The sequence below is a fragment of the Delphinus delphis genome, chromosome X, assembly GCF_949987515.2.
Source record: "Delphinus delphis chromosome X, mDelDel1.2, whole genome shotgun sequence".
In the NCBI taxonomy this organism is placed as follows: domain Eukaryota; kingdom Metazoa; phylum Chordata; class Mammalia; order Artiodactyla; family Delphinidae; genus Delphinus; species Delphinus delphis.
Window position 1 is genome coordinate 94,912,475 of NC_082704.1, and position 249,480 is coordinate 95,161,954.

At 40.2% G+C, this 249,480-nt stretch overlaps 1 protein-coding gene and 1 pseudogene across 1 annotated transcript; both read right to left on the bottom strand.

Annotated features, from left to right (window-relative positions):
- Positions 1-77,369: 77,369 nt before the first annotated feature.
- On the bottom strand, positions 77,370-204,325 carry PRRG1 (proline rich and Gla domain 1). Its single transcript, XM_060001696.1, has 4 exons — positions 204,273-204,325; positions 140,596-140,646; positions 122,290-122,450; positions 77,370-78,578 (listed from the first exon to the last, which is right to left on the bottom strand). The coding sequence occupies exons 2-4, from the start codon at positions 140,603-140,605 to the stop codon at positions 78,093-78,095; spliced, it is 657 nt and encodes a 218-aa protein (XP_059857679.1). The 5' UTR covers positions 140,606-140,646; positions 204,273-204,325; the 3' UTR covers positions 77,370-78,092.
- Positions 101,069-101,727, bottom strand: LOC132418918 (ferritin heavy chain pseudogene; annotated as a pseudogene).
- Positions 204,326-249,480: the final 45,155 nt, after the last annotated feature.

The window sequence follows — 249,480 nt, forward strand, 5'->3', positions numbered from 1 at the left end:
GGTCCTGGAACCAGTCTCCTTCAGCTACTGGAGGACAGACGGCCGTATTCTTCTGGACTCTATTCTTTCTAGCTCGTCTCCTCTGCTGCACACTGATGTAGATTCTTCCTTTTTAAAATAACAGCTTTACTGAGATATAATTTACACATTAACAATTCACTCATTCAAAGTGTACAATGTAATGGATTTTAGTGTGTTAACAGAATTATGCAACCATCAAAACAATCAGTTTTGACACATAGTCATGAACCTCAAAGGAACGCCATACCCATTAGCAGTCACCTCGTCCATCCCCCAGCCACCTCAGCCCTTGATAGCCACTAATCTACCTCCTGTCTCTTTAGATTTACCTATTCTGGACATTTTATATGAATGGAATCATAGAAAATGTGGTCATTTTTGACTGGCTTCTTTCCTTTAGCATACTGTTCTCAAGTTTCATCCATGGTGAAGCATGTATATGTACTTCATTTCTTTTTATTGCCAAATACTAATCAATTATGTAGATATACCATATGTAACTTATCCATTCGTCTGTTGATGAGCATTTGGGTTTTTCCACTTTTTTGTTGTTATGAATAATGTTGCTATGAATCTTCATGTACAGAGTTTTTCTCTATTCAGTCTTTTGAAATTTATTAATCTTTTTTCCCCCGCTTTAGTGAGGTATAATTGACAATTTAAAATTTCATATTTCTAAGGTATACAACTTGATAATCTGATAACCATATACATAGTGAAACAATCACCACAGTCAAGCTAATTAACATATTCATCACCTCAGATAGTTACCATCTTTTGTTGTGGGTATTGAGAACACTTAAGATCTACCCTCTCAGAAAATTTCAAACATACAGTATTGTTAACTATATTCACTGTGGTATACATTAGATCTCCAGAATTTATTCATCTTAACTGACTGAAAGTTAGTATCCCTTGACCAACAACCTTCCCATCTCCCCCTCCCCCCAGCCTCTGACAACCTACTCTCCTACTACTATTCTCTGCTTCAAGGAGTTTGACTCTTTTAGATTCAACATATAAGTGAAATCATGCAGTATTTGTTTTTCTGCATCTGGATTATTTCACTTAGCATGATGCCCTCCAGATTCATCCATGTTAAAGGCAGGATTTTCTTCTCTTTCAAGGCTGAGTAATATTTGTGTGTGTGTGTGTGTGTGTGTGTGTGTGTGTACCTCATATTTTCTTCATCTGTTCATCTCCGAACACATATTTAATTTGTTTCCATATCTTGGCTATTGTGAATAATGCTGCAGTGAACGTTGGAGTGAGTATATCTCAATATACTGATTTCATTTCCTTTGGATGTATACCCCAAAATGAGATTGCTGGATCATCAGGTAGTTCTATTTTTAATATTTTGAGGAATCTCCATACTGTTTTAAAGAATGGCTATCCCATATTCTTGGATTGGAAGAATCAACATTGTGAAAATGATTCTACTATCCAAAGCAGTCTGCAGATTCAGTGTAATCCCTATCAAACTCCCAATGGCATTTTTCAGAGAACTAAAACAAAAAATTTCACAATTTGTAGGGAAACACTAAAGAACCCGAATAGCCAAAGCAATCTTGAGAAAGAAAAACGGAGCTGGAGGAATCAGGCTCCCTGACTTCAGACTATTCTACAAAGCTACAGTAATCAAGACAGTATGGTACTGGCACAAAAACAGAAATATAGATCAATGGAACAGGATAGAAAGACCAAGGGTAAACCCACGCACATATGGTCACCTTATTTTTGGTAAAGGAGGCAGGAATGTACAGTGGAGAAAGGACAGCCTCTTCAATAAGTGGTGCTGGGAAAACTGGACAGGTACAGGTAAAAGAATGAAATTAGAACACTCCCTAACACCATACACAAAAATAAGTTCAAAATGGATTAAAGGCCTAAATGTAAGGCCAGACAGTATAAAACTCTTAGAGGAAAACATAGGCAGAACACTCTATGACATAAATCACAGCAAGATCCTTTTTGATCCACCTCCTAGAGAAATGGAAAGAAAAAACAAAAATAAACAAATGGGACCTAATGAGACTTAAAAGCTTTGGCACAGCAAAGGAGACCATAAACAAGACGAAAAGACCACCCTCAGAATGGGAGCAAATATTTGCAAATGAAGCAACTGACCAAGGATTAATCTCCAAAATTTATAAGCAGCACATGCAGCTCCATATCAAATAAACAAACAACCCAGTCCAAAAATGGGCAGATGTCCTAAGTAGACATTTCTCCAAAGAAGATATACAGATTGCCAAGAAACACATGAAAGAATGCTCAACATCACTAATCATTAGAGAAATGCAAATCAAAACTACAATGAGGTATCACCTCACACCGGTCAGAATGGCCATCATCAAAAAATCTACAAACAATAAATGCTGGAGCGGGGGTGGAGCAAAGGGAACCCTCCTGCACTGTTGGCGGGAATGTAAATTGATACAGCCACTATGGAGAACAGTATGGAGGTTCCTTAAAAAGCTAAAAATAGAACTACCATATGACCCAGCAATCCCACTACTGGGCATATACCCTGAGAAAACCATAATTCAAAAAGAGTCATGTACCACAATATTCACTGCAGCTCTATTTACAATAGCCAGGACATGGAAGCAACCTAAGTGTCCATCGACAGATGAATGGATAAAGAAGATGTGGCACATATATACAATGGAATATTACTCAGCCATAAGAAGAAACGAAATTGAGTTATTTGTAGTGAGGTGGATGGACCCAGTGTCTGTCATACAGAGTGAGGTAAGTCAGAAAGAGAAAAACAAATACCATATTGCTAACACATATATATGGGATCTAAAAAAACCAAAAAAGTCCTGAAGAACCTAGGGTCAGGACAGGAATAAAGATGCAGATGTAGAGAATGGACCTGAGGACACGGGGAGGGGGAAGGGTAAGCTGGGGCGAAGTGAGAGAGTGGCATGGACTTATATATACTACCAAATGTAAAATAGATAGCTAGTGGGAAGCAGCCACATAGCACAGGGAGATCAGCTCGGTGCTTTGTGACCACCTAGAGGGGTGGGATAGGGAGGGTGGGAGGGAGGGAGATGCAAGAGGGAAGAGATATGGGGATATATGTATATGTATAGCTGATTCACTTGGTTATAAAGTAGAAACTAACACACCACTGTAAAGCAATTATACTCCAATAAAGATGTTAAAAAAAAAAAAAAGAATGGCTATCCCAATTTACATTCTCACCAGCAATGCACAAGGGTTCCATTTTCTCTACATCCTCAACAACACTTATCTTTTGTCTTTTTGATAATAGCTATTCTGAAAGGTGTGAGATGGTATCTCATTGTGGTTTGATTTGCATTTCCCTGATGATTAGTGAGGTCAAGCACCCTTTCCTACGTTTTGGCCATTTGTATCTCTTGTTTGTAGAAATTTAGGTCTTTTGCCCATTTTTAAATTGAGGGCTGTTTTTTTATGGCTATTGAGTTGTATGACTTACTTATAAATATTGGCTATTAAGCCTTATGAGATATACGGTTTGAAAATATTTCCCCCCATTCTGCAGATCGCCTTTTCACTGTGTTGATTGTTCCTTTTGCTTTGCAGAAGCTTTTGCTTTTGATACAATTTCACTTGTCCACTTTTGCTTTTGTTGCCTGTGCTTTTACTGACCTGTCCACAAAATAATTGCCCAGATCAACGTCAAGAAGCTTTTTCCCCATGTTTTCTTCTGGTAGTTTTACAGTTTCAGGTTTAATGTTTAAATCTTAATCCATCTTGAGTTGTTTTTTTTTAATATGGGGTGAGATAATTTCATTCTTCTGCATGTAGATATCCAGTTTTCCCAGCACCATTTATTGAAGAGAGTATCTTTTCCCTGTTGGGTGTTCTTAGCAGCCTTGTCAAAGATCAGTTGACCATAGATGTATGGATTTATTTCTGGGCTCTCTTCTGTTCCTTTGGTCTCTATGTCTGTTTTTAATGCCAATATCATGCTATTTTGATTACTGTAGCCTTGCAATATATTTTGAAATCAGGAAGTGTGGTTCTTATTTCTCAGGATTGCTTTGGCTATTTGGGGTTTTAAATTTGTTAAGATTTGTTTTGCGACCTAACGTGATCTATCCTGGAGAAGGTTCTGTATACACTCGGGAAGAATGTGTGTTCTTCTACTCTTGGATGCTAACTACTGTATATGTCTGTTATGTCAGTTTGGTCTATAGTGTTCTCAAGGCAGCTGTTTCCTTCTTGATTTTCTGTCTGGATGTTCTATTTACTATCATAAGTAGAAGTCTCCTACTTTTGAAGTCTCCTACTATTATTGTCCTGCTGTCAGTTTCTGCCTTTAGATCTGTCAATATTTTTTCCAACTTAATTGATGTATGATTGACAAATAAAAATTTTGTATATTTAAGACATACAACATGAAGATCTATCAATATCTGCTTTATGTATTTAGCTGTGTATATATTTATAAATGTTATATCACCCTGTTGAATTGACCCTTTTATCATTATGCAATGACCTTCTTTGTCTCCAAAGACAGTTTTAGACTCAAAGTCTGTCTTGTCTGATGTAAGTGTAGTTACCCTTGCCAGGCTGGAGAGGCTGAGCCAAGCTGGCCAGGGCTAATATGAGAGCATCCCTTTGGGGACCCACCCTGTAACCCCACCGTTTAAAATTACGGTGCTGCTCCACCAGGGTCAAGGACAGGAACTTGGCACTCTCCATGCTCCTACTGCACTCCACCTGGCACCAGCGTCACATGCAAAAAAAAAAAAAAAAAAAAAAAGCCAGTGCCTAGAATTGACTCTCCTGTAGCAACCTAAACATATGTCCAATAAATACATATCCATGTCAACCAACTCTTGTGGGAATAATAAGTTGACATGAGCAAGAGCTAATACATGAGTTTCATGCTAAGGAGGCTTGGGAGGCTAATAGGCTTTTCTGGGATTTTTTTGTTTGTTTTTATTATTTTACTAATATGTTGACCTGCACCTGTGAATCCATACGGCTCACGTATGCCACAGAATCTAACAGGAGGAAGGACGTGCAATGCAAAAAAATAAACAATGGAGGAGGAAAAAACGAGGCTGTCAGAGGAGATATGAGTGTGGATTTATCACAGTATTTTTGGGTGGCTATCAGTGGATCAGCTCAGAATTCAGTTCGAGATTTGGTATCTGGGCATTGTCCTATGTAGGCCCTCCTTACTTAGCTATCAGAGCTTGTAGCACTCCAAACAAGCTCACGATCGAAAATATTTCAAAAAACAGCTTGTATATATTGATAAGAAATGCTTTTCGTGCTCCCTTTTTTAAAAGCAGGTACATTTAAAGAATAATAGACAATCTAGAGCTGTTTCCTTAACCTCTGGGGTCCTTTTCTCAGGTGTAAAATGTAGTGGTTGAAGCAGATTATCTGACTTTGTGGACCCAGATAGTTTCTTTTTTTTTTTCATTTGGGTTTTTTTTTTTAATTGAAGTATAGTTGCTGTACAGTATTACGTATGTTATAGTTGTACAATATAGTGAGTCACAATTTTTAATGGACCAAGATAATTTAAATCAGGAAGATTTTTTCATAAATATCTGAAAAATCTGGGTGTGAGGAGAATATTAAAGTATCATCTTAATGATCTCTAACCAGAAACAAAGAGCTTTACCCTTTCATTCAGAACAAAATGAAGTTCTTCTACCTTGGAGATAAGCAGACTTTTTAGGAGCTTGGATCAATGCATTTAGAAAATAATTTACTCCTCTGTATGAAAGAGTTCCTGGTTTCCAGGCAGGGGTGCAGCTGCCTCCCAAGATATAAGCCTTTTGCCCCATTGTCACCCAAGATTAGTGCTCTAAGGAAAGAGTTGTTTACTCTCCTTTTAAACAGTCACCTTATTGTTTCTTTCTTTCTTTTTTCTGATCCAAACAGTAATTGAATGAGGCACTCATTTATCTGCAGTTTAATTGTCCTTACCATCTTGCCTCCAAGAGTTTTAAATGTTCAAGTGGGTTACTGAAATAGCACTTTCTGTTAGGGATAAAGGTTACATTGACTGCCCCCTCCCTCTCAGAACATATTAACTCTATGTATTAAGGACTGGCTGGATTGGAGTTTTTTTTCCTAGTCAACACCAAGAATGGCATGGATCAGTGAACACCTCGATAGGCTTGATAGCAAAAGTATTATACAGCCCTTAATATATATTTTAATATTTATCAACTATTACTTGTCAGTGTTGTGTCCCAGTATCTCTGTGATTCTTTCACTTACCCATGTAAATGGACTAACCAAATTCAACGGAGAATTTGAACAAAAAGCACTTTTTATTGAAATATAATAGATGTACAATATTATTTAAGTTACAGGTGTACAATATAGTGATTCACAATTTTTAACGGTAATATTCCATCTATAGTTATTATAGAATATTGGCTATATTCCCTCTGTACAATATATCCTTGTAGCTTCTTTTATACATAATAGTTTGTACCTGCTACTCCCCTATCCCTATGTTACTCCTCCCCCACTTCCCTGTCCCCACTGGTAAACACTAGTGTCACTAGTGTGTTCTCTATATCTGTGAGTCTGCTTCTGTTTTGTGATGTTCACTGATTTGTTGTATTTTTTTAGACTCTACATATAAGTACTATCATACAGTATGTGTCTTTGTCTGACATTTCACTTAGCACACCCTCTGAGTCCATCCATGTTGCCCCAGATGGCAAACTTTCATTCTTTTTTATGGCTGAGTAACATTCCATTGTATGAGTGTATGTATGTGTATACACACACACACACACACACACACACACACACACACACACACACTACATCTTCTTTATCCGTTCATCTGTTGATGGACACTTAGGTTGCTTCCATATCTTGGCAATTGTAAATAGATCTGCTATGAACATTGGGTTGTATGTATCTTTTCGAATTAGTGGTTTTGGTTTTGGTTTTTTTTTTTTTTTTTACCATATGTCCCAGCAATTCCCAGTGGAATTGCTGGGTCATATGGTAGTTCTATTTTCAGTTTTCTGAGAAACCTCCATACGGTTTTCCACAGTAGTTCACCAATTTACATTCCCTCCCACAGTGTACAAGAGTTCCCTTTTCTCCACATCCTTGACAACATTTGTTATTTGTGTTCTTTTTGATGACAGCCATTCTGACAGGCGTGAGGTGGTATCTCACTGTGGTTTTGATTTTCATGTCCCTGATGAGTAGTGCTGTTGAGCATCTTTTCCTATTGGCCATCTGCATTTCCTCTTTGGAAAAATGCCTATTCAGGTCTTCTGCCTGGTTTTTTTGTTTGTTTGTTTATTTTGGTTTTGTTTTTAAATTTTTTGCCTGTGTGGCATGTGGGATCTTAGCTCCCCAACCAGGGGTCGAACCCACGTCCCCTGCATTGGAAGCGTAGAGTCTTAACCACTGGACCACCAGGGAAGTCCCTTCTGTCTGTTTTTTAGTTGGTTTTTTTAAAATGTTGAGTTGTATGAGCTATTTATATATTTTAGATATTAACCCCTTATCAGTCATATGATTTGCAAATATTTTCTCATTCAGTAGGTTGTCTTTTTGTTTTGTCGATGGTTTCCTTTGCTATGCAAAAGCTTTTAAGTTTAATTAGGTCCCTTTTTTTTTTTAGTTTTACTTCCTTAGGTTTAAGAGACAGATAAAAAAATATTGCTATGGGGCTTCCTTGGTGGCGTAGTGGTTGAGAGTCCGCCTGCTGATGCAGGGGATACGGGTTCGTGCACCGGTCCAGGAGGATACCGCATGCCGCGGAGCAGCTAGGCCCGTGAGCCATGGCCGCTGAGCCTGCGCGTCCGGAGCCTGTGCTCCGCAATGGGAGAGGCCACAACAGTACGGCCCGCGTACCGCAAAAATAAATAAATAAATAAATATTGCTGTGATTTATGTCAGAGAGGGTGAGCAAGAAGGACTTTGAATTATCACCAGTAGAATGGTAGACTACATTTTAACATTATGAAACTGTCTTTAAAAGCAAGAAGATAAGATCTAATTAATTGTCAAACACTAATAAATGTTTCTGTTTTTTTTTAAATAATTTATTTATTTTTGGCTGTGTTGGGTCTTCGTTGCTGTGCACAGGCTTTCTCTAGTTGCGCCGAGCGGGGGCTACTCTTTGTTGCAGTGCGCGGGTTTCTCATTGCAGTGGCTTCTCTTGTTGTGGAGCACGGGCTCTAGGCATGTGGGCTTCAGTAGTTGTGGCTCACGGGCTCTAGAGCACAGGCTCAGTAGTTGTGGCACACGGACCTGGTTGCTCTGCGGCATGTGGGATCTTCCCGGACCAGGGATGGAACCCATGTCCCCTGCATTGGCAGGCGGATTGTTAACCACTGCACCACCAGTGGAGTCCCAATGTTTCTGTTTTTAAATACACTCCTGGGTTCCTGGTCCCCGCTGACCCCCTAGCCTGGCATTGCTGCCCAGATCTTAATTTCCTTAGAGAGTGAGTAAAGATGGGGGCTAGAAGGAATCCTAACAGATCCTGAGGAAGAAAACCAGTGAATGTTCTTTCTGGTTTTGCCACTGGTATGCAGAGTGCATGCATTTTATACACATAGAAAAGTGCCTGGAGGCTTCACTTAGAGTCATTCTATGTCTGATTGCTTTCTAAAGGAATCCGTGTAGCTACATTCACAGATTCACTTTTTTGTTACCTGAAAGGAGAAAATGAATGCAATAGTGTAATTAAGAGCTCACATGTTAGGTGTGAAAAGAAAAAGTGCCGATGGTGATATTTGATTTGTTGCATGTGTTAGAGAATGTTTGATTTTATTTCTGAGAATAGAGTTTAAATAATAAGGTTGGTCATTTCATTTCATAATTATGTGATTTTTACATGGGATTGGACATCTACATTAAGAATCTCAACGCATTTTTTTTTTTTTTTTTTTTTTGCGGTACGCGGGCCTCTCACAGTTGTGGCCTCTCCCGTTGCGGAGCACAGGCTCCAGACGCGCAGGCTCAGCGGCCATGGCTCACGGGCCCAGCCGCTCCGCGGCATGTGGGATCTTCCCGGACCGGGGCTCGAACCCGTGTCCCCTGCATCGGCAGGCAGACTCTCAACCACTGCGCCACCAGGGAAGCCCTCAAAGCATTTTAAAAAATATATTTTCTTGGCCGCTGCGCCACGCAGCACGTGCAGTCTTCGCTCCCCGACCAGGGATCAAACCTACGCCCCTTGCATTGGAAGCACGGAGTCTTAACCACTGGACCACCAGGGAAGTCCCTCAAAACATTTTAAAAAGTAGGTTCATTGGCTCATTCATATTGGGGAACGAATTAGGGACAACCAGTTGTCAACCATCACCTGCAAAAAATGTTCACATAAAAATAGCAAAAATTGGGAATTCCCTGGCGCCCCAGTGGTTAGGACTCAGTGCTTTCACTGCCGAGGGCGTGAGTTCAGTCCTTGGTTGGGGAACTAAGATCCCACAAGGCACACAGCAAGGCCGGGGGAAAAACAAAAAAAAAAAAGCAGAAATTGTAGAAGAGGGAAAAGACTAAAGAAAATACAGAGTGACTGCGGAGGGGACAAAGATGTAAAAAACTGGGGTATTGTGTGATGTTGGGACAATGCAAATCACTGGACTTCTGTATTACATTTATTTTATCACAGGTCCCTTGGTGAAGAAAATCTTTGCACATGGTCACTTCTATCTCAGTGTGTCTTCTTCAGACAGTGACCACCAGGCAACTCTTTAAAGGAGCAGTTGCACAAATTAGTTGCATTCAAGGACTTTCATTTCTTCAGTTTAGCCCAAGGCTCTTAATCTCAGCAACAAAGTATATCTGAGACTGGTGCACTCAAGGAGTGTGTCATCTCAAGACAAAAACGCAGAGTACCATTCATCCATTGCTTTCTGTGCCACTGCCCACCTTCTACGCCTTAATACCTTTGATCTATGGCCAGGGCTCCTTATCTGGTTGACTTCCCTTTAGTCTCTTTCTCACCCCTCCAATAAATCCTCCATACTGACTCTAATTGTGCATCTTTCCAGAACCAAGACCCAGCATGGCGTTCTTCCTTCATTGGATTTCTGCAGCTAGAAAAAAACCCAGCTTCTCAGCCGGCCGTTTAAAACCTTCCCCAGCCTTCTCCTGACCTGCCTTTTCTACTTTGTCTTCTTTACTCCCTGCGTTCTATACAACTCCATGCTGTTGTAGCTACTGTTTCTGAATGCATCCTGCTCTCATCCACTTTCTGGGTCAAGCTCAAGCTTGCTTCTCAGCCTTGCTGCTAACCCCATCCCTTTACTGCCATTCTGACAATGGAGTCCTATCCATCCTCCGTGACCTTGTTCAAATAATTCCCTAGAGAATCCTCCTAGATGTCTGCAGTTGGAAGCAACCTACCTTTTGCTTATGTTCCCAGAACACTTTGCACCTTTTTCAGAAAACTCTTCAGCAGCTGGCCTTTTTAGTCAATTACTACCACTGCCTCCCTTTCACTAGATGATGAGTGCCTTTGGGGCAAAGCCTGTGTTGTAGTCATCATTGTGTCCCTGATAGTACCTAGCACAGTATGAACATTTGATGGGGATTCAGGAAACATTTGGTGACAACCTAAGATAAGATTACAGCAAGAATATCACACAAGTAATATCCAGGAGGTAATACTGAACATCCTGTTAGTTTTAATGGTAACTTTATCTCTGGCCCTATTTGTAAGACTGTTAGGCAATAAAGAACTTGCTAGATAAAACATTTCTATCCCCTTTACTGAAGATTGTCATTCTATCCATTTATGCTAAATCTTTATTGGGGAGGTCAAAGTCAAATAGCAGAAACAGTTGAGATTGGCATTTTAAATAGAATTTGGTGTTACCCAGGTGTAACGAAAATTTCTAGTATATGATTATTGAAAGTCAGTTCTCCTACCATTGTGTAATATATTTTTTAGCGCATTGGTCAAGTGTTCTTCCCTGTTTGTTTTTAGAACCCTCTCCCTCCCGTACCATGGCAAACAGACCAGAGAGAGTTAGTAAAGAGTACTGATAACTATCACTTATGTATATATCTTTTTATCATGTTCTGAGCACTATACTGTATTTTAGGTTATTTAAACCTTCTAAAATCTCTTCAAGGAAGGATTTGTTTCCTTTCTGTGAATGATGAATATTAGGCTCAAAGAGCTTAAAATTTCTCGTCTCAGATCTAACAGTCAGCAAATGGCAGAAGCAGGTTCCAATCCAGATTTTCTGACTCAGAATAGCCTACTCGACCTTGGACGAGAGAAAGAAGAAGAGTTGGTCTATAGAAATATCATTTGCAGTCCATCCCCAGACCCAGCCAATATCCCCAGAATGTATCTAACCTCGAAAAAATCCGTGTAATGACTAGATTTCCCTGTATAACCAAACTTATCTATTTGTGTTTCAGCAATACCTGTATTACACTGAAAACTATCTGTGACCATTTTCCAAGATTAGTGTGGTTTGTTCTCTGAAAGAAAAACTTATACCAGAGCTTATTAGAGCTCCAAAATGGGGAAGATGGAGCTAATGCAAGTCTTGTTGTAAATTATCTAATTATCTTGACCTTCAAGAAAAGTTCAGAAGGAGCTTCCTTCATTCTCTCTTTCTATTATTTTACATTTTCACCGTTTTCTCAATACCAAAGAAATGTTTCTAAGGAGCTCCACTCCCGAGAACAGCCTGTCCGGGTCCTTTAGCTCCATCTTCTCCTGTATTCAGAGCCATCCCTATCTTTGCCTTCATGATCCTCAAATTCAGTATTTCTTAGCGAGCCTTTAATTTGCTCTCTTTTTGTTCTTCTCCTCACGGGACCAGCAGGTCATTAGATGCCCTCTCTGTGTGTCTGCCAACCTAGCTGTACTTCCCAAGTCAAAATTGGGCTGTGTGGTTTGACAAATACAAGCATGCTCTTCGAGGTAAGGGAAATGGACATTAAAATTGAGATTGTCCCAAACCCTTTGGATGTATGGCCCCATACCTATCTATGTATATTTTGTGTTCCTTTATTCTGTAGCTGTAACTTACCTTCACATGAGAGCAGAGGAGAGGGACTTGGATACCCCCGTTCCTGACTAGATACGCGATTTAATTCTGTTACTTCTTCTTATTCACAACACCTCTCCACAGATTCCCTTGGAAAATAGAGACTGGCTAATTTAGAAGTGTTTCACGGATATGTCATCACCCTGTTTAGAGTGATCTTACTCCAAATTCTTGCACATAGCATTCAATAAGTATTGTTGAATGAATGAATGAACGAATTGAAATGAAACTGAGTTTATTTTAACTGTAGCACACAGGTACTCTTTGTGGTTGATATTCTTCTGTTGTCCATTCTCTGATTCTTGGCATGTGCCGCAAAGGTGAGGCAAAAGCTAACCCAGACTCTGAATTTTCCTGATAGTGTCTCTGATAAGGTTGGGCTACTTAGTGACATTAGTGAGATGTAAAAATCTCAAATGTTTCTGATGTGCATATCTCTCCCTCATCACCACAGATGATTCAGCCCCAGTTTTATTTGATCGGGACCCCGTGGATGTTGGGGATTTCCCCACTATGCATCTTTATCGCCGCAGACTTACACCAAGACTCAAGGTGCTTTTGTTTTATGACTTAAATCTGTAATATCCAGATCCTGACATATTTTTCTCTGCACTAAGTGAACTCAGACTTGCCCCGAAACTCAAGATGTGACCCTAGAAATGCAAAAGGAGCCTTTATGAGAGGCAAAAACACATCTTCATTCTGCTGCCTGCACATCAAATTCATTAGCTTGTTCCCGAGTCTAAAAGGAGGGTAAATGCTGAAGGTAGATGATTCACTGTGAAGTGTAGAGTTAATTAAAGTCGTTGGCAGATGTTATATGACAACAGGGGACTCTATGGAGTCTTAGTACCTCCTCAGTACCTTTCATATGTCTTGTGGTTGGGTGACCAGACATGATGCAGCCTAAACTTGAGTTGTCTCTTGCTCCTTTTCATTTCTTCCAGTGGTCATGCAAGATTGTTAATGTTGTTTTCAAAGAAATTCTAGATCGGTTACTTATGCCACTGAATTAAACTAGCTGGAGGTCATGATCCTTTTGCTTTCCCTTGTCAGTGATGTTACGACCGGGCCCGAGGCTCACAGTTTTCAATGTTCGCCGTCTCAGGACGTCTTTATTCCACGTTCCTTCCTTAGGTCTTTTGTGTGAGTCTCACGTGATGGTGAGGAGATGGCCAAGATGAAGGGAAGCCGAAGGGGGTCAGGAGTGGGCATTCTGAGCTAAGCAAGGAGCATAAACAAAGGTGTCAGAGAGGAACAGCACAGGATGCTTGGGAAACCGCAAACAGTTGCGCGACCTCTGTAATTAGTCCAGAAATGGGAGGAGATGAAGCCGGACAGGTCGGCAAAGCCAGGTGGGGAACGACCAGGCCAGGTGGGGAGGGGCAAGGACGCGGTGCGGTGCTGTGTGGGGGCCTCCTCATGTAGTACAGGGAGCCTCCCGGGGGTGAGCCAGGAGCGATGCTGTTAGAGTTACACTTACATGTGTGACTTGGGCAGCTGGGCGGAGGTTGGGGGGACTTTGAAAAGCACAGGCCTGGAAGAAGGAAGCCAGATGGGGAGGGAGCATGGAAGCCCAGGAAAGAGATGATAAGGGCCCACAGGAGGGTATTAGAAATGGGGAGGATGGGCTGAATCTGAGGGATATTTTAGGGGAGGGGAGAAGCGGGGCTGTTTGGCTGGCTGGTTGGGCGGATCTGGTGAGGGAAGGAATGAACCCCAGTTCTGGCGGGTGCAGGGTGAGACCACGGTTGTTGGCAGCTGGGACTGACAACTCAGGAAGAGCGGCAGCAGGGTCATCCTTCAGTTCAGCAGGATTTACAGAGGGCCTTCCTCAAGGTCAAGTAGCTGGAAGATGGTGAATGGGGTGCAGGAGACGTTGAGTTTGAGGTTCTGGTGGCATACCCACGGACAAATGTCTGACGGTGGGAAATGGAACTTTGAAGCTGGAAGGAGGGGTGTGGGCCAGAGATAACAGATCTGTGAGTCCCCAGCTCATAACTGGTAGTCGAAACTGAGAGTCAATTTATCTACCCAGGGAGCACGTGGCAGAAGGGGAACAATGGGCTTGGTAAAACTCTAGAAGATGTAAACATTAAACTGTTTATAGAATTCCCTTTATCGTTTAATGGTAATCCATGCACATTATATGAAATCCAAAGGGTCGGAAAGGCACGTAGAGCAAAGTGAGTCTTTCTCCAACCTCATCCCCTGGCTGTAGTGCTCCCAGCGCTGGGGGCTGCCACCTTTATTGGTTTCTTGTGTACCGTTTGAAAGATATTCTCTACATATGCACATATTTGCAAATATGTTTGTGGTTGTTGGGGTTATTTCACACAGTGCCGTCTAGTGTTCAGTCTGGTCAAGCTGCGGTCCTGGGGACCCACCCATGTGCAGATGTCTAACAGTCAGTGAGAAATAGACCTTTGAGGCTTGCAGGAGAGGTGTCAGCCAGAGATAACAGATTTATAAGGCATCAGCTCACAGGTGGTAGTTGAAACCCTGAGAGTGGATTATCTAGTCACGGAGTGCTTATTTCCTCCTAGAAATGCAACAGAGAGGGGAAGAGAGGAGTGAGCGATAGAAAGAAAAAGGGGGAGAGAAAGGGTGTGAACCTGAGGAGAAGTGAAGAAGGGGAGGGACGTTATTGCTTTTAAGAAAATAAATTATTAGAGGAAAAAAAGAGAACAGTTCAAGTTGTGTTTTGTTCCAGATAGCTAACGGGGTGGGGGAAATAAAGCATTATGATAAAACGGACAGCATAGGGCTTTTGGAAGAGGTGGAGGGACAGACAGCACAGAGACACCCTTTCTCTGCTTGTTTAATTTCCTTAAGACTTACATTCTGGGAAGTCTCGCGAAGCCTTCAAACCTAGAGGCCTCTCAGTAGTATGCATTGAAAATACATGGGACGTTTTCCTTTTAAAAGCATTCTAGCAACACCCTCCTCCTTTTGAATGAACCGGCCTCATGATGTCAGAAGCGGCGCACTCCAGCTCGGAGGTTCTGGGCAGTGGCTTGCTGGCCTCTAGTGGCCAGGAAGGAGCCTCGCCGCTCCCGGCTCCGCCTGGCTTCACTGTGACTTCAGCGAGGAGAGGGGGATGTGGACAGGGGTTTATGCTAATAAGGGTCTTAGTTACTAACCACGTGGAGGGCTTCTTGGGAATACTGGAGACGATTGGCTTCTTCATGCAAACCCCCATTTACCTGGATAACAAACTTGCTTTGGCCCAGAACAGATTATGGAGGCAGCATTTAGGCCCAAACTCGAATTCCTTGTTTCTAAGACGTAGAAAATATTCTAAAGATAATGCTTTCCAGTTTCTCTGGTGAAAGGTGCAAAAGTAGATGGCAGGTAAGATAGGTTTGGAGCAGACTCGTGAGCATGTGAGGAGGCAGATCAAATGGAAATAACGAAAACCAAACAAGTGTGTAAACTCTAAAGGAGGATGTACATAGCATTATTTTGAGGAAAACTCAGTGATCATGTGGCCTCCGTAATAGTTTCTTGAGCAACCTTTGCAACTTCTCCAGGCTTCAGCTTGCCCATCTGGGAATACCGGTACGTCCCACGTGTATGCGTTGCCAAGATTACACGAGTCAGAACGTGAAGGGCTTACTTTACCTTTCACTGTGCAGCAGTGACACTTATTAAGTTTTAATAAATTTAGCTATTATTATTATTTTACTGTTTTAGTATTATTATTCTCTAGGAGATACAGTCCCATCTTCAGTTTTAGGACGGACTGGGAGAATCTTGCCCTAAATTGAAATTCTGCTTGACAGTTTATACAGGTCTTCAAGTACATGTTGATCCCACTTAATTAAGGCAGCGCCTAAAATTCCTCATAAACTTCTCCTCAAATAGATGGAATGCTCCTTCTTCTAAGGGGAAAGATGTACTTGAATGGCCTCTTTTTTTTTTTTTTTTCCCGCGGTACGCGGGCGTCTCACTGTTGTGGCCTCTCCCATTGCGGAGCACAGGCTCCGGACGCGCAGGCTCAGCGGCCATGGCTCGCGGGCCCAGCTGCTCCGCGGCATGTGGGATCTTCCTGGATCGGGGCACGAACCCGTGTCCCCTGCATCGGCAGGCAGACTCTCAACCGCTGAGCCACCAGGGAAGCCCTGATAGCACTTTTTGTTATTTATTTTTATTATCCCACTAGACTATAAAGAAAATGGTTGTTAGAAAACTCCGTTTTTAATAACTCAGTTTTAATAAATTCTCAAATACATAGGGACTTTAAAGGAAAAGCTTTTCATCTAACTTATATCATTATTTGTGGCGGTAAAGAGTGGGTTATCAATTGTTAAAAAAGAGAAAAGCCCTACCTGAAACATTGCACGATGAATGTTGAAGCTAATCCAAGGTTCCCTGTCAGCCATTCTGTAGGGTTCCATTGATCACTTAGGAGCACGAAAGCGAGTGTCTGGATACTGTTTCGAATGTGACTGCCTTTCGGGACTTCCGTGGTGGTCCAGTGGTTAAGACTCCGCCCTTCCAATGCAGGGGGCGCGGGTTCGCTCCCCGGTTGGGGAACTAGGGTCCTGCATGCTGTGTGGTGTGGCCGAAAAATAAAAAATAATTTAAAAAAAGAATGTTACTGCCTCTCAACTTTAAATAAACCTCGTCAATTACCTTTATTTTTCCAGAAGGAATTAACTTCTAGTTTTCAACTAGCTTGGCATTTTCATCTTCATTTCTAATATTTCCGGTATTCTCCAGCACAAGGGTCCTCACTTTTCTCCACGTATCTTCAGAATAGAACTCCTGTCTGTCCTCATGACTAAGCTTCGAACCACACGTCATCATATCCCAAAGACAGATTCATTCCTAGTTAGACACAAATCAAAAGTTTGTGAGTGATTTGACACTTATAATGTCCTTTATTATTTTGAATAAGTACATTATCACCAGGTACACCAAAAAACTGATATTGACATTACTTGTTTGCATTCAAGGCCACGGAACCAAGAGTAGGATGAAAACTGGAAGTGGAGAGAACGGGAGAGGATGACATCTTCCTGACTTGGCTAAGGAGCCAGACTTGGAGGAGTCGCAAGAAATCCGTCTGTCTTTGACTGCTGTGTCACTTTCCATGTATCTCCCAGTGCCCTAAGCCAGAGTTTCTTGCTCCCCGACGCACACTCCCCTGCCCCCCTCCCAATCAGAAGTCCTCTATTCTCAGTCTCTGTGGTCTTTGCTCCTTGTACCTGATCACACTCATGGGGTGGACAGTGCTTGCTACATTGTGCAGTTCATCTGTGGTGCCTTAATCTTCAGGCCTTTAGAAGAAAAGCAAAAACTTGTGGATAATGATGCCATCATGGATCTTTGTTTGAACATGGGCAATTCCTTGTGCTACAGTGTTGGTTTTGGCAGCCAAATGTATCTGATTCTTCTTCAGACTGTGAGTAAATCTGGAGATTTTACAGGGCTGCTAGCTCACGAAGTGTTTCATGTTAGACTTGTGGAGTCCTCGCTCACGTAACTTCCTAGTTACCCTAGACAAGCAAATCTGCGCTCCCCGTGACTTTCATGACAACAAAGGGAAGGTTCTTCTAGTATGGCAGAGGACCCAGGGACAATTCTCCTGGTGATTTTAAGTTTTCCAAACACTGCTGAGTTTTCCTTATTATTCTCTTGGCCTTCTCTCTGAGTGGTGAGGTTACGCTAGAAGTGGAGCTTCTTAATCATAACATCACTACCTCATTAGCAGAAAGAAGTCAGGCCCAAAGAGCATGAGTCCTAGAAAGTTGTTTGCAAGCAGCCTCAGTAGTGGTGCTGCTGTCCTTGCCTGTCAGTGTAGAAGCCCAGCCGGAGAAGGCCTGGCGGGGACAGTAAATTAAACAAGGAGGCCCCTGGGCTGAGGTGGCTCGGAGGCCACTGTGAAAGTGAACTGAAGTCTAAGCCTGCATATGCCTCAAGGCTACTAAATTGAAACCTAAGGGCAACCAATCACAACAGGCCAACTAGGCTTTAAGCTGTAACCCATCGAAGCATTTCCTTTCTTTGCTTCCACACTTCTCTGTATAATCTTTCAGCAGAGCACCCCTAACAACTTCCGGTTTGGCACTGTGCCATTGGAATCAATGTTTGCTCGGATAAGCTCTTAAAATTTTTAATATACCTCAGTTTATCGTTTGACAACACCAAACGCTGAACACCTTCAGACAGGGACATTTATTTCCTCCCGAACATTCAGTTCAGTGAGCAGATTTGATTTCTGCTACGGTAGAATTCTGGCAAACAGGGAAAATAATCATCTTCTGTTTTCAATCTTTCTATGTTTTGCATTATATTTTTGATGTACCAGGGCGTAAAGGCTTCCGACAGTAATAGGGACATTCCATGAGGTGGCAGTAATTTTACTGAAGCAAGTGCATTGAAATTCACTTGAGGTTTTTCTCATTATCAAATTCTATGCCAAATGAATATTCCATAAATCCAAATGGATTACCAGTGGGATATACACTTGTTATAGAACAACATTACATATTTGGTCTACATCAGAAATAGTAAGCCTTGTTTGCCATTGAAAATGTCTTTATATGTTCCTTTTTAAACTTTTTAAACCATTTTTAATTGAAGTATAGTTAATTTACAATGTTGTGTTAGTTTCAAGTGTACAGTAAAGTGATTCAGTTATTCATATATATATATATATATATATACACACACATATACATATTCTTGTTCAGATTCTTTTCCCTTCTAGGTTATTACAAGATATTGAGTATAGTTCCCTGTGCTGTACAGTCGGTCCTTGTTCGTTATCTATTTGATACATAGTAGTATATGTATTTTAATCCCAACCTCCTAATTTATCCTGCCCACCCCCACCCCCCCATCCCCTTTGGTAACCATAAGTTTGTTTTCCATATCTGTGAGTCTATTTCTGTTTTGTAAATAAGTTCATTTGTATCATTTTTGTAGATTCCACGTATAAGTGATATCATATGATAGTTGTCTTTCTTTGTCTGACTTCCTTCACGTGATAATCTCTAGGTCCATCCATGTTGCTGCAAATGGCATTATTTCATTCTTTTTTGTGGCTGAGTAGTGTTCCATTGTGTGTGTGTTTGTATATATATACATACACACATACATACACACATACCACATCTTCTTTATCCACTCCTCTGTTGATGAACATGTATTTTGCTTCTCTGTCTTGGCTATTGTAAATAGTGCTGCTCCGAACATTGGGTGCATGTATCTTTTCAAATTAGAGTTTTGTCTGGATATATGCCCAGGAGTGGGATTGCTGGATCATATGGCAACTCTATTTTCAGTTTTTTTGAGGAACCTCTATACTGTTTTCCATAGTGGCTGCACCACTTTACATTCCCACCCACAGTGCAACAGGGTTCACTTTTCTCCACACCCTCTCCAGTATTTATTGTTTGTAGATTTTTTAATGATGGCCATTCTAACTGGTGTGAGGTGATACCTCATTGTGGTTTTGATTTGCATTTCTCTAATAATTAGTGATGTTGAGCATCTTTTCATGTGCCTGTTGGCCATCTGTATGTCTTCTTTGGAGAAATGTCTGTTTAGGTCTATTCTTCCTGAGAGGCGCGTCTTAACTATCTAGGGCCCATTTTTCCAAAGCACAATGCTGTTGCATACTTAATAGACTCCAGCATAGTGTAAACATAACCTTCGTATGCATGAGGAAACCAAAAAATGTGTGTGACTGACTTTATTGCAATATTGGCTTTATTGCAGAGGTCTGGAACTGAACCTGCAGCATCTTCGAGGTACACCTGTGTTTGTAAAAAAGACTGCAGTAATATCCTCCCACTGTCCATACCCATGAGCACTTCCCTCCCACACTGGCTCTGTGCTTGCCCGCGTGACTTACTTTGGTTAATGGGGCAATAGCAAATGTGACATAAACGGAGACTTGAAAAGTGCTTGCCCTCTTTTGCTGCTCTTGGGAACCCTGTAATCACCACCATGCAACAGGCCCAGACTAGCCTGCTGGATGATGAGGGACACATGGCCAAGTCATCCCCTGCCTCTCCTGACAGAGAGCCAACAATCAGACACGTGAAGGAGGCCATCTGGAACTAACCAGAGAAAGAAAATTTAAGATAAGATCTGAAGCCTACTAGGAGTTAGCCAGCAAGTCTCTCTGTGCCAGCCAGTGCCCAATATCAAGCCAGGAACTGCCTCTCAAAGAAGGTGGGCTGGTGCCAGACACGTAACAAGACCCTCCTCAGGAGGATAATAGTTATGTATAATGCCTGCACTAAAAGATCCTGGTAGATAACCTTTGATCAAGTGGTCACCTGGCAGTCATGTGTGTAATACTCGTGTGATAAACTGTATTCAGCATTTGAAGCTATAGTAAAATGATAGCCCAAAATTAACTTAAATTTGAGATACTTTATTCTTTAATAAAAACACAGGATCATACTATACAGAATTTAAATATGCGTGAATCTGAACAATTTCTTTTATCACAGTGAGCATGCAAGTGTCTACAAGATGAGCACTCTTAAAATTAGGGCCAGATGATAGCTTCAGTTAGCTGGTTCCAAGTTTCTTTTAACTCTTAATGTCTTGGAATAGAATCTCGAGTGAAGAAGTCCTATATTTGGCAATATCTTAATACACTTACTTCTATCTCAAGAGACCTAGTTACTACTACAGATGTGAATAATTCTAAACAGCAATATATGATTTACTTAGCTTCTGTACTTGTAAACTGGGAAAGGGAAGAAAAACAAAAAGTGTGGAATCATTTTAACATCATTAATTGTTGACTCTTAGTAAAAGTTACATATGGCCAGAAATATACATGGGATACAAGAACAGTAAGGAAAAGTTCTGCATCTTATTCCACTTAATCATCACACATGTAACAAATAATTGTAACTTTTATTGATATTTCATAAAACCAACTTTCACTCCCTTTTAAGTCCTCAACTTCATTTTCTTTTTTTAAGGAAACTTTATTTATTTATATATAAACATCTTTCTTGGTATATAATTGCTTTACAATGGTGTGTTAGTTTCTGCTATATAACAGAGTGAATCAGCTCTATGTATACATATATCCCCATATCTCCTCCCTCTTAAGCCTCCCTCCCACCTCCCCCATCCCACCCTTCTAGGTGGACACAAAGCACCGAGCTGATCTCCCTGTGCTATGCGGCTGCTTCCCATTAGCTATCTATTTTACATTTGGTAGTGTATATACGGAACTTCACTTTTATTTATTTATTTATTTTTGGCTGTGTTGGGTCTTCGTTGCTGCACGCAGGCTTTCTCTGGTTGTGGCTCGCGGGCTCTAGAGCGCAGGCTCAGTAGTTGTGGCGCACGGGCTTAGTTGCTCCACGGCATGTGGGATCTTCCCGGACCAGGGCTCGAACCTGTGTCCCCTGCATTGGCAGGCAGATTCTTAACCACTGCACCACCAGGGAAGCCATCAACTTTATTTTCAATCCCTGCTGTTAGCTTCATGCTTGGGACTTGCCAGATTAAAAATTTTATAACCATAATCGTTTCAGAAGGAATTGGGATTAATTTTGGTAGATTGTATAGTGGATTACCACCATCTCTATTTCCTCTCCCCTACCGTTTAATTCAGTTAGGCCGTAAAGCTTGTGAAGGATATGTTTGCTGTTTCTTTTTTGGCCTCTCCAGCACTTACCACAGTGTTTGGTAGGAGCTTAGTAAATGATTGTTGAATACTCAGAGGAAGTGCCTAATCCGTCCCTTCTTCTCCCTCACTTCCTCTTAGTCCTCAGTAAATTTTGGCGAATATGACTAAGACATGCTCAGAATCTGCGAGGGGGTTTAAGTCGGGATGCTTTAATGTCTCTGCACTTTGTCTCCATATTTTACTGCCTGTAATTCCATGACTAGTGATACTCCCCTAGAGATCTGGACAGTATGCTTTCTTCTTTCCATTTCTCATGCTCTCTCTGTGAATCCCCATCCATCCTACGCATCAGGGCCAGGGCTGAATAACGTGTGTATCTTTACCTGGGTCAGTTTTGCAAATGTAAGGAATTTGTTGCTTCAGTGATTTGGACAAATCAATTCAGGTGGTTTCATGCACACATTCAAAACTGTGCCCATGTAATCATTGGAAAGAGTTAGCAAGGAAGGAGGCAAGCCTGGGAGAGATGGAATGCACTTACATTTTTCATTTCCCTCTGCATAAATACGTGTCATAAATACATTTTCTAAAATTTCTCTCGAGACTTCCTCTTTCACTGGATTGTTCAGAAGTGTGGTGTTTAATTTCCAAAAGATTGGAGATTTTCCTTTCTGTTAATGATTTCCAGTTTAATTCCATTACGATCAGAGATTTTAATTCTTTAAAATGTGTTCATGTTTTATTTATGACCCAGGATGTGGCCTGTCTTAGTGAGTATTCCCTGTGTGCTTGAGAGGAATGGGTATTCTGTTGTTGTTGGGTAGAATGTTCTGTAGATGTCAGGTGGATCCCATTTGTTGATGTTGTTCGGTTCTTTCATACACTTGCTGACTTTTTATCTGGTAGTTCCATCAGTTACTGAAAGAGAGGTGTTGAAATTGTCAGCTATAATGTGGATTTGCCTATTTCTCTTTCAGTCATGTCAGTTTTGGTTTTGTGTGTTTTGCAGCTCTGTTGTTTGGGGTGTACATGTATGTGGGATTGCTACATGCTCCTGGTAGACTCATCTTTTTATCATTATATAATGTCCCACTTTATCCCCGGTGATGTTTTTTCCCCTGAAGTCTACTTTATCTGATATCAGTAGGTCACCTCTGCTTTCTTTTGAATGGTGTTTGTATGATACATCATGTTGCATCCTTTTATTTTTAACCTACCTATATCATTATATTTGAAGTGAATTTCTTGTAGACAGCATGTATTTGGGTTTGGGGAAACTTTAATTATTGTTTATTCTGCTCTTCCTTCCTGTTCATAATCTCTCAATCTCCTGTTTTCCCATTGTACTTTATTTGTATTTACGGTATAGCGGTTTATCACATTTTGTCTTATGTACGTATTCGAATGTGATTATAGAAGCAGTTTCTTATGTATTTGAATGCGATTATAGAAGCAGTTTCTTATATCTTTGATCCCCCATATGGAAGACAGGCAAATTTTGGTGGCTTGAGTTCAATATAGTACTGTTTTTAAATTCGCTGTGCTCTATTACCTGGTTTTCTTTCATTGAAGTGCAGTTGACTTACAATGTTGTGTTAGTTTCTGGTGTACAGCAAAGTGATTCAGTTATACATATATATACACATTCCTTTTCATATTCATTTCCATTACGGTTTAATCACAGGATATTGAATATAGTTCCGTGTGCTATACATCAGGACCTTGTTGCTTCTCTCTCTTACCTGTTAATGGTAAACTTAAAGTGTAAAATCCATGAAAGAAATGAGATTTTACATTTTGAAAAATCTCATCCTTAGTTTACTTTAGGAAGGCATATTGATGTTTGGTTGCTACACATAAAAATGCTTATGTAAAAGATTTAAAACTTTATTTTTAATTCCATCAAAGGGAAATATTATATCAGAGAGTCATAGTCTCAAATTCTGAAATCTGGGAAATCTAAATTTAAGAAAATACAAACTCGAGTGTATTTGACATGAGCACTTCTTGGGTGAATTAACGTAAGATGGTTAGAGGATGAAGAACTGTGGTGAAGGAGGGGAGTAGGTGGGAAGAAGCAAGTGAAAACTCCTTTCGTTGCCAATTCATACCCATTCTCTGCAACAAATCAAATATTCTTACTCCCTAATTTAATGTCAATGCTAACATTGCCCCTCATATATATATATATATACATATACATATATATATATATATACATATATATATATATATATTTAAATCTTTTTTGGAGTATAGTTGATTTACAAGGCTATGTTAGTTTCCGGTGTACAGCCCTCATATGTTAATAATAGCAAAATATAGGGATTTCTGTTGGCTCATAAAATAATAGTCTCATTGATGAGAACTAATAATTTTCGCAGAAGTGTTTTAGTAACATGTAGACTATGGTAACATCAGGGAACATTTTGCTTTTCCTTCAAGGGTTGCAAACTCCACCGCCCACCTGGGTCAGGGAGGTCATTTAAATGTGTGAAATGGGTCAAGGGTTTACCAAGGAATGTTGAGGACTGTGGTAAAGTAGCAAGCGCACGCCCCATATAAAGGCATTCCATTTAAAACATTTTAAAAATTTTATGAAGGACATACAAAACACGTCTCCTGGCCAAGCCACCTTTGTGCGACCTCCAGTTAAATTACTTAGCCATTTCAATGGAGAAGAAAACTAGTCTGTCTTTATCACGTTCAGGGTGCCTTTACCTCACATGTAACTTTCTCGTTTCGGAGTCATGTGGAATCTCTGAATATGGAATCATCATATGGGGACATTTTACAGTATGTAGTGACTCTAAGACATGATGCTATGCCTCAGGAATTTCTGACCCCTAGAATCTTAAAATCAATAGGCAGATTAAAAAAATCAGGGTCCCAAAAAGGTCTAAATAGTCATTTTTACTTTAAAACTTATTTTGTATATGAACATATATAATCTTTCTTTAAAATTAAGAATGGGACTTCCCTGGCGGTCCAGTGGTTAAGACTCCATGCTCCCCCTGCAGGGGGTGCACGTTTGATCCCTGATCGGAGAACTAAGATCCCACATGCTGCGTGATGCGGTCAAAAAAAAAAAAAAAAAACTTAGGCTAAAACAGCAAATAATTAAAACACTTAGCAAAAAAAAAGAATAACAATTATTTTTAAAAATTAAATTAAGAATGGCATCAATGATTCAATATATATTTTGCTCTAGATCAGGGGCCAGCAAAATTTTTCTGTAAAGGTTCAGAGAGTAAATATTTTAGGCTTGCAGGCCACATGATCTCTGTCGCGAGTAGTAAATTCTCTCATGATAGTACAGATGTAGCCACAGACAATATATGTGTGTGACTGTGTTCCAATAATAGTTACTTATGGACTTTGTGATATTTTCACAGAAAAAAATTGGGGTACTAGTTTTTTAAAAACAAATGGGTAAAACCATTACTAGTTACCCAAACCTTTAATGCTCAGCCAAAATTAAGTTGATATGACCCTTGTTTCTGCACTCGAAGTGAGCTCCATTTACTATCAAAATCCCACAGGGTATTTTCCAGTTGTTTTGGAAAGAAGGTAATATCATGTCTCAGAGCCAGCCCAGTGGCGTACAATGACCAGGCAGTGGGAGTGTCTGCCCACATGGGAAGGCTTATGACTTGCACTGTTTTGCTGTGCCTAGTGATAATAAAATGCAGACAGATTTTAGTCAGGTTTATTTTTTATTATTCTTGAAATTGTCTGTAGTCAGTGAACCCTATTGTTGGCTGTACTCATTGCCTACACCAAGGGGCAGACCGCTTCCACGGGCCCATCCTTGGAATGCCACATGGGGCCAGCCTACATGACGTTTGCCCACATGGTATCATTGGAGGGCTGTAGGAAAGCCTCAGACAAGTCTACCATAAAACAGCTGAAATTCTGCCATTCATAACAGAAATAATAATGATAGAAGTGGAGAATTAGCATTCATTGACTGTCTACCGTGTACCAGAAATTATGTGTTAAATGCTTTATTTATATTTGAAAGATGAGCGAATGGAGTTTCTGAGAGGCGAAATAACTTATCCAAGGCCACAGAAGGGGGCCAGATTCGGGGGGATTCGGGACTGGGTGCAGGGAGTGAGTAGGGTGGAGAAGGCAATGTGAGAAACCTCAGGAAAGAGGATGCATAAAGTCATGAGAAGAAACGGTTCTGAAGAACCTAGGGGCAGGACAGGAATAAAGACGCAGATGTAGAGAATGGACTTGAGGACACGGGGAGGGGGGAAGGGTAAGCTGGGACGAAGTGAGAGAGTGGCATGGACATATATACACTACCAAATGTAAGGTAGATAGCTAGTGGGAAGCAGCCACATAGCACAGGGAGATCAGCTCGGTGCTTTGTGACCACCTAGAGGGGTGGGGTAGGGAGGGTGGGAGGGAGACGCAAGAGGGAGGAGATATGGGGATATATGTATATGTATAGCTGATTCACTTTGTTATACAGCAGAAACTAACACACCATTGTAAAGCAATTATACTCCCATAAAGGTGTTAAAAAAAAAGAGAGAAATGTATGTGAACAAACAGCTCATGAGATGGGAACTTGAAGTGGCTATTAAAAATTTGGGGAAAAAAGAAAGGAAAAAAAGTCGTGAGAAGAGAGAGTTGCATGAGGAAAATATGAAAGGGTAGGGTTGAAATGAACGAGTGTGTCACAAGTTTCCCATGGCTGCCTTTGTTCCCCGGTGTGTCCTTTCTCCTCATCTTGAGCAGTGTATTTACAGCTAACAATATGCAGAATGCTTCCAGATTGCTGCTATCACAGGAGCCAGGGGTTTTCTGTGTCCGCTGAGCCTGCGGAATGCTCACTTGTTCAGTTTGTCAGCTATGCTGCAAACAAAGACTATGAACCGTGTGACCAATCGTCATATAGAATTGCTCGAAAAGAAAACTTACTCCATACACATTTATAAAGAAGCTCAAATAATCATTCAAGCCTTCTTCCTAGCACTTTGACATAATATTAAAAAACAACAACACTGAAGCAACATTCACAAGCATCAGCATATTGTAGAAGAATTAATTACCATAGTTTGATTGTTATATAAGATCACCTTTTCTAACCCCTAAAAACTATTTAACACCTTTTGAAAAGTGAGGTGATTGTGTAAGATGTAAAGGTAGTTTTGGTCTCATAGAAAGATTTCAGCACTTAACAGGCTCAGGGCCTTCCTCGTTCAAAAGAGGTGTGTCTTATTTTGGCAACCCAGATCTTTTTCCTATGACTCTGTAAACATTTTAAGTATGGCCATAGCTGTCATGTAGTAAAAGTCCTCAACTAAGATGAATACTAAAAGCATCTCTAGTGAGAAAAAGAAAGAGAAAAGAATAGAAAAAATAAGATGAAAGCATGTCTACAATTGGTAAAAAGGGAAGGGAGAGACAGGGAAGTTATCATATTCACTGAAATTGAAAGTAAATGTAAAATGGATAGAAAGTTTTAACGTTAGGAGTCTAAAAGTGGTCCTGCAACTTCAGTGTGCATCTCTATCACCTGGAGGGATTGTTAAAACACAGATCACAAGTCCTCACCCTGAAAGTCTCTGATTCAGAAGGTCTGAGGTGAGGCCCAATAATCTGCATTTTTAGCAAGTTTCCAGGTAATGCTGATGATGCAGGTGTGGGGACCACCCTTTAAGAACTGTTGGACCAGAGCAATGCTGCTTACTCTTTTCAAACTAACTACTCCTGATAGCAGAGGAGAGCAGGCCACCATGGGCTGCATGTGTGAATCCTGTATCTACCATTCACCAATTGTATGACCTTGGCCTCGGTACTTGACTGCTCTGTGAATTTTGCATTCTACTCTGTGACATATCCCTGTTTTTTTTCATAAAAGAATGACACCCCCTTAAATCTTTTGAGTAAAATGTTAAGTTCTAGGGTAAGGCACTGATCTGCAAACCCCACAGCACGCTAGAGTCACCAAGGGGACTCGAAAAAATACTGATGGCTGGTACCCATCCCCAGAGACTCTAACGTATTAAGTATAAGGTTAGTTTGGGAAGAGGCATTTTAAGAAAGTGGTTGGTGTAGTTATAACAGTACATGGTATAGATCGGTGAAAATATATAAGCCGAGGCTGCATGCATCTACATGGAGAAATAAACCCTCGAAAAAGCAACAGGAAATAGTCACATTATAACACAATAATACTTCTGTAAGGATCAAACACATTTAAAACAATTCCACATACATAGATGGTAAAAGTGTGAGAACGTGGACAGGAAACATAACGTACACCCCCAAGGTAATATTTGCCTCTTGTTAGGAAGGGGCTTGGAGGATGCCATTGAAGCGGCATACAAAAGAAACTTCTGGTGCAAAAATACTTGATTACTTTTAAAAAAAGAACGGGAGCAAGTGTGACAGAATGTTAACATCTAATACATCTAGGTGGGAGTTAGATGAGTAATTTTTATATCATTATATGCATTTCTGTTGTGTATTTTCAAGTCATAGAAAGGGAAGCTACATCTTCTATGCTCAGGGAGTGTGTCAGTTGTGGACCCTGCTGTGTGGTACTGGAAAAGACAAAGGGGAATCTATTGCACTGAGAGAAATCCCAAAAATACTTGACACGGGGCCCTTTTATTCAAGGAGAGTCTTGTAGGATGAGAGCTGTCAGAACACATTTGGGAAGCACTGCTTTATTGAATGGTGGACACCATCATCCAACGTTCGGTGTCATATGTCACCCCCGATGAGTGAAGACACAGACTTAAGCTTGTAAAGGATGGACTGTCATAGTCAGGCTTGAGCTCCCACCCCTGCTTGATAGTAGGAATCAGGCAATTTAGATCTGCAAGTAGTTCAGAGTCGGGAGGTACGTCCCGGGTCCTCAGTGTTGCACCCAGGTTCAGAGATTCACTAGGATTCTTGGAAGAGGATTCTTGGGAATCAGCATATAGTTGCAGTCGGGGCTGAGATTTATCACAGCCATGTCGTAAGGATACAGAGCCAGATCCTACGGGGACAAACACAGGCGGAGTCTGGAGGAATCCATGTGTACGCCTCCCATGAGGGGCCACACACAACATCCTCTTCCCCCAGAAATTAAAATGCAGCATCATGTGTGCAATGCTTTTGCCCAGGGAAGCCCTTTGAGACTCAGTTTAGGGTTGTTTTTTGTTTTTTACTGGAGGCTGGTCACATAGGCACCCTCTGCCTATCATGTAGCAGAAGTCCAGACTTCCAGAAGGAAAGTAGGTGTCAGAATAAAAGACGATGTTTGTATTCGGTCCAGGCACAGTAAAAATTCGTATCAATTAGGGAGTATTAAGTACCCCCCCCCCCCCCCCGCCGAAATCGAAGCTCCCAGACACCAGCCAAGGGCCAAGTTTGCAAACAGGCCTTTCTGAGGGTAGCAGTCTCAGGACTGCTATGTTCTTGTGTCTGCAGAGGACAGTTGGTGGAAATCTCAGATACTACCATCGCTAGTATTAAGGAACCCTACAGGATAGAATGATGGGGTGAAACCAGCAAGGTGAAGCCTATGAAGGGAAAACAAGAGCTTTGCCTTAAAGTCCAAAAGATCAATTCCGAGTACTGGCTGGAGGAGACCCAGCTTGACAGCAGTTAATGTGAAAACCCCCAGGGGGTTTGCTGCTCAATATCAATTAACAGTGTTAACTGAGCCATTGGAAAAACTAATTGAAACTTATTCTAAATTAATGAGCGTGTCATGTCCAGATCAATGGATGTAGAACTCCCATGGTATTCTGAAATGACCAAACATCATTTGGAAAATGTATGCACTTCTAAGGCTTTTATTCTAATACATGGATGAATATATAAAAGATGTGCAGTAGGTAGTGTGGGCTGCTAGAGTGACACATGTACGAGCAGCTTTACCTTTTTTTTTTTCTTTGCGGTACGCGGGCCTCTCACTGCTGTGGCCTCTCCCGTTGCGGAGCACAGGCTCCGGACGTGCAGGCTCAGCGGCCATGGCTCCGCGGCACGTGGGATCTTCCCAGACCGGCGCACGAACCTGTGTCCCCTGCATCGGCAGGCGGACTCTCGACCACTGCGCCACCAGGGAAGCCCAGCCTTATCATTTTTGAAATGAGGTTTTGAACATTTTGAAATGAGTCTGGGAGATTCTCTTTTGCTCCATTTGGCAGAACTGAGACCATGGAGGCAGCTTTAGGAGACAGATACGGAGACAATATAAAAAAGGAATGAGGGCAGCCCAGCTATGGAATTAGCTGACTTGGGCAAGAATGTCTTCCCCAATAATGGAAATGTACACACAGCTGGATGAACATGTGTCTCTAGACTGGAGGAGACATTGAAACTGAAGATCTGTAGAGTCTCTTTCTACTCCACAATGCTTGACCCTGTGGTCCTATGAATTTAGACGTTTCCACTGTGCCCGTGGCTCAGAGGCTGCTGAATGGACGGTCAAAGGAAGAACGGGAGTCATGACCTTTGTCCGGTGTCTCAGTCTCATTTTGAGTGTTGCTGCAGGAACCCCGGGGATGCTCCCAAGCCCTGGGGGCTCATTTCATAACATTGCCTCATACAGGCAGGCCCTAAAAGTTTTGGAGACAAAACTTTTCACTGGCAAGATTCATGCTTGAAATTCTACCTCGAGAATTAATCTGCTAAGGATTCTGTGACAGACATCAAGACACTACCTCAGTGAAGGACTCTGTTAAATTTGAGATGCAATTTCAGTATACACCAGGAAGTTCCTTAGTCCCAACTGACCAGAGCTCCTCACGTTATATACCATTAAGCATTCATTTTTCTGCATCTTACTAATATGTCAACTTTCACAAAACACCCACTAAAAATAAATACCCCTGGGTGAAGTAGTGCTGTAGCTAATCTCATGTAAATCAGGGTTCTCTAAATGCTTCATATTATGTAAAAAATATTGATTTCTATCAGGAAAAATTCAGTTGTATCAGTAAAAAAAAAAAAAAATTGTGTCCCCACCATGCCTATATCTATTTTATTTCCTCATATACTTGACTCCCTGGACTCAGTCTCATTCAAACTTACTTCCTTGAAACAACCAGAACCCTAGTCACAGCCAGCTCTCTGCCTGCCCTGCAGCTGTACCCTGCTAGTGCCTTTGGCTGGAGTAAAACTCACCGCCACGCAGACGGGTGTCTCTTGAAATTCATACTGCAAACCTCACGTGGGCCCTTAGTGCAGCTGGGCCATCAGACTGTTCTTCCCCAATCTAGTCACTCTCCCGGAAGTATATCTCAGACTTGAGTGTGCTGTCAATCACCGGGGGTCTTGATAAATACACTTTCTCATCTTGCCATTGAGTATGAGAGCCTGTGTTTCTAACAGGCCTCCAGGTAAGGTACAACACTGGTGACCCTCGAGTAGCAAAGTCCTAGATGACTATTTCATACTTTATTATCTCTCTTCAAGCTTCTAACACTTGATCCCCGACCCCTACAACCAGCTAGTGACCTGCTTCTTACCGTACCGAGAAAGTGGTAGGAATCAGAGGAGGGCATCACAGACTCCGTCACCTCACCTACTGTCCTGCCAGCACCTGGACCCACGCATTCTGCCTTCCCGTCTGTTAACAGACATCTCAGACATACGTTGCTCAAGAGTGAACTTCTGATGTTGTCCCTACTATCTCCTCTACCAAGTTCCATGCGCCCGTCTCTGCCGGGCGCATCTCTGTCATTTCTCCAGTTGCTGAAATCAAAAGCCTTGAAGTAATCCTTTCTCATGTTTCTTTCCTTCATACCCTATATCCAATCCTATTTGCTTTACCTTCAAAACACATCCATAGTCTGACCACTTCTCGCTACCTGTACTGTTACCACCCCCTCCAAGATACCTGGATCACCATAATCATCTGGTAAATGGCCTCCCTGCTTCTAACCTTGCCCCATTAGGGTCTATTTAAAACTAAGCAGTGAGAGTGATCTTATTAAACTTACCATATGTTATTGAATCTAAGATGCCATCAATTGTAGGAAGCAGCCTTATTTTATGTATAAGTAAGTAAAGGGACATTGCCATGAAGTAAACTATGACGCTTTGCCTTAATAATAATCTTGTGCAAACCATCACTTAGTCTCACCAGAATCTGTCTGCTTTGAAGATACTTCACAATTCCAGGATACTTGACACTTTTTACTGCATGCAGATTCATTCATTGCTTGATGGAATGGTAGGCAATCCTTTCGGATGTATATCATGAACAAAAGAAAACCCAAGTCCATCTACTCATTGATACATTTTTAAAGCACTTACTTGGTAATTGTTTTGCAGGAAGTTATGGACTTTCAGTCATTCCTCCAACGATGAACATTCATTTCACTAGTATCCAATTTTTACGCTGCTGCTGTGTTTCCCTGACTTTCTGTTGCACCTTAACTTTTTGTTCCAGTACCAAATCATCATATAATCTTTTGGAAGGCACTTGAAAAAGCAATTAGACTCAACATGGGTAGTACGGATAATGCACAGAACTCGCCTAAAGGGAGGAAAATGAGAACTTTCCTGAACAGGTTCCTCTGTGCAGGCAATGACAACTATGCCTGAACTGCCACTTGCCAGACAAGTATTCTAATACAATTTCTACAAGGATAATCCCGATAACCCCAGGGATAAAACGTAGGGAAAAAGTGATAAAATTCAGTACGTCAGATCATGTCCCTCCTATACTCGAAACTATCAAAGGCTGTCTATTGCATTTACCAGCATCTGTACCGTACCCTACAGAGTGTTATGCGTGAGCTCCCTGGCCCCCACCACAAGCACTTGGGTCTTTGCCCTAGAGGGGGTTTGTCGTTAGAGTAACCAGGTGGGTGTTTGGAATCTAGCCACGAGGATACTGAGTTGAGGATATATTTAGTTTGGACTTCTGCGCTGTATTTCAGTGGTTCACAGTCCTACCTATAGGTAAGCTACTGCTAGCTTTCCCACGTACGAAATGGCTTCCAGAAATTCTCCTCATGTCCGCTGTGCTGACTCACCTGTGTTAGGACATGAGGATGCAAGGCCAAAGGCTGTTTGGTAACATAACCACGTGCTCTGGCTCCTGGCACCGGGAAGAAGGGACGGACTGGCAGAGAAACAATTATCGGAATGCATGGTGCCAGAAGCTAGACCATGGGAAACTCTTCTAAGCACTAGCATATAAAATTGTAGGCAGAGTGGTTTACTCACATCAGTGCTTGTCGAACAGAAGTTCTCTCCTATCTGGAACATACATGAAAGTGCAGCCGTAAACGCCACCCCATACTTCAGGATTCTCAGTGTGTGTGCTGTTTGTCGGATTTTAGGGGTGGTAATATACTGCAGTTTCCTTTGTCATTCTACATAAATCTTTGATTTCGTGCCTCATCTTGTATTTGTGCCTTTGAAGTCTTTTTTTTTCTAATACTTTTATTGGAGTATGATTGCTTTACAATGGTGTGTTAGTTTCTGCTTTATAACAAAGTGAATCAGCTCTACATATACATATAGCCCCATATCTCCTCCCTCTTGCGTCTGCCTCGCTCCCACCCTCCCTATCCCACCCCTCTAGGTGGTCACAAAGCACCGAGCTGATCTCCCTGTGCTATACGGTTGCTTCCCACTAGCTATCTGTTTTACGATTGGTAGTGTATATATGTCCATGCCACTCTCTCACTTTGTCACAGCTTACCCATCCCCCTCCCCGAGTCCTCAAGTCCATTCTCACCATCTGTGTCTTTATTCCTCTCCTGCCCCTAGGTTCTTCAGAACCATTTTGGGTTTTTTTTTAGATTCCATATATATGTGTTAGCATACGGTATTTGTTTTTCTCTTTCTGACTTACTTCACTCTGTATGACAGACTCTAGGTCCACCCACCTCACTACAAAGAATTCGATTTTGTTTCTTTTTATAACTGAGTAATATTCCATCGTATGTATGTGCCACATCTTCTTTATCCATTCGTCTGTCGATGGACACTTAGGTTGCTTCCATGTCCTGGCTATTGTAGATAGAGCTGCAGTGAACATTGTGGTACATGACTCTTTTTGAATTATGGTTTTCTCAGGGTATATGCCCAGTAGTGGGATTGCTGGGTCATATGGTACTTCTGTTTTTAGTTTTTTAAGGAACCTCCATACTGTTCTCCATAGTGGCTGTATCAATGTACATTCCCACCAACAGTACAAGAGGGTTCCCTTTTCTCCACATGCTCTCCAGCATTTATTATTTGTAGACTTTTTGATGATGGCCATTCTGACTGGTGTGAGGTGATAACTCATTGTGGTTTTGATTTGCATTTCTCTAATGATTAGTGATGTTGGGCGTCTTGCGTTTGTCGGCCATCTGTATGTCTTCTTTGGAGAAATGTCTATTTAGGTCTTCTGCCCATTTTTGGACTGGGTTGTTTGTTTTTTTGATATTGAGCTGCATGAGTTGCTTGTATATTTTGGAGATTAATCCTTTGTCAGTTGCTTCGTTTGCAAATATTTTCTCCCATTCGGAGGGTTGTCTTTTCGTCTTGTTTATAGTTCCCTTTACTGTGCAAAAGCTTTTAAGTCTCATTAGATACTCTTTGTTTATTTGTGTTTTTATTTCCATTTCTCTAGGAGGCGGGTCAGAAAGGATCCTGCTGTGATTTATGTCATAGAGTGTTCTGCCTACATTTTCCTCTAAGAGTTTGATAGTGTCTGGCCTTACATTTAGGTCTTTAATCCATTTAGAGTTTATTGTCGTGTATGCTGTTAGGGAGTGTTCTCATTTCATTCTTTTACATGCAGCTGTCCAGTTTTCCCAGCAGCACTTATTGAAGAGGCTGTCTTTTCTCCATTGTATATTCTTGCCTTCTTTGTCAAAGATAAGGTGACCATATGTGTATGGGTTTATCTCTGGGCTTTCTATCCTGTTCCATTGATCTATATTTCTGTTTTTGTGCCAGTACCATACTGTCTTGATTACTGTAGCTCTGTAGTATAGTCTGAATTCAGGGAACCTGATGCCTCCAGCTCCATTTTTCTTTTTCAAGATTGCTTTGCCTATTCGGGGTCTTATGTGTTTCCATACAAATTGTGGAATTTTTTGTTCTAGTTCTGTGAAAAATGCCATTAATAGTTTTATAGGGATTGCATTGAATCTGTAGATTGGTTGGGTAGTAGAGCCATTTTCACAGTGTTGATTCTTCCAATCCAAGAACATAGTGTATCTCTCCATCTGCTTGTATCATCTTTAATTTCTTTCATCAGAGTCTTATAGTTTTCTGCATACATGCCTATTGTCTACTTAGGTAGGTTTATTCCTATGTATTTTATTCTTTTCATTGCAGTGGTAAATGGGAGTGTTTCCTTAAATTCTCTTTCAGATTTTTCAGCATTTGTGTATAGGAATGCAGGAGATTTCTGTGCATTAATTTTATATCCTGCTACTTTACCAAATTCATGGTTTAGCTCTAGTAGATTTCTGGTAGCATCTTTAGGATTCTCTATGTATAGTATCATGTCTTCTGCAAACAGTGACAGCTTTACTTCTTGTTTTCCAATTTGGATTCCTTTTATTTCTTTTTCTTCTCTGATTGCTGTGGCTAAAAATTCCAAAACTATGTTGAATAATAGTGGTGAGTGTGGGAAACCTTGTCTTGTTCCTGATGTTAGTGGAAATGGTTTCAGTTTTTCACCATTGAGAACCATGTTGGCTGTGGGTTTGTCATATATGGCCTTTATTATGTTGAGGAAAGTTCCCTCTACGCCTACTTTCTGGAGGGTTTTTATCATAAATGGGTGTTGCATTTTGTCGAAAGCTTTGTCTGCATCTATTGAGATGATCATATGGTTTTTATCCTTCAATTTGTTAATATGGTGTATCACGTTGATTGATTTGCATATATTGAAGAATCCTTGCATTCCTGGGATAAACCCCACTAGACCATAGTGTATGATCCTTCTAATGTGCTGCTGGACTCTGTTTGCTAGTATTTTGTTGAGGAGTTTTGCATCTATGTTCATCAGTGATATTGGCCTGTAGTTTTCTTTCTTTGAGACACCTTTGTCTCGTTTAGGTATCAGAGTGATGGTGGCCTCATAGAATGAGTTTGGGAGTGTTCCTCCCTCTGCTATATTTTGGAAGAGTTTGAGAAGGATAGGTGTTAGCTCTTCTCTAAATGTTTCATAGAATTCGCCTGTGAAGCCCTCCGGTCCTGGGCTTCTGTTTGTTGGAAGATTTTTAATCACAGTTTCAATCTGAGTCCTTGTGATTGGTTTGTTTATATTTTCTGTTTCTTCTTGGTTCAGTCTCAGAAGGTTGTGCTTTTCTAAGAATTTGTCCATTTCTTCCAGGTTGTCCATTGTATTGGCATAGAGTTGCTTGTAGTAGTCTCTCATGATCCTTTGTATTTCTGCAGTGTCAGTTGTTACTTCTCCTTTTTCATTTCTAAGTCCATTGATTTGAGTCTTCTCCCTTTTTCTCTTGTTGAGTCTGGTTAACGGTTTATCAATTTTGTGTATCTTCTCAAAGAACCAGCTTTTAGTCTTATTGATCTTTGCTATCGTTTCCTTCATTTCTTTTTCACTGATTACTGATCTGATCTTTATGATTTCTTTCCTTCTGCTAAATTTGGGGTTTTTTTATTCTTCTTTTTCTAATTGCTTTAGGTGCAAGGTTAGGTTGTTCATTTGAGATGTTTCCTGTTTCTTAAGGTAGGATTGTATTGCTGTAAACTTCCCTCTTAGAACTGCTTTTGCTGCACCCATAGGTTTTGGGTCGTCATGTCTCCATTGTCATTTGTTTCTAGGTAGTTCTTGATTTCCTCTTTGATTTCTTCATGATCTCTTGGTCATTCAGTAGCGTATTTTTTAGCCTCCATGTGTTTGTATTTTTCCTGGAGTTGATATCTTGTCTCGTAGCGTTGTGGTCAAAAAAGATAGTTGATGTGAACAACCAAACCAAAAAAGAAATCCACCAATGATAACAAGCACTAAAATCTATACTAAGAAAAAAAAAAGGACATACAGAACCCTAGGGCACATAGTAAAAGCAAAGCTATACAGACAAAGTCACACAAAGAAGCATACACTTACATACTCACAAAAAGAGAAAAAGGAAACAAAGTATATATAAAAGGAAGAGAGCAACAAAAGCAATAAACAAATGTACCAATGATAATAAGCTCTACATACTAAATACAATAAACATAAAACCAGAAACAAATTAGATGCAGAAAGCAAACTTCAAGTCTGCAGTTGCTCCCAACGTCTACTGCCTCAATCTGGGGATGATTCATTGTCTATTCAGGTATTCCACAGATGCAGGGTACATCAAGTTGATTGTAGAGATTTAATCCGCTACTTCTGAGGCTGCTGGGAGAGAGTTCCCTTTCTCGTCTTTGTTCGCACAGCTCCTGGGGTTCAGCTTTGTATTAGCCCCGCCTCTGCGTGTAGGTCACCTGTGGGCATCTTTTGGGAAGTCTGAGGTCTTCTGCCCACATTCAGTAGGTGTTCTGTAGGAGCTGTTCCACACATAGATGTATTTTTGATGTATTTGTGGGGAGGAAGGTGATCTCCATGTCTTACTCCTCCACCATCTTGAAGGTCCCTTCCAATGCTTTCTTTTAATTGTGCAAGATTCAGGCCCCATGAAACCTGTATCTGTCCATGCTCTGACATCTATACCATTAGTCTTGGGCCCCTGTCCCCACACACTTGCCCTGAGCTCCTGCCGTGCTGGCCTTCTCACCATTCCTCAGACAATTCCGTCATTCCCTGGTCTCTGCACTGGTCCCCCTGCCTGGAGCCTTCTTCCTCCAAACATCCATATTGCTTGCTTCTTCCCCTTTCAGCAGTTTTTCTCAAAATTGACATTTACAGGGAAACTATATTCAATATCCTGAGATAAACTATAATGGAAAAGAATAGTTTAAAAATGTCTATGTATAACTGAATCACTTTACTGTACATCAGAAACTAACAAAACATTGTAAGTCAACTATACTTCAGCGAAGAAGAAAGAAAAAATAAAATTCACCTTCTCCGTAAGGCGTTCCCTGTCCTGTCCTCTCCTTTGAATATGAAGTCCATATCTATACACACTCCTGAAATTTCTTATTCCGCTTTCGTTGTCTCCTTTCTGTAGCATCTTTCACACTCTAAAGTAGATAGATTGATAATGATTGATCAAGCAATAGATAGATGATAGACACTATCAGCAAACAATCAGGTTATTATGCTTCAAGCTAATTGCCTGCCCCGCCACAAGAATGTACTCAATAAATATTTGTTAAATGAATGAAACACTCCTTACATCAAAACCTGTGAATCATTTACTTAGGTCTCACACACACACACACACACACACACACACACACACACACAAAACGGTCTTCTAAACCAAATGGATAACAACTTCTAGGACCTTAAGTGAAATGAAAATCAAGATGGAGTCACTATTGCTAAGAGAGCTCTCTAAAATGGAGCTGGGAGGCCATTAAGGAAGTGTGACTTATGCATGTCTCAGCCTGGATGGAATCTGATCTTTGGACCTGATGAAGCCTCCCAGAACACCGGCCAGAAACTCAAGATACTTATCTGACCGTGACCCTAAAGTAACTCGTGACAGTCTATCTATTATTGGACCCTTACCCTAAAACAACTTGTGTTCCTTAAGGACAGATATTTTCTGACTCGAGTCAGAGTCAGTCACCGTTCTCTCTCTCCAGGCAACTTTTAACCAACCATCGTGTGGCTTTTTGTCTCTATAAGCCCCTGACTCTTTCTCTTCCCCAGAGCATTCTTTAGGGATGCTAAAGAATGTGGGGATCTCCCAAATTGCAATTCTTAGGATCCCAGATAAACACTTTTCTTATCTGCAGCCTCCTGCATTATTATTATTTTTTTTGGTTGACACCCTTTACTGTGCCTTGTAGAAATTTAATATCAACATGATACTCTGTGCCCCAGAATGTGAAAGTGTGGAGAAAATGTGACTCTTTGATTGAAAAGGCCCAGGGAAATATTGTAGGGTTTAGTTGTAGTTGGTGGATGCATAGTCTTCTTTTTGGATTGTGTGAGGATTTTTCTTTTAAGACCGTTTTTTTAGAGCAGTTTTAGGTTCGCAGAAAAATTGAGGAAGGTACAGACTTTTCCCATATACCCCCTGCCCAGAGGTTGCAGGTTCTTACTACAGAAAAAGGACAGGATGATTTTTATAGTTGAATGACTGCAGGACAAAAGACAAAAGCTGCCTTTGAAATAAAGCTTCTCAGACGCATGGCTCTCGGTTCAGGAAACCAGAGAATTCTATGGTGGTCATTATGTAGAACAGTGAGGAAAATGAGTACAGCGGAAAATGTGGAATGCTGTGAGCATTGGATACAAGCCAAACGTTTGAAATGATTGTTTATTAACTTCTTTTCTGCCTGAATTTGTTTAGCTTTTTTTTTTTCTTCTCTTCTCGCCTGAGAAGTGAGGATCATTTCTCCACACCTGCATGATAGGGTAGCATCCAGGGCTCCATTTCCATCACAGTGCAGGAGGGGATGGCGGCAGGATCCTGACAGATCTTAATTTCGCTTCTGTCTCAGAACTTCACGTTTCAGGAAAAATCTTCCTCCTTGTCAACAACAAATTAAGTTAGTGTTCATAGCTATGTTTCTTGTGTTTCCCCTGGCTGTGGGCGGCTTCGAGCAACTTCTGTCACTGTGTGAGAGGCTGAATGAGAGGTCACGCTTCTCCTTCTCGCTGAAACAAAAGAAAGATTCAGTCACTATGTTTTCTGCTTGGCTTAGCACATACCCTGGGATGCTTACATATTTTGCATGGCGATTCTAGGGAAATGTTAATTTCAAGAGCAGGTATCCCCCATGAGGATCAGTTGTCAGGGTGGTTAACCACGTTTGTTCTTAATGTATATTTTACAAACGTATTTGTAACTTTGGTTCATGTCTGATACTGAGCCTTGCCACTTGTCAGAGAGCTGTAGCTTTCTGTTCACAGCATGATGAACTGGCAGGAGGGGGCCTCCAATGGGAGCTGATGGCTTGTGGGGGCCGAGGGAGGGGCCACACGTGCCAGGGCCTATGAGGGCTTATGAGGTTTGTTACTTTGTTATCCAAGTGAATAAGACACTAGTCTTACTGCCTTTGTCCTGGTGCCCACACAGCAGGCCGAGGGACCCTGTTGAAACCGGAATCAGATCATGTCACTCCGCGGCTTCGCACGTTCCCCTGGGTTCTCATTTCACTCAGAAGAAAGACAGAGTCTTCACAATGGCCCCCAAAGCCCTCCTCGATCGGACCCATGCCCGCCTCTTACCTCTCCAGCCTCTTCTATTATTCTCCACCCCCCTTGCTCCATCCACTTGGACCACACCGGTCTTCTTGCTGGGCCTGGGACACACCAAGCCCATACCCTCCTCTGGTCCCTTGCATTTGCTGTCTCTTCTGCCTGGAATTCTCTTCCCCCAGATTTCCTCAAGGCACCCTCCCTCATCTTCCACAAATCTCTGCTTAGAAGTCATCTTCTCACGGAGGCTTACCCTGACTGCTACATTTTAATTAGCACCCTCCAGACACCGCACGCACACATATATACCTAACTTTTCTCTGGTTTCATTGTCCCATAGCCCTCTGTCATCATGTAACATTCTAGATTATCTTTCTTGATTGTTGTATCGTCTGTCTTTCCTACTGTGTACAACGTAAGCTCCAAGAAGGCATTGATTTTTACCTCGATATGATATTCACTGCTCTAGTCCAAGCCCCTGGAATAGCACTTGGAATATAGCCAGGTTGAGCATCCATTACTGGTTTGCCAGGACCGTTCCGGTTATGCCTGAGGTCCTGGTGTGATTATTAACGGCACTCCCTTCGCTGTGCAAAGTGTTAATGATTAGATTTATGGTCACTGTACACAGAGGAGAGGCTCAGTAACTGTATCTTTATTTATTTATTTTTTCATTTCAGTTTATGGACAATGTACCTGCTAGGTTTTTTTGGTTATTTTTGTGTTTTTTTTTTGTTTTTTCTGGGGCGTGGTACGCGGGCCTCTCACTGTTGTGGCCTCTCCCGTTGCGGAGCGCAGGCTCCGGACGTGCAGGCTCATCGGCCATGGCTCACGGGCCTAGCCACTCCGCGGCATGTGGGCTCTTCCCGGACCGGGGCACGAACCCGTGTCCCCTGCATCGGCAGGCGGACTCTCAACCACTGCGCCACCGGGGAAGCCCTCAGTAACTATATCTTAATTGAGAGGCTGCTCCCTCAGGGGTAGAACCTTTTCTAGTTGTGGTTCAGGCAAATAGTCAGGACTGGGGGAAAAAATCAGAGCGCTCACCAGGATAAAGCAGCTGAGGCTCAGAAATGGTGGTATAGAAGAGCAGCTGGCAGCTGGACGGTCAGTCTTTGGGCTACAGTCCATCAGTCTCTGATATTCAGGAGCAGGGTACCAGTTTCCTACAAAGAGCACAGTGGAGTCACTGCTCCTGCCAGAAGCCTTGGGGACTAGAAAGTTGACCAGAGCAGAAATGTCGAATAGCATCCAAAACAGAAATCTAGCTTTAGAAACTGGGGTAGCAGCCAGGTAATCACACGCTCAGTTAAAAGCGCAGCTAATGAAAAGGATCCTCGGGACTTCCCCGGCGGTCCAGCGGTGAAGACTTCGTCTTCCCACGCAGGGGGTGGGGCGTCGATCCCTGGTCGGGGAGCTAGGATCCCACATGCCTCGTGGTCAAAAAACATAAAACAGAGGCAACATTGTAACAAATTCAATAAAGACTTTATTTTACTTTTTTAGTATTTATTTACTTATTTAATTTTATTTATTTTTGGCCGCATTGGGTCTTCGTCGCTGCACATGGGCTCTCCTGTAGTTGAAACGAGCGGGTTCTATTCTTCGTTGCGATGCGTGGGCTTCTCATTGCGGTGGCTTCTCGTTGCGGAGCATGGGCTCTAGTCACGTGGGCTTCAGTAGCCGTGGCACGCGGGCTCAGTAGCTGTGGCATGCGGGCTCAGTAGTTGTGGCTCGTGGGCTCAGTAGTTGTGGCTCGTGGGCCCTAGAGCGCAGGCTCAGTAGTTGTGGCGCACGGGCTTGGTTGCTCCGTGGCTTGTGGGATCTTCCCGGACCAGGGCTGGAACCCCTGTCTCCTGCACTGGTGGGCGGATTCTTAACCACTGCGCCACCAGGGAAGCCCTCAATAAAGACTTTTAAAATGGTCCACATCAAAAAAAAAAAAAGAAAGAAAAACAGGATCCTTAATGCTTTACTCTCTTGAATGAATTCTGTGAAGCCTTTACGTATATTCAGAATCATCCTTTTCTTAATGAAGACTGTGGCTCCCCTTCTATTTGCCTTGTTAATCTGTGACTTCCCCTTGTTTCAAAATATATTCTTGAATATCTTTTTAAATATATCTTTCACCTTGATTTCTCTTATTCCCTGTATTAGTTTTCTGTTGCTGACCTAGCAGCCGGCCACAAGCTTTTAGCAGCTCAAAACAACACAAGTTTATCATCTCACGGTTCTGCAAGTCAAAAATATGGGTTGGATCAGCGGGTTTTTCTACTCTAGGTCCCACAAAGCTGAAATCAAGGCATTGGCTGGCCTGGGCACTTACGTGGAGGCTCTGAGAGCTATTCCCCTGCTAGGCACATTCAGGTTTTTAGCGGGATTCAGTTCCATGCTGCTTGAGGACTGACACCCCCATTTCCTTGCCGGCTGTTGTCTGGGAGTCATTTACAGCTCCTGGAAGCTGCCCACATTCCTTGGTTTGTGGTCCCTTTTTACCTTCAAAGCCAGCAAGAGGTGGTCGACTTCCTCTCCCAATTGGAATCGCCCTGACCTGTTCCTCCCTAGCATCTCTCCTCCATTCTCCTCTGCTGCTGCATCTCTCTGACTGACTTCTCAGCCTTCCTCTTTTGTTTCTCTGGATTCATTTGTTTCGAATGGGCCCACATAGATAACCCAGAATATTCTCCCTATTATAAGGTTAACTGATTAATCGCTGTTCATCAGTTATTGATGAACTGGTAATTGTAATAAACTGTAATAACTGTAAGAAACAGATGAATTACATCTGCAAAGCCCCTTCACAGCAGTACCTAGCTTAGTACTGGGTTGAATAAGCAGGAAAGGGGACTCTTGGGGGAGTCACCTTTAAGAATTCTGCCTGTCACACTCCTCCTGCTTTTGAAAATGTATATTTGAATCTCTCTTCAAAATGTTTACTGTCAGGCACTTGAGGTGTTCTTACTTGTGAGTATGAGGGCCTCCCTGCCCTGCAGCTCCCCAAATGATGCCTGCGAAGGTGGTAAAATGGGTGGGCAGAATCTTGGGCTGGACTTAAAAAAGTAGACTCATTTGGTGAGAACTGATTTGAGAGAGACCTCCGGCTTCTGGCTGGTACTCAGTAGCTTCATTCCTTCCTACCAGCAGAGTGTTCAGTAAATAGCAAAATTCGATGTCAACAATATGTCTCCAAGTCTCTGATTTCCCAGGCAGGGGAAATGGGTAGGAGGATGTGCACAGGGCTTAGAAAACTCCAGCACGGGAGCGTAATTATCAAAACGGTGCACCCGGGAAGTGGAGGTGGGAGGATCCCACGGAACTGAGGCCCGCCAGATAGATGTGAATTGTGACAAGGGACATGTGGGTGATGATTCTGAAACTGCCGCAGTAACTCCTCTCTGGAGCTAGGATAGGTCAAAGGCGGTGGTTCTCCAAGTGTGAGTCCTAGACCAATCAGCCTCACCTGGGAACTTGTTAGAAGCGTCAGTTCTTGGGCCCCATTCCCTACCTATTGAATCAGAAACGCTAGGGATAGGGCCCAGGTGTCCGTGTTTTAACATGCCCTCCAGGTGATTCTGATGCAGGCTGGAAGGAGTCCAACAGTGATTTCAAAGGGATTCCAAGAGGTTCCCCTTTCTGAAGATTAGGCTGCTCTCAAGATAATGGAGAGAAAGGAAAGGGGTTTGCTCCCTGGTTGGGGTCCCCTTCTGTTTAGGCATCACACTGCACAAGAAACGGAAAGAGACACATTATCTGCAGGAGGTAAGGGTGTAAGGTTAAAATATCACGGACACTCTCAGTTACCTTTCATGCATAACACCGTGTTAGTGATTTTCTGAGAAGACGTGAGCACAGAATTACTTCCTCTAGAAATGTATACGCAAGACGCAGTTCCTTAACATCATATTTGAACATTCCTCTAGAACGGGAGTTTTTGTTGCCCGGAACCTCTGGGAACATTTTCCAACTTCAGTAATCTAGGGCTATACTTAGTGCCCAGGGAAAGAATATTTAAAATTTGAAAAACATTCCCCAAGAGATTCTGATCAAGTTCAGCGTTTCCTGGTCCTGGTGAAAGCCACGGAGGAAAGAGTGTTCACGTCACGGTTCCAACCTGAGCTGAAGGTATTCCTAAGTCGTTCAACTGAAGCCCTTGAGGTCTGTCAGCTTTTCACTCACGACCCAGGGTGTGGAGGGCCCTGTTACCAATTTGGCTGCTAGATGGCTGGTGCTGAATAAAAGTAAGGGTCTAAACAGCAACAGTGAGCCCTGGCTCTCTACAGTGAGCTTCTCCTTTGACTGAACTTGGATGTGGGGCTGGCAAGTTGCCCAGACCATCAGCGAGTGAAAGAATTTATTGTGAGTAAATGCTTGAGGCGGAGGGAGTGGAAAAGGTCAAGGACACGGTTGAACTCAGACATCAGCTTGGCTTCATAAAGAGAGGCGTGGGCCGTGTTAAAGGAATTGAGGCTTTTGTCCTCTTTTTCTTTCTTTGCTAAATGCTGATTGACTCCCTTTTCACTGAGACGGTATGCTTTGGCTTTTGTTTTCCTCTGTTTTGTTTTCTGGTTGGCCTGGAAGCTCCATGACCAAAAGAAATGGCTTTTCTTGATGTTTTGTCTTCAAGTTTTGACATACCCAAGTAGCAACTCCTGAAACTTGTTCCTTGAGAGCTGCCTGCCCCCGAGCTCTGCCTTTTCCAAACTCTGTAAGCTTGGGCAAGTCACTTAGCGCCTCAGAGTCTCATCTGCAACATACAGATATAGTAGTTCTTACCTCACTGGGTGACTTTAAGGGCTGAGTGGTTCATAAATGCCAAGTGCTTACAACCACGCCTCCCACAGAATAGGCGCACAGCAAGTATGAAAATTCTTATTGCTGTCGTGGTGGCTGTTTGCCCTGCCCTGGGTCTCTTACTTCTCACACTTCCCATCCTTCACCCAGTATGTACCACGTGCCTGGTGGCCATAACTAGGGGAGAAGACAGACGCCATGGATTGGGGGTGAAATAGTTCCCCAAAGGCCACATCCCATCTGCATTCATAGTACCTCCTTGTCTTCTCTGACTGACCGAGAGTTCCTGAATGAAATGGTAGGAGAGTGAAAGAATAGCAAAGAATTACTTTAATGACCTGAAAACGTGGCCTTTTAGCATCTAGAAATGTAAACAGTAGAAACTAGCACAGACAAATTTTAAATCATTCCAACATAACGTACAGCCTGTGTCAGTCAGAATAGGCAAGGTCTTGTGCAGGGAAGCCCGGCATTGTAAGAATGTATGACAACAAGGGCTTATTCCTTGCTCACGTAACCAGTCTGTCCTGGGGAAGCTGGGTCTCTCCTCCATAGCGCTCTTCTCTGGCCGACTTGGGCTGTAAGGGCAGCCAGCATCGGGAGGGTTGCTGTATTGTCACCATGGCACATGAAGAAGGTCACGAGGGACTTCCCTGGGGGTCCAGTGGATAAGACTCCGGGCTCCCAATGCCGGGGGCCCGGGTTTGATCCCACATGCTGCAACTAAGAGCCCACACGCATGCTGCAACTAAAGATCCCGCCCGCCACAAGGAGGATCCCATGTGCCGCACTAAGGCCCGGTGCAGCCAAATAAATAAAGATAAAAGAAATATTAAAAAGAAAAAAGAAAAGTAAAGCTTAAAGTAGGATAAACAAGAAAAAGAGAACAGTCACGAGGCAAATCATGTACTCGCTCTTAAAGCTGCAGCCCAGAAATCAGCCACTTCTCCTCACATTCCTTTGGCTAAAGCAAGTCAGCTGTCTATGCTTAACTTCCACAGGGTTAATCTTTGAAGCAGTATCCTAAAAACTATAAGCATTGTAAACTATTGCTTCAAAAGAAATAATGAAAAATATTTCATATTTAACAGTATAAGGACACAAATGAACCTGAAGTGAATCATCTCAACCCCAAGTGCAAATTATATCAAGTCAGTTTTTTCAGTCTTAGCTCCCTTTTTTTTGGCCGCACTGTGTGGCACGCGGGATCTCAGTTCTTCGACCAGGGATCCAACCCGTGCCCCTGCATTGGGAGAATGGAGTCTTAACCACTGGACCACCAGGGAAGTCCTTCATGTAATATTTACATGATTAGTATACTTTTTCAAAACCATCACCATAAGCAGAATGATACAATTTTCAAACACTTCAGTTGTCTAAGAAAGAACTGCATAAAAAGATCAGTCTCATTCCGATTTTAGGACAATAGAGAGATAAGTGGAATTTTTCTCCCTGACTTATTTGTATTATCCTACATTTGTAGATATATAATTCCTAAAGTGTATTTTTCTGTAATGTCTTTTGTTCCTGGTGTTCAGTGTATGCATATATGTATTCCAATTGCTTTAATTCAAAGAAACTACTTAAACTTTAACTAAGGAAATATATTTTTGAGAAAGTCTATCAAGTTTACTAGGTTGTAAGCATGGACTATAGTCTTTTTCCTTTTAAGTTAACCTTGGTAATTCCAGCTGTATAGTTCAGTGTTTGCATTTAAAGCCAACTCTGAATTATCCACAGCCATGAAATGAGAATAATAATAAACGGTATCTTAAGTTACTGTTTTATATACTTATTTAATCCCTTCAATGCTCAGAAGGAGGTGCTAGTATCCCCCCCGCCCCCATTTTACAATTTTAGAGATTGAGGAGAGGCTAAGAGACTTAACCAGGGTGACACAGTAAGTGGCAGAGAGAGCATGCAAATCCTAGTCTCCCTGGGCACCGGAGTCGGTGCTCTTAATACCACTCTATGCTCAGGCGCTGACCAAGCCCCCCCAAAGTGAAATAAGATCATTTTGATTATCCAACTGAACTTATCCACATGGAATCCCTGAATATATAAAACAAAAACAGGATTACTTAGGGCCAGATAAAAAGACATCCCAGTGAGTTAAGAGTAGGTCTGATTTACCCAAAAGCATAACGATCACCTACCCACACAGGTAGAATGAGTCCAATACAACGATATCTATGTTTAAAGTATATAAGTAGGGAGTAGCAGGCTTTTGTAGGCTAAACGGATGAAAAAACAGTTGTGCTTAGAGATGAGCAGCCGAATTCTTAATATTAAAGGAAAAACAACTATTTAAAAAATTGGGTTAAACTGGTAGGTATGTCAAAGGCTTCTTTAGTGAAAGTAGAGATGAACAGCAAGGAATGTGCAATAGCTTCAACTCACCTATTAACACGTGAACCTCCAGGCCTGCCAAGAGACTTAGAGTGGCCAAACGTGTCATAATAGGCTTTTAGTTTTCAACAGGATCAGAGAGAAATCACATTTTAACTCCGATTAATTCCAACATCCTGTTAATTGAATACCTTGACAAGCTGGTTAATGAAACCGTGGACGGAAGAATGTAAGAGCACTTGTTTTTTTATTGTGGCTTTTCAGTTTACATTTCCTTCATAAAGAAAAGCTGATAAATGACACTGGAACATCTATATTTGTAACCAGAAAATAAATTGCTATTACAGTAACTTTGCTGCGGTAGGCAGGCTACAGTATAAAGGGAATTTATTTTTAGGTAGATTGCTGGTGTTCAAAAATGTTCTATTTGCAAGGCTAGCTTGGTTAGCTACTATGCAGAAAAGAGTTAAGATAACATGCCTGAGACTGCTTTCGGAAGAATGGTCTGTTAGTAAGGTTGGCCCTTGCCTGGCATCTGGGAACTTGGGTTTTGCGAGGGTTCCCACCAGTCCCAGAACTGCTAAGGGTGACTCACTGTGTCTAAGTGGTTTGTGCAGTGTAGTGCCTGCTGAACTCTGCTTTCCTTCTGGGGGGAGTTTTGATATATGATTGACAGAGGGGACCTACGTGACCAGCCCCCAATGAAAAGCCCAAATGCTAAGTCTCCAATGGGCGTCCCAGGGCAGTAACATCACACACGTGTTGCTGCATTTTTGTTGCTGGGGGAAGAGTGCGCTCTGAGTGACCCCTCATGGGAGGAATGAAACCAAGTAGGACCGTGTGGGCCCTCCCTGGCAGAAAAGCGCCTCTGTGTCCCCCGTTTCTTGTCTGTAGAAAAAGGCTTTAGTCTCCTAGACCCTTCGTGAGTTCCAAAGAGCAGACTCCAACATTTGCTCATTGGGGAAGTGAGGGAATGCAGAAACAAAGGAGGAGCAATCAAGCAAGAAAAGTAATGACAGCTTAAACAGTAGTTCAGCAATAAAACAGAGTCTTAGTTCCTCCTCAAGAGATCCACATAATAATCTGACGTACACCTTTGAGTTGTTCTGCACAAACTAAGACTCCCCACCCAGGCGGAGGATGGTGACTACACGCTGACCACAAGCAAGTAGACCTGAGACTGACTGGAACCAGAAGTTTGGTGACTGATTAAGATTACCGAAACATCACCCTGTTACCCCACCACCAACCAATCAGAAGAAAGTCTTGCATCCTGCAGCCCTCCCCCCAAATGTTGCCTTCAGAAACCCTCCCCTGAAGCCACCAAGGAGTTCTGGTCTTTTGAGCATGAGCTGCCCATTCTCCTTGCTTGGTGTCCCGCAAATAAATGCTGTACTTTCCTTTACCACACCTGGTGTCAGTAGACTGGCTTTGCTGCTCGGTGGGCACACGGACCCAAATTTGGTTTAGTAACTGGAAGAGAGTAAAAGGAAGCCTGCATGTGGATTCCTCTAGATCCTGCTCGTGTCTTTTTCCCTCGTGATCTGGCTGTATACCCATACTGTATCGCCGTAATACATCTTAGCCATGTGTGCCACTATATGCTGAGTCCCGTGAGTCCTTCTAGTGAATCTGAAGGTGGGGATGGTCTTGGAAGCCCTTCAGCACAGCTACTTTCTACAGGCATTTTACATCCACAGGCTTTAGTTTGAAAAGCAGTGCTAAGTACATGTGTTTCATCAGAAGCCTGTAGAAAGATGATGTCTTGCCCCTGTTCTGACCAGATAAATAAAACTCCAAATATATTTGCAATCTTTGATTTCAATACATCAGCCCGCAACAAACATTTCACACAGTAAGAAGCTCTGGAAGAGAATCAGGAAGGCAGTGAATGCACACAGCAGAAACAATAGTTCACTTTTAAAGAAAAGTAAGCAGAAATGTCATTGTTCCTTTAGCCTTGGGGCACAATTATTCTTTGTTCTGAGAATTGTAAAAAGAATAAAATCCAAGAAGCCATATGAAGATCTCCTGTGGACTTTTAAAAATATCAGCCAAGGGAGAAAGTGGGCAGAGATAGAGGGATCATGTTATTAACAAATGTTGTCTTTTTTGTTTGTTTGTTATTTTGTAATGCTTTTCTCTTCTTTTAAACTTTTTTTGCGCTTTGTGAATGTTGTCTTTTAAAATTACAATAACATTACCTTCACTACAATATCAGTATGTGTTCTATCTACTCTTCTTTTTAGGTACTGGGGGGCTGTGAAATATTTGTGAACAAAGGAAGAAAAAAACATTCACACTGTATGTTTTGAAACGGAATTGAAAACAAAAGAAAAGAACAAAGCAGAGCATTCACTGAGATCATCACATGAAAAGAGAAGATGCCTGACAGGATTAAAATGCCAGTGCCTGGCATCAGGTAAAATTAAAATGTCAATTTCATAATAAATATGTCATGAAGAGATCCTGTCACACAGTATGAAATGTTAGAAAACGACAGTGCGGTGCAATGTACACCTTCTAAGCATCACTGTGGTTTTTTTCCTCATCCTTTAAAGCAATATGATTTTTCAGAATGCATAAAATACAATGTTAGGACAGCGTTTAACACGTTTCATATAGTTTCACAGGGCACTTCCAGAATATGAGTAATCATTTAAGGAAGATATTTCATCTATTGCGAGTAGGGTTTGACACTCTCTTCCTTTCCTCTACGATTCCTGTAACATTTATGCGTCTTTAGCATCGGCCTCCTGTGTTTTTCCGCTTGCCACCCACTGACTACTTTGTAATTAAGTTTATTTTTTCCTCCACAAACTGAAGATTTCTTAATGGAAGAAATGGTAAAAGACTGGCCTTAAAGGGCAATGGGTTTTGCCAGAAAGTTGCAAGAGGATAAGGTTAAAAAGAAGAAAGATAGTGAGAGTAATGAATAGTTTGAGGACTAGAGATGGCATGGAGTTACTGGAATTGCAATGTGAAGCCTATTGAAATGATCTGTCGTTAAAATAGAAGTGATGTGACAAATAGCTATGTCTATCAAAGAACTTTAATATTGCCTCAAAAAGGATTATTTTCCAATACTCTCAGTCCAGTTAGAATAGATAAATCATTTGTAACAAAGATATTTTTATTTCTGTTACATTCCTCATAATAAAGGTGAGTAGATTTGGCTTCACAAAATTATTTCTAAGACCGTAAACTCCTTTAAGGAAGGGAAGTGAATCCATTATTCCTGACTTGTATTTTTCTCCCCACGCCCTCAGGCTCTTCTCAATGCTTAGTTCATAAAAGGAATTTGGAGAAAAGTGGAGGGGGTGATGGGGGCAGGTTGCTCCTTTTGTTGATAGGTCGACTTGAAGAAAAATGCACAATATAAGAGTTGTGAGTTTGGTGTTTGTTTTTAACTTTTTATTTTATACTGGGGTATAGTTGATTAACGATGTTGTATTAGTTTCAGGTGTACAACAGAGTGATTCAGTTATACATATTACATGTATCTGTTCTTTTTCAAATTTTTTTTCCCAATGAGGTTGCTACAAAATATTGAGCAGAGTTCCCTGTGCTACACAGCAGGTCCTTGTTGGGTATCCATTTTAAATACAGCAGTGTGTACATGTCAAGACCTTGCTGGGGACTATTGCCCAGGAGACAGCCTCTCAGTAGTTCCGAGGGAACTGCTCTGAAGAGGAAGAGGAAGAAGCCTAGTTTATATATGATTTTTGGCTAGGGAATCCATGCAGTCAAGCATGCATCTTGGTAGAAGATTACTGCTGTTCACAAAGAACAGGTATCTCAGGTTAATGATTTCAGTGCTTTTCTGTGTATGGGTCTAACTATCTAAGGGGCTTGTTTTCTCCAAAGCACAGAGTGCCTCATCCTGATTTTCATCCTGAATGGTTCTCAGGGTGCACTGTCAGTCAGTAACGACTTAGAGCTGGGTGCTGAGCAATGCTCTTTGCTCTTCTTTGTTTACAGCTATGTTATAAAAAATTAATTTTACTTTGTAATTCATAATTGAGAGGTGGACTGCAGCTCTATCTGATTTCAGTTCTAGAATTTCCACTGGGTTCTATTTATAGTTCATACTTCTTTGCTGAGAGTCCCTGTCTGTATATTCACTGTGAGGATACTTTTATTTACTTCCCCTGAGCATAATTAAAATAGCTCCTATAATATCCTTGCCTAATAATTTGGACAACTGTGTCATCTTAGGGTTGATCTCTGTTGATTAACTTTTCTCCTCAACACTGGGCCACGTTCTCCTGTTTTGTTGTATAATTTTGGATTTTTCCCTGGATATTGTGACTGTTATATCATGGAGACTCTGGATTCTGCTCTAGTCTCCTGAAGAGTTGATTTTGATATTTTGCTTGTTTGTTTGTTTTTAAGTCGGGTATGTCATTTGGTTGGTTTCAGACTTCATGGTCTGAATCTCCTGAGGTGGCAACATCTCAGATTTCAGCTCTCTTAGATTTAGCTGTGTTAATTTGAGCCTACCCTAGCACCTGTGCAGATCAGGGGTCAGCCAGAGAATTGAGCGAAATTTGTAGAGAGAAATCGATGCACCCCCCTCTCTTGTCTCCTTTCCATTGTCACCCCCTTGCTTTCCAGTGGCTGTGGTTGCCCTGGATTCTATCCTCTATTTCTTCAGGCCAGAAATTCTGCAGATTTTCTGAGTTTTAGCCACTCCAGGTAGAGATACCTTTGTTTTTTCCTGAGTCTAACGGATGGAAAACTGGTACTGCGCTCTGTTCCTTCTTCCGAGTTTCAAATTCCCTCCAAGATCTACCGTTTTTGTTTATTCTCCTATGCCTCCCAGTCACTGTTTGTTTTATATTATTTTTGGTATTTTTTTCCCCAGCATCTTAAATTGTTTCCTGTGGCAGGGTTGGATCTAGTAGAGCTACTCAGCTGTACTGATAGCAAAACTGATAGCTCTATGTGATTTCAAATGTGACAACTATAAAATGAACTTTGTGACTGTAAAAGTTTCTATGGTGTTTTCGCTAGTGGGATGTTATAATAAAAATAATCGGCCTAGCTATTAAAAGTGAGCCTACCAAATATAACTTTTCTATAAGCTATTTAAATATTTTAAAAATAGAACTTTCAAAAGATAGTAAAATAAAAAGTAAACAGAACAATAATTACTTGGAAATTCATATTATAAATTAAGGATATTTGAAGGAAGGATAAGTGGCATTACAGAAGACATAAGGTGAGAAGTAAACACAAAGGCTGTGACCTTGATTCTAAGTCATTACAGATAAAGACATTGGACTTCAGTATAGGTTTTCTCCCTCAAAGTCTGATGTGGGTTGGCAGGGGCTCTCGTCCATTTAGTGACTCAGGGATCCAGCGTCGCACCATCTTGTGATGTTGCCATGTAAACACGTGGCTTGCATGACCTCTGCTGTAGGGAGAGAAAGAGCCAGAGAGTTGCTTGCACACAGGCTTTTTATAGCCGGACTTGGAAACGGCGTGCCATTTTTGTCTACATTCCATTGGCAAGAACTCAGTGAAATGCTCCCAGTCCATCTGCAGGGGAGGTTGGGAATGTTGTCTTTCTGTGTGTCCAAGAAGAGGAAGTGGTACGGTGAACACACGGCACCGTACGTGCAACGCTCTCCTTGTAATCGAGGCTACAAGAGGGAAAAAAAAGATACGGTTTTTAGTCCACATTTCTCTTCTTAATGGGAAAGAAAGTTGCTACTTCTTGCATATTACAAGAATACTGATAGGATCAAGATTACCTCAGAAAAGTATTTCTGCAGTTGATCCAAAAGGAGCAGAGAGGCCCACTTACAGTAAAGAGTGACATCTGTAGTTATAGACAGACTGGTATTTGCGTACGAGGGCGGTGTTTTATAAGATGTTCTTTCTGCTCCCTTTTCTCAGTAGTTTTAGCAGCCTGCTCTATATTATAAGGGCAATACGGAGTCTGTAGTTCTTGTACAATAAGAGGTATAGGATATGTAGCTTTTATATACAAGAAGGTAATAGGCAGCCTATATGGAGGGTGGGAGCACTGAGAGCTCGCCACTGAGGGTTGGTGCAGCTGGACTCCCTTCATGCTGATTGTCCTTCAACCCCAGGGAGGCTGGTGGGCTGGGCTTTGACCTTTCTCTCCTGGGGCTCTCTGCCCTGACATGTGGGAGTGGCCTACGTGTAATCCATTCAGGAATCCCAAAGCTTGAAAAGTTCTCCATTGATTACTGATTCTCCCTTCAAAAGTATTCCCTACGTCAGATTTGGGACTTACCATGCATGGTTTGTTTTATTGTTACAGTTGGGTTTTAATTTTGTTTTAACTTAGAATATCTTAGCTGATCTTTCATAGTTTCTCTGGTGGGGTTCTTTGTATTGTAACGAACTTTAACCTCTTTCCTGTTTTACTAAGTAAATGTTTAACACAGTTTTTTTTTAGCTCCTTTCATACCTATATACAGAGAGGGAGAGAAGTGGAGCGAGAAACCAAAAGATATAGGAATAGATGGCAATTTCTGTATCCGATACAGGATTTTTGTGCAGAAATGATCAAAAACTATTTTCTGAAAGAGCCAGTATCTCTGTCACAATCATTTTATGAAGAAATTATTTTATTATTTTAATACCGTACATACTATTTTCTGGAATTTATAATATATTTCTAGAATTATAATACATTAATATATTATTGTATATTAATATATTATATATCATATTTTCTAGAATTTATACAATGTAAAGTATACAAAAAATGCCCCAAAAAATCAAAAAGAAAAAAATCGCTCACAGTCCCATCATTCATTCACTGTTTACAATTTAGAAAATGTGTGCACTGAAAACTTGATGATATTTGTAAGGAGATAGAGGGCAAATCCGTTACAAAATCATGAACAGCTGGTTAGCTGAGGAGGCAGTCTGTAGAAATGGAGAGAATGGAAGATTTGAGACAGTGATATTAGAAGAGCATGAAGCAACTAAATGAATGAAGAGGCGTCAGAGAGGAAAATTTTTTCCTCTACCCTTCTGAGTTCTTCTTGCCGGTCTAAGAATTAATCTGACATGAGACAGATTGACAGCAGAAAATCAAACAAAAATTTAGTAACATGTAGACGTGGGAGAGACCCAGGAAAACTGAGTAACTTGCCAGAATGTGTGAAGCCCTCACCTTAAATACCATCTTCAGCTAAAGACAAAAGAGGATGTTGGGGGCAGTGGTTTGGAACTTCAACGGGGAGGAAGGCAATTCACACAGAGATGGAAAAGCAAATGTTCGCTAAACAAATGTTTGCTGGGCCTTGCAGAGATGATGCAGAAACAGAGTGGACCCTGATCTCTAGGCCCTGCTGAGTTTCCCCAATACATCTAGCCTGTGTTCTTTAGATACCTCTAGTGATAGCTCTATTCTGGGAACAGGACTTCTGTCTAAATTCTTTTAGGCAGTGAGGTGGAAGGTCAGAGATTCTTCCTGAGTCTTTTGGGTCTTGATGGTTTTCAGCTTGAAATAATCCGCATGTCAAAGAGACACATTTTGGTGTGGCGAATTTTGTTCCCCTATAGAGTAAAAGTGTTATAAAGGTATAGTGTTAGGGCTTCCCCGGTGGCGCAGTGGTTGAGAGTCCGCCTGCCGATGCAGGGGACACGGGTTCGTGCCCCGGTCCGGGAAGATCCCACATGCCGCGGAGCGGCTGGACCCGTGAACCATGGCCGCTGAGCCTGCACATCCGGAGCCTGTGCTCAGCAACGGGAGAGGCCACAACAGTGAGAGGCCCGCATACTGAAAAAAAAAAAAAAAAATGTTTCTTAACCTCAAATGTGAAATGAGGATGATAATACGTGCTACCTCAAAAAGGTACGGGGAGGACTAAAAGTACATGACACATTGTAAATGTTCACATGTTATTATTAATACTGTTACTGCTACTATGTATATGGTTTATTCAAGAATGACTACGGGGACCATCTATTAATGGAGCCATACTCAAAGAAGGCCCCCGGGCTTTAAGTCAAAAGACTGATAAATAAATGTACATATAGCTTTATGTTAAAATGAAGTTTTCAATTCTCCACTTTAGCCAGCTTTGGCAATTACCAAACCAATTCCAATCCTAATTGCTTTTTTTTTTTTTTTTTGCGGTATGCGGGCCTCTCACTGTTGTGGCCTCTCCCGTTGCGAAGCACAGGCTCCGGACGCGCAGGCTCAGCGGCCATGGCTCATGGGCCCAGCCGCTCCGCGGCATGTGGGATCCTCCCGGACCAGGGCACGAACCTGTGTCCCCTGCATCGGCAGGCGGACTCTCAACTACTGCGCCACCGGGGAAGCCCCCTAATTGCTTTTGATGAGGGAATTGTCCTACAAGCTGGTTTATTTTTCTGCAAATCATTAGCTTACAAACACAAAAATAAGACCCAAATCCTATGAAAATACAAAGCTCCCGTGACAGATAAGTATCACTTCACTCAACCCTTCCTTCCATAGTTTTTTAAAGATTAAGAGTTTAAAACAGTAATGCCGTGTGCCTGTGGCCCATGGCATCCTGTACCAGTCCGGCTCCACCCTTCTGTCCCTATGCAACATTCATCTTATATAAAACAAGGGCCAAGGTCTTTTCAAGCTGAGGTTGCCTTCTGTAGCTGGTGTAGGATTCCCGTTGCACCTTGCTTTCAAACATTTCAATGTTGCCTCTCTCTTGTTATCTTACCTTAAAAAATCATATTGAAGTAAATGGTGTCAGACGTATCCTGAGACCTAGCCTATTGTATTGGCCTAGGTCACCCAGAGGGGTCTACCCACGAGAAATGAGGGAAATTAATCACTACCTCCCGACAAAATAAACAGAATTTCCTTTTTCTTATCCAGGATCATAATAATAACTACTTCTGGTTAGGCTATAAAGGGCTCAAGTGAAGAGGGCAATGGAATCCCAGGTTGCTTCTGGTAGAATCATCTCAATGTTTTAGTAATTAGCAATTGGGCTTTTCTCAAATGTCTTATATGGAAAATCTGTAATTATTTGGAGAAAAATGTTCCCTATTTTGGGGGTCAGATTGGGAGAAGATACCCCAAAGTCTACAGCTATTGATCCAAAGGGAAGACAAATCAGAAGGAAGCAAATATCATCCAGTAATATTTATTAAGGTAGGGCTCTGTTGGGCTTCTTCCCAAAGGTAAAAAGAGACTCGGCCCCTCTTCTCCCGGTGATAGTAGATTTAAGAAAATCAGCTCAGATTGTGATGAAACAAAAGACATATTAGAGCTGAAGACAAAATGGCCAACAAACACTCAGACCAAACAGAGAGCAAATACAAAATCACTGAACGTTGTATCGATTTTTCTGTCTGAAAGCTGGATATATGTTTGACTATAGGATTTCAGAATTCAATCGAACGTCTTAGATTAAGAATCGTAACTCTTAGCCTTAAAAGGGATACTCATGATTTAGAGGCAAGAGCACCAAATGAGGTTTCAGAAGACCTGAATTCTAGTCCCAGCTCCATTCTGTATTTAGGTGAAGACACTTAACCTCTCAGAACTGAGTGAATTAGGATCACACACTTACTGGATTCTAATCTAGTCCTTGACCCTTAGCAGCCATGACCTTGGGCCCAGTGCTTAACCTTCCCTAGCCTTGGATTGGCTATTTGCAAAACAGGGATAATCATAGAACTAAACTGTTGTAGGTAGAAGTGATGATTCCATGGAATAAACATATGTAAAGAGCATAGCACTGTGGCCAGCATACAAGTACTCAACAAATATTAGCTGGAATTTACTTATTCACTTGTCTGGGAGGTGGTTAGAGAGACTGGCTGGAAGGAGTGAGTGTCAGAATCGGTGGCGTTAGCTCATTGAAAGGGAGCTATTTTTTTTTTTAATTATTTACAATTTTTCAGCCTCTAAAGAAATGCTGGTACCCTAAGGCGTAGTCCTGGGTGACCACACCCTAGTCAAACCTCTCATAACAGATCTTGCTCTTTTGCATGAAGATCCAGGGTCTTTGAATGCCTTCTGTGTAGTACTCATTCTTTTTAACCAGAAACTAGACAGTTAGCCTGGGGAGTAAAAGAGTATGCAGAAGTACAATTTATATTTATAGTAATTATTTTAGCTTTTATTCCAGTATCGACAATGCCATATTAATAGTATCCTTTTCCAACAATTGAGAAGTGTTTAGCCACCAAAAAGATGATCCAAATTTAATGCACTTAGGGCTTAGAAGAGTGCCTGTTTGGGACCTCCAGGAAGTCAACTCTGAGACAATCAGGATAAAAAGAGGTTTGGGGGAAGGATGGAGAAGTAACATCTCTGAAAGGTAAATGGCCGGGGAAGGCTTGGGCAGAGAAAACCTTGATCCTGAGATGCTGATTTGACACTTCTGAAAGGAAAGCGAGGAGCTTCAGACCAAAATGCAGATGTGATCAAGTTTCAGCCAACCCGAGAGGGAGCTCCAGACCAAAGATTGCTCCTTAGAGGAGTCCCACATTGGGCAGGAAGGGCCAGGTACCAGTGACCCACCATGCTCATTCACATGGTGGGGATTGCCCATCAAGCAAGCATGCATCGCCTCTGCTCCCACCTCCGAAGTTGAGGCGCATCCTGAAGGTGATATAGCTGGAGGCTGCCCGCTAAGCCTACTGTTTGTAGCTGAGCAAGAATTTTCTTTCTTGAAGGAAGATCTGAGAGGCATACCTGAATGGCTGCCAAAGAGAGTTCCCATAATATACACACCCTCAATATATTTTATTAGAATACAGACTTTTCCTGTTTTTATACCTTACATCATTTAATGTTTTGTGATTTAAATCTTTATATTTTTTCTTGAAATTTTTTTACCAAATTCTTGAATAGTTAAATTGAAATAGCAAATTACAAATTATAGTAAAGGACTTTAAAGTATATATTTAAAAGTCGATTTATTTTATTTTTAGAGGCAACTAAGTAAATATTCATTCCTGTGTTCCCAGGTGTACCGATAAAGTTGGCATTTAAAATGCTGAGGTGCCTAACCATGAAATTTCATTTATATTTTGTATTGAATTAAAATTCGTACTTTTGAAGTCATATTTTTGATATTGCAAGCACATGTTAGATGCAAAAACAGCATTCTCTTTTAGTTTTCAGGTTCTTTGAGGATAGGCATTGTATCCGTATTGCCAAGTATTTTCCAAGAGGTTCTGTAGCCCAATTATAATGAACAGAGAATCACCTCATTTCTTGAATGTGATGAAGGATTATTTAAAATAGACATTTAACATTAGTGAGATATATAAAACATTCATTGAAAATGAAATATGTTTTTTACATAACCTTACCTTTTAGTGAATTCAGGAGGATGATAGACTATGCTTTTGGATTACTCTGTGATACAATGAAAGTTGTAAACAAAATGAGCCATGGACATTAGAAATGAAAAGCCATACTCTCTCCATCATGACAGTAAACCAGAGGATATTCTTTCATATATATTTTTACAGACATGTATGGACAGACAGATTGAATTCTGTAGATATACATTGGAATTTCCAATGTGCTTTAAGACCTTTTAAAAAATGTAAATATTGGCTCCCTGGATTATCTAAAGATTTAAATAAGTTAAGCTGCACATACATGGCAGTCATAATTATTATGTAACTAACTTTTGTATTCTGTAGCCAAAAGAAATTCCTGTATTCTGATGAGACTCAGTAAATATGGATAGAAAAAAAATGTTTAACATCTCCTAATTATATCACATTTTGCTGAGTATTTTTCCAATATTTTACTATAAAATTTTTCAATGATACAGAAAAGTGGGAAGGATTGTACAGTGAACACTCACCAAAGAGATTCTACAAATAACATTTAACTTTACTTGCTTTTATCTGTCCATCTATCCATTACTTCATCCTTGCCTCAGTCCAAATGATTTTCAACACATTTGAAAGTAGATCGTACATATCAGTATATTCCCCCTAAAATACATTAGAATTCATTAGAGTTTAATATTTGGTTGCATTTTTTTCTTTTGAGGTAAAATTTCGATACAATATAATGCAGATGTCTTGAGTGTGCCATTCGGTGAGGTTCCACAGATGCACAGATCTGTGCACCCAGAATACAGTATGTTAATATCATCCCATAAATTTTCTCATGCCTGCGTACCACTTCCCAGTGAATCTCCCAACACCCCACAGGGAAATACCATTGTCTTTTTTTTCCCACCATAGATGAGTTTTGCCTGCTCTAGAAATTCATGTAAATGGTATCATACACATTCTTTCTTTTCTTTTCTTTTCGGTTCGGTTTTGTTTTTGGTTTTGTATGTTTTAAATTAATTTTTATTGGAGTATAGTTGATTTACAATGTTGTGTTGGTTTCTGCTGTACAGCAAAGTGAATCAGTTATATATATACATGTATTCACTCTTTTTTTAGATCTTATTCCCCTATAGGTCATTACAGAGTATTGAGTAGAGTTCCCTGTGCTATACAATAGGTTCTTATTAGTTTTCTATTTTATATATAGTAGTGTATATATGTCAATCCCAGTCTCCCAATTGATCCACCCCCCCTTCCCCCTTGGTAACCATAAGTTTGTTTTCTACATCTGTGACTATTTCTGTTTTGTAAATAGGTACGTTTGTACCGTGTTTTTAGATTCCACATGTAAGCAATATCATATGATATTTGTCTTTCTCTGTCTGACTTACTTCACTCAGTATGATAATCTCCAGGTCCATCCATGTTGCTGCAAATGGCATTATTTCATTCTTTTTAATGGCTGAGTAATATTCCATTGTAGATATGTATATATGAGGAGTACAGGGTGGCAGTGCCGACCTTCTGTGCAGGTTACTCTCTGTTTTGCCTTCTGCAAACCAGTTGCTGTACTCTCCTCCTAGGCTCTGAAGCTCCCCCTCTGTCTAGGCTGATCTCCCTGCTGGTGAGGAGACTTCCCAGAGTGCAGGAACCTTTCTTCCTTCACAGGTCCCTCCCTGGGGCACAGGGCCTGTCCCAATTCCTTTATTTTTCTTTTTCCTTTGTCCTACCCAGTTACGTGGAGGTTTTCTTGCCCTTTCAGAAGTCTGAGGTCTTCTATTGGCGTTCAGTAGATGTTCTGTGTGAATCGTTCTACTTGTAGATGTATTTTTAATGTTTTTGTAGGAGAAGGTGAGTTCCATATCCTACTCCTTCACCATCTTGATCCCCTTCAGCATTAATGTTTTAAATGTCTGGTAAAATTCAACTGTGATGCCATCTCGTCCTGGGCTTTTCTTCTTTGGGAGATTTTTGATTACTGATCCAGTCTCCTTACTAGTAATTGGATTGTTCAGTTTCTATTTTCTTCCTGATTCAGTCATGGTTGATTTTATTTTTCCAAGAATTTTTCCATTTCTTCTAGGTTGTCCTCTTTGTTGGCATATAGTTACAGTAGCTTCTTATGATTCTTTGTATTTCTGTGGTATCTGTTGTAATGTCTCCATTTTCATTTATAATTTTGTTGATTTGGATCTTCTCTGTCTTTTCCTTGTTTAGCTAAAGGTATGCCAATTCTGTTTATACTTTCAAAAAAACTACTCGTAGTTTGCTTAATTGTTTTCCTGTTCTCAGTTTCATTTATTTCTGCTCTAATATAATTTTCCATTGTCTGCAAACTTTGGGCATAGCTTTCTTCTTTTTCTAGTTCCTTAAGGCATAGAGCTAGGTTGTTTATTTGAAATTTTTCTAGTTTCTTTTTTTTTCTAGTTTCTTAATGTAGGTGTTTATTGCTATGAACATCCTCTTAGAACTGCTTTTGCTATATCCCACAAATTTTGATAGGCTGTGTTTCCATTTTCATTTGCCTCAAGTTACTTTTTATTTCCTCTGCAATTTCTTTGATACATTGCATGTTCAGGAAAGTGTTTTTAAACTTCCATGTATTTGTGAATTTTCCAGTTTTCCTCCTGTTATTAATTTCTAGTTTCACACAGTTGTGGTCAGAGAAGATATTTGGTATGATTTCAATCTTCTTGAATTTTCTAAGACTGGCTAAACATATGGTGTGTCCTAGAAAATGTTCCATGCATGCTTGAGAAGAATGTGTATTCTGCTGTTGTCAGATAGAATGTTCTGTTTTTATCTGTTAGGTTCATTTGCTGTATGTTGTTCTCATCCACTGGTTCCTTATTGATTGTCTGTTTGGACGATCTATCCATTGTTGAGAGTGGGTAATTAAAGTTGCAATTATTATATTGTTTTTTATTTCTTCTTTAAACTCTGTTAGTTCTTGCTTTATATACTTGGGTACACCAATGTTGGATGTATAAATATTGAAAATTGTTATATGTTCTTTGTCTCTTTTTACCATTTTTAGTGTAAAGTCAATTAGGTATTCCTGCTTTTTCTGGATACCATTTGCTGAAATATCTTCTTCTATCCCTTAACTCTTAGTATGTTTGTAATGCTAAAGTGAGTCTCTTGTAAGCAGCATATCACTGGATCTTGTTTTGCTTTTTATCGTTCTACGTATTTTTTTTAAATTTTAACATCTTCATTAGAGTATAATTGCTTTACAATGGTGTGTCAGTTTCTACTTTATAAAAAAGTGAATCAGTTATACATATACATATGTGCCTATATCTCTTCCCTCTTGCATCTCCCTCCCTCCCACCCTCCCTATCCCACCCCTCTAGGTGGTCACAAAGCACTGAGCTGATCTCCCTGTGCTATGCGGCCGCTTCCCACTAGCTACCTATTTCATGTTTGGTAGTGTGTATATGTCCATGCCCCTCTCTCACTTTGTCCCAGCTTACCCTTCCCCCTTGCCGTATCCTCAAGTCCATTCTTTAGTAGGTCTGCATCTTTATTCCCGTCTTGCCCCTACATTCTTCTGACCATTTTCTTTTTTTTTAATTCCATATATATGTGTTATCATATGGTATTTGTTTTTATTTTTTGACTTATTTTACTCTGTATGACAGTCCCTAGGTCCATCCACCTCACTACAAATAACTCAGTTTTGTTCCTTTTTATGGCCGAGTAATATTCCATTGTATATATGTGTCACATCTTCTTTATCCATTTATCTGTCAGTGGACACTTAGGTTGCTTCCATGTCCTAGCTATTATAAATAGAGCTGCAATGAACATTTTGGTACATGACTTTTTTAAATTATGGTTTTCTAAGGGTATATGCCCAGTAGTGGGATTGCTGGCTCATATGGTAGTTCTATTTTTAGTTTTTTAAGGAACCTCCATACTGTTCTCTATAGTGGCTGTATCAGTTTACATTCCTACCAACAGTGCAAGAGGGTTCCCTTTTCTACACACCCTCTCCAGCATTTATTGTTTGTAGATTTTTTGATGATGGCCATTCTGACTGGTATGAGATAATATCTCATTGTAGTTTTGAGTTGCATTTCTCTAATGATTAATGATGTTGAGCATTCTTTCATGTGTTTGCTGGCATACTGTATATCTTCTTTGGAGAAATGTCTATTTAGATCTTCTGCCCATTTTTGGATTGGGTTGTTTGTTTTTTTGATATTGAGCTGCATGAGCTGCTTATAAATTTTGGAGATTAATGCTTTGTCAGTTGCTTCATTTGCAAATATTTTCTCCCATTCTGAGGGTTGTCTTTTGGTCTTGTTTATGGTTTCCTTTGCTGTGCAAAAGCTTTTAAGTTTCATTAGGTCCCATTTGTTTATTTTTGTTTTTATTTCCATTTCTCTAGGAGGTGGGTCAAAAAGGATCTTGCGGTGATGTATGTCATAGAGTGTTCTGCCTATGTTTTCTTCTAATAGTTCGATAGTGTCTGGCCTTACATTTAGGTCTTGAATCTATTCTGAGTTTATTTTTGTGTATGGTGTTAGGCAGTGTTCTAATTTCATTCTTTTACATGTAGCTGTCCAGTTTTCCCAGCACCACTTATTGAAGAGGCTGTCTTTCCTCCACTGTATATTCTTGCCTCCTTTTTCAAAGACAAGGTGACCATATGTGTATGGGTTTATCTCTGGGCTTTCTATCTTGTTCCATTGATCTATACTTCTGTTTTTGTGCCAGTATCATACTGCCTTGATTACTGTACCTTTGTAGTATAGTCTGAAGTCAGGGAGCCTGATTAGTCCAGCTCCGTTTTTCTTTCTCAAGATTGCTTTGCCAATTCGGGGTCCTTTGTGTTTCCATACAAATTGTGAAAAATTTTTTTCTAGTTCTCTGAAAAATGCCAGTGGTAGTTTGATAGGGATTGCACTGAATCTGTAGATTGCTTTGGGTAATAGAGTCATTTTCACAATGTTGATTCTTCCAATCGAAGAACATGGTATATCTCTCCATCTATTTGTATCATCTTTAATTTCCTTTATCAGTGTCTTATAATTTTCTGCATACAGATCTTTTGTCTTCTTAGGTAGGTTTATCCCTAGATATTTTATTCTTTTTTTTGCAGTGGTAAATGGGAGTGTTTTCTTAATTTCTCTTTCAGATTTTTCATCATTATTGTATAGGAGTGCCAGAGATTTCTGTGCATTAATTTTGTATCCTGCTACTTTACCAAATTCATTGATTAGCTCTAGTAGTTTTCTGGTAGCATCTTTAGGATTCTCTATGCATAGTATCATGTCATCTGCAAACAGTGACAGCTTTACTTCTTTTCCAATTTGGATTCTTTTTATTTCTTTTTCTTCTCTGATTCCTGTGGCTGAAACTTCCAAAACTATGTTGAATAAGAGTGGTGAGAGTGGGCAACCTTGTCTTCTTCCTGATCTTAGTGGAAATGGTTTCAGTTTTTCACCATTGAGGACGATGTTGGCTGTGGGTTTATATGGCCTTTATTATGTTGAGGGAAGTTCCCTCTGTGCCTACCTTCTGGAGGGTTTTTATCGTAAATGGGTGTTAAATTTTGTCAAAAGCTTTCTCTGCATCTATTGAGATGACCATATGGTTTTCTCCTTCAATTTGTTAGTATGGTTTATCACATTGATTGATTTGCGTATATTGAAGTATCCTTGCATTCCTGGGATAAATCCCACTTGATCATGGTGTATGATCCTTTTAATGTGCTGTTGGATTCTGTTTGCTAGTATTTTGTTGAGGATTTTTGCATCTATGTTCATCAGTGATATTGGCGTGTAGTTTTCTTTGTTTGTGACATCTTTTTCTGGTTTTGGTATCAGGGTGATGTTGGCCTTGTCGAATGAGTTTGGGAGTGTTCCTCCCTCTGCTATATTTTGGAAGAGTTTGAGAAAGGTAGGTGTTAGCTCTTCTCTAAATGTTTGATAGAACTCGCCTGTGAAGCCTTCTGGTCCTGGGCTTTTGTTTGTTGGAAGATTTTTAATCACAGTTTCAATGTCAGCGCTTGTGATTGCTCTGTTCATATTTTCGCTTTCTTCCTGGTTCAGTCTCGGAAGGTTGTGCATGTCTAAGAATTTGTCCACTTCTTTCAGGTTGTCCATTTTATTGGCATAGAGTTACTTGTAGTAATCTCTCATGATCTTTTGTATTTCTGCAGTGTCAGTTGTTACTTCTCCTTTTTCATTTCTAATTCTATTGATTTGAGTCTTCTCCCTTTTTTTCTTCATAAGTCTGGCTAATGGTTTATCAATTTTGTTTATCTTCTCGAAGAACCAGCTTTTAGTTTAATTGATCTTTGCTATCGTTCCTTCATTTCTTTTTCATTTATTTCTGATCTGATCTTTATGATTTCTTTCCTTCTGCTAACTTTGGGGTTTTTTTTGTTCTTTCTCTAATTGCTTTAGGTGTAAGGTTAGTTTGTTCATTTTAGATGCTTCTTCTTAAGGTAGGCTTGTATAGGTATAAACTTCCCTCTTAGAAATGCTTTTGCTGCATCCCATAGGTTTTGGGTCATTGTGTTTTCATGGTCATTTGTTTCTCGGTTTTTTTTGTTGTTGTTGTTTTGTGTGGTATGCGGGCCTCTCACTGTTGCCTCTCCTGTTGTGGAGCACAGGCTCTGGACACGCAGGCTCAGCAGCCATGGCTCACAGGCCCAGCCACTCCGCGGCATGTGGATCCTCCCCAACCAGGGCACAAACCCGTGTCCCCTGCAACGGCAGGCCGACTCTCAACCACTGTGCCACCAGGGAAGCCCTGTTTCTAGGTATTTTTTGATTTCCTCTTTAATTTCTTCAGTGATCTCTTGGTTATTAAGTAGTGTGTTGTTTAGCCCCCATGTGTTTGTATTTCTTACAGATTTTTCCTGTAATTGATATCTAGTCTCATAGTGTTGTGGTCGGAAAAGATACTTGATACAATTTCAATTTTCTTAATTTTACCAAGGCTTGATTTGTGACCCAAGATATGATCTATCCTGGAGAATGTTCCATGAACATTTGAGAAGAAAGTGTATTCTGTTATTTTTGCATGGAATGGCCTATAAATATCAATTAAGTCCATCTTGTTTAATGTATCATTTAAAGCTTGTGTTTCCGTATTTATTTACATTTTGGATGGTCTGTCTATTGGTGAAAGTGGGGTGTTAAAGTCCCCTACTATGATTGTGTTACTGTCGATTTTCCCTTTTATGGCTGTTAGTATTTGCTTTATATATTGAGGTGCTCCTATGTTGGGTGCATAAATATTTACAATTGTTATATCTTCTTCTTGGATTGATCCACCCATCATTATGTAGTGTCCTTCTTTGACTCTTGTAATAGTCTTTATTTTAAAGTCTATTTTGTCTGATATGAGAATTGCTACTCCAGCTTTCTTTGATTTCCATTTGCATGGAATATCTTTTTACATCCCCTCACTTTCAGTCTGTATGTGTCTCTAGGCCTGAAGTGGGTCTCTTGTGGACAGCATATATATGGGTCTTATTTTTGTATCCATTCAGCCAGTCTGTGTCTTTTGGTTGGAGCATTTAATCCATTTACATTTAAGGTAATTATCAATATGTATGTTCCTATTCCCATTTTCTTAATTGTTTTGGGTTTGTTATTTAGGTCTTTTCCTTCTCTTGCGTTTCTTGCCTAGAGAAGTTCCTTTAGCATTTGAGGTAAAGCTGGTTTGGTGGTGCTGAACTCTCTCAGCTTTTGCTTGTCTGTAAAAGTTTTAATCTCTCCATCAAATATGAATGAGATCCTTGGTGGGTAGAGTAATCTTGGCTGTAGGTTTTTCTCTTTCATCACTTTAAATATGTCCTGACACTCCCTTCTAGCTTGCAGAGTTTCTTCTGAAAGATCAGCTGTTAACCTTATGGGGATTCCGTTTTGTGTTACTTGTTGTTTTTCCCTTACTGCTTTTAATATTGGTTCTTTGTATCTAATTTTTGGTAGTTTGATTAATATGTGTCTTGGCGTGTTTCTCCTTGGATTTATCCTGTATGGGACTCTCTGTGCTTCCTGGACTTGATTAACTATTTCCTTTCCCATATTAGGGAAGTTTTCAACTATAATCTCTTCAAATATTTTCTCAGTCCCTTTCTTTTTCTCTCCTTCTTCTGGGACCCCTATAATTCGAATGTTGGTGCATTTAATGTTGTCCCAGAGGTCTCTGAGAGTGTCCTCAATTCTTTTCATTCTTTTTTCTTTCTTCTGCTCTGCAGTAGTTATTTCCAGTATTTTATCTTCCAGGTCACTTATCCGTTCTTCTACCTCAGTTATTCTGCTATTGATCCCTTCTAGAGAATTTTTTATTTCATTTATTGTGTTGTTCATCTGTGTTTGTTTGCTCTTTGGTTCTTCTAGTTCCTTGTTAAATGTTTGTTGTATTTTCTCCATTCTATTTCCAAGATTTTGGATCATCTTTACTATCATTATTCTGAATTCTTTTACAGGTAGACTGCCTATTTCCTCTTCATTTGTTGGGTCTGTTGGGTTTTTGCCTTGCTCCTTCATCTGCTGTGTGTTTCTCTGTCTTCTCATTTTGCTTAACTTACCATGTTTGGGGTCTCCTTTTCGTAGGCTGCAGGTTCGTAGTTTCCGTTGTTTTTGGTGTCTTTCCCCAGTGGCTCAGGTTGGTTCAGTGTCTTGTATAGGCTTCCTGGTGGAGGGGGCTAGTGCGTGTGTTCTGGTGGATGAGGCTGGATCTTGTCTTTCTGATGGGGAGGTCCACTTCTGGTGGTGTGTTTTGGGGTGTCTGTGGTTGTTATGATTTTAGGCAGCCTCTGTGCTAATGGATGGGGTTGTGTTCCTGTCTTGCTAGTTGTTTGGCATAGGGTGTCCTGCCCTGTAGCTTGCTGGTCATTGAGTGGACCTGGGTCTTGGCGTTGAGATGGAGATCTCTGGGAGATTTTCACTGTTTGATATTACATGGAGCTGGGAGGTCTTTTTTCGGCCAGTGTCCTGAACTTGGCTCTCCCACCTCAGAGGCACAGCCCTAACGCCTGGCTGGAGCACCAAGAGCCTGTCCTCCACATGGTTCAGAATAAAGGGAGGAAAAAAAAAGAAAGAAGAAGATCAAATCAAATCAAATAAAGTAAAGTAAAATAAAGTTATTAAAATAAAAAATAATTATTAAGAAAAAAATTTTTTTCAAGTAATAAAACCAAAAATGGACAGACAGGACCCTAGGACAAATGATAAAAGCAAAGCTATACAGACAAAACCACACACAGAAGCATACACATACACACTCACAAAGAGAAAAGAAGGGGAAAAATATATATATATCATTGCTCCCAAAGTCCACCTCCTCATTTTGGGATGATTTGTTGTCTATTCAGGTATTCCATAGATGCAGGGTATATCGAGTTGATTGTGGAGATTTAATCCGCTGCTTCTGAGGCTGCTGGGAGAGATTTCCCTTTCTCTTCTTTGTTCGCACAGCTCCCGGGTTTCAGCTTTGGATTTGGCCCCGCCTCTGCGTGTAGGTCGCCTGAGGGCGTCTGTTCTTTGCTCAGACAGGACGGGGTTAAAGGAGCAGCTGATTCGGGGTCTCTGGCTCACTCAGGGTTGGGGGAGGGAGGGGTACGGATTTGGAGTGAGCCTGCAGCGGCAGAGGTCAACACGACGTTGCACCAGCCTGAGGCGTGCCATGCGTTCTCCCAGGGAAGTTGTCCGTGGATCACGGGACCCTGGCAGTGGCAGGTTGAACAGGCTCCGGGGAGGGGAGGTGTCGAGAGTGAGCTGTGCTTGCACACAGGCTTCTTGGTGGCAGCAGCAGCAGCCTTAGCATCTCATGCCTGTCTGTGTGGTCCACGCTGATAGCCGCAGCTCACGCCCGTCTCTGGAGCTCCTTTAAGCGGCGCTCTTAATCCCCTCTCCTCGTGTACCAGGAAAGAACGAGGCAAGAAAAAGTCTCTTGTCTTTTCGGCAGCTCCATACTTTTTCCCAGACTCCCTCCCAGCTAGCTATGGCGCACTAACCCCTTTAGGCTGTGTTCACGCCACCAAACCCAGTCCTCTCCCTGGGATCTGACCAAAGCCTGAGCCTCAGCTCCCAGCCCCCGCCCGTCCCAGGGGGTGAGCAGACAAGCCTCTCGGGCTGGTGAGTGCTGGTCGGCACTGATCCTCTGTGCGGGAATGTCTCCGCTTTGCCCTCTGCACTGCTGTTGCTGTGCTCTCCTCCGTGGCTCCGAAGCTTCCCCCGTCCGCCACCCGCAGTCTTCGCCCGCGAAGGGGCTCCTAGTGTGTGGAAACCTTTCCTCCTTCACAGCTCCCTCCCAGTGGTGCATGTCCCATCCCTATCCTTTTGTCTCTATTTATTCTTTTTTCTTTTGCTTTACCCAGGTACGTGGGGAATTTCTTGCCTTTTGGGAGGTCTGAGGTCTTCTGCCAGCGTTCAGTAGGTGTTCTGTAGGAATTGTTCCACATGTAGCTGTATTTCTGATGTATTTGTTGGGAGGAAGGTGACCTCTGTGTCTTACTCTTCCGCCATCTTTAAGCTCCTCTCTGGATCTTTTTTTTTAATCCATTCATTTATTTTATGTCTTGTGATTGGAGAATTTAACCCATTTATATTTAAAGTAATTATTGATAGGTACAGACTTGCTATTGTCATTTTTAAAATTGTTTTCTGGCTGTTATGTAGATCCATTGTTCCTGCTGTCTTTGTGTGTGTGTGTGTTTTGATGTCTTTTGGTATCTGTATGCTTTGAATTCTTTATCATGTTCTTTTGTGTAACTCGAAAGGTTTTTTTCCTTGTGCTCACCATGAGGCTCACATGAAATAGCTTAAAATTATAACACCCTGTGTTACACTGATAACAACTTAACTTCACCTGAATTTCTAAGCTTTACATTTTTACTTCTCCTTCCCCTCACATTTTTGGTTACTGATATTACAGTTTACATATTATTGTATAAGTAATAACAGATTATTATAGTTCTGGTAACTTTTACATTTGGTTTTTAAGTTTTAAACTAGAGCTGTAAGTGAATTATGCACCACTATTATCATAGTAAAGAATCTAACTTTGACTATATATTTACCATGATCAGTGAGTTTTACTCTACCTTCTTACATTTTTATGATGTTTATTATTGTCCTTTTACTTTCACTCAAAGAACTCCCTTTAGCATTTCTTGTAAGGCACGTCTAGTGGTGAGGAACTCCCTCAGCTTTTGTTTGTTTGAGAAAGTCTTTATCCCTCCTTCATTTCTGAAGGACAGCTTTGCTGGGTATAGGAATCTTGGTTAACAAGTTTTTATTTTTCCTTACAATATTTTGAGTATATCATGCTATTCTCTCCTGACCTGAAACGTTTCTGTTGAGAAATCCATTGACTGTGTTATGGGGGTTCCCGTGTACATAACTTCTCTTCTTTTTGTGCTTTCAAAATTCCGCCTTTGTGTTTGACATTTGACAACTTAATTATAATGTATTTTGGAGTAGCTGTCTTTGAGTTCAACCTATTTGGGATCCTTTAAAGACTCATGGATCTGGATGTCCATTTCTCTCCCCTGGTTTGGGAATTTTTTCAGCCATTATTGCTTCAAATATACTTTCTGGCCCTTTGTCTTTTTCTTCCCCTTCTGGAATCCTATAATGTGGATATTGTTTCTTTTCATTGTGTCCCATATGTCCCATCAACTTTCTTTACTCTTTTTCTTCTTTTTTCTCCTGTGACTGGATAATTTCAATACTCCTGTCTTCTCAGCCACTGATTCCTTCTTTGGTATGGTTGAGTCTGCTTTTGAAGCTCCCTACTGAATTCTTCAGTTTATTCATTATATTTTTATATTTTTTAGCTCTAGGATTTTTTATTTTTTGTTTTTGATGGTTTTTATTTCTTTGAAGTTTTGTTTTTGTTCATGTATTGTTTTACTGATTTCATTGAGTTTTCTGTGTCTTCTTGTAGTTCACTAAACTTCTTTAAAAGGATTATTCTGAATTCTTTGTCTGACAGTTCGTAATTTATATTTCTTTACAGTTAGTGATTGGAGTTTTCTTAGTTTCCTTTGGTGTCATATTTACTTGGTTTTTTATGATCTTTGATTCCTTACATTGGTATCTGCACATTTGAGTAAGTGGTTTCCTCTTCCAGACTTAACAGGTTTGCTTTGTCAGAGACAGTTCTTCAGAGCTGTTGGGATCCTGTACATGTCTGCTGGTAACATCCTTGGGCCACTGGGGCTTGCTGGGTCTATTTTGGGGTGAGGCCACTACATGAGCTCCAAGGTTGGGGGTGTGTGTGTTGCTGGCTGAGAACTGTTGGATAGAACTGTTAGCTTTGTACCCTGCCCACATGAGGTTGTAGGATGGGCTCCACAGTTGCCTGAGTTTTCTCGTCAGGCTTCCTAGATGGTGGGGACTGGGTACTATACTGACTAAGCAATAAGGTGGAGCTATGAATTAATATTAAAGGATAGCAACTCTGGAAATCAGATTCTTCCCCCTCCTCAGGGTTTGTTTTTGCTACTTGTTTTAGTTGTTGTTTGTTGTTTTAGTAACATTTTAAACTCATTTTGTAAAGTCTGTATTCTTTGTCATATGTGGTTGAAGTCGTATGTGGCTGAAGTCTGTACTCTTTGTCATGTGATAGAAGTCTCGTTTCTGTTATTGTAGTGGTCAGCTAGTGACTTGACAGAGTTCCCTAAATGCCCCTCCCCCCAAAAAAGTGTCCTAGTTTTGGCAGATGGGCTCTTTGTGTTGGAGGAAACCTTCAACTGTCAGCCAAATAATATACAACTCTATCATAAACTTCACTTCTTGCTTATGGAGAACCTGAAGGTCAGACAAAGGTGAGAGTTTAAAGCCTCTCAATTTTCTTAAAATTTATTTATTTATTTATTTTTGGCTGTGGTTGGGTCTTTGTTGCTGTGCGCGTGCTTTCTTTAGTTGTGGTGAGTGGGGGCTATTCTTTGTTGCAGTGCGCGGGCTTCTCATTGCGGTGGCTTCTCTTGTTGCGGAGCACAGGCTCTAGGCGTGCGGGCTTCAGTAGTTGTGGCACGTGGGCTCAGTAGTTGTGGCTCACAGGCTCTAGAGCACAGGCTCAGTAGTTGTGGCTCGCAGGCTGTAGAGCATAGGCTCAGTAGTTGTGGCACATGGGCTTAGTTGCTCCGCAGCATGTGGGATCTTCCCGGACCACTCAAACCCATGTCCCCTGCATTGGCAGGCAGATTCTTAACCACTGAGCCACCAGGGAAGCCCCAGCCTCTCAGATTTTTTAGAGCATGTACCCAGCTTTGGATATGTGCTTGGCCTTCTATTAATAGATTCCTAAGACTATGTGGGAGTTTTTCAAAGTCCTTATTCTCTTCATTCCCTAGCCTTTCCTCCCAAGTTTTTCATTTTGTCTATTGTTTATCCCAACTGTTACTCCTTGTCCAGCAGGTAGCAGCTAATGCTTTTACGTTTTAAGTAGTTTTGAACGTCCCCACCCCACCCTGGTAGCTGCCTCCACCTTGGGAAAGTTCTAAGTGAGGTGAAATAAACATCAGCCCTTTGAGCTGGTACTTCAGGAAGCCAAAATAAAGGGCTAAACAACCAACCTCAATTCTTTGAGAATAAGGTTCATTTTTCTCCTTCTGGTACTAGGAACCTATACCTGGAATGTGAGCTGTTGTCTTCCAAGATGCCACTGAGAAGGGAAGCAGGGGATAAGGGCAGGGTAAGTGAAAGTTTTTTTCTTGATTGGTTGCTATCAACTTTATTTCCAGAGTTCTAATGAAGTTGATTCTGACAGTTTGGGGCAGTTTATTTGCTGCTTTTGTGGAAGAACAGGCTTTCGGAGTACCCTGTCCATGCTATTTTCACTGACATTACTGTATGCTTATTTTAAAATGTGGTTTGTGGATACAATCAAACTATCATTTCCACAAATGCAAATGGACTGAGTATTGAAAATGTAGCAAAAAGTATGGTGATGATGGAAATGATGTAACCAAAGAATCAGGACTATTAACATTACATGGTGCTCTCCTCTGACAAAATTTTGATAGTGTTTGTTGGTGGCCAGTGCAGTATGCTGGGAACAGTTGGACCAGAAGGAACATTTTGAACCCTAAGCTGTGTGTTAGTGGAGGAGATTCTGTAGATTGCTTTTTTGCGTGTGTGGTAAAATGAGGGACTAAGAAATTGGACATCAATAGGAGATGTTATAGTGGTTTTCCAAGGAGATGTTATAGTGGTTTTCCAGTTATGTTCATCAAATTCGAATGTTTGCAGAGGGAACTTGGACTGACTTGAAGTAAGGGGGATTGACAAGGAAGGTCACAGATGGTGAGGTTCCAAGCTTCCCACTTCAGTAGTCAACCACAATAGTCTCATCTGTTTAATATATTAGGGCTCTATGAAAAAAAATTTCAAACTTAGGTTCCATTGTTAAAAACTTATAAAAATCACAACATAGCCTGCTATGAAGGACTACATGATAAAGATGACTGATTATAAATACCATAGAACTTTGGGCAAAAAGAATCTTTGTGAGATGGGGTAGAATTAGGGTTGCACTAAATTAGAAGATTAGGAAGTTATCCCAGTCTAATCCCCAGGGAGAAGGGCTATAGACACCATTGCCTTCTAATCCCATTAGTGTCTAACACAAGGTAGGTACTTTTGTAAATATCTATCATCTGAGCTATGGAAGGAAATAAGGTTGGATAAGCCTGTGGGGCCAGATTATAGCAGGTTTTGATCTGAAGGAAAAAAAAGTAGTGGATAAAGTAAATAAAATTCCTGAGAACAAAATGTTATCATACAAAGTTTAAGGAAATGGCATGTGATAAGAATTTTAGGACGAAGACAAGCATTAAGGGGACCAGCCAGAAAGGTACTGATCGTTTGGTCAATTTATAGTATTAGAAGAGTCCTCACTTTTAGGTATTTGGTGTATTTGTGGAAGGGAGTTAAAAGCATTAAACATAATTTTGGCCCTCAAAGAGCTTCAGGTATGTAGAAAAGGCTTAGAATGAGTAGGTGATTTCAAGGAGGGCCAAGAGATGGAAGAGCAGCTCTGGAACTTCTAGCTTGAAGTTTTTGGAAATTCTTTAAAAAAGGAAAAGGGGTTGGGCTTCCCTGGTGTTGCAGTGGTTGAGAGTCCGCCTGCCGATGCAGGGGACGCGGGTTTGTGCCCCGGTCTGAGAAGATCCCACATGCCGCGGAGCGGCTGGGCCCGTGAGCCATGGCCGCTGAGCCTGCACGTCCGGAGCCTGTGCTCCGCAACGGGAGAGGCCACAACAGTGAGAGGCCCGCATACTGCAAAAAAAAAAAAAAAAAAAAAAAAAAAAAGGAAAAGGGTCAAGTCCACATGGCCACAGCAAAGTATGAAATTTTAAAAACTGATCTTTTATGATCAAAGTGAGAATAGTGTTCTCTTTAAGGAGGGGACGGGGTAAGAGGGAGCCTTCTCAGGTCCTGGAAATGTCTAGATCCAGGTGTTGGGTTTCATGGATGTGTTAAGATGTAAGTTATGTAATTTTTAGAAATTGCTATATGTTTTTAAAAGTACCTTCTATGACATTTTGGACAATTCTCTGAAAACTTATGCTTATAAAATGTATATTTAGACTTATAATTTATACTTAAAATTCTTCCTTGGATATAAGTAAACAGTTTAAATTTTTTTATACCATGAAGCTCAAGTCATATTTACATTTGCTTGGTTAATGACATGGCACATCAGCTTTTAGTCTTTGAGGTAACTGCACTTAGGGAGATGCCCTGTGGTCACATATGTTTCTATCCTTTGCTTTCCTTTCTCATTTTCTCCTGTCAAATGCAAGCTATTCTGCTAAGGAGGAATAACCCAGCTCCTTTGTATCTGCAGACAACACTAGTCCGAATAATTGACAAACCACAGTATAGCGGGGAACTCAATGTATCCCTTTGGAGCAAGTGTTCCCATTCTGTATCATTCCAGCATCTCACAACTAGTACAGGTGGTTCTTTCTTATGCTGAGAACAGCCTGAAGTTTTCACCAGGTAATTTTTGATTTCTTTACTGACCAATATTCCCTAAATTCATAAGAAAAAATGTAATAATTTTACCATGTTAAAAAGATCACAATTAATAAGAGCTTGTTTGTCACCTAACCATAATATAGTTAACACATGGCAGAAGAAATTGCTTGGGTTTAAAAATAGCTTTATTTAGCATACCAAAAACACAGAAACGTAAGAAAAAACTTACCTAGAATAAACATAAAAATAGTTAAATACCATAATTTAATGTAAACCAAGTGTTTAAAAATGTGTAATATTATAAAATACATGCTATTTACACAGAACCAAGTTAAAGCTACCTCCACAGTTATCCTATCAGATCATCAATCTTGAAGTCATCAGTAACAGTGAATCAAACACAGCATCTGTATTTGTACTGGTCAATAGGAAAACAAGAAATCATTTAATTTACTTTAAACAGATACAGTTCATTGTAACATTCAAAGCAGGGAGGCGGAAAAGTGCCAGTTCTAGGATTCCAGACACAAGCAGTGCATGTGGAGGCCTGGAAACGGGTCCACTGGAAGGCCCAGAAGCCCATTCTTTCATTTAAATGCACATTGGTTGATTCAGTTTAGTTACTACTTAAGGAAGGTACTAAATATATCTGTAAAAATAAACCTTTATTAAAAATAATCAAAGGTGAATGTAATAATCAGGTAATAAGAAAGGCCAAAGCATAAAAAATATGTTATTCCAGATAAGCCCCATTAATTATAACAAATGTTAAGAAACGCAGTTTATAAAACCAGATGGGGTAGCAAAAGGGTTTCTAAAAATGTCAAACCCAAACCAATATCAAACAAAACAAAGTAACCGAAGAGACTGTTTCTTGAAGAAAGTATTTTGTTTATCTTAACAATTTACTTCTTCTGTCATTATCACCTGAATGCTGCCAGGAGACCTGTGGCTGATGCCAGTTATCACTGTGGAGTAGTGTGGTCTGTGACCAGCAGTCTAAAAAGCTGTAGTCATTGATCAGTTTAATCATTTGGCTTTTCCTTCAAGGATCAACATTCATTCTTATACTGAAATTCGGGTATCTCTAAGAGGCAGCATTAAGTCCAATACCAGGAGTTTAGAATGTAAAATAAAATTGCAAGAATACATACTTAGTAATAGAACATCCTGCTTCTTTGTCTAATCCTGTAATTCTCAAACTTTTGGTCTCCAGACCCTTTTATACTCAACATTCGTTGGGGATCTGGACACCAAAGAGCTTTTTTTGTTTATGGAGTTTATATCTACCAGTATTTGCCATCTAAGAAAGTAAAACTGAAAAAAGTTTTAAGTATTCATTTAAAAAGTAAAAAGTCCATTACATGCTAACATAAATAACACTTTAAAGAAAATAGTTATATTTTCTAAAACAAACAAAAAAATTCATGGGAAGATGGCTTTTACATTTTTAACTACTTTTTGAGAGAGAGTGGAAAGACAGCTAATGTCTTGGTTATTATTATGAGAATACTTTTGATCCCACAGATCCCCTCAAAGGTTCTCAAGGACACCCAGGGGTTCACTGGCCACACTTGGAAAACTGCTGGTTTAATCTAAGGCCTGTTATTAATGACAAAAAAGTCCACACAAAAGGAGCCTTACTTTTGCTTTAAAAATAAACCAAAATACATACCTACACACATGCACACAAATCACTGGCTCCAACACTCCCACTCTCAGCTTTAAATAGAAGCCACAGATCACCATGTATTCATGACCAAATTCAAAATAATATTGTCATTTCTGCTGAGACCAGGTTCAAGGTTTATTCATTTTTAGTCCATGAAAGCTATAAAACCTATTATCTAAACACAGACATCTTAGTTCCCTTTCCAACATTTGCTTAATCCTGTTTGTGCTGAGCTGGCAGTCGTCATTCGGTAGGCCCAGCATTGGTAGAGACCAGAGAATGACAGGTGTTTAACTAAGAGCCCACACACTCAGATTAGGAACATGTTAGCCATTTATGGAGCCGCCTACTCTACTTCCTCACTATGTGAAAACTCAGATACATTTTAGGGAAATGGGGAGAAAATTCTCCCTTCATAGGAGCAGTGAGAACGATGCTATGACCTTTCACCTAGAGAGCTCTTCACATCTTACAAATGACTTTCATGCACACCATCTCATTAGATACTTTTTAAGCCCCAGGAGAAAGGCAGGGCAAAGGATACTATTGCTGTTTCAGAGGGGAGGAATTTGAGGGTCAGATGTGGGTCTTTGCCAAGGTAGACTGGCAAGTGTATGGCAGAGCGGAATTCAAATTCAGGTCATCTGACTCCTTAGTTCAGGGTCCTCCTTCCTTGGGTTTGGGGGAGTCTGGCTGGGCTGGAGATGGAGGCAGCACGGTATGACACTTCCAAAACCTGCATTCCTTCTGCCTGCTCAACCATTTTATCCAACACTACGCAGTCATGGGAGTGGCACAGACATTTCCCTGACCGATATAATGAATTTTCCATCAGTGCATGTATAACTTTTATTTTTTCCTTTCTGAGCCAGTTTATGTTGGCAGTTCATTCGCAGCCTGTTCCCCCTGCTCCAAGGGAAAAGTAAAAATCCTGCAGTTAAAAAAAAATCTGATGAAAATACAAAATGAAATAGCAACAATGAGGCCTGTGTGCAGGTATAACTAGATTTATTGTGCACCTGGCACAGCACAGACTTTGCAATCTTCCTCCACCAACTGGAGAACAATATAAAAATCACAGTTCTTAATTTAATGGAAAATTGCCTCCTAATCATCTTGAGACAAAGGCTTCACCCTATATAAAAACATTAAGAAAATAATTTCAGGAATTGTAACTAAATTCTTAGGTGCTTGAAGATTCTGTGGTGGTAGGAGGAGTAGAGTAAAGGGCAATGAAACAACGAGAAACAAATACTGTTGCCAATGGGCAAAGGAGAAATCTGCATCTGTTCCCTATCATTAATACGTGTATCTACTTGAGAAATTATTCTTTTGCCAGGATATCCACTCCATCAAGATGTTAATACAAATAGCATGACACATGCAAAGATACTGAGCAAATACTGTTTAATTTTTGTGGGGGAGGCAGTCAATAACAGCAACAAAAATCCCTCCTATGAAACCAGCCAAATGCCACTAAGGACCCATGATTTTCTTGCTGTCCACTGAAATAAGCAAGGTATTGTTTATCGTGCCTTCCTTCTCTGTCGCCTTCTGAGCTGTTCCTAAAGTCAAGATTGACTACATGCATTTTTTTTTCCTTTTAAGGTAGTTGAAGAAGGTTAACAAAAGACTGTACGAATGAGAAAACATGCTAAGTTCATCTTATTTTCAAAATTCAACAGCATGTTGCTATCTGTTACACAAGTTGTTGGTGCCTTCTCCCCCACCCCGGTTTTGGTGAGTAATGTTCTAACTTTACAGGTGATTTAGATAGATGTTAATGACTTTTTAAGACAGTTGCCCGTACACTGGGCTGATGTACACACACACATATGTGCATGTACATATATACATAAACATATGCGTACACACATGTACATCTCCTCACACGAAGACCTCCACTAGTATTTTTCCCTCTTAACATATTTCCATTAGCAAAAATGAGCATTTATAGTAGGAAACAAAACTAATGAAAATCAAATCAGAGGATGTGAAGTGGTATGCTGTCAGAATCCAATAAGTCAAATGCACATTTATGTAGTGGTAAAGTGCTAGAAAGTTCTTTCATTAGTATTTTAAAAATGATTATAATAAAAAGAAGTGTGCAGTTTCATTTGATGGTGGTGACCACAGGCACCATAGCAATGGCACTGGCTGAGTTGGAGTTGATGATGTCCTCATACTCTGGGGGTGGATCTAAATGAGGTTCTGTTTCACTCCTCCGCAGGTTCACCTGACCAGTGGCTTCCTCGTAGGTCGGTGGGGGATCGCAGTTGGACAGGCGAGTGGAGACGGAATCTGAGCGCCCAACTACATATTCCAGAAAGCCTGGCGACAATCCGCTGCTATCAAAGACTTCATCTGGTGGAGGAGGCGGAGTGATAATATTGAGGTGCTGAGGGAAAGGAATATGGCCTTCAGTCACTGTCTGTCTGCGAGTTTTGTTTCTTAGGAAGCATCTCCAGATTAGGAAAATGACAAGGAGGATAATGAAGAGGCCAAAGATTAATGGAAAGGTAAGGTAAAACTGAAACCAGTCACTTCCTCTGTTACTCTCTCCTTGTTGTGCTTTTGTGTAAGTGTTCCAAAACTCCTTCTGAAAATACAAGACGAAATGAATTGAAAATCAGTGTAATCAAAAGATAGGAGATAGCAAATGAACACATATCTGGGTTCTGTTAACATGATGAAAACAAAACCCCAAACCAGACTCGCTGGTTCAGATGACCTACAGCCTATATTTTCCCTGACAAGAAGTTACAAATCATGGTGCTCACTCCGGATCCTCCCCTACAATAGTCAGTCAGAACCAAAAGTCTTCAAGACTTGGTGTTATTTGTATTTTCAGTTATGACAGAAGGGGAAAAAAAGCATAAGGGATTTTCCTCTTTCCAAATATAGAACATAATCTTCCCTTTAAAATATAAGTTAAATACCATTTTCCATGTCCAATTACGAGGTTTTCATTCAGGCATCCCATCATCATTGTGCTATTTCTGGCTGTTGTAGGCTCTTAGTGTTCAAATGCTTCACAGATGAATGCCTTGTTTTCTTAATGGTTCTGTTTGGGATCCTCTTCTACCAGATATTCCTCCCCAGCCCCAAAGTACACAGCTCTAATGCATCTAAGTAAGTCCCTAGCATATAAACATTCAATGAGTAGTAGTGATTATAATGAATTCTTGTATATCATAATCAAGCCTCGGCTTCAGATTGACTGATTAACCTATATCCCAAACCTTGGTACAGATACCACCCCCAGTGCTACTGACTTTGTTTTCAAGGCTTAAACTTAGCCAATAATAGCTTTTTTTTTTTAAACAATATTTGCAGGCACTACAGGTCACTGATATTATTTAAATATCTGGCAGAAAGTAAGACGGTGGGCACTATAAAGCTGCTTGTTTTATAGTACTATATTTTATTAGTCATAAAGGCTTTTAAAATTCTCTGGGTATAACAAATGACCCACAGTCATCAATGTTCCACCCCTGAACTCAATCTCCTATAAGGTACATTATTATTCCAACATTCTGTGATTCTAAGATGATAAAATTTCAATGTTATAAGAAATATGGTATTTACTAAAGGCTATGTACAGATGAAAATACACAAGGTGCACTATTAAAACAAGCCAAGAGTAGAGACAGTATAATCCCAAATCATACAGCATTTATTTTAGGACAATACCCCAAACTGGAAATTATATTTTTATTAGTGAAACAATCACTTGATAATCACAAGTTGAAAACTCATGAAACACAGATACATGAAGTTTTTTTTAAACAATAAAACTGTACACTATTATCTTTTTGTATAACTGTTACTTTTAGGATTGCCAACTTTACTACAGAAAATATATACTACATAAAAATTTACTAATGCAGAAACATCTAAAAAAGAAAACCAATCACCTGCAATTAATTACATTGCAAAGATATAATCACTATTAACATTTTTGGTTTACATCTACTCTTACTTCCAACTCACATTCGAATCCTTACACACATACACATTCTTTAGAAATCTGGAATCAAACTACTAAACCACAATAAACTTTTTAATAATGTACTTACAGAGACCTACCAAGTATCTGATTTGTAGTCGATTTTCTTTACCTATATAGATGAGGATCCCTCCTCTCTTCCTAATCTCTCAGATCACCGTCTCCTTCCCCCGCCCCGCATTTAATCTTAAGCACAAAACACAATAAGTATGTGATTTCAGATAATTATCTAATGTTAATCTTAGATAAACACAATAAAATGTGGATTTTTAATCTTGTCCAGTCACTTTGGGATAATCAAGCATCAATGATGCACATGAAAATGATTTTTTTTTTCATGCTTGGCTTGTGTGATTCAATTTCTGAGGTTTCTTCCGCATGCTCAGAAATAAATCTACAGACTAGTAATTTTTTTCTTTGGGAGAAAAAAAACTTTAAAACAAAGGCACACTTGTAGTTTCCAGGGTTAAAAATAAAGCTTAGGCAAAAATGGAATTACAACACCGATTTTTACTTTACCTATAGCAACTCAATTCTTAAGCCACACCCAATAATGAAGGTATAATTATCATCCCTACTTGCAGATGAGGAAATGGAGGCTCAGAGATGTTACCGAATAATAAAACCAAGGTCATTTAACACACAGATGTTGAGGCTGGGATTTAGAATGCCACAGGCCTGGCATCAGAGCAAACCAAAAAGCAATCTGCCCTGATGTATAAGGTATTTTAAACCTGGACACTTTCCTAGAAAATTCAATCTTCTCATCATGTTAAATGTGGAGTTGAAAGCAAGTTACACTGATCTGAATAAAAGGTACTGACAGATTTATTTCTTGGGAAACTAGCCTTACTTTGTCTTTGAGGCAAGAGAATTGGAGAAATATAGTCATGTGAAATCAAGTAAAATACTATAAATGCCATTCAAACAAGTAAAATAGTATAACTGTCCTTCAAACAAGTAAACCCAGTTTATGTGTTTCTGAGCTCTTTAGATTCTTCTCTGTCTCACTGAAAACAGCCAGAAGATATTCAGAAAGAGCAAATAAGTGATTTCAAGACTTGGTAAAAATCCTTAATCTTTACTGCAGAAGGTATTCATATGGATTAAGACTTGCCGACCAGGTGAGTGGCAAGCAGCCTGCTTTATGAAGAAGGTATTATTGATCTCCAATGTGAGGTAACAGGTTTTGTTGTTACTGATGCTTCTGTTTTGTTTTGTTCCTTCTTTCCATGATGGCTTTTACTTTTGTCATTTCTTAACCCTGGTCTGGATCTTTCAGATTACATGTAAGGATCAAATTTAACTTGCATGGAAAATAATAATAATTTATAACTAAATATAATATAATAATGATACACTATATTACAATGTGATATTATAACTAATAAAAATATAATATAAAAAAAGACTTGGTAAAACAGTGCTTTAGAGGGAATGAACATTTGTTTAATGAAGAAAAAATTTTAATGAAAAAGATTAAAGGGATTCAGTAGTTTTAGATAAGGCTAAAATGATACAGATAATAAATGTAATCAGAAGGGACCAGACAGGTCTGACAATCATTTCAGATATGCATCCCTGGACTAAATCCCACTTGCTGGTGGTGTATGATCCTTTTAATGTATTGTTGAATTCAGTTTGCCAGTATTTTGTTGAGGATTTTTGCATCTATGTTCATCAGTGACACTGGCCTGTAATTTTCTTTTTCTGTAGGATCTTTGTCTGGTTTTGCTATGAGGGTGATGGTGGCCTCACAGAATGAGTTTGGGAGTGTTCCTTCCTCTGCAATTTTTTGGAAGAGTTGGAGAAGGGTAGGTGTTAACTCTTCTCTAAATGTTTGATAGAATTTGACTGTGAAGCCATCTGGTCCTGGGCTTTTGTTTCTTGGGAGTTTTTAAATCACAGTTTCAATTTCAGTACTTATGATTGGTCTGTTCGTATTTTCTACCTCTTCCTGGTTCAGTCATGGGAGATTGTGCCTTTCTAAGAATCTGTCCATCTTACTGGCATAGAGTTGCTTGTAGTAATCGTTCATGATCCTTTGTATTTCTGTGGCATGTGCTGTAACTTCTCCTTTTTCATTTCTAATTTTATTGATGATCCTTTGTATTTCTGTGGCATGTGCTGTAACTTCTCCTTTTTCATTTCTAATTTTATTGATTTGAGCCCTCTCCCTTTTTTTCTTGATGAATCTGGCTAAAGGTTTATCAGTTTTGTTTATCTTCTCAAAGAACCAGTTTTAGTTTCCTTGATCTTTTCTTGTTGTCTTCATCTCTATTTCATTTATTTCTACTCTGATCTTTATGATTTCTTTCCTTCTACTAACTTTGGGTTTTGTTTCTTCTTTCTCTATTTGCTTTAGGTGTAAGGTTAGGTTATTTATTTGAGATTTTTCCTGTTTCCTGAGGTAAGACTGTATTGCTATAAACTTCCCTCTTAGAACTGCTTTTGCTACGTCCCATGGGTTTTGGATTGTCATGCTTTCATTTTCATTAGTCTCTAGGTATTGATTTCTTCAGTGATCCATTGGTTATTTAGTAGCATATTTTGTAGCCTCCATGTGCTTGTGTTTTTTTTACACATTTTTCCTTGTAGTTGATTTCTAATCTCATAGCATTGTGGTTGGAAAAATGCTTGATATGATTTCAATTTTCTTAATTGTAAACCAAGGTTTGCTTTGTGGCCCAGCATGTGATCTATTCTGGAGAATGTTCCATGTGCACTTGACAAGAATGTGTATTCTGCTGCTTTTGGATGGAATGCTCTATAAATTTCAGTTAAGTCCATCTGGTCTAGTGTGTCATTTAAGGCCTGTGTATGTCTATTGATGAAAGTGGGGTGTTAAAGTCCCCCGCTACTATTGTGTTACTGTCGATTTCCCCTTTTATGGCTGTTAGTATTTGCCTTATATATTGAGGTGCTCCTCTGTTGGGTGCATAAATAGTTAGAATTGTTATATCTTCGTCTTGGATTGATCCCTTGATCATTACGTAGTGTCCTTCCTTGTCTCTTTAACATTCTTTAAAGTCTATTTTGTCTGATATGAGTATTGCTACTCCAGCTTTCTTTTGATTTCCATTTGCATGGAATACCTTTTTCCATCCCCTCACTTTCAGTCTGTATGTGTCTCTACGTCTGAGGTGGGGCTCTTGTAGACAGCATATATACGGGTCTTGTTTTTGGATCCATTCATTCAGCTAGTCTGTGTCTTTTGGTTGGAGCATTTAGTCCTTTACATTTAAGGTAATTATCAATATGTATGTTCTTATTGCCATTTTGTTTTGGATTTTGTGGTGAAGGTCTTTTTTCTTCCCTTCCTCTTTTGGTCTCTCCTCTTGTGATTTGATGACTATCTATCTTCAGTTTTGTGTTAGGATTCCTTTTTCTGTGTGTGTGTGTGTGTGTGTGTATATCTATCTATCGTACATTTTTGGTTTGTGGTTCCCATGAGGTTTTGATATAGCAGTCTATATATAAACAACAAGATTGTTTTAAAAGAAGTTACTGGTCTTTAATTTCCGATGCATTTCCACTATCCTGCATTTGTACTCTCTTCTTCTCATGATTGATTGCTGGTTGAGAGACAGCCAAGAGCTAGAACAGGGTTGAATGATAAGGTTCATCCCCTACATGAGGCTACTCCTTCAAGACAGAGAGGTGGTTGTTTCATCTACTATATAGAAACCAATACAAAGAGTCAAGGAAAGTGAAGAAACAGAGGAATATGTTGCACATGAAACAAGATAAAAACCTCAGAAAAAAAATCCTTAATGAAACTGAGGTAAGTGACTTAGTTATCATCTGATAAAGAGTTCAAAATAAATAATGGTCATAAAGATGTTGCTGTACTCAGGAACATCAGGAAAGGAATGGATAAACTCAGTGATAACTTCAAAAGGAAGTCACAAAGCTGAAGGATACAATAACTGTACTGAAGAATACACTAGTGGGGTTCAACAGCAGACTAGATGAAGCAAAAAAGGTCAGTGAACTCGAAGACAGGGCAGTGGAACTCACCCAGTCAGAGCAGCAAAAAGAATGAAGATGATAGCTTAAGGGACTGTGGGGACAACATCAAGCTGACTTAACGTTCACATTTTAGGGAGGTGCCAGGAGGCGGAAAGAGGAGAAAGGGACAGAAAGATATTTTGAAGAAATAATGGCTCAAACTTCCCTAACCTGGGGAAGGAAACAGACATCCAGATTGGGAAGCCTAGGGAGTTCCAAACTAACAAGATGAACCCAAAGAGACGCACACCAAGACACATTATAATTAAAAGTTAAGGAGAGACTTCTAAGAGCAGCAAGAGAAAAACAATTTGTAACATACAAGGGAACCCCCGTAAGACCATCAGTAGGTTTTTTAGGTGAAACGCTGCAGGCCAGAAGGGAGTGGCATGATATAGTCAAAGTGCTGAAAGAAAAACTTCCAAGCAAGAATACTCTACTCTACTCTCCCCATCTAAGTATTGATAGTTGGAGACAGAAAGAGTTTTCTGGACAAGCAAAAGGTAAAGGAGTTCATCATGTTAAAGGAATTTCTTTAAGCTGAACAAAAAGGGGTACTAGTAACAAGAAAACATATGAAAGGATAAATCTCACTGGTAAATATATAGTAAAATGGTGGCTTAAAGCGAGTATGAATGTTAAAGGACAAAAGTAGTAAAAATAACTACAGACATAGTTGACCCTTGAACAACACGGGTTAAGTGTGCTGACCCTCCACCCACTTGAAAATTCGCATATACCAGTTCCACATCCGTGGAGTCAACCAACTGTACGTTGTGTAGTACTATAGTACATATTTTGTAGTACTGTAGTACATATTTAGTGAAAACAAATCCATGTGTAAGTGGACCTGGGCAGTTCAAACCCATGTTATTCAAGGGTCAATGGTATGTAAGGGGGGGATATACGAGATAAAGAGATGTAAAATGTGATATGAAAAACATAACGTGGCAGGGGGAGGAGTAAGAATGTAGAACTTCAGAATGTGTTCAAAGTTAAAATATATAGACTGTTGTTATAAGTTGCTATATGTAAGCCTCATGGTAGACACAAAGCAAAAACCCTATAGTAAGACACACAAGATAAAGCAAAAGAAATCTAAGCATACTACTAAAAATCATCAAATCACAAAGGAAAAGAACAGAAGAAATGAGAACTATAAAATGGTAAGAAAAGAATTAACAAAACAGCAGTAAGTATATACCTATAATTCATTAACAAAACAAAAATAAGTATATACCTATAGTTCGTTACTTTAAATGTAAATGAACTAATAAAGTCTGTAATCAAAAGGCATTAAAAAAAAGACGACCTATCTATCTATATGCTGCCTTCAAGAGACTCACCTTGCATGTAAGGACACAGAGACTGAAAGTGAAGGGATGGAAAAAGATACTCCATGCAAACAGGAACCAAAAGAAAGCTGGGGTAGCTATACTTACACCAGACAAAATAGACTTTAAAACAAAGACTGTAATAAGAGAGAAAGAAGGGCATTACATAAAGGGGTCAGTCCAACAGGAGTATGTACCATTTGTAAATATGCACCCAACATAGGAGCACCTCAATATATAAAGCAAAGATTAACAGCCCTAAAGGGAGAAACAGCAGTACAATGATAGTAGGGGACTTTTATACGTCACTTTCATCAATGGATAGGTCAACCAGACAGAACATCAATAAGGAAACATCAGCCTTAAATGAGTGATACATTAGAACAGATGGACTTGAGAGAGATACAGATCATTCCATCCAAAAGCAATAGAATACACATTCTTGTTAAGTGCACATATAATTTCTTCCAGTATAGTTCATATGTTAGGACACAAACCAAACCTTAATATATTACGAAGATTGAAAGCTGCTATCAAGCATCTTTTCCAACCACAGTGGGATGAAACTAGAAGTCCGTTACAAGAAGGAAACTGGAAAATTCAGAAATTAAACAACATGTGAACAACCCATGGGTCAACGAAGAAATCACAGAGAAAAAAAATTCCTGGGACAAATGAAATGGTAATAAAACATACCAAAACATACGGGATGCAGCAAAAGCAGCTCTAAAGGGAAGTTCATTGCAATAAATTCCTACATCAAGAAACAAAAATTGTAAAAAACCTAATTTTATACCTCAGTGAACTCAAAGAAGGAAAAGCGAAGGCCAAAGTTAGTAGAAGGAAGGAAATAAATAACAAAGATCAGAGTGGAAATATATGAACTAACTAGGGACTAACAAGACAATAGAAAAATCAGTGAAACTGAGAGCTGGTTCTTTGAAAAGCTAAACAAAGTTGACAAGCCTTTAGACTCACCAAGAAAAAGGGAGGACTAAAATAAAATCAGAAATGAAACAGGACACATAACAACCGATACCACAGAAACACAAAGTATGTAAGAGACTACTATGAACAATTACCTGCCAACAAATTTGACAACCTAGAAGAAATGGATAAATTCCTAGAAATGTACAAACACCAAGACAGGATCATAAAGAAATAGAAAATCTGAACAGACCAATTACCAGTAATTAAATTAGAGATTATTAAACAAAAAACCTGCCAGCAAAAGACAAGGACCAGACAGTTTCACTGGTGAATTACACAACACATTCAAAGAAGAGTTAGTACCAATCCTTCTCCAAGGCTTCCAAAAAAAAGGAGAGGGAACACTTCCAAACTCATTTTACAAGGTGAGCATAACCCTGACTCCAAAACCAGACGAGGATGCTACAAGAAAAGAAAGTTACAGGCCAATATCCCTGATGAACACAGATGCAAAAATCCTCAACAAAATACGAGCAAACTGATTTCAACAATATATGAAAAGGATCACACACCATGATCTAACCAACTCAGGTGGGTAACCCCATCTGAGAAAGGGCACTGCTTACCTGAGGTCTGTTGAGCTGCTATGTGCTTTCACATACTGCCTCTGTTGCATGTTGCTTGCACATCATGGCTGCTATCAACAGTATACCCAGAGCAGTGTGATCAAGGGCATGTGGTCTAATAAGGTGATTAGACCACTAACTGTAGAGGCTTTAATTGACTATGAATGTGTGTGAGGGTACTCCACACCTCAAGGCCAAGGAGAACTTAGGAAGGTGGACTGGATCACCAGGCTATTGTCACTGACCAAGAGAGGCTCTGGGCTAAAGGCAGGATGAAAGGGTTCCTATAGGTAAGGAAGATAGGAGACTTCTGAAAATTGAGTTGGTGGGTCACGCTTGGACTGTGAGCCTTAACCCAGAACAGTGAAGTAGCCTCCTGACAGGAAACTGACGGCACCACAAAAGGGAAAATACAACAGAGGCCTGCAGTCTCTGTGTCACTGCTTCACTACTCACTACTATTGCTCTTCGCCTCCCAGACCTGATGAGATAAGCATCCCGGCCATGATGTTGCTAAACAATTAATGGACAAATATTTATAAATGTCCTCTCCTGAGCACCTGGTGCCAGCACCTCCTAACAACTCTAAGGAGGTGTACCAGCTCCTTGATAAATGTAAAACCCCATGGAAGCTTCCAGGGCATTACTCAGTGCCAGCATACCAACACGCCAAGACTGTGCTATTATGCTCCAGAGGCTCAGAGGCTTTTTCCAAAGGCCTTGTGCGTATCATGCTAGTGGAGGCACACCCTGGAAAGGAAAGCAGCTGCCCACGAAAAGGGCTCACAGTGATGTCATTCAAAATTTTCCAATAATAATTCTTAAGATTGAGGCAATAGGAAAAAATCAAGAAGTGCAACAGAAACAGATCAGAAACTATACCTTAACTAAATTCAAACCTTTCCTAAAGATTTTATGCAGCAGGAAGAAGAAGGGGAAGCTAACTGGCCATTGCAGGTTTTCGTGTTTTTTTGGGGGGAACAAACTCTGAATTGCTACTCATGGCTGCCAAAACGTGTTAACTGGTTGGTATCTCTGAAGATCCTAAAATCTATAACCTGCCCCTCTCCTGTATGATACCACAGATCCTGAGCCCCTCAGCTTTCCCCTGAATGAGGCAGAATGGAGAAACATGCCTCATGAGACATTCCTGCCACCAAAAGAAAAGCTGACGAGATTATCGGGGCCTCTACTGAGGAGGAGGAGGGAGAAGAGAAGGCAAAGGTTCCTAGAGCCACCGATACCTGTACCAGAGCCGTCCCTCTCCTTACTTGGATATTTATTGCCTAGCACCATCCCCATCCTTCCACCACAGTGATCACTGCTAAGCATCACAGTGAATGGAAAACATCAAGACGAGAACCATCTCCTGCTGCACAAAATTGGCACAGTCCAATGGGTTGATGGTTTCCATGACCACAGTGACCCAAATGACCCCTTCTTCATTTCCAACCCTGAATGGGCCCCCTTGGACCCTGAGTCCAGAGAATTCTTTTTACAGGGTGTATTCCCCTAATTATTGGGGGTGTGTGTGGCACTACCTTTTATTGGGATTCCTGAAATGATCCAAAGGGCACTGAAACTCCTAGGAGCAAACTTACAATCTTTCTCTCTGTCCCTTGAAGATGTAAATCTTAGCTCCTGGGGAGATTATATTTCAAAGACATGGTAACTAAAACACTGCTCATAATCACCTAAGACTGAAGAAAAAGAGGGTGGGGGGGATGCTTTTAATAATGCAACTGCCTTCAAAGCTCTGTTGCACAAAATCTACTCCATAGCCTCCATAATATTACTTGTCAAGGACAAATACAAATCTTTAAAGTCTTCTCCGAAAATATTAGTAAAAAGCTTTAGCCACTGGAGCAGGTAATCCTAACTTGTTCCATCTGCCAGACACAATTTGGATTCAATCATTATTTATACACAAGTGAGTTTTGTATTGTTGTATCTTATTCATGGCTAAAATCTGGAATGGAAGCTATAAGGTCTCTGTGGGTCTATGTATGTCTATGGATGCATGTTACGTATATGTGACCTTTTATCTACCTCTGGGTTATATTGCCAAAATTAATTTGTTTAAAACAATCTCTATAACATCACCTCACACTGGTCAGAATGACCATCAAAACTTGTACAACAGAAAAGACGAACCAAGATGGCAGAGTAGAAGGACGTGCTCTCACTCCCTCTTGTGAGAACGCCAGAGTCATGGCTAGCTGCTGGACAATCATCAACAGGAGGACACCGGAGCCCACCAGAAAGGGTACCCCCACATCCAAAGACAAAGGAGAAGCCACAATGAGATGGTAGGAAGGGCACAATCACAGTAAAATCAAATCCCGTAACTGCTGAGTGGGTGACTCACAGACTGGAGAACACTTATGCCACAGAAGTCCACCCACTGGAGTGAAGGTTCTGAGCCCCATGTCAGGCTTCACAACCTGAGGGTCCGGCAACAGGAAGAGGAATTCCTAGAGAATCAGACTTTGAAGCCTAGTGGGATTTGATTGCAGGACTTCGACAGGACTGGAGGAAACAGAGACTCCACTCTTGGAGAGCACACACAAAGTAGTGTGCGCATCGGGACCCAGGGGAGGAGCAGTGACCCCAGGGGAGACTGAGCCACACCTACCTGCTAGTGTTGGAGGGTCTCCTGAAGAGGCAAGGGGTGGCTGTGGCTCACTGTGGGGACAAGGACACTGGCAGCAGAAGGTCTGGGAAGTACTCCTTGGCATGAGCCCTCCCGGGGGCTGTCATTGGCCCCACCAAAGAGCCCACGTAGGCTCCAGTATTGGCTCGCCTCAGGCCAAACAACCAACAGGGAGGGAACCCAGCCCCACCCATCAGCAGACAAGCAGATTAAAGTTTTACTGAGCTCTGCCCACCAGAGCAACACTCAGCTCTACCCACCACCAGTCCCTCCCATCAGGAAACGTACACAAGCCTCTTAGATAGCCTCACCCACCAGAGGGCAGACAGCAGAAGCAAGAAGAACTACAATCCTGCAGCCTGTGGAACAAAAAACACATTCACAGAAAGACAGACAAGATGAAAAGGCAGAGGACTATGTACCAGATGAAGAAACAAGAGAAAACCCCAGAAAAACAACTGAATGAAGTGGAGATAGGCAACCTTCCAGAAAAAGAATTCAGAATAATGATAGTGAAGATGATCCAGGACCTTGGAAAAAGAATGGAGACAAAGATCAAGAAGATGCAAGAAATGTTTAAGAAAGACCTACAAGAATCAAAGAACAAACAAACAGAGATGAACAATACAATAACTGAAATGAAAACTACACTAGAAGGAATCAATAGCAAAATAACTGAGGCAGAAGAACGGATAAGTGACCTGGAAGACAGAATGGTGGAATTCACCGCTGCAGAAAAGAATAAAGAATAAAGACTGAAAAGAAATGATCCCACATGCCGCGGAGCAACTAAGCCCGTGCACCACAACTATTGAGCCTGCGCTCTAGAGCCCACGAGCCACAACTGCTGAAGCCCGTGCGCCCTAGAGCCCTTGCTCCGCAACAAGAGAAGCCACCGCGATGAGAAGCCCGCTCACCACAACGAAGGGTAGCCCTCGCTTGCCGCAACTAGAGAAAGCCCACGCGCAGAAACGAAGACCCAACGCAGCCAAAAATTTAAAAAACTGTAGATTCTGATTCAGTAAGTCTGGGGTAGTGCCTAAGACTACTGAGTTTCTAACAGGCTCTCAGGTGAGGTTGCTGCTGCTGCTCTACAGACCACACTTTAAGTAGCAAGGTGCTCATGCTGGTTTGACTGCCTGGGATGCCTAGGTCCCGCCCCCAGAGACTGATATAATTGGTCTGGGATGTACCCTGGAGGTAATTCTAACGTGCAACAAAGCTTGAGAACCCCCATGGCGAAGTGTGGTGTTATTTATCAATTTTAGTTATTATTTTGTTAGTAGCTCTAATGTGATCCTGTTTGCCTACTCCTCAGCCCCCCATTTGTGCCCACTCATTCCTCTCCTTTTCAGATCCCAACCTCCAGATGACAGGGGGATTACGATTAACGATTAGCACTTCATCCTTTTGCTCTTTTCCATCTCTGAGAACTGAGAGGTAGTTCAGGATGGAAAACACAGACTTGGGCAACCTGGAATTGGGAAGAATAAGCAAAAAGTGTTCTACGGGGTGATTTAAAAGGGAAGCTCATTGAGACAGAATGGGGAGGATTACTAGGGAAAACTGTCATAGCAAAATTCGCTTGTAGTCTTGGGCCTGAGTTTGGGTTAGTGAAAATAGCGATCTACCCTCCTGAATCCTGGCAACACCTGACAACTAAGCAGCTACAAAGAGTTTTTCCTTCTAAATATGCAGGTAACGAATGTTGGTCAAAATGCAAGAGACCCACCAGTAGCAAAGTACAGACATGAAATCTTCTCCCCAAAGCATAAACAGCACAAAAAAACTTAGAAGTGGGTGGACAATGAGGATGGTGATGATAAACGATGACTAACACATAATGTACCTACTATATACCAGACACTGTTCAAAATGATTTACATATAGCTCATTTAATTGCAAAAACCCAATGGGATTGACACTTTTATTATCTCTATTTTACGTGTGAGGAAACTGAGGCACAGAGAAGTTAAATAACTTGGCCAAGTTTACCCAAGATAAGTAAGTGGATAAACTGGGATTTGAAGCCAGGTAATCTGAGCTTAAGAAATCGGTACAGCAAACTGCCTCTCCAAGTCAGGAAAATAAGGATCCTCAGTCAATTTACAGTTATAAACACAGCTGCTTACACTGTGCTTCCTCATATCTAGAGGAGTACAGTTACTAGGTAGGATCTGAGTCGAGGTCAGAGAGAGGAGGGGTCCTTCAAGCAAGCAGAGAAAGAAAGAAAGTAAAAACTGTGACCAACTTTGACTAAGAAGAGGTAAATGCCAATAGCATTTTCTGGAAACTGAACTCACAGGGCGATAATTTTCATTTTTTAAAAAAGTGTTAAAATGCAGTGATGAATTGTTGATGGTAATTACTATGTAGATAAACTTATTCACGTTTTATTAGATGTTCAAAGCAATCTGCTAGCTTTAAAAAGACTCACACTATTCCTGTAACCTTGAATACTGCATACAAAAATCTGTAATTTTCAACTTTTATCTTTGTAACACATAGGCGGCTCAGAAGAAACAAAATATTTTGAGAATTTTTTCCCCAGACATGGACAACCTTAGACTTTACATGGGTACAGATTTCATCTGGTCAAACACAGTGGACTGAGTGAGAGACTGAGGTTTTGAAAGGGAACAGAAAAAAACAAGACATATGGAAAAAGGAGATCATTTCCTTGGGGAAGACAACGTAAAGAGCTAACTCTTCTTCACATCCTGAAAGGAGAAACCAGAAGCCAGGCTGATTTGGGGCCACTGGGTGTGGACACAGGTGGTCACAGTCTGGAATGAGGTAATGGTCCAGGTGGGGCCAGCAGCTCTCTAATGTTAGCTGCCCTGGGTGTGTGGCAGGCTGCCCCATGCTCTCTCCCCACTCCCTTTCTGGTAAGCTTCTCCAGTACCTTGACCTCAGCTCAACATCATCTGTAGCTGATGCCTCCCATATGTATATTTCAAAACAAGACCTCCTCCTGAGCTCCAGATTCATTTTTCTGGCTACCTGCATGACAATTCCACTTGGATGTCTAAAATATGCATCTCAGATTTTGTTTCGATGACATACCTTCCCCACCCTTCCACCTCCAATGTATCCCCAGCAAAAGTCCCCAGATTAATAAACAGCACTACCATCAACCCAGGTGCTCAAGTCCAAATCTCTGAATCTAGATTTTCTCCATTTCTTATTTCTCACTTTCAAATCGATGAACAAATCCTATCAGCTTATCCAAAATCCATGTGAATCTGTCTGTATCTCATTTCCTTAGCCACCCCTGTCGTTCCAACTACCATGGTCTTTCACCTGGACCTCTGCAATACCTCTTACCTGGTCCTCTTGCTTCAACTCTTCCCCAAACCCAACATCCTTCAGAACAGCCAGAATCATTTGCCTGCTTAAACCCCTTTACAGCCTTGCATTTGCACTTGGAATATAATTTGGACTACTCTAATACTGCTTACAAGACCCTACATCTCCACCTTACCTTGTACAACTCTACCTCAATTCATTATGGTTCAGTGACATACACCTCCTCCTTTCTGATGCCCTAACACCTAAAATGCCTTCCCTTGGCTATATTATATGCTGACTCTCACTTATCCTTTGGCCTTCAATATAACATCAACCCACAGAAGTATCCCTGATCACCTTATTCAAAATAATAATAATGTCTCCTCCAGCAAAAGCTATTCTCTATCACAGTAAACTAAATACTTATCTATGGTTTTAATCCCAATTGAAATTAATCATATTTATTTACTTATTTATTTTTAGGCTTTAAGTTCCTTTAAGACAAGGGCCTTTGTCTGACCATGCTATATCCTCATTGATGAGTATAGTGCGTGATACACAGTAGGCATGCACTAAATACTTGTTAAATGAACAATGAACAAAAAGAAATGAATGAAATTAGGGCAATTATATTCTCACTCGATATCATATACAATTAAAAATTAGCAAAAAGTGGTAATCCCAACATCTGTTTTAAATTTTATTAACATCTTTCTAAATTTCTTGAGTTAAAGGGAAAATAAAATTTGATATTCTAAGCTATTTAGAAACTAAAAGCAGTAAGAGAATTACATATTAAAATATGTTAGGATGGCCAAAATGGTATGTGGTGGCAATTAATATCTTGAAATCTAAGGAAGAATCTTGATAGATTACTAAGTATAATAAATAAGATTATCTATTTTTACTTTTCATTTATTCAACAGATATTTACAAGGCATCTATTACAAGTGATTTATTATTGTGGTAGAAAACATGTAACACGATATCTACCCTCTTAATTAAAATTTAAGTGTACAATACAGTATCTTCAACTATAATCCCAATATTGTGTAGCACGATATCTAGAACTTTTTTATTGTGCATAACTGAAACTCTATACACATTGAACAGCAAATTCCCAGTTTTCCCTGCCCCCCAGCACCTGGAAATCTCCATCCAACCTTCTTTTTATGAGCCTGATTACTTTGTATATCTTCTATTAGTGGAATAATGCAGTATGTGTCCTTCTGTGATTGGCTTATTTCACTTTTCATAGTGTCCTCAAGGTTCATACATATTGGAGCATATGAGAGGATTTCTTTCTTTCCTATTTGTATTTTCTTCACTGCTTCTTCCTTATGCATTCATTGGAGTCCTTTGTGGTTCCATGTGAATATTTTTTTTAATAAATTTATTTATTTATTTATGGCTGTGTTGGGTCTTTGTTGCTGTGCGTGGGCTTTCTCTAGTTGTGGCGAGCGGGGGCCACTCCTCGTTGCGGTGCACGGGCTTCTCATTGCGGTGGCTTCTCCTGTTGCGGAGCACAGGCTCTAGGCGTGCGGGCTTCAGTAGTTGTGGCACGTGGGCTCAGTAGCTGTGGCTCGCGGGCTCCAGAGCACAGGCTCAGTAGCTGTGGTGCACGGGCTTAGTTGCTCCGCAGCATGTGAGATCCTCCCGGACCAGGACCTGAACCTGTGTCCCCTGCACTGGCAGGTGGGTTCCCAACCACTGCACCACCAGGGAAGCCCCTATGTGAATTTAAGAAAAAATAATACTAATCCTTCTCAAACTCTTCCAAGAAACTGAAGAGGAGGAAACACTTCTAAACTGATTTTATGTGGCCAGTATTACACTACCTCCAAAGTCAGAAAATGAAATTACAAGAAAAGGAAACTACAGGCCAATATCTCTGATGAATATAGATGCAAAAAACCTCAACAAAATACTAGGCAAACAAAATTCAACAGCACATTAAAGGGATCATATATCATGACCAAGTGGGATTTATCCCTGGGATACAAGGATAGTTGAATGTATGAAAATCAATCAATGTGACACAAAACATTGCTGAAAGAAATTTAAAAAGAAACAAATAAATGAAAAGACATACCATTTCATGGATTAGAAGACTTAATATTGTTAAAATATCCATACTACCCAAAGCAATCCACAGATTCAATGCAATCCCTATCAAAATCCCAAAGGCATTTTTTTTTCACAGAAATAAACGTATCTATCTTAACAAAAAGAAAGCAAATCCAGATAATGTTAATGGGAATTCTACTAAACCGCCTAAGAACAAAACACCTATGATACGAAAACTCTTCCAGAGCATATAAACATGGAGAAAACTTCCCAGTTTGTTTTACAAGGGCAGAATGATCCTAACACCAAAGCAGGACAGGGGTGTTACTCACACATATTTTTTAAAAATCTACATGTTAAAGTATGAACACAGATGAAAAATCATAAGTAGAAATATTAGCAAGAGTAATGTCAGCATCATGGTGAAATAAGAGATTTATTGTTTTTGTCCCCCCTCAACAACAATTTGGCATCCATTCATGGACAACAGTGCCTTGTGGGAGCTGTGGGATGATGCAGCTCCATATGCTAAATGTCCCAGAAGGAGGCTCAACCACCCACACGCTGGGTAAAGGGCATATTGACTTGGTCCCAGGTATGGCTCCTGGGGTAGCCTGTGAACCAGTTCCAGCTCCTCTTGGCCACAGTCCAGGAGCCCCTGGAACACACTGTCTTAGACAATCACCCACAGATGTGAGAACCTTTGTGGAAGTCCAGGTTTCCAGAGGAAAAGTTCCAACACACCATTGGAAAAAATAATACAAATTTCAGACACATTGGAGAGGAATACTGAATTGTGAGCTTCATGACTGGGGGTCAAGAAGAAGCTGAGAGAGTGGCAGACAGGCCTCTTAGAGGGCATTAAAGGGACATGGATCCTAATAATTGTGTCTTGGACTCCATCAAGAAGCCTGCCCACAAACACTGGTTATGCCTTGCTCATGGATGACCCCAATTGACCTGTGGGTACCCTCAGTACTCAGCATGCCTCCTCTACACACACACACCCACACTTTGGTCAGCTCCCTGTGTGTGCTCCCAGTGGTGGTGGCAGGGTGAGCTTTGGAAAATGGCTAGTAAGCACGTGCAGAAAATCGCCCAAATCTGCAGGCTAGGGAAACACCACAAACTTGAGATTTAGTGCCACTTTTTGGAAAACAAAAGTGAGACTGTCATCACCTGTACTGGTGCAGCGCAAGAACAAGAGAAGGCATAAGAAAAACCTTAAGGGGCTTCCCTGGTGGCGCAGTGGTTGAAAGTCTGCCTGCAGATGCAGGGGACATGGGTTCGTGCCCCGGTCCGAGAAGATCCCACATGCCGCGGAGCGGCTGGACCAGTGAGCCATGGCCGCTGAGCCTGTGCGTCCAGAGCCTGTGCTCTGCAACAGGAGAGGCCACAACAGTGAGAGGCCCGCATACCACAAAAAAAAAAAAAAAAAAAAAAAGAAAGAAAAAGCTTAAGACTTCTGCCACAAGAGGGAGGAAGAAGTATGGAGCAGCTATATCAATAGAAGGTCTGAGAAAGCCTCAGAATCACTACCAGGGCTCAGAGCAGGTATTTCTCTCCTGAAGGCAATTAGTAAAGACTGTAGGAGGTGACTACTGCTTCAAATGAAAAGACAGCAATGCAAAACTTCAAGGAACATGAAAAACATCAAGGAAACATGACATGACCAAAGGATCACAATAATCATCAGTAACCAATCCCAAAGATGCAAGGGAAAAACCTGTGTTAGATACAAAAAAAAGATTATAATAAAAGGAATCAAAGCATTCCACTACAAAAAGTCATCAAATCAAGACAGCAAGAGAGGCAAAAAAAGGAACAAAGGATGTACAAAACAGTCAGAAAACAATGAACAAAATGGCAATAGTAAGTCCTTACCTATAAATAATTATTTTAAACATAAAAGGATTAAATTCTCTAATCAAGAGACATAGGATGGCTGAATGGATTAAAAAAACAAGATCCAGTGATAAGTTGCCTACAAGATAATTACTTTAGCTTTAAGGACATACATATATAGAGAGTGTAGGGGTGGAAAAAGGTATTTCTAGCAAATATAACCAAAAGAAAGCAGAAGTAGCTATGCATCTATCACACAAAATAGATTTAAAGCTAAATATGGCAAAAGACACAAAGTCATTATGATGAAGGAGTCAATTCATCAAGAAGATATAACAAGTGTAAATATTTAGGCACCCAACACAGAATGCCTAAGTAATATAAAGCAAACACTAAGAGATGTAAAAGGAGAAATAAATAGCAATACAATAATAGTTGGGGCCTTTAATACTCTACTCTCAACACAGATCATCCAGACAGAAAATCAACGAGGAAAGGTTGGACTTTACTGTACTTTAGGTCAAAGGGGTCAAATAGATATATACAGATCATCCCATCCAACAGCGGGAGAACACACACATTCTTCTCAAGCACAGGAGAAACATTCTCCAGTGTAGATCGCATGATAAGTCTCAGAAAAAGTCTTAGCAAATTTAAGAAGACTGAAATCATACCAAGTAGCTTTCCTGAGCACAATGGTATGAAACTAGAAGTCAGCAATGGAAGGAAAGCTGGAAAAATCACCAATATGTGGAAATTAAAAAAACATACTCCTGAACAACCGAAGGGTCACAGAACAATTCAAAAGGGAAATAGAATATTATCTTGAGGCAAACAAAAGTGGAAACAGCATATGAAAACAAATGGGATGCACAAACAACAGTTCTAAGAGGGAAATGCATAGTGACAAATGCATACATCAAGAAAAAAAATTAATGAAATTGACAACCTTTGGCTAGACTAAGGAAAAAAAAGACTCAAAATCAGAAATGAAAGAGGAGACATTACAACTGATACCACAGAAATACAAAGGATCATAAGAGATCCTATAAACAACTATACACCAACAAATTGGAACCTAGAAGAAATGGATAAATTCTGAGAAACATGCAACTACCAAGACTTTTATCAGGAAGAAACAGAAAATCTGAACAGAACAATAATGAGTAGGGTAATTGAATCACTAATGAAAAAGCTCTCCCAAAGAAAAGCCAGGACCAGATCGTTTCCCTGGTGAATTCTACCAAACATTTAAAGAAGAATTAACACCAATCCTTCTCAAACACTTCCAAAAAATTGGACAGGAGGGAACACTCCAAAAATCATCTTACAAGGCTAGCATTACCCTAATACCAAAGCCAGGTAAGGACACTACAAGAAAAAAAACTACAGGTCAATATCCCTGTTCAGTATAGATGCAAATATCCTCAACATAACCTTTGCAAACTGAACTGAGCAGCACATTAAAAAGGTCACGTTCTATGATCAAGTGGGATTTATCACTGGGATGGAAGGATAGTTTAACATATGCAAATCAAAAACTGATCCACTACATTAATAGAATGGAAGATAAAAATCATATGATCACCTTGATGAATAAAAATAATAAAATACATTCTTTCATGATAAAAATTCTTAAATTGGGTATAGAGAGAAGACACCTCAACATAATACAAGCCATATAGAGCAAGTCCACAGCTAACATCATCCACAATGATGAAAAGTTGAAAGCTTTTCCTCTAAGATCAGGAACAAGACAAGAATCCCACTTTCACCACTCCTATTCAACATAGTACTGGAAGTCCCAGCCATAGCAATCAGGCAAGAAAGAGAAATAAAAGGAAACCATATTGGAAAGGAAGAAGTCAGAATGTCTTTGCAGATGATATGATTATATATATAGAAAGTCCTAAAGACTCCACCAAAAACCTGTTATAACTAATCAAGGAATTCAGGAAAGTTGCAGGATACAAAATTAACGTAAACAGTTGTATTTTCTATACACTAACAAGACATCTGAAAAATAAAGAAAACAATCTTATTCACAATAAAATCAAAAGCAATAAAATATTTAAGAATAAACTGAACTGGGCTTCCCTGGTGGCACAGTGGTTGAGAGTCCGCCTGCCGATGCAGGGGACACGGGTTCGTGCCCTGGTCCGGGAGGATATATATATAATATATATATATTATATATATATATATACACACACACACACACACACATACACAATGGAGTATTATTCAGCCATGGGAAAGAAGGAAATCCTGATGTTAACAACTAGAATGAACTAGAATTACTGAGAAGTAATAAACATTAACACTTGCATAATTTAATAAGCTAACATACTTCAGATAAAGTTGAAGACTCCATTTATTTAACCCCTGCCCAATGCCGTTTTTCACTTCTTCCTGGGAGGCAACCGCTATGATGCATTACAGAACATGTTTTTATCCACATTTTTACCATACACATGCACCCACAGACACCAGAGCCCCAAACTGCCCCTCTCACCTCACCCCACATAACCACACTGTTTATAAGGGGAAAGTAGAGGTTTTCTAAGGACAACTGCATGTCCTGCATAGGGGACCAGAGGAAGTCACCCTCACATCTATGGGGAAGACAGGCTAAGGCTCAGTTTCCCTTAACACTGTAGCGCAGGGTGAGCTTTTCAAAGAGGGACTCTGCTGTGTTGGCTTCCAGGGCCCCCCATCTTGCTAATCCAGAATTAACCATTAACATTTCAAATAAAGTGAAGACCCCCTTTATTTCAAGCCCTGCCCAATCTCATTCCCTTCACTCTTTCCCCTGATCAACCCCAATCATGATTTTCAGGGCATGTTTTTATACTTCAACTATGTAGAGACATCCACATTCACCAGGGCCCCAGGCCACCCCCACATTGTTTATTAGGGGAAGACGGATTTTGTGTTTTCCAGGGTCCCATGGAACACCTTCTCCCTCCCTCTGTGGAGATCCTGAGCTACATGTGGACCGGGCATGGGTAGCTGGAGAGACTCCTGGATACTTGTTTTAAAACTTTAAAGGTAAGAGAGTTGCACACACGAATCAACCGGGCAATTGTTCTTATTTGATCTCTTCTACCCTTGATCCTTTTCCCTTTCAGTGGACTCCGTAGTAGGGATAAAGAGAAAAATGTCATTTACTACCCTAGAAGAGCTATTTACTCTACTGTAAATACAGTGGAGGCTGGTAAAAGCGTGTTGATAATAAGACATATTAGCTTTGGTTCTCTTGGTAGCAAATAACAAAAACTAAATCAAAGTTGGATATATGAAACCCAAGGGCAGAAATACAGCCAGGCTCAGGGAAGGTCTAGGAAGCAGCTATATCATTTCCAGTAATGTGATCACCAAACTGCTTTTCAACAAAGGGCGTCTTCCTAAGCAAACATTCAGAATGTAGTCTAGAGATTCAAAATGAACTCTGCTGCTGGTTGGAATTAAAATACACACACACACACACACACACACACACACACGCATGCATATATACACATCCGATACAAAGGAAAGAAAACATATATAAGTGGATGTTTTGTTATTACAACATGCATGCCAGGCACTGGTGACCATGGGAAGTCACCCCCGTTGTTTCTGAGCAAGACAGCCTAACACTCATTTTTCCATTATCACTGTTGCCCAGAGTGAACTTGTCAAAGAGATACTCCACCATTCAGACTTCCAAACCCCTCCACCCCCCATCTTCTACTCATACTTAACAATTAGTATCTGCATAATTTAATGAACATGAACATTTCAGGTGAAACTGAAGACTCCCTTTATTTTAATCCCTGCGCAATCCTATTCCCTTCACTTCTTCCCCAGAGGCAACTGCAATCATGATTTTCAGGCTATGGTTCTATACTTTTACTATGCACATGCACCCACATTCACCAGGGACCCCTACCTCACCCCACCCCACCCCAGTCTACCCCCATATACCCACATTATTTATAAGGGGAAGATTGATTTTGTGTTTTCCAGGGCCCCATGGAACACCTTCTCCCTCCCAGTGGAGATCCTGAGCTGCATATGGTTGGGGTATGGCTGTGTTCAGAGACTCCTGGATACCTGTTTTAAAACTTAAAAAATGAGATTTGCCCACATGAATCAACCAGAGACCTTTATTTATTTATGAACCAATAACTTTATTGGAAGAAACGGAAAAACTGGAAGAAAAAAACTTAAGTGATAAAGTCCAGGAAAAGAGTCCTGCACTTGTTGCCAAAAAAAAAAAAAAAAAAAAAAAAATCGAATTTCTTCTGCAAGGGCACTATTGCCGTGTTCATGGCAGGCACGGTGACCAGGGCTCTGGTCACCCCGTGGCTCTGGGGAAGTCCAGTCCACGCTCAGTTCTTGTCGCTGTCGCCCAGGGTGAGCTTGTCAAAGAGGGACCCTGCCAGGTCGACGTCCGGGGCCCCCATCATGCTCAGGGTGGTGACATGACCCTCCAGCTCGCTGATGAACGCCACCTGCTGGCGGAGGTAGTGAGTTGCCAGGAAGTGGCGCAGGTGGGGGTCGCTCTTGTCGATGGCCAGCTGGTGCAGGTGGAGCAGGCTCTGGTTCACGAGCTTCTCCAGGAACAAGGCGCACTTCATGGCCTTGAGGCCGCTCTTCCACTCGTCACTGTCTGGCTTCCTGATGTCTTGGAAGTGGAGGCGGCCCCCACGCTGGTTCTGTAGACCCATCAGGCCCTGGGCCCGCCCGCTGTGCTCGTGGGAGCGGTGCAGGAAGAACCGGGTGAAGTGCTTCAAGGCCACGTCGTCGCGGTCGAGGTAAAAGGCCAGGGCCAGGCACACGAAAGAGGCGTGGAGCTCCAGGGTGAAATGGCTGTTGACAGCGGCCTCGCAGTCGCGGTGGTAGTTCTGGCGCACCTGAGAGGGCGGCGTGGGCAGCGTGGCGAGCGAGAAAGCAAGGCCGCGGAGCCTGCGGTAGCTGCCTCGGAGCGGTCCCATGTGGTCGAAGAGGGCGGCCGCTTTGGGATGGACGGAAAGGGCGGCCCATTACCCGGGTTTGGGAGGGGGAAAGGAGGTTCCGGTTCCGTTACCGGGGGGGGGGGGGGGGGATTGGGAGGGTTGATGTGCACGGAGGGCGGGGCACGAAACCTGTGTTCCAGGTTTCATCCAGGCCTGGGTGAGGTAGGCCGACTGCGCTGAGCATCTGGCATCTATTAATCTTTAAATTTTGCAATAATATTTTTATCTTCCAAGGACTTTCTCTTGTTCTCTAATTGCTCCTTCTTATAGCACCCTGCTCTCATTTTATAAACCCACTATCTTCCTTAAAATTCTGAGAATATGAATTTATTCTGTTTCCTGTATTATATTTGCTTTTTCTGTAGAAATAGTTGTGTTTGTTCATCATGATCTTCTCTTTTACTTTCCTCAATGTCTGGCAAGCCTTTTTGTTCATTTAAACTTAGGAAGAAAGGACTCATTTGATTAGCCTCGGTAATTACCACGGATAAGCTCTGGAGTTCGGACATCCATTTCACTTATAGTCTCCTCCTTGGAATGGGAGGGCAGAGCGTGTCAATTATTCAGTGGCCTCCTTTGCGGGAACATGGCATGGAGCTTTCAGGTAGGCTAGAGACCCTCACTGTTGCCAAAAGAAAGATGTAATTTCTCACATCAGAAGACAAATGTTTTTCCCTTCGAGGTAGCTGTGTCCTGATGTTTCCCTTCTGTGCAGGTCTACAGGTATCTTAAGCTCATTCGCTGTCTTTGGAGTGCAGTTTTGGGAGATTAAAGGTGGTCATATGGCACAGGTGCTTATGCCCAATGGAAGCAGGGGTGGGGGAGGCTCAGGGCAGGATGAAACATGTACCGTTCATAGAGTAGGTCTTTCATCTCACTGCTGACCTAGGACTCTGTACAATGCTTCAGTTTTGGTGACTGTTCCTGAAGTGTGTCTGAATGGCCTCAGTTTTCTACCGCAGATGTTTCAAATTCTCTGAATTAACTAATTTGACTGTATCTGCCATTTCCTATCTTCCAAGAATTCCTCATATATCTGGTGTGCTAATGATACCCTTTAGGGTATGTGGTGTGTGTGTGTGTATGCGCGCATGCGTGCGCGTAGATGTTTTTGGTGTGTTTAACCACTACCATGATTCAATTATCATTTTTCAAAAATTTCTAAAACTACAGAATTTTCTGAATAGGTAATATAGTCACATGGTTCAAAGCCACACTGGTCTCCTTTCTGCAGGCAACCAGTATGGTATTACTTCTTATAAATCAGGAGGAGAAAAGCAAAAGAGGAAGAAATAATACTCATGAAACAGAAGAGAAGAAACTTTTAAATATATTCTTTAGAAGCACATTCTTCTCAAGTACACATAGAATATTTACCAAGATCAATCATATTCTGGGCCATAACCAAGTCTCAATAAATTTCAAAGGATTCAAATCACACACGATTAAAAAAGAAAAAAACATGTAAAATCAAAAATCTAACCATCGCCCTTAAGGAACAAGAAAAAGAAGAGCAATAAACACCCAAATCAAGCATAAGTCAGGAACAATCAAGAAAGGAAAATTCAGTGAAATAGAAAATAAACAAAAAATAGAGAAAATAAATAAAACCAAACACAGACTCTTTAGGATTAAAGAAATTTCTAGACTGACAGATCAGGAAAAAAGAGAGAAGGCAAATTACCAATATCAAGAATGAGGGGGCTTCCCTGGTGGCGCAGTGGTTAAGAATCTGCCTGCCAGTGCAGGGGACACGGGTTCGAGCCCTGGTCTGGGAAGATCCCACATGCCAAGGAGCAACTAAGCCCGGGTGCCACAGCTACTGAAGCCCACGCACCTAGAGCCCTTGCTCTGCAACAAGAGAGGCCACCACAATGAGAAGCACGTGCACTGCAGCGAAGAGTGGCCCCTGCTTGCTTGCAACTAGAGGAAGCCTTCATGCAGCAACGAAGACCCAACGCAGCCAAAAATAGATTAAATAAATAAATAAATAAATTTAAATAAATAAAATAAAAAATAAAAATTAAAAAAAAAAAAAGAATGAGGGAGAAGACATTACTACAGATTATGGAAAGGGAACAGTATTGCTGTGATTAGTCATGGCAATGACTAGACTAGACCAGAATCATGATTAGACTATGATTCACCTCTAGCACCTGGGTATGTTATTACTCCCCCAAATTGGGGTTCTCTTAGCAAGGAAGAAGGGGGTAAAATGGTTCTTAGATCAACTATCTGCCACACAGATTGCAACTTAGAATACATTAATTCAGGCAATTACTTTCTTTTCTCACCAAGAATGTTGGTGGTAGGACAATTCAGACCAAACTGCAATGAGCACAGGATTTCTAGTATAATGGAAATGAGTAATACAACAGGTGGTGGAGTGGAAAAGGCAAAGAGAATGGCATATACTGGAACAAAGTATCTCTTTATAGTAAGTTGAAGAGACATTACAATTCTTAGTAAATAATTATTTATCTCAGTTTCGTCTAAAGTTTACCCTGGATACTTTTTCTTTTTGTTTTTTGAAGTATAGTTGATTTACAGTGTTGTGTTAGTTTCTGGATTTTAATATTTTAAAATACAAAATAGCAAAATGGAACAGTTTTAATGAAAAACTAATATAAATTCTAGATTTGTGGGGAAATTCTAGATTTGTGGGGAATTATTGTTCTTACTACTTTATCTCATTTTAGTTATTAGTATGTACCTGGATCTTTATAATGTAATCTGTCTTTCAAAGTAATAAAAATAAATCTCTATAGAATTGAAAAGTTTCACTAACTTTAAATAGAATTCTTTATCATCTCTTCTACCTCTTCAGACATTACTCTAGAATTATAATGAAACCTCATCAGTTTATTTAGCTTAAAGACAGCTCCCTTGAAAATGATCTCACCATTAAACCAAACAAGTTCAAAACTGTCCAAGAGTTCAGGTTGCCACTTCTCAGATAGTAACAGGAAATTTCAGCCAACCTCTGTATTCTTTCCCAGTTGGCCCTATTATATTGCAAGTTCTATTAGGTTTTCTTTTTCTTTTCTTCCTGCCTTGTGCTCCAACTATGTCAGCTACATGGTATGATGCTCCGGAGTACCTGATTAGGAATCAAAAGCCACGAGTTCCAACTCCAGTCAGAAATCAGGCGCATCATTGGTCTTTTTGGCACTCACAATATTGGTCTACAGATGCAAAGAATGTCACCTGCTTTGCCTGTTCTAATGCATTTTAAAACAGTAAAAATAAAAATACAGCTAAGAGTATGAACCAGCCACCAGTTTTTCCATTTCGATCATATCTGGGCTTGAATAAGCATATTGTGATGTGCCTTTACTAAAGGCCTAATAAGAACTGGCATAAGAAGCCTAGAGGTAAATTGTTCCACTGTGAAACCCCAGCATAACCATCACCCATTAAATTAGGAGGGAACTGTGTTCAACGCAGAGGGAGGGGAAGGCAGGGCAGGGAGACCTGGGTCCTACTTGGGGCTGGACCAATCAATATCTTGCTGTGGGGAAATGAGCAAACAGACAACTTCTCTGAGGCTGTTATTTCCTTCTTTGTGAAATGAAGAGCTTGACCTATTTGGTTTTCCTGGACCCTATCAGTTATAACAATGACTGGAGCCTATTCCATGAGTCCTTTCTTCAATAATAGAATGGAAAGGAAAATCAGGCTTTAGTCTATTCATGATGAGCGGTGATTGGTATCAAATACTAGCTTTGGGAATGGGGTAATATTTTAACATTCAGATAGTAATGCTATGTTAAGTTATGACAGTGCAACCCTCTGAAGCATACAATTCAAGAAAAGGCGGAGCCCTCTTTGCTCTGCAGGTGGCTGTCTGTGCACTAGGGGAAGAGATGCCCTGTTTCAGCTTGATGGTACTTAAGACCTATGGCTGACAATATAGGGCTATTGCAAAGTTCTAATTTCCTTTGCCATGGATTTTACTGTACCTTGCAAGTGGCTAAACTGAATCTTTTTTTAATCAATAGTCACTTTATTTATTTATTTATTACATCTTTATTGGAGTATAATTGCTTTACAATGGTGTGTTAGTTTCTGCTGTATAACAAAGTGAATCAGCTATACGTATACATATATCCCCCCATATCGTCTCCCTCTTGTGTCTTCCTCCCACCCTCCTTATCCCACTAAACTGAATCTTATTTTTACAGTTGCTGATATTCCAACCATGAGAACCATGGTCAGAAGTCTTGCCTTGGGGGAGCTGCACCCTAACACTAGAGGAACTGTGCCCTAACGCTGGGGGAAAGGACCAGTTACCACCCCCAATATTAAATCAGCAGCCACCCACTGTAACAGAAATTGATTTACAGTAGTGGCCCCATCCAGATGGGAATCTCTGAGGAGTGTGCAGGGGTGGTGATTGGCTGCTGTATTTTATCAAATATACCATGAATTGAAAAGCACACTTTTTTTCTGTATTAAAAAAGAAAAAAACATGCTTTCAAACACATGTCATTGATTGTAAGCTGCAGCACCTCAATTTCACAGAAGTTAAAATGTGAATAAATGATTAGAGAATTGATGAAATATGGTAAAACATATTGGGTTTTGTCATCCACTTGCCTTAGTATATTTATCAAAGTAGCTACTTTTTAAAATTATTCATAATTGTTTAAACTTTTTGGTAATTTATTCGTGGCCCTAATGGTCCACAGTATTATGCATAAATATGGAAAACATTAATTTAAAAAAACTGGCATTTTCTGTTGGATATTGTATCATTTTACAACACTTCAGCCTCATCCTAGGATGGGTGGTTTCTGACTTTTTTCTTCTTTCTTTTACTTCTTTGGAGAGAGAGGTTTAATGTATTAGGCTAAGGAATATAATTCCTTGGGTAACAGGTAAACCCCTGTTCTCTGAATTCATAGCTAACCTCCTCCTAGCATGCCATGGGAGGCATGTGACACCATCTTTCAGATGAAATAACAGGTGCGTTAAACATTTACCAAGCAAAGTTGCTGATTTAGGGTTCTACTCAAATCCCAGTTTGAATGTGAAAGTTCCATTCTCATCAATTCCACTGACTGAACGCCACTCATTATTGGATAGCATGAGCCGTTTCTAACAGTGACTACTGCCTAGCAAGCAATCAGGCACTCCAAAGCAGTGGCATGGTGGCTGACGGGGCCACTAGGATCACCACTGCACATGCTAGGTTGGTTGGTCACACTTTCATAAATTCAAAGTTACTGTTTAGACCCTAAGACCCTGAACTACTAAGGGGAGCTCTAAGAAAGCCACATGTAGGGTACTTGCAAGAGGAGAACACTAACAACCATTCCCCAAGTGGACATCTGCTTAAGCAGTGGAATGGCCGATGTGCCCCACTCCTGCCCCCTGTGCCCACAGGGTGGATATGAGGAAAAGCAAAGTGGGGAACAGGGTCAGCAATAGAGCAGACTACTTCCAAGGATTAAAATGAGGGTGTAAGTACTTCCCATAAGTTAGGTGGATACTGTGCAAAACTTGAGCTATGTTGCTGCTACTCTGCCCCAGAGGGCTGTTTGCCAGGCAGACGGCCTCAACAACGAGGAAGTGAGGTGTGCATACCAGGATAGGAGCCAGCTGGGGAAGGGTGCAAAAGAGGCCAGTGCAGAGTCATGAGTCCTATTCTTGGAACTGTGTTGTGGGGAGGCTTCTTCTAGGAGCCCTTGAAGAACACTGTGCATCTCCCACCCAACTTATAATTAGGCCCACCAAAGAATTAGTGACAGCCAAGAGGGGGTGACAGCAATACCAGTTAAGTTAGAGACATCTGTCCCCTTTCCCCTTCCTTCTCCCAGGTCCTCAAAATACCAGAGGAGAGAGAAATGGGAAGGGGCAAGGGTTAAAGAGTAGATCATGACCGTTTCCTTCCTCCACGATCTTCAGGTCAAGGTCTAGCAGAAGCTGAAGGAGCAGAGGAGGAAAAGGTGAGTGCCTAAAGCGAATCCAACACTCAACTTTCAAGTGGAAGAGAATGGATAGGAATTTTTATGTCCCAAAGTGCCTAGAAAGGTAAGAAATTTGCCTGTCTTCAAGGAATAAGAGTCTACACTGTCAAACTAGAGTGGTCATGCAAGGCAGGGTCTTTTCAGACACCTGATTCATCACTTATGTGACCTTAAACTCTGGTGTGATATTCCCATGGAACTCTTGAATTTCTACCAGCTCTATTAGGAGAACTCCTTCTGGGCAAACTAATTCTAATGAGTATTGATGAGCTCTGAAATTCCACATGTGTCTTGAGGGTAATCAGGGGGTAAATAGCAGCATATTTGGAGGTTAAACAGGGCATCACTAACTGGACATTGCTGCCTAAGATACGCAGAGTTATATTAAATCTATGGTACAGATGATTCTACAAATGACAAAAAAAATGGACCCCTCAGCCCCACCAGTACCCAGTCTCTGAGGGGAAGTCTGTAAAAAGATTAACTGGCATTAAGACAGGAAACGTGCTGAGGTAACTTCAGGTCAAGGTTAACAGACTGCTGGCACGGGCAGGAGAGACCCACACTGGAGCAAGTCCACTGCTTTGTTAATATGCAGGCTGAAACCCTCCAAATTAAGTTACTACCATAACCTGAAAAGAATAACTGAAACTACATAGGATTTATAATCTACAAAAGGGCCCAACTGCCAGAGAATAAAATTCACCACAAATTTAAAAACAACATCGACAATATAATCAATAAAAACTTACCTTAAATGATCATATAATGGACAACATGCTGTCAGACCTTCCCGATCTTTCTGGTAGCTCAGAATACCAATTCCACAAAATAACAGACTTTGGTCCTGTTTAACTTACTCTCAAGAGATCCCAAAGGAAACAGTGACAGGGCTTCCCTGGTGGCGCAGTGGTTGAGAGTCCGCCTGCCGATGCAGGGGACGCGGGTTCGTGCCCCGGTCCGGGAAGATCCCACATGCCGCGGAGCAGCTGGGCCGGTGAGCCATGGCCGCTGAGCCTGTGCGTCCGGAGCCTGTGCTCCGCAACGGGAGAGGCCACAACAGTGAGAGGCCCGCGTATCGCACAAAAAAAAAAAAAAAAAAAAAAAAAGAAAAGAAACAGTGACAAAGCCCATGGGAGCCCCAGGAAATACCCCTTGTGGCTAAAAGGGAACTTCATATTTGGCTCCTCCAAGAGGGTCTGGGATGGGTCCAGGGAAGGTGTGGAAATATTTGGACGGAAATGCATAGAGTATGACTGGGAGACAGCCACACTGATGCCCCCTGTTTGGCCCCTATATGTCTATGCCCAGACTCAACTCTCTACCTTCCTAAATTCCCTCAGCTCTCAAAGGGCAAAGCTCTGAATCAGTAGCTCAAGGGCCATCAGTGGATCATGAGAAGCTAAGTGAAATAGGAGTTCCCCTAACAATGTCAAAGAATCCAAGTTTCTGCCTGCAGGTGTGACGAGTAATCTCCAGGGAACTAGTGACCAACTGTTAAATACCTCAGACACTGAGCACTTCTTGTTAATCACCATCTTCACCCAAAAATGTCTACATGCTACGTACGTCCTGCCGTGGGCTCTGAATTCAGAGATCCCCTATGTAGCTTTTGTAGCATATCCTAGTATGAAGGGGCACTGCATATCTCTTTCTTCAATTTCTCTTTTAATAATTTCCACACAAGACAAATTTAAGGCAACACTTTGGAATGAGAGGTATTATCCAAAAAGGAATAGCTGGACTTAGACTAAAATCCTTGGACCCAGTTTCTAAATTGCAGACACAGCTTGGGGGAGGAGTGGAGCATGGAGTGCACAGGGCATGGGACAGCCCCAGGCAGGACAATCGTCCACACCCCCACAAATACTACCCGCTGCAAAGCTTTTTGAGTATTCCAACTAAGCGGTTTTAGTTAAACCATTTGCTTTACAATCTAACAAAATGTAATCGGCTGATCACCTACATTAGAATCCCCAGGACTGCTCATTAAAGCAGATTCCCCGGTCCTATGGAGACCTGTGGACCCTGGACTGTGCATTCTTAAAATAATTTTTTTTCTTGTTTTGGAGTAATTTTAGATTTACAGCAAAATCGCAAAGATAGTACAGAGCATCCCTCTGTACCCCTCACCCAGTATCCCCTCATGTTAGCATCTTACATTAGGATGGCACATCTGTTATAATTAATTAACTAATATTGGTCCATTATTATTAACAATGGATTTGGATTTCACTGGTTTTCCCACTAATGACCTTTTTGTTCCAGAATCCAATCCACATTGCACTTAATCGTCATATATCTTTAGTCTCATCTGTTCTGTGACAGTTTCTCAGTCTTTTCTTCTTTTTCATGACCTTGACAGTTTTGAGGGGTCAGTATTTTGTAGAATATATCTCAATTTGGATGTCTTTGGTAATTTTCTCATAAGTCCATTGGGGTTATTGCTTTGGGGGGAAAATATCACAGAGGTGAAGTCCCTTCTCATAACATGCTATACATGACTTATCACTGGTTATGCTAACTTTGATCACCCTGTCAAGGTAGTGGTTTGCCAGCTTTCTCCACTGGCAAAGTAAGTGGAGAAGTAAGGTATTTCCCTCCACTTTCTGTACTCTAATCTTTGGAAGCAGATCATTAAGACCAAGCAACCCTCAAGAGAGGCAGAGAATTAAGCTCCGCCTCCTGGAGAGGGGGGTATTTACATGCACAGTTTGGAATTCTTGTGTACTGTAGATTTGTCTCTCTCACCTATTTATTCATTTATTTATATCATTATGGACTCAAGCATTTATTATATGCTTTAGGTTATAATCCAATACTACATCACTTATTTTGTTATTCAAATAGTTCTGCCTTTGGCCGTTGAGAACTCCTTCAGATTGGCTCCTGTGCCTCTTGGACATGCTCTCATTTGCTCTTTGAGTACTTCCTTACTTTCTGTTACTACAGTACACTTCAGCTCATCTTGTCTTCTCCCTGCTCCAGCCCTCGAATCAGCCATTTCCCCCAAAGAGTCCTGATTTCTTTTGCTGTGGTATAGTATGAGAGACCCAGATCTGGGCATTGAGGGGGACTGTGCAGTTTCGAGAAGCAACCAAGCCGATTCTTAATGCACTCTTCAAGTTTGAGGACAGCCATTTTGGAAAGTCAAGCACAAATAAACTAGAAATAATTTGTCAAGAAAAGTTCTGAAATAGTTGTTTTAAAGAATTACTACTATTTGGTTCATGTTAGTTCAAGATTAAAACTTCCAAAATGCAAAGTACCCTGGGGGACCTATAGAGAGGAAAAGAGAGAAAACAATGGTAGAGATCGAATAATGATTCTGAAATAAAGTGATTATAATTCAGCACCTAAAAATTAGAATAAAATATATTTATCAAAGGCGTTCTCTGTGCCAGGCACTAAGCTAAGCGCACAGCTCCAAACATAATGCTGAGGGTGTAATTTCTCCTTTTTTAAAGGTACAGAAATTGAGGCCTAGAAAGGTGAAATGTTTGCACAAAGCAATACAGTCCGTAGGTGGCGGAGCTGAGACACCAAATCAGGTCCATGCAATCTTCCAAGCAGAGGATTTGTGCAGGGCATTCTGTTAAGTACTGCTTATGTGAGTATACAGGCTGTTTCTCCCAGATCTCAAATGCCAGGAGGGAGGGTCAGCTTATTCACTGTTGTATGTCCTGTGTCTGTTATACAGTAGGCACTCAGCAGATAACATCCGAATAAATCTGACCAAATTTCTACATTGGTGAAGAGGAGGACCATGAGGTATAACACATTTTCTTCTATTGTATCTTATAATTAGACTTATGTTCCAAATTAGGTAAGAAATTACCAAAAAAGAATTTTTACTGAAAGCATACTTCTAACTTCACACAGTTCAGATTTGGGGATGATGAAAATTAAGTATGAGTAAAACTGTCCTGAGTGATAAATTTTAGTAAACAAAAAGATAGTTAGTATGTACTCTAAGACTAGAAAGCAAATGTCAAAAGTCATAATTTTCTTCACTGCCTGGATTAATCAAGTGAACTTCAAAGACAATACTATGTTATTCAAATGCTTCTTAACACAGAGTAGATCCTTCTTAACAAATAACAAACAATATTCTGAAATAGATGTTCTGAAATAGATCAAGGATCAGAATACCATTTCTATTACACTTACTAGACCAAAATCCCCTGATTACACCTTTCTGTAAATGGTATGGTTTCAATGGCATAAGCAAACTCAGATGACAGGCCGTAAACCATAAAGAAGGAAAGAAACCTAACACCAACATAATAAAAAATACGTTTTAAATTAAGTCCACATCTATCAGCTAACTTGTGAACAAGTTTCCGATCACTACTTCTATGAATTAAATGTACTTCATAACATGCCAATCCATTCGTTCATTCCTTCATCAAATATTTATTTAATTCCCATTATGTGCCAGCACTGTCTCAGATGCTAAAGACCACAGCTATGAACAAAACAGAAGAGAAACACTGCTGTCACAGAGCTAACAGTTCTGGGGGGAGAGCACCAATAAACAAATACAACAAATAGATGTCAAATGGTGGTAAGTGCTGAGAAGAAAAATAATTCCCAGAAGGGTCAAGAGGTTGCAATTTAAAGTAGGATACTTCCTCACTGAGAAAGTGAACGGGGAGTGATGAGGGAGCTCAGAAACATCCATGTGGAATAGGAAAGAGCAAGTGCCAAAGCCCTGAGGCAGGACATGTGCTATGTGTGTGTAAGGAGCCACAAGGAATCCACAGAAAAGTGATTAAGGGGTGATGTGTCATAGGAGATGAGATAAAGAAGTACCTGCAGCCACAGTGGAGGTGTGGAGGGGAAAGGGATGAGGACTGATCGTTTAGTGCCTTGTGGGTGATTCTGAGCACTTGGATGTGTACTGAGGAAGACAGGAAGCCGTTACAGAGAAGACACTTTAAAGGATCACTCTAGCCTGCTCTTTTGAGAATGACCTATGAGGAGGGGGCCAAGAAATTATACGAGTGACAGAGTGATGGTGGCTTGGATGTAAAGTGGTAACAAGTAGAGAGGCTGAGAGGTGGCTCTATTCTGAATATACTTTCATGTTAGAACCAACACTGTTGGCAGATGGAGTGAGGATATGAAAAAGGGAGAAGAGCGGCTGGGCCCGTGAGCCATGGCCGATAAGCCTGCGCGTCCGGAGCCTGTGCTCCGCAACGGGAGAGGCCACAACAGTGAGAGGCCTGCGTACCGCAAAAAAAAAAAAAAAGGGAAGGAGATTTCACAGAAGAGAATATATAAATGGAAAATAAGAAAGGCTCCTCAGAGAAACAGCCAATTCCAAGACTGGGGTAGAGAAAGTACAAGATTATCCTGGACACCTTGTTGGGCCAAAAAGTAAAAAAGTGCTAGAAAAACTGATAGGGACATGTCAAAGAGACAGAGAAGCCAGTTTGAAGAAACTTCCATTAACCAAATTTGAGACATTTTGATCAATTTACCCTGAAGATATACTTCCAATAATGCAAACCTTGGCAACAAGGTTTGGGGCTTAGCAAAGAGATGGATGGATGCGTTACTACTGCATACTGAGATCAGAAAGGCTGTGGCAGAAGCAGATTTGGAGGGAAGGGACACAAATTTGTCTACGCAGAAATGTATCCAATTCCAAGAGGAGATGTTGAGTAGGCAGTTAGTCACCCAGGTCTGCAGTTCAAGGTAACCCTCCAGGATATAAATTTGGGAGTTATTAGCATTTCAAGCCACAAATTAGGAAAGCTCACCAGGGGAGTGAGTACAGACAGAGCAGAGTTTCAAGAAATGAGCTGATTGCTGAAGGGAGATGTAGGGTGAAGAGAGTTTTTTTTCCTAAGAGGTGTGTAGGCTAATGAGAATGATTCTACAGAGAGGAAGAGGTGATGCTGGAGAGGGCGGAGAATTGCTTGAGCAATTGCTGAAAGAGTTTCTTCTTCTATTTGCTTCGAAGATTGCTGAAATGCAGCATCCTGTCTCTGAGGGCAGGAAAGGATACAGAGAAGCACTGATACGCATAAGGGCCAGAGAGGGAAGCAATAAAAACATCATCATTCACCTTGAAAGCAATAAAAGAGGTCGGTAAGGTAGTAAGGTATACGATTAACACATAAAAATCAATAGCCTACAAAACACATACCTGACAATGGATTTGTATCTAGAATATACAGAAAACTCTCAAAACTCAAAAATACAAGAAAACAATCCAATTAGAAAATAACCAAAAGACAGGAAAGGGGGCTTCCCTGGTGGCGCAGTGGTTGAGAGTCCGCCTGCTGATGCAGGGGACACGGGTTCGTGCCCCGGTCCAGGAAGATCCCACATGCCGCGGAGCGGCTGGGCCCGTGAGCCATGGCTGCTGAGCCTGCGCTCCGCAACGGAAGAGGCCACAACAGTGAGAGGCCCGCGTACAGCCAAAAAAAAAGGGAAAGGAGATTTCACGGAAGAGAATATATAAATGGAAAATAAGCATATGAAAAGATGTTCAACATTACTGGCCATTAAGGAAATGGAAATTAAAACCACAATGTGGTATCACTACACATCTATCAGAATGACTACAAAAGGAAACACAGTAACAGCACCAAGTGCTGGCAAGTATGAAGAGAAACTGGATCACTCAAACACTGCTGGTGGGAATTTAAAACAGTAATTTATACAATGACAACTTAGTCTGTCAGTATCCTAAAGAACTATACATATACTTAGCATACAACAATTATACCCCAGAGAAATAAAAACTTATGTTCACACAAAAACCTGTACACAAATATTCATAGCAGTTTTATGTAAAATAGCCCCAAACTGGAAACCCAGATGTCCCTCAACGAGTGAATGGTTCAACAAACTGTGATACATCCATACCATGGATAATAAAAAATAATGAACTATTGATATACACACAACTTAGGTGAACTCAAGAGCATTATGTTGAGTGTAAACAGGCAATATTAAAAGGTTCCATATATATGATTCCATTTATATAACATTCTTGCAATGACAGAATTACAGAGGTGGGGAACAGATTAGTGATTACCACAGGTTAGGGATGGTGGTGGTGTGGGGGGGTGCGACTATTAAGGGAGATTTTGTACAAATGAAAGAATTCTGCATCTTAACTGTAGTGGTGGTTACAGGAGTCTACACAAGTGATAAAATGGCACAGAACTATACACACGGATTGTACCAATGTCAGTTTCCTGGTTTTGATACTGTACTACAATTATGTAAGATGTAATGACTGAGGGAAACTGGGTAGAGGCTACATGGAACCTCTCTGTATTATCTTTGCAATTTTCTGAGAATCTATAATTATCTCAAAAGTTTTTAAAAATCTAATGCATCCTTGTAAGTATAACTTGGACCACAGGATTTCTCAGAACTCAAGTCAAAATAAATATATGGTTTATTAATTTTAAAAAATCAATAACCTAGTACATGAGTGTTCATAGCAGCTTCATTTGTAATAACCCCACACAGGAAACAACCCAAATGTCCATATACATATAATGATATACTACTCAGCAATAAAAATGAATAACTATTGATATGTGCACTATGGACATCTGAACATAATCATGCAGAGTAAAAGAAGTCAGACAAAACAGTGCATAATGTATGATTTCACTTACAGAAAACTCTAGAAAATATAAACTAATCTACAGTGACAGAAGTCAGATGAATCATTGCCTTGGGGTGCTCTTGATCATGGGGAGAGGTGGGAAGGAGGAATTACAATGGGGCAAGAAGGACCTTTTGGGAATGATGAATCTGTTCACTATCTTGACTGTGGTAATGGTTTCATAGGTGTATGCATATGTTAAAACTTACCAAGTTGTATACTTTATATATGTGTGGTTAATTGTATGTCAATTATAACTCAATAAGGTTTAAAAAAATCGGTAGCTTACACATTCACAAATAATAACCAATTAGAATATATCATGGAAAAGAACCCATGTACAGTAGCAACAAAGAAATAGTTAGGAACCAACCTAAGAACTGTGCAAAACTTATATGATGAAAACAATAAAACATTCCTGAAAGAGAGAAATACTGATTTCAACAAATAGAAAGAAATCTCTTCTTGTAGAGGGTGATTTAATACCTTAAAGATGTTAGTTCTCCCTAAATTAATTTACAAACTGAAAGAAATCCCAATAAAAATACTGACAAATGATTTTCTCCTGTGCTAGAAAAATTAATACTAAAATTTATATGGAAAAATAGGCATGTAAGAATAGCTCACAAAACACTGAAAAAGAAGAGCTTATAAGGAGAACTAGTTCTAATTTATACTAAGTATACTAAAAATCTTCTATAAATAAAACAGTGTGTCACTGGCATTTGAGCAGAAGGATGGACCAATGGAAAAGAATATAAAATCCTGAAATTGACTAGGCACATACTGAAATTAGGGATATGATAAGGGTAATTAAATCACTGGGGCAAAGAAGGATTTCATAATAAATTGTGTTTGGACAACTGGATAGCTATGTGAAAACAAATCAGATCCATAACTCACACCACACCCAAGAATAAACTGTAAGTGAATCAGAGATCTAAATGTAAAAACTCAAATATGTTAGAAGAGATTGGGTGAATTCCTCTATAACCAGGGCATAAGACGATGGTTTTCTACTATGATTAAAAATCTGGATTTAATAAAATATTTCTTTAATTTATGGCTACAATGAAAATGAAAAAAAAACTGCATGATAAAAATCCATAAGCAAAGTCAAAATATAAATGACAACTGTAAGCAAATATTTGAAATATATCACCAATAAAAGCTATAGTATCTCTAATATACTTATTAAAAATTCAGGGAAAAAAGACCATAAATCTGATACAAAAATGGGCAAAAGGCAAAGACAATTCACAAGACAGATATAAAAATGGCCCATAAACACATGGCAAAATACACAACTTCACTCATAAGAGAAATGTAAATTGAAACACCACCAAGATACCACGTCACACCCAAAAGATTGAAAAGAATGTCAACGCTTTTAAAATACACTCTGCTGGTCAGACTGTGAGGAAATAGGCACTCTCAAATATCTGGTGGGAATGTAAAATAGTACAAGCTTTACAGAGGGTACTCTGGCAATATCTAACAAAAGTACATATGCATCAATCCTTGACGAGCAATCCACTTCTAAGAATTTACCCTGAAGATACACTTCCAATAATGCAAAATTATTTACTACAGCATTATCTGTAATTGCAAAAATACTGGAAACTACTTAATGCCTAAATACAGTAGACTGGTTGAATAAACTGTGACACATCCTTACTAGGAAGTACTATACAGATTTTTAAAAATAGGATAATCTCTGTGAATACATAAGGAGTGACTTCCAGAATGGATAGATGGATGGATGAATATAAATGTTTTCCCCCTCCCTATTACTATATGGGTATTAAAATTCTGAAACCACTGTATGTGTGTTGTAGAACTGGGCAAATGAGTTAACATATTGATGTTACTGAAAGTCAGGGAAGAATATCTACAAAGAATATCTACATCGCACCTACAAATACAAAATGGGGAAAACAAAGAAGAACCCTGAGGGGTATTGGAATCGGAGATCAGCAGGATGAATATGCAAGTCCATACACCACACACATGCACATACACACATTTATGTGCATACATGTGTGTAATTATTTTCCTACCTCTGTTGCTGGAAGGCCCAGAAGCAATGATACTCTGATAGCAATGAGAACACTCTAGCTCCCAGATCTTGGTTCCTAAATATTATTCCTAACTATAAGTAAGAAAGGCTCCTCAGAGAAACAGCCAATTCCAAGACTGGGGCAGAGAAAGTACAAGATTATCCTGGACACCTTGTTGGGCCAAAAAGTAAAAAAGTGCCAGAAAAACTGATAGGGACATGTCAAAGAGACAGAGAAGCCAGTTTGAAGAAACTTCCATTAACCAAATTTGAGACATTTTGATCAAAACACTGACAGTTGGGCTTCCCTGGTGGCGCAGTGGCTGAGAGTCTGCCTGCCGATGCAGGGGACACGGGTTCGTGCCCCGGTCCGGGAAGATCCCACATGCCGCGGAGCAGCTGGGCCCGTGAGCCATGGCCGCTGAGCCTGCGCGTCCAGAGCCTGTGCTCCGCAACGGGAGAGGCCACAACAGTGAGAGGCCCGCATACCGGAAAAAAAAAACAAAAAACAAAAAACACTGACAGCAATGAATTATAACTCACTGAATAAAATGATCTATGAAAGATAGATAAAGGGAAAGTTCCTGCCCATAGTGGAATGCCAACTAACAAACGTACACAGAATGATTGAGTCAGAAATTCACCATTTAGCGTTATATTAAACTAGAATTTAATTGATTCAGTCAAGAACTATCAACAGCAGACATTAAAGCTAGATGGTAAGGTTGGAACTCATTTGAAAATACAAAATAAGGGAAACAACACATAAAAAAGCTGTGGACTGATTGCACTCAAGATCAACTCTAGGAACGAGTGGAAGGAGAAATTCTACTGAAAAGGAAAAATAAAGTTGATTTCTACTTGTATCTCACAAATCTTAGGACTTTTAATAAACCCGTTATACATATTGCTATGATAATCTGAACTTAAACTTAGCTGAGAGGGGAAATGTATGTGAGAGCAAAATGCCGTGTAAGGTGGGCAGAAATCATGTCTGACTAATGTGTACGATCCACAGCCAGTGTATATTTACAAAGTTTATTTAAGTCCTGACATATTCCATAGTTCAATCTCAAAGTATTATACTTCATGTAGTACTAAGAATGCTGTTTGATGATTGTAAAAATACTAGTACCTGGAGAAAAGCCTAATGACATTTAAATATGCTTGTTTTTAATAATGTTCTGGATTCAGAAGGGAAATTCAGGCTCAAAATTCTATATGCAATAAAAAGATTACACACTAAAAAAACCCCACAAAAACTAGTAGGTAGAAGTTTGGTGGAGAACAGAATATTTACACAGTCTCAAAGTATCTTCCCACTAAAGTTCTTACCATTCCTTTAAAGGAGAATGATAAAGCAGGATGAAAAGCCATTAGCTTTATGAAAACCACAGTAGAATATCTAAAATTTGTATTTTTTGGAAAATCACAATATCAAAAACTAAGTTCCATTTAAGTACATGAACTAGTTTTTTATTAAAACCTGCATGCTACAAAGCACCATTTATACGATAATCCTATTGTTCTTATTAAAAATTTATACTAAAAATAGGCTAGAATGATAAATACCAAAAGTATAAAACTGATGGTGCTAAGAATTCAAGTGATTTTATTCATTTTATGTTTTACTACATTTTCAATTTCTCTACAATGAACATATATTAAGAAGAAGAAAAAATGTGTAAAAAAAACCCTGCAAGAAGTAAGCAGATACAGAAGAAAAAAGCTGGAAAGAAATTAAAAAGCCAACAGTGCTTTGTGATTGCATAATGGCATCATGGGTGATGTATTCTTTTCCCTGTTTTTAACTGTGGGACTTAAGATTTAAAAGCCATGATGCTCACAACTTATCACTTTATAAACTGATTTTACCTTTGCTGTGCACACTGGAATCTAGCAATGCTGCCTCTCTGATAATCTCTCCTTGAACTCCTTCCTCTTACGCCCTGGATCCTTCTCTACCTAACAAGAGAACAAATCCTCTTTCTTTAAAACTTCTGCATCCACTGCTCCTGAGATTATTTGATGTCCCTTTATCACAGCTAACATCATTTGTTTCGCATGTAGTGTTATTTTCATGGTTAGCGTACAGGAATGGATCTTTATATAATGGCAACCACTGGTAATGTCATTTCCTACCATAAAGCAGTTCCAGAGAATGTATACCACTGCCTTGTGCTTTCTCATCCCTGTTCTCCTTGCATAGCAATTGGTCTAGAGTAAGGAGAGGTGAAGAGGTATCTTGTCAGAGTGGGTAGGGGAGTTCTGATATGTCTCTTCTTTTGTAGAAGTAAAACGTTTTATTATTTTTTATAACATCTTTATTGGAGTATACTTGCTTTACAGTGGTGTGTTAGTTTCTGCTTTATAACAAAGTGAATCAGCTATAGGTATACACATATCTATCCCCATATCTCCTCCCTCTTGTGCCTCCCTCCCACCCCTCTAGGTGGTCACAAAGCAGTGAGCTGATCCCCCTGTGCTATGTGGCTGCTTCCCACTAGCTATCTATTTTACATTTGGTAGTGTATATATGTCAGTGCCACTCTCTCATTTTGTCCCAGCTTACCCTTTCCCCTCCCTGAGTCCTCAAGTCCATTCTCTACATCTGCATCTTTATTCCTGTCCTGCTCCTAGGTTCTTCAGAACCAATTTTTTTAGATTCCATATATATGTGTTAGCATACGGTATTTGTTTTTCTCTTTCTGACTTACTTCACTCTGTACGACAGACTCTAGGTCCATCCACCTCACTACAAATAACTCAATTTTGTTTCTTTTCATGGCTGAGTAATATTCCATTGTATATATGTGCCACATCTTCTTTATCCATTCATCTGTCGATGGACACTTAGGTTGCTTCCATGCCCTGGCTATTGTAAACAGAGCTGCAATGAACATTGTGGTACATGACTCTTTTTGAGTTATGGTTTTCTCAGGGTATATGCCCAGTAATGGGGTGGCTGGGTCATAGGGTAGTTCTATTTTTAGTTTTTAAGGAAGCTCCATACTGTTCTCCATAGTGGCTGTATCAATTTACATATCCACCAACAGTGCAAGAGGGTTCCCTTTTCTCCACACCCTCTCCAGCATGAATTCTTTGTAGATTTTTTGATGATGGCGATTCTGACTGGTGTGAGGTGATACCTCATCGTAGTTTTGGTTTGCATTTCTCTAATGATTAGTGATGTTGAACATTCTTTCATGTGTTTGTTGGCAATCTGTATATCTCCTTTGGAGAAATGTCTATTTAGGTCTTCTGCCCCTTTTTGGATTGGGTTGTTTGTTGTTTTGATATTGAGCTGCATGAGCTGCTTGTAAATTTCGGAGATTAATCCTTTGTCAGTTGCTTCCTTTGCAAATATTTTCTCCCATTCTGAGGGTAATCTTTTGGTCTTGTTTATGGTTTCCTTTGTTGTGCAAAAGCTTTGAAGTTTCATTAGGTCCCATTTGTTTATTTTTGTTTTTATTTCCATTTCTCTAGGAGGTGAGTCAAAAAGGATCTTGCTGTGATTTATGTCATAGAGTGTTCTGCCTATGTTTTCCTCTAAGAGTTTTATGGTGTCTGGCCTTACATTTAGGTCTTTAATCCATTTAGAGTTTATTTTCGTGTATCGTGTTAGGGAGTGTTCCAGTTTCATTCTTCTACCTGTAGCTGTCCAGTTTTCCCAGCACCACTTATTGAAGAGGCTGTCTTTTCTCCATTGTATATCCTTGCCTCCTTCATCATAGGTTAGTTGACCATAGGTGCGTGGGTTTATCTCTGGGCTTTCTATCCTGTTCCATTGATCTATATTTCTGTTTTTGTGCCAGTACCATACTGTCTTGATTACTGTAGCTTCGTAGTATAGTGTGAAGTCCAGGAGCCTGATTCCTCCATCTCCATTTTTCTTTCTCAAGATTGCTTTGGGTATTTGGGGTCTTTTGTGTTTCCATACAAATTGTGAGTTTTTTTGTTCTAGTTCTGTGAAAAATGCCATTGGTAGTTTGATAGGGATTGCACTGAATCTGTAGATTGCTTTGGGTAGTAGAGTCAATTTCACAATACTGATTTTTCCAATCCAAGAACATGGTATGTCTCTCCATCTGTTTGTATCATTTTTAATTTCTTTCATTAGCGTCTTATAGATTTTTGCATACAGGTCTTTTATTCAACATAGTTTTGTAAGTTTTAGCCACAGCAATCAGAGAAGAAAAAGAAATAAAAGAAATCCAAATCGGAAAAGAAGTAGTAAAGGTGTCACTGTTTGCAGATGACATGATACTATACATAGAGAATCCTAAAGAGGCTACCAGAAAACTACTAGAGCTAATCAATGAATGTGGTAAAGTAGCAGGATACAAAATTAATGCACAGAAATCTCTTGCATTCCTATACACTAATGATGAACAATCTGAAAGAGAAATTAAGGACACACTCCCATTTACCATTGCAACAGAAAGAATAAAATACCTAGGAATAAACCTACCTAATGAGTAAAACATTTTAAAACAGCATCACTATCTGTTAGCTTCCTCTGCACTTTCTCCCAGATGAAGCACGGTATGGTCATAATGGTATCTATAACTTTCCCGAACAAAGCCTTGTGTAAATCATGCTTCCCCCTTGCTCAGATGATCGATCTCAACTCAGCAGGGTCCTATGGCAATGGAGCCCTCAAAGACAGACCAGCACACAGGGAAGTGAAACTAGACCTCCGACCCGCAGAGTCGGGTGGCTTAGTTAGAGGCCCCGTTCAGAGTTAGTTCTTTGGGAGGGTAGTTTTTAAATGACAGCAGTGCACACAATTTGGGAATGCAGGTTTCAAATATACATCACAAAGGTAGGCAAATCTGTGAACATTTAAAAAAGATTGCCGATATACTTACAGTTTTTTCGTTATTTTCAAAAGCTTCTCTTGCTTCTTCAAATGTGCAGACTTCTTCTTTGCATTCACGTTCAATATTGCCCTGCCTTATCTCTTCAAAAAGTCCATTAGCTCTTGGGTAGCGTTTTAATACTGAATTGGCTTTTTCTCCTGTGAGGAAAACTAAAAAGAGATATAATAATAAGCATAAAACTGTAATTTAAAAAAATGTGGAAAGTTAATAAACAAGATGAAATCTGCTGGATACTCTTTAGAAAACATAGCCAACACCCTAAACCTCTTTCTCTAGGTCAGCAAAGTGACATTCAGCTCTCAACCACCAATCTGCTGTCTTCCTCATCATGTGAATGTGTCCTTTCAGTAGCAGTTGCCCTGGGCAGGGACAACAACATGATTAACGATGTTATATCCAGACTTTAGCACATTCCTGCCAACCATGGGTGTTTAAATATAGCAATAATGATACCAGTACTTGTGCTCATTACTGTAAGAGGAAGCCCCCAGGCGTTCTGCTGTTGGACAGCAGCAATGAGATCAAAATCCAGTCTATGGACTATCAGTCTTTGTCCCCCTAACTAAAAAATAATAAAATTCCAATCGACCTAATAGAAACCCAGAGAACACTTACTTGTACGAAAGGAAGAGTTGACAAAATAATATCAAGAAATTAAGACAAATTTGGCCATAATTCATTCCAAGAGATATTAGTAATAATTTTGTTCTAAATGCACTTAAATATATTTTGACACTTTAATATATTTAACCCCATTTCAGTGTCCTTCAGAAAAAGAAAATTGTTCTGCATGACTTATAGGGGCATTTCATATAAACATTCAAAATACACATTTATGATACCCAGTAAAATAAGGAAATGGTTATATGCATACTCATGGGGAATTATTTTTTTTTACGTACAGATTCATTTTAAACTATACTTCAATTACATTTTTCTAAAACTGTCCTGCTTGTTTGGAGAGATAAATAGAATGCTACCAGAATTTAATCTTTGCTAATGCAAAGAAATTACAAAATTCCCTAATCTTAAAGACCTCTGACATGAGAGAAGGCACATTACAGATCCTTCAAGATGTATTTTAAAAAAAAAAAAGTGTACATTTTGCAAAAAACATTTTGAAGTAAAATGAAAACCGGTAAATGCTCTTTTAAAAATGGCCACAATAGCAATGAATTTAAGGTTTACCTCATTTTAGAAATGTGTATTTCACGTCATAGAAGATACGGATTCATTACTTAGGATTCTTTAAAGTATCCAAATTGATACCAATTAGATGGCTACATTGAAAACTACAGTAGGCCTTCCATAAGTGTTTCCTTCCTTCTGTACTTCAGAAGGGTACCCATCGATAAAAATTAATCACACAGTCATAAAATATCATTAGAAGAAATCTTAAAAAATAAAAAAATAAAAGGATGCTATTGAGTGGGAGAGTAATAGTAGAATTTTCTATCAGTGGTTTTCACAGTTTAGCAGCATCAGAAGCCCATGCTGGACTTATCACACATATTGCTGGGCCGACCTCCCAGAGTCTCTGATTCCATAGGTCTCGGGTAGGGCCAAGAAGCTGCATTTCTAGTAAGATCCCAGGTAACACTGGTGCTGCTGGTCCCACTCCCACAGTTTGAAACCACTACTCAAATGGGAGCTCCTTAGAAAACTAGTTCTGAGGAAGGTGTTTATGGAATGCTGGGATTAACAAATTTAAAAAAGATCTTTTACTGCATGACTTTTCAGGACCCTTAATATGCACTTAATATATATTTTAAATCTCCAGAAAACGAACATGACACAGGCATGTGTCATATTTATTTGACTGTGGAGCCCTTTTTCAAGGAACATTTCACTGAATTAACAACTTCCTAGCCATTGGTTTTATTTATGCCATGACAAACAATTCTCTTCCATATAATAGGCCAACTAATTCATGAAGACAGTAACTGATTTCTCTCGAGGCTTCTCTTTTCTAGGATAAACATGTCTAGTTCCTTCATCTGTTGGTCATATAAAATAGATAGGAGTCTCCGTACCGTCTTTACCTCATGAAATATTGTATTCTACACTCAGTGTGGTCTGACAAGTAAACAACTGATCAGGGCTATTGGCTTCCTTGTTTCTAAACACAACAGATATGTCAATAAAGTCTAACACATCTTTGGCTTTTGGGACAGTTTTCTTGAAAATAAACCAATCAGTAATAATGTATTTTAAGCTTTTAAGAGGAAAAAAGAAACCTAAATTCTCCTAAGAGAAAATGTTATATACACTATCTCCATAAAGGGGTGAAGGAAAGCAGCTAACTCTTGAAACCAGAAAGCAGGCTAATTCAGAAGGTCAAGCAACTATAAGGTAATATAGCAAGACACAGCCCTTCTTATTCCAGCCGAATCAAGTTACCAAGAGCATTCCACAAACACCTTCTGTGTATTTTCTTGTACTGGGAGGCAACATGATATAATACAGAGAACTCTAGATGGAATAAGCTGGCAAGTAGATTTTATCTCACCTGCCAAATGTGCTCAATTAGAAGATACCACCTAGAGTAAGAGTCTGACCAGTAGGAAAGATATTGTTACAGATTAGTTCCATTTGCCATATATTAGGGAATAGGAAGTTGTGGCAGAGTATTTGCTGTTCCTCATCAAGGTAATTTGGAAATCTCATGGGTGATACCAGAATTGGGACTCTTTCTATGTGGAAACAAAATAAAGAGAAAGGTGGCAGCTTGGACCTATAGGTTAAGATCAGACTATTTCTTCCTAAAACACTGGGCAGTTTCCACAATGCTAGGCCTTGTGTTTGGACTTAATGTTTGAAACTAAAGTTGATTACTTCCCTCTACCTCCTTCTCATCAAAATGTGTGAGCTGGGCTTCCCTGGTGGCGCAGTGGTTGAGAGTCCGCCTGCCGATGCAGGGGACGCGGGTTCGTGCCCTGGTCTGGGGAAGATCCCACATGTCGCGGAGCGGCTGGGCCCGTGAGCCATGGCCACTGAGCCTGCGCGTCCGGAGCCTGTGCTCCGCAACAGGAGAGGCCACAACAGTGAGAGGACCATGTACCGCCAAAAAAAAAAAAAAAAAAAAAAAAAAAAAAGGTGTGAGTTACCCCACAGCTGTCCAGAATCATGTGTATGCCTTCATCAGAGATTACATGATGTGGCAAGTATACAGACTGTAAATTTACTTTGAGAACACAACACTAAGGTATTAATCAAACATGTTCTTTTCTCATTAAAGGACATAAAGAAAAACCTAAGCTGTTTCTTTAGATTCAGTTAGGAAACACCCTTACTAAAGAAAATATTTAAACTCTAAGTCTGGTAAACACATAAACGACCACAAAATAAGTATATTAATTCAAAAAACGTAACTACTTTTTCATAATTTCAAAATAAATAGCTCTCACCCATGCTTTCTCCTCAAAAGAATAAAGATAAATGAAATAAGATAGCTTCTCAAGTAACTCTCTAAATTACTGCTTTAAACCGAAATATGTAGTCATGTTACATATTTTTAATGCATTGCAGCATACTAAAACTGACATTTTAATGCCAAAAATCTTTATCTAGGCAAAATCATGTCCGTACATTTGCTGAAAAACAGCAGATGGTAAGGCCTGAAAATTAACAGCCCACATGGAAAATCTCTACTCCACTTATCTAATCAGTTCTCTAATCTTGGGTCTGGATTCATTGAAACAGTCATTATTTAAAGTTGCAAATGTTTACATTTTTCTTTTAAGTGAACAAAATTCCTTCTTTAGGACATATTTACTGAACACAGACTATGTACAATGAGATCATGACAAGTCACAAAGATGAGTAGGAGACTGCCTTTGACCTCAAGGTTCTTCAGTGCAAGAGATAATGAAGATAAAAGAGATACAAAAACAGCTCTAACACAAGATGAACAAGGTAGATGCTCTTTGAGGTCAGCAGGCAGGCGTACTTCTACTGGGTAAGTGTGTTTCGGGATGGGAGAGGAACCTGGAGAAGGGCAAGTAAAAAGTATATTTGGGCTGGCCTTTTAAAAATTGGCAGGATTGGGGCATGCAAAGATGGTGAGGAAAGACATCCTAGGAAGACAAAATAGTGAGTGAGGGCCTGAAATCGAATAAACCTATGGCCATAAATGAGGAGGAATATGAGCTGGTCAGTAGGGCCAGAGTACACGATTCAAAAGAGGGAGAGAGGGAGATGAAACCGGAAAGGGGCCTGATAGCCATGTCATGGAGGCATTTAATGTTAGGCTAAGATATTTAAACTATTCGACAGCATTCAAGAGTTTAAACCGATACTTCATGGAGAATAACCTAGAAAAATGTATAAGTACAACAGATTTGGGGGTAGGATGAAGAGAAAATGGATGGATAAAGGCAGGAAAAAGGCTACTTACAACAGACCAGGTTAAGAAATAATGAGATCATGCATTAGCATGGTGGCAATAGGAAGGGAAAGAAAGGGACAGATGTGAAATATGGGTGATCTCTTTGGCCACTACACCCATCATGTACCTTATTCCTCAGTCAAACCAAATCTTACCATCCTTCATATAGGTTCTTTTTATGCCTCCATAATTCTGTACCTAATATTTCCTCTACCTAGCAAACTCCTATTCCATTCAGATGTAAAATCCTCTAAAAACTTTCCCCAGATTGTACTCCCCACTTCGTTAGACAGAGCTGCTATAGACTCTCAGTATTTACGTATACTTCAATTATAGCAATTTACTATATTGTAATTTTATTATAATTTTTGGTATGCCTATCTGGTTCCCCCTCAAGACTTGAGGGCAGGGCCCATGTATTATTAATATTTTGATCCAACATCTGTCTTTCATAATACCTAGTAAAGACCTTGGTACAGTACATGATTCAATAAGCGTGGAATAAAGGAAAAGGCAGAATGGGAGAAACTTGATATCTGAATGACTAGAAGCTGGGAAGCCATGGACCATGCCTCTAATTATGAGGCAGCATCGCAAACTTAATATATGATTATGAAATCAATACATTTACTGCAAAGTTTCTAGTGAGACAGCATTTGAATATCCTTTTGCAAGAGAAACTACCTTTTGAAATTTGTACAGTACTTCTGTTTGGGCTCCGCTTGGAGCACGTCTTTTTTTGTTCTGAAAGAACCATTGATTTGCCGTAATACTTATGTAGAGGGAGAGTAGCTGGACAACTACTGTTGTGGGAAGAGGGCACAGCCAGATGCTTTTTGGCTTGGCAAGGAACTAGCACCTTGGCTCTCCAGGGTGCTGCAGTGAATTCATGAAGAATGTGCAGGATATTTTACAGTTTTGGAGAAATGCATTGATACTTAACATCTGTTGGATACCACACAAACTATGAGCTTAAGGTAATTCACAGTTTCATTATTAGATAGTTCTACATTCCTTTCCTTTGTGAAACTGAATTTTCAGCTATGATTTTTTAAAAAAAAAGTGCTGTGTTTGACAAGAAGTGAGGTTTGAGAAGTGCGGTGCCCAACAGGTACACACATCCAATTAGTAACTGCATGGCTATTTTAAGATAGAAATATCGAAACAAAGCAAGTCACATGAGTTTTTTTGGTTTCCTAGTGCATTTATAAAAGTTACGTTTACACTATACTATAGACTATTAAGTATGCAATAGCATTATACCTTTAAAAAGCAATGTGCATACCTTAATTAGAAAATACTTTATTGCTAAAAATGCTATTACCTGACAACACAGGGTTGCCACAAACCTTCAATTTGTAAAAAAACACAATATTTGCAAAGTGCAATAAAAGGAGGTATGCCTCGGGCTTCCCTGGTGACGCAGTGGTCAAAGTCTGCCTGCCGATACAGGGGACGCGGGTTCGTGCCCCGGTCCGGGAAGATCCCACATGCCACAGAGCGGCTGGGCCCGTGAGCCATGGCCGCTGAGCCTGTGCATCTGGAGCCTGTGCTCTGCGACGGGACAGGCCACAACAGTGAGAGGCCCGCGTACCGCAAAGAAAAAAAAAAAAAGGAGGTATGTCTGTATTATTTTTTCAAATGGTTACCAAGCTGTCAGGATATAAATACCTATTAAGTTGTTTGGACCTAATTACTTAATAAATGGAACTATTAGGCATTTCTTTTGGCCTACGGCTGCTGTGAAAAAGTCCCTGCAATAACTAAGGGCACCTTAAACTCAGAAAGTTTGGGAACCTCTGACCTAGGGGTTCTAGAGGCTGATGGAGTCCTGCCACTGCTCTCCCAAATACATCTGACATACCATGCTTGAATGGGCTAGGAAGTTCCTTCTCTGAGGAAGGAAACTGAAATCCCTTTTGAAAGTTTACAGTTACTGAAACCTGTCACATGGGTTACTGTGGCCCTGATAAGAGCTAGCAGGAAAAGAATACAGTACAGTTCCCCCCCATCCAGTCAAACCCTTCAATTGTAGGTTATCCTAAGGTCTCCCTCAATTAGCCACTCTGGTTCTGTGAGCTTGCCTGGGAAAGAGGCCAGGGAGATGAAAATGAAACAACAGGGTCACTAGGTAGCCGGAACACCGGGCAATCGGGCCTCCTGTGTTATGGAGCAAGCACAGGTGAGTGAAATGCTGGGTAGAAAGGTGCCCTACTCTTTTCCTGGCACTGCTGGTAATTACTACCAGCCAAGCAAAGGCAGCCTATGCCACAGTTCACAAAGTGACTCCTCTACTGTCCTTGGAATTGTCCTGGGTACCAGAAAGCCTGGTTTGAGTGCCCTGGTTTTAATGTAAGACTATACGCCGGCAACAATAGCAAGAACATGAAGATCAAGAGAGAATGGGAACTTCCTACAAATGCACCTAGCATTCCATTATCTTTCTTCAGTGCAGGAGGCAGGGCATACTCCTCTGTTTGTGGGAGAGGGTGAGCTTCATGTCCTACTACTCCGCCATCTTGATTGCTCCTCCCAGGGCGTACTCCTCTAGACCTAAGGTGCAACCCTAGAGTTCTTCAATTTCCCATGGGAATAGGGTTGGTCAGGGAAGGAAGACAGACATTCTCATATTTCCAGGGGCTGTGGCTATTTAATCTGAGTAACAAATGTGATCTCATTGGTATTCCAAGCTTGTTAAATGGTACACATCAGTTATGCATTTAGACAGTAAGAAAAAGTTGTTAAAGCAAACAGCTATGTGAGGAAAGCAAAAACCCTACACTTCCCTTCCTCATCCATAAAATTGGAATAACAGCACCGACGTCATAGTTATAAATGAGGTAATGGACATAAAGTGCTTTGCTCAGAGCTTGGCAAAAAATGGAGCTCAATAAACAAGAGTGTGATTTGCTGTCACCATGACAGCTGTCATGGTGGCAGTTACTCCATTAAAGGAAAAACAAGAGATTTACCAAGATGATAAAAAAAATACACTTAGAAAATAAAGAATAAATGATAAAGGATAGGGTTAGCTTTCAGTCAGTCTGTATGTTTAACTCCAGGGATGCCTAGAAGTTTCGTCCCCTTGGTCAAGATTGGGATGAAATGTACTAGCTTTATAAAGTGCTGTTTAAAGCCCTTGGGGGCACTCTGTACTAGCTTGTCTACACTGTTTATTGAAAATGTATAGATTGATGGTTTGCACTGATGGTATGCAGCCTAATTTCATCTGTATGACCATTGGGTATCAAAGATTTTCAGTAAACATGTGCCTTGGCTTCCCTGAGTCCAAGGTTATCTTGCATGTATCTCGACTGTTCACAATTAGAAGAAAAAGCATGCCCTGTGTGACTAAAAATGGCCTTAGGAGCCATCTTTCTCCTGCTGCACCATACCTTTAGACATTATTAAAGCCTTATGAGAGTCTCATAGGGCCTTTCAATTAGCTAATGTTGAGTAGTGCCTACTTTGATGAGTCATAAATATTTTGAGGATATCATGAGATTTAAAAATTTCAGAAGTTCTTCAGAATGTAAATTAAGGACTATCTCTGGTCCTTATTTAGAAGGACTTGATTTTGTAAGAAACTCATAAGCAAGTATCCTTTACCATACCTTATATGTTTACTTTTATTAACTTCAACTTTGATTAAATGTATGCTGATAGTCTATCATCATGAGAATTTTAATAATAGATCACAAAGAAGCTCTTAAGAAGGACAGATTAAGAAATGAGAATCATACACATGACAGATATATATGTTCAGTGAATCATGAATGAGTAGCTATAACAAAATATACTAAATAAATTATTTTCCATTGATACTTGGGTTATTTGATAGTTCAGGTAGCTATTCAACATTTGACATAATCACTGTGGATATTAAGGACAGTAAGACATTATTTATGTAGAAGTCACTCAAATAAATCCAGTCTCATAAACTTAGAAACAAAAGATGACCAAGGTCATGCATTATAACTTATCTTATGTTTTACCTACAGGGGAGCCTCAGCTCCCTTAGACTAATCAAGGATCAATTTACTCAACCCTCATCCACGAGCCTGGCTATAAGACTTGAAAGCCTCATTGCACATTAAAGCTGAGAAGTAGAAGGGACTAGGGGTGGGCTGAACTAGATCAACACACTGACAGCAACAAGAAGTGAAAGCTGATGAATCTGAAGACAAGAGGAAAGACAGACAGAAGGCCCTTTGAGGGTTATTGAGTAGGTCCTAACCCTGCTCACACTAACAGCTCCCAAAGCTGTAGGCATCAATGATTATGTTTATGATGGTGAACCTGACTCACCAAGAAAGGACCACATGATGTTCACGATATTGTTTAAGAAGGCAGTAAGGTATATGATCTATTTTAGAACTATTTCCATAAAAATAGTTTTTAAAAAGTTTTTTTTAACAAAAAAGGTGAGCATGAACAGTCTGCAAAATGTATTTATTCAAGTGGAAACTTCATTCCTAGACAGTGCTGTGTAAATGTTGGTGTGCCACAGACTGAAACTATAATGAGTCCACATGCTAACCAGGAAGCTGTTTCTTTTCTGAATAAATCTCTGATATCTTGTTTAGTTGTGAATTTCTCATAAAAGACTGCATAAGATGCTAAGCTATCCACTTATTTGAGCCTTTTGTTAGTCATATGAAAACTGCCTTTTGAGGCTATCTTGCTGAAGTCTGAGAAAGCCAATATCCGTTCACCACTTTCACTAACCCTTTATTGAAACAAATGAAACTGCAGGCAAAGAGAAGAGTATGGTAGGGTGAAAAGGTCCCGAATTTGTAGTCAGGTATGCGGATTCCTGTCCAGCTCTGGCACTAACCTGGCTGCATGATTCTGCATTTGTTGCTTAATTTATCTGGGCCTGTCTCCTAATTTGTGAACCTAAGGTGTTATATGTATATGATTTCTTAGGTCCTTTGAGTTGTAACTGTGAAGTTCTATACTTGGAAAGATTTTTGTTAAGTGGGAGTAGTGTATCACATCCAAATTCTTTGGGGATATGAACACACTATTTTTCAGCCAAGCAACCACCATCCCACAAACCAACCAAAAAAAACAAACAAACAAGAAGCAAAAATCAACAAGAAGCGCACTAAATCCTGTGCTCAGATTTATATACTATAAAAGAAAATCTTATGAAGTGTCATACTCATAATTCTTTGTTTTCTTGCTTCTAAGCCATTTTGATACCATCATTTACTCAGTTGTGCGTGCATACGATGCCTTCAAGGTTTTTTTCCTGCTGAAATGGGTATTAAATAGGCATTTCTCATCAGACTGATGGATATAACTTTCCCTAGAAAAACAAAGTCTCACTAGAATTCTAAAGTGACATTTCACCTCCTAAAAACCAATATTATGCAAAATAAAAAGATCCTATTTGGATTATCTTCCTATTAGTTAGGGAGGTGGAAAAATCAGATTATTTCCCAATTGTATTTCACCACTGTAACCTATTTGTGGAAATTAAAGGTTAATTTTTCATAGCAGGTAGGTTTATAATTCAGAATTTGTTGTACAGTGGTGCTCATGTGCCCAAACAGGTTGTCACAAACTTACAGCTTAGTTAGAATGGCATGTAGTATATGTATTCACAGGAATTAGGAAGCTGAAACCCACTCAAGGACTGAGATATTTGAAAAATAATGTGAAGTTACAGGACTGAGCTAGTTAGAGTGGGGAGTCTCAGGGTTTGAGAGAAGAAGTAATTAATATCTTTAATATCCTGAACCTGCTTCTTAAGGACAATGTAGTGGTTATGATCACGAACTAAAACTTTAAAAAAAGATATCTTTGTGCTACCGGAGGTATGCAATGAAACGCCAGATGATAACAGGCAGGTTTCCTGGAATAACTGTGGAGAAAATGCCAGAAATGGATTTCTATGAGAGAGAAGACAAAACAGGTAATGTACGTCTATAAAGCCAATATTTTTTTAAAACAAAACAAATATGGTTCCCCCCTGCCGACTGGGTCTTGCTAACTCAATATGGTTTTCTTAAAAGGTAAATTTTACATCAAATATTCAGATGTCTCTTGTCTAACAATTTTACGCTTTGTAAGGAATAATGAGATACAGAGAAAAGATCTAATAGATTCTCCCATAAAGGAAGGTAAAAGGCCAAATTTTCTTTGAAGGAGTTTTACAATTCATAACGCCTTATCAAAAAGAATTCTTAATGAAATAAGGATGATAGCAATCAAGTTAATAGCAATTGCAATAACTGGTTTAAATGTATGGTATGGTACTCTAACACATGATATTTATAGACTAGGGGCTGTGCCTTACCCACAGGAAACAAACATGGAATTAGAAAATGGTCTAATTTGCACAAAATTAAGCACACGATCAGGTGGAATCATGAAAACACGGGAATTCCAAAGATAGGTATTTCTCTTATCACTAGTGCCTCAACTGTTATCAACAAGAATATCATTAGTCTTAGAGTTTATAGTTGTCACGACCATAAAACTTTGTTTTTAGCTTATGGATCTGATTTACACTGATTACAGTTCTGTCCCATATGGAAGAAAATAGAAACAACTATAACAATCACCATTTAAATGGGGGGAAAGGCATGTAGAGAGACTCAGCAAATGTGAAATATAGTTTTAAATACATAGCTCTATGTTATAATCAATGCTTCACAATCTGTCAACATAGACAGTATGGTATTATCTATGTGATAGTTAGCTGTAATCTAGAGGTAAGGAGTGAATAGATGTTAGGAGTGAATAGTTGTCCTAATAGAACACATACTACATTTAATCAAAAAGCCACATTTCAGAGGTGGTTGTTCAGACAGCATTCAAAGATAGTATTCAGCTATCTTTCTCTTCTGTGCACAAACAGCAGAGCACGGTGGATTTCAGAAATGGCGTCTCATTGACAAATTAGTGCCTTTGTTAATTAGCACATGGATTTCAGAAATGACTTTTCGCTGGTGAAATCAATGTTATTTATATGTGAATTTGCTCTAGAAATGATAGAGTTCAAACTTTCGCTTGCTCTGTCTGAAGGGGAGGTACTACATACCAGGAGCTCTCTTTTCCTCCCCTTCTCTCATAGTGGCTCCTCAGGGCCCCCTTTAGAAAACCTGGCGCTTCACTGAGCAACACTGGAAACCACTGATCCATCTCAATCCCTTCATTTTACACTGAAATCCAGAGGTTAAGTGACTTATCCAAGGACACAGCTGCTTGATTATAGGACCAGGACTGTACCTTGGTTTCTAGAACCATAATGGAAGAAAATTTCACATACTGCGGTATGGGAAAGTCATTCTGGCTTATATATGATTTAACTTGAAGTTTATGCTAACTAAAACAGCCTGTTTGTGGCCTATCAAACATGCATTGTACAGCTGCCTTAATCCTTAAAGAAAAGGGTGCACTGGCCAGAAGTAAAAAATGTCCATGTTAAAAATAAAGGTGAAATGCCTCCCTTCCTGGGTCGCCAATGCTGGTATGCTTTCAGTGATAAGACTCCCTTCCCAGGTGCCAAGGCCATACTGAGTCCCTGTGTATATGCTGATTTGTTGTGGCTGTTGTTTTGAAATCTTGAAGGAATGGATCCCTGACTTCTTTGATGTTCTTTGTTCTGACAAGATATAAAACTGTGCTGAAAACCATGCTTCTTCAGACTAGTTCCTCAGAGTTACCTGAGCTGCTGTCTACTGGGCTACAGTTCTTAGTTTGGCTCAAATAAAACTTCTTTCTATTCCTATCATAGATCAGTTTATTGATTATTTCTGTTGACAACCATATGCATTTGTCCCTCGGTAGCCATGGGGGATTCATTCCAGAACCCCCTATGCAGAACCAGATTCTGCAGATACTCAAGTCCCTTATGTGAAATGGCATAGTATTTGCATATAACCTATGCACATCCTCTCATATACTATAAATCATCTCTACATTACTTATAATAACTAATACAATGTGATACATAAATAGTTGGAAACAATGTAAATTCTATGTAAATAGTTGCAGGCATGCAGCAAATTCAAGTTTCACTTTTTTGAACTTTCTGGAATTTTTACTTTTTTCCAATATTTTTGATCCATGGTTGGTTGAATCCATGTATGTGGAACCTGTGGAAACCTGCAGACACAGAGGGCCAACTCTAGTGCTCTCCTTTAGACCGGAATTACTTCTATGAAAATCATAATATGTTAATTATGGCTTATCTCTAAAGATTTCCTTCCCTTTATTCTAAATCAGTGGTTTTCAATCTTGGGAGATATCGCACCCCAGGGAACATTTGGCAGTGTCTGGATACATTTTTGATTCTCACAACTTGGGGGGTAGGTGCCACTGGCATGTAGTGGGGAGATGCCCCACAACAAAGACTGACCTGGCCCCAAATGTCAATAGTCACTCCTACATGTATGCCCCAAAGAACTGAGAACAGATACTCAAACAAAAACTTGTACATCGAGGTTCACGGTAGCACTATTTAGAATAGCCAAAGGGTGGAAACAACACAAACGTCCACCAACTGATGAATGACTAATCACATTGTAGTATATTCACACAATGGGATATTATTCAGCCATAAAAAGGAATCAGGTACTAATACAACATGGATAAACCTAAAAACCATTATGCTACGTGAAAAAAGCCAGACACAACAAAAGGGCACATATTGTATTATTCCATTTAAATGAAATATCCAGGATAGGTAAATCCATAGAGCTAGAAATCAGATCACAGGTTGCCAGGGCCTGGGAAGGGAGAAACAGAGACTGTTTAATGGGTAGAGGGTCTCCCTTGGAGGTGATGGAAATGTTTTGGTACAAGATAGTTGTACAACACTGTGACTGTACAAATGCCACTAAACTGCACACTTTCAAATGGTCAATTCTATGTTATGTGAATTGTTTTGCCTACATTATGTGTTTTGCCTCAATTTTTTAAAAAAAATGTCAATAGTGCTAAGGTTGAGAAACCATTCTAAACTTACGTACCAAAGTTATTTTCTTCTTGAATAGGTAAAAGGCAAAGAGGATTCCATCAAAGACAAAAAGCATCAAGCACTATAATGAGTTAAAAAAAAAAAAAAAAGCAGCCTGACCCTTAAATAGTAAGCTCATTTTTTTTCTGATGGAAAAAACTTGCCAGGAAAAAATAATGGCTGTTGTCAACCCCAAGCAGATTTGTTTTACTGTTATAAAATTATGAAGCTAGACAAGGGTTTACGATAAATTGGTGACATCATCTGAACTGCAGAGGCATGAATATGCTACCATAATAGAAAGACTCTGAGATTTAATATAGGCCAGAAAATGAAATAACTGTCTTTAAATGTGTGCCTTCACTTGAACTGTAAACTGGGAGCTGTCAAATAAAATTCGGCACTACATTACGAGACAGTCACTTTACAAGGCTTGTCAGTTTGAACACTCACTCATTCCCTGTTTGAAAACATGGAGCTGTATGCTCAGAATGAAAGTTTAGGATTGGCCTCAACTGAACAGTAGTTCACCAGTGACTCAAAGAGCTTAGAAATTTACTGTGGTAGCTATAAACCATCTTTCCTTCCATTAAGTCTTAATAAGTGGAGGGGACATGTTTGGGTTCTTTGAACTAAAGGAGCCAAGTACATCCAGTGACCCAAAGGAATGATGCTGCTATGTTTTAATAATAATAAAAAGAGTGTAACTGGTAGCACTGTCTCTGTTTCTCTACAGCACAACAATATATTCATGTATACTAGGACATCAAGGGCATGTTACCATTAAGCATGGAAAATGAAGATGGAAACTGACTTTGTAGATTAAGAATTTATAGACCTAGGGTTACCTACTAGGCTAGGTAAAAGCTATCTCCAAAGATTAAATACTGAAAGAGGAGAAACAGAAAAAATGCTAAGGTATCTTTTATATTTTTATGTTAATTATTCTTCACAAATAAGACCTGTCTGCCTGCTATCATTCAGCTATCCCAGATATTGTTTTCTACACAACAAAGCAAAATTAATCAGTTTGAAGATTCATGGCTAAATATTATTCCTATTTTGTAAAAGACGAGTAGGAACATCTTGTGGTTTGCTATTATTGAGGAAACATGATGAATTTCTTCCAGAAGCTTTGTTATTAAGGTAAAGACAGTGAAATTAGCCATCATAACTGCATATTAGAGTAATAAATACCATAAATTGCTGCTATAGCACTTAAAATATGCAGAAAGTGTGTTCTGACAAAAAAATCAGATGGAAAATAGGTGTGATTCAAAGTCAAATTCTACTCAAACATTGTAACAAAAACAACAACCCCCAAATTTTTTAGCAAGACATCTCCCAAGAAATTGCTTTGTGGAATACTGAGACTTTTGTCATTTTATCGTGAATGTACCAGTTATTCGGGGCGGGGAGGGTAGGGGTAGGGGCGGGGATGAGAAGGTAGGATAAAGTTTTACTTTCCATCTGAAGACGATTATTGATATATACTCTCTAGTATTATGTACATGATATTTGGTAAGCCTATATATACATATTTGCAAAATCCTTACATTCTCTTCTTTGTGAAAATGCTAATTCTCTACTAAAATCTTACACATAGTTTTATTTATACATGCTATTGTTTTTTTGTAACAGCATCTCCCCTTGTCGTCTACATGCTGTTCTGGTATTCCATGCTGTATTTTATTCTTTGTGTTATGAAGAACCACAAATATAAAAACCTATCAATCAAGAAGGTTGACTTTCACCACAGAAGTGGTGTCTTAGGCCCCTTACTTTGGGCACCTGCCACTGTGGGCTGTGTACAGCAAGCTTCTGAGTTGAATTATCCTGTTATCTAGCTTGGTGACTGCCAATTACTGCTGCTGCCTTTGAATTACTGCAGCCACGGACCACCGCTGCTCAGAGGATTTTTTTTTTTTTTTTTTTTTTTTTTTTGCAGTACGCGGGCCTCTCACTGTTGTGGCCTCTCCTGTTGCAGAGCACAGGCTCAGTGGCCATGGCTCACGGGCCCAGCCGCCCCACGGCATGTGGGACCTTCCTGGACTGGGGAACGAGCCCGTGTCCCCTGCATCGGCAGGCAGACTCTCAACCACTGCGCCACCAGGGAAGCCCTGCTCAGAGGATTTTGATATTTGAGGCACTCTACTATCTGACACACGTGTTTTAGCTGTTACCATAAATGTTGATGAACACTGAGCCATTTCTCTTCTCCTATCTGCCCACTCCCCCCATGCTGTGAGAAACATATGAATATCATCGTAGTTCTAAGAAAATATTTTCTTCCATACCTTTCACAGCATCAGATAGCTCCTAAGTTTTTAATCAACTTTATACACTGCTGATGACTAGGGTGTTCAGAATACAATTTGTTGGAAGAAAATAAAAACTGGATATGACATAAGGAAACCCACGTTTGTCTTCTGACTCTTCATTTATAAACTGTGGACTTTAGATAAGACTTTCTCTCATGACCCTCAGTTTTATAATATATAAAATGAAGGTAATAATACCTATTTACATTATAGGGTTCTCTTACAACTCAAATAAGATAATGAAGGAGAAATATGTACGAGTTATGAAATGCTCTACAGATACTTGTTAATATCAAAATAATTATATATTCATAAAAGTCCTAAATACTAAATTCTAGCTAAAAACTAAATCCCTATATAGTAAATGGGATTTCAATGCCACATACCAAGGACACAATTTGTAAGAATTTGTTTATGAATTTTTTCATATCACATAAATAAAAGAATGATTCCTCTAACATATTTATAAATAATTTCTTCATCCAGTATCAAAGAATACTAAAAGAAATTCACCTCAATTTCATTTTAATTTTTCATCTACACTGTATGGTTTCCCAGCTGTGTTCTTTGTTTTCATGGCTCCTTAATTAGTGCCATGTCTTTGTGATATTTTCCTCTGCTGTCCCTTTGTATGACACATTGAGCTATGTTTGTGAGAATCTTTGCCAAATCTACTAAAAACTCCATTGTACACTGCCAGAAAAGGAAAAAAAGAGCCCACAGAAGCACCTTTTTTTTCACTAAGCACCCTTTTTTTCAGCAATTAACAAGTATAATCAGACAAACTAAGTAAAGCTTAGAGTGTAAAGGACAGATTCTTTGAGATTCAGGATTTTAAGGATGTTTTAAAAGTGCTTAACACAGTCAAAATGCTGCTATTACACACTTCCATGTGTTTGTAAAAGTAGTATTTCTTTTGAAGCACTTCCCTTATCTCATCTCCAGGTTGGAAACATGCCCATCTTTGCAGATTACAGTACCATGCCCTGTCCTTTAGCAAGAACTCTATTAATTACCTGACCATTTAAACAAATACTTGGTGGGGCGCCTTTTAAAGCAAGCACCGAATGATCTCCCTGCTAATAACCTGATGACCATTGTGAAAAGGAAGAATGAAAACAAGAAGTAATATGTTGCCCTGTCTCAGTGCAGCTTTCTTCACCATATGGCCATGATGAAATCCAATCATCACAACATTCTCCAAATTCACTTGAAGCTTGGAGAAAGTGAGGATCAAACCATGATGAGTCACTCTGGAAGGTGCTGTTGACAGCTGACTTGGAGTTAGGACGTGGTATGGATTAGTCCCAGAACTTTGACCAGTTTTTTTTATTTAGTCATTTTTTAAAAATTTCTAAACTTTCAGAGATTGGTATCTTTTGTGAAGGTTGGGAAAGAACCAGAGTACCCAGGAAAGCACTGGAGAAAACACACAAAAGCTGGCTCATCAAGGTTCAGGAAGATATTTTCTATCTATAATCCTTGGGGCTGCCTACCAGGGCCCATACTGACATGGGGCGAGAAAGATGCCTAGAGCATAAACATAAGGAAGCACTCTCTGTCACTTGCACAACCCTGGTCCCAGCCCTGCTGCCTACAGAGGCATCTGATCAAATAACTTCATTTTAACTACTGAAAGACATAACCAATGAAGATATACAGTAAGGACAGCAACGAGCACATCACTGCACTCTTCCATTATACTTCAGAGTTCTCAACACGCTTTCATATATATTATCACATTATGACAACCACAATCTCCTGAGGCTAATAGTGCAGAATGTTTTTAATCCCACCTCAGAGATGAACAAACAAGTTTAGGGGAACAGTAGGATTTGATCAAGACAGTAGAGGTAGAACTTGAATTCAGGTCTTTGACCTATGTCCAGTACTCTTCTCATTATACTTCCCCAATACCAAGTCTTCCTCTGAGGTCCTTTATAGCATCAGATTTTTATGGTCTACATTGATTAGAATTATTTATGAAGTCACTGCAGTGGCTGGTTATTAACAACTTAAGAAAGAAATGACCTTAAATTTGTCTATTGTTCACTGCCCATATAACAGCCTTATGAGAAAGGAAAAATAAAAAGAATTCATCTAATGCTTCTTAATGCCAGGCTTAAACATTTTAGGGGCAACCAAAGCCATTTATAAGTCAACCTCACAGATGAATTTTTTACTATTATCACTGGTTGCACAGTACAATCATATTTTTGTTTATGTTATTATCAGCAAGGCTCAGAAACCATTAGCAGCATATGGGTTACTTTGCTAAGAGTTGTAAAGAAGCTGGGATTAGGGCAGGTTTATATAATATCAAGTTTGAGCCTTCTCTCCCTGTGCTGGAAGATGTCCAGAAAAGAGCAGGGGAAACAAAAGACCCTTTCCAGTGAGCAACATGTGATCTGTTGGTCTTTTTCTGCACAGCCCTGCTTCAAACGAAACCTTTCTAACACTAACCAGAAATATGATTTAGGTGTCCACAAAAAAAACAAAAAAGAACAAAAAAAAAAACAAAATACAAGCTTTGAGTTGCAAATCTAATTTCCTGGATATAGTGGATTAATGTGGAGAGAATCTAAGTTATTTAAAAGTAAAGAGAAACTTACTTCTCCCCATGTTTTCCTGTGGTCTCTGGTAGGTCCTTTGATGATGATTCCCTGTAAAAAACACAGCACACACACACAGTCAGATTCAAGTTCCATTAAAACTTATGTTGTCAACATGAGCATTTCATTCCAGTGCATTCCAATCTTACCCCCTTACCTAAATAAAACGGATATCTAACCTCAGAGGACAGAAACACAGTATTCTGGAAGCACGGGCTCTACATCAGCTTACTATGACCTTGTTTATCTGGCATTAGTTTCTGTCCTTGCCAAATAAAAGTCATCAAATTGGTCACATGGTTTATCTCTTAGGAAGGCAGTGATATCAGTAAAAAATGGTGGACAAAAATGCCAAAAGGCCCAATTTTAATAACAAGGCTAGCATGTTATTAGTTTGCCTATCCCTGGTTTCTCTTCAATGTCACTCTGTGACAAATCCAATACCATTTATAGTGTAACATTTTCCTGAATGGTGTCAAACAGCAGTACCTCTAATCAAATTATCCCTGCAGCAAAGCAGCCCACAGAGTTACTACCAATAAACAGTATGGATCAATAACTATGAGCTACTGACAACAGAAACTCTGGAGGAAAAAAATACATATTGCAAATGCAGGTGTGCATGGAGGAGCAGCAATTTATACTATAATGCTTTATTTTCTCACAGGGTTTAATCACAGAACTACCACACATCTATTGTTCACCTGCCACATTCCCAGTATGGAGCTAAGCACCAGAGAGGCAAAATTATAAGACATAATTTATCAATACGTTAAGGAATATATAATCTACTTGAAGTCAAGCATGAAGAGGAGAGTGATGTCATCAAGATGGTCACATAGATCATTCCCAACTTCAGTCTCCCTCACAAGAAGACCACCTAGCAACTATGCATAGAAAAGACTCCATTGTGAAGATGTTAGAACCTGAGGGTAAGGCTGAAGCACCCTGCTGGACAACAGAGACTGAGAAGGAGCATATTAGAAGGGTGAGAGAACTGGATATACCCTGACCACATCACCCTCCTCCCTGTGGGGAGAAGTGGGAATATGGATTCCATAATGGGAAAAGAGAGCCCGAGGTGGACAACCAGCATATGGGACACTTCCAGGAGGCCCACTCAGGTCTTGCCTCATGGAGATCATCAGAGGAATCTGCTAGGCTTGACTACTGGGGATCAGAGAGAGATGGAGAAGGGGGGCGGAGCTTACAGCAAACACTGCTCAGGCTCTGGAAAACGGCATTCCTGCTCATATCAGTGCCTGAGCAAAGATCCCAGCCAGCAACTCTGGCCATCTGCAGAGCTGAGCCAGTGGCCCCTTCTGGCTAGGGAGCTCAGTTGGTAGTTCTACCTGATTTGGACCCACAATCAATGGGCCAGACTGGAAATGGAGCCTGTTCTACCATCCAGCCCATGAAGGCAAGCAAATACTCAGCCTTGCCCAAGTGCTCAGCATAGCCTCCAGTCTCTCCTTCCAGGAAGCCTGGCCAGGGAACTAGAGCAGCCACAAGCCCATCGTATAGCCCCACTTGGTCAGGCAGCCAAACCAGCAGCCCTGCCCAACTGGTGAGAATAGCCACTGGCCCTGCAAAACCAGAGAGCTGGAACAGTGACCCTGGGTGACAAGGGAACCCAGCCTATGGGACTGCTAGAGAGGGAGAGCCCACCCTACAATCCCACTCAGCCATGGATCCCAGCCTTACAACCCTGATAAGCAGAGAAGCCCAGTCTACGGCCCTGACCAATTGCTGAACACAGTCTGCGGCCTTGCCCAGGCAGGAAGCCCAGCCAGTAATCCTGCCCAACCAAGAAGCATTGCCTGTGATCCCACCCAACAAGGAAGCTCAGCCTAGCGGCAGAGCACAGTCTACTGATCAGGAACACCAGAATGCAGCCCTGCTCAACTTCAGGGCACAGTCTGCGGCCCCACCTAATCGCAAAGCACAGCCTAAGGCCACGTCGAACCAATACGTCCTGCCTGGGGCCCTACTTAAACATAAAATCCAGCCAGCGGTACCACTTGGTCGTGGAGCACAGTCTGAGACTCCACACAACAAGGGGTGATTGCTAAACCCAACCCACAGCCCTGCTCAATCATGGAATCCAACCAGTGGCACCACCCTAGCAGTGAACACAGCCTGGGACTTTACCCAACTGGAGGTGATTGCAGAAGCCAGCTAGTGGCCCCATCTGACTGCTGAACAGAACCAGTAGCCCCACCCAAACAGGGAGATGGTTACCCAGTGGTCCTGCTTGAACATGGAGCCCAGCCAATAGGCCTACCCAACTGTGGAGCCCAGCCAGTGGCATCCCCCCAACCTCAGAGCACAAGCAATGGCCTCATCTAACTAGAGACCCCAACAGCAAGCCCTGCTGACTGTGAAGGCTACCAGCTGACCTGTCCAGTAGCCTCAAGCAATCATGACTGGTGAAGGTCTTTCCCTACAGAAGTGAACGTGTAAAGTCTGGAGGAAACTGTTTAAACAATGCAAGGAATCAAGGATCACGAAGAAAATAGGTAAACATAACATGACACCACCCAAAGAAACTAATAAAGCTCCAATAACTGACCCTAATGTAACAGAGGTCTATAAGCTGTCTGAGAGAGAATTCAGAATAATCCTCTTAAAGAACTTCAGTGAACTACAAGAGCACATAGACATCTAAAGAAAATTACAAAAACACTACACAAACAAAACAAAAAGTTCAAGAAAGAAAGGGAAACTATCAAAAAAAAAAGAAATCTTAGAGCTGAAGAATACAATGGCTGAAGAATTCAATAGAACAAAATGGCAATACCTATCAAAAATTACTTTAAACATAAATGGATTAAATTCTCCAATCAAAAGACAGAATGGCTGAATGGATAAAAAACAAGATCCCAATGGCATGCTGTCTACAAGAGATTCAACTTTAGTTTAAAGGACACATATAGGATGAAGTGATAGATATTCCAAGCAAGTGGTAACTGAAAGAAAGCAGGGATAGCTATACAAATATCAGACAAGGTAGACTTTAAGCTAAATATAGTCATGAGAGACAAAGAAGGTCATTATATAATGAAAACGGGGTCAATTAATCAAGAAGATATGACAATTGTAAATGTTTTAGCACCCAACACTGGAGCACCTAAATATATAAAGCAAATACTAACATAAATAAAATGAGAAATAGCAATATAATAACACCAGTTTACTTTAATATCCCACTCTCAGCAACGGACAGATCATCCAGACAGAGAATCAATCAGGAAACAGTGGATTTAAATAACACTATAAACTAAATGGATAAAACAGACACATATAGAACATTCCATCCAACAGCAACAGAATACACATTCTTCTCAAGTACAGAGAAAATTTTTCTAGGATTGATCATATGGTAGACCACAAAATAAGTCTCAACAAATTCAAGAAGACAAATTTTATCAAGCATCTTTTACAAACACTATGTTATGAAGGCAGAAATCAATAACTGTTAGAAAGCCAGAAATTTTTCAAATACATGGAAATTAAACAACACACTCCTGACCAACCAATGGACCAAAGAAGAAATCAAAAGGTAAATAAAACAAATTTTGAGACATACAAAAATGGAGAAGAACTTCAAGATGGCGAAAGAGTAAGAAGTAGAGATCACCTTCCTCCTCACAGATGCATAAGAAATACATCTACATGTGGAACAACTCCTATAGAACACCTACTGAACACTGGCAGAAGACCTCAGACCTCCCAAAAGGCAAGAAACCCCCCACGTACCTGGGTAGGGCAAAAGAAAAAAGAAAAAAACAGAGACAAAAGGTTAGGGACGGGACCTGCACCAGTGGGAGGGAGCTGTGAAAGAGGAAAGGTTTCCACACACTAGGAAGCCCCTTCGCGGGCAGAGAGCAGAGCGGGGTGGTGGGGGGGGTGGGGAGGAGCTTCGGAGACACGGAGGAGAGCGCAGCAACAGGGGTGCGGACGGCAAAGAGGAGAGGTTCCGGCAAAGAGGAGAGGTTCCCGCACAGAGGATCGGTGCCGACCAGCACTCACCAGCCTGAGAGGCTTGTCTGCTTACCCGCCGGGGTGGGCGGGGGCTGGGAGCTGAGGCTCCAGCTTTGGAGGTCGGGGCCCAGGGAGAGGACTGGGGTTGGCTGCGTGAACACAGCCTGAAGGAGGCTAGTGCACCACAGCTAGCTGGGAGGGAGTCTGGGAAAATGTCTGGAGCTGCAAAGAAGCAAGAGTTTTACTTGCCTATATGTTTCACGGTGCGTGAGGAGAAGGGATTCAGAGCACCGCTTACAGGAGCTCCAGAGACGGGCACAAGCTGCGGCTATCAGCGCAGACTCCAGAGACGGGCATGAAACGTTAAGGCTGCTGCTGCAGCCACCAAGAAGCCTGTGTGCAAGCACAGCTCACTCTCCACACCTCCCCTCCTGGGAGCCTGTGCAGCCCGCCACTGCCAGGGTCCCGGGATCCAGGGACAACTTCCCCAGGAGAATGCACGGCGCGTCTCAGGCTTGTGCGACGTCAATGCTGGCCTCTGCAGCTGCAGGCTCGCCCAGCACTCCGTACCCCTCCCTCCCCCCGGCCTGAGTGAGCCAGAGCCCCCGAATCAACGGCTCCTTTAACCCCTTCCTGTCTGAGTGAAGAACACACGCCCTCAGGCGACCAACACGCAGAGGCTGGGCCAAATCCACAGCTGACCCCCAGGAGCTGTGCGAACAAAGAAGAGAAAGGGAAATCTCTCCCAGCAGCCTCAGGAGCAGCATATTAAATCTCCACAATCAACTTGATGAACCCTGCATCTGTGGAATACCTGAATAGACAACGAATCATCCCAAATAGAGACGGTGGACTTTGGGAGCAACAATATATATATATATATATATTTTTTTTTTCCTTTTTCTCCTTCTGTGAGTGTGTATGTATATGCTTTTGTGTGTGATTTTCTCTGTACAGCTTTGCTCTTACCATTTGTCCTAGGGTTCTTTCTGTCCCTTTTTTAAAAAAAATTTTTTTAGTATAGTTCCTAGCACTTGTTATTATTGCTGGATGTGTTTTTTGGTTTGGTTGCTCTCTTCTTTCTTTCTTTCTTTTTTTCTCCCTTTTATTCTGAGCTGTGTGGAAGACAGGCTCTCGGTGCTCTGGCTGGGTGTCAGGCCTGTGCCTCTGAGGTGGCAGAGCCGAGTTCAGTACATTGGTCCACCAGAGACCTCCCAGCTCCACGTAATATCAAACGGCGAAAATCTACCAGAGATCTCCATCTCAACACCAACACCCACCTTCACTCATGACCAGCAAGCTCCAGTGCTGGACACCCTATGCCAAACAACTGGCAAGACAGGAACACAACCCCACCCATTACCAGAGAGGATATCTATAATCATAATAAGGTCACAGACACCCCAAAACACCTGTCCACCAGAAAGACAAGATCCAGCCTCATCCACCAGAACACAGGCACTAGTCCCCTCCACCAGGAAGCCTACACAACCTACTAAACCAACCTTACCCACTGGGAGCAGACACCAAAAACAATGGGAACTACGAACCTGCAGCCTGCAAAAAGGAGACCCCAAACACAGTAAGTTAAACAAAATGAGAAAACAGAGAAACACACAGCAGATGAAGAAGCGAGGTAAAACCCCACCAGACCTAACAAATGAAGAGGAAATAGGCAGTCTACCTGAAAAAGAATTCAGAGTAATGATAGTAAATATGATCCAATATCTTGGAAATAGAATGGAGAAAATACAAGAAACGTTTAAGAAGGACCCAGAAGAACTAAAGAGCAAACAAACAATGATGAACAACACAATAAGTGAAATTAAACTTTCTCTTGAAGGAATCAATAGCAGGATAACAGAGGCAGAAGAATGGATAAGTGACCTGGAAGATAAAATAGTGAAAATAATTACTGCACAGCAGAATAAAGAAAAAGAATGAAAAGAATTGAGGACAGTCTCAGAGACCTCTGGAACAACATTAAACACACCAACATTCGAATTATAGGAGTCCCAGGAGAAGAAGAGAAAAAGAGAGGGACTGAGAAAATATGTGAAGACATTGTAGTTGAAAACTTCCCTAATACGGGAAAGGAAATAGTTAATCAAGTCCAGGAAGCACAGAGAGTCCCAAACAGGATAAACCCAAGGAGAAACACGACAAGACACAAATTAATCAAATTATCGAAAATTAAATACAAAGAAAAAATATCAAAACCAGCAAGGGAAAAACAACAAATGACATACAAGGAAAGCCCCATAAGATGAACAGCTTATCTTTCACCAGAAACTCTGCAACCCAGAAGGGAGTGGCAGGACATATGTAAAGCGATCAAAGGGAAAAAACTACAACCAAGATTACTCTACCCAGCAAGGATCTCATTCAGATTTGATGCAGAAATTAAAACCTTTACAGACAAGCAAAAGCTGAGAGAGTTCAGCACCACCAAACCAGCTTTACAACAAATGCTAAAGGAATTTCTCTAGGCAGGATACACAAGAGAAGGAAAAGACCTACAATAACGAACCCAAAACAACTAAGAAAATGGGAATAGGAACATACATATCGAGAATTACCTTAAATGTAAACGGACTAAATGCTCCCACCAAAAGACACAGATTGGCTGAATGGATAGAAAAACAAGACCCATATATATGCTGTCTACACGAGACCCACTTCAGACCTAGAGACACATACAGACTGAAAGTAAGGGGATGGAAAAAGATATTCCATGCAAACGGAAATCAAAAGAAAGCTGGAGTAGCAATTCTCATATCAGACAAACTAGACTTTAAAATAAAGACTATTACAAGAGACAAAGAAGGACACTACATAATGATCAAGGGATCGATCCAAGAAGAAGATATAACAATTGTAAATATTTATGCACCCAACATAGGAGCACCTCAATACATAAGGCAAATGCTAACAGCCATAAAAGGGAAAATCGACAGTAACACAATCATAGTAGGGGACTTTAAGACCCCACTTTCACCAATGGACAGATCATCCAAAGGAAAACAAATAAGGAAACACAAGCTTTAAATGATACATTAAACAAGATGGACTTGTTATTTATAGGACATTCCATCCAAAAACTACAGAATACACTTTCTTCTCAAGTGCTCGTGGAACATTCTCCAGGATAGATCATATCTTGGGTCACAAATCAAGCCTTGATAAATTAAAGAAAACTGAAATTGTATCAAGTATCTTTTCTGACAACAATGCTATGTGACTAAATATCAAGTACAGGAAAAAATCTGTAAAAAATACAAACACATGGAGGCTAAACAATAGACTACATAATAACCAAAAAATTACTGAAGGAATCAAAGAGGAAATCAAAAAAAATACCTAGAAACAAATGACAATGAAAACACGACAACCCAAAACCTATGGGATGCAGCAAAAGCAGTTCTAAGAGGAAAGTTTAGAGCAATCCAATCCTCCCTCAAGAAACAAGAAAAATCTCAAATAAACAACCTAACCTTACACCTAAAGCAATTAGAGAAAGAACAAAAAAACCACAAAGTTAGCAGAAGAAAAGAAATCATAAAGATCAGATCAGAAATAAATGAAAAAGAAATGAAGGAAACAATAGCAAAGATCAATAAAACTAAAAGCTGGTTTTTTGAGAAGATAAAATGGATAAACCATTAGCCAGACTCATCAAGGGAAAAAGGGAGAAAACTCAAATCAAGAGAATCAGAAATGAAAAAGAAGTAACAACTGACATTGCAGAAATACAATGGATCATGAGAGATTACTACACGCAACTGTATGCCAATAAAATGGACAACCTGGAAGAAATGGACAAATTCTTAGAAAAAGGCAACCTTCTGAGATTGAACCAGGAAGAAACAGAAAACACAAACAGACCAATCACAGGCACTGACATTGAAACTGTGATTAAAAACCTTCCAAAAAACAAAAGTCCAGGACAAGATGGCTTCACAGGTGAATTCTATCAAACATTTAGAGAAGGGCTAACTCCTATCCTTCTCAAACTCTTCCAAAATATAGCAGAGGAAGGAACACTCCCAAACTCATTCTATGAGGCCACCATCACCCTGATACTAAAACCAGACAAAGATGTCACAAAGAAAGAAAACTACAGGCCAATATCACTGATGAACATAGATGCAAAAATCCTCAACAAAATACTAGCAAACAGAATCCAACAGCACATTAAAAGGATCATACACCATGATCAAGTGGGGTTTATTCCAGGAATGCAAGGATTCTTCAATATACGCAAATCAATCAATGTGATACACCATATTAACAAACTGAGGAATAAAAACCATATGATCATCTCAATAGATGCAGAAAAAGCTTTTGACAAAATTCAACACCCATTTATGATAAAAACCCTCCTGAAAGTAGGCATAGAGGGAACTTACCTCAACATAATAAAGGCCATATATGACAAACCCACAGCCAACATTGTCCTCAATGGTGAAAACCTGAAAGCATTTCCACTAAGATCAGGAACAAGACAAGGTTGCCCACTCTCACCACTCTTATTCAACACAGTTTTGGAAGTTTTAGCCACAGCAATCAGAGAAGAAAAGGAAATAAAAGATATCCGAATTGGAAAAGAAGAAGTAAAACTGTCACTGTTTGCAGATGACATGATACTGTACATAGAGAATCCTAAAGATGCTACCAGAAAACTACTAGAGCTAATCAATGAATTTGGTAAAGTAGCAGGATACAAAATTAAGGCACAGAACTCTCTTGCATTCCTATATGCTAATGATGAAAAATCTGAAAGAGGAATTAAGGAAACACTCCCATTTACCACCGCAACAAAAAGAATAAAAGACCAAGGAATAAACCTACCTAAGGAGACAAAACACCTGTATGCAGAAAACTATAAGACACTGATGAAAGAAAATAAAGATGATACAAGCAGATGGAGAGATATACCATGTTCTTGGATTGGAAGAATTAACACTGTGAAAATGACTACACTACGCAAAGCAAACTACAGATTCAATGCAATCCCTATCAAACTACCAATGGCATTTTTCACAGAACTAAAACAAAAAATTTCACAATTTGTATGGAAACACAAAAGACCCCAAATAGCCAAAGCAATCTTCAGAACGAAAAGCGGACCTAGAGGAATCAGGCTCCCGGACTTCAGACTATACTACAAAGCTACAGTAATCTAGACAGTACGGTACTGGCACAAAAACAGAAATATAGATCAATGGAACAGGATAGAAAGCCCAGAGATAAACCCACGCACATATGGTCACCTTATTTTGATAAAGGAGGCAAGAATATACAATGGAGAAAAGACATCCTCTTCAATAAGTGGTGCTGGGAATACTGGACAGCTACATGTAAAAGAATGAAATTAGAACACTCCCTAACACCACACACAAAAATAAACTCAAAATGGATTAAAGACCTAAATGTAAGGCCAGAAACTATAAAACCCTTAGAGGAAAACATAGGCAGAACCCTCTATGATATTATTCACATCAGGATCCTTTTTGGCCCACCTCCTAGAGAAATGGAAATAGAAACAAAAATAAACAAATGGGACCTAATGAAACTTAAAAGCTTCTGCACAGCAAATGAAACCATAAACAATACCAAAAGACAACCCTCAGAATGGGAGAAAATATTTGCAAATGAAGCAACTGACAAAGGATTAATCTCCAAAATTTACAAGCAGCTCATGCAGTTCAATACCAAAAATGCAAACAACCCAATCCCAAAATGGGCAGAAGACCTAAACAGACATTTCTCCAAAGAAGATATACAGATTGCCAACAGACACATGAAAGAATGCTCAACATCATTAATCATTAGAGAAGCGCAAATCAAAACTGCAATGAGGTACCACCTCACATCAGTCAGAATGGCCATGATCAAAATATCTACAAACAGTAAATGCTGGAGAGGGTGTGGAGAAAAGGGAACCCTCTTGCACTGCTGGTGGGCATGTACATTGATACAGCCACTATGGAGAACAGTATGGAGGTTCCTTAAAAAACTAAAAACAGAACTACCATATGACCCAGCAATCCCACTACTGGGCATATACCCTAAGAAAACCGTAATTCAAAAAGAGTCAAGTACCGCAGTGCTCATTGCAGCTCTATTTACAATAGCCAGGACATGGAAGCAACCTAAGTGACCACTGACAGATGAATGGATAAAGAGGATGTGGCACATATATACAATGGAATATTACTCAGCCATATAAAGAATCAAAATTGAGTTATTTGTAGTGAGGTTGATGGACCTAGAGTGTGTCATACAGAGTGAAGTAAGTCAGAAAGAGGAAGACAAATACTGTATGCTTACATATATATATGGAATCTAAAAAAGAAAAAAAAATGGTCATGAAGAACCTAGGGAGGATAATGGGAATAAAGTGATAAAGGGAATAAAGATGCACACCTACTAGAGAATGGACTTGAGGACACGGGGAGGGGGAAGGGTAAGCTGGGACAAAGTGAGAGAGTGGCATGTACACATATACACTATCAAATGTAAAACCGATAGCTAGTGGGAAGCAGCCGCATAGCACAAGGAGATCAGCTCGGTGCTTTGTCACCACCTAGAGCAGTGGGATAGGGAGGGTAGGAGGGAGGGAGACACAAGAGGGAAGAGATATGGGGATATATGTATATGTATAGCTGATTCACTTTGTTATAAAGCAGAAACTAACATACCATTTTAAAGCAATTATACTCCAATAAATATGTTAAAAAAAGGTACTAAAAATAAATGAAACCAAAAAAAACCCAAGAAAAATGAAAACAAAAATAGAAACACAACACAATAAAACCAATGTGATGCAACAAAGCATCTCACTGCTTTTGAGAGGAATGAGTTCTAAGAGGAAGTTTATAGCAGTAAACTTTTAAGAGAAAAGAAGGATCTCAAAAGAACAACCGAACTTTACCCCTCAAGGAATTAGTAAAAGAAGAACAAACTAAGCCCAAAATTAGAGGAAGGAAATACTAAATATCAGAGCAGAAATGAATGAAATAAAGAATAGGAAAACAATAGAAAAGATTAACGAAACTAAAAGTTGGTTCACTGAAAAGATGAACGAAATTTACAAATTTTTAGCTAGACCAAGGAAAAAAAAAAGGACCCAAATAAATAAGGTCAGAAATGAAAGAGGAGACATTACAACTAATACCACAAAAATACAAAGGATCATGAGACTACTATGAATAATTATACACCAACAAATTAAACAACCTAGAAGTACTAGCATAGGAAAAAAACAAAACAAAACAGAAAGACCCAAAGAAAAGAATCCAGAATCCAGAAATAAACCCAAGCATATAAGGTCAACTAATATTTGACAAGGGAGGCAAGAACACTCAATGGGGAAAAGACAGTCTCTTCAATAAACGATTCTGGGAAAACTAGATATTCACATGCAAAAAAATGAAAGTGGACCACCTACCTTACGCCATCGACAAAAATTAACTTGAAATGAATTAAAGACTTAAATGTAAGACTTGAACTCATAAAAGTCCTAGAAGAAAACAAAGGGAAACAACACAGGCAAGAAAAAGCACAAATAAATGAGACTACACCAAAGTAAAAAGCTTCTGCATAGCAAAAGAAATGATCAACAAAATGAAGAGGTAACCAAAGGAATGGGAGAGTTTATTTGCAAACCACATATCCAATAAAGGGTTAATATCCAAAATATACAATGAACTTACACAACTCAAAAGCCGAAAAACAACCAAATTTTAAAATGGGCAATGAATCTAAGTAGATATTTTTCGAAAGAGAACATATAAATGGCCAACAGGGATATGAAAAGGTGCTCAACGTCACTAATCATGAGAGAAATGCAAATCAAAACCACAATGATACATCACACCTCACACCTGTTACTATGTCTATTATCAAAGACAAGAGATAATAAATGCTAGTGAGAACATGGAAAAAGGGGAATCCTTGGACACTGTTGGTGGGAATGTAACCTAGTACAGCCACTGTGGAAAGGAGTATGGAAGTTCCTCAAGAAAATAAAAAAAACAGAAATACCATGTGATCCAGCAATTCCTCTTTGGGGTATATAGCTGAAGGAAATGAAATCACTATCTGGAAGAGATTTCTGTACCACTCTATTCACTGCAGCATCATTTACAATAGTCAAGACATGGAAACACCTAAATGCCTACCAACAGATGAATGGATAAACACACACACACACACACACACACAAATATTATTCAGCCATAAAACAGGAAATTCTGCCACTTGTGACAAGATGGATGAATCTTAACGCATTAGGCTAAGTGAAATAAGTCAGATACTGAAAGACAAATACTGTATAATCTCACTTATATGTGGAATCCGAAGAGAACCAAACTCATAAAAATAGAGAGTAGCCTGGTGGTTGCCAGGAGTGGGGGCAGGGAGTGGTGATGAGAATGGGTGAAGATGGTCAAAAGGTACAAACTTCCAATTTTAAGATGAGTAAGTTCTGGGGATGTAATATAGAGCATGATGATTATAGTTATCAATACTTACTGTATATTTGAAAGATGCTAAGCAAGTAGACCTTAAAAGTTCTCAACACACCACACAAAAAATTATAACTATGTGAGGTGATGGATCTGCTAACTAACCTTACTGTGGTGATGGATATGTTAAGTAACATTACTGTGGCAATCATTTCACAATATATCTATGTATCAAATCATCACATTGTACACCTTAAACTTATACAATGTTATATATCAATTATATCTCAAATAAAGCTGGGAAAGAAAGAAATAAAGCATATATGAAATAGAGACAATCAGGGAATAAATATGCGACTGAAACCTGAGAACTAGTTGTGTAACACTGGAAAATTTTCTATCTCAAGTTCTTTGCAAAAGGAGGGAGCAGAACTAGATGAGTGTTTCCCAAATTGATGTCCACAGGATGTTAAAAGGTGCATTATTCAGAAATAGGGCTCTGATCAAATAAATGTAAGACATGCTGTCTTAAGGTTAAACAGGTTTCTTTATTATAAAACTTTTCAGAGCCTTAAAAATGCTAATAAGCAATGTGACAAAACTATAGTCTCTCAATGTATTTGGCTATACAATCCTTTTTGTGAGCAATCAGTATTTCTTAGGAGTTCTATTCTTGGGAGCTCAGTTTGGGAAACTGGACAAGATAACTGCTAAAACCTCTCGCAGCTCTGAAATTGCATTACTTTCTAACAAGGCATTAATTGTATGGAACAAAATTAACATAAGGTGAATCAAGAAAGAAGTCAAGGGGGCTTGATTCTCAGAGAATTTTGGAGCCAAAAGGAACTTGAGAAATCATCTAATGATTTCTCATCACCTCACCTTTTTTTTTTTTTTTTTTTTTTTTTTTTTTTGCGGAACACGGGCCTCACTGTTGTGGCCTCTCCCACCGCGGAGCACAGGCTCCAGATGCGCAGGCTCAGTGGCCACGGCTCACGGGCCCAGCCGCTCCGCAGCATGTGGGATCTTCCCGGACCGGGGCACGAACCCGTGTCCCCTGCATCGGCAGGCGGACTCTCAACCACTGCACCACCAGGGAAGCCCACCTCACCTTTTATTTAAAGCAACAGACTCACTCTCAAAAAATCTTATGCAGAACACTAATATATAAAATGGGTTAGGGCCAAAGTTTTCAGGTTGAATTGAAGTGGAGGGCTGTAGTCCCACTCACTGGGATTTCTCCTTGAGGTAGCCTAGAAACACCTCGTCGGAAAGCAAGAGTTTAGTGAGCCCTGACCCTTTGGATGAAGCTATTCTGGGAAGGCTTTAGGAAAGAGCTGGAACTCTCATACATATTCACAGGAAGGTCCTTCACCCTTCCCAGTATCATCTCAATTTTCACTGTCACCCCTCCAAATCAGATAAGTAAAATAAGCATTAAGTAAAGAGAATTATAAAACCTTTTTGACTCCAAGAAAAACCACAAGAAAGTCAATACACTAAAATGCAATCCCTATACAAACAAGATGCTATGAAAGAGCTAAGCCAGGGAGTCACATGGCTAAATTTGGATTTTAAGAAGTTGTCTGTGGTGGCAGCAGGGAAAGGAGATTTGACTGGCAAGGCTTCTTGTATTTTATTTCTTGTTTCTTCTTTAATATTTAATAGTCTTTTTGAAAAGAATCAAGCCATTCTCAGTTGTGTTAGGGGAAGCACAAAGGAAAGGGTTGTCAGGCATAGGCCAGGATTTTCAAGAGGACTTGCCTCTCCAGAGGTCAACATGGTGGAGAGAACAGGCTTCAGAGGCAGCTCTCTTCCAGGCGAAGACAAAACCAAGGAGGTAAAGATCAATATTACCCATCAGCTGACTCACCTAGTGTTCCAGTAGTAAACTTGCAAAGATCCGAATCTTGTTTTAAAGAAGACAGTTTCCTTACAGAGGTATGGAGTTTAAGGCCTACTGCCAATATTGCCCCCAAAACCCTGTATTCCCCCAGTCCCAGGTTATTACCCTGCTTCTTCTCCTGTTGCCAGGGTTTAGCTTTTTCTTTCTACTCTGATTCCCTCTTGCTTTATTCTCTTCTTTCGGCTGCTGTGTGTGTGTGTATATATCTAAGTCTGTATACCTCTCTAAGCAGCAGTATTCATCAATCTTGACTCTTAGTCAGATTCTCATCCCAAACTAAATATCACTTCTAAAGTAATGGCAACACACTTAAAAACAACAACAAAGCAGCTTTTAGCCAGACATTAGGAAATCTAAATGAAAATCACTGTTCCATGGACTTACCCAGCCTGGCATTAAACATTCTCGACAAGCAGGTTCCACCTTCATCATCAGTAGTCACCCTACACTGCAGCCAAGTGGCCTCTACTCATCCCTTAAGTATGCTTTAAACTGTTCCAGCTCTACTCCTCTGTGCTTTTTCTCTGCAATGTACATACCTACTAAGATTCCATTCATCCTTCACTATCAGTAGTGTGGCCTTTCCTCATCACATGAACAGGAAGTAATCTTTGTTTCCTTTGAACTCGCATACAATATGGAACTTAGGTGCTATGTCATACAGATGTGCATACCTTACAGTATCCATCAGACTGTCCAGTTTTCAGAGGGTAAGCAATTTGTCTTCAACATCTGTGCCTAGGTTGTACAGGACACCAGATCATTCCCAGTGAGGGCTCTAGGGGCCAGACTTAGAGGAGGCTCTCATACCTGGTATATTCAGGACACACTGTTTGCCCTTAGTATAGAGCAATGCATCAAACTCCAGTCATTTACATACCACCTTAATCAATTTTATGATTTTTGCTAAATGCATTTATTGTCTACACTTACTGTTTCCTTCAATTAAGCCATTTTTTTTTAAACTTCAGTATCCACTTTAGCCTTGTCCTGTAAAATACTATGTGAAATCATGGGTTCAAAACGTTATCTTTTTCTAATGCATATAAAAATGCATAACTATTAAAGTTCTAGAACTTTTTCAAGGTTCCCTCTAGTTATCTTGCATATCACAAGCAGTACACTTTGTGGAACACCGTTCACTCCTGTCTTCAGTCAATTAAAAAAATACTGGGGGTCTTTTACTTGCCAGGCACTGTTCTATTCTTTAAAAGGGCATTTGTTCTCAACTGGAGACAATTTTCTCCCCAAAAGATGTTTAGCAATGTCTAGAGATATTTTTGCTGGTCACAACTGAGGAGGGGTGCTACTAACCTCTAGTGGGTTGAGGCCAGGGATACTGGTAAACATCCTACAATTCACAGAACAGTCCCCTACAACAAAGAATTACCTGGTCCAAGATGTCACCAGTGTCAAAGTTGAGAAACCCTGCTTCAGAGAAACATGGTAAACAAAAGAGAGACAAATTCTCTGCTTTTTTGGAGCTTACAATCCAGTAACAACGTTACGGATGCTACTGTCTTCCAGTACATTCAAGTAACATTCATCAGTCTACAGGTTTTTAGGATTTCTTCTCTGTGGTGTGAATTTCTTATATACGGAAGGCATGCTGGTACTGAGCAAATTTCCAGAACGGTGGCCTCTTAAATAATGGCAGGTTACGTACATCCCGACAAAAGCTCCCCCACCAGGTCAGAGTGTGGGCTTTGCCACCACATGTACCAGGGTTTGAGGCCTGCCTTGCCAATCACTAGCTATGTGGCCTTGTGCAAGTTATTTAACTCTCTAAGTCTCAGTTTCTCCATCCATAATGGAGTTATTATTGGTAGCCCTGATTTCACAGACTTTGAGGGAAGATTAAATGAGAACAGCTAGAACAGTTCTTGATAACAATAAATAAACAGTGAGTAGGACCTGTGAGGATCATAACAAAGACTTCCTTTTCCCAAAATGTCTTGGTTCAATGTAGTTCTGGTGGTCAATCTGGTTCACTACATTAAGTGTAAATATTACTACTTAAGACAGAGGGTAGAATAATATATATTTTATGACCTGAATTTTTAAAAATAAAATTTGATTTTACAGTTTTAGCTTCAGTTGCATGTCCTATTTAAGTTTGAAATGTGTGCCCTCAGTTCTTTAAGAGCCTCCTTCGCCGTTTTCGACGTCCTTACACGCTTGCCTCTCTCCTCCCAGCCTTTCAGTGACAATCACAGCCTGGAAACTCCTAATCCCAGTAGTGATTCTTCTTCCAGTAATCCTCTGCGATTCAATTATATCTAGCTCTTTATTAGTTCTGAAACACTGCAGGGTACATTTTAATTTGTAGAGAAGCACTTCAATGATGGTTTTATTTTTTAGCCACATGGCTCTCTCATGGTTGATTAGGTAGGTCAATCACTTCATTGTCCTCCACTGTGGAAGACACAGATATGCACTTGCATTAATTTCTGGCCACCTTACTAAAGGCTTTGCCAGTCCTAGTCTCCTGCTCTTCCCCAAGCCCCAAAGTCCTTCCAATTTTTAAGAGTAAGAGGGCCTAAGGGCCCTGTGGCATACTCCAGAGACAGATGAAGTCCATTGTCTCCTAATGGTGTCTCTTAAAGCCCCAGCTCTCTTCAGCTGCCTAAGGGCCCTTCTGTGAGAGATGGGCTTATTCTACTAGGTTTCTCAGAGCTTCCTCTCTGTACCTTCTCCACTTCCACATCCTTCAAATAATGAAGATTCAACTGGTATATGATGAATATCTACAACGGTTAAGACCATTTCACATACATCATCTTATCAGTGCTCACAACAACCTTATGAGATAGGTACAACAATATATCTTGATAACTGATAAAACTAAATTTCAAAGAAATTGACTCACTCATGTTCACATCATCAGTAAGCAGGGGCATCCCAGAATTGTCTTTAACTCATCAACACATCTGCATCAAAACTGCTTGGAAATGTACAGCTCAATGACTTCACAAACACACCTGTCTAACTGGCATCCAGATTAAGATTCAGAACACATTCCACAGGGTTTTAACCTAGGGGTTCTGACACCAAGTCTAGCGCTCTTTAAATCATGTATGTAGTCATTCAACAAATATTTACTTACTGCTTACTAAACGTCAGAAATTTGGTAAGCACTGCAGACTTGATGGTGAATAAGACAGACTTGATCCCTGCCTTAATAGACCTTAGAATCTATAGGGGGCCATAATAGTTAAAAAACAAAACAAACAAAAAAAACCCCATACATTGGGACTTCATTGGTGGTGCAGTGGATAAGAGTTCACATGCCACAACTAAGGAGCCCACCTGCTGCAACTAAGACCCAGCACAAACAAATAAATAAATAATAAAATAAATAAATATTACAAAAAAACCTATACATAAAGGAACTTATGTTATTAAGGGAATTTAAAGAAGCTCAGTATGGCTTCAGCATGGCAAGCAAGAGAGAAGAGGTTGGAGAAAGAGATAAACAGTCAAATCATACAAGGATTTACTGGTTGAAAAATAGTTTGGATTCTAAATGTAGTGGAACACCGCTAAACAATACCCCTGCATTCATAAAACAACCTATTCCTAAAGAGCTTGCTTAATTCTTCAACTACTCTAACCTTTGGGTACTTACTCCACGCCACTCACTTCACTAGGCCTGTCGACCTCAATGTATAAATATAATAACTGACATAAAGGCTTTGTTTCGGCCTGTTCTCCAGTTATCCTCAGATTTGGGTAGAGTAATACGTAGCCAATTCAGCACAATCATTTCTTCAATTCCGCAAATATATCCTATGTGACTACTCAAATAAATATTGTGTTTCTACCACATGCCTAGGTACTGGGGAGACAGCAGTAAATAAAAAAGACAAAAATCCCTGCCCTCGTGAAAGTTACAACCTAGATGGAAACCTGTGCTTGTTTACTGAAACAAGCAAAACATATAGCATACTAAATCGTGATAAACAGTGGTGCATACAAAGGATAAAAAAATAAAGCAGGAAAGGAAGACGGGATTAAAATGACTATCTGTGTAAACAAGCACTTCTTTTTGAATACTTGTCTTTTAGTAGTTTATCAATGACACAACTGTTGGTGGTGTATACCAGGGGTCAGCAAACTTTTTCCGTAAAGGGCCAGAGAGTATGTATTTCGAGCTTTGCAGGCCAATTGGTCTCTGCTACAATGATTCGATTTTGTTGTAGCACAAAAGCAAGCACAGAAATGCATTTGTGTGTGTCTGTGTTCTAATAAAACTTTATTTATGGATACTGAAATTAGAACTCTGTATCATTTTTCACGTGTCATGAAATTTCCTTTTAAAATTTTTCAACCGTTTAAAAATGTAAAAACGATTCTCAGTTCACGGGCCACACAAAACAGGAAGCAAGCCATTATTTGCCAACCCCAGGATTATACTGTGAAATGGCTTACTGAATTTCCATAAATCAACAAGTCAAAAGACATACAAGTAGGCCCAGGATAAATATTATTGAAATATAAAGATCTAGCACTATCAATAACAACAGTTAGAAAATTCTCTAATAACTTTTAAGTTAGAGATATTAATTTTATATGATAGTGGGACTTATATTTCAAGTACAGAATAAAATATTAAAGACAATGGTGTAGCTATCTAAATAAATCATGCTAATGCTATAGAAGTACCTCAGTGAATAAAAAGAAGTCATCACAACTTACATCAAGTAATCTAGATGCCCTATAAATCACATGATGAAGTCACCGGTATTTCCTAACAGAAACCATTTATTTCATCCACAGTAATGTTTCAATTATCACTTCCACCCCAATAAAATACAAAGCCATATATCCAGCCTTGACCTTTCCCCTAACTTCCATAATTCCAAATGCCTCAGAGAAATCTACACCTGGATATCGTGCCACCACCTGAAACATCACAGATCTAAAACCAAGTATTTTCTCCACCACATATATAAAATAGCTTCCCCTCTAAATTCCATAACTATATTATTGATATCATCATTATCTCATTCAACCCAAGTGTTGTGGGATTGACATTTTAAGGTATTTAAAGTTTTATTTCTCCCAAGAGTTCATTTTTTTCCTTTTCTTTCACCCTTACCTACTACTGCCTCCACAAGTAGCTAAGCCATTCTGTGCTCACTGCTTCAAATGAAAGATAAGCTTGGGTCAGAAAAAGAGAAAAAAAAATTCCTAACTTTGTCTTCCAAGGTACAGCAGACAATATGACTGAAGAATGTAACGAGAGCATGGGTTCCCCCTCCAATCCCATCCATTCATTCCCCCATCCCAGGCTAGAAAGGCTCCCTTAGGTTAAAGGGAGAAGTCAGTGGGCCATAGGACAGAAGGGCCAGATCTGCAGGGACCAAACAGGTGAGTAACGCTGGGCCATTTTAGTGAGGGGCATTACTTGAATGCCCAAGAGTCCCTTAGGAGTGGTTTTAGCATCAAAAGACCACAAGTGCAAGCATATGGACAGAATCTTTCCTGGTGGTGCACGGTGAGGGCTTCTCTCGGATGGTGCTCATCCCCTTGCTGACGACCTCCCTGCTAGAAGGATGCCTACCTATGTCTGAGGCTTTATTCAGTCCCCATCCAATGTGCCATGTAGATAGCCCACTCTGCAACTCCCCTGGACCATAAATCCTGAAGAACAGAGCCCCGATCACTCCTTGGAGGTGATGGTGGTAATGGTGGTTACGGTGATCAGGGCAAGCCCAGTACTCTGAATTAGCAAGATGAGGAAAGTGGGGGTGGAGGGGTAGGCACCTGTAACTGCTAACCTGATTTCTTACACCACAAATGAGTTTTGCGTGTTTTTTGATCTTCATTTAAATGGAATCATAGTGTATACTTTGGGAGTTAGCTTCTTCCACTCAACTTCGTGTTTGTGAACATCTATACTGTTGCATGTGGTTGTAGTACATTCATCCTCACTACCCACTCCCTATTAGTTATACATTCCTATTTATTTATTCATTCTATCACTGATGGAAATTTGGGTTGTTTCCAGTTTAGGGGAAGTAGTAAAACACACCCCTGTTACATGGTTTACAGCAGTGGCAGTATCCTCGGCTCAATCTAACATAAACAATCAGTAAGACATATTCAATCTTCCTTTGCTGTATCTCTAATACCTGATCCCAGTCTTTCCACACTCACTACTTCAAAACATAATCTTATTTCTTCAAGTTGATAGTAAGCCTCCCAAGGACAAAAAATATCTTAATTCTTTGGATCTTTCACAGGATATATACTTAGTATATATTCAAGGAATAATTATTGTACATGTATAACCACTACTATCAAAGTGACCACTAACAACATTTAAGGTAGAAATGCACGTGGCATTCTGACATCTTGACTCATAAGGTCTTGGGATTTTTAAAGCATCCTATTTTGGGTATCTCTCAGCAAATTAAATGTCCCTAAGACATCACCTAAATACCAAAAGAGCCTGGCATTAAATACATACCTTTCCTCATCTTTAGTAAGGAGCTCAGAGGGAGGTGATACAGAAGAAATAGGAGTGAAAGGAAGAAGTAGGTGCCAGTAATATATTTGAAGGTAGGACACTATCAACTCACAGCTTTAATATCATCAGGAGAAACTGAGAACCCAGGCTTTTAGCATAGCAACCCACGAGAACAATAACAACAGAAGACAATAACATAGTGCTTTGTCATCAGATCATTATGTATACTAATTCCTTTAATCTTTGTTATCTTATGAGTTAGGTATAGTACTAGCATTAGCAAGAGAGGTACAGATAAGGAATCTGATGCAGAATAATTAAGCAATTTGTCAAAGGTCATACAGTGTGCAAAGTGGCAGAGCTCAAATTCTAACCCAGGCAATCTGGCTTACGTGCTCTTGACTGGGAGAGGGGGATTTCTTCCTCCAAATGGGGTGAGAGTTCTACAATTTAAACAAAAAATCAGATTGAGCTACCTGTGAGCATACCTAAGTGTGGATTTTAAAGATGCTTTACATATGTAAATAAAACTTTTCAGCCATTAAAAAGAATGAGAGGAGGGATTATGATAAAGAGACAGGAGGAAACTTTTTGGGGTGAGAAGTTACTCATTATCTTGATTGTGATGACAGTTTCATGGGTGTATACATGCACAAAAAATTATCCAGTTGTACACTTTAATTATGTGCATGTATGTCAACTGTATGTCGATTATACCTCAGTAAAACTATATGCAAAAATGATGAAATAGATCTACAGATGAGCCAGTCATAAAAAAATGGATGCCCACAATGTATTGAGTGGAGAAAAAAATTATGACAGTATTCATTATAATTCATTAAATACATTTAAACGTGTAAAAACATTATACACACATATAGGTATATAAATAAATAAATGTGCAAATAAATGTTATCTGTGGGGTTTTCCTTTTTCCCAGTCTGTGGTAATATAAGGAGCTTTCAGTGAGGCCTCTGTCAACAGGTAGGTGACTGAGCCACCTTGAAGCAGATCCTCCAGCCCCATTCGAGGTGTCACATGACTGCAGGTCCCAGCTGACATGTTGTTAGCAACCTTGTGAAAGACCCTGAGCTAAAACCACCCAGCTTAGCTACTGCTGGATCATTAACTCTCAGAAACTGTGGGAGATAATTATTATTTTAAACTGCTAAGTTTTGGGGTAATTTGTTATGTAGCAGTAGATAAATAATACAGTACTTATTATTTGTTTATATAAAATATTATTAAAATAAAGCATACATACATAAAAGTGTACAAATCGTAAGTATATTCCTTGTTGAATTTTCATAAAGTGAGCACAACCCATGTAACCAGTGCCCAGACCAGAACACCAAACAGAATACTGGCACCCAAGAAGCCCCCCCAACCCCCCCTCCTGTCTAGTCACTACCTCACAGCAAGGGTAGCCACCAGCCTGATTTCTTACATCATAGATGAAGTTTGAGTGTTTTTGAACTTCATATAAGTAGAATCACAGTGTATACTCTTCTGGATCTAGCTTCTTCTGCTCAACATAATGTTTATAAGATTCATCCATATTGTTCCATGTAGTTATGGTTCATTCATTCTCACTACCATTTCCATGATAGGTATATATCCCCGTTAATGTATTCATTTTACTACTGATGGACATTTGGGTTTTCTCAAGTTTAGGTCTACTACAAATAGTGCTATGAACATTCTTGTACCTGTTTTTTTATGAATGTATGTAACTGTTTCTGCGTCTATGCCTAAAAATGGAATTAATGGGTTCATAGGCATGCCTATATTCAGCTCCACTCATTACCCGATCAACACTCTTCCAGTGTGGTTGGACCAATAAACACTATCAGCAGCACTAGAGCAGAGTTCCAGTTACTCCACATTTTCACAGACTCTTGGTATTGTCTTTTTCATCTTTCCTACTCTGGTGGGTGTTAATGGTATCATATCATATTTTCCTGATGAGTGATGAAGCTGAACACCTTTTTGAACATTACTTGGCCATTTGGACATCTTATGTGAAGTGCCTGATTCAAATCTTTTGCCCATTTAAGCAAATATTACTTTTAAGATGAGCAAAATGCCATAATTTTCTAAACTAATAGGTTCTCTGTGGTATTGTGAAAACAAGTACCTTTGAGCAGAAGAGAGCCATCAAAAATAAAAGGAAAGTTAGAACTAACAGCAGGAATATGGTTAGGTACCTCTTCTAAATCTAGAAATGTTTTGAAAAGAGAAGCAAGAAAAGCAGTAAGTCAGAAAGAACCTTCAACGTGGAAATGAGACAAAAAGGGAGAGGCTACTATGAAGATGATGCATGTGGGTAGGATTTGCTTCGTTTTGGCGGATGGGAAGTGCAGCACACACAGGACATAACTCAAGAACCATGTTAGCCATAGTCACTGTCCAGAAAAGCTTTTCTGAGGAAAACAAGGGGCACAGATGGGCTTTACCCCTATTATATAGTGCTATATAATTCAGAGCAGTTTAGTGCTAGTAGGGAAAACAGTAAATATCTGCAAGTGGAAAAGTGTATCACCTACAAGTGTGGTCCCATTACATTACACTTCTCAGAGAGAAAAAATTGTAATTTACATATATCTTTGAATAGCCAATAAATACATACTCACCTTCCTTTAACCTCACAGGCCCACATTAGGTTTCACTTTCTTCTTCTCTTTTATGAGTTACCAAAATGCACTATGGCATTAGCTGCTTATTTTTAGTTTACTGATTAAATTTTAATACAACTCTTCAGATAGCAGAACAATCAGTTAAAGAAAGTTAATACTGCTGGACAAGATCAATGCATAATGGACACCATGTGTGAGTGAAAAAGTAGAAGAACAAACAATGTGGCTTTGGTTGTATTACCTTAGGCAAACCACAGCACAAAATCTTAGCCCTAAATGCAACAATACTGGTGCTTTAAATGTGATCATATAAGTAATTCAGGTTTACAATTTTTTTAAATAAATGAGGTCAGATATACTAAATAACTTCAAGAGCTCAACATTTACAATTCAACAAGAAAAAAAATCCGTTCTCACATTTTTAACATTCCCACTATCCTACTGTGTATGCACATGACAAAAATGGCATTGAAATATCATAACAAATAGTATATCGAACAAATCTGATATACCTCTAAGGCTTTAGAAGGAAGAGCTCTTTCTATGACATGTAATAAGTTGCATCACTATTTAACAAAGTGTATCATTGTAGTGAATATGTTCAAGGATATTACAGTAAAGCTACTGGGAGAACCAAAATTTAATGGTTTGACATAGTCCATTAAACATTAAATTAAAACATTAACCTCAATTCTAAAGAAGGTTTATTTTGCAGGATGACTTTCCTAAATAAGTAACATTTATACCTTCTTCAATAAAAACTATTTCTGAGTAAAGGTCCATTTCCTATAAGCATCATTCAAATTTTTTTAAAGGAAATTTGTCTCGAGAACAAAATTAAGTTCGTAATGCGACCCAACAATAAGAATCACATTCTATAAAGGCTCGTGTCAGGTAAAACTAAAAAAATGTTTTTTTCCTTTGCAAACTAGTATCTTCTCCTGCAGAAGTAGCCCACACAAACTCACAAGGATAGATTTCTAGAAGAAGCTATTATACTGATGCCACTGGGCAGCACTGACCACATAGGTTAAAAAAAATAAAAATCTCAAGATGATGCGGAATGTTAGGCTTGAACTGTCTGTCGCTATTATTTTTAAATTCTACCACTCAATCTAATTGAACTGGAGAGCTATGAATTCCCAGACAAAAAGCAGAAGAGAAATGAAACCAAGGTCCTGGAGAATCCACAAACTAGAAAATGAGCTTAATCACATTTGACTACAAATCACCAATCCCCAAAGGGAGATTTAATTTCATAATCATGCCCTATTTTGTTTAATGCTGGCAGGGATCATGCATATCTTGTTTGATTCTATACCCTCACACTCATCACTCTACTTGACACACACCAGACATGCAAAATTTACTGAATAAAAAATTTATTGAAAAAATAAAATATTGTATTTTAACAAATTGAGCTCATATGATACTCCATTTTGTGTCCAACTTTTTTCATTCATACATAATAATCTTCCTATGAAATAAAATATTTCATAAACATGATTCTTGATGGTTACATTATATTCATGTACCATAATTTAATCATTCCCTAAATGTTCTACTATTCAGAAATAAACTTTGTCCCAGAGATAAACCCACACACATATCGTCACCTTATCTTTGATAAAGGAGGCAAGAATATACAGTGGAGAAAAGACAGCCTCTTCAATAAGTGGTGCTGGGAAAACTGGACAGGTACATGTAAAAGTATGAGACTAGAACACTCCCTAACATCATACACAAAAATAAGTTCAAAATGGATTAAAAACCTAAATGTAAGGCCAGAAACTATCAAACTCTTAGAGGAAAACATAGGCAGAACACTCTATGACATACATCACAGCAAGATCCTTTTTGACCCACCTCCTAGAGAAATGGAAATAAAAACAAAAATGAACAAATGGGACCTAATGAAACTTAAAAGCTTCTGCACAGCAAAGGAAACCATAAACAATACCAAAAGACAACCCTCAGAATGGGAGAAAATATTTGCAAATGAAGCAACTGACAAAGGATTAATCTCCAAAATTTACAAGCAGCTCATGCAGCTCAATAACAAACAAAAAAACCAATCTAAAAATGGGCAGAAGACCTAAACAGACATTTCTCCAAAGAAGATATACAGATTGCCAGCAAACACATGAAAGAATGCTCAACATCATTAATCATTAGAGAAATGCAAATCAAAACTACAATGAGGGCTTCCCTGGTGGCACAGTGGTTGAGAGTCCGCCTGCCAATGCAGGGGACACGGGTTACTGCCCCGGTCCGGGAAGATCCCACATGCCGCAGAGTGGCTGGGCCCGTGAGCCATGGCCGCTGAGCCTGTGCGTCCGGAGCCTGTGCTCCACAACGGGAGAGGCCACAGCAGTGAGAGGCCCGTGTACCGAAAAAACCAAACCAAACCAAACCAAACAAAACAAAAAAACTACAATGAGATATCATCTCACACCAGTCAGAATGGCCATCATCAAAAAATCTAGAAACAATAAATGCTGGAGAGGGTGTGGAGAAAAGGGAACCCTCTTGCACTGTTGGTGGGAATGTAAATTGGTACAGCCACTATGGAGAACAGTATGGAGGTTCCTTAAAAAACTACAAATAGAACTACCATACGACCCAGAAATTCCACTACTGGGCATATACCCTGAGAAAACCATAATTCAAAAAGTGTCATGTACCACAGTGTTCACTGCAGCTCTATTTACAATAGCCAGGGCATGGAAGCAACCTAAGTGTCCATCAACAGATGAATGGATAAAGAAGATGTGGCACATGTATACAATGGATTATTACTCAGCCATAAAAGAAACAAAATTGAGTTATTTGTAGTGAGGTGGAGGGACCTAGAGTCTGTCATACAGAGTGAAGTAAGTCAGAAAGAGAAAAACAAATACCGTATGCTAACACATATATATGGAATCTAAGAAGAAAAAAAAAAAGGTCATGAAGAACCTAGGGGTAAGACGGGAATAAAGACACAAACCTACTAGAGAATGGACTTGAGGATATGGGGAGGGGGAAGGGTAAGCTGTGACAAAGTGAGAGTAGCATGGACATATACACACTACCAAACGTAAAATAGATAGCTAGTGGGAAGCAGCCGCATAGCACAGGGAGATCAGCTGGGTGCTTTGTGACCACCTAGAGGGGTGGGATAGGAAGGGTGGGAGGGAGGGAGACACAAGAGGGAAGAGATATGGGAACATATGTGTATGTATAACTGATTCACTTTGTTATAATGCAGAAACTAACACACCATTGTAAAGCAATTATACTCCAATAAAGATGTTAAAAAAAAAGACAAATAAAAGAAACTCTGTTACATTCATACAATAAAAATTTATGCAGCCATTAAAAACTGATTCTATTTTTTGCTGTCATAAATAATGCAGCAGTGTATATTTTAAAATATAAACTGTTATTCTCATTTCTGATTACTGCCTTGGGACAGATAAATGGGAGAAACTGGATTTAGATTATCTAGAGATAGAGCTATCTTATCCTTTGTGGCAAACCAGCATATATTACTAGGAAAATCAGAGGCAGTTATCGACTCTTCACACATGTGTAAATTAATTTAATCAGCTTGCTTCTTAATACCTAGCTGAAATAGACTACAAAAATTGGAGTTTTCCCATGCTAAAACAGAGATGATATGGCAATGAAAGAGTTGGATCATATAGGGTGGGTATGGGAGAATTGATCTTTTTTTTTTTTTTTTTTGAGGTACGTGGGCCTCTTACTGTTGTGGCCTCTCCCGTTGCGGAGCACAGGCTCCGGACGCACAGGCTCAGCGGCCATGGCTCACGGGCCCAGCCGCTCTGCAGCATGTGGAATCTTCCCAGACCGGGGCACGACCCCGTGTCCCCTGCATCGGCAGATGGACTCTCAACCACTGAGCCACCAGGGAAGCCCGGGAGAATTGATCTTGATCAAGGAATGTGCACTGTGCTACTCCTTTGTTCTTGTTACTTAGTGAATTGTGAGAAATATCTGGAACTGGGTTTCCTCTTCTATATAAGGCTTCCTGGTGAAATGAACTGAGACTTGAGAAGCTTGACAGGAAAGGGCAGATATAACTTGTGCATACCTTGAGGTATTCACTGCAGGGGTTATTGTAGGCATATGATCATTTGTTGCTTTACCTCTCATGCTATCTTATCTAAAAGTTCAATTGTTATATACTTCAGTAGATCACCTACGTTGGCATCCTACATCACCACCAAGTCATAATAAATAACAGACACCATTTCAACACATTAAACTTAACATTTCAGTATCAAATTAATTTTATTTACTCATACCCTACCTAGTTCTGGAAAGAATTAAAGATGATCTATATAAAATCAGATAATAAAAGAAGATAAAATAAAATTAAAAAACAAAAAGCATTTGAGGAAAATGTGACAAAGGGAAAAATCAAGAATAGAAGAGTTTCAGGATAATATAGCCTCAAGAGAGAGAACTAAGATTTGCATACAAAAAACTTGCTGAAAGGTTCTGTGTCTTTGTTAAAGAAAGAGATAAACCTCTTAGTAGCTAATGCCAAGAGAAAAACACTATTAGTTACATAAGCCATGGCATTCCTACCATAAAAACAAACCAATTGCCTAGAAGGCTTATCACTTATGATTTTGAGATTAGAGAGAAAAATTATCCCAAGTGTCATACTGTAATGAACAATATCTTCAACATCCATATGGTAAATACTATAAGGTTTTGTTTTGTTTTGTCTTGAACTTTTTGGCTGCACCACATGGCATGTGGTATCTTAGTTTCCCGACCAGAGATTGAACCGGTGCCCCCTTGCAACAGAAGCACAGAGTCTCAAGTGCTGGAGCGCCAGGGAAGTCCCTAGTACAAGGCACTTTACAACACAATTTCAATAGTTTCTTTGTTATAAGTAGGCCAATGGCAAGATAGCACAGAAGCAGTGTACTCTACATTTGTATAATATATTTAGAAATGGACCCACTCAAATGGCTTCCTAAAACTTCCTAGATACAATCAAAAACACACCAGGCCCAGAGGAATGCCCATGCCAAAGGAAACTCACTGCACCTGGCTGATTCTGACAAATATCCTGATGGCCACTCTATAAACAAATCCTAAATGATCTGACTCACTCTGCTGGCCCTTAGCCAAAAGAGTGGCAGCCCTGGAAAAAATGCCGATAAGCAAACCCAAGGGCCAAGAGAATTCAGAATATCATTCTACACTAAATAATTAAGGATGAGGGACTATAGTTCATCTGGGGGTAGCCTTGGGTCCCTCAGAATTACTACACCTCGGAAATACATTGTGAATGCCTGTCAAGTGAGTTTACCAAATCAGTACAGCCCTGGGACCAACTGGCCAAAACAAAAGAGGATGTTTGTTACAATATAATCATGGCTGAAAAGCAACCCCCAAATCTATACTGGAGTCCAACTGTCTGGGGACAACGCACTAAGTATTCTGGTATTGGGTGGGGGAACATTTTTCTGGACTATTGTCATGTCAGTACTCAATTTTCAGGTGGCTGCAAATTTCTCTATAAATCCTTTATTTCCCTTAGTTACATACCTTTTCATCAGAGTTGAGGTTGAGGGAGCAGAGGGTACAGAGGGGGTTCTGTCTGAAGATTTTTTTTGCCCTTCCAACACTGCGTCAAGAAGAATCTTTATATCATTTTACTTGATCTGCACATTAGAAACCCTATGAATTCAGTAAGGTGAATAATATCATATTTGTCTTACAGATGAGGAAACCAAGGCTTGGTTTGGTTGTAACCAAACTCTGCAGAGTTGCTGCTTGGTAGACCCTGTAGCACATCCTAGATCTGCTTCTCACTCTAATGCTGTCCCCACTATAGTAGTGAACCAAGAATGGAAAATTTTCAGCTCTCAGCTTAATTCCATATGTCCTACAGTGGATTTTCGAATACTAAAACTGACATTTTTGCGACTTGCAATTAAAAGCAACAAACACAACTACATGCAAAGCTGCATCAGAGGTCTGAAGACAAGGGTGACATTCTAGGCTGAGTACTGGTCCCTGTTAATTGTTTTTCCACTCCAACAAGAATCCTACAAATCAAGTCAAGCCAGCTGTCTACAAATACTATATACTTTCCCACTTCCAAGCCTTTGTTCATACCGTTCCCCTTCATTTAAATATGATGTCCCTTTCTTTTGGCATATTTGAATCCAAAAGTCATTATTAATGACAGTATAATTTCCTGCCTCCTTAGAAATGCATCTCTATCAGCCCAGCAGGACATAATCTCTCTGTCCTCCGAATTTCTATAGCATTCAAATCTGTAGTACTCATTTGTCAAATATTACTCTCTCTTGTTTGTTCACCAATTTTCTGTGTATTATCTCCCCCAGATCACAAGCTGCTTGAGGGATGAAGCCATCACTTGGCCTTTCTGCACCCAGGTGACACAGAGAAAAAACACGCAATAACTGATGGCTAAGACACCAAGACCCCTGAACAGCCTAAACAAACCAGCTGCCGACTTCACTTTCTTTCATTATAAACTCAACCAATCTTTTAATTTTCCATTTTCCCCTTTACCTTTCTTTTTCTACTTTAACTGTTCATAACACAAAACCAAATTTTATGTTTTACCATTGCACTGACTACCGATTCTTGCATGACATGTATGGGAAATATTTTCTACTCAATGATATATACATAGGGCAGACAACTTGGAACACACATAAATTTTCATCACTACTTCATAATCCACTGTATGAATAGTTATCATTTATGTAACCAGTGCTTTACTGGTGTTCATTTAGGATGGTTCTGTTTCTTTATTATAAATAATGTTGATATGTACCCACCTATATTTTTATGCACATCTTATTGTTTTCTGAGATTCCTAGGTTGATTGATACATATTGCTAACTTGCCCTCCAGAAAGTTTAAAGCAATTTCATTTTTACCACCAGTATACGAGAATGCTTGTTTACAGAAAGTGGCTGTCTCAGGTTGGCTTTAGGGAGGTTGACAGTGAAGGAAGGAGGGAGGAAGAAAGAGAACCAGATTAGGGAGGATTAGGCCTTTAAAAAAAGATTCGAAATAAATAAAATAGTAGACATAGAAGTTTTCATCATACTGGCTTCTCTACTTTTCAGTATGCCTAACCTTTTATAACTAAAAAAAAAAAAAACTTTTAAAGACTATTTCTCACACTTGTCAACAATGAGTATGAGCATTTTGTTTTTCAAATTTGTGAATTCTATAGATGAAAAATGGTATCTCATTGCTTTAGTTTACAATTCCTTGATCACAATCAGGTTGAACAGATTATATATAATGTATATATGAGCTAGCTGTATTTCTTCTTTTATGAACCTATAGCTTTTGGTTAAAATTTTGTGCTCTCTGCTCTTTTGGGGCATTTATGCTCTGTTTTTAATTGCAAAAGCATGGATGAAGAACATTTTCTCTCAAAAATAAAACTTCTACCCAAAAGAACTACCTTCTAAGTAGGATCTTTACATGTGTGGCCCTTATTTGATCTCTTCCTCCTTATATATGTGGCCTTCGAAGGAAAAAAATTTGTCCACTACCAAAATGGATATAAATTTCCTAGAAGCAACTTAAAAACTGCTTCAGAAAACCTCCAGAAAACCTCCTGCCTTTCCTAGAACAACTAAAGGGAAGGACTGTGGAGGAAAGCTTGGTCTCTGAGGAAAGGGATTTGTCTAATAGATATGACTGTAGTGTTTCCCTGTTGCTGCCGTAAGTAAGGACAAGGGAATTTATGGCTGAAAAAAACATATATTTGGATAAAGAAAGAGACATTACAATTCACAACTATCTAGAGAACACAATAAGGAATGCAAATAAAGTCACGAATCACAGGAAGGAGTGCACTAAGAAGGCAGTAGAGAATAGGAGTGGGGGCAGCAGCAGCAAGGAGTAGAGGGTCCTAAGGGTTCCCAGATGCCCTCAGCTTCATTCCAACCAGTTTAAAGAGGACACCCAGAAACTATGTGTTGATACAGAAATTAAATATACTCACACTACAAATAAGGGGACCCATTAAGTGCTGCATCCCCTCCCTCTGTCAAATGCAATTCATAAAAGGAAAAAGGAATTGAAGGACATCTATGTAGGGCGCGGTCAGCTAACTGCTACGCGGCAGGAAGCTGAAATAAGCTGAGTCATCCTTCCTGTGGCCACTGCGCTTGCGCTAAGTATACTAATGAGGTTTTAAAGTAGCGACCTATCCGATGCTGGCTCACAAATCGCACCATCGGCGAAAGCCAATCACAGAGCGACACATGTTCTTAATCCCTATATAAGCAGACTGCTATAGGATTGCGGGGTCTTCCTTCCATCTTTCTTCAACCAAGCTGTGCTCCAATAAAGTGTGATATGAGAAGAATCTTGCGTGTGGCGGCTCGTTATTCTGCCGGTCAGAAACGGCTCGCCGCACATCTAGAAATCACAGAACCCTAGGAAGCAGAGAGACTATTTATGGAGTCCATCACTTACAGGGAAATGGTTTCCATACTGCTGGGGCCAAGTTCCTAGAACCACATTCTCTTGTACTACTGCTTATTTCCATCTCTGACCATAACCTTCATCTTGAAAATGGCCAAAGTAAGTTTAATTTGAAACCAAGAGCCAGACCACACTTTTAAAATAGATGCAAAGAATCTGAAGAAATAGCAAAGAAACAGATTTTGTTCTTGAGATTTAAAATGGTAAGCGTACTACTAAAATATGCTCAATATGTGACATAATTGGTTGGACATGTGCCAGGACATTTTTGAGGGAGACCCCAATCATCAACAGGAAACTGTAGACTACCTACACAAATGCCATCCACAATGCCTTTGCCCCCCAGCCTTTCTGTAGGAGGAGGGCTGGAAAAGTTCTCAGACTCCCTTGTAACTAAGGGTGTACATGTGACCCAGTTCTAGCCAATGTGATGTAAGGGAAGAGTCTTGTTTTCAAGACGACATACCTCTGCAAACCCTTCTGCCATTTGCCCTCTTTCTTCCTGCATGGAATACGGATGTGAGGTGTGGAGTATAGCCATCGTACAATAATGCGAATGAGAACCACATGCTAAACTTAATGGGTTGGAAAAACAGAAAGGTATGTGTCCTTGAAGACATCCACCCTGAACTGCTTACCTCCAAACTAATTTTGTGAGATAACTACACTCTTATCTAAGCCTCTATTAATTGCATTTCTGCTAATTGCAGCCAAACTCATTCCTACTAATATACCAAGGGTAAACAAACAAACTGTAATTGAGCTCCTCACTGTGGTATAAAGAGGCAGATACACTTCAAAAATGAAATTAAAATGTCATAGATGCTATAAAGGAAGTAAAGGATACATTAAGGGAAGAATGGTCAGGTTAGTGGTAACCAGAAAAGATATGAAGTCTTCACAGACCAGGCAACACTTGAGAGTCCTGAAAAATGACTTGTTTGCCAGGGGCAGGAGGGAAAGTCTACACGTCAAGCAACCTAGGACACTGCAACACAACAGACTTCCCATTCTTCTAACAAAAATGTAACAGGGTCTACCACAGCCAAGCGTCGTGCCAGGAGTCTGATTACCAAAATAACATAAAACCTGCCTTCATGTTGCTTAGTCTAATTGACTTTTGTCAAGGCTATCTCAATAAAACAAGTAGTCACAACTTGGTGGCTGCATAACTGTATCACAGATATACTGCTGTGTTTGGCCTATAAGAAGTCTGGTTTTCCAAGTCTTCCAAACTAAAACCTACACTTTGTTCCTTATCACCGAGGAATCGCCTCCCTCCTAGAACAAAGGGAAAGACATCGTGTTGTCACTTGTTTTCATTAAAAATCTCGGTGCAATTATGAAGCTGGCAAATATCCCCAGGAGATCAAATCAGTCTATTTTGTAACTCACAGCTTCAAAGCCTCTGGAGACTATCAGGATACAAGTACTAAAGAAAATTACCTCACCATCTATTCACTTCCTTGGAAACTGCTTCTGAAATGTCTGCAACGTCTTGCTTTAGCTACCAAGGAACACCAATCTTAAGGAAGGTTCCTCCCACATACCAATTTATTGATAGCTACTAATTTGAGGAGAAAATTCTCTTTGGAAAAGCATTTCACCAAACTTCATAATAAGCATTATAGGATTCTAACACCTCATGCAGTTTATTCTAAAACAGATTTTCTTCCTGTCCTTCTTATCACACAGACACTGTGAAACACAAGGAAAGTCCCGTGAAAATACAGCCCCTTACCACCCGTTGAACTGAAGCATTCATCTACCTCAGAGATGGGTAGGACAAAGGGACATAAAATGATGTGGTCTGGTACAAAACCAATAGGAAGGTAACTGGATGCTCAGAAGAATCAAATATAAATTCATTAAATTATAAGCGAATCTTTCAGAATCATCTGGAAAAAAACTGAATCCTGCTGGCAACACGCATGAATATCCATAAAGACATTCTTTGGCCTTACTTTGTTATTCTGGTCTATAATTGTTTTCACATTTTGAGTGCTCACTCATGCAATTCAGGCCTCAAAGCAGCTTTGGGGCACTGGATTTCAACCCCAGAAAAGGGGTGCATACAGGGGGATCCATAGCTACAGGTCACTAGAGCCAACAGCAAGATAGCTACCACAGCCCCTTCAAAGTCCTAAGCCTTCTCAGGGTCCACCAATCTGCCTACAGCACTAAGTAAATGGAGACTTAGGGCAGAGAATTGAATGAGTTTCTGAGTTATGATGCTGAATACCTGGATTAATCTTAGGAAATAGCTCCATACTGCATCTCTTTTACAGTAACCACACTGACAAGTCAATGCCAAATCTCTCATTTTAGTGACAGGCCAACATGGCTGCTTTGATCTCATTCCCATTCAATAGTGAGTAGCACCTACAGTACAGCCTGTGATTTACCATAACGCTATCAAGACCCCACATAACCTCTTACATGTGAATTTACAAGAGGATAATGAGCCAAAAGTATTGTGAGTTGTATTTTGATGAATTTTATACTTTGTATGTGTGCAGACATACACGCAGAACACTTTAACCCCATCATTAGAGAAACCTTAATTCTTTGCTCTTCTATCATTGTAAATTCCTTGATGATTTCTATAAGTCTCCTAATTACTGTATGCATTCTTAAGGTGTTCAAGTTAATAATCTCATTTACTCTGGCTGTCATATAAAGTAGAAACTACAAAACGAACTTTATTTAATTATCTAGCTCACTATTCCCTACAGTCCTTCAGCAAATGAGTTAGAAGAAATAACCATTACAGGGACTTCCTCCCAAACGCATTTATATAGCACTATATAACAAAGTATATCATGGACAAAGTAATCTTATTTAAAATGGCTTGAAATATATCAGCTGCATATCTACATGAGTACAAGAAGAAAAATATACAAATATATTTCTTTAATTTTCTTATTTCTGAGATAATCAAAATGCTCACTCTTAGTTAATTTATTAATGGTGAGTAATTTATTATGGTGAAACAACATTTACTGAATACCTACTACAAGCATTGTACTAAGCAGAGTAGAATCTAGCATTTGACTTAAAACAGCTCTAAATAGGTTTTTTAAAAATCTCCAGGCTTGGTGAAAAGTTATTCTATTTTCAATACAACTTAGTGAGGTGGGATCATACAGGTTGCTCATAGCCCTTAAAGGATTCTGCTTATCTCTAAAATGTCTCTGCCCCCTACTCCCTTTTGTATGGAAAACAAGAGGCTAGGACATCACAGGATTCTGTCTTACCAACATTCCCTAAAGGAGCACATGGTCTTGGATTCTAAGAGGTTATTCAGTAAATTGGTTTTTTGCCCTCATGGAAGTATTCCTCAAAACTTTCCATTTCTGGATATGATAAACTCAGAACCTATAGGACTCTCTCCGTCCCCCGCACATATACACACAAAAAACAACCACAAAACCTAGGTATCATAGAAAGAAATGAACTTAAGGTACTGGACAGTGAGCAAAAGCATACAGACTCTCACAGGGAACTCACAACTGCTGGGAGGAATAGAGACAGGGAACTATATCAATAAGTTTTACTCACCATGGCTTTTAGCCTGGGGCTAAGTGCAGCATTTGTGATGAACAGCAGCTAGTGGAGGACAGGGCACACATAGAAAAAACCCGACATAATCCTGGCGTAGGGAACCAGAAAAGGTGAGTTGGGAAAATGCTGAAGAAGTGAGGGAATCCCAGAAGGAAGACAGCCAGAGGGAACCCCCAAGCTCTGTATTCAATTACATCTGTAATTGAATCCTAACTATGGTGGTATGGAATAAATGCAAAACAAAAGAACAAATTTTGAACTAAGACTATAACTGCCACCCAGAAGGTGCTGATGAGTGAAGAGAAGCAGACAGACACTGGCAGATTGTGCACTCAGTTGAAGGAGAGGAGATGATGTGCCTTTTAGTCTGGATTTAGGTGAAGCCCAAGTGCTCACAGCAGAAGTATAAGCATGTGTGAAAAACCCAGTCATTCAGACCTGAAAAACCAGATAAAAAGAATCCAGGAAATCATGAGCATTGAACAGAAAGACCCAAAGAGTAGATCCCTAATCCCTGATTACCCACATCTCTGACTAAACCCTGAACAACACTTGCACAGGCTAGACTATTAACAGCCCATCCAAAAACAGCAGATCTGAACAAAGACAAGAGCTACTACACAGGAGTTAGCTGTTCAAGCCCAGCCAAGAAAACTGGCTGCTAAGATAAAGAAATAGTACTTATTGGATAAAAATAACATAGTCCAGAATTTCCTCAATTTAACATTCATAACATCCAAGATATAATCCCAAAGTAGCCAGCATACAAAGAATCAAGAAAATATCGCACACGCACACACACACACACACACACAATATAACACATTATCAGGAGAAAAGAAAATCATTCTGGTCCAACTCCAAGATGAACCAGAACTAACAGACAAGGATGTTAAAGTGGCTATCCTCAATGAAATACAAGAAGACAATGTTTTCAATTCATAAAAACCTGACTTCTGACCTTGGTATAGAAGCACTTCGGAATTTATCACTCCCATTCTCACAACAAGAAAAAAGGTGAGCAAACTGAAAGTCAACAACTCTTTCTAGATCCAGCAGAGCACTGAGCTCACAGGGCAAAACACTGCCCCCAAAACTGTAGAGACAGACAGGTGCATACAGAAAATCCAACTTACCAAAGCAGAGGCCCAGGAACAGAAAACTCCAGAACCAGTACCAGAGTAGAAAACCTAAACTGTAGTTGATTGCTAGAAGCTCAGTGTGGACAAGTTTGAGAGTTAAAAACTTCAGGGGGGCTTGATCTTAGGGGGACCCTCATACTTTTTTGAGTTGTACCACCAGGAGCCCTGCCAAGTTCTCACAGTGAAGATCAGAGAAAAATTCCCTCAGGCTTCCAGAAGTGGGAGGGGGAAAGTAGCCACTTTGTAATATGCCCAGAACATTCTCTATCTCTTTTTTTTTTTTTTCTTTGCGGTACGTGGGCCTCCCACTGTCGTGGCCTCTCCCGCTGCGGAGCACAGGATCCGGACGCGCAGACTCAGCAGCCATGGCTCACAGGCCCAGCCGCTCCGCGGCATGCGGGATCCCCCCGGACCGGGGCACGAACCCGCGTCCCCCGCACCGGCAGGCGGACTCCCAACCACCGCGCCACCAGGGAAGCCCCCATTCTCTACCTCTTAACAAGGTCTGCCCTCAAGAGAAACTATTTAACAGAGCCTAATCAACCTTGGGGAAGTGAAATACTCAAATTGGCTCAAAATACCCAAATACCCAGTTGGTTCTAACCCCCTTTAGCCTTCCACATGGGGGAAGGAAATCACCCAATTCCAGCCCCCATCTAGCCTTCCTATTTCACCTAAGGGTGAAAAACAAATGCTGAGAAGCAGTCGTGAAGGTCACAGCCCAGGGGTACAGGCTCACTAAAAGACTGAGACCCAGTGTTAGGATTATAAAACACTTCCTCTCTCCCCACACCTTCCCACTACATCAGTAGAACTCTTGTATAATGACAGGGGAATAAAACTGAGCGAACAGCTCATCCCAGACCTTATTTAAGAACAAGTCCCTAGGAGAACCTGAAGACAATAGGGGAGTGAAAAACAAAGACACCAGCGGAAGGTTTATCCTCTGTCACCTACAGCTACAGTACATACTATACAGTCTAACTTCTAGCCAGATAAACATCAAACTTCACACTAAAGGCCTATTTACCTCAGCTCCTATTACTCAGTACATGATGTCCAGTTTTCAACAAAAAATTTCAAAGCATAATAAAACAAAACAATCTAGTTAGATGAGACAAAGAAAGCATGAGAACTAGACTCAATTATGGCAGAGATGTTGGAATGATCAATTGATGAAAACTTCAGCAGAGAAATTGGAAGTCTCAGCAGAGAAACAGAAACAATAAAAATGAAATTTTAGAACAACAAAAAAATATAATTTCTGGAAAAAAATCACTAGATTGACTAACATCCAAATGGATATGACAGAGGAATGAGTAAGTGAACTTAAAGACAAATCAACAGAAATTACAGAAGGTGAAGAATAGAGAGAAAAAATTAAACAAAATGAACAGAAGCTAAGAGACCTGTTAAATGATATTATACAGTCATAAATAAATGTAAATAGAATACCAGATGAAGAGGAGAGAGAAAAAATATTTGTAGAAATAATGGATAAAAATTTCCCAAAATTGATGAAAGAAATTCGCAGATACAAAATACATGAATCAAAGCAGGATAAACACAGAGAAACCCAGCCACGGTACATAATAAACCATTGTAAGGCAAAGATAAAGAGCAAACCTTGAAAGCAGCCAGAGAAAAATGACATATCACCAACAAGAGAACAATGATCTGATTAATGCTTAACTTCTCATCAGAAACCATGGAAGACAGAAAGACTGGAACATCTTTAAAGTCTTGGAGGGGGGGGGGGGAAGAAATGTTAACCCAGAATTCTGTATCCAGCAAACATATCCCTGAAGAGTGAAAACAAAATAAAGATACTTTCAGATAAAAGAAAACTAAAAGCATTTGTCACTGGCAGATCACTATAAGAAGTGCATTTGCTGGCAGCAGACTTGCACTGTAAGAAATGCTAGAAGTTATTTAGATGTAAGGCAAATGATACTAGATGGAATTGGGACACTCAAAAATGAATAAAGAGCATCAGAAGTGATAAATGGAGGAATAAATACAGAGGACTATATTTTGCTTTTTTCCTCTGAATTTCTTTATAAATCAAATAACTGTCTAAAACTAAAATGGTAAGTGTCTTGTGGAGTATGTGTGTGTGTGTGTGTGTGTGTGTATGTGTGTGTTTACATGTAACAACTATAACAAAAAGGATAGAGGTGTGGACCTATAAGTTTGTGAGTTTTCGATGTTTTACTTGAAGTAGTACAGTATTAACTAATGTACTAAGTAGTACATTATTAACTAATTAAGTGGACTGTGAAAAGTTATTTTTGTATATTATAATCCCTAGGGCAGCCGCTATAAAAATAGTACGAAAAAGAATAGCTAAAATATCAAAAGACAAAATAAAAGAGAATTCTGAAAACATATTCAAGTCCTCTACAAACAAGGCAGGATGAAGAGAGGAAGGAAAAACAGAGATGTGTAGAAGATAAAAAATATTAGGCCTAAGCCCAATCATGTCAATAATTACATTAAAGATCATTGAACTAAACACTCCAATTAAGAAGCAGAAATTGTCAGAAGGCAAAAATAAAACAAACTACACAAGTCTACACTGTTTACAAGACACTCATTTTAAATATAAATACACAGACAGGTTAAAAATGAGCAGATGAAAAACATACCTTGCAAAGAGTAATAAGCAAAAGGCTGGAATGGCCATTAACATCACAAGACAAATTTCAAAACCAAATGTATTACCAGAAATAAAGGAGAATGATAATAGAGTCAATAATGATAAAAGAGTCAATTCAACAGAAAGGGACCAACCCAAATGTGTATGCATCCCATAACAAGAGTTTCAAAATACATGAAACAAGAATTGACAGAATTAAAGGGAGAAACAGACAATTCTCCAATCATAGTTGATGACTTTAACACTCCTGTCTCAGCAATGGATTGAACTAGAAAAAAAAAAGAACAATCAGCAAAGCCATAGAAGACATGCACAACATTATTAGCCACTTTGACCTAATATATATTTATAGACTGATATACCCCAAAATGGCAAAATACACATTCTTTTCAGATTTACATGGGATAGTTACCAGGAGAGATCATATTCTAGGTTATAAAACAAGCCTCAATAATTTTTTTCTTAAAAAAAACAAACCTGAAATCATATGGAGTATGTTCTCTGACCACAAAAGGATCAAATTAGAATACCATTTTAGGGCACACAGGACCACCCTCAAGTTTGTGATTCACCACGGAAGAGTCAACAGTAGGTTATATTCATGGCTAAGATTTATCACAGTCTAGGGTACAGAGTAAAAGCAGGAGGAAAAAGATATGCATTGGGTAGAATCCAGAGAGGTCACAGACCTTTTTATACATACTCTCTCTAGAAGCAAACTATAGGGATACATGCAAAATACCTCTGACCAGGGAAGAGCAGAAAGAGCAACTGAGTCTCAGCTTTCATGGCTTGTAAGAAAGGCTGGTCATACAGGCATATCCTGCTACTTGACCGCCATGGTAACTGAAACTCAGGACCCCAACAATGAAACTAGGTACACTTCATCAATCTGGATGTTTGTACAAAGCAGTTCTGACAAACAGGTACAGCACGGTCTATTGCTCCTGGTGTTCAAAACTAAATCAACCATTAACATAAAAATATGCGGAGGGCCACATTCCCAGGGGTTAACCAAGAGTCAATCATGGTTCCAGGTTCCCTCAGAGACATGAAGGAATCAGCAACCAGACCCCCTGTGTTAACACTGTCCTCACAAATACCAATATGTAAACCAGGAAAACACTACATATTTGGAAAGTAAACAATAAAACTCTAAATAATCACTGGATCAAAACATAAATTACATATATGCTAACTTCTCTTATGAAAGGGATCTGATAAGTTGAAGGAGTATTACTGTATTAGAATAAAAATTATAGTAGTATGTAGTGAAATGTATGTGACTGCATTTGGATAAAAAGCTTTCAACAAAGGGAAACACACAAAAAATCAATTACAAGAGAAATTAGACAATATTTTGAACTAAATGGTAATGAAAATACAACATAAAATCTGTGGAATGCAGTTAAAGTTGTGCTTAGAAGGAAAGTTATAGCCTTAAATGTCTATATTAAAAAAGATCATAATGCAAAATCAACAAGTACTATATAGAAAAATTTTCAAAAATATATAAGTAGAAATTACCCTCCATGTTGTCTTCCATTTTTCCCAGATCTAATGGCAGAATAGAAATGTTTGTAGGTGCTTGTAGGGTGAAACATTTGGTTTCTTTGGAAACCAAAATATCACAAAATCTATGAGCAAGAGGGAACCACCTCCTGAGTAGGAATGTACCATTTAAAGTACACCCTAACCCTAACCCTGGTAGTCCAGTGGTAGAGAATCCACCTTCCAATGCAGGGGACGTGGGTTCAATCCCTCATCGGGGAACTAACGTCTCACATGCCACGGGGCAACTAAGGCTACGCGCCACAACTACTGAGCTCGCGCACCTCAACTAGAGCCCGCGTGCCTCAAACTACAGAGCCCACGCGCCCTGGAACCCGCATGCCACAACTACAGAGAGAGAACCTGCATGCCACAACTAGAGAAAAGCCTGCATGACGCAATGAAGAGCCTGCTCGCTGCAATGAAAACATCCTGCGTGCTGCAACAAAGATCCCACATGCCGCAACTAAGACCCGACGCAGCCAAAAAAATAAAAAAATAAAGTACACCATTCTGAGTAGGCCCAAACACTGTGATTATTCTCTGTTTCCTACCACACTTAGAGAGATGTAGAGGCTGGGGGCGGGGGGAGGGAGGGAGGCGGGAGGCAGGTGTTAGGGGTCAGCTTTAGAATTTGTGTGGTCCTTCCAGTTGTATAAAAAGACTTTCTGATGAACAGATTTTAGTATTTTTGTTGGCCTGGCAATGTGAGAAAAGGGTAATTCCAATAGGGGCTTCACTCTGCCCAGAGACGAGTACAAAGGCTCAAAGGGTAACCCATGGTACATATAGGAGCCGAGTGTTTGGCCAGTGAGAGCCCCACTGCCCCACTGCGTCACACAGTCAAACATTCCCAAAGCAGCAACTCAGTGGCTCACAGGGTCACAAGTATTACTAGTACAGCTATTAGGTTGGCTTGCCACACTTCCACAGGTTAGTCTGGTAAGGAGACAATGAGCTCAAATGGATTCAGAAAATTTATTACTCAAACACACAGCAAAAGCAAAATCAGCACGGTGTCAGTGTACCAAGCCCTTAATCCCACATGCTGACATCAAACAGGAAGGGCCAGATGACAGATGTTCAAGCGATGTGTCATGCTGCTGTCAAGGAGCCACCTCTAAACTAAATCCAAGCAGTTTTACAGACTTACAGAGACACCTCAAGGGTACAAGGTACAAGGTGGAGACCCCTGCACTCAGCTGAACAAGGAGATGGAAGAGAAATGGACTTATGACAGTTTCCCACAAGGTACGATAGGAGAAACCACCTAGTGACAGCTCCTCACCAAGCTGCTTATCTCCCCTTGCTCCGGGAGGAACCACAGGGCATTTCGCCAAGACTTGAGTCAGACTGTGGTGAAGCATTGCCCACGTGCCCTGAATGAAGACGTGCAAGGTGGGCAGGGTGCTGCACAGAGAAGCTTTTCCACAATATGTTGATTTTATGTGCTTTTACTACAGTGATATTCAATGCCAAGAATTCTGAAGCACTCACTAAGAAGTGATACTGAGCATTTCAGCTGGGCCCTGAATTAACTGAAAGAAAGTCATGGAGGAGGACAGTAAGTGTGAAGTTTTTAACAGAATATCTTCTGTCATCTACCCATACAGGCTAATGGAATTAACCACTCCAAATACCAACACCCTTGAAGCAGGGGGCCTATTTGTGGGAGATATGTGTAGTGCACAAAGAAGGAAGCTGTGTACCAGCTATATGACTTCCTTAACCACTCACTCTTGGTCCTACAGAAGGATACTCTCAGGGTCTTGTAATACTCTGTGGTGTGGAATTAATGCTGCTACTTCTGGTCAAAAAGAATAAGGTCAGATCAAAGGCTGTGGTTCTAAAACAACCAGCGCACTATAATCAGCAATATCTACCCCAGACAGTGTGAGAACCTTAGGCTATAAACAAACCCATCTCAGAGCTCTCTGAGACAGTCTGCCTTAGTCCTGGCTAGCTGTGGAACCTACAACAAAATGAGTTTGGGTTTTTTTTTTTTTTTGAGCCAATGAATTAGACAAGCTTTATGTTGATTAAAGACCAGACAAGATGCTAAGCGGTGAACCAAAATCAAAACAAACACTGATGCACAGTTTTGCTAAGAGAACTCTCTCTAGTAAGTTTAGAAAATGAGCACTACGGTTATATACCCTTAAAATAAACAGTGAACTTAATCATTATAGGTAGCTTAAAAATATTGATTGTGATCAGTGATCACACACTGCATGAAACAACTAACAAATTATTTAATATTCTCATTTTTTTAAGAACTGTAGAGAACAAAGGTATTTAATTATGTTTGTGTCCCAACCACTTACTGACAAATTTTCATCTTACAGTGAAATAACATATACTATAAAAATGATAATAACATCAAACAACTTTCACCTTTCACCAGACAATCTAACACTACATTTACCTTTTTTTTAACATTTTTATTGGAGCATAATTGCTTTACAATGGTGTGTTAGTTTCTGCTTTATAACAAAGTGAATCAATTATACATATACACATATCCCCATATCTCCTCCCTCTTGCGTCTCCCTCCCTCCCACCCTCCCTATCCCACCCCTCTAGGTGGTCACAAAGCACCGAGCTGATCTCCCTGTGCTATGTGGCTGCTTCCCACTAGCTATCTATCTTACATTTGGTAGTGTATATATGTCCATATATATACTACCACTCTCTCACTTCAACAAAATGAGTTTGAATTACGTTTCTTCAAATACAGATATGGACAGACAGACAGCGAATGGCCACATAGCAACTAAGATTTACCTACGCCAAAGTGGAGGCTAGATTTGCATTAATTTTTGGTCATCTTATAGTAAACATTTTGTAATAAAAAGAATAAAATACTCCTTATAAATTTCTCTTTAATATGACTAAACGTAGGAAGGAAATGCTTAAGATTTCTTTGCCAACATTATACACAGACAGCGACTGACTTGATTAAGGCTGTTTGAAGACATTTCATATACAGTTTTAGACAAATGGGTCCCACACAAATGTGATGAAGGAAAAAAGAGAAGCAAAACCACATGCCATTGTAGTAATGTAACAGGACAAAACATAACACTATCAGCTGAAGTCCAGTGACTCTAGCACAAGAAAGGGAAACCATGAATAGGCCCAGAGAAATAGGTAAGAGTTAACCGCACTGTGTCACTGGGCAGGCCTGCTGTGAGGACTGCAAGTAACAGGAAAAATAACTCACAAAACAACTTATGGTCTATTATCCAGCCAGGAAAGAAACAGACAATGGGGGAAAAGTCTACACAAACCTTGAGAGAGTTCTATGGATGTGATAATCAAAGTACATTCTCTCACACATCATGCTTGAGAAAGGAATGTAATGAGAAAGAGGCCTCACTCTCCTGTCATCCCTGCTTGCATCGGCAAGGAGGAATAGAAGGTCAGTGGCACAGAAAAGCACCAAAAGACAAAAGTTGTTTGGAGGGGGTGATGTAGACCACTGTTAGCCCCTTAAGTTAGGGGGTCTTAAATCTAGGTCAACACTGATTTCTCCAAAGCAGTGGCTAAGGGAACCCCATGTGGTCACATTCGTAATTATACTGAGGCTGCTTCTTACCCAGAGGTCTCTGTCCTGAATACAGAGTTTCCTCCCCTTTAACAATACAAGACACAAAGGAGAAGCAGCAGATATATACACGGGGTAGTGGGCAGGGCGGGAAAGTTCTATGACATTTTAGTTTAAGGTAGACAGTCATTTACATGACCCTGGATCGTCAAGGAAAAATTCTGCCTAAAAAATTCTGATATAGCTGTGGGAATTGTCAGTGTGCAGAATGTAGCTGGTTATGAGAATTAATGGCATTATCCAAGGGCAAGGGCCAAAGTCAAGGAAGGAGTTTTAAGGAGTGAATAAGTGAGAGGTCGAGTAAGATGAAGTAGGTAAATGAAGCCTTCTACTGGAAGTGGAGCTCATCATAGGATATCAACTACTCTTTGAGGGATACAAAGGAAAAAAACATCCATTAAAACCCATCTTTTCTTCACCAGAAGACTAGATCTATCACTCAAATACTTATATTCATCATCATGTTTTAACAGAAGGGTGCACTGGATAATCTCATTAATTCAACAATATCTGAATAATCTCATTAATTCAAGTATTTTTGAGCACCTACCGCATGCCTGCCACTGTGTTAAGCACAAAGAGATTGCCCTTTCTAACAAATTTACATAGTATCCTCTCATTCATTCATTTATCAATTCATTCAACAATCATTAAGCACCTAATGCTTGCTAGACCATAATGTTTGATGCTTGAAATGCATGCATAGTAAGTGTTCAATATATATTTTCTCTTCCTGAACACAAGAGTTTTACTGTATAAAGCTGAAAATGGAAAGAGGCAGCCCAAAAGCATGCTTCATGCACTGGGGCCTCCTGAAAAAAGCTACAAGCTTTAGTGTCAGAGAGCTGGACTGGAATTCCAGCTCTACCACATACCCCAAAGTGACCTTGAGCTCTTAACCTCTCTGAACTGCAGTGTCCTCAGTATACAGTGGGGGTAAATGTCATATCCCCTGCAAGGCAACAAAAATAATAAAAGTAAAATGTCTGGTACAACACAGAGGGGTTGTCATTGCTGTTATTATCACTATTAAGGAAGATAATCTGTGCGGTCAGGAGTTGCTTGAGAGATGAGAAGAAAATATAATGTGGGCAACCTTCTGAATAATGAACTCACTATACTCCCATGAAGGACAGGGTTGCTAAGAGTGTGCTTCGGTCCCAGAGGAAAAAACAAAATCCCATTCTAAGCAGGATTTACCCCAGTGCCCTTCCTTGTCTTCTGAAGGCCCTGATTATCTTCTTCCCCTTGTCAGCCCTGATGAAGTACACTAGAGGCCACCCAATCTAGTGGCAAGGAGTCGCGGGGTGTTCAGAATCCTGATTCCCAACACTAACCAGGCAGAGACCAAGTAGTCAAAGACAACAGTGATGCTCTGACCCCTGGCTAATGAGGCTGAGATTCTGGCAGAGAACTAGCACCAGTTCATTAGTTAAGAACTGAAATGCAAATGAGGAATCAGACAGAAAAAGCAGAAGCCAGCTGCGGAGCACCCCGGCCACGTAGGCTCAGCGGCCATGGCTCACGGGCCCAGCCGCTCCACGGCATGTGGGATCTTCCTGGACCGGGGCACGAACCCGTGTCCCCTGCATCGGCAGGCGGACTCTCAACCACTACGCCACCAGGGAAGCCCTATACAACCTTTTAAGAAAGTAAAGAGGTCAGACTTTAGGGGTGGGTGGGGCTTTCTAGAAGCACTGTGAAGGGTGGTACCTGTAGGCTCGAGGCTTTCAGTATCTGTGGATGGGCAGATCTGCATTAAGCACTGGTAAGAAATGACTGAGGAGACCAGTAAAAAGGATATGATTATAGTGTTAGGAAAGAAGTAATGAACCCTGAACAAGGACAACAGAGTGGGGATGGACTATTGAAAACTTTGCAAAGGTCAATTTTGTAAGCTAGGTGAACATTCAGAGTTGAGAAAATGAAATATAAAAAGATGCTAATAATAAATATTAATATCTACCATTTGCATTTTAAGTTAAAGGAACTTTAAAATACAAGGAACACTAAATTTTGTATAGTTCATATTAATGCAAAATAAAACACTTGTATTTTCAGACTAACTGCTTATGAGTCTAAAGAAAGAATTTTATTTTTACTCCTCTATATAATAATATTTTCTTGACAAATCCTAGGGAAAATATGAGTGAGATACTGAAGTATGATAAAATTACACAGGAAAGTAAATATACTCTTGCCAAAATCATTATTCTGGTCCCATGAGTAATACTAAAACAGAGGAAAAAACTAGGACTATATTCCATTAACTTTTTTTCTGCAGTGACAGCAAATTTTAAACTAGGCATGTGTTTCTAACTTTGCCAGCTTTCTCCCTGAAGCAAATGTGTCAGAGAGGATTACTGTGGCAAGTTAGTCATATGGATTTTTTTTTTTTTTTTTTACAAAATGGTAACACATAACATTAGAAACCAAACCACAAAGAACAGGCTCTCTAGAGCCAGACTGGAGCACATACACAGAACATACAGTGCTTTGAGTAACAAGGTTTTGTCACTCAAAAAGGAGGAGTTTGCTTACCTAGGATTCCAGGAAATAACACATATCTTCTAAGACACAAAGAAGGGAAAAAACAGAATGCAAGGAACTTATTCCAAGGCAGGAATATAAAAGAGAATACATTTTCCTAAAGAAATCCTAGATTTTAAATTCTGAGGCACTGAAAAAAACGTACCTAAGAAGCTCAAATTGTTATTTAAATTCTGGCCCATTTAACTGCCAAGACTTTCAAGAAGATAATGAATGCTATCAAAACTTCATCATAAGTATGTGAATGAGCTTGAAAAGAAGTATACCAGCTGTTTCCATGCAATAATAGAGAAAGCAAAGCAACCACTGAGCATCTTTAAGAGCTCTAATTATCTCTGCCTTGTGGAACTTTATTCGACTCTCACTTCATTATGCTCAATAACATTCTTGAGAAATATTTATGTTTCTGCTTTACAAAGGGTAAAGCATACCCCTTTCACAGCAAAGGTGTTCAATAAATGCTAAATAAAAGTTTGACAAACGTTGTATAAAGCCATTTCTTTAAGAGTCTCTAAAAGTCAACTTGCACTGACAATATTATTTCAAGGTTTTCAGGATAACCCAATCACTTTGCCATTGTACGAAAGGTATTGCAATACCAAGAGGTTGTCTTCTAAACCCCGTGAAAAGGGAGAAAAATCAAAACAAAACCAGAGTCAGATATGGCAGGAACGCTGGAATTATCAGACCAGGAATTTTAAAATACTAAGAATAACATGCTATAGGCTTTAATGGAAAAAGTAAAAAACATGCAAGAAAAGATGGACAATGTAAGCAGAGAGATGGATATTCTAAGAAAGTATCAAAAAGAAATGCTACCAATCAAAAACGCTGTAACTGAAATAAAGAATGCCTTTGATGGGCTCATTAGTAGAATGGACACAGGTGAGTAAAGAATCTCTAAGCTTGAAAATATGACAATAAAAACTTACCAAAACTGAAAAGAATATCCAAGAACTCTGAGACAACTACTAAAGATGTAACATATGTGTAATGAGAATACCAGAAAGAGGAAACAGAGAAAAGAACAGAAGCAATATCTGAAGCAATAGTGAGTGAGAATTTCCCCAATAAGTGTCCGATACCAAACCACAGATCCAGGAAGCTCAGAGAACACCAAGCAGGATAAATGCTTAAAAACAAAACAAAACAAAGAAACAGGGCTTCCCTGGTGGCACAGTGGTTAAGAATCCGCCTGCCAATGCAAGGTACATGGGTTCAAGCCCTGGTCCAGGAAGATCCCACATGCTGCGGAGCAACTAAGCCCGTGCGCCACAGCTACTGAGCCTGTGCTCCAGAGCCTGCGAGCCACAACTGCTGAGGCCACGTGCCTACAGCTCATGCTCCGCAACAAGAGGAGCCACTGCAATGAGAAGCCCGCACACAACAACGAAGAGTAGCCCCCACTTGCTGCAGCTAGAGAAAGCCCATGTGCAGCAACGAAGACCCAACACAGCCAAGAAATAAATTAATTAAACCAAAAACAAAAAGTTTAAAAAATACAAAAACAAAGAAACAAACAAAAAGCTATGTCTAGGCATGTTATATTCAAATTGCAGAAAATCAAAGACAAAAAAATCTGGAAAGAAGCCAAAGGGGGACAAAAAAAAACTTACCTATAGAGGAACAAGGTAAGTTGATCCTTGAATAACCTGGTTTTGAACTGCCTGGGCTCACTTATATGCAGATATTTTTCAATAGTAAATACTGAAGTACTACACGGCCCATGGTTGGTTGATTTTGCAGATGCAGAGGATACAGATGCAGAGGGATGGCTGTAAGTTATACTCACTTGGATTAACCCCCACATTGTGCAAGGCTTAACTGTACATCTGACTTTCCCTCAGAAACGAAGCAAGCAAGAAGGGAGTGAAGAGAAGTATTTACAGTGTTGAGATTAAAAAAATCCACCAATTCAGAATTCTGTACCCTGAGAAATTATCTTTCAAAAGGGAAGGAGAAATAAAGACTTTCTCAGACAAACAAAAACTGAGGAAACTTTTAGACAGATCTGTCTGACAAGATATGTTAGAAGAAGTTCTTCAGAGAGAAGGAAAATAATATAGGTCAGAAATAAGGATTTACATAAAGAAAGGAAGACCATCAAAAAATGAATAACTAAAGGTAATATAAAAACATTTATTTTTCTTATTCTTAAATGATCTAAAAGATAACAATTTGTTGAAAATAATAGCAACAATGTATTCAATTATGAATGCTTATATATGTAATATGCTTTTGTATAAGTGAAATGAATGATAACAATGATACAAGGAATAGGAGGGAGGAATTTGGAATATTTTGTTATTATACGGTACTTGTATTACCCATGAAGTGATACAGTATTATTTGAAAGAGGAATTGGATTAGTTGGAAATGTATATTTAGCCAATGCTAGGGAAACCATTAAAAGTTTTTTCAAAAAGGCATAATTGATACGCTAACAAATGACAGAAAATGGAATCATATAAAGTGCTCAGTTAAAACCACAGAAAGCCAGAAAAAGTATGAAAGACAAAAACAGGAACAAAGAACAAGGGCAGCAAATAGAAAACAGTGACAAATATGGTAGTTATTAATCCAACTATATCAATAATCCCTTTAAAATGTCAATAATCTAAATATACCAATGAAAAGACAGATTGCCAGAGAGGATGAAAAAAACAAAACCCAAATATATGTTGTCTACAACAGGAGTCCCCAACTCCCAGGCCGCAGACCAGAACGGGTCTGTGGCCTGTTAGGAACCAGGTCACACAGCAGGAGGTGAGTGGTGGGCAAGTGAGCGAAGCTGCATCTTCCGCTCCCCGTCACTCGCATTACCACCTGAACCGTCATCCTGCTCCCACCCCTGTCCGTGGAAAAATTGCCTTCCACGAAACCGGTCCCTGATACCAAAAAGGTTGGGGACTGCTGGTCTACAAGAAACTCATTTTATTATTTTTTTTTAACTTTTTACTTTATACTAGAGTATAGCTGATTAACAATGTTGTGACAGTTTGAGGTGCACAGCAAAGTGACTCAGCCATACATATGCATGTATCCATTCTCCCCCAAACTCCCCTCCCATCCAGGCTGCAACACTAAGCAGAGTTCCCTGTGCTATACAGAAGGTCCTTGTTGGTTATCTATTTTAAAAACAGCAGTGTGTACCTGTGAATCCCAAACTCCCTAACTAACCCTTCCCCCAACTCTTCCCCACGGGGAACCATACGTTGTTTCTCTAAGTCTGTGAGTCTGTTTCTGTTTTGTAAATAAGTTCATGTGTATTATTTCTTTTTAGATTCCACATATATGCGATATCACAGGATGTTTCTTTCTCTGACTTACTTCACTCAGTATGACAACCTCTAGGTCCATCCACGTTGCTGCAAATGGCATTATTCAGAAACCCATTTTAAATATAAAGACATATATACATGAAAAGTAAAGGCATAGAGAAAGATACACCATGCTAGTAATTAATCAAAAGAAAGCAGAAGCAGCTGTATCAATTTCAGACAGAACTACTTCAGGGCAAGGAAAGTTTTCAGCAATAAGAGGATAATACCATAACATAATGATAAAGGGGTCGATCCTCCAAGAAGACATAACAATCCTCAATGTGCATGCACATAACAACAAAGTGTTAAAATATATTTGGCAAAACCTGACAGAACTGGGCTTCCCTGGTGGCGCAGTGGTTGAGAGTCTGCCTGACGATGCAGGGGACACGGGTTCGTGCCCTGGTCCGGGAGGATCCCGCGTGCCGCGGAGCGGCTGGGCCCGTAAGCCATGGCCACTGGGCCTGCGCGTCCGGAGCCTGTGCTCCATGACGGGAGAGGCCACAGCGGTGAGAGGCCCACGTACCGCAAAAAAAAAAAAAAAAAAAAAAAAACCTGACAGAACTGCAAGGAAAAGTAGATGAATCCCCTATTATAGGTGCAGACTTTAACACTCCTCTAACAGAAATGGACAAATCCAGCAGGCAGAAATTCAGTAAGTACACAGTCAATCCCTACAGCACCATCAATCAATTGGATATAATAGATATCTAAAGACTACTTCATCCACCAACAGCAGAGTTCACAATTTTCTCTAGCTTGATGGAATATGCACCAAAACAAACCACATTCTGGAATATAAAACACAACCTTAACAAATTTAAAAGAATAGAAATCATAGTGTCTGCTCTCAGACCACAGTGGAATTACACTAGAGATCAGTTAACAGTAAAATAACTGCAAAATCCCAAAATATATGCTGATTAAACAACTCACTTCTAAACAACACATGGGTCAATGAAGAACTCTCAAAATAAATTTTAAAATATTTTGAACTAAATGAAAAAGAAAATGCAACTTACCAGACACTATGGAATGCAGTGAAAGCAGTGCTTAGAGAGAAATTTATAGCACTGAATGCATATATTAAAAAAGAAGAAAGATCTAAAATTAACAATCTAAGGTTCCACCTTAGGAAGCCAGAAAAGAGCAAATTAAATTCAAGGTAAGCAAAAGAAAAGAAATAATAAAAATTAGAGCAGATAGGGCTTCCCTGGTGGCGCAGTGGTTGAGAGTCCGCCTGCCGATGCAGGGGACACGGGTTCGTGCCCCGGTCCAGGAAGATCCCACATGCCGCGGAGCGGCTGCACCCGTGAGCCATGGCCGCTGAGCCTGCGTGTGTCCGGAGCCTGTGCTCCGCAACGGAAGAGGCCACAACAGTGAGAGGCCCGCATACCACAAAAAAAAAAAAAAAAAAGAAAAAAAGAAAATTAGAGCAGATATCAGTGAAATTGAAAACAAGAAATCAACAGAGAAAGTAAAACCTAAACCTGATTCTTTAAAAGATCTTTAAAATTGGTAAACTTCTAGCCAAGCTAAGAAAAAAAAAGACGAATTACAATATTAGAAATGAAATAAAAGACATCACAACAGATTGCATGGAGACATTAAAATGTTAATAAAAGATTATTATGAACAAATCCATGCCCACAAATTTTATAACCTAGATTAAACAAACCAATTCCCTGAAAGAGTCAATCTGCCAAAACTTACACAAGAATAGACAGCATGAATAGGCCTATATATATTAAAGAAATTAAATCAAAAATTAATAACCTTCCAAAACAGAAAGCAACAGGCCCAGATGGGCTCACTTGAGAATTCTATCAAACCCCTAAGGAGAAATGATACCAATTTTCTACAATCTCTTCCAGAAGAGAGAAACCAAACTAAGGGAATACTTCCTAACTCATGAGGCCAGAATTAACCTAATACCAAAACCAAAGACATTACAGGGAAAGAAAAGTACAGACTAGTACCTCTCATGAACATACATGCAAAAATCCTCAAGAAAAGATTAGCAAATCAAATGCAACAATGTATAAAAAAGATTACACACCATAACCAAGTGATGAAGGAGAAGAACCTGCAACCAAGATTACTCTACCCAGCAAGGATCTCATTCAGATTAGATGGAGAAATTAAAACCTTTACAGACAAGCAAAAGCTGAGAGTTCAGCACCACCAAACCAGCTTTACAACAACTGCTAAAGGAACTTCTCTAGGCAGGATACACAAGAGAAGGAAAAGACCTACAATAACGAACCCAAAACAACTAAGAAAATGGGAATAGGAACATACATATTGATAATTACCTTAAATGTAAACGGACTAAATGCTCCCACCAAGAGACACAGATTGGCTGAATGGATACAAAAACAAGACCCATATATATGCTGTCTACAAGAGACCCACTTCAGGCCTAGAGACACATACAGACTGAAAGTAAGGGGATGGAAAAAGATATTCCATGCAAATGGAAATCAAAAGAAAGCTGGAGCAGCAATTCTCATATCAGAAAAAACAGACTTTAAAATAAAGACTATTACAAGAGACAAAGAAGGACACTACATAATGATCAAGGGATCGATCCAAGAAGAAGATATAACAATTGTAAATATTTATGAACTCAACATAGGAGCACCTCAATACATAAGGCAAATACTAACAGCCATAAAAGGGGAAATCGATAGTAACACATTCATAGTAGGAGACTTTAACATCCTACTTTCACCAATGGACAGATCATCCAAAATGAAAATAAATAAGGAAATAGAAGCTTTAAATGATACATTAAACAAGATGGACTTAACTGATATTTATAGGACATTCCATCCAAAAACAACAGAATGCACATTTTTCTCAAGTGGTCATGGAACATTCTGCAGGATAGATCATATCTTGGGTCACAAGTAAAGCCTTGGTAAATTTAAGAAAACTGAAATTGTATCAAGTATCTTTTCCGACCACAATGCTATGAGACTAGATACTAATTACAGGAAAAGAACTGTAAAAAATACAAAATACATGGAGGCTAAACAAAACACTACTTAATAACGAAGTGATCACTGAAGAAATCAAAAAGGAAATCAAAACATACCTAGAAACAAATGACAAAGGAGACATGACGACCCAAAACCTATGGGATGCAGCAAAAGCAGTTCTAAGGGGGAAGTTTATAGCAATACAATCCTACCTTAAGAAACAGGAAACATCTCAAATAAACAACCTAACCTTGCACCTAAAGCAATTAGAGAAAGAAGAACAAAAAAACCCCAAAGTTAGCAGAAGGAAAGAAATCATAAAGATCAGATCAGAAATAAATGAAAAATAAATGAAGGAAATGATAGCAAAGATCAATAAAACTAAAAGCTGGTTCTTTGAGAAGATAAACAAAATTGATATACCATTAGCCAGACTCATCAAGAAAAAAAGGGAGAAGATTCAAGTCAATAGAATTAGAAATGAAAAAGGAGAAGTAACAACTGACACTGCAGAAATACAAAGGATCATGAGAGATTACTACAAGCAACTCTATGCCAATAAAATGGACAACCTGGAAGAAAGGACAAATTCTTAGAAATGCACAACCAGCCAAGACTGAATCGGGAAGAAATAGAAAATATGAATAGACCAGTCAGAAGCACTGAAATTGCAACTGTGATTAAAAAACTTCCAACAAACTGAAGCCTAGGACCAGATGGCTTCACAGGCAAATTCTATCAAACATTTAGAGAAGAGCTAACACCTGTCCTTCTCAAACTCTTCCAAAATCTAGCAGAGGAACACTCCCAAACTCATTCTACGAGGCCACCATCACGATGATACCAAAACCAGACAAGGATGTCACAAAGAAAGAAAACTACAGGCCAATATCACTGATGAACAAGATGCAAAAATCCTCAACAAAATACTAGCAAACAGAATCCAACAGCACATTAAAAGGATCATACACCATGATCAAGTGGCGTTTATTCCAGGAATGCAAGGATTCTTCAATATATGCAAATCAATCAACGTGATACACCATATTAACAAATTGAAGGAGAAAAACCATATGACCATCTCAATAGATGCAGAGAAAGCTTCTGACAAAATTCAACACCGATTTATGATAAAAAACTCTGCAGAAAGTAGGCATAGAGGGAACTTTCCTCAACATAATAAAGGCCATATATGACAAACCCACAGCCAACATTGTCCTCAATGATGAAAAACTGAAAGCATTTCCACTAAGATCAGGAACAAGACAAGGTTGCCCACTCTCACCACTGTTATTCAACATAGTTTTGGAAGTTTTAGCCACAGCAATCAGAGAAGAAAAGGAAAGAAAAGGAATCCAAATCGGAAAAGAAAAAGTACAGCTGTCACTGTTTGCAGATGACATGATACTATACATAGAGAATCCTAAAAATTCTACCAGAAAACTACTAGATCTAATCAATGAATTTGGTAAAGTAGCAGGATACAAAATTAATGCACAGAAATCTCTGGCATTCCTATACACTAATGATGAAAAATCTGAAAGTGAAATCAAGAAAACACTCCCATTTACCACTGCAACAAAAAGAATAAAATACCCAGGAATAAACCTAAGGAAACAAAAGACCTGTATGCAGAAAATTATAAGACACTGGTGAAGGAAATTAAAGATGATACAACTAGATGGAGAGATATACCATGTTCTTGGATTGGAAGAATCAACATTGTGAAAATGACTCTACTACCCAAAGCAATCTACAGATTCAATGCAATCCCTATCAAGCTACCACTGACATTTTTCACAGAACTAGAACAAAAAATTGCACAATTTGTATGGAAACACAAAAGACCCCAAATAGCCAAAGCAATCTTGAGAACAAAAAAAAGGAGCTGGAGGAATCAGGCTCCCGGACTTCAGACTATACTACAAAGCTACAGTAATCAAGACAGTATGGTACTGGCACAAAAACAGAAAGATCAATGGAACAGGATAGAAAGCCCAGAGATAAACCCACGCACATATGGTCACCTTATCTTTGATAAAGGAGGCAGGAATGTACAGTGGAGAAAGGACAGCCTCTTCAATAAGTGGTGCTGGGAAAACTGGACAGGTATATGTAAAAGTATGAGATTAGATCACTCCGTAACACCATACACAAAAATAAGCTCAAAATGGATTAAAGACCTAAATGTAAGGCCAGAAACTATCAAACTCTTAGAGGAAAACATAGGCAGAACACTCTATGAAATAAAGCACAGCAAGATCCTTTTTGACACACCTCCTAGAGAAATGAAATAAAAACAAAAATAAAGAAATGGGACCTAATGAAACTTAAAATCTTTTGCACAGCAAAGGAAACCATGAACAAGACCAAAAGACAACCCTCAGAATGGGAAAAAAATATTTGCAAATGAAGAAACTGACAAAGGATTAATCTCCAAAATTTATAAGCAGCTCATGCAGCTCAATATCAAGAAAACAAACAACCCAATCCAAAAATGGGCAGAAGACCTAAACAGACATTTCTCCAAAGAAGATATACAGACTGCCAACAAACACATGAAAGAATGCACAACATCATTAATCATTAGAGAAATGCAAATCAAATTGCAATGAGATATCATCTCACACAGGTCAGAATGGCCATCATCAAAAAATCTAGAAACAATTAATGCTGGAGAGGGTGTGGAGAAAAGGGAACACTCTTGCACTGCTGGTTGGAATGTGAATTGGTACAGCCACTATGGAGAACAGTATGGAGGTTCCTTAAAAAACTAAAAACAGAACTACCATATGACCCAGCAATCCCACTAGTGGCCATATACCCTGAGAAAAACATAACTCAAAAAGAGTCATGTACCAAAATGTTCATTGCAGCTCTATTTACAATAGCCCAGAGATGGAAACAACCTAAGTGCCCATCATCAGATGAATGGATAAAGAAGATGTGGCACATGTATACCATGGAATATTACTCAGCCATAAAAAGAAACGAAATTGAGCTATTTGTAGTCAGGTGGATGGATCTAGAGTCTGTCATACAGAGTGAAGCAAGTCAGAAAGAGAAAGACAAATACCATACGCTAACACATATATATGGAATTTAAGGAAAAAAATGTCATTTAGAACCTAGGGGTAAGAGAGGAATAAAGACACAGACCTAGTAGAGAATGGACTTGAGGATATGGGGAGGGGGAAGGGTAAGCTGTGACGGAGTGAGAGAGTGGCATGGACATATATACACTACCAAACGTAAAAAAGATAGCTAGTGGGAAGCAGCCTCATAGCACAGGGAGATCAGCTCGGTGCTTTGTGATCACCTAGAGGGGTGGGATAGGGAGAGTGGGAGGGAGGGAGACACCAGAGTGAAGAGATATGGGAACATATGTATATGTATAACTAATTCACTTTGTTATAAAGCAGAAACTAACACACCATTGTAAAGCAATTATACTCCTATAAAGATGTTAAAAAAATAAATAAATAAAAATAAAAAATGGGCAAAAGATCTGGACACCTGAAAAAGAAAATATACAGATGGCAAGTAAGCATATGAAACGATGTTTAATATCTTTTATCATTGGTGAATTTCAAATTAAAGCAATGAGATATTAGTACACACCTATTTGAATGACCAAAACCCAAAACACTGAAAAAACCAAATGCTAGTGAAAATGTGGAGCAACAGGAATTCTCATCCATTGTAGGTGGAGATGTAAAATGGTACAGCCACTTTGTAATACAAACTGGCAGTTTCTTACAAAGTTAAACATACTCTTATCATATGATCCAGCAATTGTGTCCACAAAAAAAGCCTACACATAGATGTTTACAGCAGCTTTATTCACAGTTGCCAAAACTGGGAAGCAACCAAGATGTCCTTCAGTAAATTAACGGATAAATTGTGATATATCCAGACAACTGAATATTATTCAGCACTGAAAAGAAATGAGCTATCAAGCCATGAAAAGACATGGAGGAAAGTAACGCATATTGCTACATGAAAGAAGCCAATGTAAAAAGTTCACATACTGTGGAATTCCAACAATTGACATTCTAGAAAAGGTAAATCTATGGAAACAGTAAGAAGACCAGGGTTGCCAGGGATCAACAGGCAGAGCACAGAGGATTTTTAGGGCAGCAAAACTATTCTGTATGATGTTACAATGGTAGATGCATGTCATTAAACATTTATCCAAACCCACACAATGTACAACACCAAGAGTGAACTCTAATGTAAACTATGGACTTTAGGTGATAATGATGTGTCAGTGTAGGTTCACTGCTTATAACAAAGGTACCACTATGTTGCAGGATGTTCATAGTGGAAGAGTTCGTGTGTGTTTGTGGGTATATGGGAACTCTGTATTTTCTGCTCAATTTTGCTGTGAACCCAAAATGCTCTAAAAAACAGTTCATTAATGTTTTTAAAGCAAAGGAATAACCCTTTCTCTTTCCTTGTAATGATTTGTTCCATTCCCAGAGCTTCCTGTCCACCCATGCCACTCTCCTGAATTCCACCTGGATATCAAACAGTCATCTCAGACTCAGCATGCCTAGTACTGAATCCTTGGTCTTCCTTCTCTCAAATTTTCTTCTCCAACAATCTTCCATATCTCACTAAATAGCTACTCCATCCTTCTAGTTGTTCAGATCAAAATCCTCGGCGTCATCCCTGACTCTCATGCTTCGTCACATTCCCCTTCCAATTCCACTTCCAATAAATGAGCAGGAAATCTGATCACTTATCACTCCAGCATTATACTGTCTTGGTCCGAGCCACCACAACCTCTCCTCAAATTGGTCTCTTCTGTTCTTGCTCCCCTTATAATCTATTCTCCACAAAGCACTCAGATTGATCCTTGCAAAAAACAAATCAGATCACATCATTTCACTCTTCAAACGTTTCATGGCTTTCCTTCTCACTCAATAACCTTACAATGTCCTCTCACAAGGAGCTGAATAGCCCTACATGCTCTTCCCACCCTCCAACACACCTTCTTACTTATCTGACCCTGTTTCTTATTATTGATCCCCACTCATTCATGCTACTCTAACCACAAGGACTGTTTTGTGATTCCTAGCAAAAAGGTCTCAAAAAGGTACCACCTCAGGACCTCTATACTTGTTGTTCTCTGTGCCCAGAAAGCTCTTCCTCCAAATAAATGGTTTTCTCATCTCTTACAAGTCTTTGCTGACAGCGAAGTCTTCCCTGATCACCACCCTCCAATAGACTCTATTCAACTACTGGTGAATACCTATAGATGCTCCACTATTCACTTTCCCTACTTTGTATTTCTCCAAAGAATGCAACACTTTATAACTTTACATACATACACATATATACATATACGTGTATGTATATATATATATATATATATATACACACACACACACACACAGAGAGAGAGAGAGAGAGAGACAGCACACACATGCACACTTATATTTTATTTATTTATTTTATTATCTTCCTCCCTCAAATAGGATGTGAGCTCCTTGAGGACAGAAATTTCCAATAAAATACAAATATTTTATTCACTGCTGTATCCTTAGTTCTTAGAACAATGCCTGGCAACTGAGAGGTACACAAACATTTGTTGAATAATAATCATATAAATACTTACGATATGTCATCTTATGGCAAGGGCTGGGGCAAGAGCGTTACAGCACAGCAAGTCTAGACTTAATTTCAAAAAATTCTTCTAAATGAGAAAAGTTGTGAAAAAACACAACTGTGTAACCATTAGAGGGAGCTGGAGTAGCTGAACTGACTATTTTATTTACCAGCATTACTAACCTTGAAAAATCCATAGAGTTCATGGACTATTTAAGTTCCACTGAACAGTAGTGTGCAAACAACCTCCCTTAAGGAGTGTTCCTTCAACTTCTCCCCTCTCTACTTTTAGATTTATGTTTCTTCACTCATTCCTTTCCCCTCTATTCTCTTGGTGCCCGATTCTATTCCCTCCTGCCCTCTGGCTCCAGTTCTCTATTTCATCAATTATATCCCCTTAGCATTACACCTTCAAACACTCCAGCAGGCTTTTTACTTCTTTTTACACATTCCTGTTTTCTTGATCCCTTAAAATTCTCAAACTCCAGTGTTTTTCTTCCCTTCTCACTTCATCAACAATTTACCAAAAACTAGGTTTATTTTCACTGCTTCTACTTCCTGACCATCATTGTTCAAAGAAGTGGTTCTTAACCAGGGTGTACATGAAAATCTCCTGGAATTTTTTCATGCCCAGGTTCCACACACTGAAATTCTGACTTGATGAGTTTGCACTGGGGGGAAGGGCACTAAACATAAGTATGCTGGTGAAAACAACTCCCTAACAGAGTCTAATGCACACCCCAGATTAAGAACCATTACCTCAAATACCTGCCATATGTTTTTTCTGGTCATAATAATGATAATATTCCACCAACTGAGGAGTATAATTAAATCAACCCTCTGTATCTGACACACATGAAAAACAAACAAAAAGGCTCCTGGTCACCAAATCCAACTGTGTTCTCTTAGTTTTACCCTTTCCAAACTTTACAAGATATTTGATACCACCAGTTTTTAAGTATGCTCCTCTCTTCGATAACTTTTTGGTCTTTTATTTTTTTGGTCTCCCTTCCTCCCTGCCAATTTGTCTTAATCCATCTAGATCAGTGCCTCTCAATGTGATCCAAGGGTCAGCAGCATCACTATCATTTGGAAACTTGTAAGAAATGAAAACTCCTCAGGCCCCATCCCAGACATCAGAAACTCCAGGGATGGGGCCCAGAAATCTACGCATTCTTGTGATTATTATGCATGCTGATGTTTGGGAACCACTGTGCTAAGCCACCTGTTTTAGAAATATGGGAGGAATCTACAATCACAGAACTGAAGCTCCAACAGAGTAGATGTCAATACATCCATATTTTGAAGTTAACTGCTAGTGAAATTATAGTACTTGTCATAAGAAATGGCAATTAGGAATAACGATAGCTACCATTATTAGGGCAATTAGTATGTGCTAGATATTATGGTAAGCTGTTAATACACTTGATCTCACTTATCAGGTGTTATAATTATCATTTTTACAGATGAGGAAACTGACACTTAGAGAAAGATTTTTAACATCTTGCCTCCAAATTTCACGCCCTTGACCACCATATTATTGTCTCCTGCACAGAGTGGGAAAGAAGGAGTCTTGGACAGAAGCCTAAGAAGACTCAGTGGAAGTGACTGAGGTTGACTGGTCAAAGAATGAGAGGAAAAACCAGAAATAAGGGAGGAAGTCCAGGTGAGGAAAGTTTTAAGTAGGAAGCCTTAATCACAGTAGTTGGGATTTTTTTTTTGTTTTTTCAGTGAATCTACAGACCACAGAGGATGTAGAACTTTTTTAGAAAATGTTTTATGGCGGCTACTCATTCTCTCTGATTCCCAAGTTTTACTGACAAAAACCAGACACTAACTTGCAGTGTTTTGAGGGGAACAGTGGTTAATATTATATATATTTTTAAAAAGTGACATGAAGAAAAAGAGTTTTCTTCATGTGGAGAGGGGATAAATTGAGGGGAGAAACCTTACAAGTTTACTAAGAGCCAGAATAGGTTTTCTGCTTTGCAGGCACAGAAGCCTAGAGTAACCAAGTAGTCAATCCTGACTCATTTTTAAAACTAAAGTATCAATTTTCTTCACTTATAAGCTGAGTAAACATTTGCTCACGGTATTCTCTGCGATGGGTAAATCCATCTAGCAGACGAAAGCTAGGTGTAGGGGTGATGAGCTTGAGTGGTGAGGGGCAAGAGGAAGATAATCCCTGTTATGAGCCGGAGGTGACTAGAAGGCCAGTGGTGCTGGTGCAGTGAAGAGAACTGGCTGGCAGAAAATAGGACAAGCCTATTGAGGGCACTCTGAAGTGAAGAGACTCATTAGCCAAATACTCAAATCACCTTTTAGGAGGAGTATAATGCAATTGACTAGTCTCTCTAATTGGTCTAATAGGTTACAGCTTCTTTAGTTACATTAGCTTTCATAAGATACCATCTGGCCCGCTTAATCCGCTTACAAATTTCCTAAATTCCAGCAGCAACCTATTTGTGTCTTTCTACAAATGATTAATCTTCCTTTCATGTTGACTTTTCACTTGTTTCAGTGTCAGAAGTTGACCTTTTAAAAGAATTGGCCTTTTTCTGATGTCTATTTTGTCAATATCCGCAAAGCTTTTTCACCTCTTCTAGAAGGATAATCCACAGACTAATACATGAGAACATATTTCCATACTTGTTTCTTATCCATATTCCAAATAATGTTGTTCAAATACTAAATATAATTTCAGCATTTTGAATTTCTTCCATTACCCCATGAACTTTATGTGATACAAATTACTATCTTTCCAACAGCACTTATTAACATCTAAGTGTATTCATTAGGCACTTAGTACCTACCCAGCAGCCCTAGGTACTGGGATAACACAGAAGACTGGCGTTCCAGTAGCAAGAGAGAAATAAGGCCAGTAGTATCAGTTTAGCAGAAAAGGGGGGTGACTAATTCATTCTGATGAATCTGGCAATTTTTCCAAGTGGTGAATTAGGCTGAGTCTGAAGGGATGAATAGGAGTTCATTAGCCACTGGAAAAGGGAAGTATCCCTAGCACCTCCCTCCCCAAATCTGGTAATGTTAGTGGCATTTAACTTAAAATAACAGTAAAAGAAAGAATAAAATGACAATAACACAAGAAGAAATCGTGCTCACTTCATGATTTGGGGGTTGGAGGGGGTACTGAGCCTTTAAACACACTTCAGATCTGAAAGTAAATGTTTATAAAACGGGATTCACAATCGAGGGAAAGGGGTGGAGGAGAAAGAAGTTCAGTTTGTTTTATTGTATTAAGTTAAACAAATGAGTAAAAATATCAACATCTATGCTTGGGAACACATACTACTTTCCATAAAGATCCTAAGCTTGAAAATGAAAGCCTCAGAATCTTATCTAAAATTACAATATTTGCCCTGGTGTTTTTTTTTTTTTTTTTTTTTTTTTGCGGTACGCGGGCCTCTCACTGTTGCGGCCTCTCCCGTTGCGGAGCACTGGCTCCGGACGCGCAGGCTCAGCGGCCATGGCTCACGGGCCCAACCGCTCCGCGGCATGTGGGATCTTCCCGGACCGGGGCACGAACCCGGTCCCTTGCATCGGCAGGCGGACTCTCAACCACTGCGCCACCAGGGAAGCCCCTGCCCTGGTGTTTTATATCCCCAATACCAAACAATCAACCACACCCTAACCAACTTCCACTTACTCTAACTTTCACATCTCCACATCCTTCAAAGTTTGGCTTAATTTATAGTATAACTATCTCAAAGCATTAATTTAGTTCTAAGTTTTGGCACTCCACCTCTTCATCCTTCCGTTCAATTATTTCCTCTTAAATTCCATTAATTTCGCCTTTCTCCTTAAGGGACACTTAGAAAATACATCAACAGCACAATTACAAAACCAAGGGCTGCAGCCAGTCTGCACACACACACTCATTTCCACTCACATCCTTCTCGAGGCTGTTTCTACCACTGATCAAAATCAGCGGACCAGGAAGGAGGAAAAAGCTGAGCCAGGAGGGTTGTTCCCTTCCTTCCACTCCCCCCAAGCCTGCCCCCCCCCGCTCCCCATTCCCCCAGGGCCGCACCGCGACCTCGTGCGCCCCCCCTCCACCGACCCGCCCCCGCTGTCACCAGCCACTGCCTAGAAAACAGTCATAGCCTTTGTTAAAACGTCCATGAGCACAATGTACCAGAAGACGGACACATTCCCGGGGGCGGGGTGAAGAAAGGCACACGAATGCCACTCCCTCCTTGGCACAAGCTTGGGGCGACAGCCCACCTCCTCCAAATCCTCTCCCCCCGCGACGCGGAATGTTCCTGGCAACTCTGCACTCCGAGACGGCAGCGCGGGGGAAGGGACAGGCCCGGGACGCCCGCCGCTCAGGGGCACCAAGCGAGGGTACTGAACTTGAAGCTGGGACACCCTCCAGCGCTCTTGGCGAGGCTCCCGGTTCTGCCAAGCCTGAGTCCGGACTTCCAGCCTCTGGAGCCCTTTCCTTCAATTTCTCCTCACACATACCCTCTCCCGCTCCCGCCACCACGCACTCAGCTCCCCACGCGGCCGGGGCCGGACACTGTCCGGCAGCGAGGCCAGCCCCGCTGCCGCACGTCTGGCAGGTTTCTCCTTATGGGGCCGACGTCTTCCCGGGCCGCCACCCGCACACGTTCCGAACCCTCCCCGGACGCCCGCCCGAACCACGTTCCCCGGCTGCGAGCCCCGCGCCGCCACCGCACTCACCGCGCGTCCCGCGCCACTACTCCGCGCTCCTGCCGGCCGCCAACCGCGCTTGCGCCTTCCCACCGCCGCCGAGCCCAGGAGGAGCCAGGAGCCGACGGGAAGGGCGGTGGGAAGCGGCGGGGGCGGGGCCCGGGCGGAGTTAGGAAGGGGAGGGGAGGGGCCAGGCAGGGTGGGAAACAGAGGGGCGGGGCCTCCGCCGCCTAGGTTCGGAAGACTTAGTGCTCAGGGCACCGCGTTAGAGCTTTCCACTCTTGAGATCTGTTATAAATAACACTGGCAAGAGAAGTCGTCGAGGCCCCTGGGTGCACCCCACGCACATTCACACTCCAGAAAGCCCAGCATGGCGCGGGGCCAAGCTAGCCAGCCCCCCTGCGTCAGCCCGCCTCTCCCTGGACCCACCCTAGATCCTCGCGAGCCTTTCACCCTTTTACATGCCTACCTCCCCACACACTATTCCGCCCACTGGCCTCTCTCCTCATTGCGCGGTGTCCTCAGCCCATGGTAAGCGGCATGGAAATTTCTCACCCACAAAGCGCCTGTGCAGGGCACCCTAGTTAACATGTCTCTGCTGTGTGAGCCCAGAACGTGGTTGGTGACTTTCCAACCGTTGCCCACTGTTACAGTTCAGCCCTTTCCCTGAGAACAAACTCTTCTGCTGTTCTGGCCTTTTGCTGACAACATCTGCTTTTTCTTAAAAAAAAAAAAAAAAAAGTCTTGAACAAACCTACCCAAATATCTTGGGGAGAAGAACACATGTTGTCAAATAAGACCCATTATTGACCCTGCTTTTTTAGGGAGCTACCTCAGAATTTGAGCCTTCTTAAAAGCCCCTCTGAGAAACAGAATATTCAGCCTGTGTTGTCCTGTGAATTTTGCTCTATTGGTTTCAGGTTTTCTGGCAGTTAGCATTTTAAGAAGCCTAACTTGATTATTATTCCATGCTGCATGCGTGCTTAGTTTTAAGTTCTGTACTTTTCTGTTTAAAATCTGGTAAGCTGTGGTATCTCACATGCCTTCAGATCAGCTATTAAAACAAACACACCTGAGTGAATCCAAAGTGAATTGGCCTGTGGGCCTGAAGTGATTTATTCCAAATTACTTTTCCTTTCTTCTTTTTACTTTAGTTATGATGGAACTAAGAAACATTTGGCTTATTAAGAATAATAGAATTGCCACAGGGCCACACCAATAGTCCTTCCCAGCAAGTATTCTGACCGAAAAGGGAAAGGAACATTTTTGGGGAGAGACTGGTCACTGCCCTTAGAGATCTGAACATCCTGAAATGCTTCCCATTAACCTTTGTGATTCTTCCGTTTGTGTATTTTACAAACCAGACTTTCTGAACTCATTTCTGTTTTGCTTTTGTCAAATAAGCATAGGGGGACTGCAGTAAGAACAGACTGCAAGAGGGTATGTATACTGGTAAATGTAGACAGACTCTGTAGGCTGAATAAATCTGTAAGTGCCTGGAAGTAGGACCTTGTCCTAGTTACTTCACTGGTAAAATGTTTTACATACAGAAGGTGCTAAAAGAAAAAACAACAATAACACTGTGTTAATAAAGATAATTTTTGCATCTTTAATAGATGCAGATATATGTTTGTTCACTTTCATTTGATTACGGATTTATTTTCTTATTTTATATCTGAATTTGTCTGAATATTTTTTTTGTCTGAATATTTTGATTGAAGTGACGAAAACTAAAATGCAGTAGCTTAGGCAAAAAGAGAAAGTTATTGTGTAACCCAAGTTGCGAAAGGGAAGTCTATGATTGGCCTTAAGAATAAATGGAACCAGTAACTGAATGCTTCAAATTCCAGTATAGGCTCTCAACCCTGCCTCTCTTGGAAGGGTTCACTCTTCAGAACCTCCAAGTCATGTTCTGTACACTTGGAACCATGGCTTCGGACAAATTGTGGGCTCACATCTACCAAGCTGTCAGCAGACAGAAAGTACCTCTCTTCCCGAAGTTTCAATTTTTAGAACACCAGATAAAGAGCATGACTGGGTGAGGCTGAGTCATATAACCATTCTTGGAGAGAAAGTGCAGGTGGGACAGAAGAATGGTACCCCCCAGTAGAAACTCAAAGTTGGAGGAAAAAAATGAAGAGAAAATTTCTAAATGAAAACAGAAGGTAGAAGGAGATGCTGTCTTCAGAAGAGAAGCGCTAGAGAGACCGAAAAAAAAAAAAAAGTTCAATGTTCACCATGGAACAACTGTATTTAAGGAATACAGCCTTGGAATTATCTTTGATCTCTCTCTCTTTTATTCAAGTACTAACCAGTCTTCTCAATAATGTCTCTGTATTGGTTTTCCATGGCTGCTGTTAAAAAAATCACCACAAACTTCATGGCTTAAAACAACACAAATGTATTACAGCTCTAGAGGTCAGAAGTCTGAAAAGTGTCACACTGGGCTAAAATCAAGGTGCCAGATGGGTTGAGTTCCTTTATGGAGGTTCTAAGGGAGAATGATTTTTCTTGACTTTTCCACTTTCCAGACACCACCCACACACCCTGGATAATGGCCCTTTCCTTTCCATTGCTGTAAAGCCAGCAATGACATTCCTCTCTCACACTGACAATTCTGCTTACCTCTTCCACATTTGAGGACCTTTGTGATTATATCAGTCCCACCCAGATAATCCAAAACAATCTCCTTATTTTAAGGTCAGTTTTTTAGCAACCTCAATTCCATCTGAAACTTTAATGCCCCTTTGCCATTTAACATAATATTTCCACAGGTTCTGGCTACTAGCACATGGACATGGTGGGGGCATTATTAACCCTACCATAGTCTTTATTTTCATAAAAATAATAGAGCCTAAGGCATTGGTTCCCAAACTGGGACACTTCTAACAGATACTGATGTCTGGATACCACCCCCAGATCTAATGATTTAATTGGCCTGGAGTCCACTGGCCCTTAAACACACACACACACACACACACACGATTGGATCAGGATGGACCCTCTCACCCATGCTGGCCCAATCAGAGAACTTGCCTGGAGATTTAGAACTTGCCTGGGGATTAGAAAGGGGAAATTAGCAACACTGGGTGTTTGGAGCTATAATATCAATTTAGGACCTATGGCATCAGGAGAAAGATAAAAAACAAGTCAAGAAAGGGAAGAGACACAAAGAGAAAGGAGGTAAACAGAGTGGAGCCAAGCCTGGAGTCTCAGTGGCTGTCCACCTCCTGCTTACAGTGGCATTCTTACCCTTGGCTGCTATGAGGCACCCCTGCATTCTCATAAGAAAATCTTATTTTGCTGAAGCTAGCTCACATTGGTTTCTCTTGCATAAACCCCCAAATGTTCTCATTAATACATGATGTGAGCTTAATTTTCCCCCAATTGCTTATTTATGAGATGTCTCTTGTTTAAGAAATGAAGCAAATTTCAGAACCAAACTGTCAGAGTTGGTATTCAAGAGCTGTCTACTTCACTAGTACCCCACCTCCTGGTTACCCTCCTTCCTCTTAATAGTTACTCAAAGGCCCAGAAGGGGACTCACAAGTTATCTCAGCCTTTTTCTCATTCAATAGTCCAGTCTCCACAAGACACACCAGGTGGATGTAGTTCTAGTTCTCTGCTTGACTGCTGGCAAGTAAATGACTTGCAAATCAAATCTCCGGCCTCCCCTTCTCCTAATATTCAGTTCTATAGTTAAAACTGACTAATGGATCTTTCCTCCTCAACTGATAAGAAATGAAACTCAGTTTTTCTTCCAAATCCTGCTTTTGTCCTGCAATTTCTTTCCTTGTTAATGAAACCCCTACGCACCCCATCACACATTAGAAATGGGAAAGTCACATGCAAAGTAAATTAGTTATTGCTATTCCCCTTGCTCTCCTAGTACCAGCAACCCCCTCTTCTTTATGCCTGAATCTTTCACTTCACCCAGACCTCTGAGGCAGGGGAACAATGTAGCTCTGGCATTAATTACAAAGCCTGACACATACAAGGTTAGAAAAAATTCTTGTGGGAAATAAAGAAGGAACACAAGGAAATAAGATTCCATGCTGTCTTCTGCTCATGACTTGCCAGATCCTTTTTTCATCCCTTAATCATTTCACTCATTAGTTCTCCAATTTCCAATCTAATAGTTTGCACCCAGCACTTGCTTCAAGAATTGGCTTAAACACTCATGTCCAGAATAAGCGGAGGGGTGCATACCCTGTTGTGCCCCTACTCTGGTAAATCCTTTCCTTTAGGACTTTTCATCACTTATGTGGTTAATCCCTACTGATGATATAATTTAGTTTTTCCTGACTTTGTTGTATTGTTCCATGTATTTACATTTCTAACTCCCATGTGGTTGGGAAACTGCAAGAAAGCAGAGTTTAATTTTTGTATTTCTTTTGTATCATCTCAAACAATCTTGGTAAGCATACAGGTAGCATGGAAGACCATATGATGGGCCATAAAACTAAGGTCAATAAACTTAAGAGGACTGAAATGAAACAGAGTATGCACTCTGACTACAATGAGATTAAATTAGAAATAAGTACAATAGGGACTTCCCTGGTGGTCCAGTGACTAAGACTGGCACGCCCAATGCAGGGGGCACGGGTTCAATCCCTGGTCAGGGAACTAGTTCCCACATGCTGCAACTAAGAGTTCGCACGCCGCAACTAAAGACCCTGCACTGCCGCAACTAACAGATCCCGCATGCCACAACGAAGATCCCGCACAAGGCAACTAACTGCAACTAAGACCTGGCACAGCCAAATAAATTAATTAATTAAAAATAATAAAAAATAAAATTATCAAAACATTAAAAAAAGAAATAAGTACAATAGATATTTAGACAAAATCCATATATTTGGAAATAAAATAATAGAAAAAGTCAATCATGTTTTATATGCTAGCACACAATTAGAAAATAAAACTGGAAACAGTTTAATTTATGATAACATCAGAAACTATAAAGTGGTTAAGAATAAATTTCACAAAGGATATGCAAGACCTCTTTATTATTAACCACAAAAAACTGCTGATAGAAATTCAGAAAGACCTAACTAAATGGAAAGATACACCACGTTCATGTACTGGAAAACTCAATGTTAAGACATATTTCTCCCAGTTTTGATTTTAGACTCATCACATTCCCAATCATAATCCCAGCAGACCTAAAAAATAATCACACTGAATATAAAAGGAATATAGGAAAATAAAGCCATATAGGAATGTAAAGGAAGAATACAAATTATCTAAAGCAATTTTGAAAAAGAAAAGCAAACTTAGAGGACTTACAATAACTGACTTTTAAGATCTACTATAACGTCATAGACAGCCTGGCATACAGACCAATAGAAATATCAATAGATTAAATAGAGAGCACAGAAGCGTCCCACTTATATGGTCATTTGATTACTGACAAAGTAGCCAAGGCAATCTGTTAGGGACAGGAGAGCCTTTTCCATGAATAATGCTGGAATAACGGGGTACCTATATGCAAAGATATTGAAACTTGATTCCTACCTCACACAATAAAAACTTAATTTGAGATAGAACATAGACCTAAATGTACAAAGTAAAACTATAAATCTTGTATGTGGGGGACTTCCCTGGTGGCACAGTGGTTAAGAATTCACCTGCCAATGCAGGGGACACGGGTTCGAGCCCTGGTCCAGGAAGATCCCACATGCCGTGGAGCAACTAAGCCCGTGCGCCACAACTACTGAGCCTTCGCTCTAGAGCCTGCGAGCAACAACTACTGAGCCTGCAAGCCACTACTACTGAAGCCCACGCACCTAGAGCCCATGCTCCGCAACAAGAGAAGCCACTGCAATAAGAAGCCCGCCGCACCACAATGAAGAGTAGCCCCCGCTTGCCCCAACTAGAGAAAGCCTGCGTGCAGCAACGAAGACCCAATGCAGCCAAAAATAAATTAGTTAAGTAATATTAAAAAATAAAATAAAATAAATCATTTATGTGGAAACAGAATATTTTTGTGACTTGGAGGTAGGCAAAGATTTCTAAGACAGAACAAAGAAAGCAATAACCATAAACAAAAATAATGATGAATTAGACTTCATGAAAATTTAAAACTTTGGTTCATCAAATGGTATCATTTAGAAAATTAATGAAAACCCTTCAGACTGGGAGAAAACTCTGCATAACATATATCTCACAAAATACTGCCATCAATACACAAACAGAATTTCTGAAACTCAATAATAAAAAGAAAAAAGCAATTTAAAAATGAACAAAAAAGTTGAGTAGAGATCTCACAAAGGAAGAGATACAAATGGTCAATGAGCACATGACAATGCGCCCAACATCATCAATCATCAGGGAAATGCAAAATAAAACCACAATTAGCTCACAAAACATACCCACCAGTTTGGCTAAAATTGAAAAGATCAACACCACCAAATGTGAGTGAACATATGGAGCAATCGGAACATTCATACATTGTTGGTGGGAGTGAAACAACATACAACTACTTTGGACAAAGATCTGGCAGCTTCTTCTAAAATTAGACATATGCCTACTCTATAACCAAACAACTCCCCTCATCAGTATTTACTCAAGAGAAATGATAACAAATGTGTACAAAAAAGACTAGTATGAAAAGGTTCTTAACAGCTTTATTTACAGTAGTCTGAAATTGGAAACAGAGTTGCCCATAACTAAGAAAATGAATAAACAAACTGAGATCTTCACACAAGGAGGTATAACTCAGCAAAAAAAAATAAAAAGAAAAAGAAATGAACTACTGAAACAAGTAACAATGTGGATGAATCTGAAAAAAAAGTGCTGAGTGAAGAAAGCCTTACATGAAAGACTATGTAGGAACAAAATGAAAAGACAACCCACAGAATGGGAGAAAATATTTGCAAATGAAGTGACCAACAAGAGATTAATCTCCAAAATATACAAACAGCTCATGCAGCTCATTATCAAAAAAACAGGGCTTCCCTGGTGCACAGTTGTTGAGAGTCCGCCTGCCAATGCAGGGGACACGGGTTCGTGCCCTGGTCTGGGAAGATCCCACATGCCGCACAGCGGCTGGGCCCGTGAACCATGGCCACTGAGCCTGCGTGTCCGGAGCCTGTGCTCTGCAACGGGAGAGGCCACAACAGTGAGAGGCCCGCGTACCGCACAAACAAACAAACAAACAAACAACACAATCCAAAAATGGGCAGAAGACCTAAATAGACATTTCTCCAAAGAAGACATACAGATGGTCAACAAACACATGAAAAGATGCTCAACATCACTAATCATTAGAGAAATGCAAATCAAAACTAAAATGAGGTATCACCTCACACAGGTCAGAATGGCCATCATCAAAAAATCTACAAACAATAAATGCTGAAGAGGGTGTGGAGAAAAGGGAACCCTCTTGCACTGTTGGTGGGAATGTAAATTGATACAGTCACTATGGAGAACAGCATGGCGGTTCCTTAAAAAACTAAAAATAGAACTACTATATGACCCAGCAATCCCACTACTGGGCATATATCCTGAGAAAACCGTAATTCAACAAGAGTCATGTACCACAGTGTTCATTACAGCACTATTTACAATAGCCAGGACATGGAAGCAACCTAAGTGTCCATCGACAGATGAATGGATAAAGAAGATGTGGCACATATATACAATGGAATATTACTCAGCCATTAAAAAGAATGAAATAATGCCATTTGCAGCAACATGGATGGACCTGGAGATTATCATACTGAGTGAAGTAAGTCAGACAGAGAAAGACAAATATCATATGATATTGCTTACATGTGGAATCTAAAAACACGGTACAAACGTACCTATTTACAAAACAGAAATAGTCACAGATGTAGAAAACAAACTTATGGTTACCAAGGGGGAAGGGGGGGTGGATCAATTGGGAGACTGGGATTGACATATATACACTACTATATATAAAATAGAAAACTAATAAGAACCTATTGTATAGCACAGGGAACTCTACTCAATACTCTGTAATGACCTATAGGGGAATAAGATCTAAAAAAAGAGTGAATACATGTATATATATAACTGATTCACTTTGCTGTACAGCAGAAACCAACACAACATTGTAAATCAACTATACTCCAATAAAAATTAATTTAAAACATACAAAACCAAAAACAAAACCGAACCGAAAAGAAAAGAAAAGAAAGAATGTGTATGATACCATTTACATGAATTTCTAGAGCAGGCAAAACTCATCTATGGTGGGAAAAAAAAGACAATGGTATTTCCCTGTGGGGTGTTGGGAGATTCACTGGGAAGTGGTACGCAGGCATGAGAAAATTTATGGGATGATATTAACATACTGTATTCTGGGTGCACAGATCTGTGCATCTGTGGAACCTCACCGAATGGCACACTCAAGACATCTGCATTATATTGTATCGAAATTTTACCTCAAAAGAAAAAAATGCAACCAAATATTAAACTCTAATGAATTCTAATGTATTTTAGGGGGAATATACTGATATGTACGATCTACTTTCAAATGTGTTGAAAATCATTTGGACTGAGGCAAGGATGAAGTAATGGATAGATGGACAGATAAAAGCAAGTAAAGTTAAATGTTATTTGTAGAATCTCTTTGGTGAGTGTTCACTGTACAATCCTTCCCACTTTTCTGTATCATTGAAAAATTTTATAGTAAAATATTGGAAAAATACTCAGCAAAATGTGATATAATTAGGAGATGTTAAACATTTTTTTTCTATCCATATTTACTGAGTCTCATCAGAATACAGGAATTTCTTTTGGCTACAGAATACAAAAGTTAGTTACATAATAATTATGACTGCCATGTATGTGCAGCTTAACTTATTTAAATCTTTAGATAATCCAGGGAGCCAATATTTACATTTTTTAAAAGGTCTTAAAGCACATTGGAAATTCCAATGTATATCTACAGAATTCAATCTGTCTGTCCATACATGTCTGTAAAAATATATATGAAAGAATATCCTCTGGTTTACTGTCATGATGGAGAGAGTATGGCTTTTCATTTCTAATGTCCATGGCTCATTTTGTTTACAACTTTCATTGTATCACAGAGTAATCCAAAAGCATAGTCTATCATCCTCCTGAATTCACTAAAAGGTAAGGTTATGTAAAAAACATATTTCATTTTCAATGAATGTTTTATATATCTCACTAATGTTAAATGTCTATTTTAAATAATCCTTCATCACATTCAAGAAATGAGGTGATTCTCTGTTCATTACAATTGGGCTACAGAACCTCTTGGAAAATACTTGGCAATACGGATACAATGCCTATCCTCAAAGAACCTGAAAACTAAAAGAGAATGCTGTTTTTGCATCTAACATGTGCTTGCAATATCAAAAATATGACTTCAAAAGTACGAATTTTAATTCAATACAAAATATAAATGAAATTTCATGGTTAGGCACCTCAGCATTTTAAATGCCAACTTTATCGGTACACCTGGGAACACAGGAATGAATATTTACTTAGTTGCCTCTAAAAATAAAATAAATCGACTTTTAAATATATACTTTAAAGTCCTTTACTATAATTTGTAATTTGCTATTTCAATTTAACTATTCAAGAATTTGGTAAAAAAATTTCAAGAAAAAATATAAAGATTTAAATCACAAAACATTAAATGATGTAAGGTATAAAAACAGGAAAAGTCTGTATTCTAATAAAATATATTGAGGGTGTGTATATTATGGGAACTCTCTTTGGCAGCCATTCAGGTATGCCTCTCAGATCTTCCTTCAAGAAAGAAAATTCTTGCTCAGCTACAAACAGTAGGCTTAGCGGGCAGCCTCCAGCTATATCACCTTCAGGATGCGCCTCAACTTCGGAGGTGGGAGCAGAGGCGATGCATGCTTGCTTGATGGGCAATCCCCACCATGTGAATGAGCATGGTGGGTCACTGGTACCTGGCCCTTCCTGCCCAATGTGGGACTCCTCTAAGGAGCAATCTTTGGTCTGGAGCTCCCTCTCGGGTTGGCTGAAACTTGATCACATCTGCATTTTGGTCTGAAGCTCCTCGCTTTCCTTTCAGAAGTGTCAAATCAGCATCTCAGGATCAAGGTTTTCTCTGCCCAAGCCTTCCCCGGCCATTTACCTTTCAGAGATGTTACTTCTCCATCCTTCCCCCAAACCTCTTTTTATCCTGATTGTCTCAGAGTTGACTTCCTGGAGGTCCCAAACAGGCACTCTTCTAAGCCCTAAGTGCATTAAATTTGGATCATCTTTTTGGTGGCTAAACACTTCTCAATTGTTGGAAAAGGATACTATTAATATGGCATTGTCGATACTGGAATAAAAGCTAAAATAATTACTATAAATATAAATTGTACTTCTGCATACTCTTTTACTCCCCAGGCTAACTGTCTAGTTTCTGGTTAAAAAGAATGAGTACTACACAGAAGGCATTCAAAGACCCTGGATCTTCATGCAAAAGAGCAAGATCTGTTATGAGAGGTTTGACTAGGGTGTGGTCACCCAGGACTACGCCTTAGGGTACCAGCATTTCTTTAGAGGCTGAAAAATTGTAAATAATTAAAAAAAAAAATAGCTCCCTTTCAATGAGCTAACGCCACCGATTCTGACACTCACTCCTTCCAGCCAGTCTCTCTAACCACCTCCCAGACAAGTGAATAAGTAAATTCCAGCTAATATTTGTTGAGTACTTGTATGCTGGCCACAGTGCTATGCTCTTTACATATGTTTATTCCATGGAATCATCACTTCTACCTACAACAGTTTAGTTCTATGATTATCCCTGTTTTGCAAATAGCCAATCCAAGGCTAGGGAAGGTTAAGCACTGGGCCCAAGGTCATGGCTGCTAAGGGTCAAGGACTAGATTAGAATCCAGTAAGTGTGTGATCCTAATTCACTCAGTTCTGAGAGGTTAAGTGTCTTCACCTAAATACAGAATGGAGCTGGGACTAGAATTCAGGTCTTCTGAAACCTCCTTTGGTGCTCTTGCCTCTAAATCATGAGTATCCCTTTTAAGGCTAAGAGTTACGATTCTTAATCTAAGACGTTCGATTGAATTCTGAAATCCTATAGTCAAACATATATCCAGCTTTCAGACAGAAAAATCGATACAACGTTCAGTGATTTTGTATTTGCTCTCTGTTTGGTCTGAGTGTTTGTTGGCCATTTTGTCTTCAGCTCTAATATGTCTTTTGTTTCATCACAATCTGAGCTGATTTTCTTAAATCTACTATCACCGGGAGAAGAGGGGCCGAGTCTCTTTTTACCTTTGGGAAGAAGCCCAACAGAGCCCTACCTTAATAAATATTACTGGATGATATTTGCTTCCTTCTGATTTGTCTTCCCTTTGGATCAATAGCTGTAGACTTTGGGGTATCTTCTCCCAATCTGAACCCCAAAATAGGGAACATTTTTCTCCAAATAATTACAGATTTTCCATATAAGACATTTGAGAAAAGCCCAATTGCTAATTACTAAAACATTGAGATGATTCTATCAGAAGCAACCTGGGATTCCATTGCCCTCTTCACTTGAGCCCTTTATAGCCTAACCAGAAGTAGTTATTATTATGATCCTGGATAAGAAAAAGGAAATTCTGTTTATTTTGTCGGGAGGTAGTGATTAATTTCCCTCATTTCTCGTGGGTAGACCCCTCTGGGTGACCTAGGCCAATACAATAGGCTAGGTCTCAGGATACGTCTGACACCATTTACTTCAATATGATTTTTTAAGGTAAGATAACAAGAGAGAGGCAACATTGAAATGTTTGAAAGCAAGGTGCAACGGGAATCCTACACCAGCTACAGAAGGCAACCTCAGCTTGAAAAGACCTTGGCCCTTGTTTTATATAAGATGAATGTTGCATAGGGACAGAAGGGTGGAGCCGGACTGGTACAGGATGCCATGGGCCACAGGCACACGGCATTACTGTTTTAAACTCTTAATCTTTAAAAAACTATGGAAGGAAGGGTTGAGTGAAGTGATACTTATCTGTCACGGGAGCTTTGTATTTTCATAGGATTTGGGTCTTATTTTTGTGTTTGTAAGCTAATGATTTGCAGAAAAATAAACCAGCTTGTAGGACAATTCCCTCATCAAAAGCAATTAGGGGGCTTCCCCGGTGGCGCAGTAGTTGAGAGTCCGCCTGCCGATGCAGGGGACACAGGTTCGTGCCCTGGTCCGGGAGGATCCCACATGCCGCGGAGCGGCTGGGCCCATGAGCCATGGCCGCTGAGCCTGCGCGTCCGGAGCCTGTGCTTCGCAACGGGAGAGGCCACAACAGTGAGAGGCCCGCATACCGCAAAAAAAAAAAAAAAAGCAATTAGGATTGGAATTGGTTTGGTAATTGCCAAAGCTGGCTAAAGTGGAGAATTGAAAACTTCATTTTAACATAAAGCTATATGTACATTTATTTATCAGTCTTTTGACTTAAAGCCCGGGGGCCTTCTTTGAGTATGGCTCCATTAATAGATGGTCCCCGTAGTCATTCTTGAATAAACCATATACATAGTAGCAGTAACAGTATTAATAATAACATGTGAACATTTACAATGTGTCATGTACTTTTAGTCCTCCCCGTACCTTTTTGAGGTAGCACGTATTATCATCCTCATTTCACATTTGAGGTTAAGAAACTTTTTTTTTTTTTTTTTCCAGTATGCGGGCCTCTCACTGTTGTGGCCTCTCCCGTTGCTGAGCACAGGCTCCGGATGTGCAGGCTCAGCGGCCATGGTTCACGGGTCCAGCCGCTCCGCGGCATGTGGGATCTTCCCGGACCGGGGCACGAACCCGTGTCCCCTGCATCGGCAGGCGGACTCTCAACCACTGCGCCACCGGGGAAGCCCTAACACTATACCTTTATAACACTTTTACTCTATAGGGGAACAAAATTCGCCACACCAAAATGTGTCTCTTTGACATGCGGATTATTTCAAGCTGAAAACCATCAAGACCCAAAAGACTCAGGAAGAATCTCTGACCTTCCACCTCACTGCCTAAAAGAATTTAGACAGAAGTCCTGTTCCCAGAATAGAGCTATCACTAGAGGTATCTAAAGAACACAGGCTAGATGTATTGGGGAAACTCAGCAGGGCCTAGAGATCAGGGTCCACTCTGTTTCTGCATCATCTCTGCAAGGCCCAGCAAACATTTGTTTAGCGAACATTTGCTTTTCCATCTCTGTGTGAATTGCCTTCCTCCCCGTTGAAGTTCCAAACCACTGCCCCCAACATCCTCTTTTGTCTTTAGCTGAAGATGGTATTTAAGGTGAGGGCTTCACACATTCTGGCAAGTTACTCAGTTTTCCTGGGTCTCTCCCACGTCTACATGTTACTAAATTTTTGTTTGATTTTCTGCTGTCAATCTGTCTCATGTCAGATTAATTCTTAGACCGGCAAGAAGAACTCAGAAGGGTAGAGGAAAAAATTTTCCTCTCTGACGCCTCTTCATTCATTTAGTTGCTTCATGCTCTTCTAATATCACTGTCTCAAATCTTCCATTCTCTCCATTTCTACAGACTGCCTCCTCAGCTAACCAGCTGTTCATGATTTTGTAACGGATTTGCCCTCTATCTCCTTACAAATATCATCAAGTTTTCAGTGCACACATTTTCTAAATTGTAAACAGTGAATGAATGATGGGACTGTGAGCGATTTTTTTCTTTTTGATTTTTTGGGGCATTTTTTGTATACTTTACATTGTATAAATTCTAGAAAATATGATATATAATATATTAATATACAATAATATATTAATGTATTATAATTCTAGAAATATATTATAAATTCCAGAAAATAGTATGTACGGTATTAAAATAATAAAATAATTTCTTCATAAAATGATTGTGACAGAGATACTGGCTCTTTCAGAAAATAGTTTTTGATCATTTCTGCACAAAAATCCTGTATCGGATACAGAAATTGCCATCTATTCCTATATCTTTTGGTTTCTCGCTCCACTTCTCTCCCTCTCTGTATATAGGTATGAAAGGAGCTAAAAAAAAACTGTGTTAAACATTTACTTAGTAAAACAGGAAAGAGGTTAAACTTCGTTACAATACAAAGAACCCCACCAGAGAAACTATGAAAGATCAGCTAAGATATTCTAAGTTAAAACAAAATTAAAACCCAACTGTAACAATAAAACAAACCATGCATGGTAAGTCCCAAATCTGACGTAGGGAATACTTTTGAAGGGAGAATCAGTAATCAATGGAGAACTTTTCAAGCTTTGGGATTCCTGAATGGATTACACGTAGGCCACTCCCACATGTCAGGGCAGAGAGCCCCAGGAGAGAAAGGTCAAAGCCCAGCCCACCAGCCTCCCTGGGGTTGAAGGACAATCAGCATGAAGGGATTCCAGCTGCACCAACCCTCAGTGGCGAGCTCTCAGTGCTCCCACCCTCCATATAGGCTGCCTATTACCTTCTTGTATATAAAAGCTACATATCCTATACCTCTTATTGTACAAGAACTACAGACTCCGTATTGCCCTTATAATATAGAGCAGGCTGCTAAAACTACTGAGAAAAGGGAGCAGAAAGAACATCTTATAAAACACCGCCCTCGTACGCAAATACCAGTCTGTCTATAACTACAGATGTCACTCTTTACTGTAAGTGGGCCTCTCTGCTCCTTTTGGATCAACTGCAGAAATACTTTTCTGAGGTAATCTTGATCCTATCAGTATTCTTGTAATATGCAAGAAGTAGCAACTTTCTTTCCCATTAAGAAGAGAAATGTGGACTAAAAACCGTATCTTTTTTTTTCCCTCTTGTAGCCTCGATTACAAGGAGAGCGTTGCACGTACGGTGCCGTGTGTTCACCGTACCACTTCCTCTTCTTGGACACACAGAAAGACAACATTCCCAACCTCCCCTGCAGATGGACTGGGAGCATTTCACTGAGTTCTTGCCAATGGAATGTAGACAAAAATGGCACGCCGTTTCCAAGTCCGGCTATAAAAAGCCTGTGTGCAAGCAACTCTCTGGCTCTTTCTCTCCCTACAGCAGAGGTCATGCAAGCCACGTGTTTACATGGCAACATCACAAGATGGTGCGACGCTGGATCCCTGAGTCACTAAATGGACGAGAGCCCCTGCCAACCCACATCAGACTTTGAGGGAGAAAACCTATACTGAAGTCCAATGTCTTTATCTGTAATGACTTAGAATCAAGGTCACAGCCTTTGTGTTTACTTCTCACCTTATGTCTTCTGTAATGCCACTTATCCTTCCTTCAAATATCCTTAATTTATAATATGAATTTCCAAGTAATTATTGTTCTGTTTACTTTTTATTTTACTATCTTTTGAAAGTTCTATTTTTAAAATATTTAAATAGCTTATAGAAAAGTTATATTTGGTAGGCTCACTTTTAATAGCTAGGCCGATTATTTTTATTATAACATCCCACTAGCGAAAACACCATAGAAACTTTTACAGTCACAAAGTTCATTTTATAGTTGTCACATTTGAAATCACATAGAGCTATCAGTTTTGCTATCAGTACAGCTGAGTAGCTCTACTAGATCCAACCCTGCCACAGGAAACAATTTAAGATGCTGGGGAAAAAAATACCAAAAATAATATAAAACAAACAGTGACTGGGAGGCATAGGAGAATAAACAAAAACGGTAGATCTTGGAGGGAATTTGAAACTCGGAAGAAGGAACAGAGCGCAGTACCAGTTTTCCATCCGTTAGACTCAGGAAAAAACAAAGGTATCTCTACCTGGAGTGGCTAAAACTCAGAAAATCTGCAGAATTTCTGGCCTGAAGAAATAGAGGATAGAATCCAGGGCAACCACAGCCACTGGAAAGCAAGGGGGTGACAATGGAAAGGAGACAAGAGAGGGGGGTGCATCGATTTCTCTCTACAAATTTCGCTCAATTCTCTGGCTGACCCCTGATCTGCACAGGTGCTAGGGTAGGCTCAAATTAACACAGCTAAATCTAAGAGAGCTGAAATCTGAGATGTTGCCACCTCAGGAGATTCAGACCATGAAGTCTGAAACCAACCAAATGACATACCCGACTTAAAAACAAACAAACAAGCAAAATATCAAAATCAACTCTTCAGGAGACTAGAGCAGAATCCAGAGTCTCCATGATATAACAGTCACAATATCCAGGGAAAAATCCAAAATTATACAACAAAACAGGAGAACGTGGCCCAGTGTTGAGGAGAAAAGTTAATCAACAGAGATCAACCCTAAGATGACACAGTTGTCCAAATTATTAGGCAAGGATATTATAGGAGCTATTTTAATTATGCTCAGGGGAAGTAAATAAAAGTATCCTCACAGTGAATATACAGACAGGGACTCTCAGCAAAGAAGTATGAACTATAAATAGAACCCAGTGGAAATTCTAGAACTGAAATCAGATAGAGCTGCAGTCCACCTCTCAATTATGAATTACAAAGTAAAATTAATTTTTTATAACATAGCTGTAAACAAAGAAGAGCAAAGAGCATTGCTCAGCACCCAGCTCTAAGTCGTTACTGACTGACAGTGCACCCTGAGAACCATTCAGGATGAAAATCAGGATGAGGCACTCTGTGCTTTGGAGAAAACAAGCCCCTTAGATAGTTAGACCCATACACAGAAAAGCACTGAAATCATTAACCTGAGATACCTGTTCTTTGTGAACAGCAGTAATCTTCTACCAAGATGCATGCTTGACTGCATGGATTCCCTAGCCAAAAATCATATATAAACTAGGCTTCTTCCTCTTCCTCTTCAGAGCAGTTCCCTCGGAACTACTGAGAGGCTGTCTCCTGGGCAATAGTCCCCAGCAAGGTCTTGACATGTACACACTGCTGTATTTAAAATGGATACCCAACAAGGACCTGCTGTGTAGCACAGGGAACTCTGCTCAATATTTTGTAACAACCTCATTGGGAAAAAAAATTTGAAAAAGAACAGATACATGTAATATGTATAACTGAATCACTCTGTTGTACACCTGAAACTAATACAACATCGTTAATCAACTATACCCCAGTATAAAATAAAAAGTTAAAAACAAACACCAAACTCACAACTCTTATATTGTGCATTTTTCTTCAAGTCGACCTATCAACAAAAGGAGCAACCTGCCCCCATCACCCCCTCCACTTTTCTCCAAATTCCTTTTATGAACTAAGCATTGAGAAGAGCCTGAGGGCGTGGGGAGAAAAATACAAGTCAGGAATAATGGATTCACTTCCCTTCCTTAAAGGAGTTTACGGTCTTAGAAATAATTTTGTGAAGCCAAATCTACTCACCTTTATTATGAGGAATGTAACAGAAATAAAAATATCTTTGTTACAAATGATTTATCTATTCTAACTGGACTGAGAGTATTGGAAAATAATCCTTTTTGAGGCAATATTAAAGTTCTTTGATAGACATAGCTATTTGTCACATCACTTCTATTTTAACGACAGATCATTTCAATAGGCTTCACATTGCAATTCCAGTAACTCCATGCCATCTCTAGTCCTCAAACTATTCATCACTCTCACTATCTTTCTTCTTTTTAACCTTATCCTCTTGCAACTTTCTGGCAAAACCCATTGCCCTTTAAGGCCAGTCTTTTACCATTTCTTCCATTAAGAAATCTTCAGTTTGTGGAGGAAAAAATAAACTTAATTACAAAGTAGTCAGTGGGTGGCAAGCGGAAAAACACAGGAGGCCGATGCTAAAGACGCATAAATGTTACAGGAATCGTAGAGGAAAGGAAGAGAGTGTCAAACCCTACTCGCAATAGATGAAATATCTTCCTTAAATGATTACTCATATTCTGGAAGTGCCCTGTGAAACTATATGAAACGTGTTAAACGCTGTCCTAACATTGTATTTTATGCATTCTGAAAAATCATATTGCTTTAAAGGATGAGGAAAAAAACCACAGTGATGCTTAGAAGGTGTACATTGCACCGCACTGTCGTTTTCTAACATTTCATACTGTGTGACAGGATCTCTTCATGACATATTTATTATGAAATTGACATTTTAATTTTACCTGATGCCAGGCACTGGCATTTTAATCCTGTCAGGCATCTTCTCTTTTCATGTGATGATCTCAGTGAATGCTCTGCTTTGTTCTTTTCTTTTGTTTTCAATTCCGTTTCAAAACATACAGTGTGAATGTTTTTTTCTTCCTTTGTTCACAAATATTTCACAGCCCCCCAGTACCTAAAAAGAAGAGTAGATAGAACACATACTGATATTGTAGTGAAGGTAATGTTATTGTAATTTTAAAAGACAACATTCACAAAGCGCAAAAAAAGTTTAAAAGAAGAGAAAAGCATTACAAAATAACAAACAAACAAAAAAGACAACATTTGTTAATAACATGATCCCTCTATCTCTGCCCACTTTCTCCCTTGGCTGATATTTTTAAAAGTCCACAGGAGATCTTCATATGGCTTCTTGGATTTTATTCTTTTTACAATTCTCAGAACAAAGAATAATTGTGCCCCAAGGCTAAAGGAACAATGACATTTCTGCTTACTTTTCTTTAAAAGTGAACTATTGTTTCTGCTGTGTGCATTCACTGCCTTCCTGATTCTCTTCCAGAGCTTCTTACTGTGTGAAATGTTTGTTGCGGGCTGATGTATTGAAATCAAAGATTGCAAATATATTTGGAGTTTTATTTATCTGGTCAGAACAGGGGCAAGACATCATCTTTCTACAGGCTTCTGATGAAACACATGTACTTAGCACTGCTTTTCAAACTAAAGCCTGTGGATGTAAAATGCCTGTAGAAAGTAGCTGTGCTGAAGGGCTTCCAAGACCATCCCCACCTTCAGATTCACTAGAAGGACTCACGGGACTCAGCATATAGTGGCACACATGGCTAAGATGTATTACGGCGATACAGTATGGGTATACAGCCAGATCACGAGGGAAAAAGACACGAGCAGGATCTAGAGGAATCCACATGCAGGCTTCCTTTTACTCTCTTCCAGTTACTAAACCAAATTTGGGTCCGTGTGCCCACCGAGCAGCAAAGCCAGTCTACTGACACCAGGTGTGGTAAAGGAAAGTACAGCATTTATTTGCGGGACACCAAGCAAGGAGAATGGGCAGCTCATGCTCAAAAGACCAGAACTCCTTGGTGGCTTCAGGGGAGGGTTTCTGAAGGCAACATTTGGGGGGAGGGCTGCAGGATGCAAGACTTTCTTCTGATTGGTTGGTGGTGGGGTAACAGGGTGATGTTTCGGTAATCTTAATCAGTCACCAAACTTCTGGTTCCAGTCAGTCTCAGGTCTACTTGCTTGTGGTCAGCGTGTAGTCACCATCCTCCGCCTGGGTGGGGAGTCTTAGTTTGTGCAGAACAACTCAAAGGTGTACGTCAGATTATTATGTGGATCTCTTGAGGAGGAACTAAGACTCTGTTTTATTGCTGAACTACTGTTTAAGCTGTCATTACTTTTCTTGCTTGATTGCTCCTCCTTTGTTTCTGCATTCCCTCACTTCCCCAATGAGCAAATGTTGGAGTCTGCTCTTTGGAACTCACGAAGGGTCTAGGAGACTAAAGCCTTTTTCTACAGACAAGAAACGGGGGACACAGAGGCGCTTTTCTGCCAGGGAGGGCCCACACGGTCCTACTTGGTTTCATTCCTCCCATGAGGGGTCACTCAGAGCGCACTCTTCCCCCAGCAACCAAAATGCAGCAACACGTGTGTGATGTTACTGCCCTGGGACGCCCATTGGAGACTTAGCATTTGGGCTTTTCATTGGGGGCTGGTCACGTAGGTCCCCTTTGTCAATCATATATCAAAACTCCCCCCAGAAGGAAAGCAGAGTTCAGCAGGCACTACACTGCACAAACCACTTAGACACAGTGAGTCACCCTTAGCAGTTCTGGGACTGGTGGGAACCCTCGCAAAACCCAAGTTCCCAGATGCCAGGCAAGGGCCAACCTTACTAACAGACCATTCTTCCGAAAGCAGTCTCAGGCATGTTATCTTAACTCTTTTCTGCATAGTAGCTAACCAAGCTAGCCTTGCAAATAGAACATTTTTGAACACCAGCAATCTACCTAAAAATAAATTCCCTTTATACTGTAGCCTGCCTACCGCAGCAAAGTTACTGTAATAGCAATTTATTTTCTGGTTACAAATATAGATGTTCCAGTGTCATTTATCAGCTTTTCTTTATGAAGGAAATGTAAACTGAAAAGCCACAATAAAAAAACAAGTGCTCTTACATTCTTCCGTCCACGGTCTCATTAACCAGCTTGTCAAGGTATTCAATTAACAGGATGTTGGAATTAATCGGAGTTAAAATGTGATTTCTCTCTGATCCTGTTGAAAACTAAAAGCCTATTATGACACGTTTGGCCACTCTAAGTCTCTTGGCAGGCCTGGAGGTTCACGTGTTAATAGGTGAGTTGAAGCTATTGCACATTCCTTGCTGTTCATCTCTACTTTCACTAAAGAAGCCTTTGACATACCTACCAGTTTAACCCAATTTTTTAAATAGTTGTTTTTCCTTTAATATTAAGAATTCGGCTGCTCATCTCTAAGCACAACTGTTTTTTCATCCGTTTAGCCTACAAAAGCCTGCTACTCCCTACTTATATACTTTAAACATAGATATCGTTGTATTGGACTCATTCTACCTGTGTGGGTAGGTGATCGTTATGCTTTTGGGTAAATCAGACCTACTCTTAACTCACTGGGATGTCTTTTTATCTGGCCCTAAGTAATCCTGTTTTTGTTTTATATATTCAGGGATTCCATGTGGGTAAGTTCAGTTGGATAATCAAAATGATCTTATTTCACTTTGGGGGGGCTTGGTCAGCGCCTGAGCATAGAGTGGTATTAAGAGCACCGACTCCGGTGCCCAGGGAGACTAGGATTTGCATGCTCTCTCTGCCACTTACTGTGTCACCCTGGTTAAGTCTCTTAGCCTCTCCTCAATCTCTAAAATTGTAAAATGGGGGCGGGGGGGATACTAGCACCTCCTTCTGAGCATTGAAGGGATTAAATAAGTATATAAAACAGTAACTTAAGATACCGTTTATTATTATTCTCATTTCATGGCTGTGGATAATTCAGAGTTGGCTTTAAATGCAAACACTGAACTATACAGCTGGAATTACCAAGGTTAACTTAAAAGGAAAAAGACTATAGTCCATGCTTACAACCTAGTAAACTTGATAGACTTTCTCAAAAATATATTTCCTTAGTTAAAGTTTAAGTAGTTTCTTTGAATTAAAGCAATTGGAATACATATATGCATACACTGAACACCAGGAACAAAAGACATTACAGAAAAATACACTTTAGGAATTATATATCTACAAATGTAGGATAATACAAATAAGTCAGGGAGAAAAATTCCACTTATCTCTCTATTGTCCTAAAATCGGAATGAGACTGATCTTTTTATGCAGTTCTTTCTTAGACAACTGAAGTGTTTGAAAATTGTATCATTCTGCTTATGGTGATGGTTTTGAAAAAGTATACTAATCATGTAAATATTACATGAAGGACTTCCCTGGTGGTCCAGTGGTTAAGACTCCATTCTCCCAATGCAGGGGCACGGGTTGGATCCCTGGTCGAAGAACTGAGATCCCGCGTGCCACACAGTGCGGCCAAAAAAAAGGGAGCTAAGACTGAAAAAACTGACTTGATATAATTTGCACTTGGGGTTGAGATGATTCACTTCAGGTTCATTTGTGTCCTTATACTGTTAAATATGAAATATTTTTCATTATTTCTTTTGAAGCAATAGTTTACAATGCTTATAGTTTTTAGGATACTGCTTCAAAGATTAACCCTGTGGAAGTTAAGCATAGACAGCTGACTTGCTTTAGCCAAAGGAATGTGAGGAGAAGTGGCTGATTTCTGGGCTGCAGCTTTAAGAGCGAGTACATGATTTGCCTCGTGACTGTTCTCTTTTTCTTGTTTATCCTACTTTAAGCTTTACTTTTCTTTTTTCTTTTTAATATTTCTTTTATCTTTATTTATTTGGCTGCACCGGGCCTTAGTGCGGCACATGGGATCCTCCTTGTGGCGGGCGGGATCTTTAGTTGCAGCATGCGTGTGGGCTCTTAGTTGCAGCATGTGGGATCAAACCCGGGCCCCCGGCATTGGGAGCCCGGAGTCTTATCCACTGGACCCCCAGGGAAGTCCCTCGTGACCTTCTTCATGTGCCATGGTGACAATACAGCAACCCTCCCGATGCTGGCTGCCCTTACAGCCCAAGTCGGCCAGAGAAGAGCGCTATGGAGGAGAGACCCAGCTTCCCCAGGACAGACTGGTTACGTGAGCAAGGAATAAGCCCTTGTTGTCATACATTCTTACAATGCCGGGCTTCCCTGCACAAGACCTTGCCTATTCTGACTGACACGGGCTGTACGTTATGTTGGAATGATTTAAAATTTGTCTGTGCTAGTTTCTACTGTTTACATTTCTAGATGCTAAAAGGCCACGTTTTCAGGTCATTAAAGTAATTCTTTGCTATTCTTTCACTCTCCTACCATTTCATTCAGGAACTCTCGGTCAGTCAGAGAAGACAAGGAGGTACTATGAATGCAGATGGGATGTGGCCTTTGGGGAACTATTTCACCCCCAATCCATGGCGTCTGTCTTCTCCCCTAGTTATGGCCACCAGGCACGTGGTACATACTGGGTGAAGGATGGGAAGTGTGAGAAGGAAGAGACCCAGGGCAGGGCAAACAGCCACCACGACAGCAATAAGAATTTTCATACTTGCTGTGCGCCTATTCTGTGGGAGGCGTGGTTGTAAGCACTTGGCATTTATGAACCACTCAGCCCTTAAAGTCACCCAGTGGGGTAAGAACTACTATATCTGTATGTTGCAGATGAGACGCTGAGGCGCTAAGTGACTTGCCCAAGCTTACAGAGTTTGGAAAAGGCAGAGCTGGGGGGCAGGCAGCTCTCAAGGAACAAGTTTCAGGAGTTGCTACTTGGGTATGTCAAAACTTGGAGACAAAACATCAAGAAAAGCCATTTCTTTTGGTCATGGAGCTTCCAGGCCAACCAGAAAACAAAACAGAGGAAAACAAAAGCCAAAGCATACCGTCTCAGTGAAAAGGGAGTCAATCAGCATTTAGCAAAGAAAGAAAAAGAGGACAAAAGCCTCAATTCCTTTAACAGGGCCCACGCCTCTCTTTATGAAGCCAAGCTGATGTCTGAGTTCAACCGTGTCCTTGACCTTTTCCACTCCCTCCGCCTCAAGCATTTACTCACAATAAATTCTTTCACTCGCTGATGGTCTGGGCAACTTGCCAGCCCCACATCCAAGTTCAGTCAAAGGAGAAGCTCACTGTAGAGAGCCAGGGCTCACTGTTGCTGTTTAGACCCTTACTTTTATTCAGCACCAGCCATCTAGCAGCCAAATTGGTAACAGGGCCCTCCACACCCTGGGTCGTGAGTGAAAAGCTGACAGACCTCAAGGGCTTCAGTTGAACGACTTAGGAATACCTTCAGCTCAGGTTGGAACCGTGACGTGAACACTCTTTCCTCCGTGGCTTTCACCAGGACCAGGAAACGCTGAACTTGATCAGAATCTCTTGGGGAATGTTTTTCAAATTTTAAATATTCTTTCCCTGGGCACTAAGTATAGCCCTAGATTACTGAAGTTGGAAAATGTTCCCAGAGGTTCCGGGCAACAAAAACTCCCGTTCTAGAGGAATGTTCAAATATGATGTTAAGGAACTGCGTCTTGCGTATACATTTCTAGAGGAAGTAATTCTGTGCTCACGTCTTCTCAGAAAATCACTAACACGGTGTTATGCATGAAAGGTAACTGAGAGTGTCCGTGATATTTTAACCTTACACCCTTACCTCCTGCAGATAATGTGTCTCTTTCCGTTTCTTGTGCAGTGTGATGGCTAAACAGAAGGGGACCCCAACCAGGGAGCAAACCCCTTTCCTTTCTCTCCATTATCTTGAGAGCAGCCTAATCTTCAGAAAGGGGAACCTCTTGGAATCCCTTTGAAATCACTGTTGGACTCCTTCCAGCCTGCATCAGAATCACCTGGAGGGCATGTTAAAACACGGACACCTGGGCCCTATCCCTAGCGTTTCTGATTCAATAGGTAGGGAATGGGGCCCAAGAACTGACGCTTCTAACAAGTTCCCAGGTGACGCTGATTGGTCTAGGACTCACACTTGGAGAACCACCGCCTTTGACCTATCCTAGCTCCAGAGAGGAGTTACTGCGGCAGTTTCAGAATCATCACCCACATGTCCCTTGTCACAATTCACATCTATCTGGCGGGCCTCAGTTCCGTGGGATCCTCCCACCTCCACTTCCCGGGTGCACCGTTTTGATAATTACGCTCCCGTGCTGGAGTTTTCTAAGCCCTGTGCACATCCTCCTACCCATTTCCCCTGCCTGGGAAATCAGAGACTTGGAGACATATTGTTGACATCGAATTTTGCTATTTACTGAACACTCTGCTGGTAGGAAGGAATGAAGCTACTGAGTACCAGCCAGAAGCCGGAGGTCTCTCTCAAATCAGTTCTCACCAAATGAGTCTACTTTTTTAAGTCCAGCCCAAGATTCTGCCCACCCATTTTACCACCTTCGCAGGCATCATTTGGGGAGCTGCAGGGCAGGGAGGCCCTCATACTCACAAGTAAGAACACCTCAAGTGCCTGACAGTAAACATTTTGAAGAGAGATTCAAATATACATTTTCAAAAGCAGGAGGAGTGTGACAGGCAGAATTCTTAAAGGTGACTCCCCCAAGAGTCCCCTTTCCTGCTTATTCAACCCAGTACTAAGCTAGGTACTGCTGTGAAGGGGCTTTGCAGATGTAATTCATCTGTTTCTTACAGTTATTACAGTTTATTACAATTACCAGTTCATCAATAACTGATGAACAGCGATTAATCAGTTAACCTTATAATAGGGAGAATATTCTGGGTTATCTATGTGGGCCCATTCGAAACAAATGAATCCAGAGAAACAAAAGAGGAAGGCTGAGAAGTCAGTCAGAGAGATGCAGCAGCAGAGGAGAATGGAGGAGAGATGCTAGGGAGGAACAGGTCAGGGCGATTCCAATTGGGAGAGGAAGTCGACCACCTCTTGCTGGCTTTGAAGGTAAAAAGGGACCACAAACCAAGGAATGTGGGCAGCTTCCAGGAGCTGTAAATGACTCCCAGACAACAGCCGGCAAGGAAATGGGGGTGTCAGTCCTCAAGCAGCATGGAACTGAATCCCGCTAAAAACCTGAATGTGCCTAGCAGGGGAATAGCTCTCAGAGCCTCCACGTAAGTGCCCAGGCCAGCCAATGCCTTGATTTCAGCTTTGTGGGACCTAGAGTAGAAAAACCCGCTGATCCAACCCATATTTTTGACTTGCAGAACCGTGAGATGATAAACTTGTGTTGTTTTGAGCTGCTAAAAGCTTGTGGCCGGCTGCTAGGTCAGCAACAGAAAACTAATACAGGGAATAAGAGAAATCAAGGTGAAAGATATATTTAAAAAGATATTCAAGAATATATTTTGAAACAAGGGAAAGTCACAGATTAACAAGGCAAATAGAAGGGGAGCCACAGTCTTCATTAAGAAAAGGATGATTCTGAATATACGTAAAGGCTTCACAGAATTCATTCAAGAGAGTAAAGCATTAAGGATCCTGTTTTTCTGTCTTTTTTTTTTTTGATGTGGACCATTTTAAAAGTCTTTATTGAGGGCTTCCCTGGTGGCGCAGTGGTTAAGAATCCGCCCACCAGTGCAGGAGACAGGGGTTCCAGCCCTGGTCCGGGAAGATCCCACAAGCCACGGAGCAACCAAGCCCGTGCGCCACAACTACTGAGCCTGCGCTCTAGGGCCCACGAGCCACAACTACTGAGCCCACGAGCCACAACTACTGAGCCCGCATGCCACAGCTACTGAGCCCGCGTGCCACGGCTACTGAAGCCCACGTGACTAGAGCCCATGCTCCGCAACGAGAAGCCACTGCAATGAGAAGCCCACGCATCGCAACGAAGAATAGAACCCGCTCGTTTCAACTACAGGAGAGCCCATGTGCAGCGACGAAGACCCAATGCGGCCAAAAATAAATAAAATTAAATAAGTAAATAAATACTAAAAAAGTAAAATAAAGTCTTTATTGAATTTGTTACAATGTTGCCTCTGTTTTATGTTTTTTGACCACGAGGCATGTGGGATCCTAGCTCCCCGACCAGGGATCGACGCCCCACCCCCTGCGTGGGAAGACGAAGTCTTCACCGCTGGACCGCCGGGGAAGTCCCGAGGATCCTTTTCATTAGCTGCGCTTTTAACTGAGCGTGTGATTACCTGGCTGCTACCCCAGTTTCTAAAGCTAGATTTCTGTTTTGGATGCTATTCGACATTTCTGCTCTGGTCAACTTTCTAGTCCCCAAGGCTTCTGGCAGGAGCAGTGACTCCACTGTGCTCTTTGTAGGAAACTGGTACCCTGCTCCTGAATATCAGAGACTGATGGACTGTAGCCCAAAGACTGACCGTCCAGCTGCCAGCTGCTCTTCTATACCACCATTTCTGAGCCTCAGCTGCTTTATCCTGGTGAGCGCTCTGATTTTTTCCCCCAGTCCTGACTATTTGCCTGAACCACAACTAGAAAAGGTTCTACCCCTGAGGGAGCAGCCTCTCAATTAAGATATAGTTACTGAGGGCTTCCCCGGTGGCGCAGTGGTTGAGAGTCCGCCTGCCGATGCAGGGGACACGGGTTCGTGCCCCGGTCCGGGAAGAGCCCACATGCCGCGGAGTGGCTAGGCCCGTGAGCCATGGCCGATGAGCCTGCACGTCCGGAGCCTGTGCTCCGCAACGGGAGAGGCCACAACAGTGAGAGGCCCGCGTACCACGCCCCAGAAAAAACAAAAAAAAAACACAAAAATAACCAAAAAAACCTAGCAGGTACATTGTCCATAAACTGAAATGAAAAAAAAAATAAATAAAGATACAGTTACTGAGCCTCTCCTCTGTGTACAGTGACCATAAATCTAATCATTAACACTTTGCACAGCGAAGGGAGTGCCGTTAATAATCACACCAGGACCTCAGGCATAACCGGAACGGTCCTGGCAAACCAGTAATGGATGCTCAACCTGGCTATATTCCAAGTGCTATTCCAGGGGCTTGGACTAGAGCAGTGAATATCATATCGAGGTAAAAATCAATGCCTTCTTGGAGCTTACGTTGTACACAGTAGGAAAGACAGACGATACAACAATCAAGAAAGATAATCTAGAATGTTACATGATGACAGAGGGCTATGGGACAATGAAACCAGAGAAAAGTTAGGTATATATGTGTGCGTGCGGTGTCTGGAGGGTGCTAATTAAAATGTAGCAGTCAGGGTAAGCCTCCGTGAGAAGATGACTTCTAAGCAGAGATTTGTGGAAGATGAGGGAGGGTGCCTTGAGGAAATCTGGGGGAAGAGAATTCCAGGCAGAAGAGACAGCAAATGCAAGGGACCAGAGGAGGGTATGGGCTTGGTGTGTCCCAGGCCCAGCAAGAAGACCGGTGTGGTCCAAGTGGATGGAGCAAGGGGGGTGGAGAATAATAGAAGAGGCTGGAGAGGTAAGAGGCGGGCATGGGTCCGATCGAGGAGGGCTTTGGGGGCCATTGTGAAGACTCTGTCTTTCTTCTGAGTGAAATGAGAACCCAGGGGAACGTGCGAAGCCGCGGAGTGACATGATCTGATTCCGGTTTCAACAGGGTCCCTCGGCCTGCTGTGTGGGCACCAGGACAAAGGCAGTAAGACTAGTGTCTTATTCACTTGGATAACAAAGTAACAAACCTCATAAGCCCTCATAGGCCCTGGCACGTGTGGCCCCTCCCTCGGCCCCCACAAGCCATCAGCTCCCATTGGAGGCCCCCTCCTGCCAGTTCATCATGCTGTGAACAGAAAGCTACAGCTCTCTGACAAGTGGCAAGGCTCAGTATCAGACATGAACCAAAGTTACAAATACGTTTGTAAAATATACATTAAGAACAAACGTGGTTAACCACCCTGACAACTGATCCTCATGGGGGATACCTGCTCTTGAAATTAACATTTCCCTAGAATCGCCATGCAAAATATGTAAGCATCCCAGGGTATGTGCTAAGCCAAGCAGAAAACATAGTGACTGAATCTTTCTTTTGTTTCAGCGAGAAGGAGAAGCGTGACCTCTCATTCAGCCTCTCACACAGTGACAGAAGTTGCTCGAAGCCGCCCACAGCCAGGGGAAACACAAGAAACATAGCTATGAACACTAACTTAATTTGTTGTTGACAAGGAGGAAGATTTTTCCTGAAACGTGAAGTTCTGAGACAGAAGCGAAATTAAGATCTGTCAGGATCCTGCCGCCATCCCCTCCTGCACTGTGATGGAAATGGAGCCCTGGATGCTACCCTATCATGCAGGTGTGGAGAAATGATCCTCACTTCTCAGGCGAGAAGAGAAGAAAAAAAAAAAGCTAAACAAATTCAGGCAGAAAAGAAGTTAATAAACAATCATTTCAAACGTTTGGCTTGTATCCAATGCTCACAGCATTCCACATTTTCCGCTGTACTCATTTTCCTCACTGTTCTACATAATGACCACCATAGAATTCTCTGGTTTCCTGAACCGAGAGCCATGCGTCTGAGAAGCTTTATTTCAAAGGCAGCTTTTGTCTTTTGTCCTGCAGTCATTCAACTATAAAAATCATCCTGTCCTTTTTCTGTAGTAAGAACCTGCAACCTCTGGGCAGGGGGTATATGGGAAAAGTCTGTACCTTCCTCAATTTTTCTGCGAACCTAAAACTGCTCTAAAAAAATGGTCTTAAAAGAAAAATCCTCACACAATCCAAAAAGAAGACTATGCATCCACCAACTACAACTAAACCCTACAATATTTCCCTGGGCCTTTTCAATCAAAGAGTCACATTTTCTCCACACTTTCACATTCTGGGGCACAGAGTATCATGTTGATATTAAATTTCTACAAGGCACAGTAAAGGGTGTCAACCAAAAAAAATAATAATAATGCAGGAGGCTGCAGATAAGAAAAGTGTTTATCTGGGATCCTAAGAATTGCAATTTGGGAGATCCCCACATTCTTTAGCATCCCTAAAGAATGCTCTGGGGAAGAGAAAGAGTCAGGGGCTTATAGAGACAAAAAGCCACACGATGGTTGGTTAAAAGTTGCCTGGAGAGAGAGAACGGTGACTGACTCTGACTCGAGTCAGAAAATATCTGTCCTTAAGGAACACAAGTTGTTTTAGGGTAAGGGTCCAATAATAGATAGACTGTCACGAGTTACTTTAGGGTCACGGTCAGATAAGTATCTTGAGTTTCTGGCCGGTGTTCTGGGAGGCTTCATCAGGTCCAAAGATCAGATTCCATCCAGGCTGAGACATGCATAAGTCACACTTCCTTAATGGCCTCCCAGCTCCATTTTAGAGAGCTCTCTTAGCAATAGTGACTCCATCTTGATTTTCATTTCACTTAAGGTCCTAGAAGTTGTTATCCATTTGGTTTAGAAGACCGTTTTGTGTGTGTGTGTGTGTGTGTGTGTGTGTGTGTGTGAGACCTAAGTAAATGATTCACAGGTTTTGATGTAAGGAGTGTTTCATTCATTTAACAAATATTTATTGAGTATATTCTTGTGGCGGGGCAGGCAATTAGCTTGAAGCATAATAACCTGATTGTTTGCTGATAGTGTCTATCATCTATCTATTGCTTGATCAATCATTATCAATCTATCTACTTTAGAGTGTGAAAGATGCTACAGAAAGGAGACAACGAAAGCGGAATAAGAAATTTCAGGAGTGTGTATAGATATGGACTTCATATTCAAAGGAGAGGACAGGACAGGGAACGCCTTACGGAGAAGGTGAATTTTATTTTTTCTTTCTTCTTCGCTGAAGTATAGTTGACTTACAATGTTTTGTTAGTTTCTGATGTACAGTAAAGTGATTCAGTTATACATAGACATTTTTAAACTATTCTTTTCCATTATAGTTTATCTCAGGATATTGAATATAGTTTCCCTGTAAATGTCAATTTTGAGAAAAACTGCTGAAAGGGGAAGAAGCAAGCAATATGGATGTTTGGAGGAAGAAGGCTCCAGGCAGGGGGACCAGTGCAGAGACCAGGGAATGACGGAATTGTCTGAGGAATGGTGAGAAGGCCAGCACGGCAGGAGCTCAGGGCAAGTGTGTGGGGACAGGGGCCCAAGACTAATGGTATAGATGTCAGAGCATGGACAGATACAGGTTTCATGGGGCCTGAATCTTGCACAGTTAAAAGAAAGAATTGGAAGGGACCTTCAAGATGGTGGAGGAGTAAGACATGGAGATCACCTTCCTCCCCACAAATACATCAAAAATACATCTATGTGTGGAACAGCTCCTACAGAACACCTACTGAATGTGGGCAGAAGACCTCAGACTTCCCAAAAGATGCCCACAGGTGACCTACACGCAGAGGCGGGGCTAATACAAAGCTGAACCCCAGGAGCTGTGCGAACAAAGACGAGAAAGGGAACTCTCTCCCAGCAGCCTCAGAAGTAGCGGATTAAATCTCTACAATCAACTTGATGTACCCTGCATCTGTGGAATACCTGAATAGACAATGAATCATCCCCAGATTGAGGCAGTAGACGTTGGGAGCAACTGCAGACTTGAAGTTTGCTTTCTGCATCTAATTTGTTTCTGGTTTTATGTTTATTGTATTTAGTATGTAGAGCTTATTATCATTGGTACATTTGTTTATTGCTTTTGTTGCTCTCTTCCTTTTATATATACTTTGTTTCCTTTTTCTCTTTTTGTGAGTATGTAAGTGTATGCTTCTTTGTGTGACTTTGTCTGTATAGCTTTGCTTTTACTATGTGCCCTAGGGTTCTGTATGTCCTTTTTTTTTTCTTAGTATAGATTTTAGTGCTTGTTATCATTGGTGGATTTCTTTTTTGGTTTGGTTGTTCACATCAACTATCTTTTTTGACCACAACGCTACGAGACAAGATATCAACTCCAGGAAAAATACAAACACATGGAGGCTAAAAAATACGCTACTGAATGACCAAGAGATCATGAAGAAATCAAAGAGGAAATCAAGAACTACCTAGAAACAAATGACAATGGAGACATGACGACCCAAAACCTATGGGTGCAGCAAAAGCAGTTCTAAGAGGGAAGTTTACAGCAATACAATCCTACCTTAAGAAACAGGAAACATCTCAAATGAACAACCTAACCTTGCACCTAAAGCAATTAGAAAAAGAAGAATAAAAAAACCCCAAATTTAGCAGAAGGAAAGAAATCATAAAGATCAGATCAGTAATCAGTGAAAAAGAAATGAAGGAAACGATAGCAAAGATCAATAAGACTAAAAGCTGGTTCTTTGAGAAGATACACAAAATTGATAAACCGTTAACCAGACTCAACAAGAGAAAAAGGGAGAAGACTCAAATCAATGGACTTAGAAATGAAAAAGGAGAAGTAACAACTGACACTGCAGAAATACAAAGGATCATGAGAGACTACTACAAGCAACTCTATGCCAATACAATGGACAACCTGGAAGAAATGGACAAATTCTTAGAAAAGCACAACCTTCTGAGACTGAACCAAGAAGAAACAGAAAATATAAACAAACCAATCACAAGGACTCAGATTGAAACTGTGATTAAAAATCTTCCAACAAACAGAAGCCCAGGACCGGAGGGCTTCACAGGCGAATTCTATGAAACATTTAGAGAAGAGCTAACACCTATCCTTCTCAAACTCTTCCAAAATATAGCAGAGGGAGGAACACTCCCAAACTCATTCTATGAGGCCACCATCACTCTGATACCTAAACGAGACAAAGGTGTCTCAAAGAAAGAAAACTACAGGCCAATATCACTGATGAACATAGATGCAAAACTCCTCAACAAAATACTAGCAAACAGAGTCCAGCAGCACATTAGAAGGATCATACACTATGGTCTAGTGGGGTTTATCCCAGGAATGCAAGGATTCTTCAATATATGCAAATCAATCAACGTGATACACCATATTAACAAATTGAAGGATAAAAACCATATGATCATCTCAATAGATGCAGACAAAGCTTTCGACAAAATGCAACACCCATTTATGATAAAAACCCTCCAGAAAGTAGGCGTAGAGGGAACTTTCCTCAACATAATAAAGGCCATATATGACAAACCCACAGCCAACATCGTTCTCAATGGTGAAAAACTGAAACCATTTCCACTAACATCAGGAACAAGACAAGGTTTCCCACACTCACCACTATTATTCAACATAGTTTTGGAATTTTTAGCCACAGCAATCAGAGAAGAAAAAGGAATAAAAGGAATCCAAATTGGAAAACAAGAAGTAAAGCTGTCACTGTTTGCAGAAGACATGATACTATACATAGAGAATCCTAAAGATGCTACCAGAAATCTACTAGAGCTAAACCATGAATTTGGTAAAGTAGCAGGATATAAAATTAATGCACAGAAATCTCCTGCATTCCTATACACAAATGCTGAAAAATCTGAAAGAGAATTTAAGGAAACACTCCCATTTACCACTGCAATGAAAAGAATAAAATACATAGGAATAAACCTACCTAAGTAGACAATAGGCATGTATGCAGAAAACTATAAGACTCTGATGAAAGAAATTAAAGATGATACAAGCAGATGGAGAGATACACTATGTTCTTGGATTGGAAGAATCAACACTGTGAAAATGGCTCTACTACCCAAGCAATCTACAGATTCAATGCAATCCCTATAAAACTATTAATGGCATTTTTCACAGAACTAGAACAAAAAAATTCCACAATTTGTATGGAAACACATAAGACCCCGAATAGGCAAAGCAATCTTGAAAAAGAAAAATGGAGCTGGAGGCATCAGGTTCCCTGAATTCAGACTATACTACAGAGCTACAGTAATCAAGACAGTATGGTACTGGCACAAAAACAGAAATATAGATCAATGGAACAGGATAGAAAGCCCAGAGATAAACCCATACACATATGGTCACCTTATCTTTGATAAAGAAGGCAAGAATATACAATGGAGAAAAGACAGCCTCTTCAATAAGTGGTGCTGGGAAAACTGGACAGCTGCATGTAAAAGAATGAAATGAGAACACTCCCTAACAGCATACACGACAATAAACTCTAAATGGATTAAAGACCTAAATGTAAGGCCAGACACTATCAAACTCTTAGAGGAAAATGTAGGCAGAACACTCTATGACATAAATCACAGCAGGATCCTTTCTGACCCGCCTCCTAGAGAAATGGAAATAAAAACACAAATAAACAAAGAGTATCTAATGAGACTTAAAAGCTTTTGCACAGTAAAGGGAACTATAAACAAGACGAAAAGACAACCCTCCGAATGGGAGAAAATATTTGCAAACGAAGCAACTGACAAAGGATTAATCTCCAAAATATACAAGCAACTCATGCAGCTCAATATCAAAAAAACAAACAACCCAGTCCAAAAATGGGCAGAAGACCTAAATAGACATTTCTCCAAAGAAGACATACAGATGGCCGACAAACGCAAGACGCCCAACATCACTAATCATTAGAGAAATGCAAATCAAAACCACAATGAGTTATCACCTCACACCAGTCAGAATGGCCATCATCAAAAAGTCTACAAATAATAAATGCTGGAGAGCATGTGGAGAAAAGGGAACCCTCTTGTACTGTTGGTGGGAATGTACATTGATACAGCCACTATGGAGAACAGTATGGAGGTTCCTTAAAAAACTAAAAACAGAAGTACCATATGACCCAGCAATCCCACTACTGGGCATATACCCTGAGAAAACCATAATTCAAAAAGAGTCATGTACCACAATGTTCACTGCAGCTCTATCTACAATAGCCAGGACATGGAAGCAACCTAAGTGTCCATCGACAGACGAATGGATAAAGAAGATGTGGCACATACATACAATGGAATATTACTCAGTTATAAAAAGAAACAAAATCGAATTCTTTGTAGTGAGGTGGGTGGACCTAGAGTCTGTCATACAGAGTGAAGTAAGTCAGAAAGAGAAAAACAAATACCGTATGCTAACACATATATATGGAATCTAAAAAAAAACCCAAAATGGTTCTGAAGAACCTAGGGGCAGGAGAGGAATAAAGACACAGATGGTGAGAATGGACTTGAGGACTCGGGGAGGGGGATGGGTAAGCTGTGACAAAGTGAGAGAGTGGCATGGACATATATACACTACCAATCGTAAAACAGATAGCTAGTGGGAAGCAACCGTATAGCACAGGGAGATCAGCTCGGTGCTTTGTGACCACCTAGAGGGGTGGGATAGGGAGGGTGGGAGCGAGGCAGACGCAAGAGGGAGGAGATATGGGGCTATATGTATATGTAGAGCTGATTCACTTTGTTATAAAGCAGAAACTAACACACCATTGTAAAGCAATCATACTCCAATAAAAGTATTAGAAAAAAAAAGACTTCAAAGGCACAAATACAAGATGAGGCACGAAATCAAAGATTTATGTAGAATGACAAAGGAAACTGCAGTATATTACCACCCCTAAAATCCGACAAACAGCACACACACTGAGAATCCTGAAGTATGGGGTGGCGTTTACGGCTGCACTTTCATGTATGTTCCAGATAGGAGAGAACTTCTGTTCGACAAGCACTGATGTGAGTAAACCACTCTGCCTACAATTTTATATGCTAGTGCTTAGAAGAGTTTCCCATGGTCTAGCTTCTGGCACCATGCATTCCGATAATTGTTTCTCTGCCAGTCCGTCCCTTCTTCCCGGTGCCAGGAGCCAGAGCACGTGGTTATGTTACCAAACAGCCTTTGGCCTTGCATCCTCATGTCCTAACACAGGTGAGTCAGCACAGCGGACATGAGGAGAATTTCTGGAAGCCATTTCGTACGTGGGAAAGCTAGCAGTAGCTTACCTATAGGTAGGACTGTGAACCACTGAAATACAGCGCAGAAGTCCAAACTAAATATATCCTCAACTCAGTATCCTCGTGGCTAGATTCCAAACACCCACCTGGTTACTCTAACGACAAACCCCCTCTAGGGCAAAGACCCAAGTGCTTGTGGTGGGGGCCAGGGAGCTCACGCATAACACTCTGTAGGGTACGGTACAGATGCTGGTAAATGCAATAGACAGCCTTTGATAGTTTCGAGTATAGGAGGGACATGATCTGACGTACTGAATTTTATCACTTTTTCCCTACGTTTTATCCCTGGGGTTATCGGGATTATCCTTGTAGAAATTGTATTAGAATACTTGTCTGGCAAGTGGCAGTTCAGGCATAGTTGTCATTGCCTGCACAGAGGAACCTGTTCAGGAAAGTTCTCATTTTCCTCCCTTTAGGCGAGTTCTGTGCATTATCCGTACTACCCATGTTGAGTCTAATTGCTTTTTCAAGTGCCTTCCAAAAGATTATATGATGATTTGGTACTGGAACAAAAAGTTAAGGTGCAACAGAAAGTCAGGGAAACACAGCAGCAGCGTAAAAATTGGATACTAGTGAAATGAATGTTCATCGTTGGAGGAATGACTGAAAGTCCATAACTTCCTGCAAAACAATTACCAAATAAGTGCTTTAAAAATGTATCAATGAGTAGATGGACTTGGGTTTTCTTTTGTTCATGATATACATCCGAAAGGATTGCCTACCATTCCATCAAGCAATGAATGAATCTGCATGCAGTAAAAAGTGTCAAGTATCCTGGAATTGTGAAGTATCTTCAAAGCAGACAGATTCTGGTGAGACTAAGTGATGGTTTGCACAAGATTATTATTAAGGCAAAGCGTCATAGTTTACTTCATGGCAATGTCCCTTTACTTACTTATACATAAAATAAGGCTGCTTCCTACAATTGATGGCATCTTAGATTCAATAACATATGGTAAGTTTAATAAGATCACTCTCACTGCTTAGTTTTAAATAGACCCTAATGGGGCAAGGTTAGAAGCAGGGAGGCCATTTACCAGATGATTATGGTGATCCAGGTATCTTGGAGGGGGTGGTAACAGTACAGGTAGCGAGAAGTGGTCAGACTATGGATGTGTTTTGAAGGTAAAGCAAATAGGATTGGATATAGGGTATGAAGGAAAGAAACATGAGAAAGGATTACTTCAAGGCTTTTGATTTCAGCAACTGGAGAAATGACAGAGATGCGCCCGGCAGAGACGGGCGCATGGAACTTGGTAGAGGAGATAGTAGGGACAACATCAGAAGTTCACTCTTGAGCAACGTATGTCTGAGATGTCTGTTAACAGACGGGAAGGCAGAATGCGTGGGTCCAGGTGCTGGCAGGACAGTAGGTGAGGTGACGGAGTCTGTGATGCCCTCCTCTGATTCCTACCACTTTCTCGGTACGGTAAGAAGCAGGTCACTAGCTGGTTGTAGGGGTCGGGGATCAAGTGTTAGAAGCTTGAAGAGAGATAATAAAGTATGAAATAGTCATCTAGGATTTTGCTACTCGAGGGTCACCAGCGTTGTACCTTACCTGGAGGCCTGTTAGAAACACAGGCTCTCATACTCAATGGCAAGATCAGAAAGTGTATTTATCAAGACCCCCGGTGATTGACAGCACACTCAAGTCTGAGATATACTTCCGGGAGAGTGACTAGATTGGGGAAGAACAGTCTGATGGCCCAGCTGCACTAAGGGCCCACGTGAGGTTTGCAGTATGAATTTCAAGAGACACCCGTCTGCGTGGCGGTGAGTTTTACTCCAGCCAAAGGCACTAGCAGGGTACAGCTGCAGGGCAGGCAGAGAGCTGGCTGTGACTAGGGTTCTGGTTGTTTCAAGGAAGTAAGTTTGAATGAGACTGAGTCCAGGGAGTCAAGTATATGAGGAAATAAAATAGATATAGGCATGGTGGGGACACAATTTTTTTTTTTTTTTTTACTGATACAACTGAATTTTTCCTGATAGAAATCAATATTTTTTACATAATATGAAGCATTTAGAGAACCCTGATTTACATGAGATTAGCTACAGCACTACTTCACCCAGGGGTATTTATTTTTAGTGGGTGTTTTGTGAAAGTTGACATATTAGTAAGATGCAGAAAAATGAATGCTTAATGGTATAACGTGAGGAGCTCTGGTCAGTTGGGACTAAGGAACTTCCTGGTGTATACTGAAATTGCATCTCAAATTTAACAGAGTCCTTCACTGAGGTAGTGTCTTGATGTCTGTCACAGAATCCTTAGCAGATTAATTCTCGAGGTAGAATTTCAAGCATGAATCTTGCCAGTGAAAAGTTTTGTCTCCAAAACTTTTAGGGCCTGCCTGTATGAGGCAATGTTATGAAATGAGCCCCCAGGGCTTGGGAGCATCCCCGGGGTTCCTGCAGCAACACTCAAAATGAGACTGAGACACCGGACAAAGGTCATGACTCCCGTTCTTCCTTTGACCGTCCATTCAGCAGCCTCTGAGCCACGGGCACAGTGGAAACGTCTAAATTAATAGGACCACAGGGTCAAGCATTGTAGAGTAGAAAGAGACTCTACAGATCTTCAGTTTCAATGTCTCCTCCAGTCTAGAGACACATGTTCATCCACCTGTGTGTACATTTCCATTATTGGGGAAGACATTCTTGCCCAAGTCAGCTAATTCCATAGCTGGGCTGCCCTCATTCCTTTTTTATATTGTCTCCGTATCTGTCTCCTAAAGCTGCCTCCATGGTCTCAGTTCTGCCAAATGGAGCAAAAGAGAATCTCCCAGACTCATTTCAAAATGTTCAAAACCTCATTTCAAAAATGATAAGGCTGGGCTTCCCTGGTGGCGCAGTGGTCGAGAGTCCGCCTGCCGATGCAGGGGACACAGGTTCGTGCGCCGGTCTGGGAAGATCCCACGTGCCGCGGAGCGGCTGGGCCCGTGAGCCGTGGCCGCGGAGCCTGCGCGTCCGGAGCCTGTGCTCCGCAACGGGAGAGGCCACAGCAGTGAGAGGCCCGCGTACCGCAAAGAAAAAAAAAAAGGTAAAGCTGCTCGTACATGTGTCACTCTAGCAGCCCACACTACCTACTGCACATCTTTTATATATTCATCCATGTATTAGAATAAAAGCCTTAGAAGTGCATACATTTTCCAAATGATGTTTGGTCATTTCAGAATACCATGGGAGTTCTACATCCATTGATCTGGACATGACACGCTCATTAATTTAGAATAAGTTTCAATTAGTTTTTCCAATGGCTCAGTTAACACTGTTAATTGATATTGAGCAGCAAACCCCCTGGGGGTTTTCACATTAACTGCTGTCAAGCTGGGTCTCCTCCAGCCAGTACTCGGAATTGATCTTTTGGACTTTAAGGCAAAGCTCTTGTTTTCCCTTCATAGGCTTCACCTTGCTGGTTTCACCCCATCATTCTATCCTGTAGGGTTCCTTAATACTAGCGATGGTAGTATCTGAGATTTCCACCAACTGTCCTCTGCAGACACAAGAACATAGCAGTCCTGAGACTGCTACCCTCAGAAAGGCCTGTTTGCAAACTTGGCCCTTGGCTGGTGTCTGGGAGCTTCGATTTCGGCGGGGGGGGGGGGGGGGGGGGGTACTTAATACTCCCTAATTGATACGAATTTTTACTGTGCCTGGACCGAATACAAACATCGTCTTTTATTCTGACACCTACTTTCCTTCTGGAAGTCTGGACTTCTGCTACATGATAGGCAGAGGGTGCCTATGTGACCAGCCTCCAGTAAAAAACAAAAAACAACCCTAAACTGAGTCTCAAAGGGCTTCCCTGGGCAAAAGCATTGCACACATGATGCTGCATTTTAATTTCTGGGGGAAGAGGATGTTGTGTGTGGCCCCTCATGGGAGGCGTACACATGGATTCCTCCAGACTCCGCCTGTGTTTGTCCCCGTAGGATCTGGCTCTGTATCCTTACGACATGGCTGTGATAAATCTCAGCCCCGACTGCAACTATATGCTGATTCCCAAGAATCCTCTTCCAAGAATCCTAGTGAATCTCTGAACCTGGGTGCAACACTGAGGACCCGGGACGTACCTCCCGACTCTGAACTACTTGCAGATCTAAATTGCCTGATTCCTACTATCAAGCAGGGGTGGGAGCTCAAGCCTGACTATGACAGTCCATCCTTTACAAGCTTAAGTCTGTGTCTTCACTCATCGGGGGTGACATATGACACCGAACGTTGGATGATGGTGTCCACCATTCAATAAAGCAGTGCTTCCCAAATGTGTTCTGACAGCTCTCATCCTACAAGACTCTCCTTGAATAAAAGGGCCCCGCGTCAAGTATTTTTGGGATTTCTCTCAGTGCAATAGATTCCCCTTTGTCTTTTCCAGTACCACACAGCAGGGTCCACAACTGACACACTCCCTGAGCATAGAAGATGTAGCTTCCCTTTCTATGACTTGAAAATACACAACAGAAATGCATATAATGATATAAAAATTACTCATCTAACTCCCACCTAGATATATTAGATGTTAACATTCTGTCACACTTGCTCCCGTTCTTTTTTTAAAAGTAATCAAGTATTTTTGCACCAGAAGTTTCTTTTGTATGCCGCTTCAATGGCATCCTCCAAGCCCCTTCCTAACAAGAGGCAAATATTACCTTGGGGGTGTACGTTATGTTTCCTGTCCACGTTCTCACACTTTTACCATCTATGTATGTGGAATTGTTTTAAATGTGTTTGATCCTTACAGAAGTATTATTGTGTTATAATGTGACTATTTCCTGTTGCTTTTTCGAGGGTTTATTTCTCCATGTAGATGCATGCAGCCTCGGCTTATATATTTTCACCGATCTATACCATGTACTGTTATAACTACACCAACCACTTTCTTAAAATGCCTCTTCCCAAACTAACCTTATACTTAATACGTTAGAGTCTCTGGGGATGGGTACCAGCCATCAGTATTTTTTCGAGTCCCCTTGGTGACTCTAGCGTGCTGTGGGGTTTGCAGATCAGTGCCTTAGCCTAGAACTTAACATTTTACACAAAAGATTTAAGGGGGTGTCATTCTTTTATGAAAAAAACAGGGATATGTCACAGAGTAGAATGCAAAATTCACAGAGCAGTCAAGTACCTAGGCCAAGGTCATACAATTGATGAATGGTAGATACAGGATTCACACATGCAGCCCATGGTGGCCTGCTCTCCTCTGCTATCAGGAGTAGTTAGTTTGAAAAGAGTAAGCAGCATTGCTCTGGTCCAACAGTTCTAAAAGGGTGGTCCCCACACCTGCATCATCAGCATTACCTGGAAACTTGCTAAAAATGCAGATTATTGGGCCTCACCTCAGACCTTCTGAATCAGAGACTTTCAGGGTGAGGACTTGTGATCTGTGTTTTAACAATCCCTCCAGGTGATAGAGATGCACACTGAAGTTGCAGGACCACTTTTAGACTCCTAACGTTAAAACTTTCTATCCATTTTACATTTACTTTCAATTTCAGTGAATATGATAACTTCCCTGTCTCTCCCTTCCCTTTTTACCAATTGTAGACATGCTTTCATCTTATTTTTTCTATTCTTTTCTCTTTCTTTTTCTCACTAGAGATGCTTTTAGTATTCATCTTAGTTGAGGACTTTTACTACATGACAGCTATGGCCATACTTAAAATGTTTACAGAGTCATAGGAAAAAGATCTGGGTTGCCAAAATAAGACACACCTCTTTTGAACGAGGAAGGCCCTGAGCCTGTTAAGTGCTGAAATCTTTCTATGAGACCAAAACTACCTTTACATCTTACACAATCACCTCACTTTTCAAAAGGTGTTAAATAGTTTTTAGGGGTTAGAAAAGGTGATCTTATATAACAATCAAACTATGGTAATTAATTCTTCTACAATATGCTGATGCTTGTGAATGTTGCTTCAGTGTTGTTGTTTTTTAATATTATGTCAAAGTGCTAGGAAGAAGGCTTGAATGATTATTTGAGCTTCTTTATAAATGTGTATGGAGTAAGTTTTCTTTTCGAGCAATTCTATATGACGATTGGTCACACGGTTCATAGTCTTTGTTTGCAGCATAGCTGACAAACTGAACAAGTGAGCATTCCGCAGGCTCAGCGGACACAGAAAACCCCTGGCTCCTGTGATAGCAGCAATCTGGAAGCATTCTGCATATTGTTAGCTGTAAATACACTGCTCAAGATGAGGAGAAAGGACACACCGGGGAACAAAGGCAGCCATGGGAAACTTGTGACACACTCGTTCATTTCAACCCTACCCTTTCATATTTTCCTCATGCAACTCTCTCTTCTCACGACTTTTTTTCCTTTCTTTTTTCCCCAAATTTTTAATAGCCACTTCAAGTTCCCATCTCATGAGCTGTTTGTTCACATACATTTCTCTCTTTTTTTTTAACACCTTTATGGGAGTATAATTGCTTTACAATGGTGTGTTAGTTTCTGCTGTATAACAAAGTGAATCAGCTATACATATACATATATCCCCATATCTCCTCCCTCTTGCGTCTCCCTCCCACCCTCCCTACCCCACCCCTCTAGGTGGTCACAAAGCACCGAGCTGATCTCCCTGTGCTATGTGGCTGCTTCCCACTAGCTATCTACCTTACATTTGGTAGTGTATATATGTCCATGCCACTCTCTCACTTCGTCCCAGCTTACCCTTCCCCCCTCCCCGTGTCCTCAAGTCCATTCTCTACATCTGCGTCTTTATTCCTGTCCTGCCCCTAGGTTCTTCAGAACCGTTTCTTCTCATGACTTTATGCATCCTCTTTCCTGAGGTTTCTCACATTGCCTTCTCCACCCTACTCACTCCCTGCACCCAGTCCCGAATCCCCCCGAATCTGGCCCCCTTCTGTGGCCTTGGATAAGTTATTTCGCCTCTCAGAAACTCCATTCGCTCATCTTTCAAATATAAATAAAGCATTTAACACATAATTTCTGGTACATGGTAGACAGTCAATGAATGCTAATTCTCCACTTCTATCATTATTATTTCTGTTATGAATGGCAGAATTTCAGCTGTTTTATGGTAGACTTGTCTGAGGCTTTCCTACAGCCCTCCAATGATACCATGTGGGCAAACGTCATGTAGGCTGGCCCCATGTGGCATTCCAAGGATGGGCCCGTGGAAGCGGTCTGCCCCTTGGTGTAGGCAATGAGTACAGCCAACAGTAGGGTTCACTGACTACAGACAATTTCAAGAATAATAAAAAATAAACCTGACTAAAATCTGTCTGCATTTTATTATCACTAGGCACAGCAAAACAGTGCAAGTCATAAGCCTTCCCATGTGGGCAGACACTCCCACTGCCTGGTCATTGTACGCCACTGGGCTGGCTCTGAGACATGATATTACCTTCTTTCCAAAACAACTGGAAAATACCCTGTGGGATTTTGATAGTAAATGGAGCTCACTTCGAGTGCAGAAACAAGGGTCATATCAACTTAATTTTGGCTGAGCATTAAAGGTTTGGGTAACTAGTAATGGTTTTACCCATTTGTTTTTAAAAAACTAGTACCCCAATTTTTTTCTGTGAAAATATCACAAAGTCCATAAGTAACTATTATTGGAACACAGTCACACACATATATTGTCTGTGGCTACATCTGTACTATCATGAGAGAATTTACTACTCGCGACAGAGATCATGTGGCCTGCAAGCCTAAAATATTTACTCTCTGAACCTTTACAGAAAAATTTTGCTGGCCCCTGATCTAGAGCAAAATATATATTGAATCATTGATGCCATTCTTAATTTAATTTTTAAAAATAATTGTTATTCTTTTTTTTTGCTAAGTGTTTTAATTATTTGCTGTTTTAGCCTAAGTTTTTTTTTTTTTTTTTTGACCGCATCACGCAGCATGTGGGATCTTAGTTCTCCGATCAGGGATCAAACGTGCACCCCCTGCAGGGGGAGCATGGAGTCTTAACCACTGGACCGCCAGGGAAGTCCCATTCTTAATTTTAAAGAAAGATTATATATGTTCATATACAAAATAAGTTTTAAAGTAAAAATGACTATTTAGACCTTTTTGGGACCCTGATTTTTTTAATCTGCCTATTGATTTTAAGATTCTAGGGGTCAGAAATTCCTGAGGCATAGCATCATGTCTTAGAGTCACTACATACTGTAAAATGTCCCCATATGATGATTCCATATTCAGAGATTCCACATGACTCCGAAACGAGAAAGTTACATGTGAGGTAAAGGCACCCTGAACGTGATAAAGACAGACTAGTTTTCTTCTCCATTGAAATGGCTAAGTAATTTAACTGGAGGTCGCACAAAGGTGGCTTGGCCAGGAGACGTGTTTTGTATGTCCTTCATAAAATTTTTAAAATGTTTTAAATGGAATGCCTTTATATGGGGCGTGCGCTTGCTACTTTACCACAGTCCTCAACATTCCTTGGTAAACCCTTGACCCATTTCACACATTTAAATGACCTCCCTGACCCAGGTGGGCGGTGGAGTTTGCAACCCTTGAAGGAAAAGCAAAATGTTCCCTGATGTTACCATAGTCTACATGTTACTAAAACACTTCTGCGAAAATTATTAGTTCTCATCAATGAGACTATTATTTTATGAGCCAACAGAAATCCCTATATTTTGCTATTATTAACATATGAGGGCTGTACACCGGAAACTAACATAGCCTTGTAAATCAACTATACTCCAAAAAAGATTTAAATATATATATATATGTATATGTATATATATATATATATGAGGGGCAATGTTAGCATTGACATTAAATTAGGGAGTAAGAATATTTGATTTGTTGCAGAGAATGGGTATGAATTGGCAACGAAAGGAGTTTTCACTTGCTTCTTCCCACCTACTCCCCTCCTTCACCACAGTTCTTCATCCTCTAACCATCTTACGTTAATTCACCCAAGAAGTGCTCATGTCAAATACACTCGAGTTTGTATTTTCTTAAATTTAGATTTCCCAGATTTCAGAATTTGAGACTATGACTCTCTGATATAATATTTCCCTTTGATGGAATTAAAAATAAAGTTTTAAATCTTTTACATAAGCATTTTTATGTGTAGCAACCAAACATCAATATGCCTTCCTAAAGTAAACTAAGGATGAGATTTTTCAAAATGTAAAATCTCATTTCTTTCATGGATTTTACACTTTAAGTTTACCATTAACAGGTAAGAGAGAGAAGCAACAAGGTCCTGATGTATAGCACACGGAACTATATTCAATATCCTGTGATTAAACCGTAATGGAAATGAATATGAAAAGGAATGTGTATATATATGTATAACTGAATCACTTTGCTGTACACCAGAAACTAACACAACATTGTAAGTCAACTGCACTTCAAGGAAAGAAAACCAGGTAATAGAGCACAGCGAATTTAAAAACAGTACTATATTGAACTCAAGCCACCAAAATTTGCCTGTCTTCCATATGGGGGATCAAAGATATAAGAAACTGCTTCTATAATCGCATTCAAATACATAAGAAACTGCTTCTATAATCACATTCGAATACGTACATAAGACAAAATGTGATAAACCGCTATACCGTAAATACAAATAAAGTACAATGGGAAAACAGGAGATTGAGAGATTATGAACAGGAAGGAAGAGCAGAATAAACAATAATTAAAGTTTCCCCAAACCCAAATACATGCTGTCTACAAGAAATTCACTTCAAATATAATGATATAGGTAGGTTAAAAATAAAAGGATGCAACATGATGTATCATACAAACACCATTCAAAAGAAAGCAGAGGTGACCTACTGATATCAGATAAAGTAGACTTCAGGGGAAAAAACATCACCGGGGATAAAGTGGGACATTATATAATGATAAAAAGATGAGTCTACCAGGAGCATGTAGCAATCCCACATACATGTACACCCCAAACAACAGAGCTGCAAAACACACAAAACCAAAACTGACATGACTGAAAGAGAAATAGGCAAATCCACATCATAGCTGACAATTTCAACACCTCTCTTTCAGTAACTGATGGAACTACCAGATAAAAAGTCAGCAAGTGTATGAAAGAACCGAACAACATCAACAAATGGGATCCACCTGACATCTACAGAACATTCTACCCAACAACAACAGAATACCCATTCCTCTCAAGCACACAGGGAATACTCACTAAGACAGGCCACATCCTGGGTCATAAATAAAACATGAACACATTTTAAAGAATTAAAATCTCTGATCGTAATGGAATTAAACTGGAAATCATTAACAGAAAGGAAAATCTCCAATCTTTTGGAAATTAAACACCACACTTCTGAACAATCCAGTGAAAGAGGAAGTCTCGAGAGAAATTTTAGAAAATGTATTTATGACACGTATTTATGC

Coding starts and splice junctions, on each gene's coding strand:
- PRRG1 (XM_060001696.1), bottom strand. Junction 78,579..122,289: donor TTGAAAATAACGAAAAAACT/GTAAGTATATCG, acceptor TTGTATTTTCAG/AAGGAGTTTTGGAACACTTA.